Raw genomic sequence first — 288,358 nt, 5'->3', positions numbered from 1 at the left:
AGAACTTGACGAGGTTGTCGAACCTCTCATCCCTCTGGATGGTGGCGCAGGGCAAGGGGAAACCTCTGTCGTTGCGACGCCGGTTGAGGAGGAAGTTAATGATGATGATCATGAAACTCCAGTTCAAGTTTCTGTTGAACCACGCAGGTTGACGAGATCACGCGCTGCTCCAGAGTGGTACGGTAATCCCGTCTTATCAATCATGTTGTTAGACAACAATGAACCTGCAAATTATGAAGAAGCAATGGTGGGCCCAGATTCCAACAAATGGCTAGAGGCCATGAAATCCGAGATAGGATCCATGTATGAGAACAAAGTGTGGACTTTGGAGATACTACCTGAGGGCCGCAAGGCTATTCAGAACAAATGGATCTTTAAGAAGAAGACGGACGCTGACGGTAATGTGACCGTTTATAAAGCTCGACTTGTGGCAAAGGGTTTTTCACAAGTTCCAGGAGTTGACTACGATGAGACTTTCTCACCCGTAGCGATGCTTAAGTCCGTCAGAATCATGTTAGCAATAGCTGCATTTTTCGATTATGAAATCTGGCAGATGGATGTCAAAACGGCGTTCCTTAACGGTTTCCTTAAGGAAGAGTTGTATATGATACAACCCGAAGGTTTTGTCGATCCTAAAAATGCTGACAAGGTGTGCAAGCTCCAGCGATCCATTTATGGACTGGTGCAAGCATCTCGGAGTTGGAACAGACGCTTTGATGAGGTGATCAAAGCATTTGGGTTTATACAAGTGGTTGGAGAATCTTGTATTTACAAGAAAGTGAGTGGGAGCTCTGTGGCGTTTCTAATATTATATGTGGATGACATATTACTGATTGGAAACAACGTAGAGCTTTTGGAGAGCATAAAAGGTTACTTGAATAAAAGTTTCTCTATGAAGGACCTAGGAGAAGCTGCTTACATTCTAGGCATTAAGATCTATAGGGATAGATCAAAACGCCTGATAGGACTTTCACAAAGCACATACCTTGATAAAGTTTTGAAGAGGTTCAAAATGGAACAGTCCAAGAAAGGGTTCTTGCCAGTTTTACAAGGTACGAGATTGAGTAAGACTCAGTGCCCAGCAACTGATGAAGATAGAGAGCATATGCGCTCCGTCCCCTATGCTTCAGCCATAGGTTCTATCATGTATGCTATGCTGTGCATAAGTATGGCAGGTAGGTTCCAGAGTAATCTAGGAGTGGATCACTGGATAGCGGTCAAGAATATCCTGAAGTACCTGAAAAGGACTAAGGAGATGTTTCTCGTGTATGGAGGTGACGAAGAGCTCGCCGTAAAAGGTTACGTCGATGCAAGCTTTGACACAGATCCGGACGACTCTAAGTCGCAAACCGGATACGTATTTATTCTTAATGGGGGTGCAGTAAGCTGGTGCAGTTCCAGGCAAAGCGTCGTAGCAGATTCTACATGTGAAGCGGAGTACATGGCTGCCTCGGAGGCAGCTAAGGAGGGTGTCTGGATGAAGCAGTTCATGACGGATCTTGGAGTGGTGCCAAGTGCACTGGATCCAATAACCTTGTTCTGTGACAACACGGGTGCCATTGCCTTAGCAAAGGAACCACGGTTTCACAAGAAGACCAGACACATCAAACGACGCTTCAACCTCATCCGCGACTACGTCGAGGAAGAGGACGTAAATATATGCAAAGTGCACACGGATCTGAATGTAGCAGACCCGCTGACTAAACCTCTTCCACGACCAAAACATGATCGACACCAGAACTGTATGGGTGTTAGATTTATTACAATGTAATTCACATGGTGATGTGAGGGCTAGATTATTGACTCTAGTGCAAGTGGGAGACTGTTGGAATTATGCCCTAGAGGCAATAATAAATGTATAGTTATTATTATAATTCCTGTATCAAGATAATAGTTTATTATCCATGCTATAATTGTATTGAATGAAGACTCATTTACATGTGTGGATACATAGACAAAACACCGTCCCTAGCATGCCTCTAGTTGGCTAGCTAGTTGATCAATGATAGTCAGTGTCTTCTGATTATGAACAAGGTGTTGTTGCTTGATGACTGGATCACGTCATTGGGAGAATCACGTGATGGACTAGACCCAAACTAATAAGACGTAGCATGTTGATCGTGTCATTTTGTTGCTACTGTTTTCTGCGTGTCAAGTATTTATTCCTATGACCATGAGATCATATAACTCACTAACACCGGAGGAATGCTTTGTGTGTATCAAACGTCGCAACGTAACTGGGTGACTATAAAGATGCTCTACAGGTATCTCCGAAGGTGTTAGTTGAGTTAGTATGGATCAAGACTGGGATTTGTCACTCCGTATGACGGAGAGGTATCTCGGGGCCCACTCGGTAATACAACATCACACACAAGCCTTGCAAGCAATGTAACTTAGTGTAAGTTGCGGGATCTTGTATTACGGAACGAGTAAAGAGACTTGCCGGTAAATGAGATTGAAATAGGTATGCGGATACTGACGATCGAATCTCGGGCAAGTAACATACCGAAGGACAAAGGGAATGACATACGGGATTATACGAATCCTTGGCACTGAGGTTCAAACGATAAGATCTTCGTAGAATATGTAGGATCCAATATGGGCATCCAGGTCCCGCTATTGGATATTGACCGAGGAGTCTCTCGGGTCATGTCTACATAGTTCTCGAACACGCAGGGTCTGCACACTTAAGGTTCGACGTTGTTTTATGCGTATTTGAGTTATATGGTTGGTTACCGAATGTTGTTCGGAGTCCCGGATGAGATCACGGCCGTCACGAGGGTTTCCGGAATGGTCCGGAAACGAAGATTGATATATAGGATGACCTCATTTGATTACCGGAAGGTTTTCGGAGTTACCGGGAATGTACCGGGAATGACGAATGGGTTCCGGGAGTTCACCGGGGGGGGCAACCCACCCCGGGGAAGCCCATAGGCCATAAGGGTGGCGCACCAGCCCTTAGTGGGCTGTTGGGACAGCCCAAAAGGGCTCTATGCGCCAAGGATAAGAAATCAAAGGAAAAAAAAAGGGAGGGGGTGGGAAGGGAGGGTGACTCCCTCCCACCAAACCTAGTCCAACTCGGTTTGGGGGGGGGGGGAGAGTCCTCCCCCTTGGCTCGGCCGACCCCTTGAGGGTCCTTGGACCCCAAGGCAAGGCCCCCCTCCCTCCCACCTATATATACGGAGGTTTTAGGGCTGATTTGAGACGACTTTTGCACGGCAGCCCGACCACATACCTCCACGGTTTTTCCTCTAGATCACATTTCTGCGGAGCTCGGGCGGAGCCCTGCTGAGACAAGGTCATCACCAACCTCCGGAGCGCCGTCACGCTGCCGGAGAACTCTTCTACCTCTCCGTCTCTCTTGCTGGATCAAGAAGGCCGAGATCATCGTCGAGCTGTACGTGTGCTGAACGCGGAGGTGCCGTCCGTTCGGTACTAGATCGTGGGACTGATCGCGGGATTGTTCGCGGGGCGGATCGAGGGACGTGAGGACGTTCCACTACATCAACCGCGTTCTCTAACGCTTCTGCTGTACGATCTACAAGGGTACGTAGATCACTCATCCCCTCTCGTAGATGGACATCACCATGATAGGTCTTCGTGCGCGTAGGAAAATTTTTGTTTCCCATGCGACGTTCCCCAACACAAAGATACCAAAAAAATAGAGAAAAAAAGAGAGGCCTAAGAGCCCAAATGAAAAAAATAGAGAAGGGACAATGCTACTATCCTTTTCCACACTTGTGCTTCATAATAACACCATGTTCTTCATGATTGAGAGCTTCTTGCTTTGTCACTACCATATGCTAGTGGGAATCTTCATTATATAACTTGGCTTGTATATTCCAATGATGGGCTTCCTCAAAATTGCCCTAGGTCTTCGTGAGCAAGCAAGTTGGATGCACACCCACTAGTTCTCCTTTTGAGCTTTCACATACTTATAGCTCTAGTGCATCTCTTGTATGGCAATCCCTACTCATTCACATTGATATCTATTAATGGGCATCTCCATAACCCTTTGATACTCCGAGTCAATGTGACCATCTCCTCCTTTTTTGTCTCACAACCACCACCACACTCTATTCCACCTATGGTGCTATATCCATGGCTCACGCTCATGTATTGTGTGATAGTTATAAAAAGTGTGAGAAAGTAAGAGTGCGAAAACAATTACTTGGCCAATATCGGGGTTGTGCATGATTTACATTAGTTGTGTGAGGATGATGGAGCATAGCCAGACTATATGATTTTGTAGGGATAACTTTCCTTGGCCTTGTTATTTTGAAAGTTCATGATTACCTTGCTAGTTTGCTTGAAGTATTATTGTTTTCATGTCAATAGCAAACTATTGTTTCGAACCTTACGGATCTGAACATTCATGTCACGTGAAAGAAGTTGCAAAGGACAACTATGGTAGGTAGCATTCCACATCAAAAATTCATTCTTTATCACTTCCCTACTCGAGGACGAGCAGGAGTTAAGCTTGGGGATGCTTGATACGTCTCCAACGTATCTATAATTTTTGATGGTTTCATGCTATTATCTTGTCAAACTTTGGATGTTTTGCATGCCTTTTATATATTTTTTGGGACTAACTTATTAACTCAGTGCCAAGTGTCATTTCTTTTTTTTTCCATGTTTTTGACCCCTTTCAGAGGAGGATTTTGAACGGAGTTCAAACGGAATGAAACTGCCAAAAAGATTTTTTCCAGAACAGAAAAAGATCGTAGAGCCGGAGAATCAGGGCAGGAGGCCACCAGGGACCCCACAAGCCCACACGGCGCGGCCGGGGGGCCCCGCAGCCACCAGGCTTGTGGGCTCCCTGAGGCCCCTTTGCCCTAGGTTTTGCGCCTATATATCCTCAAAAATTCCACAAAAAATCAAGAGATCATCGAAAGTACTTTTCCGCCGCCGCAAGCTTCTGTCTCCGCAAGATCCCATCTGGGGCACGTTCTGGTGCCCTGCCGAAGGGGGGATTCGGATACGGAGGGCTTCTTCATCAACACCATGACCTCTCCGATGATGCGTGAGTAGTTTACCATAGACCTACGGGTCCATAGCTAGTAACTAGATGGCTTCTTCTCTCTCTTGGATCTTCAATACAAAGTTCTCCATGATCTTCATGGAGATCTATCCGATGTAATCTTCTTTTGCGGTGTGTTTGTTGAGATACGATGAATTGTGGATTTATGATCAGATTATCTATGAATCTTATTTGAGTTTCTTTTGATCTCTCTTATGCATGATTTCATATCCTTGTAATTCTCTTCGAGTTGTGGGTTTTGTTTGGCCAACTAGATCTATGATTTTGCAATGGGAGAAGTTCTTGGTTTTGGGTTCATACCGTGCGGTGACCTCACCCAGTGACAGAAGGGGTAGCGAGGCACGCATCGTGTTGTTGCCATCAAGGGTAAAAAGATGGGGTTTTCATCATTGGTTTGAGATTATCCCTCTACATCATGTCATCTTGCTTAAGGCATTACTCTGTTTGTCATGAACTCAATACACTAGATGCATGCTGGATAGCGGTCGATGTGTGGAGTAATAGTAGTAGATGCAGAAAGTATCGGTCTACTTGTCTCGGACATGATGCCTATATGTATGATCATTGCCTTAGATATCATCATGACTTTGCATGGTTCTATCAATTGCTCGACAGTAATTTGTTTACCCACCGTGATATTTGCTATTTTGAGAGAAGCCTCTAGTGAACACTATGGCCCCCGGGTCTACTCCACACCATATTTTCAGCCTTACACTTTTTACTTCTTTGCACTTTTCGCCTTCAGATCTCACTTTGCAAACAATCTTGAAGGGATTGGCAACCCCTTTGTAGCGTTGGGTGCAAGCTCGTTTGTGTTTGCGCAGGTACTCTGGACTTTACGAGACTCTCCTACTGGATCGATACCTTGGTTCTAAAACTGAGGGAAATACTTACTGCTCCTTTGCTGCATCACCCTTTCCTATTCAAGGGAAAAACCAACGCAAGCAAGTCTCCCTCAACGTGTCAATTTTTGGCGTTGTTGTTTGAGAAGTAGCAGGCATCACTATGCACCAGGCGGAGCCGAGTGGATGTAGCAGGAAGACTGGTCGCCATGCTTCTAAACCAAGACACCAACACCTCCACCACCAAGAGAAAATCCCAGTAACCGCCTTCAAGAAGTAGCACGCAATCTAGGTGTCGTTGATGCCCGGATCATGGGAATATCGGCTTTCATCCGATCTCTGGAGGGAGGCGGGAGGGAGAGGGACCACCCCCGGAGCCCGTGTGATAGCAGCGGATGGGAGTGTTGAAAGGGAATAGAGGGTTTGGTGGAATAATTGTTGTATTGCTTGAACCTCATAGGCATATATATAGGAGTACATGATCATCTTGGAGTACAAGTCAAGGCAGGGACAAATCCTAGTCTATCTATGTTTCGTAAACAATCGCGTTACTTAACACCCCCCCCCCACAGTCACAACGGTAGCGACGCGGGCGGTGAGACTGGAGAAGAATCCGAAGGTAAGCACACGATCATCCTCCCATAGTCGTAACGGTCGATGTATCGCGAAAGTTGTGGCTGGAGTGGAAACCGAGAGGTTGCTCAAGCAAGGTGGTAGCCTTTTGTGCGTTTGTCGAGGTTGCCAAGAACGTAGGGTGGTGTAGCCGTGGTCGAGGTAGCTGTGCGAAGAATGCCGTGGTCGATGTCGAGTCGGGGTAGTCGATGTCGAGGAAGTCGTCGTGGAACCGCGGGAGCAAGGAGGCGCCGAGTTAGTCATGGGCGCAGTGGTGTCGAAGTAGTGGTGCGTCGGGAAGAAGACGTAGTTGAGACGCGTCGTGCCGAGTTTGCCAAGCCCGAGGACACATCATGGACGAAGGCAAGCATCGGTGTTGTCAGCACCGCGCATGCATAGACGGACGAGGTCGACGTTGACGATGGGTCGCTCCAGGTTTGCCACACCTGGGAACACATCGGGGGCGAAGGCACACGATGGTGTTGCCAGCACCGGACATGAGTAGACGGGGACCTGCACACAACTTGTACGCCATGTCGAGGAAGCTAGCAGAGAAGGACTCGACGACGGTTGCGGCGCAAATCAGCGGGGGCTGATGTAGCCCGCGGTGGTCGGAATAGACGAAGTGGATGGGGAAGACGACGGCAACGCTGACGTTGAGCTGATGCTGGACGAAGATGAAGGAGGTGGGTGGGCGGCACGACTCGGGTGAGCTAGTTGTAGCAGCTCCAAAGGAGAGCGGCGGCAACTGCCTGATGGCGACGGCGACGGCTGGTTAGGAGCGCCACGGCGATGCTCGAAGTAGGCGAGGAAGAGCCTGATAGCATGACAAGGACCGACGCGGATGATGGCGTTCCCGCGTCGAAGTACGGCGCGGCGCATACCACATGAAGTCGATGCGCGGGGAGTACAGAGTGGACCGCGCGCCACGACGCTACGACCCCGAAGGGCGACGAAGCGGCAGTGCGCGGGTAGGGCGACCGTGGGAAAACCTCAGGGTGGCGGCATAGACCGTGTGCCGCAACGCTATGGCCCGAAGGGGCGACGCAGCAACAGTGCGCGGGTCGGTGTAGCCATGAGGAGGACCTCGGGCAGCGGCGGGGACCGCGTGCCGCCGCGCTACAACCCGAAAGGGCGGAGTAGCGGTGGGTCGCGGGTTCGTGCAGCCGCTTGGAGAACCAGGGGCAGCGGCGCTGCGGTCCGTCGGGGCGACACAACGGTAGTCCGGTGCTCAATCGGTGGAGGGGCACGCTTTACTCGGGACAGTCTTCACGGGACCTGCGAAGGCGTGCACAACCGATGGGCCACATTGGTCGCACGACGTAGCTGAGGTGCACTGCGGATGGGGGGGTGATTAATCCAATCGCGCACGAGGTCCGGGACGTCGCTCGATGGAGGAGGTGTGGCGGCGTCCGAGATGAAGCCGTCGATGACGATCGCAGCCGAAACCGGCAGTAAGCGAGAGGCAGCCGGCGAGGCGGACGCAACCGACAGCTAGCAGTCGGCCTGAGGCAGCCGGCGAGGCCGACACGGCCAGCCCGACGAAGCCAACGAGGCTGACGATCGGAGCTGACAGTCGACCAGAGGCAGCCGACAGCAAGCAGCCGACGAGGCCGACGCGACCGGAGCCAGGAGCCAACCCGATGCAGCCGGTGCGCGAACGTACGAAGCGACACGGAGGCGGATGGTGATGGATCAGTCCCGGTCGGAGAAGGGCGGCGACGGCTAGTGCAGGACGACGACGGGAAGATGCGCGGTCGACGGCCAAAAGGGGCCGCCGCGTCACGTGAGGCCGCCGGGTCGGTGTAGAGGCTGGATCGCATCGATGTCGAAGTAGAGGCGCGGTGGTCGACAACGGCGACGGACGATGCAAACCGATCTTAGATCGGAAAACCAAAAAGGAAGAACGCCAATCAAGAGACCGGCAAAAGAGAGAAACCCGGATCAAGAGATCGTAAAAAAGACTCTTTAGGGCAGCCGGTCAACAAGACCGGCGGACGAACCCTAGGTACGGGCGGGGTGGCCCCTGACGACGGTCATGGAGGCCGACCGCCCCGGCGGTGGCGCGCGGGGCGGACGCAGTGGGCGACAACTAGGTCTAGAAACTTGCGGCAGATATCATGTTGAAAGGGAATAGAGAGATTAGTGGAATAATTATTGTATTGTTTATATATATATATATATATATATATATATATATATATATATATATATATATATATATATATATAAGAGTACATGATCATCTTGAAATACATGTCAATGCAAGAACAAATTCTAATATACCTATGGTTCGTAAACAATCACGTTACTTAATAAGGAGGAAGAGAGGGGGAGGGTGTGGCAGCAGAGCTAGGTTAATGAAGCTGGTCTCAAGTTCCACGATCTAGATGTCAAGGTAACGTAGATAGTCCATTTAATTAAGGGTTGGTGGTTTTACTTATCTTTTAGTATTTGATTTTGAGCCAATCCAAGTGACGTCGAACTAGGTAGGTTGTATGCAAATTGAAATTGCCCAAGACTACTAGGCATTTCAATAGTATAAAAAAAAAAGTGAGTCGGACATTTGAAACGAAAACTGGCTGTGGGCACTGAACCTGCTGCTGTTTTAATTTCCGTTTTGAGGGATAAGCGTGAAGCGTTAGTACGTGTAGATGCATTTTGCACGGCCACCTACTGCAGGTTTGACCGACCACACCACGGAGCCCCTATAAAAATCCCACGATCCATCCTCTCCTCTTGCCACTTGACTTTTTGTGATCAACGTTGGAGAAAATGAGGAGAGATTACATTGTTTTTGAAGCGACCGCAAACCGTGCAAGTGGCCTACAAATCGCTCTCAAGACGCTCAAGCATCGGTGGCGTACGTACCACCAGACCCCTTTTCCCAAAGAAATATAGCACTGAACCTCCCGGAAAGTACTTTAGTGTACGAGCATATCTAATGTTCCTTGTTGGTTTAGTCAGAGAATGACGCCAGCGTATTTTGGAAGAGAACATTTTCGGGTGGGGAATCATATAGAAGTAGGATATAGCATTAGCGTGGAAATTCCTCCTGGTTAGCCAGCTCTCGGCGTTCTAACCATGAGCTACCATCGGTTTGGTTGATGTTTTTTTTTTAAATGAACGGTTTGGTTGATGGTTGATGGTTGATTGTAGCCAGCCGCCTCACGTTGTCATCCATTTGCTTTAGGATTAGTGAACTCGGTTATGCGATTGGTCTTTTAATTGTTGCATTGAGCCCACACATAGTAAGCTTTCGTTGTTTTTGGCAGCTACAACTATCTGATTTCTGGTGTGTGTGTTTTTTGACTTTCAGTTTGAATCTACTTTACCTTTTGAACTAAAATTCGAATTTATGTTTCTCTTGCATATTCATGTTCCTAGCGGCGCGGATATTCAAACAAGACAACTTTTGAATAAATTTTGATAACTTTTAAAATTTATCAAGTTTCAAAAATTAAAACTTGATAGTCGTGGTATTAAATTTTTAGCAAGTTTCACCAAGATCCATTTTTTTAGAGTTTTGGATCTAGGACTTAGTGCCTCAGTGCTTAGTGTTTGTGCCTTAGCATTGAGGGTTTGTGTTTAACTCCATCCGTTCTTCGTAATAAATCAATGTCACTTAATTTGAAACAGAGTGTTTGGAACTTGTTGTTTTATCATTCATGTTTATCAAGTTTTAATAGGATTTAGAGCTTGGGATTTATGTTTTTGAGTTGTAGTATCTGAAACTTGTTGAATTTATCGTTCATTTTTATCAAGTTTTAGTACTCCCTCCGTCCTAAAATTCTTGTCTTAGATTTGCCTAGGTGTGAATGTATCTAGTCATGTTTTAGTATTTAGATACATCCATTTCTAAACAAACCTAAGACAAGAATTTTAGGACGAAGGGAGTAGTTGAAAGCTTTGTGACTTTTATAAAGTTTGTCAGAATGAACTCAAGAATGATCTCCTTTAAAATCGTCGCAGGGAACAAGAATATGGGAATGAAACATAAATTGAAATTTTGGTTCAAAAGATAAAATAGATTTAAATTTGCAAGTCAAAAGAAAAGGCATTGGATATGGGATTGGTGGAGCATGCAATCTCCCACAAAATCTGGAATTTCCAAATCACGAGGTAATCGGACGGTTAGAAATCTACACGCTCCCACACCTGCATGCCACACATCCTCCTCCCGTTACCTTTTAGTTGTGAAAAAAATAAATCTCATTGCGGCAGAAACAGTCAAACATTGTATGTGAGAAGAAAGGCACGCTTAGAAATCGTAGTAGCCCACTTAATATGAATCCGAGCAGCTCTCTTCTATTATTTGAAAAGTATTAACAGGAATCTATTTATCCTAATTAGGCTTTGATGGACTTATCTTATAAGTATTTTATAACACATACAAAATCATTATTTTGAGGTGTTTTGTACTTTATAATAGATTCGAGCCTTTCCATAAAAAAAGACACCTATATGGGAAAGAACATTTATATCTTGTGGAAATAAGTCTAAGAAATATCACGAACATGTACTATGAGATGGATACATACATCACTAAATTTTGGTTACAAAAATTGCACCCTCCGTTTTAGGATGGGGAGTGTATTGTGCTTCTATCCATAATTTAACTCTAAAAGATCACTTTTCTGTCACTGTGAATAAGTATCAGCGTTGTTCTGAATTACAGCACATTTTTTATATTTATTTTATTTAATATGAATTACATACGGCTTAAAATGAATGAACAAACACACTAAATATGTTTATGTAAATTTGATTCAGATTTTTAAATCTTATAATTCAAAACGAAGGGAGCAGCTATTATTGAATTATCGCAAAAAGTAACTGTTACTATAGCAATATATATTGAATTAACGATGCAAAATAAAAGCTAAACTGTCATAACACAATTACTCCCTCCGTAAAGAAATGTAAGAGTACTTAGATCATTAAGGTAGTGATATAAATGCTTTTATATTTCCTTTACAGAGGGAGTAACATTTTAGCAGGTAGACTAGCATTTTGTGAATTTTTATTCGGTCCGTTGTTTTAGCTAAAGACGCTCAACTCGGTACACTACTTCGCTTTGCAAATATTTATTTTTAGATTACATGAAGCGTTCGAGTAACATCTCTAGCTTTTTTAGACTTGGGATGGAGTCACGGAGATGCACCAAAAGAGCCCAAAATATGGACCATTGACGCACGGTGCATTCCACGCTCGCTCTCGCGCATCAACATCAGCCAGAGCATAAATCCTCCCCCGCCTTGGGTGAGTTCGCACTCATCTGCTGCGCTAGTTGGCTGAACAGGGCCACCTATCGCTTCGTGATTCACGAGACGACGAGATGCCCGCGCGGGTTGGACAAGAACGCCATAGATTCTGCCGGGCCACGCGAAGATCTGCATCGTGTCGTGCCCGCACGCCAACTAGCTCCCAAATTGTTGGGGCGTTCGCGGATGGAGCAAAGCGGCAGCCCCGGGCACACGTCGCCCTAGTAGGCTAGTTCAGCATCTACACGGGGACATAGCAAATCTAACCAAACGTCCTTGAACACTTTCGATTAGTAACTACTAGATGTGTTTGTTTTGAGCCTTTATAATTAGGTCTGTGTAACTGTATTTTTAATTTTTTTTTCTCATATGTACTGTCAGTTGCATGTAATTGATAAAAAAGAAAATAATGAATAAGAAAAAAAGGATTCGGAGTGGTGTCACGTCTTATGTGCCGGACTGATCGGACGTGGCCGGACGCGTCCGCGAGACCTCGTATCATTCTTCTAGTCCCGGTTACGTTACGAACCGGGACTAAAGGAACTCGAGTGGCCGCTGTGGGGTGCCTAGGCAGGAGGACCTTTACTCCCGATGGGTAACACTGGCCGGAACTAAAAGGCAGCCACGCGTCACCACTTGCCACGCGCTTTAGTTTTTATTTTTATTTTTTTTGAATTGAGGGGTTTTGGAGGGTTTAGGGGTTTCATATTGTGTTTCCCCTTTTTCTTTTTGTGTTTACCATTCAATTCTTTTACATTTAGGATTTTTGTTTTTATTTTATGTTTTCCATTCAACTCGACGTTAGCTATTACATATAGCAATGAACGAACCATTACACAAATTGCCATGAATATAGAGAGAAATGATCTCTCTTTCTCCGTCTGAACAAGTTTTCGTATATCTATTTGACGCTACTACGTATAGTACATGTTCATGCATATATACAATGTAACAACTCTTATGATCCCTAATAGGTAATTACCAACCTTCACTACCATTTCTCAATGATATTCTCCAGTTTCAGCTATGATCTCTTTAAGGAAGAATGCCATCAATTTCTCTTGAATTGCTCATATGCGAGCCTTTGGTAGGAGTTCGTCCCGCTTCCGTTCGATCTAACTTAAAGAAGGGGGTCAATATATATATGAATAAAACTTAACACAATTGATGGTAATAAATAAATTTATGAATATTGTTTACGTACTTCATTTTTTCGAAAAGTCTCCCCTTCTCACAGGTCGTCTAACTAATGAACTCGCAAACATAGTTTTCACATAAGTTATTTCCGGATCCCTGCCTCGAGCACTTTACGAGAATAGAGTTTAATCAAAATAATAATCAAGCATGATAATGGTATTGAAACTAGAATCAAAGAGATGCGCGGATCGAGCTAGTACTAGTTACATTGAGTTGTTTAAATCGAAGCTCCGGTTGCCATTCACCTGTAACCTTCTTGGTGAACTCTTTCCAAACCCTGTGTGACAAAGAAAATGAATAAATGAGTTATTAATTACTTGATATCAGGAAATGAATGAAAGTTGCCGATATTTTGCGATAATGATTGAAATTACCTCTAGAGCATTGCTCCGAGGTCTGCTCGCATCTCCATGTCTTTGCGTAACGGGTCCATGACAAGTACTTTTCCTGCGTTAAACTGAATGACTAGCATAATAAGGTGGAACCTGCGCACACATAGCTCATCAATTACACTTCCCATCGAATCATTAGCAAAACAGAATGTTGTGTACAAGAGAGTATAACACTAACTTGAAGTTGTAAGGAAATAATATTTCCCTTTTGGTTTGATGTATAGTGAACGCCCTTAGCAAGATCTTCTATGTATCCTTGGTGTTCCGTTGGGGCAGGGCGTCGACGAGGGGGGCATCGGAGCATGGCATCGGTGAGGGCATCGTCGTGGCATGGCGGGCGGCACGGTGTGCTCGGCATCAAGACTGGCAGGGCGTCAGCGAGAGGGCGTAGGGGCAGGCAGTTGACAAGGGGGGCATCGAGGCACGGTGTCGGTGAGGGCCTCATCGGGGCACAACGGGCGGCGCGGTGTGCTCGACCAGGGCGTCGGGGCAGGGCATCGGCCAGGGCGCCGGCGTGGGTGTTGGGGCAAGGCGTCGTGACAGCCTCGCGGCGGCACGTTCAGCGTCGGGGCAGAGCGAGAGATCAAAAACGGAGAAGTGTTGGGGCAGGAAGAATGCCGCTGTTATATACCTCGGGGCTTTACTCCCGGCTTTAGTCCCGGTCCGAGCACCGGTCTTGCGCATGACCTTTTCATGGCGCCACAGACGACCTCGACAGCGGGTGGCGTCATGCCGGTGCTCGTCGTGGGGCCACATGCCCCCTTCTCTAAGCTCCCAAATGCGGCTATGGCGAAGAAGGGCAAGGTGTCCGGGAAGAAGAACAAGGCGGCAGATGGCTTCTTTAGACGACCGAAGAAGAGACTTGTAGGGCGTGCGAAGGATGCGGCGGCGACCGAAGCGTCGGCGAGCTCGCTTGCTGCGTCGGTGGCCAATGCGCACAATATGTTCGATGAAATGCCCCAAGGTAAAATATCACCCATTTTTTTCGATGTTGTTTTCTGAATGGATACATATGGATAGCTTATTTGTTTTGTTGTACGTACTTTGTAGTTTCAGTGATGAGACATACACGTCAACTATGGGTGTTGGCTTCAACAATTCTCATTGGTCTCAAACCAATGAGGTGCATTTCGATGATCATGAGTTCGAGGTGGTCGAGGATTGTTAGGGTATCGTCGGTGCACCGAAAGGAAGAGCGGGCAACTACACCATGGAAGAAGGCGTCTTGTTATGCAATACATGGTTGCAAGTGTCTACGTATGCCACCGTTGGAGGGGACCAAAGTAGAGATGCATATTGGATCCAGATGAAGGAGCACTTTGATTTGCACAACAAAAGAGGAATTGACCGCACGGAAAGATCTCTTCGCTCCTCGTGGTCGACAATCAACAACGATTGTCAAAGGTGAGCGGACGCACTTAAGGTGGTTGACACGTTAAACCTAAGTGGCATTAATGATAGATATAGGGTAAGTGCCATTTCTTTCATTGTTCTTCCATATTCATGCTTCTTCTTTGTTTATGCTTCTTGTTTGGTGTTTCAAGTGCTAACTTGTTCTTTTGTTTGTAGCTCACTATTGCACAAAACTTATTTCAAGAAGAGGAGAAGAAGACCAAGAAAGGGAGACCATTTACCTTGCCCCATTGCTGTGAGGAGTTGAAGGATGATGAGAAATGGAAGCCCCGTGAAGGTGTCAATGAGGAGATCAACAAACACAAGCAAACTATTGATTTGAATGATGATGAGGGAGATGCATCAAGTGATGACGACAAGAGAAGCCCTACACCAAACTCGGTTTCCTACTCCAAGACAAAAAGACTAAATGGAGGCAAAAAAGACGCAAAAGAAAAGAAGAAGAGGAAATGAGATGAAGAGCTAACAATTTCTATGGAAGCTATTTTGAATGCAAGGAAGGAAGCTAACGAGGTGAGTAAGATGGCAAGGAACCAAGATGCGGAGGCCGAGGAGAGGAGGTTGGTGCTAGCAGTCCCCGGCAAAGGCGCCAGAAGAATGCTGCTGACATGCAACTATTCCTGACTTGATGCCTCCACGGCAACGGAGACACAAAAGAGCTGCTCCCAATTGCTCAACAATTAGAAATTGTCTTGCGATAGCCCACCAGCGTGTGGGATCGAGGCAGTTTTCGAGGGTCGAGTATTCAACCCAAATTTGTTGGTTCGCGCGACGGGAGGTGAAAGTATATTCTCAAGTATTAGCAGCTGAATGCGTCAAATTCAACCACACCTGAAAGATTAGTATCTGCAAGCAAAGTATCAGTAGCAAAGTAGTATGATAGCAACGGTGCGAGAAACGATCTGTTGACGGCAGACTATTCCTAGCGGTTGTATCAATGGCCCGAGAAGTTGCCCGTGGACGGGAAATATTCTTTCCCGACAACGGCGCTAGAAAAAGTATTGTAGCAGGTAGCAGCAGTGTAACGAGTAGCAGCAGTGGCAAGGAACAACAGTAGTGACAGCAGTAGCGAGTAACAGGAGTAGCAATAGTAGCAGCAGTAGCAAGTAACGGTAGTGACAGCAGCAGAGCAAAGCAAGTAACAGCAACAGAGCAAAACAAGTAAGAGTAGCAGTGGGACAAACTCGTAGGCAATGGGTCGGTGATTCGTTGGATGACATTCATCATGCAACAGTTATAACATGGAGAGATATGTGGCTAGCTCCCGTTCATCAATGTGATGTAGGCATGCATTCCGTGTGTAGTCATACGTGCTTAGGGAAAAGAACTTGCATGACATCTATTGTCCATCCCTCCCGTGGCAACGGGGTCCAAAAGGATACTATGGGATATTAAGGTTCTCCTTTTAATAAAGAACCGGAACAACGCATTAGCACTTGGTGAACACATGAACTCCTCAAACTATGGTCATCACCGGGAGTGGTTCCGGTTATTGTCACTCCGGGGTTGTTGGATCATAACACATAGTAGGTAACTACAACTTGCAAGATCGGATCTAAAACACACATATATTGGTGACAACATAATAATTTCAGATCTGAAATCATGGCACTCGGGCCCTAGTGACAAGCATTAAGCATGGCAAAGTAGTAGCAACATCAATCTCAGAACATGGTGGATACTAGGGATCAATCCCCGTCAAAACTAACTCGATTACATGATAGATCTCATCCTACTCATCACCGCCCAGCGAGCCTACGAATAGATTACTCACGAACGATGAAGAGCTTCATGGAATTGGAGAGGGAAGAAGGTTGATGATGACGATGGCGACGATTACCCCTCTCCGGAGCCCAAAACAGACTCCAAATCTGCCCTCCAGATGAAGAACAGGATGTGGCGGCGCCTCCGTATCACAAACGCGATGAAATCTTCTCTCTTGATTTTTTTCGGGACGAAAGGGAATTTATAGAGCTGAGTTTGGGGGCGGCAGAGCCACGTGGGCCCCACAAGCTTGGTAGCCGCCACTAGGGGGAGGCCGCGGCTACAGGGCTTGTTGCCCACTGGCCCGTCCCCTCCCGTGGATTTTTGCGTAGGTATTTTTCATATTTTCCAGCAATATTCTCCGTAAATTTTCAGGACGTTCCGAGAACTTTCATTTCTACACAAAAACAAAACCATGGCAATTCTGCTGAAAACAATGTCAGTCCGGGTTAGTTCCATTCAAATCATGCAAATTGGAGTCCAAAACAAGGGCAAGAGAGTTTGGAAAAGTAGATACGTTGGAGACGTATCAACTCCCCTAAGCTTAAAACCTTGCTTGTCCTCAAGCAACTCAGTTGACAAACTGAAAGAGAAAGAAAAACTTTGACAAACTCTGTTTGATCTTGTTGTTGCAACTATGTCTAACTCATAACCAGAATTTCAGCAAGATCACAAGTTAACCACATAAGCGAGTGACACATAGGTCTCACGGTAAACTAATATCAATGGCATAATCAGCTAGCGAGCTAATAATAATGAGTTTGAGATACCAACAATTCAATCAAAACAAGCATGAAGCAATATGAATAGGTGGTATCTCGCTAGCTCTTTCTGAGACCGCAAAACATAAATGCAGAGCACTTTCAAAGATCAAGGGCTGACTAAACGTTGTAATTCATAGCAACGAAGATCCAGTCATAGTCATACTCAATATCAATCAAAAGCAAAGCATAAAAATGACAGAGGTGCTCTCTAATTGGTGCTTATACAAGAGGAGGATGACTCAACAGGGAAATAAATAGACAGGCCCTTCGCAGAGGGAAGCATTGATTTGCAGAGGTGCGAGAGCTCAAGCTTTGAAAACAGAGATAATAATTTTGGGTGGCATGCTTTCATTGTCAACGCAATGACCAAGAGTTCTCAATATATTCCATGCTATTCATGCTATAGGCGGTTCCCAAACAGAAAAGTAAAGTTTTAACTCCCCCACCACCAATCAATCACACTCCACGGCTAGCCGAATCCTCAGGTACCGTCCATACTAACATCAATCCGGGGGGGTCTTGTTTTACAGTTATGTTTTCGATTTAAGCGTGGAACTGGGCATTCCAATCATCGGCCCCTTTCTCGCGAATGACTCTGAATAAGCACATGTCGAGGATAATACACCTAACATGGAAGATACCAATAGCCCCCTGTCACACCATCAACGGTTCGGACATGCAAAACAGATTATTTCTTGAAGGTTTAGAGAATGGCAAATGCAAATTTACTTGGAACGGCAGGTAGATACCGCACGTAGGTAGGTATGGTGGACTCTCATGGAAAAACTTTGGGTTTATGGAAGTGGATGCACAAGCAGTATTCCGCTTAGTACAAGTGAAGGCTAGCAAAAGACTGGGAAGCGACCAACTAGAGAGCGACAACAGTCATCAAGATGCAATGAGTTTGACTAACATTGAGTGCAAGCATGAGCAGGATATAAATCACCATGAACACGAACATCATAGAGGCTATGTTGATTTTGTTTCAACTACATGCATGAACATGCGCCAAGTCAAGCCACTTGAATCATTCAAAGGAGAATACCATCCTATCATACTACATCATAGTCATCTCAAAATCTATGTTGGCATTCAAGACAAACCATTATAAGCTCCTAGCTAATTAAGCATGGCATCAGAAACTATGATCTCCAAGTTGTCATTGCAAACATGGTTCTCTCACAACAAAGCTGAATCTGGGACGACAAGCTAGTCATATTTACAAAAACAAAATAGATAGAGTTCATACCAGCTTTTCCAGTCTCAGTCACTTCATCATATATCATCATTATTGCCTTTCACTTGCACGATCGAACGATGTGAACAATAATAAGAGTGCTCGTGCATTGGACTAAAGCTGGAATCTGCAGGAAAACACAAAGGAGAAGACAAAGTAATATGGCTCTTTGAAAGCTAAACAGGTATGCATGCAAGAACCACTAAACATTGTAACCAATATCTTCTACCTTGACCCAAAGAAAAAGAAAACTATTCACACGGGAAAGCTCCCAACAAGCAAAAGAAGAAAGGAAAATCTTTTTGGGTTTTCTCAAAAGGACACAAAACAAGAAAACAAGAAAACGAAAAATAAACTAGCATGGATAATACGGTGGCAAAGTGTAAACACCGGCTAACAAAGTGAAAGCTTGAGCATGAATGTAAAGTCGGTGAGAACATGTACTCCCCCAAGCTTAGGCTTTTGGCCAAGCTTGGTCTACTCCCATGGATGGTCTGGGCGAAACCCAAAATCATGATGGGTATTATACGGGAGTGCTGCAGCCACTGCCTGAATAGCTGCCTCATGGAGACGAGCAGCCTTTGCCTCCCTCTCATACTCCTCTGCCTCTCCTCTGGTTATGTAATATCTTCGTTTTACCTGAAAGTCAAAGAAAGCAGGAGCAGGAAGGGTAATATGGAAAACATGCTGCCGGTTAAATATCAAATGGTATAGGAGGGATTCATCATCCCTCTCAAGGAACTGGTAGCGTGTTAGAGCGACACGATCAAGGTAGGCTGTACGGAGAGGGGGGGTCTCCTGAACGGATGGGTACTCCAAGAAAATTTGCTAAGCGCGTAGGATAAATTCCACCAAAGAAATCCCCATCAATGGCATTATTATTCAGCCTCCTTGCTATTATGGCTCCCATGTTGAAGCTCCTGTCACCTGTTACTGCGATCTTAAGGATACTAAGGTCAGATGCGCATAGGTGACAATGTGCAACCTTGTCGTTAATGCATCTACCTATGAAGAGGGCAAAGTAGTGCAAGGCAGGGAAATGAATGCTTCCTATGGTAGCTTGCGAGATGTCTCTAGTTTCTCCAATAGTTATACTAGAGACAAAATCTCTACCCGAAGACTTAGCAGGATCATTAAGACTACCCCCATCGAGTATCTTGAAAATCCTATTGAAATCCTTCAAATCCATGGTGTAGGATTTATCATACAGATCAAACAGTATGGATGAGTCACGGCCAACTGAAAATTTAAATCTACGCACGAAAGAGGCAGTGAGCATAGCATACTATTTACATTTATCTGAGAGGAATTCTTCTAACCCGGCATTGCGGACAAGTGTATCAAACTCATCCTTGAAGTCTGCTTCGATCATAAACTCATCGGAAGGCCATTCACATGGTTGTACCGGTGCGTCCCTTAGTTGATAAGGATCGGGCTCCCGAATAGAAAGACGGGGACTCTTCTTACTTGAGGAACCACCATGAAACTTCCTCCTGAACATAATTTCCTTTTGCTGAAATTTTTGAAGTTCAAGAGAAAAGCGAATAAAGACCAACCACACCTTGTAGAAATTACTCCTACTAGTGCCTAGAGATCATATCACGCGCTAAAACTACTTGGGACCAGCTAAAATCAACATTTCAAGCTCAAGAACAAGGTCACCAAGGTAGCAAGAATACGCGAAGGATAAAGCACTAGAGTAGAAACTAATTGGACCAATGGAGGAGTCACTTACAAAGGAGTAATTTCCCCAAAACGGTTCGGAGAATGGTGCTTTGAGCAAGGAGATCGAAAATCATAGCCAAATGAGCAAGAACACGGGTTTGAGCTGTGAAACGAGTTTTTCTGGAGGTAGAAGAAGAGGATGGGAGCTGGAATGAGTGGAGGGGGTCCCTGTGGGCCCCACAAGCTTGGTAGCCGCCACTAGGGGGGAAGGCCGCGGCTACAGGGCTTGTGGCCCACTGGTGTGGCCCCCAGGCCAGCTCTCAGTCCCAGTAATTTTCAAATATTCCAGAAAAAATCATATTTGATTTTCAGGACCATCGGAGAACTTTTATTTTCGGGGTATTTTTCTCTGGGACGCTAAAACAGAAAACGGGAAAAACTAAACTAAATCTATCATTTTCCTTCTAAGCAACAGAAAGTGAAAGCTTAAAACAGAGGTATGTGACTCTTTGATTCATCCATTTCATGGTCATCGAAAGAAATCCGTCAATGGGGTTGATCAAATCCTCATGACAAAACCTTCTCGAATCGCAAAAGAGAACGGAGAGTTTTCGAATAGCCACTAAGTCACCTCAATGGGGATATGTATCTCCCCAACAAGCAAATCATACTTCATCTTGACACGAGGAATGGGGCATTCAAAGCTCCCAATAAGAAACGATGAAGTTTTTACGATAGCATTGATGCAATGTACTTGATATCGTTTCTTCGAAAAGTGCACGATATGCTCATTACCGTTGACATGGAAAGTGACATTGCCTTTGTTGCAATCTATAAAAGCCCCTGCAGTGTTTAAAAAGGGTCTTCCGAGGATGACAGCCATGGCATCGTCCTCAGGAATATCCAAGATAACAAAGTCTGTTAAGATAGTGGTGTTAGCAACCACAACAAGCACATCCTCGTAAATGTCGATAGGGAAAGCAGTTGATTTGTCGGCCATTTGTAGAGAGATTTCAGTGGGTGTCAACTTATCCAGTTCAAGTCTATGATAAAGAGAGAGAGGCATAACACTAACACCGGCTCCAAGGTCACATAAGGCAGTTCTTATGTAGTTTCCTTTAATGGAGCAAGGTATAGTGGGCACACCGGGATCACCTAGTTTCTTCGAAGTTCCACCCTTGAAGGTACAATTGGCAAGCATGGCGAAGATCTCAAGATCAGGTATCCTCCTCTTATTAGTCACGATATATTTCATGTACTTGGCATACGGAGACATTTTGAGCATATCAATTAACCGCATCTGCAGAAAGACGAGTCTTATCATTTCAATAAAGCGCTCAAAATCCTCATCATCCTTTTTCTTGGATGGCTTAGGAGGAAAGGGCATAGGTCTCTGAACCCATGGCTCCCTTTCTTTACCATGCTTCCTAGCAGTGAAGTCATTCTTATCGTATCTCTTAAGTTGTGGATTATCAGGACTAACCGTAGGTTCAATCTCCACATCCTTATCATTGCTAGGTTGAGCATCATTATGAACATTGCTGTCCATATTGTCACCAGGTTCATGTTCATCACCAGATTGTGTTTCTGCATCAGACGTGGAAATATCATTTGGTTCTTCAGGTGTGACAGTATTTGGTGAACTGACATGTAGGTTTCTATCATCCTTCTTCTTCTTCTTAGGATGACTGGGTGTATCAGCATTAATTCCTTGAGAATCTTGATCAATTCTCTTAGGATGGCCTTCAGGATACAAAGGTTCCTGAGTCATTTTGCCTCCTCTAGTAATGACTTTGACAGAGTTGTCATTTAATTCATTGAGCAAGTCATTCTGAGATTTAAGTACTTGTTCTACCTGAGTAGTAATCATAGAGGCATGTTTACTCAGAAGCTTTAGATCATTGACATTTCTGTCTACACAAGCACTTAAATGACTAAGCATACGAGTACTTCATTCCAAATGTCTGCTAACATAATCCTTGAAACGCTGTTGTTTGGCAACAAAGTTGTCAAATTCATCACAACATAGGCTAGCAGGTTTATCAAAAGGAATATCACTCTCATCAAACCTACGTAGAGAATTTACTTCTACTACCTGTATTGGGTTATCGAGACCATGGATCTCTTCGATAGGTGGTAGATTTTTGACATCTTCAGATCTAATGCCTTTCTCTTGCATAGATTTCTTGGCTTCTTGCATATCTTCGGGACTGAGGAATAGAATACCTCTTTTCTTAGGAGTTGGCTTAGGAGGTGATTCGGGAATAGTCCAAGCGTTATCGTTGATCAAGATGTTACTCAGTAGAATCTTAGCTTGTTCTATAGTTCATTCCCTGAAAACACAACCGGCACAACTATTTAGGTGGTCTCTAGAAGCATCGGTAAGTCCGTTATAGAAGATATCAAGTATCTCGTTCTTCTTAAGTGGGTGATCAAGCAAAGCATTCTGTAGCTGGATGAGCCTCCCCCAAGCTTGTGGGAGACTCTCTTCTTTGAGTTGAGCAAAGTTGTATATTTCCTGCAAGGCAGCTTGCTTCTTATGGGCAGGGAAATATTTCTCACAGAAGTAATAGACCATATCCTGGGGACTACTCACACATCCAGGAGCAAGAGAAGTGAACCAGGCTTTAGCATCATCCTTTAGAGAGAAAGGAAACAACTTAAGGATATAGTAGTAGCGGATCTTCTCCTCAATAGTGAAAAGGGTGGCTATATCGTGTAGTTTGGTAAGATGGGCTACGACCGTCTCAGACTCATAACCGTGAAAAGGAGCAGATTCGACTAGAGAGATTATCTCAGGGTCGATAGAGAATTCATAATCCTTTTCGGTGATAAAGATAGGTGAAGTGGCAAACTTTGGGTCGTATTTCATCCTAGCTTTCAGATATTTTTCCTTCCACTTGATAAGTAATTTCTCAGCGTCATAGGCATCCTTACACGCAAGAAAATCCTCAGCTATCTCTCCCTCCATAACATAACCCTCAGGTATATCAGGCAATTCATATCTAGGAGAGCTAGATCTAGCAGGAGCAAAAGAAGGTTCTATCTCAATAGTATCGGCAGTAACTCTAGCAATATGAGCATCAAGGAATACCCCTAGTGGCATATCAGGCAAAATAGCATCTCTAGCATCATCAGGCAAAGCAGTATCAAGCATATCATCTCTAGCAGTATCAGGCATAGCATCTCTAGCATCATCAGGCAAAGCAGTATCAAGCATATCATCTCTAGCAGTATCATGCATAGCATCTCTAGCAGTAACAGGCATAGCAGCATCATAAGCATCATCAAGCATAGGCGACATATCAAGATTTCTAGCAGAAGGTGGTGTCGCAAACTTACTCATAACTGAAGGTGAATCAAGTGCAGAGCTAGATGGCAGTTCCTTACCTCCCCTCGTAGTTGAGGGCAAGACTTTGGTTTTTGGATCTTTCAGATTCTTCATAGTGATCAACAGATATAAATCCGAAGTGACTCACAGAATATAGCAATCCTTCCCCGGCAACGGCGCCAGAAAAATGCCGCTAGCAGTCCCCGACAAAGGCGCCAGAAGAATGCTGCTGACGTGCAACTATTCCTGACTTGATGCCTCCACGGCAACGGAGCCAGAAAAGAGCTGCTCCCAATTGCTCAACAATTAGAAATTGTCTCGCAATAGCCCACCAACGCGTGGGATCGAGGCAGTTTTCGAGGGTAGAGTATTCAACCCAAATTTGTTGGTTCGCGCGACGGGAGGTGAAAGTATATTCTCAAGTATTAGCAGCTGAATGCGTCAAATTCAACCACACCTGAAAGATTAGTATCTGCAAGCAAAGTATCAATAGCAAAGTAGTATGATAGCAACGGTGCGAGAAACGATCTGTTGACGGCAGACTATTCCTAGCGGTTGTATCAATGGCGCGAGAAGTTGCCCGTGGACGGGAAATATTCTTTCCCGACAACGGCGCTAGAAAAAGTATTGTACAGGTAGCAGCAGTGTAACGAGTAGCGGAAGTGGCAAGGAACAGCAGTAGTGACAGCAGTAGCAAGTAGCAGCAGTAGCGAGTAACAACAGTAGCAACAGTAGCAGCAGTAGCAAGTAACAGTAGTGACAACAACAGAGCAAAGCAAGTAACAGCAGCAGAGCAAAACAAGTAACAGTAGCAGTGGGACAAACTCGTAGGCAATGGGTCGGTGATTCGTTGGATGACATTCATCATGCAACAGTTATAACACGGAGAGATATGTGGCTAGCTCCCGTTCGTCAATGTGATGTAGGCATGCATTCCGTGTGTAGTCATACGTGCTTAGGGAAAAGAACTTGCATGACATCTATTGTCCATCCCTCCCGTGGCAGCGGGGTCCAAAAGGATACTACGGGATATTAAGGTTCTCCTTTTAATAAAGAACCGGAACAACGCATTAGCACTTGGTGAACACATTAACTCCTCAAACTATGGTCATCATCGGGAGTGGTTCCGGTTATTGTCACTCCGGGGTTGCCGGATCATAGCACATATTAGGTAACTACAACTTGCAAGATTGGATCTAAAACACACATATATTGGTGACAACATAATAATTCCAGATCTGAAATCATGACACTCGGGCCCTAGTGACAAGCATTAAGCATGGCAAAGTAGTAGCAACATCAATCTCAGAACATAGTGGATACTAGGGATCAATCCCCGTCAAAACTAACTCGATTACATGATAGATCTCATCCTACTCATCACCGCCCAGCGAGCCTATGAATAGATTACTTGAACGATGAAGAGCTTCATGGAATTGGAGAGGGAAGAAGGTTGATGATGACGATGGCGACGATTCCCCTCACCGGAGTCTAAAACGGACTCCAGATCTGCCCTCCAGATTAAGAACAGGATGTGGCGGCGCCTCCGTATCGCGGACAAAAGGGAATTTATAGAGCTGAGTTTTGGGGCGGCAGAGCCACGTGGGCCCCACAAGCTTGGTAGCCGCCACCAGGGGGGAGGCCGCGGCTACAGGGCTTGTGGCCCACTGGCACGTCCCCTCCGGTGGATCTTTGCGTAGGTATTTTTCATATTTTCCAGAAATATTTTCCGTAAATTTTCAGGACGTTCTGAGAACTTTCATTTCTGCACAAAAACAGCACCATGGCAATTCTGCTGAAAAAAGCGTCAGTCCGGGTTAGTTCCATTCAAATCATGCAAATTAGAGTCCAAAACAAGGGCAAAAGAGTTTGGAAAAGTAGATACGATGGAGACGTATCAGTTGGCGGCCGAGGATAGGAGGGTGACGGTCGAGGAGAGAAAGGTGGCATTGGAGGAGAAGAAATTGGCCATGAAAGAGCGAACTAGATTGTTGGAATGGGAGAAATACTTGATCTTCATGGACATATTTACCCTCGATGAAAAGGAAAATTAGTACGTCAAACTTGCCCATGAAGAAGTCTTGGTCCAAAAAAGAGGCATGGGAGGTATGGGTGGCATGGGTGGCTTCGGAGCTACCATGGATGGCATGGGTGGCTTCGGAGCTACCATGGACGGCATGGGAGGCATGAGTTTTGGGTCTCTCATGGAAGGCATGAGTTTTGCGTCTCTCATGGGAGGCATGGGAGCACCTCCCGGTGACATGGGTGGACACATGTCTTCCGGTGTGTCTCATGTACGTTTAGATGATACCGTTGAAGAACTTGCCAACACATTCTGAGATCCCCGATGATGTGGCGTGACGATGAAGAAGAGGAGGAAGAAGCGTCTTCAGATGAGGAAGAAGAATCAGAGGAAGAGCAGGACAAAGATGAGGGGGATGCGGCATGATTGTTGATGTGACATTTGTTTGTGTGAAGTTTTATGTCATGAACTTGGTTGGGTGATTTTGAACTTGGTTGGATGATGAGATGCGATGTGGCATGTCTTCGAACTTTTATGTCACGATGAACTTAGTTGATGTTGGGTGATTTTAAACTATGCTATGTCTTGTTTTGATGTTTGAAATATTACTACATTGTCAAAAATGAATATATTAGAAGCGCCGGCTGCTTGCGCGCGATGTAGTTTAGCCCGTCTACTCGAGCGGCTCGCGCGCACTATTTTTTGCTGCTGCCGCTCGAGTCAGTGTTCTCTGGCACGCTATAAGTCGTTATTTCGACACTGCAAAATATTTTTAGAGTGTGTGGCGGTTGCGCGGCTGTTGGAGATGCTTTTACACGTTCTAGCCCCTCGTAGCGAAGGTACCGACTCTACATCTTGTATTTCGAAGAGTTTGTTTTTTCTATATCTGGATGTCTCATAAAAGAAGATGCTAATCATTGTTGGAATTCGTTCACCAAGATCGATCACATCATAGTACAATGAAGACGCACATAAAAACTTTTGTCAAAGACATATGTGGTACCTCTCTTTCTATTTATTTATTTTTTATTTTTTCTCTTTTTCCACGGTACAAAGCCCACGTCTATGCTCATGTATATATAACCCAAGCTAACCGACTGAAACATCACCCTATACGCATTTGTTTTGACTCCAAAAGCTACACAGACTCAACAGCTCAAGCACGTGGCCATGTATTCCTAAAAACATCTATAGGCAGACATCTCGAATGATCCTTCACGTGTTTGATCAGTGATCGAACAGAAAAAAAGACCTAACCGGACTCCTCATATCATTTCTATACATTCACGCTGTCCGTAAACCTCATATTCATCTCAAATACGTTCACGCTGTCTCATGGACGCGCCCGGGCGCGTCCGGTCAGTCCACCACATTGGACGCGATCCCATCGTTTTTTTTCTTTTTTATTCATTTTTTTTTTCCTCTTCATCAAACACGTGCAAGTGAACGAATATATGAAAAAGAAAATAAAGAGTGTGACCGCACGAACGAATAAATAGGAGACACGTCTCATCACTGATCGGACACGTTCGTCGACGTTTAGAGGATCATATCCTCAATGCGAGGTTGTAAATGATCTAAAGGGACCCAGCCAACGTGAAGTACTTCGACTAGTACTCTACTTGAACACGGACACAATTAGAACCAATACGTAGGTCTATCACACATATGAGAACTAGCATAAGGAAACTCTACTAGCCGACCAAGATCATCTAACCTCTATCACAACCCCTGCCTAGCTGAAGGAGGGTGACTTATAAGAAGTGTACCATCCAGGTTGTAGGCGGCCCAAGCCTCACGGTGTCTAGGAAGGGCGCCTAGCGAAAAGTGCAAATGGAGCCCGGGCTTTAGGAAGGACTTAAAAAAAATTATTTCCACATCACAAAAAATGTCAAATTGAATTATACATATGCAAATACATATATAATATGTTGAGAAAAAAGTTCATAACAATTTACTTTTCATACATGACGTATACATAAGAACAAAAACACAAATGAAAATGGGCCCTTTTTGTTGTTCTTGGGCCGGAATTTTGTTATTTTTGTGCAGCTTGTAAAAAGAATTTTTTTAAACAAAATTTTACAGACCCATTGCAAATATGTACAAGTTTTCATATTTTTTTTTTGAAACATAGATTTTTTTTTGAATCTTTTGAAATAAAGTCCTCCAATGCCCCCATCCATCAAAACTCCACACTCGGGCGAGGCACTATGTGGGCCCTCGCTGGCGTTAGCCGAGTGTCAGGCTTGACTTACTGTGGGAGCTTACCACCGTTGGATAGGCTATCTACGTCTGTGAAAGACTAGATCACTTTACAAATGTCTCATGTAGTTGTTTATATCAGCCGGGCTGTGGCTCGAAGAGACCACTGTTTTCAATCCTATCCTATTGCTAAGACTACCGAATATTCTCTTATCCGCTTAATAGATAGAATGCCTCCGGTGCTTAGCCGATACTCATGATTTCCTCTCTCGATTCTCGAATTAATCCACTCAGTTCCTATGAAAACACTTGTGGGATCTGACGAATTGGTATTTCGAGCAAGGGTTTCCTCAGATACAATTTTTCCCCGTAAGAGAGGAGCGATTCCCACCCAATTTCCCTCCCGATACTCTAAATCGAGAAGATCTGAGCATGATCTGATATGGGCGGCCCTGGCGGCGGTTATCTGAACCTGGGCGGCGTTGGAGACGGTTATTTGTTCGGCTGCAAACTAGTAGCGCGGATTGGTTGCTGGAGAATATTTCTCTCGTAGTAAATTCCAGATCTAGCACTGGTTCGTGCAGTTTTGGGAGGCGTGGATCGAGAAGGCGACATGATCTAGGAGGAGAACCTGGTTACTGGTAAATTTCCGGAAGTGAAATTGCCTTTCTCTTTCTCAGATCAAGGCGATGGGGCGTATGAAGACGATTGATGATGCTGATCTTCAGGAGGTGTTGTCCCTACGTGATGAATTTGGGGTGCTGCAGAAGGATAGTTCACTGATGAGGGCAGAGGTATCTAAGTTACAAGGAGATGTACAATCCATTGGATCCAAGCAAGGTGAGATTTCTCAGCAAGTGGGAGGCATTGAGAAAGCAGTATTTGATCTGAGCAAACAGTTATCAGCAATCAGTTCTGCCTTAAACAGTATGAAGCAGTCTGGCCAGATGTATCAAGGAGAGGATCATCACCCAAGTTCGAGTCAAGTGGTTAAATCTCCAACTCTACAGCAAGAACATATAGATGTTCACCAGAATAGAACAGATCTGCTTAAGAAGCAACTGGAGTTAGAGAACGAAAAGACAAGAATTACAGAAGAATTGCAATTGCATAATCTGCCTCCCATTTGAGTGAACATGCAAACAGCTCCTCCAGGTTATGATGTTCACTAGAAACAGGACCAAACAAGTAGAGTGGCTACTCCAATGACTCCTAGAGAGGCATGAAACACTCCCATCTTCAATAAGTACTATAATCCAACCAGGGATAGACAAGTATGGCAAGGATACCACAAAACTTATGAACATGAAATGCAAGTACAATTTATGAAGTCTATAACCAAGGGTCCAAAGCTGGAATTCCCTAAATTCGCACGCGAAGATCATGTGGGAAGGATTAGGCAGTGCAACAAATACTTCGAAATGTCAACTGCACCTGAAGAATATAAAGTCTCTTTAGCTCAAATGTATATCATTGAGGAAGCTGATACATGGTTAAGAAGATCTGGACTCCTAAAGAAACAATTGTCCTGGAAACAACTTGGAGAAGAAGTGGTGAAAAGATTCTCAAGTCAGGCATCCTATGATCTAAATGAAAAATACAATACTCTGAAACATGGCAATAGTTCAGTTTATGAATACACAAAGTTGTTTGAAGATTTAATGGCAGGGGTACAAGAAGAAAATCCAAAGCTGAGTGAACTTTGGTTTGTCAGGTGCAATGTAAATGGACTAAGAGATGGAATCAAATATAAGATCAGACCTCACAAACCTCAAACACTCACAGATGCATATTGTTTGGCCAAAGAGGTGGAACCTTGCCATCCTCCTATACTTCTGCAAACAAAAACTAGTGCATTCTACAACACTTCTCTCAGAAAAAACATATCAATTTACACAATAAAACTTCAGCTTCTCCTACTCCACAAGTTGTCAAACAACGTGAGACAACTTTTGTCAGCAACCAAAAATTCAAAAAACTTGGAGAGTGTTGGAGATGTGGTGATAAGTGGGTACATGGTCATAAACTTAAGCTAATTCTCAATGTCCATCTAATGCAACAAGAAAATACAGATCAGGAAGAGATGGCTGAGGGGATCATACAACAAGAGCAGGGTGAAAACAATGAAGAGGAGGAACATGTCATGTTTGTTTCTGCTCATGCTATTGGGCATGAGTTACCTACTACCACACCTGAAAGGACGTGGATGTCGCCTAGAGGGGGGGGGTGAATAGGCGCTTTAAAATAATTAAGGTTTAGGCTTGAACAAATGCGGAATAAAACTAACGTTTAATATGTCAAGCACAAAACCTACAAACAACTAGGCTCACCTATGTGCACCAACAACTTATGCTAAGCAAGATAAACAACTAAGTGATAGCAAGATATATTACAATAAACAATATGTCTATCACAAAGTAAAGTGCATAAGTAAAGGGTTCGGGTAAGAGATAACCGAGGCACGGGGAGATGATGATGTATCCCAAAGTTCACACCCTTGCGGATGCTAATCTCCGTTAGAGCGGTGTGGAGGCACAATGCTCCCCAAGATGCCACTAAGGCCACCGTAATCTCCTCACGCCCTCGCACAATGCAAGATGTCGTGATTCCACTAAGGGACCCTTGAGGGCGGTCACCGAACCCGTACAAATGGAAAACCTTGGGGCGGTCACCGAACCCGTACACGTGGCAACCCTTGGGGACGGTTACCGGTACCCGTACAAATTGCTCGGGGCAATCTCCACAACCTAATTGGAGACCCCAACGCTTGCCCGGAGCTTCACACCACAATGATTGAGCTCTGATACACCACCAAGCTTCTAGGACGCCAAAGCATCCGCGAAGAACAATATCTAGGGTACTAAGTACCAAAGGTAATAAGCTTCTCAAACTTCACTTCCACATATCACCGTGGAGAACTCAAACCGATGCAACTAATGCAATGGCAAGAACACACGAAGTGGTCAAGTCCCTCACACTCAAATCCCTCCACAACAACGAAAGCTATGGAGAAATATGAGAGGAAGAACAAGGAGCTCACAAAGAACTCCAAGATCAAGATCCAAGGGGTTCCCCTCACATAGAGAAGAAAGTGATTGGTGGAGATGTGGATCTAGATCTCCTCTCTCTTTTCCCTCAAGAACAAGCAAGAATCATTGGAGGGATTGAGAGTAAGCAAGCTCTAAGAATGTCAACAATGGAGGTAGAACAAGAGCTCAACGGATGGATAAGGCCAAGGGGGAAGAAGACCCCCTTTATATAGTGGGGGAAGGAATCAGACCGTTACCCCCACTCTCTGCCCGAGCTCCAGCGGTACTACCGCTGGCTGCAGCGGTACTACCGCTGGCACTCCAGCGGTACTACCGCCAGCTAGCGGTACTACCGCTGGCACTCCAGTGGTACTACCGCTGGCCCCAGTGGTACTACCGCTGGGCCCCTGGTAGTGCAAAGGCACTACCACCGCCAAGAAAGTCTTCGCAAAAAGGTCTGTCCACGAACAACCGCTAGACAGGCGGTACTAAGCTCCAGGAGTGGTACTACCGCTGACCAGGGGCGGTACTACCGCCAGCCAGCGGTACTACCGCTAGGGCCAACGGTACTACCGCCAACTCTAGCGGTACTACTGCTAGGTCCAGCGGTACTACCGCTCGCCACTGAAACAGCCATAACTTTCGCATACGAGCTCCAAATCGAGCAAACCCAAGCTTGTTGGATTCAGGACGACAAGAGCTATCCAAACAGGGATGTGAAATCTTAAGACCATGCAGATATGAAAATGCCAATGATATAGAGATGTGAGTCCTCTATGAATGAAGAACCGGCGAAAACTCCAACATCGAAAACATCATAGTAGATGCATATGTACTCCGTTTTCGATGAACTCGAGCTTGTCACGAAGATGACCATAAGCTCTAGAACTCACAAAGAGAAATACCAAACAAGAACCAAGAAGTATGACGCAAGGTTGCAAATGGTTTGAGCTCTCAACGAACGATACGATCAAGCTACTCACTTGAGAGCCCCCCTTGACAGTACAGTGGTCTATCCTAAACAGAAAACCTATCAAGGGCAAACCTATACCTTGCACCTCGTCGTCTTGAGCTAGATGATGATGATCTTGGCTTCCTCAAGATGGACCACCTTTCTTGATTGCATTGGCTTGATGAAGACTAGTTGATTGCTCCCCCATACTCACTATGGGTGAGCCACTCTTCAGCATATCTTCACAAGTCCATTGCCACCACAATAGACGGCAAGCTTAAAGCATGATAACTTCGTGCTGATCCACTTGAACTTGCACACCGCAATCTTGATGATGATCACCACTTGACGTCATCCTTCATGGGTTTTATGAGATCTTCCTTTTGACGCAAGCCCATGGAAACACACCTAACCCACACATAGAACTCTCACGAAGACCATGGGTTAGTACACAAACACATAATGGACAATGCTTACCATACCATGGGATCACTTGATCCCTCTCGGTACATCTTGTACGCTTTGTGTGTTGATCATATTGATTTACTCTTTGTCTGAGATCTTGATCAACCTTGTGTCTCTATGACCATTCTTTGGATAATACCTTGAATACGATCTTGGTCATCATATAAACTCCTTGAACCCAAGAGATGGACTTCAAGAAGTGCCTATGGACAAATCCTATAAATATAACTTAAGGCAACCATTAGTCCATAGGAATTGTCATCAATTACCAAAACCACATATGGAGATATATGCTCTAACATTCTCCCCCATTTTGGTAATTGATGACAACTACTTCAAGAGAGTTTATATAAGGAAATAAGCATAACCAACCGCACACATACAAAGCAATAATGCATGCGTGCAAGATGTAAATGCTTACGCAATAAAAGCAAACCCCTCTAAACATATCCAAAGTAAACTCTCTAAACTTCTCCCCCATTGGCATCGATTGCCAAAATGGACGAAAAGTTTAGAAAGCCAATATATTTGGTGGTCCTCCAAAAAGTGTGTACTTCTCAGCAAATGAGTGCCAAGAAATACACAAATACAATGATAAGTAGTTGGAGGAAAACAAACTATATTGAGGACCCAAAGATTGCAAATAAAAGAATCGTATGCCACAAGGACATACCACAATAGAGGCAAGCAATCAAAAGATACCGGATGGAACAAACAATCATATGGTCCTTCGAACCACATGAATAAAAGATATTATGATAAAAGCAACAGAGTGTTTTATCAAAACTAGAGAAGCTCCCCATGATTTGTGCACTAATAGGAGATTTTTGTATATGATACAAGTGCACAAAATAGGATCGTTGCTCCCCCAAAATTAATAAAAACACACAACGGGTGCAAGAAGAAAGATGAGACAATAAGCAAATCTCTTGCACAAAACAAGTGGTTGAGCAACATGTAAAAGAAGCAACTTAAGATTAGGCTCAACCAAAATAATGTGTGTGAGTCATGGCAAGGCACTTGAGAAGACTAAGATAAGGATGAACATTACTCATCAACATAGTCTTGATGAAATGAGACACAAAGTGCAAGACATATCATTCCCACACACACATAGTAGAAAATGGGTTCACAAGCTTACTAATAAACAAAATAAGAACCAACGCTTGTGACAACCCATGGTGAAGATAGGAAATAAGAACCTTGTCAAGAGAGGAGGGATACCAATCGAAATGGCAAAACCCTCATCAAGACAGGCATGAGGAAAAATAATCTTCACGGCCAAAGAGTGCATCAAGATGTAGTAAAATAAGATACACACTCAAGACAAATCCTTTCACGAAGCCACCAAGAACTGAAAAAGGAAATGCAATGGTGGACGTAAAAGAAAAGAGGATATCAATTAGAGATGTAACTTCTCTCAAGTGTAAAAGATTCTAAGTAGAAGACAATCATGATGATATATATCCACAAAGAAGAATGTACACACGAAATGGTTACAAGAAGGAACAAACTAGATATCCAAAAGGAAGTCATAAATATATCAATAAGATCTTTTGCTTGGAAGCATAGCACATGGCCTAATATTTTCTTATTGTACAATATGAACTTCCAACATACGAACATCAAAGACATCCCAACTAGTAATAAGACATCATCGTTAGGATGCTTTGAGAAAGGAAACAAGTACTACAAGAACGAATCAAGAGATTCATGCCATGATGCAACCTGCAAAGAAAAGACAAGGGCCTTTGCAAGAAGATAATGCATGAAGTAGATACTTGTTACCGAGACAACATTGGATTGATGTAATAGATAGTTGTTCTTTGATCATCCTAACTTGGCTTCAATAATCACATGGTCTCAACACCTTCCTTATAGGTGAGCCGAGCATCCAATGCATCTCCAATTGTTCCTGGAACAACAAAACAAACAAAATGGTGCCCAAACTCATTGGGACCAAAGAGTTAGAAAAACCGACAATACATAGGACAAACTCCACATACATATGTGCATATAGATATGAATTTGAATTTCATGCACACGTTAGCCATTTTATGACAAGGTGGAGTTTCCCCTATATATTGGGTCAAAGAAAGAAAGCATGCCAAAGGAAATACATATAGTAAATATGCATGCTCATGGCTTTCAAGAATCCAATCAACATATGGTTGATAAGATACCAAAAGACAAGGTATCAAGTGATAATAAGATAGCAAATGAAAAACTATCACTTGAGGGATATCAATTAAAATATACAACAAGGAATGAGATATCCATTGACACATGCCAAATAAAAAGGAAACAAGATACCAATTGAAGGAAAACAGACACGAGGTATCTAGTTTCCAAAAGAGAGCTAGGTTCCAACAAACCAAACCCTCGACAAATTTTCATGATGGCACAAAGCATCATAAAGAGCAAGACTTGCCTCCCATCAACATACACTTGATGGGGATCAAAAGATTTTATGATGGGCGTATAAAGAGAGTGTTCTAAAGAAAATAGGATAGCTCCCCCAAGGGTTGTGCATTATATAGAATTTGCATTTAAATACAAAATGCACAAGATGGGATCATCACTTTCTCTATATTTATAAAAACACTAGACAAGTTAAAATAGATCCACAAGAGGCAAGGAAGACAAACGAAACACAAAATCCAATGTAAAGACGATTAGCAATTCCTACCACATGATGGGAATACCAATTGTCAAGGACAAGAAGTATTTTGGAAATGATACTCATTGGTAGATCGCAAATATATCCAAGATCATCTTTACCCATAAAACGCAAGCAAATGACACTTGTAGAGCAAACATGCCACCTAGGAACAAGATAATTTACAATATCAACACTAAGTGGCAATACCTCAAATGTACACATTCTCTAGGCTTGTAATATGCACATAGCATATTACTCCCCCATAATGTGATAACCCAACAATATTAACAAGTGGCAAACGAAAAACCAACAAGAGACAATTAATGGACCAGTTAGAATTTGAATTTCTCATGAGTAAGACATACCACATAGAAGCTAGATAATCTTGAAATATCAATACTAAGTGGTATTCCGCATGTATACACATTTATAGGATCGTGAGGTGTGCAAAGCACATCACTCCCCCATAATGAAATAATCCATTAATCTCTCATAAGAGCCAATCAAAGATACAACCAAGATGCAATAAGGCTCAATACAAGACTCACATGTACATGATATGCAAACCAACATACACATATTCGCTTACTTCAAGATAAGCAAGTTGTAAGCACAACATATACAAACACATGCAAGGTACAAAACCACAACATGCAAAAGGGGCAAGCAACTAACAATGTAAATAGTTTAAGTACAAGTTACCGTAAGGAGGCACATTGGATATAAGATAGAAACTCGATAATCCAAATGACTTGGCTTGAGATAATATGAATGATGAAGACCCCTTAATTCTTCGTTATGTATCCAAGTCTCTAATGTCCTCCATATTCACCTATTGATCAAGTTCGAGCTTGTTGGTCCCCAACCACGTTGGGTCCTAAGAGGTTAGTCACAATAGGCTTGGCAACCCAAGTGGTACTTTTCTTGACACCACTTTGAGTACCAACAAACTTGGCAAACACATTGCCAACCTTATCCTTACCAAGAGAATAGATATCATCAATAATGATTGGGTTGGATAAATTACCTCTCGTGCAAGAAGAAGCGAAGTGACCCTTCTCACGACATAAGTAGCAACATCTACCCTTTAATTTCTTCCCTATTGATTTCTCAACATGAGGAGTGTTGGCTTGGGTCTTCTTGGGAAGGGGCCTTTCTTCAACTTGTAGTTGAGTATGTGAGTGCACTTGTGGCCTCTTCCCTTGTTGCTTGTGACTTTGGGGCTTCTTCTTTAGTGGGCAAGATCTAACATGGCGCCCTTCAATTTTGCACTTGAAGCACATAATCTTGGCCAAATTCTTGACTTGTTCTTGGCCCTTCTTCTTGAAGCTTTTGGACTTCTTCTTCTTGTTGGAGTTGAATCCAAGTCCATTTTTATCATTCGGGGATTTTTGTCCACACAAGACATTGTTGAGTGTGGACATCCCTTCATGACTCTTTTCCAAGTCTTTCTTCAAGGAAGTGACTTGGGCCTTGAGCTCTTTGATTTCCTCTACATGGTTAGTATCAACACAAGTACTAGAGGAAGTATAAGCTTCATTGTTAGAGCAACAAGGCATGGAGAGTAATTCATCACAAGATGTAGCAACATTATGAGCAGATAAATTACAAGGACTAGCACATGTCAATATAGCTTTTTGACTAGAAGTAGTACTAATGTCCACATGAGGCTCACTCGATGTTACCTTGGTAGTAATAGCCTCATGAGCTAATTTTAGCACATTATGGGATGCTAGAAGATCATCATGAGAGCTTGTGACCATTACATGACTTTCTTCCAATTTCCCATAATTGCTAGATAGTAACTCTAGTTGAGCCCTTAGCTCAACATTCTCCTTTAAAATGGATGCTTCACAAGAAGTAGAGTTAGTAGCACAAGCATCATCATTAGCAATAAGAGGAGAAGGCACCTTGGCAAGCTCTTTAGCATATGAAGCTTCAAGTTGAGCATGAGACTCGGTGAGTTCGATGAGCGAGCTCTTAATAGCCCTTGAGCCATTTTCGAGGTGCTCATAGTCCTCAAGGAGTTTAGCATGTGCAACTTCAAGCTTATCATTTTTAGTTATAAAATCATTAGCCACCTCGAGAGCTCTATCATAGGATCCCTTTAATCTAGATAATTCTAGAGCAAAGGTTTCCTCAAGAGATTCCATGGTGGTTTGTTCATTATCAAGAGCTTGAGATAGCTCTGCGATCTCATTAGCGTAATCACGCTCATGACCTTCTATTGTCTCAATGGTGGCCTCATGTTCCTCAAGATGAGCTTCCAACTCCTCAATGTATTTCTTGCCCTCAGTGGCAATAGACATGATTTCCACGAAGTTGGAACAAGCAAGTTTATTCTTATAAAGAGATTTAAAAATCATTTCACCCTTAATTTTTAAGGATGCAATATTATCACTCTCTTTCTCATTATCCTCATCCCCATTATCATCAACATCATCATCATGAGATATATTGGAATTCAAAGTAGGAGATACCTTTGAAGCCTTAACCATAAGGCAAAAGTGAGTCATAATAGATGATGATGTAGGATCCCTTGAAGCATCATTCAAGGCCACATCTTGTTCCATGGAGTGATGAATTTCCTCTACATTGTTAGCACAACAACTCGAGGAAATATATACATTTTTATGATGGAAACAAGATATAGGAGGCATATCATCATGAGATTTAGACACGCAGTTTTTATATGATATGCACGGACTAGCAACACAAGCATGTGAAACATTTAGAGTGCTCGAAGTGTTAACGCCCAAAGATGAAGCATTGCAATAATATAGTGATGAAGGATCATCAACAATAAACCCACTTTCATTATTGCAATGGTCACCACCACTCACCATATCATTACCTTGTGGCAATCCACATGTAGGTGAAGTAGATGAAGTTGAGAAGACCACACGACCAGAGGTGGAGGGAGAACAATCATCCCTGCAAATCTTGGACACACCATATTTATCTTGAAGCTTTGTCCACAACTCATGAGCATCCCGGAATGGCATGAGTTGAAATATAACTACATTGCTCAAAGCATCAAAAAGCACATTGGAAGCTTGAGCATTGAGATAAGAGTTTTTCTCATCCTCTAAAGATATATTTTGGGAATCCTTTGGAGGAGAAAAACCCATATCTACAATTCGCTCTAAATTTGGGTCCAAGACCCGAAAGTGATTAAGCATGCGAATTACCCAAACATCAAAATTTGTGCCATCGAAACTAAGTGTGTCAGTGAATCCTAAACCCCTAGTCGACATCCTTACTCTCTAGGTGGTTAAACCTAATAAAGAGAGACCTAGCTCTGATACCAATTGAAAGGACGTGGATGTCGCCTAGAGGGGGGGTGAATAGGCGCTTTAAAATAATTAAGGTTTAGGCTTGAACAAATGCGGAATAAAACTAACGTTTAATATGTCAAGCACAAAACCTACAAACAACTAGGCTCACCTATGTGCACCAACAACTTATGCTAAGCAAGATAAACAACTAAGTGATAGCAAGATATATTACAATAAACAATATGTCTATCACAAAGTAAAGTGCATAAGTAAAGGGTTCGGGTAAGAGATAACCGAGGCACGGGGAGACGATGATGTATCCCGAAGTTCACACCCTTGCGGATGCTAATCTCCGTTAGAGTGGTGTGGAGGCACAATGCTCCCCAAGATGCCACTAAGGCCACCGTAATCTCCTCACGCCCTCGCACAATGCAAGATGCCGTGATTCCACTAAGGGACCCTTGAGGGCGGTCACCGAACCCGTACACGTGGCAACCCTTGGGGGCGGTTACCGGTACCCGTACAAATTGCTCGGGGCAATCTCCACAACCTAATTGGAGACCCCAACGCTTGCCCGGAGCTTCACACCAAAATGATTGAGCTCCGAGACACCACCAACCTTCTAGGACGCCAAAGCATCCGCGAAGAACAATATCTAGGGTACTAAGTACCAAAGGTAATAAGCTTCTCAAACTTCACTTCCACGTATCACCGTGGAGAACTCAAACCGATGCAACTAATGCAATGGCAAGAACACACGAAGTGGTCAAGTCCCTCACACTCAAATCCCTCCACAACAACGAAAGCTATGGAGAAATATGAGAGGAAGAACAAGGAGCTCACAAAGAACTCCAAGATCAAGATCCAAGGGGTTCCCCTCACATAGAGGAGAAAGTGATTGGTGGAGATGTGGATCTAGATCTCCTCTCTCTTTTCCCTCAAGAACAAGCAAGAATCATTGGAGGGATTGAGAGTAAGCAAGCTCTAAGAATGTCAACAATGGAGGTAGAACAAGAGCTCAACGGATGGATAAGGCCAAGGGGGAAGAAGACCCCCTTTATATAGTGGGGGAAGGAATCAGACCGTTACCCCCACTCTCTGCCCGAGCTCCAGCGGTACTACCGCTGGCTGCAGCGGTACTACCGCTGGCACTCCAGCGGTACTACCGCTGGGCCCCTGGTAGTGCAAAGGCACTACCACCGCCAAGAAAGTCTTCGCAAAAAGGTCCGTCCACAAACAACCGCTAGACAGGCGGTACTAAGCTCCTGGAGCGGTACTACCGCTGACCAGGGGCGGTACTACCGCCAGCCAGCGGTACTACCGCCAACTCTAGCGGTACTATCGCTAGGTCCAGCGGTACTACCGCTCGCCACTGAAACAGCCATAACTTTCGCATACGAGCTCCGAATCGAGAAAACCCAAGCTTGTTGGATTCGGGACGACAAGAGCTATCCAAACAGAGATGTGAAATCTTAAGACCATGCAGATATGAAAATGCCAATGATATAGAGATGTGAGTCCTCTATGAATGAAGAACCGGCAAAAACTCCAACATCGAAAACATCATAGTAGATGCATATGTACTCCGTTTTCGATGAACTCGAGCTTGTCACGAAGATGACCATAAGCTCTAAAACTCACAAAGAGAAACACCAAACAAGAACCAAGAAGTATGACGCAAGGATGCAAATGGTTTGAGATCTCAACGAACGATACGATCAAGCTACTCACTTGAGAGCCCCCCTTGACAGTACAGTAATCGATCCTAAACAGAAAACCTATCAAGGGCAAACCTATACCTTGCACCTCGTCGTCTTGAGCTAGATGATGATGATCTTGGCTTCCTCAAGATGGACCACCTTTCTTGATTGCATTGGCTTGATGAAGACTAGTTGATTGCTCCCCCATACTCACTATGGGTGAGCCACTCTTCAGCATATCTTCACAAGTCCATTGCCACCACAATGGACGGCAAGCTTCACGCATGATATCTTCGTGGTGATCCACTTGAACTTGCACATCGCAATCTTGATGACAATCACAACTTGACGTCATACTTCATGGGATGTATGAGATCTTCTCTTTGACGCAAGCCCATGGAAACACACCTAACCCCCACATAGAACTCTCACGAAGACCATGGGTCAGTACACAAACACGTAATGGACAATGCTTACCATACCATGGGATCACTTGATCCCTCTCGGTACATCTTGTACGCTTTGTGTGTTGATCATCTTGATTTACTCTTTGTATGAGATCTTGATCAACCTTGTGTCTCTATGACCATTCTTTGGATAATACCTTGAATACCACCTTGGTCATCATATAAACTCCTTGAACCCAACAGATGGACTTCAAGAAGTGCCTATGGACAAATCCTATAAATATAACTTAAGGCAACCATTAGTCCATAGAATTGTCATCAATTACCAAAACCACATATGGAGATATATGCTCTAACAACACCAACAATCATTGTGCACATCAATGGAAAAAAGAGTAGTAGCGTTACTAGATTCTGGCTGTACAACCTCTTTCCTTAATCAAGATTTTGTTGTAAAATGTAACTGTGACTTAATTCCAGTTAAACCAAGAGCTATTGCCGTTGCTGGGGGTGGCAAACTCATGTCTACTGCTGTAGCTCCAAAATGTACATTCCAATTAGCTAAGCTCAAATTCTGCCATGACTTCACGGTACTTCCTCTCCCTAGTCATGATATGATCTTAGGGTATGATTGGTTTGCCATTGCCAGTCTTGTGGCTTTCAACATCCCAACAAACACCTTTAGTTTCACCTTCGAGTGAAAACATACTGTATCCACTGCTATCTATAACAATGCTGAGACAATCAAAGAAGTACCAGCAAAGACATCTAGCAAAATATTGGAAAAAGGAGCTGAAGGATTTCTGTTGCAAATGCACAATATAGTTACGGAAGCACCAAAAGGGTTCCAAACTCCTCCTAAGCTACAAAATTACTTATGGACTATGCTAATCTGTTTGAACAACCTGCATCACTTCCTCCTCATAGGGAATTTGACCATACAATTCCTTTGAAACCTGGGACTGATCCACCCCATTCAAGACCTTACAGAGTTCCTCAACATCAAAAGCAAGAAATGGAAGAGAAAATCAATAAATTGCTAGCTGCCCATTTTATTAGACAGAGTCAGAGTCCATATGCATCACTTGTTCTATTAGTGAAAAAGAAAGATGGTTCAATGAGGCTATGTACTGATTTCAGAAAATTAAATGCTACAACAATCACGAACAAATTCCCTATACCTGTCATAGAGGATGTGTTGGATGAACTGCATGGAGCTAAATATTTCTCCAAATTGGATTTGAGAGCTGGTTATCATCAGATAAGGATGCACCCTGAAGATGTCCCTAAAACAGCCTTCAGAACATTCTTAGGTCACTTTGAGTATTTGGTCATGCCACTTGGCCTTTCCAATGCACCAGGTACCTTTCAGACAATTATGAATGATATATTTGGCCCCTATCTGAGGAAATTTGTCCTGGTTTTCTTTGATGATATACTCATCTATAATAAAACACTCAAAGAACACTTAGCACATATTCAGACAGTTTTACAGATTCTCAGAGATAATCAATTGTGTGCAAAACTATCCAAATGTGTATTTGCTATACAACAAGTGGAATATCTAGGGCATGTTATATCTGCAGAAGGAGTGGCAACAGACCCAAAGAAAATCCAAGCTATAAGGGATTGGCCTTTTCCTGATAATGTCACCAAGCTAAGAAGTTTTCTGGGCTTAGTTTGGTATTACAGGAGGTTTATTAAAAAACTATGGCCTCATCTGTAGACCTCTACATGATTTATTGAAGGAAGGACAATTTTGGTGGTCAGATATTCACACTCACGCATTCAATCAGGTCCAAAAAGCACTCATTACTCCTCGTGTATTAGCCCCGCCTGATTTTTCTCAACCCTTCATTTTGGAAACTTATGCATCAAGCAAAGGTATTGGAGCAGTGTTAATGCAACAAGGCAAACCAATAGATTTCCATAGCTTAGCCTTGTGCCCAAGAAATGCTGCTATGTCCACATATGGAAAAGAAGCATTGGCGATATTGGAAGCTCTCAAAAGATGGAGACATTATTTGTTGGGAAGAGAATTAGTGATAAAGACCGACCAACACTCATTCAAATTCATTACGGATCAGAAGATCGCTGAAGGAGTTCAACATAAGTTAATGATGAAATTATTGGAATTTAATTTCAAAATCCAATATAAGAAAGGAGTGATAAACAAAGTGGTTGATGCTCTATCGAGAGCAATTCCATCTTGCATGGCAATATCTACTTTAACACCTTTATGGGCACAAGAGTTGGTGGAAAGTTATCAACAAGACCCTGTTCCAAAACGATTGCTAGAAAAACCGTTGCTTCAACCCTCACATATTATTGAATATCATAAACTGATAGCAGGAATTATCAGATATAGAGGAAGAATATTAGTGGGCAATGTTCAAGCATTGATACCAAGGTTACTTGAAGCTCTAGATAGTTCTCTAGTGGGAGATCATTCAGGCATGAGAGCTACATATCAAAGAGTTAAGGGCATTTTTTGGTCTGGTATAAAAATGAAGTGGAAACCTTTATTGCAGCTTGTCCCATTTTCCAAAGAGCTAAACATGAAAATTGTTTGCAACCTGGGTTACTGGATCCTCTCCCTGTTGCTGACATGGCCTCACAACATATTTCAATGGACTTTATTGAAGGACTGTCCAAGTCACACAGAAAGGAAGTGATATTAGTAGTGGTTGACAGATTTACCAAGTATGCACACTTTATTCCATTGTCTCACCCCTACACAATGTTGACTGTTGCTCAAGCCACAGGGATCTGACACCCACGCCCCGAGGGGTACCTTCTAACTTGTAACTTCACAAACCATTTTCTTTATCCAACACTTTCTGCACACAAGATAACATCATGAAAATTTTGCTAAAGCAACATGAGTCTGAACTAGTTCTTTATTCATTTAGAAAAGTTTTGAGTTCAAAGTTAAGCAGGAGTGTTCAAACAATAAATAAGTTTGAGACGTGTCAAAATACAATAACAATTTGACTAATGTAGCTAGAATTCCTTGTTTGGCGTCAATGTCGCATGCTACCTTTTATTTCCAATTTGCATAAGGTAGAAATGCATAACAAATCACCACATATTCAATTTCACCTCAAATCTCACATCCAAATTAGTAGTAAATACTCCGTCCATTCCATAATATAGCGCGTCTGCATTTTTTGAGATGTAATTTTAACTATATATTTAACCAACGAGACCGATTGCAGTGGGAGCAAAAATTATAACACTGAATTTGTCGCAATCGGTCTCGTTGGTTAAATGTATGGTCTAACTTAGATCTCGAAAAAGGCAGATGCAGTACATTATGGAATGGAGGGAGTAGGAAAAGTAGTTCATGGCTTGTTGAAGAACCTTACCCTCTCAGCCAGATGGGTGTGTACGTTGTACAAGCATATCATGTGATTATGGAAGTCCTCTAGTTGGGTGAGATTTAACAACTCGCCGCCTTGCCGAGACCACAGAGACCTCACGTGTCATGACATTTTAGGCAGTACCAATGAAAAACTTCGAATTGGAGTGAAGAAAATGCACGCACGACGATTCATGTCGAGGATTACCAGCAAAAGGTGGACTGCAAACAGGCAAAGTCATGTCGACATCTAGCAACGTTTGCGACAATCGGTGCACTTAGGAAGAGGCGAAAGACAGCAGGCGTTTTCCGATGACTACATCTTGTGGTGATAGCTGGCGGCGAAAGGCGATGAGCTAAGAGATTTGGGCAGAGTGGTGTGAGGAGATGAGCTTAGCAAGGTGCAATGTAAGTGAGCAAGAAAGAGAGTGGGATTTTTCTGGAAACAAAGACAACAAGCGGAAGAGGGCGGGGATGAAGAATTTCGTGCGTATGCGGAACTAGCGGAGTTGACATGGTAGTAATAAATGTCTCATAACTTGAAGGAACGACACGTAGATGAAAGCAAGAAAAACAAAAGGACAAATTTATTAAGTACTAAACAACGAAACAGACGAATACCTTGTTGTTTGTTAAGTTAGAGGATACCCCGCGCATTGTCCACCTCAACATGTTAGAATCGGTTGATAACATACGGCTTGTTATATTTGATTATATAGAGTTGTAAAATATTTTCTGAATATAAGTAGAATGATTGAATGAAAAACATTTTTTCATGCATGGTTGAATGTTGTGCTCGATCTTTCTTTAGGTATGGTTGCATGTTGAGGTGGGTTTTATTCCATTCATAAGTGTATAATGAAATAGCATGCTTATATGTTAAGATGAATAATTTTGTAATGATCATTCTCTTGTGTATATATAATTTCAGGGAGTGAAACTTGATACGTAGAAACACAAGTATAGGAGAAAAGAACTTAAGATTTAAAGTGTTATTACCTCAAAAAAAAAAGCAAATGTCACACTTCCTACATTTTCAAATATAGTCTTTTAGAGATTTTACTATGAACTACATATATATGTATATATACATACTTTATAATATAGACTCACTTGAAACGTGTATTATGTTCAAGATAGCATAATGTGTCTTATCACAATAGGGTTATCGAATAAAGAATGGTTGCATTTGCAATATGATGAAGACTGCCATGAATTTGCAATGTCATGCAACAAGAAAAGGAAGATGGAAAAGAATAATATCAAATGGATGAGAAAAAACCCCTATGAGGGCAATTAACGCGCGAATCCAAACTGACAACATTTTTGTCCGTCTTTTGTTCATTTGGATCGTTCGTCGGCCTGTCCGTGTCCGTTTTTTTTAAATGGGTGAGTACATGCACCCGACCGGAAACAAGTGGGCAGCAGCACTGTGACAGTAAAATAATAGAAGAGAGGTGGGTGGAATGGACCAACGAATTAAATAAGAAAGCAGCTGTGGATGGATGGCTATGTGACAAGTGGGTCAAGCCGGACACATGCCGACGACGTGGGTATAGAAAACGCCCGCTTTGTGTCCGTCGGCGACCCAAATGTAACCTAAATTTGCACCAAAAATGAATCCGCGCGGACACAAAGCAGACGCAAAATAAAAATGAATCTCCATGTCGGACCATTATTTTTGTCCGCACCGATCTACACAAACACGGGAGGATGAAATAGGTCTTTTCGTTGAAGTTGCTCTGATGCGAAAGTGAAAACTAGGAATTGAGCAAGACGGGAAGATGGAGAGGACGTACCTAAAACAGAGGCGTAGAAGAACGGTTGCGTCGTGTTGACAAGATTTCTACTCCCTCCGTTCCTAAATATAATTCTTTTAAGCAATTTCAATAGATGTCTACATACGAAGCAAAATGATTGAATGTACACTCTAAAGTATGTCTATATACATCCGTATGTAGTCTATTAATAAAATCTCTACAAAGACTTATGCTCCCTCCGTTCCTAAATATAAGTCTTTCTAGGGATTCTACTAAAAGACTACATACGGATGTATATAGACATATTTTAGAGTGTAGATTCATTCATTTTGCTTCATATGTAGTCACCTGATGAAATATCTAAAAAGACTTATATTTAGAAACGGAGGGAGTATTTAGGAACGGAGGGAGTAGTAGATTTCATTGTTTTTCAGTAAATTTCAGCCCAAATAAATTTCCGAATCTCATGACACGCATCAACGGCTGTAGACGGCTCCGCAGTTCCCGAGCTTTCCGCGACTTCGATGGAGAAAAGCAAGTTTTGGCAGCGCGTGACATGCCATGCCAGGGACGTCGGCGCCGGCCACGCGCGTCAAGAATCTCTTGCCGTGTCAAAGGAGCAGTTCAGAAAAGAAACTTTTAGGCACGGATTCAAATTCTGATGAGCCTGACACAATACAGCGAGAAGCACCGTGGGGCGGCTTGACCGCCTCCGTTAACCGCCGCCCTTGGGAATCGCCACTGTGAAGGCTCGATTGGATTGTAAGCAGACTGGTTCCTTGGTTAAGAGCAGCAAGTCGTGCATGCATGGACGCCGTGTGTGTCCTGCCTTAAAGTATCCTTTTGCTTATCGCCTTCGCCCTGGAGCGCGCCACGCCCGCCGCCGGCACCGGCCTTAGCTCATTGAGCAGTAATCGGGGCCGTATACGTGGCGGAGGTCAGCGTGGTCTATGACGGCGGCGTACGGCTCGGGAATCCGCAGACGATCGTTTTTGTTGGGGCTCATCTCCTCATCCGCAAATTTGTCGTCGTGTTCGTCCTCTTTTCTAAAGCCCTTTATAATATCAACCGTAAAATGCATTTACAGTTTGCTGTAGTTTAGATTCGCAAGACGAATTCATGTACTGCAATATAAAACTGTAAAAGAAAATTAAAAAATATTCACGGAAAAAATTTATAAAGACATTCATCATGCATAATTGATCACAGTATACATCATAGATAGTTCTTTACCAAACTACATTATAGTACTACGTAGGAGAGGGGTGGGGTTTGCAGGCCGTGCAGCATACCGAAGCCTAGGCTACCAAAAACAACGGTTGCGGCGGCGACGACACGACGGAGGAGCCAAAGAAGCCCAGTCCTCGTCGGAGTCGAGGTCGATTCAGACCTTTGCCTGCTCAGCCTTCATGACGCGCAGGTCCGTCTCCTTGGACACGTGCGCATGTGATGTCGTGAAGCCCTGCTCGAGGAAGATCTCCTCGATCTCGAGCTCGCGGCGGATGCGCGCGTCTGCTTCCTCCGCCTCCCTCACCGAGTGCTCCATGATGGTGCGCACGAGGTGGTCCTCCTGTCCCGGGGGGAGGTAGTCTTTGGGGACGATGACGACGCGACGCGGCGGATCCGCGTCGGCCTCGACCTTGCCGACGAGTGGCCCGAGCTCCTCCCGTCCTCTCTTGACCGGAATGGTCCGGGAGCTCGAGGCTCCCGTGGACAAGCTCCCAACGACAGAGGAGACGGAGGAGCCACGACATCGGACCGCGAGCTCGCACTCGTACTCGTCGAGCTCGCGACGTTCGATAGCCAGCGGCGGCCAACTGCCATAGTTGAGCCACCTCCACGCCGCCCGCTTGCATGCGGCATCGGAGATTCGACGGCGGTGGCACTCCGCATCATCCCCACGATTTCCGTGGCTGTCCATGGGTCTAAATATATCACAAAAAGTAAATCAAAGCCATATACAGATATTATAAACATAGGTGAATATGACATGAATACTTCATAAATTATCGATACACGTATCAACCGCCAAGAAGTCCATAGAGAATTTTGGATTGGAGAGTGGGTCCGGTTGGTCATTATTTATTTTCAGAGATTAATCATGTGTGCTAATGTTCGTGATGTTGTAGATATATTTCAAATCTTCTTATAGATGTCAGAAATTTAAAATCCTTGGTTAGTTTGGTGGCATATGTTTCATTTATGTTACGTTTCCATCGTGTGTTAATATAGGTCATGAATGCGGGTTTGCAACTCTGCACAAAACCTCATATCAGAGTTATGGTGATGGACATGATAACATGCAGCCATGCCAGGTGAACATGCACTCATGCATGTAAAATGGGCCACATTAACATGCTACCATGCATGGAAAAGATACCCACGACATATTGCTTATTTTCTACAAACATTTTACATTTATACGTCAATGAAAAATGCATGTTTTAACTTAATACAAATGTATATCACACAATTCCTGCAACAACGTGCGGTGCATTGTCTAGTAATATAGAACAAAGCAATTTATTTAAACCAATCAACCTTATAATCCCGCATGATTTCAACAGATTAAGTACGGAAATTTCATAGCTTCAGATTGTTTGGCTTTCGGAGATCAACAACATGACAAAACAATTTCTTGAGAGAGGTGATGCTCCGCCATTGGGTTAAGCGGCGCATCAGAGGAGGACAAGAGGGGACAATATCGGTGGGAGAGGGCATGTGTGCGCACTCTATACTTGGTGGGGAGAAGGGATATGATGGTGCCAAGTGAAGGGACATATGCTCCCTTGGTGGTTTTGATAATTCATGACAACATATATTACCTCTTGTACTAATGGTTCTACGTAGTGTTTCAGATTCAGTTCAAGGATTGTTGGTTGGAAATGTGAGGAGAAGCCCCAAGGAAGGAGAGAATAAGATTGGCAATGCATCGAGCTTAAAGACTTTATATTTTGCATCTTGTGAGAAATCACATTTGAGTCCATAGAAAAACCAATACTATTAAAAGGGGATGACGTATCTATGATGATCTGGTTGCTCAAGTGCTTAAAGTTAGCCACCAAAATCCCTCAAGTATTTTCCTAAAAAGTATTTTGTCAAAACCCAAACAGCCAAATTCGGTGCCACTAACTATTCCTATTGGGCCCTACTGAGTTTTATCCTAGACAAAATCCAGAGCCAACCCTAACCTCTCGGTGACACCAAGTTCTACTTTGGTACCACCGAAAATGAGTGACCAACTCCCTGGTATCCGTCTACTAAAAGTCGAAATCTCTGAGTTTTACGAATCGGTGCCACCAAGTCTGTGTAACTGCCAAGGCCAACCAAAATCGGACGCATTGAGTTTTATATATCGGTCTCACCAAAATACTGAAAGTTGCCACATTCTGCACTAGTTGGTGCGACCAAGTTTTTCTACTTCAGTTCCACCGAGTTGGGCAATAATGTTGTAATGGTTGGATTTTTGGAGATGTCTATATATACCCATCCACCTCCCTCTCATTTGAAGAGAGAGCCCTCGAAACAAGCCAACACTTGCCCCATCCATTTTCTGAGAGAGAACCACCTACTCATGTGTTGAGATCAAGATATTCCACTCCAACCATATGACTCTTAGCCTCGCCAAGTTGCTTTCCACCCAATCAATATCTTCTACCAAGCCAAATCTGTGAGAGAGTGATTGAGTGTTGAGGATACTATCTTTTGAAGCACAAGAGCAAGGAATTCATCATCCATACCATATCTATTACCTTTTGGAGAGTGGTGTCTCCTAGATTGGTTAGCTGTCGCTTGGGAGCCTTCGACTTCATGTGGAGTTGAACCAAGAAGTTTGTAAGGGCAAGGAGATCGCCTACTTTGTGAAGATCTACCCCGAGTGAGTATAGTCCTTCATGGATGTAAGCCATGGTGGAATAGATAAGGTTGCTTCATCATGGACCCCTTGTGGGTGGAGACATCCATGGACTTGGATAGTCATTACCCTCTATGGGTTGAAGTCTCCATCAACGTGGATGTATGATAGCACCCCCATTGGAACCACGCCAAAAATCTCCGTGTCATCTTTGCGTTTGATTTTCCTATCTCTACTCCTTACTTTCATGTGCATGTGTTACTTTCCGCTGCCATACTCGTTGACGTGCATGTGTAAGGTGTATTATACTTTCTAGAATTGCTAAAACTTTCCAACCATTAAAATTGGGAAAAGTTAGGTTTTTCATTTCCAAGTAGTCTATTCACCCCCTCCTCTAGATGCCCCTTCTCGATCTTACAATTGGTATGAGATCTTTGGTTTAATCACCATTGGAGGAAGATGGATATGTCTAGTTTGAGAAGTCTTAGTTGTAGAGTTCCTATTCTCAATAGAGAGTGGAGTACTATAGTCAATGGAAAGACAAAATGCTTGATATATTTGATGAATTCCGTTTGAGAAAGTATGTTGAAAATCCTTATGTGACTCCCATTGATCCCTTACACCATTCACACGAGGAAGAAATTGATATGCTTCGTAATCTTAGAACTCGTAATCTCATCATTAGAGAATTGCAAGAATTGTGTTTGATCAAATGAAAAACTTTGATATTTAGAGAATAGATATCCAAACTACTCTTTTAAAAACCTTGATGTCATACTCTATAAAAATATCACCTTTCACAAAATGAGGCCTAGCGATCCCAACTTTGACAAATACTTGTTTGAGCTTCATGATCTCGTGCATGCTAAAGGAGATGTCATAACCATAAATAACATCATTGTGAACATTGTCATGTGCACAATTCTAATGAATCTCTTGACTTTTATGACAAGGATATTCCACTTCACAGTGATGATGTGGAACATGGATACTACGATGAAGCTAGGAGGTTTGACATTGAATGTGAGAAGACTATGAAGAGTCTAAGCCACATGGAAAACTTCAAAGATTACATGTTTGGAGGAAAAGAGTGGATTCTCAATAGTTGATGCACCCATCACATGACCGGAGATAGAGAGATGTTTCACGAGATCACACCAAACCATGGACCATGGAGATATATGACTTTTGGAGATAACTCCAATGGTAAGGTACTTGGTCTTGGTAAGGTGTCCATATCTCATGTTAGTTCTATTCAAAATGCCATGCTTCTTAAATACCTTGGCTATAATCTTCTTTCCATATCTAGATTAGCCGACTTTGGTTTCAATGTGCAATTTATTAAAGTATATTGCCAAGTGTTTCATCAAGAAATCATAACATGGTATTTACCGGTTTTCGTAGAGGTGATCTATACATTGTTGATTTCACTAAAAGATCCAAACCTTGTACATGTCTTATTGCAAAATCTTCTAAAGGTTGGCTATGTCATAGAAGGCTAGGACATGTAGGTATGCATAGTCTAGACAAGATTACCAAAGGTGGTCATATACTTGGTGTTAAATATGATATCTTTGACAAAGATAGACTTTGTAGTGCTTGTCAAGCAGGAAAACAAGTGGGTGGAAGTCATCTTGTAAAGAACATCATGACTACTAGGAGACCACCGGAGGTGCTTCACATGGATCTCTTTGGTACCAATGCTTACAAGAGCCTCGGTGAAAATTCTCTTCGTCTAGCTATAGTTGATGATTTTTCCAGATTTACGTGGGTATTCTTTATTGATGACAAGTCATAGGTACAAAACATCTTCAAGAACTTCGCTCACAAAGCTGAAAATCAGTTTGAAGTGAAGATCAAGAAAGTTTGGAGCGACAACGGATCAGAGTTCAAGAACACTAATGTGGATACTTTTCGTGACGAAGAAGGTATCTCACTGAGTTCTCGGCTATGTACGCACCTCAACAAAATGGATTTGTTGAGAGGAAGAACCAAACTCTCATAGAGATGTCTAGAACGACGCTCGACAAATACAAGACACCAAGACACTTTTGGGCGGAAGCCGTGGAAACAACTTGTCATGCTAGAAACCGACTCTACCTACACAAGCTTCTCGGTAAAATAGCATACGAGCTACTCACCGGTAACAAACCCCAAGTTTTCGGCTCAGAGTGCTACATTCTTGATAAGAATCATCGTTTAAATTTGCTCCTAAATATCATGAAGATTTCTGTTGGTGAATAGTCACAACATATGCCATAGGTAGGCTAAAGTCAGTGAGAACCGAAGGGACAAAGGAGGGCACTGGGAACAAGGTTGGTACAAGCATGGAACGCACGATGTACCCAGGTTCAGGGCTCTCCGTAGAGATAAGACCTCTAGTCCTGCCGGAGTGTATGATGTATATGGATGGATTACAAGGTTGCTCCTGGAGCTGTGTTGAGGAGGAGGAAGAGGGGAGCAGCCGGCTCGTCTCTGCCTCTCTCTATGTGGTTGGTGGGTGTGAAGTGTTGTTCGACCGACCCCCTGCATGGAGGGTGACCGGGGGGTTTTATAGACGAACCCACCGGCCTACAATATGGATAAAGGGTACAAGAGTGGGACCCGGCTCACATCACCAGGGAGCCCACGAGGGTCTTGTCTTGTCACTTAAGGGATCCACCGGCTGCATGGTCTCGTCTGGCAGTGGGACCCGCCGGCTGGCCAATGAAGCTCTCGCGTAAGGTTGATGCCGGGCACGCGCTGTACGTCGAGCGTTGTCCAGCGAGATTCGTCATGGGCAGGTTGTTGGAATTATGCCCTAGAGGCAATAATAAATATAGTTATTATTATAATTCCTGTATCAAGATAATCGTTTATTATCCATGCTATAATTGTATTGAATGAAGACTCATTTACATGTGTGGATACATAGACAAAAACATTGTCCCTAGCAAGCCTCTAGTTGGCTAGCCAGTTGATCAAAGATAGTCAGTGTCTTCTGATTATGAACAAGGTGTTGTTGCTTGATAACTGGATCACGTCATTAGGAGAATCACGTGATGGACTAGACCCAAAATAATAGACGTAGCATGTTGATCGTGTCATTTTGTTGCTACTGTTTTCTGCGTGTCAAGTATTTATTCCTATGACCATGAGATCATATAACTCACTGACACCGGAGGAATGCCTTGTGTGTATCAAACGTCGCAACGTAACTGGGTGACTATAAAGATGCTCTACAGGTATCTCCGAAGGTGTTAGTTGAGTTAGTATGGATCAAGACTGGGATTTGTCACTCCGTGTGACGGAGAGGTATCTCGGGGCCCACTCGGTAATACAACATCACACACAAGCCTTGCAAGCAATGTAACTTAGTGTAAGTTGCGGGATCTTGTATTATGGAACGAGTAAAGAGACTTGCCGGTAAACGAGACTTAAATAGGTATACGGATACTGACGATCGAATCTCGGGCAAGTAACATACCGAAGGACAAAGGGAATGACATACGGGATTATATGAATCGTTGGCACTGAGGTTCAAACGATAAGATCTTCGTAGAATATGTAGGATCCAATATGGGCATCCAGGTCCCGCTATTGGATATTGACCGAGGAGTCTCTCGGGTCATGTCTACATAGTTCTCGAACCCGCAGGGTCTGCACACTTAAGGTTCGACGTTGTTTTATGCGTATTTGAGTTATATGGTTGGTTACCGAATGTTGTTCGGAGTCCCGGATGAGATCATGGACGTCACGAGGGTTTCCGGAATAGTCCGGAAACGAAGATTGATATATAGGATGACCTCATTTGATTACCGGAAGGTTTTCGGAGTTACCGGGAATGTACCGGGAATGACGAATGGGTTCCGGGAGTTCACCGGGGGGGGGGGGCAACCCACCCCGGGGAAGCCCATAGGCCATAAGGGTGGCGCACCAGCCCTTAGTGGGCTGGTGGGACAGCCCAAAAGGGCCCTATGCACCATACAAAGAAAAATCAAAGAGAAAGAAAAAAAAGGGAGGTGGGAAGGAAGGGCAGGACTCCCACCCACCAAACCAAGTCCAACTCGGTTTGGGGGGGGGAGCCTTCCCCCCTTGGACTCGGCCGACCCCCTTGGGGCTCCTTGAGCCCCAAGGCAAGGTCCCATCCCTCCCACCTATATATACATAGGTATTGGGGCTGATTTGAGATGACTTTTCCACGGCAGCCCGACCACATACCTCCACAGTTTTTCCTCTAGATCGCGTTTCTGCGGAGCTCGGGCGGAGCCCTGCTGGGACAAGGTCATCACCAACCTCCGGAGCGCCATCATGCTGCCGGAGAACTCTTCTACCTCTCCGTCTCTCTTGCTGGATCAAGAAGGCGGAGATCCTCGTCGAGCTGTACGTGTGCTGAACGTGGAGGTGCCGTCCGTTCGGTACTAGATCGTGGGACTGATCGCGGGATTGTTCGCGGGGCGGATCGAGGGACGTGAGGACGTTCCACTACATCAACCGCGTTCACTAACGCTTCTGCTGTACGATCTACAAGGGTACGTAGATCACTCATCCCCTCCTGTAGATGGACATCACCAGGATAGGTCTTCGTGCGCGTAGGAATTTTTTTGTTTCCCATGCGACGTTCCCCAACAGTGGCATCATGAGCTAGGTTCATGCGTAGATGTCTTCTCGAGTAGAACACAAAAGTTTTTGTGGGCGGTGATGTGCGTTTTGCTGCCCTCCTTAGTCTTTTCTTGATTCCGCGGTATTGTTGGATTGAAGCGGCTTGGACCGACATTACTCGTACGCTTACGAGAGACTGGTTTCATCGTTACGAGTAACCCCGTTGCTCAAAGATGACTGGCAAGTGTCGGTTTCTCCAACTTTAGTTGAATCGGATTTGACCGAGGAGGTCCTTGGATGAGGTTAAATAGCAACTCATATATCTCCGTTGTGATGTTTGCGTAAGTAAGATGCGATCCTCCTAGATACCCATGGTCACCACGTAAAACATGCAACAACAAAATTAGAGGACGTCTAACTTGTTTTTGCAGGGTATGCTTGTGATGTGATATGGCCAATGATGTGATGTGATATATTGGATGTATGAGATGATCATGTTGTAATAGAAATATCGACTTGCACGTCGATGGTACGACAACCGGCAGGAGCCATAGGGTTGTCTTTATACTAACGTGTGTGCTTGCAGATGCGTTTACTATTTTGCTAGGATGTAGCTTTAGTAGTAATAGCATGAGTAGCACGACAACCCCGATGGCAACACGTTGATGGAGATCATGGTGTGGCGCCGGTGACAAGAAGATCGTGCCGGTGCTTTGGCGATGGAGATCAAGAAGCACGTGATGATGGCCATATCATGTCACTTATGAATTGCATGTGATGTTAATCCTTTTATGCACCTTATTTTGCTTAGAACGACGGTAGCATTATGAGGTGATCTCTCACTAAAATTTCAAGACGAAATTGTGTTCTCCCTGACTGTGCACCGTTGCTACAGTTCGTCGTTTCGAGACACCACGTGATGATCGGGTGTGATAGACTCAACGTTCACATACAACGGGTGCAAAACAGTTGCGCACGCGGAACACTCGGGTTAAGCTTGACGAGCCTAGCATGTGCAGACATGGCCTCGGAACACATGAGACCGAAAGGTCGATCATGAATCATATAGATGATATGATTAGCATAGGGATGCTTACCATTAAAACTATACTCAACTCACGTGATGATCGGACTTGAGCTAGTGTAAGTGGATCATGAACCACTCAAATGACTAGAGAGATGTACTTTTTGAGTGGGAGTTTAGCGAATAATTTGATTAGGTTAAACTCTAATTATCTTGAACATAGTCTAAGTCCACTTTGAATATATTTGTGTTGTAGATCATGGCTCACGCGATAGTCATCCTGAATTTTAATACATTCCTAGAGAAAGCTAAGTTGAAAGATGATGGAAGCAACTTTGTAGACTGGGCTCGTAATCTTAAGCTAATCTTACAAGCTGGGAAGAAGGATTATGTCCTTAATGCTGCGTTAGGAGATGAACCACCCGCTACGGCTGATCAGGATGTTAAGAACGCTTGGTTAGCACGTAAGGAGGACTACTCAATAGTTCAATGTGCAGTCTTGTATGGCTTAGAACCGGGACTTCAACGTCGCTTTGAGCGTCATGGAGCATTTGAGATGTTCCAGGAGTTGAAGTTTATCTTTCAGAAGAACGCCCGGATCGAGAGGTATGAGACCTCCGATAAATTCTATGCTTGCAAGATGGAGGAAAACTCATCTGTCAGTGAACATGTGCTCAAAATGTCTGGGTACTCAAACCGTCTAGCTGAGCTGGGGATTGAACTCCCGCAAGAAGCTATCACTGACAGAATCGTTCAATCACTGCCGCCAAGCTATAAAGGCTTTGTGTTGAACTACAACATGCAAGGGATGAACAAGTCTCCCGGCGAGTTGTTTGCGATGCTGAAAGTCGCAGAGTCTGAACTCCGTAAAGAGCATCAAGTGTTGATGGTGAATAAGACCACTAGTTTCAAGAGAAACGGCAAAGGCAAGAAGGGCAATTCGAAGAAGAGCGGCAAGCATGTTGCCAATCCGACGAAGAAACCCAAAGCTGGACCTAAGCCTGAAACGGAGTGTTACTATTGCAAGGGTATGGGTCACTGGAAGTGCAATTGCCCCAAGTATCTGGCAGATAAGAAGGCGACCAAAGAAAAATCAGGTATATTTGATATACATGTTATTGATGTGTACTTAACCGGCTCTCGTAGTAGTGCCTGGGTATTCGATACCGGTTCTGTTGCTCATATTTGCAACTCGAAACAGGAATTGCGGAATAGACGAAGGCTGGCGAAAGATGAAGTGACGATGCACGTAGGAAATGGTTCCAAGGTTGATGCAATCGCCGTCGGCACAATGTCACTTCAGTTACCGTCAGGATTAGTGATGAACTTAAATCATTGTTATTTAGTGCCCGCGTTGAGCATGAACATTATATCTGGATCTTGTTTATTGCGAGACGGTTACTCTTTTAAGTCAGAGAATAATGGTTGTTCTATTTCTATGAGTAACATCTTTTATGGTCATGCACCGAATGTGAGAGGATTGTTCATATTGAATCTTGATAGCGATACACATATACATAACATTGAGACCAAAAGAGTTAGAGTTAACAATGATAGCGCCATATTTTTGTGGCACTGCCGCTTAGGTCATATTGGTGTAAAGCACATGAAGAAACTCCATGCTGATGGACTTTTGGAGTCACTTGACTTTGATTCACTTGACATGTGCGAACCATGCCTCATGGGCAAGATGACTAAGACTCCGTTCTCCGGAACAATGGAGCGTGCAAGTGACTTGTTGGAAATCATACATACCGATGTGTGTGGTCCGATGAGCGTGGAGGCACGCGGCGGATATCGTTATTTTCTCACCTTCACTGACGATTTAAGTAGATATGGTTATGTCTACTTGATGAAGCACAAGTCTGAAACATTTGAAAAGTTCAAGCAGTTTTAGAGTGAAGTGGAAAATCATCGTAACAAGAAGATCAAGTTCCTGCGGTCTGATCGTGGGGGTGAATATCTGAGTTTCGAGTTTGGTACTCACTTAAGACAATGTGGAATTGTTTCACAGTTAACACCGCCTGGAACACCACAGCGTAATGGTGTGTCCGAACGTCGTAATCATACTCTATTAGAGATGGTGCGATCTATGATGTCTCTTACTGATTTGCCGTTATCGTTTTGGGGTTATGCATTAGAAACAGCTGCATTCACTTTAAATAGGGCACCATCAAAATCCGTTGAGACGACACCATACGAACTGTGGTATGGCAAAAGGCCAAAGTTGTCGTTTCTTAAGGTTTGGGGATGTGATGCTTATGTCAAAAAGCTTCAGCCTGAAAAGCTGGAACCCAAAGCGGAAAAGTGCGTCTTCATAGGTTACCCAAAAGAGACAGTTGGGTACACCTTCTGTCTCAAATCTGAGGGCAAAGTGTTTGTTGCTAAAAACAGAGCTTTTCTCGAGAAGGAGTTTCTCTCGAGAGAATTGAGTGGGAGGAAGATAGAACTTGACGAGGTTGTCAAACCTCTCATCCCTCTGGATGGTGGCGCAGGGCAAGGGGAAACCTCTGTCATTGCGACGCCGGTTGAGGAGGAAGTTAATGATGATGATCATGAAACTCCAGTTCAAGTTTCTGTCGAACCACGCAGGTCGACGAGACCACGTGCTGCTCCAGAGTGGTACGGTAATCCCGTCTTATCAATCATGTTGTTAGACAACAATGAGCCTGCAAATTATGAAGAAGCAATGGTGGGCCCAGATTCCAACAAATGGCTAGAGGCCATGAAATCCGAGATTGGATCCATGTATGAGAACAAAGTGTGGACTTTGGAGGTACTACCTGAGGGCCGCAAGGCCATTCAGAACAAATGGATCTTTAAGAGGAAGACGGACGCTGACGGCAATGTGACCGTTTATAAAGCTCGACTTGTGGCAAAGGGTTTTTCACAAGTTCAAGGAGTTGACTACGATGAGACTTTCTCACCCGTGGCAATGCTTAAGTCCGTCAGAATCATGTTAGCAATAGCTGCATTTCTCGATTATGAAATATGGCAAATGGATGTCAAAACGGCGTTCCTTAACGGTTTCCTTAAGGAAGAGTTGTATATGATACAACCCGAAGGTTTTGTCGATCCTAAGAATGCTAACAAGGTGTGCAAGCTCCAGCGATCCATTTATGGACTGGTGCAAGCATCTCGAAGTTGGAACAAACGCTTTGATGAGGTGATCAAAGCATTTGGGTTTATACAAGTGGTTGGAGAATCTTGTATTTACAAGAAAGTGAGTGGGAGCTCTGTGGCGTTTCTAATATTATATGTGGATGACATATTACTGATTGGAAACAACGTGGAGTTTTTGGAGAGCATAAATGGTTACTTGAATAAAAGTTTCTCTATGAAGGACCTAGGAGAAGCTGCTTACATTCTAGGCATTAAGATCTATAGGGATAGATCAAAACGCCTGATAGGACTTTCACAAAGCACATACCTTGATAAAGTTTTGAAGAGGTTCAAAATGGAACAGTCCAAGAAAGGGTTCTTGCCAGTTCTACAAGGTACGAGATTGAGTAAGACTCAGTGCCCAGCAACTGATGAAGATAGAGAGCATATGCGCTCCGTCCCCTATGCTTCAGCCATAGGTTCTATCATGTATGCGATGCTGTGCACTAGACCGGATGTTAGCCTGGCCATAAGTATGGCAGGTAGGTTCCACAGTAATCCAGGAGTGGATCACTGGACAGCGGTCAAGAATATCCTGAAGTACCTGAAAAGGACTAAGGAGATGTTTCTCGTGTATGGAGGTGACGAAGAGCTCGCCGTAAAAGGTTACGTCGATGCAAGCTTTGACACAGATCCGGCGACTCTAAGTCGCAAACCGGATACGTATTTATTCTTAATGGGGGTGCGGTAAGCTGGTGCAGTTCCAAGCAAAGCGTCGTAGCAGATTCTACATGTGAAGCGGAGTACATGGCTGCCTCGGAGGCGGCTAAGGAGGGTGTCTGGATGAAGGAGTTCATGACGGATCTTGGAGTGGTGCCAAGCGCACTGAACCCAATAACCTTGTTCTGTGATAATACGGGTGCCATTGCCTTAGCAAAGGAACCACGGTTTCACAAGAAGACCAGACACATCAAACGACGCTTCAACCTCATCCGCGACTACGTCGAGGGAGAGGACGTAAATATATGCAAAGTGCACATGGATCTGAATGTAGCAGACCCGCTGACTAAACCTCTTCCACGGCCAAAGCATGATCAACACCAGAACTGTATGGGTGTTAGATTTATTACAATGTAATTCACATGATGATGTGAGGGCTAGATTATTGACTCTAGTGCAAGTGGGAGACTGTTGGAATTATGCCCTAGAGGCAATAATAAATATAGTTATTATTATAATTCCTGTATCAAGATAATCGTTTATTATCCATGTTATAATTGTATTGAATGAAGACTCATTTACATGTGTGGATACATAGACAAAACACTGTCCCTAGCAAGCCTCTAGTTGGCTAGCCAGTTGATCAAAGATAGTCAGTGTCTTCTGATTATGAACAAGGTGTTGTTGCTTGATAACTGGATCACGTCATTAGGAGAATCACATGATGGATTAGACCCAAAATAATAGACGTAGCATGTTGATCGTGTCATTTTGTTGCTACTGTTTTCTGCGTGTCAAGTATTTATTCCTATGACCATGAGATCATATAACTCACTGACACCGGAGGAATGCTTTGTGTGTATCAAACGTCGCAACGTAACTGGGTGACTATAAAGATGCTCTACAGGTATCTCCGAAGGTGTTAGTTGAGTTAGTATGGATCAAGACTGGGATTTGTCACTCCGTGTGACGGAGAGGTATATCGGGGCCCACTCGGTAATACAACATCACACACAAGCCTTGCAAGCAATGTAACTTAGTGTAAGTTGCGGGATCTTGTATTACGAAACGAGTAAAGAGACTTGCCGGTAAACGAGATTGAAATAGGTATACGGATACTGACGACCGAATCTCGGGCAAGTAACATACCGAAGGACAAAGGGAATGACGTACGGGATTATATGAATCGTTGGCACTGAGGTTCAAACGATAAGATCTTCGTAGAATATGTAGGATCCAATATGGGCATCCATGTCCCGCTATTGGATATTGACCGAGGAGTCTCTCGGGTCATGTCTACATAGTTCTCGAACCCGCAGGGTCTGCACACTTAAGGTTCGACGTTGTTTTATGCGTATTTGAGTTATATGGTTGGTCACCGAATGTTGTTCAGAGTCCCGGATGAGATCACGGATGTCACGAGGGTTTCCGGAATAGTCCGGAAACGAAGATTGATATATAGGATGACCTCATTTGATTACCGGAAGGTTTTCGGAGTTACCGGGAATGTACCGGGAATGACGAATGGGTTCCGGGAGTTCACCGGGGGGGGGGGGGGCAACCCACCCCGGGGAAGCCCATAGGCCATAAGGGTGGCGCACCAGCCCTTAGTGGGCTGGTGGGACAGCCCAAAAGGGCCCTATGCGCCATACAAAGAAAAATCAAAGAGAAAGAAAAAAAAGGGAGGTGGGAAGGAAGGGAAGGACTCCCACCCACCAAACCAAGTCCAACTCGGTTTGGGGGGGGGGGGAGCCTTCCCCCCTTAGACTCGGCCGACCCCCTTGGGGCTCCTTGAGCCCCAAGGCAAGGTCCCCTCCCTCCCACCTATATATACGGAGGTATTGGGGCTGATTTGAGATGACTTTTCCACGGCAGCCCGACCACATACCTCCACGGTTTTTCCTCTAGATCGCGTTTCTGCGGAGCTCGGGCGGAGCCCTGCTGGGACAAGGTCATCACCAACCTGCGGAGCGCCGTCACGCTGCCGGAGAACTCTTCTACCTCTCCGTCTCTCTTGCTGGATCAAGAAGGCCGAGATCATCGTCGAGCTGTACGTGTGCTGAACGCGGAGGTGCCGTCCGTTCGGTACTAGATAGTGGGACTGATCGCGGGATTGTTCGCGGGGCGGATCGAGGGACGTGAGGACGTTCCACTACATCAACCGCGTTCACTAACGCTTCTGCTGTACGATCTACAAGGGTACCTAGATCACTCATCCCCTCTCATAGATGGACATCACCATGATAGGTCTTCGTGCGCGTAGGAAATTTTTTGTTTCCCATGCGACGTTCCCCAACACAGGTAGTACGACCGCCTCCACTGTTCCCCGGCTTAATATTTTGTCTTGGTATTCCTGCTGCCATCCGCGACAGGGGACGCCAGCTTCGAAGCCGGTTGGCTTCGAAGCGACGCCTCGGCTTCGTCGTAGATCACCCAAAACGCGCCACGTGCCAGGCCCCGCCTGACGTAATGATGGTGATTACTGGTGACGGAACCGGGCCTGGGCTCTGGGTCTCTCCACGACGCCCCCTCGGCCTCCGCGCGAGAGATCCTCTACGGATTTACTCCGCGACGGTTGGGCTTAGGGAAGCGCTACCGTCCGTAATACACGGGGTTAGTGGGGTTCCGCGAGCACCGGATCCCCTCCCCACGATGCTTCATGGGGTTTAAATAGGATGCGGGGGTTCCGAGGAGGCCATTCGCCCCCCTTCTCGCCCCGCATCGATGCCCTCTTCCTCCCTGAGCCTAGAGAGAAAGAGCCCGTCCTCTTCGTCTTCGTCGCCTTCGTCGCCGCCGAGCCACCAACCCCCTTCGAGCTCCAGCCTCCCGCAGCCATGGCCGGCGGCTATTCCTCGAAGAAGTATTCGTTGCAAGGAGCCTGGCTGGGCAGCGAGATCTGCCAGGGGCATACCGATGCGCTCCGCCATCATCGGCTGCTGCCCCCATCTTCCCAGGTGCTGGTGCGAATCCCTGGCGCCGAGACCGCGCCTACACCTGCCGCGGGGGAGGTCGTCATCTTTAATGAGCATTTCTACCGGGGCTTCGGGCTCCCGGCGAGCTCCTTCTTCTTCGAGTGGCCCCAATTCTTCGGCCTATAGCCGCATCACCTGGCGCCGAATGCCATATTGCAGGTGTCGGCCTTCGTGGTCTTGTGCGAGGGTTTCCTGGGGATCGACCCCCGCCTCGATCTCTGGTGGAGCTTATTCTTCTTCAAGCAGCAATCCATAACCATGGAGAAGGCCGGGGTGGAGAAGCTCGCCGGACCGCGCCCGATGACACCATGCGGAGCCGCACCGGTGCATCATTGCTCGAAGTCCGGTTTCCCCCAGCTGCCGTTGCAAGAGTCCATCAAGCAGTGGCAGAGGGGTTTCTTCTACGTGAAGAGCGCCGACCCTGCCGAGGACGCCCTCAACATGCCCCCGTTCAACATCAATCCTCCGACGAAGTTGAAGTGGGGGGCGAAGTCCCCCAAGCCGATTCCAGAGGTGGCGCAAATCGGCGCCTACCTCGACGTCTTGGAGAAAGGCGGCTTCCTTGGCCGCGACCTGCTCACCACCATGGTGACCCGCACGATCCTGCCACTGTAGAGGCGGCCACACCTAGTGTGCCAGATGAGCGGCCGGCATGACCCCTGCAGGACATCCACCAAGAGATTCACCCCCAGCGCGGTGGCGCGAGGGGTGAACCTGATCTCCACCGCCCGCATGGACGACAACGGGAGCTGGACATGGGGGATGATCCCCTACAACTGGTCCCGGCCGCCTCCGGTGGTAAGTGTTCTTTTTGGTTCTTTGCTACTTGTCTCGCAACAGGCCGTCTCGCTGAGCCGGCTGTCGAATCTTTTTCGTAGATGTTCGAGAAGCTGCACGCGGCCTTCTGCCCGCCTGCTCCCGATGTGGCAGCGTTCGATGCCTCGGAGATCGAGGACGAGGGCATGGTCGAATCCCACTCGGACTCCTCCGCAGGCTCGGAGAACACGCTAGAGTCGGAAGGGACGGAGCCGTCGGGTGAGTATCTGCGGCCCTCCGTTGTAGATTGGACGGATGACAACGAGATTTCATCATTCCCCTTTGATGCAGCCTTCGAGGAAGACTCCGACGGAGTGGAGGAGGTCACCAGCCCGCCGCTGACGCGCGGCCGGCATCAAAGGATGAGGGCTACCGTCGCTGATGAGGCGGCCGGGAAGAAGGGCAAGGGTGCCACAGCATCCAGGCCGGCTCCTAAGCGCCCGGCGCCGGGTCCTCTAGCCGGGGCACGGGCAGGCGGTGCCAAGAAGCGCCACGGTGCTGGCAGTAGGCAGGTGCCTATGGTCGCGGGGTAAGGGTTCCTCCCCCTTTTGCTCATTGTCTTGTAGGAAGCTTTGTTCCTTAAGAATGTCGCTCGACAGGGAAGCGGAGGATGTGGAGGAAGACACCGCCTCCGCAGCCGAGCGGGCTGGCTGGATAGCAGCCGATGCTGCCGAACGGGAGCTTGATGAGCAATCCAAGCGCCAGTGGGACGCGGCCGCGGGGAAGACGACCGAGGACCAGTCTCGCCCTAGCCAGGCCGAGAAGCCGGTGGAGAAGCGTACGAAGGCTAGACATGAACCCTCCGCGCATGCTTGCGTGGAGGAGCCAGCTAGCGAGGCGGCTTCGAGGCACGCCCCGAGGGCTGAGTGGGGCCAGCCCTCCGAGCCCGACGCTTCTGCACTGGTGGACCTAGAGACGATCCCTGACTCCCCCAGGGCCGAGGCGGCGCCTGACACATAGGAACTGATCCTGGATGCACCAGACGCGGCCCTGATGCGCCAGGGGTGACCATGGATGCCCGGATGCGGCCCATCCACCTCCCGTTGAGGAGGCAGCGCCGGCCGCCGCACCGGCACCTGGAGCCGGCGCCATCGTCGTCCCCCACCATGGTCCAGCTACGCCGGGAGCTGGTGGCCGGGTCGGGAGCCGGCCCATGAAGTCGTGGCGGCGGCCAATTCGGCGCGCGCGCGACTGCCCGCCGGCATTGCACGCACCGGGGTCCCGGAGCTGGTGTCGCTGTTTTCCAGCAGTCGGTCCAAGGTGGAGCAGTCGGCCCGCGTGGTGGCCAGCGACTTGGAGCGCCTAGAGGATCGCACCGGGGTGAGTGCCTCATCTTGGTCTTGAATTTTTTCTCTTTCTTCTTCTTGCGTCAGTGGGGGCGCGACAGCGCACCCACTGGGTGTAGCCCCCGAGAATCGGGCCGGCCGAGCATCGGCCGGGCCGAATCTCTTTGAGCCTCTCTTCTTGTTTTTCTTCTTTAGTGTGGGCGCGCTAGCGCACCCACTGGGTGTAGCCCTAAGAATCGGGCTGGTTATGACTTAACCAGGCCGAATCTTACTTCTGCTTCTTCTTTGCTTTTGCAGGATATTTATGATGCCTAGTTGCAGGCTTACAAGGAGCTGCGGGCTCAGCACCAGGCGGCCGATGGCCAGGTTGCCGGGCTCCAAGCCCGGCTGGGTGAAGTCGCCGTGGAGCGGGATGCCGTGCGTGACGCACTCGACCAGCTCCAGGAGCAACTGGCTCTTCTCCAGACGGAGAAGAAGGACCTCGAGGCGGCTAGCCGGGTCGAGCTGGAGCAGCTGCGCAGCATGCTGCAGGAGAAGGACGCCCCCCATTCTGCCGACGTGGAACGCCTCGCGTCGGTTCATCTCGAGGAGATGAAGCTCAAGGACGCCGCCTTGAGGGAGAAGGAGGAGGCCCTTGTCCAGAAGCAGATGCAGCTGGCCAAGGCCCTGGAGTCTGCGGCGACCCTCCAGGAGGAAGTTGCCCGCCTTACTCAAGCGAGCAAGGTGCGGGAGCTCGAAGTCCTGGAGAGCGTTCATGAGGCCGATGGCGCCTTCCATCGTGAGTCTTATTTTTTATTTTGTCTTGAACTTTCTTGGCCGTCTCCTCTTCTTACTCATTTTTGCACCCCTTTTGCCGTCTCAGGCCTCTTCCCTAAGACACAGGGGGCAGCCGACACAGCCGTCGAGGTGAGCCGTGAGGAGCGCCGCGCGACTGGGCAGGAGGTAGATGCTACCTCCGGCTGGAGCGTGGAGGAGATCGGAGTGGGCCTGAGGGCCCGCCTGTGCGCCCTGGGAGAGTGTGTGGCTTGGCTCCAGGTCGCAGGCTCGTCGATGGTGGCGGCTCTGTGGCCGGAAGGCGTGGAGCCGGCGTCGATGAGCCGGCTCGCCCACTGCCTTGCGGTTGGCGAAGATCGTCTTGACACCTGGCGCACCTCGGCTGCGCGCGCTGGAGCCTACATGGCCCTGCGCTTGGCCAAGTCCTGATATGGAAACCTGGACTTGGGAAAGCTCGTCGCTCAGCACGACGGCTCGGAGGCGGAGCTGCAGGCTGTGGAGGAGGCGCTGTGTGTGAGGGCCAGCGACATCGCCGAGTACGCTGCTTGGGCCGAGCTCAACTTGGAGCGGGGTGAATGCGGCAATGTGATCCCTAAAGATCTACATGGCCTTCAGCCCTATGACGCCAATGGAAGCTCCGACGAGACGGCCCATGATGACCCACAAGTATAGGGGATCAATCATAGTCCTTTCGATAAGTAAGAGTGTCGAACCCAACGAGGAGCAGAAGGCTTTGGTAAACGGTTTTCAGCAAGGTAAAAACTGCAAGCACTGAAAGTAGCGGTAACAAGTGATGGTGTAGTGAGGTGAAACGTAGCAAGAGAAAAGTAACAAGTAACAAGTAGTAGCAATGGTGCAGCAAGTGGCCCAATCCCTTTTGTAGCAAGGGACAAGCCTGGACAAAGTCTTATAGGAGGAAAAACGCTCCCGAGGACACACAGGAATTTCTGTCATGCTAGTTTCATCATGTTCATATGATTCACGTTCGTTACTTTGATAGTTTGATATGTGGGTGGACTGGCGCTTGGGTACTGCCCTTACTTGGAAAAGCATCCCACTTATGATTAACCTCTTTCGCAAGCATCCGCAACTACAAAAGAAGAATTAAGACAATGTCTAACCATAGCATTAAACTAGTGGATCCAAATCAGCCCCTTACGAAGCAACGCATAGACTGGGGTTTAAGTTTCTGTCACTCCAGCAACCCATCATCTACTTACTACTCCCCAATGCCTTCCTCTAGGCCCAAATATGGTGAAGTGTTATGTAGTCGACATTCACATAACACCACTAGAGGAAAAACAACATACAACATATCAAAATACCGAACGATATCAAATTCACATGACTATTATCAGCATGACTTATCCCATGTCCTCAGGTACAAAAGTAACTACTCCCAAAGCATAATCATAATCATGATCAGAGGTGTAATGAATAGCATCAAGGATCTGAACATAAACTCTTCCACCAAGTAATCCAACTAGCATCAGCTACAAAGAGTCATCAACACTACTAGCAACCTTACAAGTACCAATCGGAGTCGTGAGATGGAGATTGGTTACAAGATATGAACTAGGGATTGGAGAGGAGATGGTGCTGATGAAGATGTTGATGAAGATGCCTCCCCTCCGACGAGAGGAGTGTTGGTGATGACGATGGCGACGATTTCCACCTCCGGGAGGGAAGTTTCCTCGGCAGGATCGTCCTGCCGGAGCTCTAGATTGGATCTGCTCAAGTTCCGCCTCGTGGCGGCGGCGAAACCACGAAAAAGCTCCCGATTGATTTTATTCTGGAACGAAACCCTTCATATAGCAAAAGAGGGAGGCTAGTGGGCCGTCAGGGAGCCCACAAGCTTGCCCTCCACCACCAGGGGGGTGGCGGTTGCAGGGCTTGTGGCGCCCTGGTGGCCCCCCTCCGGTACTTCTTTCGCCCAGTATTTTTGAAATAATCCCAAAAAATTCCACGTAACTTTTCAAGGCATTTGGAGATGTGCAGAATAGTGGACTAAGATTTGCTCCTTTTCTAGTCCAGAATTCCAGCTGCCAGAATTCTCCCTCTTCAAATAAACCTTGCAAAATAAGAGAGAAAAGGCATAAATATGGTACCACAAAGTAATATAACAGCCCATAAAGCAATAAATATCAACATGAAAGCATGATGTAAAATGGACGTATCAACTCCCCCAAGCTTAGACCTCGCTTGTCCTCAAGCGAAAACCAAGTTCCATAAACATGTCCACATGTTGAGGGACGAAGGTGTCGATAAAACATAATACGGACATGAGGGCATCATGATCACACATAGGACATCAATATATCATAAAGATTCTTAGGGGAAAGTAACAATTCCTTCACAAAGCAAAGCATGAAGCAAAAACCTTACCGAGAAGTAACCAACAATAGTCCAAAGTCATTGAAGCAATTGCAATTTATCACAACATCAGAAAGAGTCAAATAAGAGCTTGTAAGGCAAATCCACATACTCAATCATCTTTTTTTTCCCACAATTGTTACAACTCACGAGGTACTCATGGTGTCAAAGTTTCAGCTGGACACAGAGGAAGATAGGTGCTTATAGTTTTGCCTCCCAACGATTTACCTCAAGGGTAAAGTCAACAATAATAAAGCATAAGTACTCAAATCCAAGTTGATATATGAATATAGATCTTTCCCAAGCATGTGACGGTAGCCAAGACAAAGGCAAAAATAGGGAATTGGTGAAGATCACCATGACTCTTACAAGGGAAAAAAAGTAAAGGTACAAGATAGGCCCTTCGCAGAGGGAAGCAGAGGTTGTCATGCGCTTTTGAGGTTTGAATGCGTGTCCTCTTAGTGCGGAGGAACGTCACTTTATATTGCCTCCTGTGATAACAAACTTTATTATGCAGTCTGTCGCTTTTATGTCTTCCTCATCATAGGTTCGTACAAAGCTTATTTTCCACACTAATAGATCATACATATTAGAGAGCAATTTTTATTGCTTGCACCGATGACAACTTACTTGAAGGATCTTATTCAATCCATAGGTAAGTATGGTGGACTCTCATGGCAAAACTGGGTTGAAGGTTTATGGATGCACAAGTAGTATCTCTACTTGGTGCGGGAGTTTAGGCTAATATGAGGTGGAAGCAATCGTCACATGCTAAGGGATCTCTAGTCATATGACATTGTTTGGAACCAAGCAAACACAATTCATTATGTTGTCTTCCTTGTCCAACATCTACTCCTAAGCATGTAATAGTTTGGTGAGTGCTCACAATTGTAAAAAGTGTCTAAGATCATATATTTATATGTGAACCTCTCTTTCCTTATTACTTCTTATTAATTGCAACAATGACTGAGGTCTATGTTGATTTATTCTCAACAAGTTTCAATCATCATACGTGTCATAAGTGAAGTTATCACTTTCCATAAGATCGTCTCATGATCTTTCATGCTATCGTTCTTTTCATACTTTTGATCTTGGCACAAAGCAAAGCCCTTGACTAAGATACTCTTTATTGTATTGCTCGCAAACTCGAATACATCGGGGGAGAGACAAAAGCAAAAGACTCAAACTAAACACTAAAGACTTATTCCTCTAAGAGAAGAAATAAAAACTGAAAAGGAAAGAACTAAAATAGAGGTAAAAGCAGAAGATATAAAGGTGATACGATACCAAGGCAACTCCCCCAAGCTTGGCAGAAGCCAAGGGGATTGCCCATACCAATGCTTAGTTGCCTTCCTTTGGTGGTGATGGTGGTGGAGTTGTTGGAGTAGTCTGATCCTCCGTCTTCCAAGGCATAGGTGCTCCATCATGGCAGGATGAACGAGTCGCCGGAATCCTCAAATCTGCAGCCAACCTTATTGATTTAAATCTGTACTCATACTCACAGTTTTGGTTCTGCAGGTCATAGATCTGGCCCTGAAGTTGATCAACCCTGTCATAGAGTCTGGAGAGGTGTTTCCCAATGTCAATGGCATCCATCTTGTGATTGCTAGTGAACTCCGTGATCATCATGTGGTTGGCGTTGAGTCCACGCTCCACCATCCCTTGGCACTTGAAGACTTGTTGCTCCATTGCTTCGAGCCTCGTCTCCACGCTTCCGGTCTTCTTAGGCCTCTCAACATCACAGATGTGCAACATCCCCTCGCTCATCTTGATAGTCTCGAAACGAAAACAGAGGAAAACTACGCGATACAGAGATCAAAACCTTCGGGTGAATATATATTGATTTTTTCTCGATCAGAAGGAGTGCTCCGCAAGAAAACAGAGTCATGGAGGCACACGAGGTGCCCACAAGCCCTCCCTCCGCTACCAGGGGGGTAGGTGGCGGCGTCCAATCTTGTGGCCGCCTCGTGCGCTCTCCGGACTGCTTTTTATTTTTCTAATTTTCCAAAAATTCCAAAACAGAGGAAATTTCCTATTGGAAAAGCATCGGAGTCCAATTTCTTACCGAAACAGATACCTCTTCGTTTTCAGGGTCTCAAACAGGGTGATAAACATCCCTTATGTACTCCTGTGGAGTTATGACATTGATGATATTGGTCTCAACATTTACGGGAGTACCAGAAATGTAATGCTTGATTCTTTGCCCATTTACCACTCTAGGAAAATTTCCTTCCATGTTATTGATTTTGATGGCACCGGAACGATATACTTCCTCGATAACGTAAGGACCTTCCCATTTAGAGAGAAGCTTGTCTACGAAGAATCTCAAACGAGAATTGTATAGCAGGACATAATCACCTACATGGAACTCTCATTTCTGTATTCGTTTGTCGTGCCATCTCTTAACCTTTTCCTTGAACAACTTGGCATTCTCGTATGCCTGGGCTCTCCATTCATCTAACGAGCTGATATCAAACAACCGCTTCTCACTGGCAAGTTTGAAATCAAAGTTGAGCTCTTTGATTGCCCAATAAGCTTTGTGTTCCAGCTCAAGAGGTAAATGACAAGCCTTACCGTAAACCATTTTATACGGTGACATGCCCATGGGATTCTTATAAGCAGTCCTATAAGCCCATAGTGCATCGTCAAGTTTGCTAGACCAATTCTTTCGAGATCTATTGACGGTCTTTTGTAGGATCAATTTGATCTCCCTATTACTCAACTCCACGTGACCACTAGAGTGAGGATGATAAGGAGATGCAACTCTATGGTTGACATCATACTTAGCGAGCATCTTGCGGAAAACACCATGAATGAAGTGTGAACCACCATCAGTCATCAAATATCTAGGGACTCCAAATCTTGGGAAAATGACTTCTTTAAGCATCTTAATAGAGGTGTGGTGATCAGCATTTTTAGTGGGGATAGCTTCTACCCACTTAGTGACGTAATCCACAGCAACTAAGATGTGAGTGTACCTGTCGTGGGTATAAGCCTGACAGTAGATGTGTAGGGTAGGAAAGGATGGGCAAAGTCTTAGCTACGGCGAGGTTGCATGAGTTCAGGCCCCTCTGCGGTGGAGGTAATAGCCCTACGTCTCAGTGCTCAGGGAGCTTGTTGTCGAGTGGAATATAGAATACAGTGAATTGCTAACCCCTGCACCTGTGGGGGAGAGTGGCTTATATAGAGTGCGCTGCCCTCCACAACGGTCCGGTGTACAGGGGTGGAGTAGTGGCGATTAAATGCCCACGTTACAGGTAACGTACGTATTAAATGCTAATAAAGGCACATGTAAACGTATGACCGTTTCCCTCCAGGGGGTTACGATGCACAGAGTGGAATCCAGTCGGTTAGTTTGATAAACTCCGAATGCTAATCTCCGACTGGACGGTCGAGGATTTTTTACCGACTGGATGAAGGGAACTCCTTAGTTCAGTCGGAACTGACTAAGGGCCTTGTCCCTTATGAGGGGTAGTCCTTGGGTTGGACCTTCAGGGCAGGCCTATGGCCCTACCCTAGGACTATAACCCCATCATTAGTCCCCGAGTGGATTGGGGTTGGAACGACGAAGCGATGCTTGAAGTTTGGATCCGACTGGAACGGATGTGACTTTGGCGTTGCTTGCCTCGATCCATTTTATATTTTGTGACCAACGATCCGAGTGGAAGTATTGGTGGAACAAACTGTCGGAAACCGAGTGCTTCCAGGGTATCTCCTGACGTGAGCAGTCAACTGACAGCGGCGGATTTTCCAGGATCCTCAAATTTCGGTTACCGCGCGCTCAGCGGGGATGACGACATCACACTCGAGTAACGCCTGACGCCTCGATTCCCGCGCCTTCATCTTCTCCACTGATATCGCCGTGGTTGGTCGGGGGATAAGGTTTTGGGGCCACTTGCCAGTGGCCCAGTCGGAACCTTACTTAAATCCCAACGGCGAGGGTTTTTCGTTAGGCTCGCTAGACACCTCGCCTTTGCTCCGCTTCCTTCGCCGTCCTCTGCGCACCCCAAGCTTCTTCCTTCTCCTTCTCCCTCGCACATCTGCAGCTTCCGCCATGACTAAGGGGCAGACTAGCAAGCTAGAGGCACGGAAGAAGAGGGGGAAGGCGGCGGCTCCTGCGCGGAGGCAGCGAGCGCTACCGGCGGGGTGGATCCAGGGGGACTTCCTCCCCTCCACGGTGACAGAGGAGAGCTTGCTGGAGCTGGTGGAGCACAGGATGATCGCGCACAAGTCATGGAGGTTGCCGGAGGAGGGTGAGACCGAGCCGGCGCCCCGGGAGGGGGAGCACGTCCTGCTGCTCAGCCACGTGCATCGAGGTTTCTCCCTGCCCCCGCACCCTTTCTTCAAAGGCATAATGAACCACTTTGGGGCGCAGCTCCACCACTTTCCCCCGAATGCCATCGCCCATCTCTCTGCTTTCGTAGTTTTGTGCGAGTGCTTCATCGGTTGTCCCCCCCATTGGGAGCTTTTCAAACATATCTTCTCTGCTAGGTCCCAAATCATCAAACGACTTAATCAGTCGGATGATAAGACTCACCTTCTTCAGCTCTGTGGGGGTTTAGGCTTCCAAAAGAAGAGCAAAAGTAATTATCCCGCTCTTCAGCTGAGTGAATCGGTTAGGAACTGGCAGTCGACATGGTTCTACTGCCAGGATGTCGCTTGCCCGAATGCCACGACAGGGCTACCTCCTTTTAGCTTAGATCGACCAGCTCCGCCTAAGCAGCTCGCGCTCACGAAGGCGGAGAAGATCCGTATCCAGCCCCTGGTCGACGCACTCGTAGATGTCGTCAGAAAGGGAGTCACCGGCATAGATTTGCTAGAGGTTTTCCTCGGCCGGCGCATCCAACCACTGCAGGCCCGAGACCACGCCATGTGGCATTACACGGGACCCGAAGAATCCACTCGGACCAACGTCGAGTGCGTGACTGGGGAGACAGTGGCGTCGTGGGTGCTCTAGATCACAGGCGCATGCGAGAACCCCAGAGGGTCCCGGCGAGTGAAGGCTTTCCGCGCGGACAACCCTCCTCCGAACGAGGTGAGTACAACTTGTCGAGCGCACATAACTGTCTTAGATTTATCGCTGTCTTGAATCGCCGTCTGACGTCTGATGTCACCGACTGTATTTTATGCAGGAGTGGACCAACTGGTTCTCCCCTGTCTCGAACGGGAACCCGGCCGAGGAGGAGGAAGAGGGCAGCCAGGAGGGCAGTGTGGAGAGTGTCGAGTACGTCTCCGACAGTGGGCAGACGGAGGAGGAGTCTGGTGAAGAAGAGGAGGAAGACGAAGAGCAGGACTCGCCACCCCCGCCGCCATAGCACCGAACCAAGCACCGACATGAACCTGCAGCTCCCTCGGCCCTTCCAGCATCCTCGAGTGCTCTGCCAACTGCTCCCGTGGTCCCGAGTGCTCGGAGTGCCAAGAGGACCAGGGACGCTGCTGCTGAACCTGCGGGTCAGCCTTCCAAGGTGGCCAAACCGAGCGGATCTAAACCTCGGAAGGCTTTGCCGCGGATGAGGGTCATTGTTCCCGTCACCTCAACGTAAGTGCATTGTTCTTCTAACTTCTTCTGATATTCGATTAAACTCCTGTTTGATGGTCGAATGAATTTCACTCGACAGGGTTGCCACCTCTGCCACCTCTCCGACGCGCCAGGGGGATGATCCCATGAACACGGACAATGTTGTCTCGTCCCAGCCAGGTGCGTCATAGCGATTCCGAGAGTTTACATTATTGCATCGCGAATTCTGTCTTCGGTCTTGCCCTTTTTCTGTGATCTCACGCCGTTCGGTCGGGTTTCTCTCAGGGGCGATTTATGCGGATGAGGGTGACCAGGGAAGGTCTGAGCAAGCTGCGGTGCCTGTCCTTGAGGCTGCTCCGCCAGTTACTGCTCTCGCCGCGGACGTGCCGCCGACTGAGGTGATGCCATCGACTGAAACGGCGCTGGTTGCTGCTGAACCGACTGGAGCCGGTCTTGGGATGCCCAAGGAGCCTCCAACGATGCCAAGCCTGTCGAATGTTGAGTACAATGTCCAGCGCCTCCCGGAGGATCAGGTGGGAGCGGCCAAGGGGGCCATGGTGCGGGTGGAGCTGATGGCAGGAGAAGCCAAGAAAGCGTACGACTCCATCGCATCCCTGTACCAGCGAAGCTTGGACCTGCGGGACGATATCCGAGTAAGTGGGCTTGTAAGTATTTACTTTTCTCTTGTAACCCACTGGGTGTGCTCGGATATCGTATGATGTTTGCAATGGGTTCACTCTTAGTGAACCCAGTGGGTGTAGTCCCCGAGACTTCTGTCGAGTGCTTGCACCGGCACTTGTCTTTATACACATTGTCTTTGAGTTGATCAGATCCATAATTAATCTGGTCGAATGCTAACAGTTGGTGCACTCGGAGTGCACCTACTGTAAGAGTCCCCAAGAGTAATTTTACTCAGGTTGGGTAATATTAGCCTCGTAGGCGTAGGTGTTGTCATGTAGCTCAATAGGGCGGACCTGGTTGAGTTTCAAGCCAGTGGGGTCACTCTCAGTGAACCCACTGGGTGTAGTCCCCGACACCGCTGTCGACTGCTTGCGTCGGCAGGGGTCTGAAGAACTTAGACTTTTTATTGTTGGATTTGTCTGATCGTCTCTTGGCGCTGGCTGGCAGAAAACTTGCGATATGGGGGCAACATACGAGACTCTTAGGGCATGAAGGATGTTCTGGTGGAACGAGAGAAGTCGTTGGAGCAGGCCCGTGAAGCAAACAAGGCACTGACTGCGGAAGTTGAGAAGATGAAGGCGCAAAGGTCTGATCTGATGGGGCAAATGAATGTGCTGAACAAGCGGTGTATAGCGCAGGAAAAATACGCCAGTGACTGGGCCCGACAAATGATAACGCGTCTGGGTGGTAAGTCCTGTTTTTCCGAGTGCTTGTGGCATGTGCGTTACACTCGGTGCTTATTGTTTGCTTGTCCCGTGTTTGCAGATTTTTGCATGGACGGGGAGGCTGAAGCAGCTGACGTGGAGCGGTCGATTCGCGAGAACATTCCACTCGGCGAGGACGCCAATCGAGATCTGCTCCGAGCGCACATTCGCCTGGGCAAAGTTGGGCCTTTCATCGGTCGACTGAGAGAAGTCGTCGGCCGGATCGACAAGGAGCTTTGGCCTGAAGACGAGTCTCGGCATGAGATGGAAGGCTTGATGACTCGGCTGGAGGAGGTCCCAAACCGAGTGCAGTCATGAAAGAAGTCTGCGGCTCGCTGTGGTGCAGACGTTGCGCTGTCCCTGGTCCGGGTCTATTGCAAGGAGGTGCGCGAAGAGAAGCTGAAAGCGTTGAAAGTCGCCAACACGAAGAAACTTCGATTCGAAGACTTCATGGAAACCTTCCTTGAGAGTGCCACCCGCATCACCGACGGGATCGACCTGGACACATTCGTGGAGCCCTCCAGTCCTGGTGCCAACCCGGACGGCGCTTAAGAAAACTTTTACCTCGGTATGCCGAGTGTTGGTTGTAAGAAACCTTGGCCACTTCTGTTGGCCGTCACATTCTTGGTTCGGTGCGGGTAAGCTTGATGTGCACCTAGTCAACTATCCTTAGGTGAACTTCGAATTTAAATCAAATCTTTTGCTCTTCTATTGCCAAAGAGTTGTTGACACCATTTTGGCTCGAGTTTTTGTTTGGCTTTTCTTGTTGAAGCCAATGGCAAACATGCGAAGCATGTAATTGTCAGTTTCCTTGACATCTGTGTGAGCCTCTCTGAGGGTCTGCCAAGTCACCGAGTGGATCTGTAGGATACACTCGAGGGTAATAGAGTACTTAGGCGATTCATGATCGCGGCTAAGTCTTCGAGTGCGACGGATATGCCGCACTCGGAGTGAGTTGTTACTCATGTAATTGTCAGTGGTCTTGAGATCCACATGAGCCTCAATGAGGGTCTGCTGAGTCATCGAGTGGATCTGTAGGATACACTCGGAGGTAATAGCGTACTTAGGCGATTCATGATTGCGGCTAAGTCTTCGAGTGCGACGATCATGCCGCACTCGAAGCGAGTTGTTACTCATGTAATTGCCAGTTGACTTGACATCCACATGAGCCTCAATGAGGGTCTGCTACTCATGTAATTGTCAGTGGTCTTGACATCCACATGAGCCTCAATGAGGGTCTGCTGAGTCCCCCAGTGTATCTGTAGGATACAGTCGCGGAAGCTTTCCCATTTCAGCGATTCTTGATCGCAGTTAAGTCTTCGAGTGTGACGAGTAGTGCACGCTCGGAGAAAGTTATTACTTAGGCGATTCTTGATCGCAGCTAAGTCCCCGAGTGCGACGTTCAGTGCACGCTCGGAGAAAGTTAGTACTTAGGCGATTCTTGATCGCAACTAAGTCTCCGAGTGCGACGTTTAGTGCACACTCGGAGAAAGTTATTACTTAGGCGATTCTTGATTGCAGCTAAGTCCCCGAGTGCGAGGTTTAGTGCACAGTCGGAGAAAGTGAGTACTTAGGCGATTCTTGATCGCAGCTAAGTCCCCGAGTGCGACGTTTAGTGCACACTCAGAGAAAGTGAGTACTTAGGCGATTCTTGATCGCAGCTAAGTCCCCGAGTGCGACGTTTAGTCCACACTCGGAGAAAGTGAGTACTTAGGCGATTCTTGATCGCAGCTAAGTCCCCGAGTGCGACGTTTAGTGCACACTCGGAGAAAGTTATTACTTAGGCGATTCTTGATCGCAGCTAAGTCCCCGAGTGCGACGTTCAGTGCACGCTCGGAGAAAGTTAGTACTTAGGCTATTCTTGATCGCAGCTAAGTCTCTGAGTGTGACGTTTAGTGCACACTCGGAGAAAGTTATTACTTAGGCGATTCTTGATCGCAGCTAAGTCCCCGAGTGCGACGTTTAGTGCACACTCGGAGAAAGTGAGTACTTAGGCGATTCTTGATCGCAGCTAAGTCCCCGAGTGCGACGTTTAGTGCACACTCGGATAAAGTGAGTACTTAGGAGAATCTTGATCGCAGCTAAGTCTCCGAGTGCGACGTTTAGTGCACACTCGGAGAAAGTTATTACTTAGGTGATTCTTGATCGCAGCTAAGTCCCCGAGTGCGACGTTTAGTGCACACTCGGAGAAAGTGAGTACTTAGGCGATTCTTGATCGCAGCTAAGTCCCCGAGTGCGACGTTTAGTGCACACTCGGAGAAAATGAGTACTTAGGCGATTCTTGGTCGCAGCTAAGTCCCCGAGTGCGATGTTTAGTGCACACTCAGAGAAAGTTATTACTTAGGCGACTCTGGTTCGCAGCTAAGTTTTTTTTTGAGACCGGAGTCTGCGACCACGGAAGAATTTTGGATCTGCAAAAGCTCAATCTGCTTTATATTATTTCACCAATACTTGTTCTTTACATTGCTTCAGTCGACGGTCACGTGTAGAAGCGCTTCAGGAGATCTCCGTTCCATGCTCGCGGCTCGTCTGTCTCCCTGTCGATGTTGTAGAGTCTGTATGCTCCGTTGTTTAGCACCTTGGAGATGATGAAGGGTCCTTCCCAGGCAGGAGCCAACTTGTGAGGTCTTTGCTGATCCACTCGAAGCACGAGGTCGCCTGCTTGGAACGTGCGACTCCTGACGTGTCGTGCGTGAAAACGCCGCATATCTTGCTGATAAATAGTTGAGCGAGTCAGTGCCATCTTGCGCTCCTCCTCTAGAAGGTCCACTCTGTCTTGCCTTGCTTGTTCTGCTTTAGCTTCGGAGAAGAGTTCGACTCGTGGAGCATTGTGAAGCAAGTCACTCGGAAGGACTGCTTCTGCTCCGTAAACGAGGAAGAACGGTGATCGCCCTGTAGATCTGTTTGGGGTTGTGCGGAGACCCAAAGCACTGAAGGCAGCTCGGTGACCCATGCGCCAGTAGCATGTCCCACCTCTCGCAGAAGTCGGGGCTTCAAACCTTGCAGAATAAGTCCATTCGCCCGCTCTGCTTGTCCATTGGATTGAGGATGTGCCACGGATGCAAAATCCACTCGGATACCTTGGCTTGCACAGAAACCTTTGAATCTGTCTGAGTCAAAGTTTGTCCCGTTGTCCGTGATTATGTTGTGAGGTACACCGAATCTAGAGATGATGTCCCTGATAAACTTGATGGCTGTTAGGGCGTCGAGCTTCTTGATGGGCTTGGCTTCAATCCATTTTGTGAACTTGTCGACTGACACCAACAGATGTGTGTATCCTCCTTGGCCTGTCCTGAATGGACCGACTGTATCTAATCCCCATACCGCAAACGGCCACACAAGAGGGATTGTCTTCAACGCAGATGTTGGCTTGTGGGACTTGTTGGAGTAGAACTGACAGCCCTCACATCGGTCGACCATATCTTTAGCCATTTCGTTTGCCTGCAGCCAGAAGAAACCAGCTCTGAATGCATTGGCGACGATTGCTCTCGAAGAGGCGTGATGACCGCAGGTTCCCGAGTGAATTTCTTCCAGGATTAGTTGTCCCTCCTCTGGGGAGATGCATCATTGAAGAACGCCTGAAACGCTTTCCTTGTACAACTGGCCATCAATGACAGTGAACGACTTCGACCTGCGGACTATCTGCCTGGCCTGGACTTCGTCTTCTGGTAATTCCTGCCTCAGGATATGTGCAATGATCGGCACGGTCCAATCGGGGATGACAACAAGAATCTCCATGATCAGATCAACCACGGCAGGTACGTCGACTTCAGTCGGATCTGTCGAACTCTTTGGTTGTACTGGTTCCTCTGTGAAAGGATCTTCTTTGACTGAGGGAAGGTGGAGGTGCTCGAGGCAGACGTCACTCGGGACTGGTCTCCGAGTGGATCCGAGTTTTGCCAACTCATCAGGTGCTTGGTTCTTCAGTCACGGAACATGGTGGAGTTCTAGACCTTCAAACTTCTTCTCGAGCTTCCTTACGGCACTGCAGTATGTGGTCATGGTGGGGTTCCCGATGTCCCACTCTTTCATCACTTGATTAACCACCAAATCCGAATCGCCATAGACCATCAGGCGACGGACGCCGAGTGCGATGGCCATACACAGTCCATAAAGGAGAGCTTCATACTCTGCCTCATTTTTGGAGGAATCAAAGTGTATCTGCAGCACATATTTGAGTTTGTCGCCCTTTGGCGATACGATCACAACGCCGGCGCCGGAGCCATTCAACATCTTGGACCCATCGAAGAACATTGTCCAATGAGCCGAGTAGATGTGGGTCGGTTGCTGCTGTTCTACCCATTCTGCTATGAAGTCAGCCAGGGCTTGAGACTTTATAGCTTTCTTGGCCTCGAACTTGATATCGCAGTACAACATCTCCATTGCCCACTTCGCCACTCGGCCTGATGCATCCCGATTGTGGAGGATTTCCGCCAACGGAGCATCAGAAACGATAGACACCGAGTGGTCTTGGAAATAATGGGCTACCTTCTTCGCAGTCATGTAAATCCCGTAGATAAGTTTCTGATAATGGGGATACCTCTGCTTGGAAGGAGTCAGGACTTCAGAGACGTAATACACTGGCCGCTGAACTTTGTACGCTTTGCCTTCTTCTTCTCGTTCGACTGTAAGAACAGTGCTGATGACTTGATTTGTAGCCGCGATATACAGAAGAAGGGGCTCTTTACTGAGCGGAGCAGTAAGAACCGGCTGGGTGGAAAGTAGGACTTTGAGGTCGTCGAATGCGACTTGGGCTTCGTCTGTCCACTCGAAAGTATCTGATTTCTTCATGAGTCGGTACAGAGGAAGTGCTTTCTCGCCGAGTCGACTGATGAACCTCCTCAAAGCCGCTAGGCAACCTGTGAGCCGTTGAACATCGTGTATTCTGACCGGCCTCTCCATTCGGACGATGGTCCCGATCTTTTCGGGGTTGACATTGATCCCTCGTTCGGAAACGAAGAAACCGAGTAACTTTCCGCTGGGAACGCCAAATGAACATTTGGCGGGGTTGAGCTTGATATCGTACCTTCGAAGGTTGGCGAATGTTTCTGCCAAGTCAGTCAGCAGGTCGGAACCTTTGCGTGACTTGACTATGATATCATCCATATACGCCTCCACATTCCGACCGATCTGGTCGAGGAGGCATTTTTGGATCATGCGCATAAAGGTAGCTCTTGCATTCTTCAAACCGAATGGCATAGTGATGTAGCAGAAGCACCCGAATGGGGTGATGAAGGCTGTTTTTAATTCATCGGGGCCATACAGACGGATCTGATGATAGGCCGAGTAGGCATCAAGAAATGACAAACGCTCGCAACCCGCAGTCGAATCAACAATTTGATCGATGCGGGGGAGCGGAAAATGGTCTTTCGGGCAGACCTTATTGACGTGCTTGAAGTCGATGCACATTCGGAGCGACTTGTCCTTCTTGGGAACCATGACAACATTGGCGAGCCACTCGGAGTGGTGAACCTCGCGAATGAAGTTGGCTGCCAAAAGCTTGGCTACCTCTTCTCCGATTGCCTTCCTCTTATGCGCGGCGGACCGACGCAGGCGTTCTCGGACAGGCTGAGCGGTGGGATCCACATGCAGTCGGTGCGCAGCCAACTCCCTAGGTACACCTGGCATGTCAGAGGGTTTCCATGCAAAGATGTCCCAGTTATCACGGAGGAATTGGGTGAGCTCGGCTTCCTATTTAGGATCGAGGGTGGTGGAGATGTTCGTCGGGGCAGTAGTGTCGTCCGTCGGGTGGATGCTGACCTTCTTTGTTTCTCCCGCTGACTGGAATGCAGACTCCGAAGCTGGCTTCTTCGAATGCATCAAGTCAGCGGGGTCGACTGTTTTCTTGTACTCGTCAAGCTCGAGGACGGCCATCTGCTGGTCGGCGATTCTTGATCCCTGCTGCAGACACTCTTCGGCCCGCTGTCGATTGCCCGTGATGGTGATCACACCTTTCGGGCCTGGCATCTTCAGCTTGAGGTATACGTAACACGGACGGGCCATGAAATGCGCATACGCTGGGCGGCCCAGAATTGCGTGGTAAGCGCTCTGGAAGTCCACCACTTCGAACGTCAGCTTTTCCTTGCGGAAGTTCTTGTCGGAGCCGAAAACGACGTCAAACGCGATCTGGCCGAGTGACTTGGCCTTCCGTCCAGGGACGACTCCATGGAACTGCATGCTGCTCTCGCTGAGTTTGTACATCGGAATGCCCATCCCCTTGAGAGTGTCGGCGTACATGATGTTCAAGCCACTGCCACCGTCCATGAGGACTTTGCGCAGTCGGACTTCCTCCACCACCGGGTCGACGACCAGAGCCTGTCTCCCTGGGGTGGGTACGTGTGCTGGATGATCCGACTGGTCAAAGGTGATCGCAGTCTGAGACCATTTGAGGAACTTGGGGTTGGTAGGGGTGGCCATGTTCACCTCCCTGTTCACCAGCTTGAGTCGACTCTTGCTCTCAACGTCAGCAAAAATCATCAGTGTTGCATGGACTTGGGGGAACGGATCCTCCTTCTCCTCCTCATCCCGTTCATTGTCCTTTTCACTCGGTTGCCCTTCGCTGAACCCCTGGATCAGGAGCCGACACTGTCGAGTGGTATGCTTCGCATATATGGGGTTGCCCTCTTCATCCATCTTCGTATGAACCGGGCATGGCTGGTCCAGGATGGAATTATTGAACTGCTTCTTCTTGGGGGTGAACTGAGCCTTTCCTTTGCCCTTGAACTTGGCATTGATTACGGCTGTAGCTTCTGCCTGCGGAGTGGACGGAGCTTTTTGCTTCTGCTTCCGAGTGTTACTCCCATCTCCATCGGCGACTGTTTTGTGCTTGCTGCTTCGGATGCGGTCCTCTTCTTCGCCATTTGCATAGCGTGCTGCTATCTCCATCATCTTGCTCATGGAGATGTCACCTGTTCGGCCGAACTTCAGGTACAGATCCCTGTACCGCACGCTTGCCTTGAAGGCGCAGACTGCTTGATGCTCTGTGACGTTCTCCACCGTGTGGTAGAGAGTTGTCCAACGCTGAATGAAATCACGCAGGGGCTCATTCTGCTTCTGGACGCAGTGCTGGAGCTCCACGAGGCCAGCAGGGTGCTTGCGCGTCCCTTCGAAGGTCCTGATGAACACTCGGGCCAGATCTGCCCAGCTGTAGATGCTTGAGGGGGCCAGCTGGTTCAGCCACGCTCGCGTTGAGCCGTCGAGCATCTGAGGGAGGTGCTTCATGGCGACATGGTCGTCTCCTCCTCCGATCTGGACTGCCACTCGGTAATCATCCAGCCACGTTTCTGGCTTGGACTCTCCTGTAAACTTGCTAATTCCCGTCGCTAATCGGAAGTTGGGAGGGATGTTAGCCGAACGGATGGCTCGACTAAAACACTCGGGACCAGAAACGATGGTCCTGCTTCCACTCAGACGGTCAATATTGTAACCATCGCGGTGGGCTCGGCCCCTGTCGACCCTCCGCTGGGCGATATGGCCTCTCGCGTCGGGCCTTGGGTCGTAAGTTTCACCGACTGAACGCCGATCATCATGATGTCGGGGCCCGTAGGGCCCACCCCGCGAAGGGGTGCATGAACGGCGATGATCTTCGGGATTTATGGAACGGCTGCCTCCCATGTGTAGCTGACGAGAACCAGGGCTGTGAACTGACCGATGTGTATTAGCATGAACAGAACTATTGTGGATCCTGTTGTGCGGCTGGGAGACAGCCGAATTTTGCTGCTGCGCCGTGTGCAACAGGGTGCGGATTTGCTCGATCCCCCTGCCAGCTTCTGAATCAGTCGGCTGAAGGGAATCGGCTATCTTGGCAGCCGCAGCCAAGTTGAGGAGGGGTGTGCGGAACAACTCCACGTTGCTCCGCCGAGTGTGCCGACTGGCAGAACGGCGAGGCGGATGACGCGCGCCGGACGTTTCGCCGATCTCGTGCTCGTTCCGGCCAGATTGACGGGGATCTTCATGGGAGTTGGCCATGTGTACTTCTGCTGCAGGCCCGCGACCCGCGTACTCGGAAGGTAACTCAGTCGGAACCGAGTCCGAGCGTTGGGACGGCGGGGCAACCACAACCGACTCTAGAACCGCAACTTGTGAAGACGCGTTCTATCGCGCCTGGGCGTGTTGCACCCAACGCTGGAGCCGCGGACGGCGGGACCGCTTGTTGCGGCGCGTGACGGCGGCGTAGGTCGACACCGGAGCCAACAGCTGGAGAAGAAGAATGCCGCGGGCGCCGGCACGGAAGTGCGTAGCCCCGCGGCGGGGAAGCGCCTTGACGTCGAGAGGGGCGTCCCAAAGCGATGCCGAATCGTCGATGATGAAGGAGAGAGCACCGAAGAAGATCTCGTGACCCATGCTCGAATCTCAACCGGACGACATGACGAAATGATGTAGTCGCAAACTCGCCGGAAGTCGCTTAGACGCCTGCCCCACGGTGGGCGCCAACTGTCGTGGGTATAAGCCTGACAGTAGATGTGTAGGGTACGAAAGGATGGGCAGAGTCTTAGCTACGGCGAGGTTGTATGAGTTCAGGCCCCTCTGCGGTGGAGGTAATAGCCCTACGTCTCAGTGCTCTGGGAGCTTGTTGTCGAGTGGAATATAGAATACAGTGAATTGCTAACCCCTGCACCAGTGGGGGAGAGTGGCTTATATAGAGTGCGCTGCCCTCCACAATGGTCCGGTGTATAGGGGTGGAGTAGTGGCGATTAAATGCCCACGTTACAGGTAAAGTACGTCTTAAATGCTAAAAAAGGCACAAGGAAACGTATGACCGTTTCCCTCCAGGGGGGTTACGATGCACAGAGTGGAATCTAGTCGGTTAGTTTGATAAACTCCGAATGCTAATCTCCGACTGGACGATCGAGGATCTGTTACCGACCGGATGAAGGGAACTCCTTAGTTCAGTCGGAACTGACTAAGGGCCTTGTTCCTTAAGAGGGGTACTCCTTGGGTTGGACCATCGGGGCAGGCCTATGACCCTACCCTAGGACTATAACCCCATCAGTACCCATTGGAACTCGGAAAGGGTCCCATATAATCAAAGCCCCAGACATCAAATGGTTCAATGACAAGTGAATAGTTCATACGCATTTCCTGACGCTTACTGATATTCCCTATTCTTTGGCATTCTTCGCAAGACAAGACAAACTTACGGGCATCCTTGAAGAGAGTGGGCCAATAGAAACTTCATTGCAATACCTTATGGGCAGTTCTATCTCCAGCGTGGTGTCCTCCGTAGGCTTCGGAATGACACTTCTGCAGGATCTGTCCCTGTTCATGTTCAGGCACACAACGTCTAATAACACCATCTATTCCTTCCTTATAAAGGTGAGGATCATCCCAAAAGTAGTGTCTCAAATCAAAGAAGAATTTCTTATTTTGCTGATAGGTGAAACTGGGTGGTATTTACTTGGCTACGATATAATTTGCATAATGGCATACCACGGTGCACTCTGTGAAGTGCGGATGACATTTAATTGCTCATCAGGAAAGCTGTCATCAATAGGTAGTGGGTCATCAAGGACATTTCTAGCCTAGACAAGTTATCTGCTACCGGGTTATCAGCACCCTCTCGGTCAACGACGTGCAAATCAAATTCCTGTAGGAGGAGGACCCATCTGATCAGCCTAGGCTTAGCGTCCTTCTTCTCCATAAGGTACTTAATAGCAGCATGATCAGAGTGAATAGTGACTTTGGAGTCAACTATATAAGATCTGAACTTTTCACATGCAAACACGACTGCTAAAAATTCCTTCTCTGTAGTGGCATAGTTTCTTTGGGCACTGTCTAGAGTTTTACTAGCGTAGTGAATAACATTCAACTTCTTGTCAACTCGTTGTCCTAGAACAACACCAACAACATAATCACTAGCATCGCACATGATTTCAAAAGGCAAGTTCCAGTCAGGTGGTTGAACAATAGGTGCGGTTATCAAAGCCTTCTTAAGTATTTCGAAAGCTTCCTCACAATCCTCATCAAAAACAAAAGGAACATCCTTCTGCAAGAGGTTGGTAAGAGGCCTAGAAATCTTAGAGAAGTCTTTAATGAACCTTCTATAGAAACCAGCATGACCTAGGAAACTTCGTATACCTCTGATATCTGTGGGGCAAGGCATTTTCTCAATTGCATCAACCTTAGCCTTATCAACTTCAATGCCTCTTTCAGAGATTTTGTGTCCTAAGACGATACCTTCATTAACCATAAAGTGGCACTTCTCCCAATTCAAGACGAGGTTGGTATCTTCGCATCTCTGTAAGACTCGATCAAGGTTGCTGAGGCAATCATCAAAGGAGGACCCGTAAACAGAGAAGTCATCCATGAAAACCTCGACAATCTTTTCACAGAAGTCAGAGAATATAGCCATCATACATCTTTGAAAGGTGGCAGGTGCATTGCATAAGCCAAAAGGCATACGTCTATAAGCAAAGGTACCGAAGGGGCAGGTGAAAGTGGTTTTCTCCTGATCAGATTGTGCAACAGGTATTTGCGAGAAAGCTGAATAACCGTCTAGAAAGCAGAAGTGAGTGTGTTTTGATAGCCTTTCTAGCATTTGGTCGATAAACGGCAAAGGATAATGATCTTTCCTGGTTTCCTTATTCAGTTTCCGGAAGTCTATCACCATCCTATAGCCGTTAATAATCCTTTGTGGGATTAGTTGATCCTTATCATTAGGAACGACAGTGATACCTCCCTTCTTAGGTACGCAATGTACTGGACTTACCCAAACACTATGAGCAACAGGATAAACGATTCCTACTTCCAGAAGCTTTAATATTTCTTTTCTAACGACCTCTTTCAGCTTAGGATTTAATCTCCTTTGATGATCAACAACTGGTTTAAAGTCAGGATCGGTTTTAATCTTGTGCTGACATAGAGTGGGACTAATACCCTTAAGATCATCAAGAGTATATCCAATAATAGCACGGTGCTTCCTCAAAGTTCTTAGTAACTTCTTCTCTTTGTGCTCTGAGAGGAGAGCACTAATAATAATAGGATATATCTCCTTCTCAACAAGATAGGCATACTTAAGAGTATCAGGCAACTGTTTAAGCTCGAACACAGGATCACCCTTTGGTGGGGGAGGATCCCCAAGCAGTTCAACAGGCAGATTATTCTTGAGAATAGGATATTGTTCTAAGACAATTTTATCTATCTCATCTCTTTCCTCCATATGCATATCATTTTCATGCTCAAGCAGATATTGCTCTAAAGGATCTGTAGGAGGTACGGCAATAGAGGCAAGAGCAATGATTTCATCCCTACCAGACGACTCTTTTTCATGGGGTTGTCTTCCAAACTTAGGGAAGTTAAATTCATGAGACACACCCTCGAAACTAACTGTGACAGTCTGCTTAATGCAATCAATGTGAGCATTGACAGTGTTGAGAAAGGGTCTACCAAATATGATGGGACAAAAGTTATCTTCTGCAGTACCAAGGACGAGGAAATTAGTAGGATACTTCGTCTTACCACACATGACTTCTATGTTTCTCACAATTCCGAGAGGACAGATAGTGTCTCTATTAGCTAGCATAATAGTGACATCAATGGGTTCTAACTCAGCAGGTGCAATCTCATCTTTGATTTCATCATATAGAGAACGGGCATTGCACTAACACTAGCTCCCATATCACATAAACCATGGTAACAATGATCTCCTATCTTGACAGAAACAACGGGCAGTCCAACTACAAGTCCGTATTTGTCTTTCGCGTGAGGTTTAGCAATTCTACGTCTTCGGCTAAGAGATCTTTGATAATAGCAACACTAGGTTCAATTCTAATCTCCTCAGGGGGTGAAAGTGGTCTAATGTAACCCCTACGTATCACAGTTGGAGCTTTAGAATAATCCTTTATCCTAGCAGGGTATGGTGGTTTCTCAGTGTAAGCACAAGGAACAACAAGATCACTAAAAGCAATGAATTTCTCCTCAACTAGATTGGTTTTGGCTATGTTGCTTTCTACAGGAGGATGATATTTAAACCACTTCTCTTTGGGAAGATCAACATGAGCAGCAAAAGATTCACATAGAGAAGCTACTATCTCAGAGTCAAGTCCATACTTAGCGCTAAAATCTCTAAAAGTGTTTGTCTCAACAAAAGATTTAACGCAATCAAACTGGAAATTCATACCTGACTCCTTACCTTCCTCCATCTCCCAATCTTCAGATTTGCATTTGATTCTTTCCAATAAATTCCACTTCTGGTCAATATCCTTCTTCATAAAAGAACCGCTACAAGAAGTGTCAAGCATGGTACGATCTTCATGAGAAAGCCGAGCACAAAAGTTTTGAGTGATGATTTCTCTCGAGAGCTCATGATTGGGGCATGAATATAGCATTGATTTAAGCCTCCCCCAAGCTTGAGCTATGCTTTCCCTGTCACGAGGCCAAAAGTTATAAATAAAGTTCCGATCACGATGTACTAAATGCATATGATAGAACTTTTGATGAAATTTCAATTTCAACCGATGGTAGTCCTATGATCCAGTATCATCACATAGCCTATACCATGTCAACGCCTTATCCTTCAAAGATAAAGGAAAGACTTTCTTCTTTACCTCATCCTCGGGCAAACCTGCAAGCTTAAATAAACCACAAACTTCATCTACATAGATCAGACGCAAGTCTGGATGTGAAGATCCATCTCGTGTGAAGGGATTAGCCAACAGTTTCTCAAGCATACCCGAAGGAATTTCATAAAAGATATTTTCAGTAGGTACCTCAGGTTGAGGAACAACTCCTCGTGCTTCCGTTCGTGGTAAAGATACCCCGAACAAACTCCTCAAAGGAACAGTTTCCATAGTGACAAGTGACAATAAATTTCAGCACATTATATAGATGTTTCCTTACCAATTTCCACTTACCAAAGGCGCTTCACTCCCCGGCAATGGCGCCAGAAAAGAGTCTTGATGACCCACAAGTATAGGGGATCAATCGTAGTCCTTTCGATAAGTAAGAGTGTCGAACCCAACGAGGAGCAGAAGGCTCTGATAAACGGTTTTCAGCAAGGTAATAAGTGCAAGCACTCAAAGTAGAGGTAACAAGTGATGGTGTAGTGAGGTGAAACGTAGCAAGCGAAAAGTAACAAGTAACAAGTAGTAGCAATGGTGCAGCAAGTGTCCCAATCCCTTTTGTAGCAAGGGACAAGCCTGAACAAAGTCTTATAGGAGGAAAAATGCTCCCGAGGACACACGGGAATTTCTGTCATGCTAGTTTCATCATGTTCATATGATTCACGTTCGTTACAGGGTGGACTGGCGCTGGGGTACTGCCCTTACTTGGACAAGCATACCACTTATGATTAACCTCTCTCGCAAGTATCCACAACTACGAAAGAAGAATTAAGACAACGTCTAACCATAGCATTAAACTAGTGGATCCAAATCAGCCCCTTAGGAAGCAACACATAGACTGGGGTTTAAGCTTCTATCACTCCAGCAACCCATCATCTACTTACTACTCCCCAATGCGTTCCTCTAGGCCCAAATATGGTGAAGTGTTATGTAGTCGACGTTCACATAACACCACTAGAGGACAAACAACATACAACATATCAAAATACCGAGCGGATATCAAATTTACATGACTATTATCAGCATGACTTATCCCATGTCCTCAGGAACAAAAGTAAATACTCACACAGCATAATCATAATCATGATCAGAGGTGTAATGTATAGCATCAAGGATCTGAACATAAACTCTTCCACCAAGTAATCCAACTAGCATCAACTACAAAGAGTAATCAACACTACTAGCAACCTTACAAGTACCAATCGGAGTCGTGAGACGGAGATTGGTTACAAGAGATGAACTAGGGATTGGAGAGGAGATGGTGTTGATGAAGAGGTTGATGAAGATGCCTCCCCTCCGACGAGAGGAGTGTTGGTGATGACGATGGCGACGATTTCCCCCTCCGGGAGGGAAGTTTCCCTGACAGGATCGTCCAGCCGGAGCTCTAGATTGGATCTGCTGAAGTTCCGCCTCGTGGCGGCGGCGAAACCACGAAAAATCTCCCGATTGATTTTTTCTTGAATGAAACCCTTCATATAGCAAAAGAGGGGGGCTAGTGGGCCGTTAGGGAGCCCACAAGCTTGCTCTCCGCCACCAGGGGGGTGGAAGTGGCAGGGCTTGTGGCGCCCTGGTGGCCCCCCTCCGGTACTTCTTTCGCCCAGTATTTTTTATATAATCCCAAAAAATTCCACGTAACTTTTCAGGGCATTTGGAGATGTGCAGAATAGTGGACTAAGATTTTCTCCTTTTCTAGTCCAGAATTCCAGCTGCCTGAATTCTCCCTCTTCAAGTAAACCTTGCAAAATAAGAGAGAAAAGGCATAAATATGGTACCACAAAGTAATATAATAGCCCATAAAGCAATAAATATCAACATGAAAGCATGATGCAAAATGGACGTATCAGCCCACGAAGTGGATATTGCTGCCGCCTCCAGCGGTGCGACGTACGCCGACTCCGGTGCGGACGGAGCGGGGAGCCCTCGCGGAGGAGATAGTGCAACCGCCTCGGGAGCGACCGGCGATGGTGAAGGCACCACTTCAAGAGCACCAGCCGGGGTGACCGATGAGGACGCAGCCCCGTAGCCGGTGTCCTGTTTTGTTGTCTGCAATTTTCTTATCACTCCAACTGTTCCACCCACTGGGGGGTGTAATGAACCTCGGCCGTGGGACAATGCATTTTGAATGTATGTATTCAGCATTTTATTCGTATTGCCATGCGTATTGTTTTATATCTTTATCCTTTGATTCCTGGTTGACTTCTTTTTTCTCCAATCTGTGTATCCCCAAGTTTCCACCTCGCCAGCCCGACAGTCGGGATCCGGTCTTTGACTGGGTCGAGGTTTCTGGCCTTAGAACACAAGACTTAGATTTTTCGAAGCCATCAAGACTTACAGATTAAGACATAAACGAGCAGAGGCCGGCTTGAATGAGATCGTAAAATAGATCGAGCCAACCCGAGCCGGCAACCTTTTTGTAGTCGAACTTTGCATGCATCCGGCCTTACCCGGCGTCGCCTCGCTAGCCGGACGGCCGGAGCCGGTCTGCAAGCTATTACGAGGTGACCAGGGATCGGTCCGGCGTACACTATGTGTTCTTCTACAACATAAGGGAGGTGTCCGTGCGGCTAGCAAGCCCCCGAGCTTATTAGAGCCAGCAAGGGGCGTCACAGAGTGAGCACTCTAGATATGAATTTAAAAAGAAGCATGATGCATAATCTTTTCACTGCATTCATTGGGGATCCTTGAAGAGGGAGAAACATACATATGTGCATGCTCTTTCCGTGTTTGATACTTGCCTTCTAGTAGTAGAACGGGCAAAGCAACGCCGCGTTCCATGGACGTTCCGTCTCCTGGCCGGAGTCGTCCGTCTTGCGCTTCCTTGGCTTTTGAGCATCAATCAAGTAGTATGCGTTGTTGTGCAACGCCCTACTGATGATGAAGGGTCCCTCCCATGGGGATGAGAGCTTGTGTTGGCCGGCGGTGCGCTGGATTCTTCGGAGGACCAAATCTCCCTCTCAGAAAGAGAGGGGCTTGATCTTCTTGCTGTGGTAGTATCTCAGCTTCTGTTGATAGATGGCCGTCCGGCTCAAGGCCAAGTCCCTTACTTCTTCGAGGAGATCCACACCATCTTCTCTTGCCTCCTTCGCCTCTGTTTCCATGTACAGGGTGACCTGAGGCGAGTCGAACTCGATATCCGCAGGAATAATAGCCTCGGACCCGTATACAAGGAAGAACGGAGTGAAGCCGGTCGACCGGTTGGGCGTGGTGCGGAGGCTCCATAGTACAGCCGACAGTTCTTTGATCCAGCAGCCGACCGACCTGACAAGTGGTGCCACCAGTCTTGGCTTGATGTCGGCCAGGATCAGGCCGTTGGCCCTCTCCGCTTGGCCATTCGACTAAGGATGTGCCACTGATGCCAAATCGAGCCGGATGCCTACCTTGGAGCAGTAGAGCGCCAGAGCACCCTTGGCGAAGTTGGCACCGTTGTCGGTGATGATGCTATGGGGGACGCCATATCGAACAAAGATGTCCGTGATGAACTTGACAGCCGTGGGGCCATCAAGCTTCTTGATAGGTCTGGCCTCAATCCACTTGGTGAATTTGTCAACGGCTACCAAGAGGTGGGTCATGCCCCCACGAGCCGTCTTGAAGGCCCCCACCATGTCCAGCCCCCAGACGACGAATGGCCATGACAGGGGGATGGTTTTGAGTGCCGAAGGCGGCATGTGGCTCTTTGAGCTGAAGAACTGGCAGCCTTCACATTTATCGACTAGGTCCACGGTCTCCTCGAGGGCCGTGGGCCAGTAGAATCTGTGGCGGAACGCCTTGGCCACCAGGGTTCTAGAGGCGATATGATGCCCGCACTCCCCTTCGTGAATGTCTCTCAGGATCTCCTGTCCCTTTTCTGATTCGACGCAGCGCTGGAACACGCCAGTCATGCTGCGCCGCACCAGCTCGCGATTAATGACGGCGCAGGCTGCAGATCGGCGCTGGATCTGCCTCGCCTCCGCCTCGTCTTGAGGAAGCTCGCCGTGAAGGAGGAAGGCCAGGATAGGTTGAGCCCATGACGGAGCCAACACAAGGGTTGGCTCCGCCTCGACCTGACTGTTAGTGGCTTCTGCAGCCCCCGCGCTTGATGAAGCATCGGTCGTGGGCTCGAGACGAGGTGTCTCTGGTGCTGCTGCAGCAGCTGGCTCACTGTCTACCTCCATGACGTCCACCCACTGGGTGTCGAGACGACATGATTCGAGGCACGGCGGAGCCGGAGTTGTCGTTGTAGCCGGTGCCGCTATTGGAGTCGGCATGGCCAGCGTAGCCGACACAAGAGCTATAGCAGGCGTAGCTGGTGGAGCCGACGACGCTTGCACCGTCAATTCAGCCGGTGCCGCTATTGGAGTTGGCATGGCCAGCGTAGCCGGCACAAGAGCTGTAGCCGGCATAGCTGGTGGAGCCGACAACGCTTGCACCATAGAATCAGCCGACACAAAGATCGATGCCGACTCCGGAGACGGCGTGATAGACGGTTTGTGGAGTTGCTCGAGGGAGACGCCGGCTGGGATAGCCTATCTCATGGAGCCAATTTTGGCCAGTGTATCAGCCGCCTCGTTGTCTGCTCTGGAACATGGTGGAACTCGCAGCCCTCGAAGGGGCCGCTGAGCTGCTGGATGACGAAGAGGTAGCTTGCCATGTTGGCGTCCCTGGCGTCCCATTCGCCAGAAATTTTCTGCACCACCAAGTCTGAGTCGCCGAAGCATATGAGCCGCCGGATGCCAATCTCCTTGGCGAGCCGGAGGCTGTGAGCCAGTGACTCGTACTCGGCAACGTTGTTGGAGGCGGCGAAGTGGATCTCGAGAGCATACTTGAGCTGGTCTCCTTTCAAAGACGTCAAGACAATGCCGTCTCCCAGACCGGTACGCATCTTTGAGCTGTCGAAGTGCATCCGCCAATGCGTAGAGTCTTGAGGCGGTGGCTCGAACTGGATTTCGGCCCAGTCGACTAAGAAGTCGGCCACCACCTGAGATTTGATGGCGGTGCGAGGCTCGTAGGAGATGTCGTGATCCGCCATGGCGATGGATGACGACAGCTGTGCTTCCCTTGCAACGGCGCCAGAAATTGTCGTGTTGATGGCACCAGGAATCCTTCAGCTGCGGCTACGCCTTAAGGGACTTCCTAGGCAAGTATGCAAAGGATTTCCCCCGTGGCCTTGGAGCCTTGTGTTGGTGTTCCCTCGAAGTGGAAAGGGTGATGTAGCACAGCGGTGGTAAGTATTTCCCCCAGTTTAAGAACCAAGGTATCAATCCAGTGGAGGAGTATCACAAGATCCTGCACAAACACAAAATCTTGCTCGCAATGCTATGAAGGGGTTGTCAATCCCTTATAGATTGTTTGCCAAGTGAGAACTGAAAGCAACAAAGTAACAAAGCAAAGTAAAAGCGGAGATGTAAACGATGGATGTGAATAGACCCCGGGGCCGTAGTGTTTACTAGTGGCTTCTCTCATGAAAGTAGGTAAACTGTGGGTGAACAAATTACTATCGAGCAATTGATAGAACTGCACAAAGTCGTGACGATATCTATGCAATGATTATTTCTATAGGCATCACGTCCAAAACAAGTAGACCGATACTGTCTGCATCTACTACTATTACTCCACACGTCGACCGCTATCTGGCATGCATCTAGTGTATTAAGTCCATAAGAACAGAGTAACGCCTTAAGCAAGATGACATGATGTAGAGGGATAATCTCAAACCAATGATAAAAACCCCATCTTTTTACCCTTGATGGCAACTACTTGATGTGTGCCTTGCTGCCCCTACTGTCACTGGGAAAGGTCACCACATGGCAGAACCCAAAACCAAGCACTTCTCCCATTGCAAGAATCATAGATCTAGTTGACCAAACAAAATCCAAGACTCAGAGAGACTTACAATAATATCAAATCATGCATGTAAGAAATCAGCAAAGACTCAAATATATATCATAGATAATCTGATCACAAATCCACAATTCATGGGATCTTGACAAACACACCGCCAAAGAAGATTACATCGGATAGATCTCCATGAAGATCATGGAGAACTTTGTATTGAACATCCAAGAGAGAGAAGAAGCCATCTAGCTACTAACTACGGACCCATAGGTCTGAAGTGAACTACTCACGAGTCATTGGAGGGGCGATGATGATGATGAAGAAGCCCTCCAACTCCAAAGTCCCCTCCGGCAGGGTGCCGGGAAGGGTCTCCAGATGAGATCTCGCGGAAACGGAAGCTTGCGACAGCGGAAAAGTATTTTCGAGGCTCCCCTGATTTTTTGCGGAATATTTGGGAATTTATAGGCCAAAGACCTAGGTCAGGGGGCGGCCAGGGAGGCCACAAGCCTGACCACCGCTGCCTCCCCCTGGTGGCGGAGTGGGGGCTTGTGGGCTCCCTGGAGCCCACCTGGCTTGGCCCAAAAGCCCCCTGGTATTCTTCCGTTCCGGAAAAAATCATTTCGGGGTTTTTCTTCCGTTTGGACTCCGTTCCAAAATCAGATCCGAAAAGAGTCAAAAACACGGAAAAAACAGGAACTGGCACTTGGCACTGAATTAATAAGTTAGTCCCCAAAAAGATATAAAAGGTACATAAAACAACCAAAGAAGACAAGATAACAACGTGAAACCATCAAAAATTATAGATACGTTTGAGACGTATCAAGCATCCCCAAGCTTAACTCCTGCTCGTCCTCGAGTAGGGAAGTGATAAGAATGAATTTTTGATGCTTTCATGCTACCTAGCATAGGTGTCCTTTGTAATTCCTCTTGTGTGACGTGAATGTTCAGATCCATTAGATTCAAAACAATAGTTTGCTATTGACATGGAAACAATAATAATTCAAGCAAACTAGCAAAGTAATCATGAACTTTCAAAATAACAAGGCCAAAAGAAAGTTACCCCTACAAAAGCATATAGTCTGGCTATGCTCTATCATCATTGCACAACGAATTTAAATCATGCACAACCCCGGTATTGGCCAAGTAATTGTTTCACACCTTTACTTTCTCAAACCTTTTCAACTCTCACGCAATACATGAGCGTGAGCCATGGTTATAGCACCATAGATGGTGTGGAATGTAGTGGAGGTTGCAAGACAAAAAGGAGAAGATAGTCACATTAACTAGGCATATCAATGAGCTGTGGAGATGCTCATCAATAGATATCAATGTGAATGAGTAGGGATTGCCATACAATTGATGCACTAGAGCTATGAGTATGTGAAAGCTCTTAAAGAAAACTAGTGGGTGTGCATCCAACTTGCTTGCTCACGAAGACCTAAGGCAATTTTGAGGAAGCCTATCATTGGAATATACAAGCCAAGTTATATAATGAAAATTTCCCACTAGCTATATGGTGGTAACAAAACGAGAGACTCTCAATTATGAAGATCATGGTGCTTAATATGCACACGTGTAGAAAAAGTGGTAGCATTGTCCCTTCTCTCTTTTTCTCTCATTTTTTTGGTGGGCTCTTTTGCCTCTTTCTTTTTTTGGGTGGGCTTATTTGGCCTCTTTTATTTCCACACATGGGACAATGCTCCATAAATGATGATCATCACACTTTCAACTCAAAACTTAGAGTAACGATGACTCTATATGGAATGCCTTCGGTAGTGTACCATGGCAATTATCTTGCATGGCATAGACATCAATGGAAACATCATGCTAGCTATCTTACGATCATGCAATGGCAATGTAGACGTGGTGGCACATGTGATGGTGGTAGTTGCATGGCAATATATCTCGGAATGACTTTGAAAAAGCTATAGTAGGTAGGTATGGTGGCTGTTTTGAGGGAGGCTAATGGTGGGTTTTGTGCACCGGCAAAAGTTGCACGGCAGTAAGAAGATAGTGATGGTGGAAGGTGAAAGTGCATGTAAACCATGGACTCAACATTAGTCATGAAGAGCTCATATACTTGTTGCAATAGTTTTATTAGTAATCGAAACAAAGCATTCAACGCATACTCCTAGGGGAAGGGTTGGTAGGTATAAACCATCGCGCGATCCCGACCGCCACGCAAAGGATGACAATCAATATACTAATCATGCTCAGATTTCATCACATAGCGGTTTACCATACGTGCATGCTACAGGAATCACTAACTTCAACACAATTATTTCTAGATCCACAACACCTTACTAGCATGACTTCAATATTACCATAACCACAACTCAAAACTAATTGAGATGAATCAAACTTCTCTAACTATTCAATCCACATGAAGGTGGAAGTTTTCGTATCCCTTTGGATAACTACCCCTTTTGAGACTACTTTCAAAGCATAGATCAACTCCCAAGGCACGCACCGCTGCGCTCTAAAATATATAAGTGAAGCACATAGAGCAAAAGTATCTAGCTCAAAAGATATAAGTGAAGCACATGCGAGCTGAATTGTCTACCAAAAGATATAAGTGAAGCTCGACAAAATCATGGTGTGTGCATGTCTCTCTCTTTAGGTGTGCAGAAAGGATGATTGTGACACAACAAAAATAAAAGACTCCTACGATACAAGACGCTCCAAGCAAAAAACACATAACATGTGGTGAATAAAAATATAGCCCCAAGTAATGTTACCGATGGATTGAAGACGAGAGAGGGGATGCCTTCCGGATCATCCCCAAGCTTAGGCTTTTATGGCATCCTTGAATCTCTTGGGGTGCCTTGGGCATCCCCAAGCTTGAGCGCTTGCCACTCTTTATCTCTTTGTCCATAAGAACTTCACCCAAAACTTGAAAACTTCACAACACGAAACTTAAACAGAAACTCGTGATAACATTAGTACAAGAAAGAAAACCACCACTTCCTTATTTACTGTAGCAAACTTAAATCCTACTTTTGCTGATGTTGGGTTACTGTAATTTCAATCTTCCATAGCTAATACCCCCCGATACTATCCATAGTTTCATCAAAATAAGCAACCAACACAACAAAAATAGAATCTGTTAACAGCAGACCAGTCTGTAGCAATATGTACATTTAGTATACATGTGGTACTTCAAAAATTCTGAAACATTATGACAGTCTGAAGAATTTGCGTAGAAATCAGTAGCAAAAAGAATCAACTCAAAAGCTCTTACAGAAAGAAAATGAAAATTCTTTTCATGAGCAGAAAGTTTCTGTCTTTTCCAGCATGACCAAACGATCATCCCCAAGACTAATCATAACGGTTTTGCTGGGCACAAACGCAAAAAGAAACACAAAAAACACAATCATAACAAAATTATGAAACTGTGGAAAACACAAAACATAAATAAAAATGATAGATTCGTTGGGTTGCCTCCCAACATGCGCTTTTGTTTAACGCCCTTAGCTAGACGAAAGTGATGGAATCACGTATAGTCATCTTTGGTGCTCAAACCATAGGTAGCCCTCATCATAGATTCATAAGGCAATCTTATTTTCTTTCTAGGAAAGTGCCCCATGCCCTTCTTTAAAGGAAATTAAAATCTAATATTCCCTTCCTTCATATCGATGATAGCACCAATAGTCCTTAGGAAAGGTCTACCAAGAATAATGGGACAAGAAGGATTGCAATCTATGTCAAGTACAATGAAATCCACGGGTACATAGTTCTTATTTGCAACAATAAGAACATCATTGATCCTCCCCATGGGTTTCTTGACAGTAGAATCAGCAAGATGCAAATTAAGAGAACACTCTTCAATCTCATGAAAACCAAGAATATCACATAAAGACTTTGGAATCGCGGAAACACTAGCACCCAAATCACACAAAGCATTGCACTCATAGTTTTTGATCTTGATTTTGATAGTAGGTTCCCACTCATCATGAAGTTTTCTAGGTATAGAGACTTCTAGTTCAAGCTTCTCTTCAAGAGATTTCATCATAGCATCTATGATATGTGCGGTAAAGGCTTTGCTTTGGCTATAAGCATGTGGAGAGTTTGCAATGGATTGCATCAAAGAAATGCATTCAAACAAGGAGCAATTATCATAATTGAATTCCTTGAAATCCAAAGTGGGAGTTTCATTACTACCCAAAATTTTGACTTCTTCTACTCCACTCTCCACACCTTTATCATCAAGATAGGTGGACTCCGAATCATTGGGGTGTTTTTCAACCAAAGTGGATTCATATCCAGCCCCTCCATAAGTAGGTTTGACACGTGAAAACAAAGATTCAAGAGGAGACACACCAAGCACTTTAAGATCTTCGTGATTTGCATCACTTGAACGCACCCTTTTAAACCATTCATGCCTAGCGCGAATTTGGGCGGTTCTTTCTTTGCTCTCATTCATGGAGATACGTATAGCTTTCAAAGTTTCATCCAAGTTGACCTTGGGAGGAGCGCATCTAACTTTCAAAGCATCAATATCACATGACATCCTATCAACGCTCTTAGCCAAATCATCAATTTTGAGTAGTTTTTCCTCTATGGACGCATTGAAAATCTTTTGAGAGTTGATGAACTCTTTGATATTACTCTCTAGACCAGAGGGTAATTTGTTGTGATTTCCATAAGTGTTGTTGTAGGAATTGCCATAATTGTTAGAGGAGTTACTAGAAAAAGGCCTAGGAACATAGTTTCCTCTAAAAGCATTGTTGTTGCCAAAATTGTTCCTACAAACAAAATTCACGTCCAAACTAGCGTTTCTACTCTCAATCAAAGAAGATAGTGGCATGTCATTAGGATCTACGGTAGCGTTTCTACTAGCAACCAAATTCATCAACTCGCCCATCTTAGCACTAAGCGAGTTAATCTCTTCTATAGCGTGCACCTTTTTGCTGGCAGGCGACCTTTCAGTGTGCCACTAAGAGTAGTTGGTCATGATATTGTCTAGGAGTTTTGTAGCGTCTCCTAACGTGATTTCCATGAACGTTCCACCTGAGGCAGAGTCCAAGATATTGCGAGAAGCGAAATTCAAGCCAGCATAAAAGCTTTGTATAATCATCCACAAACTCAAGCCATGAGCGGGACAATTTCTAATCATAAGCTTCATCCTCTCCCAAGATTGTGCAACGTGTTCATGATCAAGTTGCTTGAAATTCATGATATCGTTACGTAAGGAGATGATCTTAGCCGGCGTAAAATACTTGGATATGTAAGCATCTTTGCACTTACCCCAAGAATTGATACTATTTTTAGGCAAAGAAGAAAACCAAGTTTTTGCGCGATCTCGCAACGAGAAAGGAAAAAGTTTCAACTTAATCACGTCATTATCCACATCTCTTTTCTTTTGCATATCGCAAAGCTTAATGAAGGTATTGAGATGGGATGCGGCATCTTCACTAGGAAGGCCAGAGAATTGCTCTTTCATAACAAGATTCAGCAAAGCTGCGTTGATTTCATACGATCCGCACTAGTGGCGGGAGCAATCGGAGTACTAATAAAATCATTATTATTAGTGCTCGTGAAGTCGCAAAGTTCGGTGTTTTCAGCCATGATGACTTCAACAAACAAAAAAGCACACAAGCAAGCAAAAAAACCGGCGAAGGAAAATGGCAAAGGAGAAAGGCAAATGAAAACGACAAACGTGAAGTGGGGGAGAGGAAAACGAGAGGCAATTGGCAACAAAAGTAAATGCAAGAGAAGAGTTTGTGAGACCTACTTGGATAGATCTTGATTTCTCCTCCCCGGCAACGGCGCGAGAAATACTTCTGATGTCAGTTGTCCGTCCCTTGCAACGGCGCCAGAAATTGTCGTGTTGACGGCACCAGGAATCCTTCAGCTGCGGCTACGCCTTAAGGGACTTCCTAGGCAAGTATGCAAAGGATTTCCCCCGTGGCCTTGGAGACTTGCGTTGGTGCTCCCTCGAAGCGGAAAGGGTGATGTAGCACAGCGGTGGTAAGTATTTCCCTCAGTTTGAGAACCAAGGCATCAATCCAGTGGAGGAGTATCACAAGATCCTGCACAAACATAAAAGCTTGCTCCCAACGCTATGAAGGGGTTGTCAATCCCTTATAGATTGTTTGCCAAGTGAGAACTGAAAGCAACAAAGTAACAAAGCAAAGTAAAAGCGGAGATGTAAACGATGGATGTGAATAGAACCCGGGGCCGTAGTGTTTACTAGTGGCTTCTCTCATGAAAGCAAGTAGACGGTGGGTGAACAAATTACTGTCGAGCAATTGATAGAACTGCGCAAAGTCGTGACGATATGTATGCAATGATTATTTCTATAGGCATCTCTTCCAAAACAAGTAGACCGATACTGTCTGCATCTACTACTATTACTCCACACGTCGACCGCTATCCAGCATGCATCTAGTGTATTAAGTCCATAAGAACAGAGTAACGCCTTAAGCAAGATGACATGATGTAGAGGGATAATCTCAAACCAACGATAAAAACCCCATCTTTTTTACCCTTGATGGCAACTACTTGATGTGTGCCTTGCTGCCCCTACTGTCACTGGGAAAGGTCACCACATGGCATAACCCAAAACCAAGCACTTCTCCCATTGCAACAATCATAGATCTAGTTGGCCAAACAAAACCCAAGACTCGGAGAGACTTACATGGATATCAAATCATGCATATAAGAAATCAGCAAATACTCAAATATATATCATAGATAATCTGATCACAAATCCACAATTCATCGGATCTCGACAAACACACCGCCAAAGAAGATTACATCGGATAGATCTCCATGAAGATCATGGAGAACTTTGTATTGAAGATCCAAGAGAGAGAAGAAGCCATCTAGCTACTAACTACGAACCCGTAGGTCTGAAGTGAACTACTCACGAGTCAATGGAGGGGCGATGATGATGATGAAGAAGCCCTCCAACTGCAAAGTCCCCTCCGGCAGGGTGCCGGGAACGGTCTCCAGATGAGATCTCGCGAAAACGGAAGCTTGCGGCGGCGGAAAAGTATTTTCGAGGCTCCCCTGATATTTTGCGGAATATTTGGGAATTTATAGGCCAAAGACCTAGGTAAGGGGGCGGCCTGGGAGGCCACAAGCCTGCCCACCGCCGCCTCCCCTGGTGGCGGTGTGGGGGCTTGTGTGCTCCCTGGAGCCCACCTGGCTTGGCCCAAAATCCCCCTGGTCTTCTTCCGTTCGGGAAAAAATCATTTTGGGGTTTTTCTTCCGTTTGGACTCCGTTCCAAAACCAGATCTGAAAAGAGTCAAAAACACGGAAAAAACAGGAACTGGCACTTGGCACTGAATTAATAAGTTTGTCCCAAAAAAGATATAAAAGGTACATAAAACAACCAAAGAAGACAAGATAACAATGTGAAACCATCAAAAATTATAGATACGTTTGAGACGTATCAATGGACCACTTGGCGATCCTGCCTGTTGCATCACGGTTGCCCATGATTTCTGAAAGTTGAGCAGTGCTCACCAACGTGATAGCATGCTCTTGGAAGTATTGCTTCAACTTGTTTGCAGCAAGTTAAACACCATAACACATTTTTTGGTAGTGGGGATAGTTCTGCTTGGAGGCGGACAAGACCTCACTAAGGTAGTAGACAGGGCGCTGCACTAACAGTACCTTGCCCTCCTCCTTGCGTTGAACTACCAGCACTACACTAGCCACACGAGTGGTCGCGGCAATGTATATGAGTATGGGTTCCCTTTCAGCCGGCGCTGCCAAGATTGGCAGGCTCGAGATGACCCGCTTGAGGTCGCGGAAGGCTTCGTCCGCCTGGTCGTTCCACTCGAATTTCGTCTTCTTCTTCATGAGCTGGTAGAGTGGAAGGGCCTTCTTGCCGAGCCGGCTAACGAATCGGCTAAGGGACGCCAGGCAGCCGGCGAACTTCTGGACGTCTAGGATTCGAGCCGACCGCACCATCCGCTCGATGGTGCCGATCTTCTCGGGTTTCGCATCAATGCCACGAGCGGACACGAAGAACCCCAAGAGTTTGCCGCCTGGAACCCCAAAGATGCACTTCTCCGGGTTGAGCCGGATCTCGCGCAGGTTGGTGAACGTCTCCCGCAGATCGTCGAGGAGGCTGAAGTGCTGCTTCGTCTTGACGATGATGTCATCCACATAGACGTGGATGTTTCTGCCGATGTGTGGCAGTAGGCACTACTGCATGCAGCGTTGGAACGTCGCACCAGCGGTCTTCAGACCGAACGTCATGGTGGTGTAGCAGTAGGCCCCAAAGGGTGTGATGAAGGAGGTCTTCAGGCGATCAGCAGGATCCAGCTTGATTTTATGGTAGCCTGAATAAGCATCCAGAATCGACAGCAACTCGCAGCCTGCAGTGGAGTCGATCACTTGATCTATCCTAGGCAACGCGAAAGGTTCTTTCAGACAGGCCTTATTCAGGCTAGTGTAGTCGATACACATTCGCAGGTGTTATTCTTTTTCAGCACTAGAACTGGATTGGCTAACCAGTCCGGGTGGAAAACCTCCATGATGAAGCCGGCTGCAAGGAGCCGGGTGATCTCTTCTCCAATTGTGCGCTGCTTCCCCTCGGCGAAGCGGTGCAAAGGTTGTTTCACCAGCTTTGCATCCGGTCGCACGTGAAGTTTGTGCTCGGCGTACTTCCTCGGAACACCCGGCATGTCCTTGGGGGACCATGCGAAGATGTCCCGATTCTCATGGAGGAAGTCGACGAGCTCGCCTTCCTATTTGGGGCTGAGGCCAGCCCCGATGGTGACACATTGCTTGGGGTTGTCAGGGTCGAGTGGGACCTGCTTGGTCTCTTTGGCCGGCTTGAAGGAGCCCTCGCCGACCGACTGGGACGGAGGAGAAGGAATCGCCGGCTGCTCGGTAGCCTGGGCCACGAGCCGGTCGATCTGCCGCTTCTCCTCAGCGATCACCAGGGCGTCGGCGAGGCGACTTCTATCTTGGGCGCACTCGAGCGACTTCTTGTAGTCGCCAGCAATGGTGATGATGCCCTTTGGACCCGACATCTTCATCTTTAGGTAGGCGTAGTGCGGAATAGCCATGAACTTGGCCAGAGCCGGTCTGCCCAGCAACGCGTGATACGGGCTGCTGAGGTCCACTACCTCGAACCATATGGACTCTCGGCAGAATGAGCCTCGTCGCCGAAGAGGACGTCCAGCTGGATTTTGCCGATAGGCGAGCAGGACTGCCCAGGCACGATGCCATGGAAGACAGTGCTGGTCGGCAGGACGTCTGTCTCCTTTAGCCCGAGCTTGAGGAGAGTGTCGAGGTAGAGGATGTTGATGCTGCTGCCGCCATCGTCCAGCACCCGGGAGAACCGGCAGGTGAGCCTCTTGGAGGCAAAGGTGGGGTCGAGGACGAGTGCGTATGAGCCCGGGTTGGGCATCACCGCAGGGTGGTCTACCCGGCTCCATGTGATTGGTTTGTCAGACCAATGCATGTACTGGGGAACCGGGGGAACCATAGCATTCACCTCGCGCCGTCTCTGGCGCATGCTATGCTTGTCATCGCCTTCATTGGTGAAGACGACGAATGCTCCGACTTGATGGGGGTAGTCATCGTGGAGGCGGTCATCATCGCGAGGCGGCGGCGGTGGAGCCAGAGCGAGACTAGGAACCAGTGCATGAGGTGCAACCTGCGCACACGGGGGAGCCGGCAGGTCATCCCCTTGCGACAGTCGGCGTGCGTAGCTGCACTATTGAAGGGTGTGGTTAGACGGCTGCGCCCCCGAGTGTATCTTGCAGGGGGCGTCAAGCAGTTGCTCTAAGGACTGCTTGGGCAGCCAGTTGGCGTTGTTCCTGTTGGGACGCTTCCGCTGAGGGCCGGCTTGAGGAGCCGACGTCTCGCCCTCCACGCTAGCTACCAACTTGTTGTTGGAGCGCGAATCCATCTGATCCAGCTTGCGCTTGTTGTTGTTCTGGCTGCCTCGACCATCTCCAGCCGGCTTGGGAGTAGCCGGCGTGGGGACAGCCTTGTCCGAGGCGGTCACCTTGACGCGCATCGCCGAGTCGGCCGTGGCATACTTGTCCGCCTTGGCCATGAGCGGCTCGGAGCATATGAGCTTGTGCTTGAGGAGGGTGCCGTCTCGGCAACTGTCGATGAAGTACTGGATGGCCTGTACCTCATGCACCCCCTCACAGGAGTTGCGAAGCTCGATTCACCGGGTGACGTAGTCGCGAAGGGGTTCGTCGGGCCTCTGGACGCACATGGCCAGCTCGCGAGGCCGGCCAGGGCGCTTGTAGGTGCCATTGAAGTTGCGGATGAATGCCTCCTCGAAGTCCACCCAGGAGTTGACGCTGCCGGCCGAAAGGCTGTTAAGCCAAGTCCGAGCCGAGCCGGCCAACATGAGTGGCACGTAGCGGACCACTACACGCTTGTTGCCCCTGGCAATGCGACGGCTGTGGTGTAGTCGATTAGCCAGTCCTCTAGCTTGGCAGTACCATTGTACTTGGGCGTGTCCCGAGGCAAGGTGAAGCCTCGGGGGAATGGCTCCCCTTGGATCCAGGGGCCGAAGCAGGCCGGACCGATGGGACCGACCTCCTCCAGGAGGGCGGACTGGGCCAGGGTGATGAGGCGCCTGCGGGCGTCCTGGTCACCCTGGGGGTGCGAGCGCCGATCCGAGCAGTGAGAGGAGAGGCACCTCGCGAACTGGAGACATGAGTCCTTCCCGGGCGAGGAACCTCACACGCCGAATCGCTCTCGTCGCCTCCGCGACGCCGGCTCGAAGTGTGCTCGCTCTGGCGCTGGGAGCGCCGGTCTTGACTTCCCTCGCCCCTCCGGCCGGAGGTGCGATGCGAGGAAGATCCCTCCGCGTGGTGTTGACCGCTAGGGTTGCGGCGTGCTCCGGGGTTGGGTCCCGGAGATTCTGACTCGGCCTGACCGAGGTCAAGCCGAGTCTGCTGTTCGTTGGCGGCGTCAAGGAGATCCTTAACCCGCTTCTCCTGGAAGGCGCGCTCCTCGCCCTCCAAGTTCGTCATTTCTTCCATGGCCGCCTGCGCCACTCGCAAGTTGGCCGCAGGGGTCTCGTAGGTGGGCTGGTTGCCGCCTAGGATCTCAGCAATGAACCGGCCGCGGCTGCGGACCGATCCAAGCCTGCTAGGGGCCTCGGAAATCGGAGTGAGGCCGTATGCGGAGTTGTACTCACGTTGTGTGGCCTCCATCCAACGCTTTGCCGAGGCAACGACAATGCTCTCCTCCAAGATATGCTTGCGAGCCTCCTCAAGTAAGGCTCGGGCGTCGTTAGGGTTTGCGGAAGCAGTGATGGGTGTCTTCAGGCCGGCAATAGCGTCCTAAAGAGTATCAGCGGTGGCAGCAGCAGGCTCACCAGCGTCTGCTGGCGCCTTGCCAGGAGCCGCGCTGGTGCCCGCGTCGGTAACCATCACCTCCACGACGTTGGAGACGGCGGCGACATGGTATGGGGTGAAGAACCCCACCGACAGCGGAGGGCTGTCGAAGACGAGTGCATTGCTGGGGTACACATCATGGCAGGCATATCAGCGATAGAGAGCATGCTGAAGCTGGCGCATAGCGCCTCCACGTCGAAGTCCTCGCCGAAGTAGCGAGGACCGTCGTTGAGATGAAGGTCGCTAAAGAGAACGCTGAGGTTCTCCATAGCAGCGACGACGACGCTGGGAAGCGCCTTGTCATCGGAATCTTCGTCCGAATCCGCATGGCGGACGGGGACGTCGATCATCATCGGTGTTGCCTCATTGAAAGCGAGCTCCACGGGCATGCAGATCGATCCGGACGCGATGCATCGGATGGTGTTGGTGCGGGGCCCCGCCCAGCGCGTAAAGCGAGCCGATGCCGCGATCGGCCCCAAGGTGGGCACCAAATGTCGGTGAATACTCACAACATATGCCATAGGTAGGCTAAAGTCGGCGAGAACCGAAGGGACAAAGGAGGGCGCTGGGAACGAGGTTGGTACAAGCATGGAACGCACGATGTATCCAGGTTCAGCGCTCTCCGTAGAGATAAGACCCCTAGTCCTGCCAGAGTGTATGATGTATATGGATGGATTACAAGGTTGCTCCTGGAGCTGTGTTGAGGAGGAGGAAGAGGGGAGCAACCGGCTCGTCTCTGCCTCTCTCTATGTGGTTGGTGGGTGTGAAGTGTTGTTCGACCGACCGCGTGCATGGAGGGTGACCGGGGGGTTTTATAGACGAACCCACCGGCCTACAATATGGATAAAGGTACAAGAGTGGGACCCAGCTCGCAGCCTCGCCGACTGGCTAGGGGGCGCACAAGGGTCTTGTCTTGTCGCTTGAGGGGGCCGTCGGCTGCATGGTCTCGTCTGGCAGTGGGACCCGCCGGCTGGCCAATGACGCTCTCGCGTAAGGTTGACGCCGAGCACGCGCTGTACGTCGAGCGTCGTCTCGCGAGATTCGTCATGGGCAGGTAGTACGACCGCCTCCACTGTTCCCCACGCCGAGTGCAGTAATGGAGTGGGAGTTTGACGGTCAGACACTATGCTAGGTGATGGATCAGAGACGGGATAGGTTAGCGGCGTGGCCGCCGACGCTCGTACCTGCCGGGCACTCCGATCCAGTACCTTTTCTGATGTGTAGCTACCTTTAATCGTAAGGTCTTGTGATGACCTACGATCTGATGTGACTTGAGAGCCCCAGCCGGCTAGCCTGCTTGGCTAAACGGCTTGGGCATGGCCGCCTCGTCCCTAGACGGCTAGCTTGGCCAAGACAGCTAGGAAGATGTTGCCGACTCGCTTCTAGCCGGTAGGGGTTGCCTAGCTGGCCAGAGAGTTGGCCGCCTCGTGCTCCAGCCGGCCATAAGACTTGGGCCTTGGGGAATTGTACTCGGTCATTCCCTTTGGACAGGAAATGAAGGAGCAGGCTCGATGAGCCTACCCCGGGGTTATCCCCCCGACAATTTCCTACTCTGTTATGGATCAAACTCTCACACTTATTGTGTCTACGACAACTTTACTCAAAGAGTTGAAGAGATGGTAGGTGTGAAGTTTGATGAGTCTAATGGTTCGCAAGTCAAACAATTTCCAAATGATGTAGGAGATAAGGAACCTTTGGAAGCCATTCAATACTTGTCCATCGCAAGATACGTCCCAAGGAGGTAAAGGAAAGTACTTGATCAACACAAGTGGAAGCTCCTACCTCACATCAAGGCAAACCACAAAACAACATGGAGGCATTCGCAAGAGATACACGACAAGATTAAGAAGATGATGAAGTACATCAAGATGATCCACCTCAACCTCCTTCACCACCACCTCAAGGAAACGATACCTTCTACAACAATGGAAAATAAGAAGATGACGAGGAAGCTCCACCGTACAACAAGCAAAAGAAACCACGAGTTCGAGCAAGAGTAAACAAGAGTCACATCCCGTAGAACAAATTCCCATCAACATACAATCTGGGAGAATCACTTGCTCTAAAACTCATTTAGCTAAATTTTGTGAGCATTACTCATTTATATATATTATTGAGCCTATGAAGGTAGAGGAAGCACTTGAAGACTCGGATTGGGTGAATGCCATGCACGAAGAGCTCCACAACTTCGAGATGAATGGAGTGTGGACACTAGTGGATAAGCCCAAGGATGAGCACAACATCATTGGAACAAAATCGGTGCTTCGTAACAAGCAATGTGAAGATGTTCAACTGGTATGCAACTACGATGAGACTTATGCCCCTGTTGCTAGACTTGAGGCCATTCGTATACTTCTTGCTTATGCCAATCACCATAATATCACTCTTTACCAAATGGATATCAAAAGTGCTTTTCTAAATGGTGAAATTCAGGAGGAAGTTTATGTTAAACAACCTCCCGGCTTATTGAACCCTAAGAAACCTAATCATGTTTATAAACTTCCTAAAGCTCTATACAGTCTTAAAGATCCCCCTCGAGCTTGGTACAAATGCCTAACGAAGTTTCTCATTGAAAAGGGTTTTGAGATTGGTAAAATTGATGCAACCTTGTTCACTAAAAGAGTTAATTGTGAATTATTTGTGTGCCAAATTTATGTGAATGATATTATATTTGGATCTACTAACCCAAAATTTAGTGAGAAATTTGGAAGGTTGATGTACGAGAAATATGAGATGTCCATCATGTGTGAGCTGAATTTTTTTCTTGGTTTACAAATCAAGCAAGCGAGAGAAGGTACGTTCTACTCTCTAACCAACTACACCAAGGACTTGTTTAAGAAGTTCAACATGCAAGAGTGTAAAGGTATGAGAACCCCTATGCCTACTAGTGGACATGTTGACGTTACTAAGGAGGATAAACCGGTTGATCAAAAGGTTTATCAAGCAATGATAGGTTTATTAAGTCATGCTAAGTGTGTGCATGTGTGCCTAATATCAAGCGGCACCCAAAGAGTGTCATAAGGTCGTGAAAAGAATTGTCAGATACTTGATACACACACCAAACTTTGGCATTTGGTATCCCAAGGGATCTTATTTAAATCTTGTGGACTATCCTACTCGGGCTATGCCGGAGATAAGGTTGATAGAAAATCAACCTTAGGTACTTGTCAATTTCTTTGGAGATCTCTTGTATCTTGGTCATCCAAGAAACAATACTCATTATCTCTATCCATCGCCGAAGCGGAATACATTGTCGTTGTACCATGTTGTGCACAATTTCTATGGATGACTAAAACTCTTAAAGACTATGGAATACACGTGTGACATGTTCCATTGCTTTGTGATAATGAGAGTGCTATTAAGATTTCTCATAATCTCGTGCAACATTCATGAACAAAACATATTGAAGTTCATCATCATTTCATTTGTGGTCATGTTGCCAAAGGGGATATTAATCTCAAACAAGTTTGTAACAACAAACAATTGACAAATATCTTTACTAAGCCGCTTGATGAGAAAGTGTTGTGTCGGTTGAGGAGTGAGTTGAAGATCATTGATGCTTCAAAATTGAGCTAGACTCACATGGATGCATGCAAGGGCATGAGCTTATTGTTACTATTCCAAGATACCATCGACATGATGATTCTTCATATCTTGGAAATCTATGGTCCCTTGTATTGCATCTAATCTCTGGTAGGTACTTGGAAGAACTACACTTGACAAGATTACCATCAACTTATAGCACAAGCAATCTTGTTATGGCCAAGTATCAATATGACCACTATAAGATGGTGGAATAAAACAACACGAACCATATCCCTGACAAACATTTGTCGGACAATTTCTCTCTTGTCATTTGGATATATCATGTTATTCCTTGCATGACTAACCAATGTAGGTGAAGAGTAAATAAAACAAGAAGTATTGCTCGCAACTCAAGACGATCTTCATCAACTATGAGCATCCACTACTAAAACACCTGCACGAAGTCTTCAATGGAAAAATCCAAGGTTAGTTTGTCCTTCTTAGGGGGAATGTCACATCAAGTGGAGCTTTACTCTAGAACTTGAGTCAAAGCATCTCACAAGATGTGAGCACATTATAAGCTGTATGTAAAACTGGTAACCCCACTTGTGCTTAAATGATGAGTATGACCTATGATCAAGCATTCTTGCTTGGCTCCTTAAGTCAATATACTCTAATATAGGTGACCTAGTCACCTCCCAACATCTAGAAAAGGATCTTGAATGGAAATCCTCTCTTTTGATGTCTACTTTAATGCTTCCATTCATATTCTTACATAGATGAACATTCTATGCAAAGCTTGTGGAAATTTTCTGATAAATTTGGTAAAATATTTCCGAAATATTTCTTCGACAAAATGGCCAAGAATGACTTTGCCAAGTTCCTTTTTGCAACTCAGACCCTCCAAAGCGGGGAAATCGGTTTCATAGATATAGCAGATAAACCGCTCAAGCCTCTTCGGTACTACCAACATGGAACACCCGGCTATACAGATTTCACCATGAACCCTAAAATCATTATCGGTTCCAACGCTCAATTTTGCCTCGAAGTCTCCAATTTTAGTTACTACTTGAGTTCGTTACTATACTTCTGATATTTTTTTGACAGAACTCGCTATGACCTTACTCTCAAGGATCCCTTAGCCTCTTATCCTTCTTGGAGATTGATGCCAAAGAGGAGAAAGATCACAGCTTAAATTCAAAGCATCAGGGGGAGAATAATTAAAGCACAAAGCTAATTATTAAAGGGCAAAGTTCAACTCAGTTCATTATTCCAAAAAGAACAGAGAGGTAAAAGATTAAGTTATTTGGGCACTTGATATATCCTTTTTACTAGACTTGTCTCATCGTACCTACTCCCAATATCTACATGCTAAGATTCAGGGGGAGAGGAGAAACTAATACCTACATCTAGAGAATAAAGTTCCTAACTCACTTTTCGATACATGTTATTTTTGAGAAAATAATATTTTCTACATGTCTTCCAAAACTTGGTGAAATTCAAGTTCTTTGCATCTGTATGAAAGACATATTCTTCTGTTATATAACCTCGTTTTCTCAATTGTGCTTCCCTAGTAGAAATGCTCCAGAACTTCAAGGTAAGTATATGCATCATACCCTTGGTCAGGACAACCTCTTGCTTCTTGCACACATTGTTTTGCAAGAGTGGGTCCTAGACATGAAGATTCTTCGTTATCTTCTATCTGATGCATATAGCCAAGGAACATATGACTTGTCATGTCCTCTCTACTATGTGTGTGCACTCGTGCATTCCAAAGCAACTATTCCTTAAAGGGGATTGCACATATTTAGTGGGAGCTTGTACTAGTCATATGTCTCTCAAAGCTATTATATATCATTGCCTATTTTAATTTGAAGCTTTGATTGTATTTTGTCATCAATTACCAAAAAGGGGGAGACCAAAAGCACATATGCTCGCTTGGTGGTTTTGATAATTCATAACGTACATTATCTCTTGTACTAATGGTTCTACCTAGTGTTTCAGATTTAATCCAAGAGATTGTTGGCTGGGAATATGAGGAGAATGTTGGAAATATGCCCTAGAGGCAATAATAAATTGGTTATTATTATATTTCCTTGTTCATTATAATTGTTTATCATCCATGCTAGAATTGTACTGATTGGAAACTCAAATACATGTGTGGATACATAGACAACACACTGTACCTAGTGAGCCTCTAATGGACTAGCTCATTGATCAAAGATGGTAAAGGTTTCCTAACCATAGACATGAGATGTCGTTTAATAACGGGATCGCATCATTAGGAGAACGATGTGATGGGCAAGACCCAAACTATGAACATAACATATGATCGTGTTAGATTATTGCTATTGTTTTGTGCATGTCAAAGTATCTGTTCCTATGACCATGAGATCATGCAACTCCCGGACACCGGAGGAATACCTTGTGTGTATCAAACTTCACAATGTAACTGGGTGACTATAAAGGTGCTCTACACGTATATCGGAAGGTGTATGTTGGGTTGGCATGGATCAAGACTGGGATTTGTCACTCCATGTGACGGAGAAGTATCTCGGGGCCCATTTGGAAATGCAACATCACAACGAGCCTTGCAAGCAATGTGACAAAGGGTTAGTCACGAGATTTTGTATTACGGAACGAGTAAAGAGACTTGCCGGTAATGAGATTGAACTAGGCATGGAGATACCGACGATCGAATCTTGGGCAGGTAACATATCTATGGACAAAGGGAATAGTATACGAGATTAACTGAGTCCTTGACATAGAGGTTCCACCGATAAAGATCTTCGTAGAATATGTAGGAGTTAATATGTGCATTCAGTTCCCGCTATTGGTTATTGACCGAAGAGTGTCTTGGCCATGTCTGCATAGTCCTCGAACCCGCAGGGTGTTCACACTTACGGTTCGGTGACGTTTCGATATATTTGAGTTATGTATGTTGGTGACCGAAGGTTGTTCTGAGTGCCGGATGAGATCCCGAACGTCACGAGGAGTTCCGGAATGGCCCGGAGATAAAGATTGATATGTAGGAAGAGGGTATTTGGGCTCCGAAATGGTTTCACGCATTTCCGGTAGTGTACCGGGATTGACGAATGGGTTCCGGGGGTCCATTGGGAGAAGTACACCCACCCCAGGGGCCACATGGGCCTAAGAGGTGGTGCACCAGCCCTTACTAGGCTGGGCAGTTGATAAGTCTCCAACATGACTATACATTTTTATTGTTCCATGCTGTTATATTAACATTCTTGGATGTTTTACAATCATTTTATTGTCATTTTATATCATTTTTTGGTACTAACCTATTGACATAGTGCCAAGTGCTAGTTGTTGTTTTCTACATGTTTTTTACATCGCAGGAAATCAATACCCAACGGAGTCCAAACGCAGCAAAACTTTTTGTGGATTTTTTGGGCCTGAAGACATCCAGTGGGCGAGGAACGCATGTGAGGGGATCTCCGATGGGAGCTTGATACGTCTCCAACGTATCTATAATTTTTGATGGTTCCATGCTATTATCTTGTCAACTTTGGATGTTTTATATGCATGAATATGCTATTTTATATCTTTTTTGGGAATAACCTATTAACTCAGTGCCTAGTGCCAGTTTTTGTTTTTTCCGAGTTTTTGACCTTTTTCAGAATGGAGTCCAAATGGAATAAAACTTTCGCGATGATTTTTTTGGACCAAAAGAGACCCCCGAAGCTTTGGAAGAAGGCGAGAAGAGCCACTAGGGAATCACAAGCCTGGGAGGCGCGCCCCCCTAGGCCGCACCTACCAGGCTTGTGACCTCCTCGTGGGCCCAACCGACGTAATTCCAGCGCCATAAACTCCTATAAATACATAAACCTCAAAAAGAAACCTAGATCGGGAGTTCCGTCGCCGCAAGCCTGTGTAGCCACCAAAAACCAATATGGAGCCCGTTCCGGTACCCTGCCGGAGGGGGAATCCATCTCCGGTGGCCATCTTCATCATCCCGGTGATCTCCACCACGAGGTGGGAGTAGTCCACTGCTACTGCGACAACAGTCCTTCCCTGGCAACGGCGCGAGGAATCCTGCTGCTACGGCTACGCCTATAGGGACTTCCTTGGCAAATATGCAAAGGATTTCCCCGCGGCCTTGGAGCCTTGCGTTGGGGTTCCCTTGAAGAGGAAAGGGTGATGTAGCACAGCGGTGGTAAGTATTTCCCTCAGTTTGAGAACCAAGGTATCAATCCAGTTGGAGGAGCGCTCAAGTCACAACTACCTGCACAAACACAAAGAGCTTGCACCCAACGCTATGAAGGGGTTGTCAATCCCTTATAGATTGTTTGCAAAGTGAGAATTGAAAGCAACAAAGTAAACAAAGCAAAGTAAAAGTGAAAGTGGAGACGATAGTTGTGAATAGACCCGGGGGCCGTAGTGTTCACTAGTGGCTTCTCTCATGAAAGCAAGTAGACGGTGGTGAAAGAATTACTATCGAGCAATTGATAGAACCGCGCAAAGTCATGACGTTATCTAAGGCAATGATTATATCTATAGACATCGCGTCCAAAACAAGTAGACCGATAATTTCCGCATCTACTACTATTACTCCACACGTCGACCACTATCCAGCATGCATCTAGTGTATTAAGTTCAAAAGAACAGAGTAACGCCTTAAGCAAGATGACATGATGTAGATGGACAATCTCATATCTATGATAAAAGCCCATCTTTTTTACCCTGGATGGCAACAACACGATGCATGCCTTGCTGCACCTTCTGTCACTGGGAAAGGTCACCACACGGTATGAACCCAAAACCAATCACTTCTCCCATTGCAAGAATCATAGATCTAGTTGGCCAAACAAAACCCAAGACTCGGAGAGACTTACAAGGATATCAAATCATGCATATAAGAAATCAACAAAGACTCAAATATAATTCATAGATAATCTGATCACAAATCCAAAATTCATCGGATCTCGAGAAACACGCCACCAAAGAGGATTACATCGGATAGATCTCCATGAAGATCATGGAGAACTTTGTATTCAAGATTGAAGAGAGAGAAGAAGCCATCTAGCTACTAACTACGGACCCGTATGTCTGAAGTGGACTACTCACGAGTCATTGGAGAGGCAATGATGTTGATGTAGAAGCCCTCCAACTCCAAAGTCCCCTCCGACAGGGCACCGGGAAGGGTCTCCAGATGAGATCTCGCGGAAACGGAAGCTTGCGGCGGCGGAAAAGTGTATTCGTGGATGCCCTGATTTTTTTGCGATTTTAGGGAATTTATAGGCCAAAGAGCTAGGGCAGGGGAGCGCCAGGGAGGCCACAAGCCTGGTTTCCGCAGGCCCCCTGGCCGCGGCAACAGGGCTTGTGGGCTCCGTGTAGGCCCACTGCCTTGGCCCTCTAGCCTCCCGATCTACTTCTGTTATGGAAAAAAATATTTCGGGGATTTTATTCCGTTTGGACTCCGTTCCAAAATCAGATCTGAAAATAGTCAAAAACATAGAAAAAACAGGAACTGGCACTTGGCACTGAATTAATAAGTTAGTCCCAAAAAAGATATAAAAGGTATATAAAACATCCAATGTTGACAAGATAACAGCGTGAAACCATAAAAAATGATAGATACGTTTGAGACGTATCATCCACCCTCGGGGCTGAGGGTATGTACATGTAGCTATGTGTTTGATCTATGTCTCTCTCTCTCTCATGTTCTTGATATGTCTTGATCTCGATGTACCGCGGGATTTGCTACTATAGTTGGATCTTATGATGTTCTTCCCCCTCTCCCTTCTTGTAATGAATTGAGTTTTTCCTTTGAAGTTATCTTATCGGGTTGAGTCTTTAAGAACACTTGATGTATGTCTTGCACGTGTCTATCTGTGGTGACAATGGGATATTCATGTGAGTACTTGATGTATGTTTTGGTGATCAACTTGCAGGTTTCGTGACCTCGGGAACCTATGCATATGGGTTGTCACATGTTTTTACTCTTCGCTAGAAACTTCGGGGCACGCTTTGAAGTTCTATGTGTTGGTTGAATAGATGATTCTGAGATTGTGTGATGCATATCGCATAATCATGCGCACGGATAGTTGAGGTGACAATGGAGTATCTAGGTGACATTAGGGTCTTGGTTGATGTGTTACTTAAGGTGTTATTCTAGTACGAACTCTAGGATAGATTGAACGGAAAGAATAGCTTCGTGTTATTTTACTACGGACTCTTGAATAGATCGATCAGAAAGAATAACTTTGTGATGGTTTCGTACCCGACAATAATCTCTTCATTTGTTCTACGCTATTAGTGACTTGGGAGTGACTCTTTGTTGCATGTTGAGGGCTAGTTATATGATCCAATTATGTTATCATTGTTGAGAGAACTTCACTAGTGAAAGTATGAACCCTAGGCCTTGTTTCCATGCATTGCAATACCGTTCATGCTTGCTTTGACTATTAATTACCTTGCTGTTTTTGTAATTTCAGATTACAAAAACCTATACCTACCATCCATATTGCACTTGTATCACCATCTCTTCGCTGAACTAGTGCACCTATACAACTTACCATTGTATTGGGTGTGTTGGGGACACAAGAGACTCTTTGTTATTTGGTTGCAGGGTTGCTTGAGAGAGATCATCTTCATCCTACGCCTCCTGCGGATTGATAAACCTTAGGTCACCCACTTGAGGGAAAATTGCTACTGTCCTACAAACCTCTGTACTTGGAGGCCCAACAACGTCTACAAGGAGAAGGTTGCGTAGTAGACGCCAAGCTTTTTTCTGGCGCCGTTGCCGGGGAGGTTAGCGCTTGAAGGTATATCTTTAGATCTTGCAATCGAATCTTTTAGTTTCTTGTTTTATCACTTGTTTCGTCTATAAAAGAAAACTACAAAAAAATGGAATTGAGGTTGCCTCATATGCTTCATCTTTTTCATGTCTTTCGTGAAAATGATGGGAAGGAAAATTGTGCTCAAGTGCTAGAAGAAGAATTACATAGAATGCTTGGCATAAAATATGTGAATGATGAGCATGATTGCAATATTGTTAGTATGAATTCTTTGAATACCAATGATGCTAATGATATGCAAAGCCACAAGCTTGGGGATGCTATGTTTGATCAAGATGATCTTTTTAGTTCCCCCACTTTGAATGATCAAAATTATTATGATGAAAGCATGCCCCCTATCTATGATGATTATTGTGATGATACTTATGCTATAAAGAAGAGGGATGATAAAACTTGTCATACTCCTGAGTACCCTCTTACTGAACATTACTCTTTTAATGTGGAAACAATTCGTAGTGTTCAAGTCTTTTATGATACTCCCACTATTATTGATGAGAATAAATTTCCTTATGTGGAGAGTAGTAAAATTTCTATGCTGGTAGATCATGAAAATAATGCTTTAGGTGTTGGTTATATTGTTGATTTAGTTCATCATGCTACTAAAAATTATTATGAGATAGGATCATATGCTTCTACATATTGCAATAATATCAAGCTTCCTCTCCATGTGCTGAAATTTTTGAAGCTATGCTCGTTTTGCCTTCCTATGCTAGATTATTCTTGCTCCAATAAGTTGTTTGTACACAAAATACCTATGCATAGGAAGTGGGTTAGACTTAAATGTGCTAGTCATGTGCTCCATGATGCTCCCGTTATGTTTCAATTCTTATCTTCTATGTGAGCATCATTGAAATCATCATGCCTAACTTGAAAAACATTAAAGAAAAGTGCTTGTTGGGAGACAACCCAATATGTATCCTTACTGTTTTTGTGTGTTCACATGATTAAGATACTGTATTAATCATGTTTTATTGCCTTAGTTTCAATAAAGTGCCAAGTAAAGCCTTTATGATTAGTTTGGGTGATAGTTGTTTGATCATGCTGAAAAAGACAGAAACTTTGCTCTCAAAAAATTATTTTTCATTCCTATCCAGAGAGAGATATTGAGCCGATTCTTTTTTCTGCTGATTGATATGCAAATTGCACTAATTTTCATAATGTTTCAGAATTTTTGGAAGTGCAGAAGTATGGTTAGCATTCAGATCATTACAGACAGTTTTGCTTTTGACATATTCTGTTTTCAATTAATAGTTTGCTTGTTTTGGTGTTTCCATAGATTTTATTGAGTAATATATCTTGTGGAAATGATAAGATACAATAGGAATTGTGTGAAAATATTTATGAGTCTTGTTTTGACAGTACCCAAGTGATTGATTTGCTCGTTATCATACTAACACATCTCACGAAGTTCCGTTAAGTTTTGTGTTGTGAAGTTTTCAAGTTTTGGGTAGAGTTTCGATGGACTATGGAACAAGGAGTGGCAAGAGCCTAAGCTTGGGGATGCCCAAGGCACCTCAAAGCCATATTCAAGGACACCAAAAAGCCTAAGCTTGGGATGCCCGGGGAAGGCATCCCCTCTTTCGTCTTCAATCCATCGGTAACTTTACTCGGGGCTATATTTTGTTCACCACATGATATGTGTTTTGCTTGGAGCGTCGTGTATTATAGGAGTCTTTGCTTTTTGTTGTGTCACAATCCTCCTTGATGCACACCTTTTTGAGAGGGACATGCACTCATCGTGAATTTTCTAGAATACTTAATGAGCTTCACTTATATCTTTTGAGCTAGATAATTTTGCTCTAGTGCTTCACTTAAATCTTTTTAGAGCACGGCGGTGTTATATTTTGTAGAAATAAAAACTCTCGATCTTCACTTATATATTTTTTGAGAGTGCTCTCTCTAAGTAACTTGGTAATTGGCGTGTGCTATGAAATTAGTCCTAAATATGATAGGAATCCAAAGAGGATATAATAAAAACTTCCATATTCAAGTGCATTGATTAGTAAGAGAAGTTTGATTCCTCACAATTAGTTTTGAGATATGGATATGGTAATATTAGAGTCATGTTAGCAGGGTGTTGTGAATCTAGAAATACTTGTGTTGAGGTTAGTTATTCCTGTAGCATGCACGTATGGTGAACCGCTATGTTAGGAAGTCGGAGCATAATTGATTTATTGATTGTCACCCTTTGTGTGGCGGTCGGGATCGCGCGATGGTTAACACCTACCAACCCTTCCCTTAGGAGTATGCGTTTAGGACTTTATTTCAATTACTAATAAAAAATCGCAATAAGTATGTGATTTCTTCATGACTAATGTGAGTTCATGGTAAAGATGCACTTTTACCTTCCACCATTGCTAGCCTCTCTAGTACCGTGCAAATTTCGCCGGTGCACAAACCCACCATATACCTTCCTCAAAACAGCTACCATACCTACCTATTTTGGCATCTTCATAGCCATTCCAAGATATATTGCCATGCAACTCCCACCGTTCCGTCTCATGACATGTGCCGTCACTTTCATATTGCCATTGCATGATCGTAAGATAGCTAGCGAGATGTTTCAACGTCATACGCTAAGCTAAATCGTTGCACATCCCGGTACACTGCCGGAGGCATTTCATATGAAGTCATCGTGTTCTAAGTATTGAGTTGTAAGTAAATAAAAAGTGTGATGATCATCATTCTTAGAGCATTGTCCCATGTGAGGAAATAAAAGAAAAAGAGGCCGAATATGCCCACCAAAAAAATATGAAAAGAGGCCAAAGAGCCCAAACAAAAAAAAAGAAGAGAAAAAGAGAGAAGGGACAATGCTACTATATTTTTCCACACTTGTGCTTCAAAATAGCACCATGTTCTTCATGATGGAGAGTCTCTTGTTTTGACACTTCCATATACTAGTGGGAATTTTCATTATATAACTTGGCTTGTATATTCCAATGATGGGCTTCCTCAAAATTGCCCTAGGTCTTCGTGAGCAAGCAAGTTGGGTGCACACCCACTAGTTCTCCTTTTAAGCTTTCACACACTTATAGTTCTAGTGCATCCGTTTCATGGCAATCCCTACTTATTCACATTGATATCTATTGATGGGCATCTCCATAGCCCATTGATACGCCGAGTCAATGTGACCATCTCCTCCTTTTTGCCTCACAACCTCCACCACACTCTATTCCACCTATAGTGCTATATACATGGCTCACGCTCATGTATTGCGTCAAAGTTGAAAAAGTTTGAGAAAGTAAGAGTGCAAAAACAATTACTTGGCCAATACCGGGGTTGTGCATGATTTAAATTCGTTGTGTGGGGATGATGGAGCATAGCCAGACTATATGATTTTGTAGGGATAACTTTCTTTGGCCTTGTTATTTCGAAAGTTCATGATCACTTTGCTAGTATGCTTGAAGTATTATTGTTTTCATGTCAATAGTAAAGTATTGTTTTGAATCTTATAGATCTGAACATTCATGCCACAAGAAAAAATTTACAATGGACAAATATGTTAGGTAGCATTCCACATCAAAAATTTGGTCTTTATCACTTCCCTACTCGAGAACGAGCATGAGTTAAGCTTGGGGATGGTTGATACGTCTCCAACGTATCTATAATTTTTGATGGTTCCATGCTATTATCTTGTCAACTTTGGATGTTTTATATGCATGAATATGCTATTTTGTATCTTTTTTGGGACTAACCTATTAACTCAGTGCCTAGTGCCAGTTTCTGTTTTTCCGAGTGTTTGACCTTTTTCAGAACGGAGTCCGAATGGAATAATACTTTCGCGATGATATTTTTTGGACCAAAAGAGACCCCTGAAGCTTTGGAAGAAGGCCAGAAGAGCCACGAGGGAGTCACGAGCCCGGGAGGCGCGCCCCCTAGGCTGCACCTACCAGGCTTGTGACCTCCTCGTGGGCCCAACCGACATAATTCCACCGTCATAAATTCCTATAAATACAGAAACCCCCCAAAAGAAACCTAGATTAGGAGTTCCGCCATAGCAAGCCTCTGCAGCCACCAAAAACCAATCTGGAGCCCATTCCGGCACCCTGCCGGAGGGGGAATCCATCTCCGGTGGCCATCTTCATCATCCCGACGATCTCCATGACGAGGAGGGAGTAGTCCACTGATACGTCTCCAACGTATCTATAATTTTTGATGGTTTCATGCTATTATCTTGTCAAACTTTGGATGTTTGCATGCATTTTATATATTTTTTGGGACTAACTTATTAACTCAGTGCCAAGTGCCAGTTCCTGTCTTTTCCATGTTTTTGACCCCTTTCAGAGGAGGATTTTGAACGGAGTCCAAATGGAATGAAACTGCCAAAAAGATTTTTTCCGGAACAGAAAAAGATCGGGAAGCCGGAGAATCAGGGCACGGGGCCACCAGGGACCCCACAAGCCCTCATGGCGCGGCCAGGGGGGCCTGCGGTCCCCTGGCTTCTGGGCTCCGTGAGTCTCCTTTGCCCTAGGTTTTTCACTTATATATTCCCTAAAATTCCATAAAAAATCAGGGGATCATCGAAAGTACTTTTCCGCCGCCGCAAGCTTGTGTCTCCGCAAGATCCCATCTGGGGCACGTTCTGGTGCCCTACCGGAGGGGGGATTCGGACATGGAGGGCTTCTTCATCAACACCATGACCTCTCCGATGATGCGTGAGTAGTTCACCATAGACCTACGGGTCCATAGCTAGTAGCTAGATGGCTTCTTCTCTCTTTTGGATCTTCAATACAAAGTTCTCCATGATCTTCATGGAGATCTATCCGATGTAATCTTCTTTTGCGGTGTGTTTGTCGAGATCCGATGAATTGTGGATTTATGATCAGATTATCTATGAATCTTATTTGAATTTCTTCTGATCTCTCTTACGCATGATTTGATATCCTAGTAATTCTCTTCGAGTAGTGGGTTTTGTTTGGCCAACTAGATCTATGATTCTTACAATGGGAGAAGTGCTTGGTTTTGGGTTCATACCGTGCGGTGACCTCACCCACTGACAGAAGGGGTAGCGAGGCACGCATCATTTTGTTGCCATCAAGGGTAAAAAGATGGGGTTTTCATCATTGGTTTGAGATTATCCCTCTACATGATGTCATCTTGCTTAAGGCGTTACTCTGTTCGTCATGAACTCAATACACTAGATGCATGCTGGATAACGGTCGATGTGTGGAGTAATAGTAGTAGATGCAGAAAGTATCGGTCTACTTGTCTCGGACGTGATGCCTATATGTATGATCACTGCCTTAGATATCGTCATGACTTTGCGTGGTTCTATCAATTGCTCAACAGTAATTTGTTCACTCACCGTGAAATTTGCTATTTTGAGAGAAGCCTCTAGTGAACACGATGGCCCCCGGGTCTACTCCACACCATATTTTCAGCCTTACAATTTTTACTTCGTTGCACTTTACGCCTTTAGATCTTACTTTGCAAACAATCTTGAAGGGATTGACAACCCCTTTATAGCGTTGGGTGCAAGCTCTTTGTGTTTGTGCAGGTACTCTGGACTTAACGAGATTGTCCTACTGGATTGATACCTTGGTTCTCAAACTGAGGGAAATACTTACTACTCCTGTGTTGCATCACCCTTTCCTCTTCAAGGGAAAAACCGACGCAAACAAGAGAAGTAGCAAGAAGAATTCCTGGCGTTGGCGGGGAAGGACTTTTGTTTCCGTAGCATCTACCCTCGGGGCTGAGGGTATGTACCAGTAGCTATGTGTTTGATCTCTCTCTCTCTCTCTCTCGTGTTCTTGAGATGTCTTGATCTCGATGTACCGCGGGCTTTGCTACTATAGTTGGATTTTATGATGTTCTTCCCCCTCTCCCTTCTTGTAATGAATTGAGTTTTTCCTTTGGAGTTATCTTATCGGGTTGAGTCTTTAAAAACACTTGATGTATGTCTTGCACGTGTCTATCTGTGGTGACAATGGGATATTCATGTGAGTACTTGATGTATGTTTTGGTGATCAACTTGCGGGTTTCGTGACCTAGGGAACCTATGCATATGGGTTGGCACATGTTTTGACACTCTGATAGAAACTTCGGGGAACTCCTTGAAGTTCTATGTGTTGGTTGAATAGATGATTCTGAGATTGTGTGATGCATATCGTATAATCATGCCCACGGATACTTGAGGTGACAATGGAGTATCTAGGTGACATTAGGGTCTTGGTTGATGTGTGTCTTAAGGTTTTATTCTAGTACGAACTCTAGGATAGATTGAATGGAAAGAATAGCTTCGTGTTATTTTACTACGGACTCTTGAATAGATCAATCGGAAAGAATAACTTTGTGGTGGTTTCATACCCGACAACAATCTCTTCATTTGTTCTCCGCTATTAGTGACTTGGGAGTGACTCTTTGTTGCATGTTGAGGGCTAGTTATATGATCCAATTATGTTATCATTGTTGAGAGAACTTCACTAGTGAAAGTATGAACCCCAGGCCTTGTTTCCATGCATTGCAATACCGTTCGTGCTCGCTTTTACTATTAGTTACCTTGCTGTTTTTGTAATTTCAGATTACAAAAACCTATACCTACCATCCATATTGCACCTGTATCACCATCTCTTCGCCGAACTAGTGCACCTATACAACTTACCATTGTAACGGGTGTGTTGGGGACACAAGAGACTCTTTGTTATTTGGTTGCAGGGTTGCTTGAGAAAGACCATCTTCATCCTACGCCTCCCGCAGATTGATAAACCTTAGGTCACCCACTTGAGGGGAAATTGCTACTGTCCTACAAACCTCTGCACTTGGAGGGCCAACAACGACTACAAGGAGAAGGTTGCGTAGTAGACATTAGAGCACAACCCACCAGGGCGCGCCTGGGGGCCCAGGCGCACCCCAGTGGGTTGTACCCTCCTCGTTGGCCTCCCGCGCCGCCTCTTTGCTCTATAAACACCCGCAGTATTCCAGAAACCCTAGGAAGAGGGACAAAAATTAATTCCAGCCGCCGCAGAGTCCAGAAACACCAGACCCAATCTAGACACCATCACAGAGGGGTTCATCATGTGCATTGGTGCCTCTCCGATGATGCGTGAGTAGTTCTTTGTAGACCTACGGGTCCGTAGTTAGTAGCTAGATGGCTTCCTCTCTCTCTCTTGATTATCAATACAATGGTCTTTTGGAGATCTATATGATGTAAGTCTTTTTGCGGTGTGTTTGTGGGGATCCGATGAACTTTGAGTTTATGATGAGATCTATGTTTGTATCCATGAAAGTTATTTGAGTCTTCTTTGATCTCTTATATGCGTGATTGATTATAGCCTCCTATTCCTTCTCCGATATTTGGGTTTTGTTTGGCCAACTTGATCTATTTATCTTGCAATGGGAAGAGGTGCTTTGTGATGGATTCGATCTTATGGTGCTTGATCCTAGCGACATAAAGGGAAACGACACGTATGTATCGTTGCTATTAAGGATAACAAGATGGGGTCTATTTATACATAAATAGATCTTGTCTACATCATGTCATCGTTCTTACTGCATTACTCCGTTTTCCATGAACTTAATACACTAGATGCATGCTGGATAGCGGTCGATGTGTGGAGTAATAGTAGTAGATGCAGGTAGGAGTATGTCTACTATCTTGGACGTGCTTCCTATATAATGATCATTGACTGGATATCGTCATGATTATTTGAAGTTCTATCAATTGCCCAACAGTAATTGTTTTCCCACCATTTTCTATTTTTCTCGAGAGAAGTCATTAGTGAAACCTACGGCCCCCGGGTCTCTTTTCATCATATTTGCCTTTGCAATCTATTTTTATTTTCTTTTATTTTCAGATATATTAAACCAAAAAAACAAAAATAACTTGCTCCAATTTATTTGTTCCGTGATCTATTTATCCTATCTACCACTTTTACCTCACGTTATTTGCCTATCTTAAGGCATCGTACCCGAAAGGGATTGACAACCCCTTTAACACGTCGGGTTGCGAGTATTTGTTATTTGTGTGCAGGTGCTGTTTACGTGGTGTGAGGAGGCTCTACTGCTGGTTCGGTAACCTTGATCTCATCACTGAGGGAAATACCTACCGTCGCTATACCTGAATCATCCCTTCCTCTTTGGCGAAATACCGACGTAGTTCTAGCAGACATCAAAAAGAATTTCCGACGCCGTTACTGGGGAGGATCTTCAACACGAACTAGGTTCCTAATCACAAATCTCATGTCCTCGTAATTTACTTTTGCCTCTCGTTTTCCTCTCCCCCACTTCACAAAAAAATGTTGTTTTATTCGCCCTCTTTTTTGTTTGCCTTTCTTTTCTTGTTTGCTATCTTTGCTTATGTTGCCATATGCCTTCTATTTGCTTGCATATTTGCTTGCTAAAAATCTATTTATATGGACCCTCATCCACTTTCTAATCTTTTCAATAGATCCAGTTATGATGAACCAATTGTTAGCGAGTCGAGTGTACTTGATTATCTCTATGAAGTTTTGCTTGAGATTTGTGAATCTGAAAATTGTGATGAAGTGATTCACGATGTTTCCTTGAATGAAAAGCATGATTGCAATGATATTTTTATAAATTCTATTAATATCAATTGTGCTAATGATATGCAAAACCACAAGCTTGGGGATGCTATATTTGATGAGTTTGCCATGACCGCTACTTATTGCAATGATCATGATTGGGGTGATAATCCTTCTTACGATCTTGATAATTTATTTAATACTCTTGATGATTATTATATTTAAAGTGGGCTTGGAAGAGTGTCAAATTTAGGCATTATTGATCCCACTATTTTGGAGACTGTTCATTCTTATGAATTTTTTGATAGAAGTGGGTTTGGAGAAATCATGACTTTAGTTAATGACAATCCCACTATTTTGGAAGAGTGTCAACTTTGAATGCATGTAAACCATGAAGAATTTTTTTTATATGATAGTTATATTGTTGAATTATTCATGATTCTAGTGAAATTTATTATGAGGGAGGAACATATTCTTGTAGGGATTCCAATAATATCAAGTTTCCTCTCTATGTGTTTATAGTTTTGAAGTTATGCTTGTTTTGCCTTCCTATGCTAGTTGATTCTTGTTCTCATAAATTGTTTGCTCCCAAAATCCCTATGCATAGGAAGTGGGTTAGACTTAAATGTGTTCTTCATGCTATTCATGAAGCTCCTTTGCATATCTCAATTACTACTTTTTATGTGAGAATCATTGAAATCATCATGCCTAGCTAGGGGCGTTAAACAATAGCGCTTGTTGGGAGGCAACCCAATTATATTTTTATGCTTTTGTTTTTGCTTCTGTTTTTGAGTGCTGCACACATTATTACCTCTTTAATAATTGTGTTTTCTTGTTTCAATTAGTGTTTGAGCCAAGTAAGACCTTTGGGATGATTTGGGTGAAAGTTGATTTGATCTTGCTAAAGAACATAAACTTTTGCGCTAATGAAATTATTTTTAATTTTTAACATAAGAGTTATTTTGAGTTAATTATATTTGCATAAGATTAATAAACAAATTATTCACGTCATCCTAATTATTCAGAATTTATAGAGTTACATAAGTATTCGAAGTAGTCAGATTGCTACAAACTGTTCTGTTTTTTGACAGATTATGTTTTATTTGCATTGTGTGCTTGTTTTGATGATTCTATGGTTTTCTTTGATGATTTTTAGCCATAGAAAAGTTGGAATACAGTATATATAATGCAAAAATAAAATATGAATAGGTTTGCAACAATATTTATAGTAGTGGTTCGCTTTCTTATACTAACGGATCTCACGAAGGTTTTGTTGAGTTTTGTGTGTTTCAAGTTTTCAAGTTTTGGGTGATCTTACGATGGATGAAGGAATAAGTATTAGCAAAAGGCTAAGCTTGGGGATGCCCGAGGCACGCCAAGATAATATGTAATAAGTAGCAAGCAACTAAGCTTGGGGATGCCCCCGAGTGGCATCCCCTCTTTCTTCTAACAACCTTCGGTATTTTACTTGAAACTATATTTTTATTCGTCACATATTATGAGTTTTTCTTGGAGCGTCTTGTATGATATGAGTCTTTGCTTGTTTTGCTTTGTATTTTAAGTCTTGAATATTTGGTGGACACACCTTTTTGAGAGAGCCAAAAATTATGCTATGCTTTCTCTTATGCTTCACTTAAATTTTTAGAGCCATGGATTTGCTCTAGTACTTCACTTATATATTTTTGAGCACGGTGTGCTTTGTTATTTTTGAAGAAATGCTCTCATGCTTCACTTAGATTTATTTGGGAGTTAGTAATTTTTTGTAAGAAATTCTCTCTTGCTTCACTTAGATTATTTTGAGAGAAATAATAAGTATGCTCATGTTCTTGACTTAAATTTGTTTGAGCGTATCAAAAGCAACATATGAAAATAGTCCCAAAGTGATAGATATCTAAGGAGGATATAATAAAAAAAATCATGAAGATCATTGGACAAAGTAAACTTGATTCTTAGTAATGGTTTTCAGATATGACGATATGATATGTGAGTCATGTTGATGAGTAATTGTGCTTTAGTAAGAATACTGATGTTAAGGTTTGTGATTCCCTATGCAAGCGCGAAAGTCAATTGTTATGCAATGAAATTTATATCCTACTTGTGGTGCATTATTCGGTGTTACTTATGCTTAATGCTTGGGTACAAGATTTTTTGTTTCTTGGTTGGGCGCTTCTCAATCGTTTTGCTAGCCTTCATTTTACACTAAGTATGATCACTACTTGTGCATCCAAAACCCTTTAAACTAGTTTTGACATATGAGTCCACTATACCTACCTATATGTGGTATTTCCATGCTGTTCTAAGCAAATTTGCATGTGCCATCTCTAATTTTCAAAATAAATTTCTCTTTTGTGTGTTCTACCGCTCACGAGGCGGTGAGTGGTGGCCAATATTTTCCATGCTAGATGTGTTATTCTCACGATGAGTGTTTATTCACTTGTCATTGCACGAGAGTATAACAAGGGTATTAGGGATGCCCAGTCCCAAAATGAAAAAAAGAATTTACTTTTTGTTGTCAAATAATAAATTCCTTGGAAAGTGTTGGTATGGAGGGCACCCGTGGATATGGACAAGCCATGGAAAGTGAAAGTAATGGTGGGAAAAGGAATAAACTTTATTTTCAGTTTGGGAACCGCCTATGATGTATCTAGCATGGAAAGTGTTGGGAGCTCTAAGTCGTTTTCGTTGGCGTGAAAAGTATGCCTCCCAAAATGTTTTTATCTCTCAATTTTCGCTTTGAGCTCTGGCACCTCTACAGTCCCTACTTCCCTCTGCGAAGGGCCTTTCTTTTACTTATGCAATTTTTATTTTGAAGTTGAGTCTCCATCTTCTCTCATAAAGCACCAACTAAGGGGCACTATGATCGTATTTGAGCATTGGGTGTAGCTAATATTCGAGTGTGTTGCATGAATGGATCAATGATTGCGCATAATGGGCTAGGGATAACTTGCTTTAGTGTTGATATTTTGAAAGACATGGTTGCTTGTTGGTATGCTTGATTATTAAAGTCTTCATGTCAAAACTAGAGGGGAGAGAAGGCAGCCAACACCTTATGCGAAGACGCAACCCCCTCTCCCTCCCTCTAGTTCATTCTTCCTCTAGATTGGTTCGGCAGTGCACGGCGAACCCCTGCCGTATCAGCTCCAGCACCATCGACGCCACGCTGTTAGGTTGTCGGAGAACTCAGCTACCTCTCCACCCCTCCTCCTCGATCAAGAAGGCGGAGATCGTCATCGAGTTGTACGTGTGATGAACGCAGAGGTGCCGTCCATTTGGCACTAGAGCGGGATGGATTGAGATGAGATCGTAGGACGGATTGCGATTTGGATCGCGAAGATGTTCGACTACATCAACCGCGTTATATACGCTTCCTCTTAGCGATCTACAAGGGTATGTGGATCCAATCTCTCCTCTCGTTGATGGCCATCACTATGGATAGATCTTATGTGTGCGTAGGAAAGTTTTTGTTTCCCTTGCAATGTTCCCCAACAAAGAAGCCCCAAGGAAGGAGAAGAATAGGATTGGCAATGCATCGAGCTTCAAGACTCTATATTTTGCATCTTGTGAGAACTCACATTTGGGTCCATAGGAAAGCCAATACTATTAAAAGGGGATGAGGTATATATGATGTTTGGTTGGTCAAATGCTTAAAGTTAGCCACTAAAATCCACAAAGTTTTCTCCCACAAAAATATTATATAAAAACACAAACAACGAAATTCGGTGCCACTAACTATTCCCATTCGGCCATACCGAACCCTAGACAGAATCCAGAGCCAAAGCTAACCTCTTGATGACACCAAGTTATATCTCAGTCCTGCCAAAATTAAGTGACCAACTCCCTAGTATCCATATGCTAAAACTTGGAGTCTCTGATTTTTACAAATCGATGCCACCGAGTCTGTGTAACTCCCTAGGCCAGCCAAAATCGGACTCATCGAGTTTTATATATCTGTCTCACCGAAACACTGAAAGTTGCCACAATTTTGCACTATTCGGTGCAACCGAGGTTTTACTTCAGTTTGGCCAAGTTGGGTAATAATATTGTAATGGTTTTATTTTTGTAGATGCGTATATATACCCATCCATGTCCCTCTAATTCAAAGAAAGAGCACTCAGAACATGCAAAATTTGCCCCATCCATTTTTTGAGACATAACCACCTACTCATGTGGTGAGATCAAGATATTCCACTCCAACCATATGAATCTTGATTCATAGCCTCCCCAAGTTGCTTTCCACCCAATCAATCTCTTCTACCAAGCCAAATCTATGAGAGAGTGGTTGAGTGTTGAGGAGACTATCTTTTGAAGCACAAGAGCAAGGAGTTCATCATCCATACAACATCTATTACCTTTTGGAGAGTGGTGTCTCCTAGATTGGTTAGGTGTCGCTTGGGAGCCTCAGACATTGTGTGGAGTTGAACCAGGAATTTTGTACGGGCAAGGAGATCGCCTACTTCTTGAAGATCTACCCGAGTGAGGCTAGACCTCCGTGGATGTAAACCATGACAGAATAGACAAGGTTGCTTCTTCGTGGATCGCTTATGTGTGGATCCCTCCATGGACTCACGCAGCCGTTACCCTCCATGGGTTAAAGTCGCCATCGACGTGGACGGATGACAACACCACCTATCGGAACCACGCCAAAAATCTCTTTGTCATCTTTGTGTTTGATCTTCCTATCTCTAATGCCTACTTTCATGTGCATGTATTTACTTTCCGTTGTCGTACTCATTGACATGCATGTGTAAGGTGTACTGGACTTTCTAGAATTGCTAAAACTTCCCAACAATTCAAATTAGGAAAATGTTAGGTTTTTAATTTGCCAACTAATATATAACCCCCCCCCCTCAAGACGTCCCTTCTCGGTCTTACACCAAGCACCTCGTCGAGGAGGCGGCTGATGAAGTCCATGGAGGCTTCCCTGCACCTCGCCGTCCCTTGGATGTACCTATTAGTTGTTGACTCCAAGGCATCTACATCTCTTGGGATGTACCTCCTCGTCCTCCATGACTGGTGACTCACACCAAGAAGATTTTGGTCTAGCAGGGTCACGAGGATTAGGCAATAGGGGAAGTTTGGTGCCACGATGCAATGAATGGTGGAAGTCATTGAGAGGACACAGGAGGAGGGTGTGGGACAACGGGAAGCAAGTCACACAACTTGCTCGTGGCACCCACATCAAGATGTAGGCTAGAAAACTCGTCTCCAGAATTGAAGTGTCTAGGCCACAAAGGGCATTTACAACTGATCCCCTATTCGTTCATAAGTGAATATAATTTCATTTTTCTCCTATATGTCGTATCTAGCCGGCCCCTTAAACTGGTTAGTAGAGTAAAAATTACTCCAACCCCCTATCCCACACGTATATTTACTCCATCTCGAGGCGGTCTAGTAAAAGTTCTCTTCCTCATCTTCTCCCTCTTGCACCTCCGTTGGGGCGCGATCCCCGCCCTTCCCCGCCACCGCTCTCCTCCCAATGGTCGGACGCGGTGGCCAAAGGTTCCCGTCGCCATGCCCACAGGTCGTTGTCCGCCGACGCAACCTCGAGCCAGTGTCGGTCGTTCGATACGCCCGTCCCCACCCGATTCACCGATTTCCCGGAGCTCTATCTGCCACGATCGACAACAAGGACCTACCTCGGTGTCTGGTAGTGCTCGCGGGGGATGTGGGTGGCTGCTGACGAGTTGATGGGTATACTCAGGAAAGACACACAACTCAGTGCAACAAGCCAACTCTCTAAACAATATAAGCATGATAACTCAAGAGAGTTCCAAAAGCAACCTAAATAAAAGCTCTTAAAAAGATAAAGCATGAAAACTAAGAGCTAAGCATGACTACTGCTATGAAAAGATAAAGAACACACAAAAAATATAAGCATGAAAACCTATGTTGTGTTCTAGGGTGGAGTGGAGCGTGTTTCTCTCCCAAAAAAAGAAGGCAAGGTTCCAACTTGTTATGAAAAGCAAGCAAAACTAAAAAAACTAAAAAGTAAAGAGTGAGACGCTCCAAGCATAGCACATAACATATGAAGTGATAAAAATATAGCATGGAGAAGAGCGAACTGATGATTGCTAATAGAGAAGGGGATGCATAGGGGCATCCCCAAGCTTAGATGCTTGATTCTCCTTGAATATTTCTTGGGGGTGCATGGGGGCATCCCCAAGCTTGAGCGCTTGACACTCCTGGATCTTCTTTCATCATCTTCCATCGCATACTTGATAACTCCCTTCATATGAAACTCATCATAAGCTGATTAGAGTGGTTAGTGCCCATAGTAAAATAATTTATTCTCTACTGGAAATAATGATTTTCAGGAAGAGCTACTGTTTCTCAAGATTGACAAAAGGTTTTTGCAAAGAAAAAGCAAGTTTAAGATTTGCAAAACAATGAAAACGCAAAACAGGGCAGAATCTGGGAAAAACATAACACCACGTAGTAAATAATTTTTTCGGGGCATTTCTGCAAGTCAAATCAAAAAACTCTGAACAGATTCCATAAATACAATTATATAGAGCATACTGTCAAAAATATTCAGATAAAAAAGATGACCTGGTGATTTTTGGCGAAGTTTTCCGTCAAGCAGACAGAATCTGTACCTGGACAGCATGTCACAACTTTTAAACTTTCTTGCAATCGGAGGCTAAAACTTGGCACAAAACTTGAAAATAAAGATACAATGATGTTTCTACAGTAGAAACAAGCATCAGGACCACTAAAAATGAAAGTAAAAAACAAATTCGGTTGCCTCCCAACAAGCACTTTCTTTTATGCCTTTGAGCTAGGCATGATGCAAAAAGAAGGATCCAAAATCACCAAAGTCATTGGAATCATCAAAACCTTTAAACGGATCCTCAACAAGTTCATCCTTATCTTTCCTAATGAACCAGTACGTACCTTTCACTTTACCACGTAAGCGTATGTATCCTTTACCTATATCAATGAACCCTTTCATGGCTTGGAGGAAGTCCCTTCCAAGCACTATGTTTCCTTGGTTTGGCTTCATGATGAAGAAATCAAACGTTGCATTCCTTTTAGAGAATGTAACCTGGACAGCTTTTACCTTTCCCTGGATCTGAGAAATATCCCCATTAGCATGTTCATGATAAGATGAAAAATTTTCCATGTTTAAAAGGCTTAGAGAATCATAAACAAATTTTGGCATTGTAAAAACCATGGATCCAATATCACAATAAGCAGGAAAGTCTTGGTTAGAGATGCTACTTCTAACAAAAGGCTCCGAGTCATCATCTATTTTCAAAATCTTTTTCTTATCAACCATGGGTTCCTCTCTTTCTCTTAAGTCTAGAGCATTTATTCTCCTTTCAATGGTAGCAAGTCTATCTATAATAGTGTGAAATCCACGATCATAAACAAGGTAATTATTTAGACCATGTATAATATCAAGAGCTCTAGCCTCATCACACTCTAAAAAATCTCCTTCAACTATAATATCAACAAAGTGTTTACACCATATAAAAAGACCATGATAAAAAATTCTAAGAACAATTTTGATAGGCATCCAAGGCATAGTTCTTTTATGTGCTTCAGAAATTCTATCCCAAGCCTTCTTCAATTTTTCTCCATTCCTTTGATGGAAATCTAGGACCTCAGACTCCCTCAAAGCATCAAACCCTAACATGCTGGACTAAGAAGAAAGGAAAACTAAAAGCAAATCAACTAATGTTTTTGTGGTTTTTGGTATAAGACTCTAAATTAAAAACTAGAAAGCAAACTAACAAGGCTAGAAAGCAAACGTGAAAGATAGTGTGCAACTCCCCTGTCTTGAAGACTGGAGTCCCCGGCAATGGTGCCAGAAATTTGCTTGAGGATAAGTTGATGGGTATACTTCTCGCCCCTCGTTGGTTACCCCAATTGGAAGGTGCAGATGTAGTCAACACCAGATTTCCCTTACACGGGGACTGTAAGGTTTATCGAACCAGGAGGACTCCGAGGATCAAAAAATAGGTGTCCGCTGCTCTGGCGTTAGCAGAAGACATGGACCTGCACACACAACAAATAACTTTGCTCCCAACGAGTTCACAGAGGTTGTCAATCTCTCCGACCTTGTAGTTTGCAAAGGATCAAAGCACAAGCGGGAATAGCGATAGTGATTGCAACAGAAAAGTAAATAAAAGCAGTAACTGGTGGAGGTGTAAACAATGGTGGTAATATGGACCAGAGTCACATGATGTTCACTAGTGATGTCTCTCTCCCAAAAGACGATAAACAACTACGCTGGGTAAACTAATTACAATTGGGCAATTGACATAATTATAAACGCAACGAATGCTAATCATGCTATTAAAAAGTTAGAGGATCAAAAGTAATGGGTAGTACGCCAAGACAAGTAGACCGTTTATCCATCATCATCTACTCCCTAATCATCCACCTTGAGATATCTATCCAGAACATCTCGCTGGTATTAAGTTGCGAGCCCCACCCAAAGTGTAAACTCAAAGCAATGGACAACTGCATTAACGAACTTTTCATAAGGTAAACATGGCACATCCCTCACACCTTAAGCAAGTTAGCTTGTGCTCATGTCTTCTTTGCATTGCATCTATGAAATTCTCAACAAGAACAAAGCAAATGATGAAGGAAAATGCTAAAACCCTAGCCACTTCTTAAAAGTGAGGGAAAATTTCAAACTAGCTAAAATCAATGAACCCAAAATGGCCTCAAGAAAAGTTCAAACTTTCTGATAAATCATGAAAGTAAATGAGCAATGAAGAAAACCATTTTCTTGACACTTTAAGCATTTTAAATAAATGCAAAAAGCTACTGGTTTCAAGTTTTAAATTTGAAATCAGAAATTTTAAACTTTCAAAAATGTTGAAAACTTTAGGAATGGTTGGAAATATTCCAACAAATATTCTAGGGTGCTCAACATAGTTTTTTCAATTTATTTGGGAGTTGAAATAAATAGAAAATTAGTGAATAGCAAAACAGAAACAAAAAGAAAAAGAAAATGAAAAATCCTTACCTGTCGCCTAACCTGGCCCGGCCCAGCAATTCCTGTCGTCTTCCTCCCCTGCGAGTGGGCAGCAGGAGGTGGCCGCCGCATACTCCGGCGCGGCCACGCACCTGTGCGCCTGCCTGGCCGCCGTCTCGCGCTGGCAAGCCCGGGGATAAGCTCCCCGAGCCCGTGGCTATCCATTCCCAGCGCCAGTTTCCCCGCCTCCTCTCGGATCTCTCCTCCCTCCTTCTGCCGCCATTGGAGCCCGAGCAGAGCTCGAGCTCGCCGTCGATCTAGCCGACCCTTCTCCTTCCTGAGCCACGCAGTAGGTCCGCCGCACCTCCCTGAAGCTTCCTAGCCCCGAGCCCGATGCTGAGATGCAGTGAAACGATGAGCAGCTGTCGTCTTCTTCCTCGGGTCACCGAAGATCGCCGCCGACGTTCTCCCTCTCCAGGCCATCCTCGAGCAAACTAGCGCCACCACTGCACTCCCCGTGAGCATGCGGTCATTTCCCCTAAGCTCTCCCCGTCAATCCCCTCCTCTAGGCTTAGTTCCATCGGAGCCCGACGAGGACCGCCGCTGCAGCTCGTCGCTGGTAGCCCTCCGGTGATGGGTTGGTCCGTCTGAGGCCACCAATAGCCTGAGGACATCATGTAGATGCGCTAGGTGCCCAGCCCCGCGCGTTTTGACCCCGTATTCGATGGCTTCGACGATGGCCGAACTTGGTCGCCGCCAAGCTCGTCGCCGGCGTTGATTCCGGCCACCCCAGCCCCTGGGTCTTGTCCCATCGTGCGCGCCATCGAGTGGCCGTTCCTCTGGTGCTCTCCGCGCCTAGTTTGGCCCTCTATGCGCCGTTTCCGAGCCCCCCCGACGTTCTGGTGGTCGCCAGAGGCTCCCCGCCGGCGAGGACGACCTCGCCGCCGGTGGATCTCAGCTGGCCTGAGCCACTGACGGGTGGGGCCAGCCTCTGGATAGTTTAGAGATAATAAAAATAAATCAGATTAATAAATAAGACACTGACATGTGGGTCCAGTGAGTTTAATTAACTAAATAAGGTTAATCCTAATCTAAAATTGACCAGAGAGACTGACCAGTGGGTCCCACTGGTCAGGTTTGACTTTCAACAGCGAGATGGACCTGCTGATGTCATGCTGATGCAGTAAAAGTATTTTCCAGTATAAAAATAATTCCAGAAATGTTTAAAACTTCAAAAATTCATAGAAATTAATCTGTAACTCCAATGAAAATAATTTATATATGAAAAAGTATCAGAAAAATTCGAGGAATCTGAATATGCTATTTTCAAACATGTTTGAAAAAGTTACAGAACCCGAACATGTAGATTAATGAATAAGTCAATTCTTATAAATACTTTATAAATGGAATATGGAAAGTATTTAAATTTCTTTTTGTTTGACATGATGAAACATTGTTCTAATAACAAACCAGCAACTTAACATGACATCCCATGCATGTTAACATCAAGTTGATCTGAGCATCAGGTCGAATCAATTAAATCGGTATCTGAGAATACCTCATTTGAGGTTATATTTGAATTTAATTCAAATCAACTTCAAACCTAATACATGTTGATTATATTAGTATATCACCTTGCATTCTCATGCCATGCTCATGCATCATCTTGTTTGCATATGATTGTTATTGATTGTTGCCATTCATTTCGGTAGGCTCCGCACCCCCGGATTCCACCGAATATCCGTCTGACGGATATTGTCCCCCCTCTGAGCAACAAGGCAAGCAACCATTTTGATCATCCCGATAAATCCAATGTTCTTGCTCCTGCACTTGTTTATTGCATTAGGATCAAATGCTTCAACTGATTTTGCCACGTTAGTTGAACCCACTTCCTTTGCATGACCTATCCTTGTCACAGTAAATAGCCGAACCTTGCAACCTAGCATACCTGGTAGTTGCTTGAGCCATGATGTGTCTTATCCTGCTATGCATGCTATGCTTAGAGTTGTGTATGGTCTGTCATCTGGGAGATGAACAGAATTGTGAGAATGCGTTCGGTAAGCAAAGGTTGTGTGTTGAATCTGATTTGGTAAAGGTACCGGTGAAAGGCTGTGTAGGAGTACATGGCGGGTTGTTTCATTGGAACCGTCCTTAGGAACTGAGTTCCGTGTATGTAATCCAAGACTAGATACTACCACATGCTGGGCCCTACGTTGGATCTGTAGTATAGTCAGGCCATGTGCCCCTTTAGTTGCACCTGTCTGTACTCAGACAGTTTTAAACTCTTCCGCTGGATTGTAACTGAATGACTGCTATTATGGGTCGTGAGACCCTTAATGTGTAATATTATGTGTGTGGCTCTTCCGAGCCTCTTAAATAAAACTTGTATGTTTATGGTTATGTTGTGATGCCATCGATGTATCTATACATATCGGTATGCCATGCGTACGTGTGTCGTACTTGATATGTATGGGGTTCGATTACCTAGTCGTGAACTTTAGTAGCACTCCTCACAAGGAAATGCCCCTTTGTGATCCAACGAGCCATGGTAGTTCGCTACTGCTCCGGACACATTGGCTGACCGGCATGTGTCCTTCTTAGCTGATGTGTCTGTCCCCTTTGGGGAAATGTCACGCGATGTAATGGAGTCCTTGTAGCTCGCTACGACTCGTCTACACTCGCTGGTGACCGACACCTGCTTTGTTGGGTCATGTATGCCTGTCCTTGTGCGGTACTGCCACTTTGGTTTATGACTAGACATGTCGATCCGGGTTCTTTGACATTGGAATGCTAGCGACACTATTGCATACGTGAGTCAAAAGACGCAAACGGTCCCGGCTAAGGTAAGGCTGCAGCCGTGGAGTTAACCGTGCGTGAGACCGCAAAGGGATGCGATGTGTTACAGGCTGGTTTCCTATGGCTTAGGATCGGGGTCCCGAAAAAACAATCCTTGCAACCGTGGTCACAAGCACCGTTGTTTTCTCCGTGGTGGCAACAACACATCCCCTAGTCTCATGTTTCTGTCACTCAAGCTAGACATCAGGGGGCATGAACCCACAATCATGCATAACACTCCTTCTTGGAGTTACAATCTACTACTCAGCCAAAGCAATAAAAAGCAACGGAGAACATGCATGAATTACTCAAGAATATAATATAAAAGGAGAAGCAAATATATAACTCATCGCAATCTGAACATAATCACATAATCCATCGGATCCCAGCAAACTTAGCATAGCAAAAGTAGGTAAATTACATAGATGCCTTGATCATGTAGGGCAGCTCACAAGGGCTAAGCATGGAAGCACAAGATTGGAGAGAAGCCATCACATAGCTACTGGTCATGGACTCATGGTCCCAGGAGGACTACTCACGACATGTCCGGGAAGCGTACATGGTGGTGGAGAAGCTCTCGGAGGTCAATCCTCCCTCCGGCAGGGTGCCGAGAAAAGGACATTTGACGCTCCCGATCTCAGAAGCGCTGTGGCGGCGGCACGGTGGAGAAATTCGCGATTCTGTATATATTGGTAGGAGTTTCCGTCCGAGGCGTAAATAAAGGCCAAAGGAGGGTGCCATGGGGTGCACCCTCCATCGAGGCGGCCTGGTTGCACGGCTAGGAGGGAGGCCGCGCAGGGTGGCTGTCTGGGCAGGGCCTGCCTCCCCTCTGGCCCACTTTGATGCTTCGTGAAGCTTCCGTCACGCTGATTTTTATATTATTTTCTCAGGATTTTTGGGGATCTAAAAATTGGGGTAAAGTCCGTGCAATTAAAAGACATCAGCAGACAAAAACTGACACTGGGTGCTCTGAGTTATTAGGTTAGTCCAAATATGTGTAAAAAGGTATAAAAGTGTAGCAAAACATATAACAATGTCACCCGAAAGAGCATGGAACAAACAGAAATTATAGATATGTTTGGGACGTATCAGTGGCACAAATCATCGATTGGGAGACCCACGAACGAAAGTGGATCGACTCTTTCCACATGATGGAGCTCATGGAAGTGAAGTACGACTGGTGGCGAGTCGGGTACCACTATGTCACCGCCCCAACTGAATTTCCCTTTTGGGGCAGCGCCGGTCCACCCCCTCCCGCCGTAGATGGGGTGGTGAGTGTGATGATGGCATGGGAGGACTGAGAGATGAGGGATCACCTGGAGGCGAAGGTGGCCGATGAGGTGTACATGGAGTTCGTTGGGAGCACTCGGAGCTCGTGGAGGCGAAGTGGTCGATATTCACCGTCCATGTTGGGTAGTTCATCCTCATCTCTGACGATAAGGTGGAACACGGTGAGAAGGGTGGCACAAAGGGTGGTGTGAAGGAGGAGTTTGGCATCGAGGAGTGGCGGAGCATCTACCGCGACTGCGACGACAACAACATCATGTTAGATCCGACTCTCACTAGGCGTGGCATGTCGAGGAAAGATTGGCTTAGTGTCTACTACGGTTGTTGAGTAGTTTTTAGTGTTGTTTTAAATTTAGTGTAGTTTAAGTTTAATGTTCAGTTTTAAATTTAGGTTTATTATTTGGTTATCAAGACTATCAATGTTGAACTTATGTTTAAATGCATGCAAATTTTGGTTCAAAATATGTTGAATTTATGCAAATTTACGTTTACTCCGCTAACTTTAGAGGATCAACGAGAAACAACCAAAACTTAGTGGGATTAAATACTTTACTAAAGTTTACTCGACGGGATACTCTGATATATTTGGGGGTTAGTTAGAAATAAACCTGGCCAAAGGTCGGGACATGACGGGTTTCGGGCCGAGCTTGTTTATCTTATGGGTAAGTCTTGTTCGTTGTGTTGCTAAGAAGGGAGGTATAACTGTTGTTCCTAATGATAAAAATGAACTTATCACACAAAGAATTGTAACTGGTTATGGGATGGGAATTGATTTCGGTAAATTCAACAAAGCTACTAGAAAAGATCATTACCCCTTGCCTTTTATCGATCAAATGTTAGAAAGATTTCCTAAGAATGCACATTTTTGTTTCCTTGATGGATATTGTGATTTGTCTCAAATACCTATGTCAAATAAGATCAAGAGAAAACTACTTTTACCTGTCCTTTTGGAATTTATGCTTATAGATGTATGCCGTTTGGTTTATGCAATGCACCTCCTACATTTCAAAGATGTATGACTGCTATATTATGTCACTTCTGCAAACAGATTGTTGAGATATTCTTTGGTGACATTTTTGTTTACGAGGCTTCTTTTGATGGTTCATTAACCTTGATTGAGTTTTAAAGAGATGTGGAGAAACTAATCTTGTCATGAATTGGGAGGAGTGCCACTTTATGGTAAATAAAGGCATGGTACTTGGGCATAAAATTTCCAAACGGGGCATTGTGGTAAATAAAGCTGAAGTTGATGCAACTGAGAAAATGCCATGTCCTAGAGATATTAAAGGTATAAGAAGTTTCCTTGGTTATGCTGCTTTCTATAGAAGATTCATTAAAGATCTCTCAAAGATTTCTAGGCCACTAACTAATCTCCTTCAAAAGTATGCTCCATTTGTTTTTTATGATGATTGTATACAAGCCTTTGAAATACTTAAGAAAGCTTTAATTTCTACACCTATTGTTCAACCACCTGATTGGAACTTACCAATTGAAATAATGTGAGATGCTAGTGATTATGTTGTTGGTGTTGTTCTAGGACAAAGAATTGATAAGAAACCAAATGTTATTCATTATTCTAGTAAGACTCTAGACAACTCTCAAAGAAATTATGCTACTACTGAGAAATAATTTTTAGGAGTTGTTTTTGCATGTGATAAGTTTAGACCTTATATTGTTGATTTTAAAGTTACTATTCACACCGATCATGTTGTTATTAAATACCCCATGGAAAATAAATATGCTAAACCTAGACTAATTAGGTGGGTTCTTTTACTTCAAGAATTTGACTTGCACATTGTTGATAGAAAGGGAGCTGAGAATCATGTAGCCGATAATTTTTCTAGGATGGAAAATATTCTTGATGACCCACTGCCTATTGATGATAGTTTTCCTCAGGAGCAATTAGCAATTATAAATGCTTCATGTAATACTCCATGGCATGCACACTATGCTAATTACATTATTGCTAAATATATACCACCTAGTTTCACATACCAACAAAAGAAAATGTTCTTCTTTGATTTAAGACATTACTTTTGGGATGACACATATTTATATAAATAAGGTGTAGATGGTGTTATTAGACATTGTGTACCCGAGCATGAACAGGAACAAATCCTATAGAAGTGTCACTCTGAGGCATACAGATGGCACCACGTTGGATACAGAACTATACACAAGGTATTACAGTCTGGTTTTTATTGGCCTACTCTCTTCAAGGATGCACATAAGTTTGGCCTTTCTTGTGATAATTGTAGAAGAATTGGTACATTGGTAGGCGCTAGGAAATTCCTATGAATTATTCACTTATTGTTAAACCATTTGATGATTGGGGCTATGATTATATGGGGCCTTTCCCTTCGTATAATGGGTACACTCATATTCGAGTTGTTGTTGATTACGTTACTAAGTGGGTAGAAGCTATTCCAACTAGTAGTGTTGATCACAACTCTTCTATTAAAATGCTTAAAGAAGTTATTTTACCGAGGTTTGGTGTCTCTAGATATTTAATGACTAATGGTGCTTCACATTTTATTCTTGGTACTTTCCATAAACTTCTAGCCAAATATGATGTTAATCATAGAATTGCTTCACCTTATCATCCTCAATCTAGTGGTCAAGTTGAATTGAGCAACATAGAAATAATATTGACCTTGCAAAAGACTGTCAATAGATCTAGAAAGAATTGGTCTAAGAAACTTGATGATGCATTATGGGCTTATAGAACTGCTTATAAAAATCCTATGGGTATATGTCCATATAAAATGGTCTATGGAAAAGCATGTAACTTATCTCTTGATTTAGAACTTAATTATGATTCAAGCTTGCTCGTGAAAAGTGGTTATTTAATATTATCTCTTTAGATGAATGGAGGACACAATCTTATGAAAATGCCAAGTTATTTAAAAAGGTTAAAAGATGGCATGATAAAAGAATCCAAAAATGGGAATTGGAAGTAGGCAATCAAGTTCTTTTGTACAATTCTCGTTTCAGATTCTTTGCACAAAAGCTTCTCTCAAAATGGGAAGGACCATATATCGTCGAAGAAGTTTATCGCTCTAGAGCTATCAGGATCAACAATGCCGAAGGCAATAATCCGAGAGTGGTTAACGGACAAATAATTAAACATTATATCTCAGGTACGCCCATTAATGTTGAAACTAATATTATTCTAGTCATGACACCGGAAAAAATATATAGAAGAGACCTTCCAGAACATTCCAAAACCCTATAAAGGAGTAGGTATGTGATACTGTAAGTAAAGAGACTCCAAAAATTCCATAAAAAATATTTATGTCCGTTTTAGAATATAAGAAAAATTATAAAAATAAAAACCAACCGACTGGACCCACGAGGAGGTCACAAGTCAACAAGGCTCACCCTACCACCCTAGGCACGCCGGGTTGCCTTGTGGGCCCCTCATGTGCCTTCCCAACTCTGTTTTGTTCTAGAATGCGTTTTTCACAACATAAAATTTCATTATATATACTCCACATGTTTTCACCACCGCACCGCAAGTTTCTCCTTTGTTCTTGTTTTGAGCTGTTATTCTAACTCATCTAGATTGCCATGTCGCCATGAGGCTTCTCCAAGGACAAATTATACAAGAATTTCACCAACACTTACCTTTCGGAGGTGATGAAACACCCTCAAGACATTGAGATGTGTGAGGGCGTACATCACACCCGGGACGTTCAAGGACCAAAGAATGAAGGAACCGAGAAGCCACGCTTGCAGCGGTGGAACACAAGATCTTCAAGTTCCAAGGGATGTTGGAGCGTGGACTCACCACTAATCACTCCATGATTATAGATTTTATTTATGAACATAAGATGGACAACAAGGAGATTGCGTATGCGATCTTTAAGGTCCACACCAAAATTCAATACCTTCAAGCTCAAATCCAGTGTCTACAAAAGCAAAACTATGAGTATGAATCTCGTTTCAAGAGGATGAGCGTAGCCGCTGATTTTAGAATTCTAGAGACCTGTTCTTCCTTCTTCGACGAGGAGCCTATGCCATGGAATATGTAGGATAAGCCTACTACTTTATCGTCCATCACACAAGAAGCAAACTTGAGTACACGGGTATGGGAACCACCCTTGGCTTGTTCCAAGTGTGGGGGATTTGCCCCGGTATCGTATCACCATCACTATTACCACTTCTACCTATTTTGGTTCAATCTTTAGTTATCCTATGATTGAGAAGAATAAACTTCTAGTGTGATTTAGTTTTGAGTGTTTGCTTCGTGATCTATCTATTGATGTAATCGAGCTTGATAGTCATATAATAAAGAGTATTTCGAGTTTATTTGTTTTACCTTCTTGCATCAATATTAGCAATAAAAAGAATAAATTAAAGATCATATGCTAATCCCATGAGGAGTGGTGAGTTCTCATAAAAGGAGTATAATTGATAATACTTGTTAGAAGTTGACAAGCATATTATTAGTCATTGATGCAATTCATGAAAAAGTAATAACATAAAACAAGTTCCATGTATAAATATACTATCTTGGACATCTTTTATGATTGTGAACCCCCATTAAATACTCTATGCATGATCAATTAGTTGATGTTGGACAAGGAAGACAATGTAATGGGTTATGTTTGCTTATATTCACATAAAAGTTATATTGTTATGGATCCTCCAACATGGGGTTCTCGGTCATAACCTGTGCTAGCCAAAACTTCACACCAAGTATAGATACTACTTGTGCATCCATAAACCCTTAATCCCAATTTCATGCCATAAGATTCCACCATGTCTATCTATGGATTGAAAAAGATCCATCAAGTAAGTTTTCATTGATGCAAAAGAAATAAAAATTGCTCCTAAATATGTATGATCTTTTGTTGTAAGGGAAAATAAGCTTTGTACAAACTTGTGATGTCACAGAAATAAAAGCGGCATACTACATAATAAAGGTTTCTATCATAAGGGGCAATATAAAGTGACATTCCTTTCCATTAAGAGCTTGCACGTCCAAATGAAAAGCCCATGACAACCTCTACTTCCCTCTATGAAGGGCATGTCTTTTACTTTCATGTATTAAATTTTATGCAAGAGTCATTAATGTTCATCCCTAATCCATCCTTATTTACAATCTAATTGGCAAGCATCATGTGGTGGGGAAGATCCAAGCATATATATCTAGCTGGATGTAGGTGATCATGAGTTATTATTGTTGACATTATCCTTGAGATAAGTATTAGGTGGTGAAATTTATAAACCGTGCCTTCCTATGTGTCTGATTGATTCTTTTTGTTTCACAAATATGATATGAGTGTCAGCAATCATAGAAGACTAAATGATAGTTGAGTATGTGAACTTGCTAAACAAAGCTCTAATATACACTCTTTTTGAAAATATGATGAATTTAATTTCTTCAATGACTAAGAACATAGCTTGTTAGCTTTCAATAAGGTTTTTGGTTTTACTTTAGCGTGTGTATAGATTACCACTTGTTCATGAGAAGTTTTATGGTAATATATTGTTGCTATGATAATGATCATGATGCTATCGTGTGTATTTTTGTTTTTATTAACACCTATGTATCTAAACATCTTGTCATTATTATCGAGTTTGCCTTTCGCTTGAGGACAAGTGAGGTCTAAGCTTGGGGAGTTGATAGGTCCAATTTGCATCATGATTTCCTACTATTATTTATATTGTTTTCGACCATTATTCCACATCATGGTGCAATTATAATTCATTTTCTCTCTTCGTTTGCAAGATTTACAAGGAGAGGGGGATTACCGGCAGCTAGAATTGTGGACTTGAAAAAGCTACAACACAGATACCAATTCTATAGAACTCAAAATGACCTGAAACTTCATGGAGATTTTTTACGGAACATATAAAAAATACTAGAGCAAAGAAATACCGCACGGGTCCCACCACCTGCCCATAAGGCAACATGGCGCGCCCCCTAGGCACGCCCTGATGCCTTGTGGGTCCCACATGTGGCCTCCCGTGCCCATATTCTGCTATATGAAGTGTTTTCACCTATAAAAAATCACAACAAGACTTTCGGGATGAAGCGCCGCATTCTCGAGGCGGAACCTGGGCAAGAGTACTTTTGCTCTTCGGCGGAGCGATTCCGCCGAGGAAACTTCCCTCTGAGAGGGGGGAATCGAAGCCATCGTCATCACAAATGCTTCCTCCCTTATGGGAGGACCGATTTTCATCAACATCTTCACCAACACAATCTCATTTCATTCCCTAGTTCATCTCTTGTATTCAATCTTTGTCTCAAAACCTTAGATTGGTATCTGCGGGTTGCTAGTAGTGTTGATTACATCTTGTAGTTGATGCTACCTGGTTTATTTGTTGGGCGATTGTATGTCCAGATCCTTAATGGCATTCAATACCCCTAGGATTATCCACAATTATAGGGGATTATTTGTAGCCTTTTTTGATAAGTAAGAGTGTCAAACCCAACGAGGAGCTAAAGGATGAATAAATATTCTCTCAAGTTCTATCTACCACCGATACAATTCGACATGCAACAATGTTCACTTTACCTAGTACAACAATAAAACTACTTTGTAGGTGTAAGAGGATAATTTTGCAAGAATAATACTAGGGGTAATTAGCTAGAATAAATCTACGAATAATTTGCAAGATAATAATATTTCGTTATTTAGTAGAAATATTTTTGTAACACAAGACAAAGATTTGTCCCTAGGAAATTGAGTATAACATGATAGATACTTATCATGTGCAATGAGGGAGAGGCATACGCTAACATACTTTCTATACTTGGATCATATGCACTTATGATTGGAACTATACCAAGCATCTGCAACTACTAAAAATCATTTAGGTAAAACTCAAGCATAGCATTAGGTAACAAGTCATATTTACTCCCATACGCAACAACCCCTTAGTGAGGTGTAAGTCTTCATAACTCTCGCCACCCACTATAAACGAATCATGAACATATTGCAACACCCTATAGAGGTAATCCCACACACTTGTACGACATGGATGGAACCACGGGACAACAATATATTCACATACAACTCATATCAATCGCACTATACCACAATCAACCAGTAGGACAAAAAAGGATCTACGCAAACATCATAGGATAGCCACACATAATTGGGTAATAATATATAGCATTAAGCACCATGTTTAAGTAGATATTACAGCGAGTAGAAGAGGTGTTATACCACTGCGTAGAGGAGGAGAGAGTTGGTGTTGACGGTGGCAAAGGTTTTGGTGTAGATCGTCATCACGATGGTCCCGCCAGTGCCGCTCCCGCACCACCTTGAGAAAGGGGGATTGAGGACCCCCTACTTATTCTTCTTGCTTGGCCTCCCCCCTAGATGGGAGTAGAGTATCCCTTCTGGTCCATGGCCCCCATGGACCACGGAGGGCGGGAGACTCTTCAAGATTGGATCTCTCTCTCCCTCCCTCCCCCCCCCTCTCTCTCTCTCTCTCTCTCTTCTGTTTTGCATTTTATTTTCTGGCACTACACCGGTTCTGAAATATTCGGAGGTATATAACTCCGCTTAGGCTGAAATTTTGAAGGTATCTTTGACGGGAAACTATCTTTCTTGTGGCGAAAGAAGGGCTCCAACCGACTTATGAGGGAGTCACAAGGCAACACGGCGCGCTCATACCCCGTGGGCGCGCCGGGTTGCCTTGTGACCACCTCGGGCACCGTCTTGCATTGATTATTCTTCCCAAAGATCACATATATTCAGAAATAATTCTCCTCAAAATTTATTGTGTTTGGACTTCGTTGGATTTTCTGCGAAACATGCAAAAAAATAGGAACTCACATTGGGCACTAGATTAATATGTTAGTCAAAGAAAATCATATAAATTGTTACCAACAGTATGAATAAAAAGTTAAAAAATAATGGCATGAAACATAAAAAAAATTAAAGATACAATGGAGACATATCACCCTCTGATCTTGAACATGAACATGCTTTATGAGTAGTTACTTTTGTTCTCGAGGACATGGGAGAAGTCTTGTTATAAGTAATCATGTGAAGTTGTTATTCGTTCGATAATTTGATCATACGTATGTTGTCGGTTCCTTTAGTTGTGTCATGTGAACGTTGACTACATGTCACTTCACCATACTTGGGCCTAAGGGAAGGCATTTTGGAGTAATAAGTAAATGATGGGTTGCTAGAGTGACAAAAGCTTAAACCTTGGTTTATGTGTTATTCAGTAAGGGGTTGATAACCCACAAGTGTAGGGGATCGCAACAGTTTTCGAGGGTAGAGTATTCAACCCAAATTTATTGATTTGACACAAGGGGAAGCGAAAGAATATTCCCAAGTATTAGCAGCTAAGTTTGTCAATTTCAACCACACCTGAAAGATTAGTGTCTGCAAGCAAAGTATCAGTAGCAAGGTAGTATGATAGCAACGGTGTCAGAAAAAGATCAGTTGACGGTAGACTATTCCTAACTTGTTGTATCAATGGCGCCAGTAAATAGCACATTGACGGGGGACTATTCTTCCCGAGCAACTGCTCCAGAAAAGTCTTGCAACAGGTAACAACAAAGTAGCAAGTAACAGCAGTAGTGACAACAACAGCAAATAACAGCAGTAGTGACTGCAGTAGCAAGGAACAACAGTAGTGACAACAGTAGCAGAGTAACAGCAGTAGCAACAGAGTAACGTAGCAAGGACCAGTAGTAAAAGATTCATAGGCAGTGGATCGGTGATGGATAATTATGCCAGATGTGATTCATCATGTAACAGCTATAACACGGAGAGATATGTAACTAGCTCTCGTTCGTCAATCTAATGTAGGCATGTATTTCGTATGTAGTCATACGTGCATAGGGAAAAGAACTTGCATGACATCTATTGTCCATCCCTCCCGTGGCAGAGGGGTCCTAATGGAAACTACGGGATATTAAGGTTCTCCTTTTAATAAAGAACCGGACCAACGCATTAACACTTGGTGAATACATGAACTCCTCATACTATGGTCATCTCCGGGAGTGGTTCCGGCTATTGTTACTCCGGGGTTGCCGGGTCATAACACATAGTAGGTGACTACAACTTGCAAGATAGGATCTAAAACACACATATATTGGCGACAACATAATAGGTTCAGATCTAAAATCATGGCACTTGGGCCCTGGTGACAAGCATTAAGCATGGCAAAGTAGTAGCAAAATCAATCTCAGAACATAGTGGATACTTGGGATCAATCCCCGTCAAAACTAACTCGATTACATCCAACTCATCACCGTCCAGCAAGCCTACGATGAGATTACTCACGAATGATGAAGAGCATCATGGAATTGGCGATGGAGGAAGGTTGATGATGACGATGGCGACGATTTCCCCTCTCCGGAGCCCAGAACGGACTCCATATCTGCCCTCGAGATGAAGAACAGGAGGTGGCGGCGCCTCCGTATCGTAAAACACGATGAATCCTTCTCCCTGATTTTTTTCTGGGCGAGACGGAATAAATAGAGCTGAGTTTGGAGGCGGTGGCGCCACGTGGGCCCCACAAGCCCTCACGGTGCAGCTTGGGGGGTGGCCGCGGCCTGTGGGCTTTTGGCCCACTGGTTCACCCCCTCCGGTGGATCTTTGTGCAAGTATTTTTTATTAATTCCAGAAAAATTCTCCGTAAATTTTTAGGACATTCCGAGAACTTTTATTTCTGCACAAAAACAACACCAAGGCAATTCTGCTGAAAACAACATTAGTCCGGGTTTTCCATTCAAATCATGCAAATTAGAGTCCAAAACAAGGGCAAAAGAGTTCGGAAAGGTAGATACAACGGAGACGTATCAACTCCCCCAAGCTTAAAGCCTTGCTTGTCCTCAAGCATTTCAGTTGACAAACTGAAAGAGACAAAAGAGAAACTTTGACGAACTCTGTTTGATCTTGTTGTTGCAACTATGTCTAACTCATAACCAGAATTCCAGCAAGATCACAAGCAAACCACATAAGCAAATGACATCTAGGTCTCACGGTAAACTCATATCAATGGCATAATCAGCTAGCGAGCAAATAATAATAAGTCTCAAACGTCAACACTTCAATCAAAACAACATGAAGCAGTGAGAACAAATGGTATCTCGCTAGCTCTTTCTGAGACCGCAAAACATAAATGCAGAACACCTTCAAAGACCAAGGGCTGGCTAAACATTGTAATTCATGGCAAAGAAGATCCAGTCACAGTCATACTCAACACAGTTAAAAGCAAAGCATAAAAATGACAGAGGTGCTCTCTAATTGGTGCTTTGTACGAGGAGGATGACTCAACAGGAACATAAATAGGCAGGCCTTTCACAGAGGGAAGCATTGATTTGCAAAGGTTACAGAGCTCAAGCTTTGAAAACAGAGATAATAATTTTGGGTGGCATGCTTTCATTGTCAACGCAATGACTATGAGTTCTCAACATCTTCCACGCTACACATGCTATAGGCGGTTCCCAAACAGAAAAGTAAAGTTTTGACTCCCCAGCACCAATCAATCACACTCCATGGCTAGACGAATCCTCAGGTATCGTCCATACCAACATCAATCCTAGGGGAGTTTTGTTTGCAATTATCTTTTTGATTTGATTACCTCGGAATTCCAATTACCGGCCCCTTTCTCATGAATGATAGTGAATAAACACATATCGAGAATAACACACCTAGCATGGCAGATACTAATAGCCGTCTGTCACCACATGAGAGGTTTGGACATGCAAAATAGATTATCTCTGGAAGGTTTAGAGAGTGGCACATGCAAATTTACTTGGAACGGCAGGTAGGTACCGCACATAGGTAGATATGGTGGACTCATGTGGAACAACTTTCAGTTTATGGAAGTGGATGCACAAGCAGTATTCCCGCTTAGTACAAGTGAAGGCTAGCAAAAGATTGGGAAGCGACCAACTAGAGAGCGACAATAGTCATCAAAATGCATTGAGATTAACTAACATTGAGTGCAAGCATGAGTAGGACATAAATCACCATGAACATGAACATCATAGAGGCTATGTTGATTTTGTTTCAACTACATGCGTGAACACACGCCAAGTCAAGCCACTTGAATCATTCAAAGGAGGATACCATCCTATCATACTACATCATAGTCATCTCAACATTCATGTGGGCAACCAAGACAAACCATTATAAGCTCCTAGCTAAGTAAGCATGGCATAAGCAACTATGATTTCTAAGTTGTCATTGCAAACATGTTTCTCTCACAACAAAGCTGAATCAGGCATGATGAGCTAGTCATATTTACAAAAACAAAATGGATCGAGTTCATACCAGCTTTTCTAGGCTCAGTCACTTCATCATATATCGTCATTATTGCCTTTTGATACGTCCATTTTGCATCATGCTTTCATGTTGATATTTATTGCTTTTTGGGCTGTTATATTACTTGTGGTACCATATTTATGCCTTTTCTCTCTTATGTTGCAAGGTTTATTTGAAGAGGGAGAATTCAGGCAGCTCGAATTCTGGACTGGAAAAGGAGCAAATCCTATTCGACTATTCTGCACATTTCCAAATGCCCTGAAAAGTTACGTGGATTTTTTCTGGATAATATAAAAAATACTGGGCGAAAGAACTACCGGAGGGGGGCCACCAGGGCTCCACAAGCTTGCCCACCGACACCACCCCCCTGGTGGCGCAGGGCAAGTTTGTGGGCCCACTAGCCACCCTCTTTTGCTATATGAAGGGTTTTGGTCTAGAAAAATCAATCGGGAGCTTTTTCATGGTTTCGCCGCCGCCACGAGGCGGAACTTGAGCAAATCCAATCTAGAGCTCCGGCAGGACGATCTTGTCGGGGAAACTTCCCTCCCGGAGTGGGGAATCGTCGCCATCGTCATCACCAACACTCCTCTCGTCGGAGGGGAGGCATCTTCATCAACATCTTCATCAGCACCATCTCCTCTCCAATCCCTAGTTCATCTCGTGTAACCAATCTTCGTCGTGCAACTCCGATTGGTACTTGTAAGGTTGCTAGTAGTGTTGATTACTCTTTGTAGTTGATGCTAGTTGGATTACTTGGTGGAAGAGTTTATGTTCAGATCCTTGATGCTATTCATTACACCTCTGGTCATGATTAGGCTTTGTGAGTAGTTACTTTTGTTCCTGAGGACATGGGATAAGTCATGCTGATAATAGTCATGTGAATTTGATATTCGTTCGGTATTTTGATATGTTGTATGTTGTCTTTTCTTCTAGTGGTGTTATGTGAACGTCGACTACATAACACTTCACCATATTTGGGCCTAGAGGAAGGCATTGGGAAGTAGTAAGTAGATGATGGGTTGCTGGAGTGACAGAAGCTTAAACCCCAGTCTATGCGTTGCTTCGTGAGGGGCTGATTTGGATCGACTAGTTAAATTCTATGGTTAGACTTTGTCTTAATTCTTCTGGTTAGTTGCGGATGCTTGCGAGAGAGCTTAATCATAAGTGGGATGCTTGTCCAAGTAAGGGCAGTACCCAAGCGCCGGTCCACCCACATATCAAACTATCAAAGTAACGAACGTGAATCATATGAACATGATGAAACTAGCATGACAGAAATTCCCGTGTGTCCTCGGGAGCGTTTTCCCTCCTATAAGACTTTGTTCAGGCTTGTCCCTTGCTACAAAAGGGATTGGGCCACTTGCTGCACCATTCCTACTACTTGTTACTTGTTACTCTTTGCTTTCTACGTTTCACCTCGCTACACAATCACTAGTTACCGCTACTTTCAGTGCTTGCAGTTATTACCTTGCTGAAATCCGTTTATCAGAGCCTTCTGCTCCTCGTTGGGTTCGACACTCTTACTTATCAAAAGGACTATGATTGCTCCCCTATACTTGTTGGTCATCAAGAATCTTTTCTGGCGCCGTTTCCGGGGAGTGAAGCGCCTTTGGTAAGTGGAAATTGGTAAGGAAACATTTATATACTGTGCTGAAATTTATTGTCACTTGTCACTATGGAAACTGTTCCTTTGAGGAATTTGTTCGGGGTATCTTCACCATGAACGGAAGCACGAGGAGTTGCTCCTCAACCTGAGGTACCTACTGAAAATATCTTTTATGAATTTCCTTTGGGTATGCTTGAGAAACTGCTGGCTAATCCTTTCACACGAGATGGATCTTCACATCCAGACTTGCATCTGATCTATGTAGATGAAGTTTGTGGTTAATTTAAGCTTGCAGGTTTGCCCGAGGATGAGGTAAAGAAGAAAGTCTTTCCTTTATCTTTGAAGGATAAGGCGTTGACATGGTATAGGCTATGTGATGATACTGGATCATGGGGCTACAATCGGTTGAAATTGGAATTTCATCAAAAGTTCTATCCTATGCATTTAGTACATCGTGATCGGAACTTTATTTATAAATTTTGGCCTCGTGACAGGGAAAGCATAGCTCAAGATTGGAGGAGGCTTAAATCAATGCTATATTCATGCCCCAATCATGAGCTCTCGAGAGAAATCATCACTCAAAACTTTTATGCTCGGCTTTCTCATGAAGATCGTACCATGTTTGACACTTCTTGTGTCGGTTCTTTTATGAAGAAGGATATTGATCACAAGTGGAATTTATTGGAGAGAATCAAACGCAACTCTGAAGATTGGGAGCTGGAGGAAGGTAAGGAGTCAGGTATGAATTTCCAGTTTGATTGTGTTAAATCTTTTGTTGAGACAAACACTTCTAGAGATTTTAGCGCTAAGTATGGACTTGACTCTGAGATAGTAGCTTCTCTATGTGAATCTTTTGCTGCTCATGTTGATCTTCCCAAAGAGAAGTGGTTTAAATATCATCCTCCTGTAGAAAGCAACATAGCCAAAACCAATCTAGTTGAGGAGAAAGTCATTGCTTTTAGTGATCTTGTTGTTCCTTGTGCTTACACTGAGAAACCACCATACCCTACTAGGACAAAGGATTATTCTAAAGCTCCAACTGTGATACGTAGGGGTTACATTAGACCACTTGCACCGCTGAGGAGATTAGAGTTGAACCTACTGTTGCTATTAACAAAGATCTCTTAGCCGAAGACATAGACAGGCATGTTATCAAATTCTGTGAGGACTCCGCTAGAATTGCTAAACCTCACGCGAAAGATAAACACGGACCTGTAGTTGGCCTGCCCGTTGTTTCTGTTAAGATAGGAGATCACTGTTACCATGTTTTATGTGATATGGGAGCTAGTGTTAGTGCAATACCCCGTTCTCTATATGATGAAATCAAAGATGAGATTGCACCTGCTGAGTTAGAACCCATTGATGTCACTATTACGCTAGCTAATAGAGACACTATGTGCCCTGTGGGAATTGTGAGAGACGCAGAAGTCCTGTGTGGTAAGACGAAGTATCCTACTGATTTCCTCGTCCTTGGTACTGCACAAGATAGCTTGTCCCATCATATTTGGTAGACCCTTTCTCAACACCGTCAATTCTCACATTGATTGCATTAAGCACACTGTCATAGTAAGTTTCGAGGGTGTGTCTCATGAATTTAACTTCTCCAAGTTTGGAAGACAGCCCCATGAAAGAGAATCGTGTGGTCGAGATGAAATTATTGCTCTTGCCTCTATCGCCGTACCTCCTACGGATCCTTTAGAGCAATATCTGCTTGAGCATGAAAATGATATGCACATGGAGAAGAGAGATGAGATAGATAAAATTGTCTTAGAACAATATCCTTGATGGGGTTATAGTCCTACGGTAGGGTCATAGGCCTGCCCTATACGTCCTACCCAAGGACTACCCTTCATAAGGGACAAGGCCCTTAGTCAGTTCCGACTGAATTAAGGACTTCCCATCATCCAGTCGGTGACGATTCCTCCATCATCCAGTCATAGATGAGCATTCGAAGCGTATCGAACTTACCGACTGGATTCCACTATGTACATCGTAACCCCCTGGAGGGCAACGGTCATACGTTTTCATGTACCTTTATTAGCATTTAAGGCATACGTTACCTGTAACGTAGACATTTAATCGCCACTACTCCACCCCTGTGGACCGAACCGTTGTGAAGGGCAGCGCACTCTATATAAGTCGCCCTTCCCCACTAGTGCAGGGGTTAGCAATTCACTGTAATCCATATTCCACTCGACATCAAGCTCCCAAGAGCACTGAGACGTATGGCTTTTACCTCCACCGTAGAGGGGCCTGAACTCATACAACCTCGCCGTAGCTAAGGCTCTGCCCATCCTTTCGTACCCTACACATCTACTGTCAGACTTATACCCACGACAGTTGGCGCCCACCTTGGGGCAGGCGTCTAAGCGACTTTCGACGAGTTTGCGACTACATCTTTTCATCATGTCGTCCGGTGGAGATTTGTGCATGGGTCATGACATTCTCTTCGGCGCTCTCTCCTTCATTGTCGACGATTCGGCATGGCTTCGGGATGCTCCTCTCGACGTCGAGGCGCTCCCCAGTCGCGGGGCTATGCACTTCCGTGTCAGCGCCCGCGGCATCCTTCTTCTCCAGCAGTTGGCTCCGGTGTCGACCTTCGCCCCCTTCATGCGCCGCAACAAGCGGTCTCGCCGTCCGTGGCTCCAGCGTTGGGTGCAACACGCCCAGGCGCTCCAGAGCGCGTCTTCACAAGTGGCGGTCCTTGGGTCGGTTGTAGTTGCGCCGCTGTCCCAGTGCTCGGGCTCAGTTCCGACTGAGTTTCCTTCCGAGTACTTGGGTCGCGGGCCTGCAGCCGAAGTGCACATGGCCAACTCCCATGAAAGTCCCCGCCAAACCGGTCGGAACGAGCACGAGGTCGGCGAAACATCTGGCGCTCGCCGTCAGCCCCGCCGTTCTGCTAGTCGGCGCACTCGTCAGAGCAACGTGGAGGTGTTCCGCACACCCGTCCTCAACCTGGCTGCCGCTGCCAAGATAGCCGATTCCCTCCAGCCGAGTGATTCAGAGGCTGGCAGAGGGATCGAGCAGATCCGTGCCCTACTGCACACGGCGCAGCAGCAAAATTCAGCGGTCTCCCAGTCGCACAACAGGATCCACAATAGTTCTGTTCGCGCGAACACGCATCGGTCAGTTCACAGCCCCGGTTCTCATCAGCGACACAGGGGAGGCAGCCGTTCCATGAATCCCGAAGATCGTCGCCGTTCACGCACCCCTCTACGGGCCCCGACATCATGATGATCGGCGTTCGGTCGGTGACACTTATGATCCAAGGCCCGACGCAAGAGGATATATCGCCCAGAGGAGGGTCGACAGCGGCCGGGCCCACCGCGATGGTCATGATATAGACCGTCCGAGTGGAAGCGGGACCATTGTCTCTGGCCCCGAGTGTTTCAGTCGAGCCATCCGTTCGGTGACATCCCTCCCAACTTCCGATTGGCGACGGGAATCAGCAAGTTTACACGAGAATCCAAGCCAGAAACGTGGCTGGACGACTACCGAGTGGCAGTCCAGATCGGCGGTGGAGACGACCAAGTCGCCATCAAACATCTCCCCCTAATGCTCGACGGCTCGGCACGAGCGTGGCTGAACCAGTTGGCTCCTTCAAGCATCTAAAGTTGGGCAGATCTGGCCCGAGTCTTCATCAGGACCTTCGAGGGGACGTGCAAACGCCCTGCTGGTCTCGTGGAGCTCCAGCACTGTGTCCAGAGGAAGAATGAGCCCCTGCGCGATTTCATCCAGTTTTGGACAACCCTCTACCACACGGTGGAGAACGTCACAGAGCACCAAGCAGTCTGCGCCTTCAAGGCAGGCGTGCGGTACAGAGATCTGTACCTGAAGTTCGGTCGAACAGGCGACATCTCCATGAGCAAGATGATGGAAATAGCGGCACTCTATGCAAATAGCGAAGAAGAGGACCGCATTCATAGCGGCAAGCACAAAGCAGTCGCCGATGGAGATGGGAACAACACTCGGAAGCAGAAGCAGAAAGCTCCGTCCACTCCACAGGCAGAGGCCGCAACCGTTACCAATGCCAAGTTCAAGGGCAAGGGGAAGGCTCAGTTCACCCCAAGAAGCAGCAGTTCGGAAACCACATCCTGGACCAGCCATGTCCAATCCACACGAAGATGGATGAAGAGGGCAACGCCATAATTCCGAAGCATACCACTCGGCAATGTCGCCTCCTGATCCAGGGGTTCGGCGAAGGGCAGCCGAGTGAAAAGGACAGTGAACAGGATGAGGAGGACAAGGAGGATCCGTTCCCCCAAGTCCATGCCACACTGATGATTTTTCCTGACGTAGAAATCAAGAGTCGACTGAAGTTGGTGAACAGGGAGGTGAACATGTCCACCCCGACCAATCCCACGTTCCTCAAATGGTCTCAGACTGCGATCACCTTTGACCAGTCGGATCATCCAGCACACGTACCCACCCCAGGGAGGCAGGCCCTGGTCGTCGACCCGGCGGTGGAAGGAGTCCAACTGCGCAAAGTCCTCATGGACGACGGCAGCAGCTTGAACATCATGTATGCTGATACTCTCAAGGGGATGGGCATTCCGATGTCCAAACTTAGCGAGAGCAGCATGCAGTTCCATGGAGTCGTCCCTGGACGAAAGGCCAAGTCACTCGGCCAGATCGCGTTGGACGTCGTCTTCGGCTCCGACAAGAACTTCCGCAAGGAAAAACTAACGTTCGAGGTGGTGGACTTCCAGAGTGCGTACCACGCGATTCTGGGCCGCCCGGCGTATGCGCGTTTCATGGCCCGTCCATGTTACGTGTACCTGAAGCTGAAGATGCCAGGCCCAAAAGGTGTGATCACTATAACAGGCAATCGGCACCGGGCCGAGGAGTGTCTGCAGCAGGGATCGAGGATCGCCGATCAGCAGATGGGTGTCCTCGAGCTTGACGAGTACAAGAAGACAGTCGACCCCGCTGACTTGATGCGTTCAAAGAAGCCAGCTTCGGAATCCGCATTCGAGTCGGCGGGAGAAACGAAGAAGGTCAGCATCCACCCGACAGACGACGCCGCTGCCCCGACGAACATATCCACCACCCTCGATCCTAAATAGGAAGCCGAGCTCATCCAATTCCTCCGTGAGAACTGGGACATTTTCGCATGGAAGCCCGCTGACATGCCAGGTGTACCCAGGGAGTTGGCTGAGCACCGACTGCATGTGGATCCTGCTGCTCGGCCTGTCCGAGAACGCCTACGTCGATCCGCCACGCACAAGAGGAAGTCAATCGGAGAAGAGGTGGCTCAGCTTTTGGCAGCCAACTTCATTCGCGAGGTACACCACTCCGAGTGGCTCGCCAATGTTGTCATGGTGCCCAAGAAGGACAAGTCTCTCTGAATGTGCATCGACTTCAAGCATCTCAATAAGGTCTGCCCGAAATACCATTTCCCGCTCCCCCGCATCGATCAAATTGCCGATTCGACTGCGGGTTGCGAGCGTTTGTCATTCCTTGATGCCTACTTGGGCTATCATCAGATCCGTCTGCATGGCCCCGATGAATTAAAAACAGCCTTCATCACCCCATTCGGGTGCTTCTGCTACATCACTATGCCATTTGGTTTGAAGAACGCAGGAGCAAGCATTATGCGCATGATCCAAAAATGCCTCCTTGACCAGATCGGTCGAAATGTGGAGGCGTATATGGATGATATCGTAGTCAAGTCACGCAAAGGTTCCGACCTGCTGACTGACTTGGCAGAAACATTCGCCAACCTTCGTAGGTACGATATCAAGCTCAACCCAGCCAAGTGTTCATTCGGTGTTCCGAGCGGAAAGTTACTCGATTTCTTCGTTTCCGAACGAGGGATCGATGTCAACCCCGAAAAGATCGGGACCATCGTCCGAATGGAGCAGCCGGTCAGAATACACGATGTTCAAAGGCTCACAGGTTGCCTAGCGGCTTTGAGCAGGTTTATAAGTCGACTCGGCGAGAAGGCACTTCCTCTGTACCGACTCATGAAGAAATCAGATACTTTCGAGTGGACAGACAAAGCCCAAATCGCATTCGATGACCTCAAAGTCCTACTTTCCACACAGCCGGTTCTTACTGCTCCGCTCAGTAAAGAACCCCTTCTTCTGTACATCGCGGCTACAAATCAAGTCGTCCGCACTGTTCTCACAGTCGAACGCGAAGAAGAAGGCAAAGCATACAAGGTTCAGCGGCCAGTGTATTATGTCTCCGAAGTCCTGACTCCTTCCAAGCAGAGGTATCCCCACTATCAAAAACTTATCTACGGGATTTACATGACTGCGAAGAAGGTGGCTCATTATTTCCAAGACCACTCGGTGTCTGTCGTTTCTGATGCTCCGTTGTCGGAAATCCTCCACAATCGGGACGCATCGGGCCGAGTGGCGAAGTGGGCGATGGAGATGTTATACTGCGGCATCAAGTTCGACACCAAGAAAGCTATAAAGTCTCAAGCTCTGGCTGAATTCATAGCAGAATGGGTAGAACAACAGCAACCGACCCACATCTACTCGGCTCATTGGACAATGTTCTTCGATGGGGTCCAAGATGTTGAATGGCTCCGGCGCTGGCGTTGTGATCATATCGCCAAAGGGTGACAAACTCAAGTATGTGTTGCAGATACACTTCGATTCCTCCAACAATGAGGCAGAGTATGAGGCTCTCCTTTATGGATTCCGCATGGCCATCGCACTCGGCGTCCGTCGCCTGATGGTCTACGACGATTCAGATTTGGTAGTTAATCAAGTGATGAAGGAGTGGGACGTAAGGAACCCCACCATGACCACATATTGCAATGCAGTGAGGAAGCTCGAGAAAAAGTTTGAAGGTCTGGAACTCCACCATGTTCCGCGACAGAAAAACCAAGCAGCTGATGAATTGGCGAAACTTGGATCCACTCGGAGACCAGTCCCGAGTGACGTCTGCCTCGAGCACCTTTACCTTCCCTCAGTTAAAGAAGATCCTTTCACAGAGGAACCAGTACAACCAAAGAGCTCGACAGATTCGACTGAAGTCGAAGTCCCTGCTGTGGTTGATTTGATCATGGAGATTCTTGCTATCATCCCCGATTGGACTGTGCCATTCATTGCATACATCCTGAGGCAAGAATTACCAGAAGACGAAGTCCAAGCCAGACAGATCGTCCGCAGGTCAAAGTCGTTCACTGTCATTGATGGCCAGTTGTACGAGGAAAGCGTTTCAGGCGTCCTTCAACAATGCATCTCCCCTGAGGAGGGACAGTTAATCCTGGAGGAAATTCCTTCGAGAACCTGCGGCCATCACGCCTCCTCAAGGGCAATCGTCGCCAAAGCATTCAGAGCTGGCTTCTTCTGGTTGCACGCGGATGAAATGGCAAAGGATATGGTCGACCGATGCGAAGGCTGTCAGTTCTACTCTAACAAGTCCCACAAGCCAACATCTACGTTGAAGACAACCCCTCTTGTTTGGCCGTTTGCAGTGTGGGGATTAGATACAGTCGGTCCATTTAGGACAGGCCAAGGGGGATTCACACATCTGTTGGTGGCAGTCGACAAGTTCACAAAGTGTATTGAAGCCAAGCCCATCAAGAATCTCGACGCCCTTACACCCATCAAGTTTGTCAGGGACATCATCTCCAGATTCGGGGTACCGCACAGCATAATCACTGACATTGACTCGAACAGATTCAAAGGTTTCTGTACACGCTAAGGTATCCGAGTGGATTTTGCATCTGTGGCACATCCCCAATCAAACGGGCAAGCAGAGCGGGCGAATGGACTTATTCTGCAAGGTTTGAAGCCTCGACTCGTGCGAGAAGTGGGACATGCTGTCGGCGCATGGGTCACCGAGCTGCCTTCGGTGCTGTGGGGTCTCCGCACAACCCCAAATAGATCTACAGGGCAATCCCCGTCCTTCCTCGTTTACGGAGCAGAGGCGGTCCTTCCGAGTGACTTGCTTCACAACGCTCCGTGAGTTGAACTCTTCTCCTAAGCTGAAGCAGAGCAAGCAAGGCAAGACAGAGTGGATCTTCTAGAGGAGGAGCGCGAGATGGCACTGACTCGCTCAACCATTTATCAACAAGATCTGCGGCGCTTTCACGCGCGACACGTCAGGAGTCGTACATTCCAAGCAGGCGACCTGGTGCTCCGAGTGGTTCAGTAGAGACCTCACAAGTTGGCTCCCGCCTGGGAAGGACCCTTCATCATCTCCAAGGTGCTCAACAACGGAGCATATCGACTCTACAACCTCGACAGGGAAATGGACGAGCCGAGAGCATGGAACGGAAATCTCCTGAAGCGCTTCTACACGTGACCGTCGACTGAAGTAATGTAAAGAACAAGTATCGTTGAAGTAATACAAAGCACATTGAGTTTTTGCACAAGAAAAATTCTTCCGCGTTCGCAGACTCCGGTCTCAAGAAAAAAACTTTCTCCGAGTGTGCACTAACCGTCGCACTCGGGACTTAGCTGCGATCCAGAATCGCCAAAGTACAAACTTTCTTCGAGTGTGCACTAAACGTCGCACTCGGGGACTTAGCTGCGATCCAGAATCACCTAAGTACAAACTTTCTCCGAGTGTGCACTAAACGTCGCACTCGGGGACCTGGCTGCGATCCAGAATCGCCTAAGTACAAACTTTCTCCGAGTGTGCACTAAACGTCGCACTCGGGGACTTAGCTATGATCCAGAATCACCTAAGTACAAACTTTCTCCGAGTGTGCACTAACCGTCGCACTCGGGGACTTAGCTGCGATCAACAATCGCCTAAGTACCAACTTTCTCCGACTGCGCACTACACGTCGCACTCGAGGACTTAGCTGCGATCAAGAATCGCCTAAGTACAAACTTTCTCCGGGTGTGCACTAACCGTAGCACTCGGGGACTTAGCTGCGATCAAGAATCGCCTAAGTACCAACTTCCTCCGAGTGTGCACTACACGTCGCACTCGGAGACTTAGCTGCGATCCAGAATCGCCTAAACAACAACTTTCTCCGAGTGCGCTCTAAGCGTCACACTCGGGCACTTGTTTACGATCAAGAATCGCCTAAGTAAAAAAGCTTCCTTCGAGTGTATCTTAGAGACCCACTCGGAGGTTAGCAACTACGCTCATTGGGGCTCATGTAGATGTCAAGACAACTGACAATTACATGAGTAGCAGACCCTCATCGAGGCTCATGTAGAAGTCAAGACAACTGACAATTACATGAGTAGTAACTCGCTCCTAGTACGACTTTACAGTCGCGCTCGAAGACTTAGTTGCGATCACAAATCGCCTAAGTAAACAATTGCCTTCGAGTGTATCCTAGAGATCCACTCGGAGACTTAGCAGACCCTCATTGAGGCTCATGCAGATGTCAAGACAACTGACAACTACATGCTCCGCATGTGTGCCACTGGCTTCACCAAGAAACGCCAAACGAAAACCATGAGCCAAAATCGTGTCAACAATTATTTGGCAAAGGAAGAGCAAAATATTATATTCAAATCCAAAGTTGGTTTAAAGATAGTCAGTTCGGTATAGATCAAGCTTATCCACACCGAACCACGAACGTGATGGCCAACAGCAGTGGCCAAAGTTTGATACAACTAGCACTCGGCATACCGAGGTAAAGTTTTTTCAAGCGTCGTCAGGACTGGCACTGGGACTGGCAGGCTCCACGAAAGTGTCGAGGTTGATCCCGTCTGCGATGCGAGTGGCGCTCTCAAGGAAGGTCTCCATGTAATCTTCGAATCGAAGCTTCTTGGAGTTGGCAACTTGCAACGCCTTCAGCTTCTCTTCGCGAGCCTCCTTGCAGTGCACTCGGACCAGCGACACCGCCACGTCTGCACCAGAGCGAGTAGCAGACTTCTTCCATGCCTGCACTCGGTTCGGGACGTCCTCCAGCCTAGTCATCAACCCTTCCATCTCCCACCGGTACTCGTCTTCAGGCCACAGCTCCTTGTCGATTCAGCCGACGACCTCTCTCAGGCGACCGATGAAAGGTCCCACTTTTCCAAGGCGAATGTGCGCTCGGAGCATGTCTTGATTGGCCTCGTCACCGAGTAGAACGTTCGGAATAACCGACCGCTCAATGTCAGCTGCTTCGGCCTCAGCGTGCATACAAAAATCTGCAAAGACAAGACGAGCAGACAGTAAGCGCATAATGAAATACAAAGTCAAGAAGCACTCGGAAAAACAGAACTTACCACCGAGAAGCGCAATCATCTTCCTTGCCCAGTCACTGACGTACTTCTCCTGTGATATGCACCGCCTGTTCATCACCTTCATCTGTCCCATCAGCTCGGTTCTTTGTTTCCCCATTTTCTCCATTTCGGCCACCAATGCCTTGTTTGCCTCACGGGACTCCTCCAAGGACTTCTCTCGTTCAGCCAGAGCGCCCTTCACACCAGCCAAGTCATGAACAGCTGCCTCCAGTTCCGCAGCAAGCTGAATCTTTTCAGCCTTCAAAGCGTTGTACGTTGATCCCATCTCGCAAGTCTTCTGCAAATCAGCGTGAAGAGAAGATCAGACAAATTCAACAAGGAAAACAATAAAAGCTCGAAGTTCTTCAGAACCCTGCCGACGCAAGCAGTCGACAACGGCCTCGGGGACTACACCCAGTGGGTTCACTTAGAGTGACCCCACTGCCACGAAGCTCAAACAGGTTCGCCCTATTGAGCTAAATAACAAAAACAAGCCTATGAGGCTACTACTACCCGACCCGAGTAAAATTACTCTCGGGGACTACTTCCAGTAGGTGCACTCGGAGTGCCCCCACCGGTAACATTCGAACAGATTAGTTTTGATCTGATCAAGTTAAAGAAAATGTATATAAAGACAACTGCCGGTGCAAGCACTCGACAGAAGTCCCGGGGACTACACCCACTAGGTTCACTACGAGTGAACCCACTGCAAAATAATCATACTGCATCCGAGTATATTGCTTAAACACCCACCGGGTTACAAGAGGAAAGTAAATACTTACTAGCCCACTTACTCGGATATCGTCCCGGAGTTCCAAGCTTCGCTTGTACACAGACGCGATGGAGTCGTACGCACTCTTGGCATCACCCGCCATCAACTCCGCCTGCACCATGGCCCCCTTGGCAGCTCCCACCTGATCTTCCACGAGGCGTTGGGCATCATACTCGACGGTCGACGGACCTGGCACCACAAGAGACTCCTTGGGCATCCCATGTCCTGCTCCAGTCGGTTCAGCAGAGATGAGCGCCGTTTCAGTCGACGGCATCGTCTCGGTTGGCGGCGCGTCCATGGCGGGAGTAGTAGCAAATGGAACAGCCTCAAGGACAGGCACCGCAGCTTGCTTGGACCTCTTCTGGTCGTCCTCCTCCACATGAATCACCTCTGAAGGAAGCCCGACCGAACGACGTGAGACCACAGGAAAAAGGGCAAGATCAAAGACAGAATTCGTGAAACAATAATTTAAGCTCTCGGAGTCGTCACAACGTACCTTGCTGGGATGTGGCAATGTTGTCCGTATCCATGGGATCGTCTTCCTGGCATGGTGGAGAAGTGGCGGAGGTAGCAGCTCTTTCGTGTAAAATCCACTCGACCAACAAACATCGGTTCAATCAAAACTGAAAGAAGATAGGAGAACAAGACACTTACGTTGAGGCAACGGGAACGACGATCCTCATCCGAGGCAAAGCCTTCCGAGGCTTGGATCCACTCGGTTTAGCCACCTTGGGAGGTTGGCCCGCGGGCTCAGCAGCAGCGTCCCTGGTCCTCTTTGTGCTCCGAGCACTCGGAGCCATGGGAGTAGCTGGCACGGCGCTCGGAGCCACGAGAGTAGCTGCCAAAGCGCCCGGAACCACAGGAGGAGCTGGCGGGGCACTCAGAGCCGCTGGGGGAGCCGACGGAGTCACAGGTTCGTGGCGGCGCTTAGTTCGAGGCTCTGGTGGTGGCGGTGGCGAGCTCTGCTCCTCATCTTCCCCCTCCTCCTCTTCGGACTCCTCCTCCGTCTCCCCACTATCGGAGACGTACTCGGCGCTCTCCACGCTGCCCTCCTGGCTGCCTTCCTCTTCCTCAGCTGGATTCCCGTTCGAGACGGGAGAAAACCAGTTGGTCCAGGCCTGCACGAGATACAGTCGACAACATCAGACGTCAGACAGTGATACAAGAAAAAGCGATAAATCTAAGACAATTGTGAGCACTCGACAAGTTATACACACCTCATTTGGAGGAGGGTTGTCCGCGCGGAAGGGCTTCACTCGCCGCGCTCCTCTGGGGTTATCGCAGGCGCGTGTGATGCTGCGGACCCACGCCGTCACAACCTCCCCGGCCACGCACTCGGGGTGAGTCCGAGTGGAGTCCTCAGGCCCCGTGTAGTGCCACATGGCGTGGTGTCGAGCTTGCAAAGGCTGGATACGCCGACCCAGAAAAATCTCCAGCAAATCTATGTCGGTGACTCCCTTGCGGACGACATCTACCAGCGCGTCGACCAGAGGCTGAATCTGAATCTACAAGCTGCCTAGGCGGAGCCGGTCGGTCTAGGCTAAAAGGTGGCAGTCCAGTTGCGGCATTCGGACAAGCGACGTCCTGGCAGTAGAACCAAGTCGACTGCCAGTTCCTAACAGATTCAGACAACTGAAGAGCGGGATAGCTACTTTTTCTTTTCTTCTGGAAGCCTAAGCCTCCGCAGAGCTGGAGGAGATGAGTTTTGTCATCTGACTGGCTAAGTCTTTTGATGGTTTGGGATCTAGCGGAGAAGATGTGCTTAAAGAGCCCCCAATGAGGAGGACAACCGATAAAACACTCGCAAAGAACGACGAAGGCAGAGAGATGAGCTATTGCGTTGGGAGGAAAATGGTGGAGCTGCACCCCGAAGTGGTTCATTATACCTCTGAAGAAGGGATGAGGAGGCAGAGAGAAGCCTCCATACACGTGACTGAGCAGCAAGATGCGCTCCCCCTCCTGGGGCGCCGGCTCCGTCTCGCCCTCCGCCGGCAGCCTCCACGTCTTGTTCTCGATCAGGCCTTGCTCCACCAGCTCTAGCATGTCGCTCTTCGTCACCGTGGAGGGGAGGCAATCCCCCTAGATCCAACCCGCCGGCAGTGCCCGCTGTCGCCGTTGAGCGGGAGCCGTCGTCTTCTTCTTCTTCCGCACCTCGAGCTTGCTCGTCTGCCCCTTCGTCATGGTGGAGGCTGCAGATCCGCGGAGGAGGAGAAGAAGAAAGGAGCTTGGGGTGCGCAGGAAGCCACGGGAGAAGCGGGGCGAGTGCGAGTTATCAGGCGAGTGCAACGAGAAACCCTCGCTGCAGAGGTTTAAATAAGGTTCCGACTGGGTCACTAGCAGGTGGCCTCGAAATCTTATCCCCCGACCGGTTGCTGCGACATTAGTGGAGGAGATGAAGGCGCAGAAATCGAGGCGGCAGATACTACTCGATGACGATGTCGTCATCCCCGCTAAGCGCGCGGCAACCGAAATTTGAGGATCCCAGAAAATCCGCCGCTGTCAGTTGACCAGTCACGTCAAAAGATTACACGGAAGCACTCGGTCTCTGACGGTTCGTTTCACATATATATCCACTCGGATCACTGGTCAAGAGGATAAAATGGATCGAGGCAAACAATGCCAAAGTCGCATCCACACCAGTCGGATCCGTACTCCAAGCATCGCTTCGTCGTTCCAACCCCGATCCATTCGGGGACTAATGATGGGGTTATAGTCGTAGGGTAGGGTCATAGGCCTGCCCTATAGGTCCTACCCAAGGACTACCCTTCATAAGGGACAAGGCCCTTAGTCAGTTCCGACTGAATTAAGGACTTCCCATCATCCAGTCGGTGACGATTCCTCCATCATACAGTCGGACATGAGCATTCGGAGCATATCAAACTTACCGACTGGATTCCACTTTGTACATCGTAACCCCCCTGGAGGGCAACGATCATACGTTTTCATGTACCTTTATTAGTATTTAAGGCATACGTTACCTGTAACGTAGACATTTAATCACCACTACTCCACCCCTGTGCACCGAACCGTTGTGAAGGGCAGCACACTCTATATAAGTCGCCCTTCCCCACTGGTGCAGGGATTAGCAATTCACTGTAATCCATATTCCACTCGACATCAAGCTCCCAAGAGCACTGAGACGTAGGGCTTTTACCTCCACCATAGAGGGGCCTGAACTCATACAACCACGCCATAGCTCAGGCTCTGCCCATCCTTTCGTACCCTACACATCTACTGTCAGACTTATACCCACGACAATCCTATTCTCAAGAATAATCTGCCTGTTGAACTGCTTGGGGATCCTCCGCCACCAAAGGGTGATCTGGTGTTCGAGCTTAAACAGTTGCCTGATACTCTTAACTATGCCTATCTTGATGAGAAGGAGATATATCCTGTCATTATTAGTGCTCTCCTCTCAGAGCGCGAAGAGAAGAAGTTACTAAAAACTCTGAGGAAGCACCGCGCTGCTATTGGATATACTCTTGATGATCTTAAGGGTATTAGTCCTACTCTATGTCAGCACAAGATTAAAACCGATCCTGACTTTAAACCAGTTGTTGATCATCAAAGGAGATTAAATCCTAAGCTGAAAGAGGTCGTTAGAAAATAAATATTAAAGCTTCTAGAAGCAGGAATCATTTATGCTGTTGCTCATAGTGATTGGGTAAGTCCAGTACATTGCGTACCTAAGAAGGGAGGTATCACCGTCGTTCCTAATGATAAGGATGAACTAATCCCACAAAGGATTATTACCAGGTATAGAATGGTGATAGACTTCCGAAAACTGAACAAGGCAACCAGGAAAGATCATTATCCTTTGCCGTTCATCGACCAAATGCTAGAAAGGCTATCAAAAAACACACACTTCTGCTTTCTAGACGGTTATTCAGGTTTCTCGCAAATACCTATTGCACAATCTGATCAAGAGAAAACCACTTTCACCTGCCCTTTCAGTACCTTTGCCTATAGACGTATGCATTTTGGCTTATGTAATGCACCTGCCACCTTCCAAAGATGTATGATGGCTATATTCTCTGACTTTTGTGAAAAGATTGTCGAGGTTTTCATGGATGACTTCTCCATTTACGGGTCTTCCTTTGATGATTGCCTCAGCAACCTTGATCGAGTCTTACAGAGATGCGAACAAACCAACCTCGTCTTGAATTGGGAGAAGTGCCACTTTATGGTTAATGAAGGTATCGTCTTAGGACATAAAATCTCTGAAAGAGGCGTTGAAGTTGATAAGGCTAAGGTTGATGCAATTGATAAAATGCCTTGCCCCACAGATATCAGAGGTATACGAAGTTTCCTAGGTCATGCTGGTTTCTATAGAAGGTTCATTAAAGACTTCTCTAAGATTTATAGGCCTCTTACCAACCTCTTGCAGAAGGATGTTCCTTTTGTTTTTGATGAGGATTGTCAGGAAGCTTTCGAAATACTTAAGAAGGCTTTGATAACCGCACCTATTGTTCAACCACCTGACTGGAACTTGCCCTTTGAAATCATGTGTGACGCTAGTTATTACGTTGTTGGTGTTGTTCTAGGACAAAGAGTTGACAAGAAATTGAATGTCATTCACTACGCTAGTAAAACTCTAGACAGTGCCCAAAGAAACTATGCCACTACGGAGAAGGAATTTTTAGCAGTCGTGTTTGCATATGAAAAGTTCAGATCTTACATAGTTGACTCCAAAGTCACTATTCCCTCTGATCATGCTGCTATTAAGTACCTCATGGAGAAGAAGGACGCTAAGCCTAGGCTGATCAGATGGGTTCTCCTGCTACAGGAATTTGATTTGCACGTCGTTGACCGAAAGGATGCTGATAACCCTGTAGCAGATAACTTGTCTAGGCTAGAGAATGTCCTTGATGACCCACTACCTATTGATGACAGCTTTCCTGATGAGCAATTAAATGTCATCGCACTTCACATAGTGCACCGTGGTATGCCGATTATGCAAACTATATCGTAGCCAAATACATACCACCCAGTTTCACCTATCAACAAAAGAAGAAATTCTTCTTTGATTTGAGACACCACTTTTGGGATGATCCTCACCTTTATAAGGAAGGAGTAGATGGTGTTATTAGATGTTGTGTGCCTGAACATGAACAAGGACATATCCTGCAGAAGTGTCATTCCGAAGCCTACGGAGGACACCATACTGGAGATAGAACTGCCCATAAGGTATTGCAATCTGGTTTCTATTGGCCCACTCTCTTCAAGGATGCCCGTAAGTTTGTCTTGTCTTGTGACGAATGCCAAATGATAGGGAACATCAGTAAGCGTCAAGAGGTGCCTATGAACTATTCACTTGGCATTGAACCATTTGATGTCTGGGGCTTTGATTATATGGGACCCTTCCCGAGTTCCAATGGGTACACTCACATCTTAGTTGTTGTGGATTACGTTACTAAGTGAGTAGAAGCTATCCCCACTAAAAATGCTGATCACCGCACCTCTATTAAGATACTTAAAGAATTCATATTCCCAAGATTTGGAGTGCCTAGATACTTGATGACTGATGGTGGTTCACACTTCATTCATGGTGTTTTCCATAAGATGCTACCTAAGTATGATGTCAACCATAGAGTTGCATCTCCTTATCATCCTCAGTCTAGTGGTCAAGTGGAGTTGAGTAATAGCGAGATCAAGTTGATCCTACAAAATACTGTCAATAGATCTCGAAAGAACTGGTCTAGCAAACTTGACAATGCACTATGGGCTTATAGGACTGCTTATAAGAATCCCATGCGCATGTCACCGTATAAAATGGTTGCCGGTAAGGCCTGTCATTTACCTCTTGAGCTGGAACACAAAGCTTATTGGGCAATCAAAGAGCTCAACTTTGATTTCAAACTTGCCGGTGAGAAGCGGTTGTTTGATATCATCTCGTTAGATGAATGGAGAACCCAGACATACGAGAATGCCAGGTTGTTCAAGGAAAAGGTTAAGAGATGGCACGACAAACGAATACAGAAACGAGAGTTCAATGTAGGTGATTATGTCTTGCTATACAATTCTCGTTTGAGATTCTTTGCAGGCAAGCTTCTCTCTAAATGGGAAGGTCCCTATGTTATCGAGGAAGTATATCGCTCCGGTGCCATCAAAATCAATAACACGGAAGGAAATTTTCCTAGAGTGGTAAATGGGCAAAGAATCAAGCATTACATCTCTGGTACTCCCATAAATGTTGAGACCAATATCATCAATGTCATAACTCCAGAGGAGTACATAAGGGATGTTTATTAGCCTGTTTCAGACCTTGAAAACGAAGATGTATCTGTTTCGGTAAGAAATTGGACTCCGATACTTTTCCAATAGGAAATTTCTTCCATTTTGGAATTTTTGGAAAAATAGAAAAATAAAAAGCAGTCCGGAGAGCGAACGAGGCAGCCACAAGCCCTGCCACCGCCCCTACCCCCTGGTGGTGGAGGGCAAGCTTGTGGGCACCTCGTGTGTCTCCCGGACTCCGTTTTCTTGCGGAGGACTCCTTCTGGCCCAGAAAAATCAATATATAGTTTCCCGAAGGTTTTGATCTCCGTATCGCGTAGTTTTACTCTGTTTTCGTTTCGAGCTTGCTGTTTGCCGCAGATTTAGAGCAAAGATGTCTCAGGAATCTGTTGGGGAGAATGATCTTCACCAAGTTCATGAGGAAGTAGATGCTGATCTGAAAAGAGTAGAAGTCACGGAAGCCAGGGACCAAGCTAAGGAGAAAACCCAAGCTAGGGAGGAAGTTCAACCTATGTTCAACATTGAAGACGTTGAAGGAGTAGATTTTCTCCAACCCTTCCTTCACGTGTTGTCTCCATCCTTGATTGAACTCTTGAGGTTTTGTGAAACAACTCGTGCTCGCAATATTTCTCTTTCTCGTGAAGTTGTTTTGCTGGAAAACCATGTCACAGATCTCAAAGGTATATATCAAAGATTGATAGCTCTCTTGGAATCAAAGGCGACAACAACACCACCATCACCACCAAAGGAAGACAACTAAGCATTGGTATGGGCAATCCCCTTGGCTTCTGCCAAGCTTGGGGGAGTTGCCCTGATATCGTATCACCTGTATATCTTTTGCTTTTACCTTTGTTTTAGTTCTTTCCTTTCAGTTTTTATTTCTTCTCTTAGAGGAATAAGTCTTTAGTTTTTTGTTTGAGTCTTTTGCTCTTGTCTCTCCCCCGATGTACTCGAGCTTACGAGCTATATAATAAAGAGTGTCTTAGTCAAGGGCTTTGCTTTGTGCAATGATCAAAAGTATGAAAAGAACGATAGTATGAAAGATCATGAGACGATCTTATGGAAAGTGATAACTTCACATATGACACGTATGATGATTGAAAATTGTTGAGAATGAATCAACATAGACCTCAGTCATTATTGCAATTAATAATAAGTAATAAGGAAAGAGATGTTCACATATAAATATATCATCTTAGACACTTTTTGCAATTGTGAGCACTCACCAAACTATTACATGCTTAGGAGTGGATGTTGGACAAGGAAGACAACATAATGAATTGTGTTTGCTTGGTTCCAAACAATGTTATATGATTAGAGATCCCTTAGCATGTGACGATTTATTCCATCTCATATTAGCCAAAACTCCCGCACCAAGTAGAGATACTACTTGTGCATCCATAAACCTCCAACCAGTTTTGCCATGAGAGTCCACCATACCTACCTATGGATTGAATAAGATCCTTCAAGTAATTTGTCATCTGTGCAAGCAAGAAAAAAATTGCTCTCTAATATGTATGATCTATTAGTGTGTGGAAAATAAGCTTTGTACGAACCTGTGATGAGGACGACATAAAAGCGACAGACTGCATAATAAAGTTCTTTATCACAGGAGGCAATATAAAGTGGCGTTCCTCCGCACTAAGAGGACACACATTCAAACCTCAAAAGCGCATGACAACCTCTGCTTCCCTCTGAGAAGGGCCTATCTTGTACCTTTAATTTTTACCCTTGTAAGAGTCATGGTGATCTTCACCAATTCCCTTTTTGCTTTTGTCTTGGCTACCGTCACATGTTTGGGAAAGATCTATATTCATATATCAATTTGGAGTTGAGTAATCATGCTTTATTATTGTTGACTTTACCCTTGAGGTAAATCGTTGGGAGGCAAAACTATAAGCCCCTATCTTCCTCTGTGTCCAGCTGAAACTTTGACACCATGAGTACCACGTGAGTTGTAACAATTGTGGAAAACAAAAGAGATGATTGAGTATGTGGGTTTGCCTTACAAGCTCTTATTTGACTCTTTCTCATGTTGTGATAAATTGCAATTGCTTCAATGACTATGGACTATTGTTGGTTACTTCTCGGTAAGGTTTTTGCTTCATGCTTCGCTTTGTGAAGGAATTGTTACTTTCCCATAAGAATTTTATGATGTATTGTTGTTATATGTGTGATCATGATGCCCTCATGTCCGTATTATGTTTTATCGACACCTTCGTCCCTCAACATGTGGACATGTTTACGGAACTTGGTTTTCGCTTGAGGACAAGCGAGGTCTAAGCTTGGGGGACTTGATACGTCCATTTTGCATCATGCTTTCATGTTGATATTTATTGCTTTTTGGGCTGTTATATTACTTGTGGTACCATATTTATGCCTTTTCTCTCTTATTTTGCAAGGTTTATTTGAAGAGGGAGAATTCAGGCAGCTGGAATTCTGGACTGGAAAAGGAGAAAATCCTAGTCCACTATTCTGCACATCTCCAAATGCCCTGAAAAGTTATGTGGATTTTTTCTGGATTATATAAAAAATATTGGGTGAAAGAACTACCGGAGGGGGGCCACCAGGGCTCCACAAGCTTGTCCACCGCCACCACCCCCCTAGTGGCGCAGGGCAAGCTTGTGGGCCCACTAGCCCCCCTCTTTTGCTATATGAAGGGTTTTGGCCTGGAAAAAATAAATCGGGAGCTTTTTCGTGGTTTCGCCACCGCCACGAGGCGGAACTTGAGGAGATCCAATCTAGAGCTCTGGCAGGACGATCCTGCCGGGGAAACTTCCCTCCTGGAGGGGGGAATCATCGCCATCGTCATCACCAACACTCCTCTCATCAGAGGGGAGGCATCTTCATCAACATCTTCATCAGCACCATCTCATCTCCAATCCCTAGTTCATCTCTTGTAACCAATCTTCGTCTCGCAACTTTGATTGGTACTTGTAAGGTTGCTAGTAGTGTTGATTACTCTTTGTAGTTGATGCTAACTGGATTACTTGGTGGAAGAGTTTATGTTCAGATCATTGATGCTATTAATTACACCTCTGATCATGATTATGATTATGCTTTGTGAGTAGTTACTTTTGTTCCTGAGGACATGGGATAAGTCATGCTGATAATAGTCATGTGAATTTGATATTCGTTCGGTATTTTGATATGTTGTATGTTGTCTTTTCCTCTAGTGGTGTTATGTGAACGTCGACTACATAACACTTCACCATATTTGGGCCTAGAGGAAGGCATTGGGAAGTAGTAAGTAGATGATGGGTTGCTGGAGTGACAGAAGCTTAAACCCCAGTCTATGCATTGCTTCGTGAGGGGCTGATTTGGATCCACTAGTTTAATGCTATGGTTAGACTTTGTCTTAATTCTTATTTTGTAGTTGCGGATGCTTGCGAGAGAGGTTAATCATAAGTGGGATGCTTGTATAAGTAAGGGCAGTACCCAAGTGCCGGTCCACCCACATATCAAACTATCAAAGTAATGAACGCGAATCATATGAACATGATGAAATTACCATGACAGAAATTACCGTGTGCCCTCGCGAGCGTTTTTCCTCCTATAAGACTTCGTTCAGGCTTGTCCCTTGCTACAAAAGGGATTGGGCCACTTGCTTGACCGTTGCTACTACTTGTTACTTGTTACTCTTTGCTTGCTACGTTTCACCTGCTACACAATCACTTGTTACCGCTACTTTCAGTGCTTGCAGTTATTACCTTGCTGAAATCCGTTTATCAGAGCCTTCTGCTCCTCGTTGGGTTCGACACTCTTACTTATCGAAAGGACTACGATTGATCCCCTATACTTGTGGGTCATCACCTTTCACTTGCACAACCGAACGATGTGAATAATAATAAGAGTGCTCGTGCATTGGACTACGCTGGAATCTGCAGGCAAACACAAAGGAGAAGGCAAAGTAATATGGCTCTTTGAAAGCTAAACAGGTATGCATGCAAGAGCCACTAAACATTGTAACGAATATCTTCTACCTTGACCCAAAGAAAAATAAAAATATTTACACAGGAAAGTTCCCAACAAGCAAACGAAGAAAAAGAAAATCTTTTGGGTTTTTCTCAAACTAGACAGACACACGAAAAGAAAACGAGAAAAAGAAAATAAACTAGCATGGATGATACAGTGGCAAAGTGTGAACACCGGCTAACAAAGTTAAAGCATAAGCAAGAATGTTAAGTCGGTGAGAACACGTACTCCCCCAAGCTTAGGCTTTTGGCCTAACTTAGTCTACTCCCAAGGATGGTCCTGGCGAAACCCAAAATCATAATGGAGGTTATACGGGAGCGCTGCAGCCACTGCCCGAATAGCTGCCTCACGGAGACGAGCAGCCTTTGCCTCCCTCTCATACTCCTCTGCCTCTCCTCTGGTTATGTAATATCTCCGTTTTACCTGAAAGTCAAAGAAGTCAGGAGCAGGAAGGGTAATATGGAAAACACGTTGCCGGTTAAATATCAAACAGTATAGGAGGGATTCGTCATCCCTCTCAAGGAACTGGTAGCGTGTCAAACCGGCGCGGTCAAGGAAAGTTGTATGGAGCGGGGGATCTCCTTCGCGGATGGGTTCTTCAAGAAAATTTACTATGCGACTGGCATAGATCCCACCAAAGAAATCCCCTTCATTAGCATTCTTATTCAGCCTCCTTGCTATTATAGCTCCCATGTTGAAACTTTTATCACCCATTACTGTGCTCTTAAGGATACTAAGGTCGGATGCGCAGAGGTGACAATGCTCAATCTTGACATTAATGCATCTGCCTATGAAGAGGGCAAAATAATTCATGGCAGGAAAATGAATACTCCCCACGGTAGCTTGCGTAATGTCTCTAGTTTCTCCAACTGTAATACCAGAGCAAAAATCTCTAACCAAAGATTTAGGAGGATCATTGAGGCTACCCCAAATAGGTATTTTGCAAATTCTATTGAAATCCTCTAAATCCATGGTATACAATTTATCATAGAGATCAAACAGTACCGATGTCTCACGGCCAGCTGAAAATTTGAATCTATGAACAAAAGAGGCAGTGAGAGCAACATATTGTTCATATTTATTGGAGATGAATTCTTCGAGTCCGATGTTGTGAACAAGTGCATCAAACTCATCTTTGAAACCTGCCTCAATCATAAATTCATCAAAAGGCCATTCACATGGTTGTACCTGCGCGTCCCTTGGTTGGTAAGGATCAGGCTCCCGAATCGCAAGACGGGGACCTCTCTTGCTTGAGGAACCACCATGAAAGTTTCTCCTGAACATCTTCCTTTTCTGAAATTTTCAGTGACCCAAAGGAAAAGTGAACAAGGCTCAACTAAACTAGTAGCAACTACTCCCACAAGTGCCTACAAGCCATATTACGCATCAAAACTACTTGGGACCAACTAAAATTAGCATGCAAAGTTCAAGAACATGGTCACCAAGGCAGCAAAAATACGCGGAGTATAAGGCACTAGAGCAAAAACTAATTGGACCAATGGAGGAGTCACTTACCAAGGAGTAATTTCCCCAAAACAGTTCGTAGAATGGTGATTTGAGCAAAGAGATCGAAAATTCCAGCAAGAGGAGCAAGAACACGGGTTTGAGCTGCGAAACGATTTTTTCTCGAGGTAGGAGAACCAGATGAGAGCAAGAATGAGTGGAGGGGGTTCCTGTGGGCCCCACAAACCTGGGTGGCGCGGCTAGGGGGGTGCCCACGCCCCAAGGGCTTGTGGCCCACTGGTACAGCCGCCAAACAAGCTCTTTGTCTTAGAATTTTTCAAAAATTCCAGAAAAAATCATACTTGTTTTTCAGGACGTTCAGAGAACTTTTATTTTTGGGGTACTTTTCTACCGGACGCTAAAACAGAAAACATGGAAATCTAAACTAAATCTATTATCTTTCTTCTAAGAAACCGAAGGTGAAAGCTTAAAGCAGAGGTTCGTGGCTCCTCGATTCATCCATCTCATGGTCATCGAAAGAAATCCGTCAATGAGGTTGATCAAGTCTCCTCGAGAAACCTTTTCGAATCACAAAAGAAGACGGAGAATTTTCGAACAATCACTAGGTTACCTCAATGGGGATGTGTATCTACCCAACAAGCAAATCATACTTCATCTTGACACGAGGAATAGGGCATTCAAAGCTCCCAATAAGAATCGATGAAGTTTTTTCGATAGCATTGATACAATGTACTCGATATTGTTTCTTCGGAATGTGCACGGTATGCTCATTACCATTGACATGGAAAGTGATATTGCCTTTGTTGCAATCTATAACAGCCCCTGCAGTGTTTAAAAAGGGTCTTCCGAGGATGACAACCATGGCATCATCCTCGGCAATATCCAAGATAACAAAGTCTATTAAGATAGTGACGTTAGCAACCACAACACGCACATCCTCGCAAATGCCGATAGGGAAAGGAGTTGATTTGTCGGCCATTTGCAGAGAGATTTTAGTGGGTGTCAACTTATCCACTTCAAGTATACGATAAATAGAGAGAGGCATAACACTAACACCGGCTCCAAGGTCGCATAACGCAGTTCTAACATAGTTGCCTTTAATGGAGCAAGGTATAGTGGGCACACCGGGATCACCTAGTTTCTTAGGAGTTCCACCCTTGAAGGTATGGTAAGCAAGCATGGTGGAAATCTCAACCTCAGGTATCCTCCTCTTATTAGTCACAATATCTTTCATGTACTTAGCATATGGAGACATTTTGAGCATATCTATCAAACGCATTTGCAGAAAGACAGGTGTGATCATTTCAACGAATCGCTCAAAATCCTCATCATCCTTTTTCTTGGATGGTTTGGGAGGAAAGGGCATAGATTTCTGAACCCATGGCTCCCTTTCTTTACCATGCTTCCTAGCAGTGAAGTCATCCTTATCGTATCTTCTATTCTTAGGCTGTGGGTTATCAAGATCAACAGATTCAATCTCCACATCCTTGTCATTGCTAGGTTGAGCATCAACATGAACATCACTAGTGATATCATAATTAGGCTCATGTTCATCACCAGATTGTGTTTCAGCATTAGAGACAAAGGCATCGTTTGGATTCTCAGGTGTAGCAGCAACAGGGTTGCTAGCGTGTAGGTTCCTATCATCTTTCTTCTTTCTAGGATGACTAGGTGCATCAGTGCTAACTCCTTGAGAATCTTGTTCAACTCTCTTCGGATGACCCTCGGGATACAAAGGTTCCTGGGTCATTCTACCGCCTCTAGTAACGAATCTAACGGAATTGTCATTCAACTCATTGAGCAAGTCATTCTGAGCTTTAAGTACTTGTTCTACCTGAGTAGTAACCATAGAGGCATGTTTACTCAGAAGCTTAAGATCATTGACATTTCTGTCCACACAAGCACTTAAATGACTAAGCATACGAGCATTTTGTTCCAATTGTCTGCTAACATAATCATTGAAACTTTGTTGCTTGGCAACGAAGTTAACAAATTCATCCATGCATAAGCTAGCAGGTTTATCAAAAGGAATATCACTCTCATCAAACCTACGCAGAGAATTTACTTCTACTACCTGTATCGGGTTATCGAGACCATGGATCTCTTCGATAGGTGGTAGATTTTTGACATCTTCAGATTTAATACCTTTCTCTCGCATAGATTTCTTGGCTTCTTGCATATCTTCAGGACTGAGGAATAGAATACCTCTTTTCTTCGGAGTTGGCTTAGGAGGTGGTTCGGGAATAGTCCAAGCATTCTCATTGCACAATATGTTATTCAATAGGATCTCAACTTGTTCTACAGTGCGTTCCCTAAAAACACAACCGGCACAACTATCTAGGTGGTCTTTGGAAGCATCGGTAAGTCCATTATAGAAGATATCAAGTATTTCATTCTTCTCAAGAGGGTGATCAGGCCCCAAGCTTGTGGGAGACTCTCTTCTTCAGCTTGAGCAAAGTTGTATATTTCCCGTAAGGTAGCTTGCTTATTATGGGCAGGGAAATATTTTTTTGAGAAGTAGTAGACCATATCCTGGGGGCTACGCACACAACCAGGAACAAGAGAAGTGAACCAAGTCTTAGCATCATCCTTTAGCGAGAAAGGAAACAGCTTGCGGATATAGTAGTGGCGAATCTTTTCCTCACTAGTGAATAGTGTGGCTATATCGTGCAGTTTGGTAAGATGGGCTACAACCGTTTCAGACTCATAACCGTGAAAAGGATCAGATTCGACTAGAGTGATCAACTTAGGGTCGACAGATAATTCATAATCCTTATCGGTCACAAAGATAGGCGAAGTAGCAAACTTCGGGTCGTATTTCATCCTAGCGTTCAGAGATTTTTCTTTCCACTTGCACAGTAATTTCTCAACATCATGGCTATCCTTACAGGCAAGAAAGTCCTCAGCTATCTCTCCTTCCATAACATAGCGCTCAGGCATAACACGCAATTCAGGCATAGTAGCTGGTTCTACTTCAATAGTATCAGCAGTTTCAGAAGTATCATCACGTCTAGCAGCAACTCTAGCAATTTGTGCATCAAGGAATGCACCTAGTGGCAAAGCAGTATCAAGCATAGCATCATCAGGCATAGTATCAAGCATAGCATCATCAGGCATAGTATCAAGCATAGCATCATCAAGCATAGTATCAAGCATAGCATCATCAGGCATAGTATCAAGCATAGCATCATCAGGCATAGTATCAAGCATAGCATCATCAGGCATAGTATCAAGCATAGCATCATCAGGCATAGTATTAAGCATAGCATCATCATAAGCATCATGGGCAGCAGAAGTAGCATCATCAAGCACGGGCGACATATCAAGATTTCTAGCAGGAGGTGATGTCGCAAACTTACTCATAACTGAAGGTGAATCAAGGGCAGAGCAAGATGGCAGTTCCTTACTTGTCCTCGTAGTGGAAGGCAAGATTTCAGTTCTTGGATCTTTCGGATTCCTCATAGTGATCAGCAGACGCAAATCCCAAGTGACTGAGAGAATATAGTTGTGCCTTCCCGGCAACGGCGCCAGAAAATAGTCTTGATAACCCACAAGTGTAGGGGATCGCAACAGTTTTTGAGGGTAGAGTATTCAACCCAAATTTATTCATTCGACACAAGGGGAAGCGAAAGAATATTCTCAAGTATTAGCAGCTGAGTTTGTCAATTTCAACCACACCTGAAAGATTAATGTATGCAAGGAAAGTATTAGTAGCAAAGTAGTATGATAGTAACGGTGTGAGAAAAAGATCTATTGACGGCGGACTATTCTAACTTGTTATATCAATGGCGCCAGTAAATAGCACATTGACGGGGGACTATTCTTCCCCAGCAACTGCTCTAGAAAAGTCTTGCAACAGGTAACAACAAAGTAGCAAGTAACAGCAGTAGTGACAACAGTAGCAAGGAACAGCAGTAGTGACAACAGCAGCAAAGTAACAGCAGTAGCAACAGAGTAATTTTGCAAGGACCAGTAATAAAAGACTCATAGGCAGTGAATCGGTGATGGATGATTATGCCAGATGTGATTCATCATGTAACAGCTATAACACGGAGAGATATGTAACTAGCCCCCATTCGTCAATCTAATGTAGGCATGTATTCCGTATGTAGTCATACGTGCTTAGGGAAAAGAACTTGCATGACATCTATTGTCCATCCCTCCCGTGGCAGTGGGGTCCTAATGGAAACTATGGGATATTAAGGTTCTCCTTTTAATAAAGAACCGGACCAACGCATTAACACTTGGTGAATACATGAACTCCTCATACTATGGTCATCTCCGGGAGTGGTTCCGGCTATTGTCACTCCGGGGTTGCCGGATCATAACACATAGTAGGTGACTACAACTTGCAAGATAGGATCTAAAACACACATATATTGGCGACACCATAATAGGTTCAGATCTGAAATCATGGCACTCGGGCCCTAGTGACAAGCATTAAGCATGGCAAAGTAGTAGCAACATCAATCTCAGAACATAGTGGATACTAGGGATCAATCCTCGTCAAAACTAACTCGATTACATGATAGATCTCATCCAACTCATCACCGTCCAGCAAGCCTACGATGAGATTACTCACGAACGATGAGGAGCATCAAGGAATTGGCAATGGAGGAAGGTTGATGATGACGGTGGCGACGATTTCCCCTCTACGGAGCCCAGAACGGACTCCAGATCTGCCCTCCAGATGAAGAACAGGAGGTGGCGGCACCTCCGTATCGTAAAATGTGATGAATCCTTCTCCCTGATTTTTTCTCCGGGCGAGACGGAATAAATAGAGCTGAGTTTGGAGGCGGTGGCGCCACGTGGGCCCCACAAGCCCTCACAGCGCGGCCTGGGGAGTGGCCGCGGCTTGTGGGCTTGTGGGCCACTGGTTCACCCCCTCCGGTGGATCTTTGCGTAGGTATTTTTCGTTAATTCCAGAAAAATTCTCCGTAGGTTTTCAGGACATTCCGAGAACTTTTATTTCTGCACAAGAACAACACCAAGGCAATTCTGCTGAAAACAACGTTAGTCCAGGTTAGTTCCATTCAAATCATGCAAACTAGATTCCAAAACAAGGGATGAAGAGTTCGGAAAAGTAGATACGACGGAGACGTATCAGGGGTTGATTTGGATCCATATGTTTCATGCTATGGTTAGATTTATCTTAATTTTTATTTCGTAGTTGCAGATGCTCGAGAGAGGGGGTAATCATGACTAGGTTGCTTGCTCAAGTAAGAACATCACCCAAGCACCGATCCACACACATATAAAATTGTCAATGTAACAAACGCAAATCAACTAAACATGATGAACATGACTAGACGACAATTCCCATGTGTCCTCGAGAGCACTTTGATTTATATAAGAGAATTTCCCAACACGTCTTTGCTATAAAAAGGATTGGGTCACCTTGCCGCACCTTTGCTAATATTGTTACTTGTTACCTGTTACAAATTATCTTGCTACAAACTATCTAGCATTGCTACTTACAGCACTTTCGAAGAATACCTAGCTGAAAACCGCTTGTCATTTCCTTATGCTACTCGTTGGTTTCAACACTCTTACTTATGGAAAGGACTACAATTGATCCCCTATACTTGTTGGTCATCAATTTGTGCCCTTATCAACGGGAGGACTACTTTTTAGGTGATTTTATGAGTTCTGTTATGGTTGTGTCATGCTAAAGAAGATGAGGCGACAACGTGTTATTAAAGATGAAATAACTTTATCCCCGCCTAGCCCCTGTCCCAGAATTGCTTCAAGCGTCTTTGGAGGGCGTGTGGAGGTGTGTCTCTGTCAGATCTTGTGGGATCCTGTCGGCTTTTGTCTTTTATGGATCTGTCTGGATCCAATCTTTGTTCGTCTACGTTTGTTTCTATAGATTGGGTCCTTCAGATCTATGCTTCTCTTCATCGGTAATGGTTGTTGCTCTGGTGTGCTGGTCCTATGAGGATTTCGCACGATGATTTTCCGACTGTCTACTACAACAATGTTTGTGTGGCTATGACAAGGGGGTTTCACGGTGGCACGCGTTCGGCTCGCTCCAGTTCTTGTACTCATCGCTAGGTGGTCTACGGACCTGGATGCAATTTTTTACTACTAGTGTTTTTTCTACTACCTTGAGAGCTGATGAATAGATCGAAAGTTTTCTCGAAAAAATAGGGTTTGTTGCACACTCCATCCAAAGGTAACCTCGAAAAATATATTAGGCTATATTTGTATGGACGATGCATTTAAGGCCCGGGGTTTATGGAGACCACATATTCTAAGAAATTGAAAGTAAAACGTCAAATTTCAAAAAAAATCTACATAAATGTTTTGTTATCATGTAAATATAGACGTATTTTACGTAAATGTTCCTTAGGAAATACTTTACATCTCAGTCGCACAAAAAAGACAAATACATGGATATGCAAATAACAAACGATATGCACGGTTTGCTATATTTTTTTTCATGATTTTGTGTTTTTTGTATAGCTTGTGTGTTACACTATCTCGCCGTGGAACTTGTCCACATTTAGAATGCATCTATATGTGCATTCTCTCGAAAAATTTGACATTGTTAAACACGGTTTGTGAAGTTTTATAAAAATTCGGTTGTGTGGAGTGCGAACTCCAAAATATCTTTCCAAGAGATTGTTTCTAATTGTAATGTTTCCGCCTTCACATGATAAAGACTTGGATAAAAACTTTTCTTTTATATATGTTAGAAGGTGAACTTGTCTTTCAAAAGGAACACTCAAAGTATGGAAACGGGAAATGAGAAAAACACCTATTTGCTTTCAAGGAAATAATGATATGAGATGTCAAGCTTTGAGTTGTTTCATGCACAATACATTTCGGATCCCACTTAGAGCCGCTGCATGCACTACTCATAGTGTGACATGAAGTAAAATGAATTTCCAGAACATGGGGTAAGAGAGCACTCTATTTTGAATTGCTCCAAAAAGATGCTTAAAACATTTGATTTTTCTACTTTTTACATGAATACGCATACATGTGGTCTAAGTACGTGTTAAATTTCGTTCAGTAATACATTATATTACGCGTTGCACAAAAAATACAAAATTTCTGCCCAAAAATACACAAAGAAACAAGCCACTAATATTCATGTATTTTGTACTTTTTTATCTTTTACATGCAAGCATGTATATTTCTGAAACTTTGGCCCCATATACTGCATTGATATACGTTCTTGTACACAAAAAATTGAAAAAATTCAAACCGTAAAAATGTGGTCTTTTGAACTTCAAAATAAAGTGTTTCATTTGTTGGAAATATGTCCTAGAGCAAATAACAAATTGGTTATTATCATATTTCCATATTCATGATAAACGTTTATTATCCATGCTAGAATTGTATTGACTAGAAACTTAAATACATGTGTGGATATATATAAACAACATCGTGTCCCTAGTGAGCCTCTACTAGACTAGCTCGTTGATCAAAGGTTGCTAATGTTTCGTAACCATAGACATGAGTTGTCATATAATAACGGGATCACATCATTAGTAGAATGATGTGATGCATAAGACCCAACCATGAGCTTAGCAAATGATCATATCACTTAGTTTATTGCTACAACTTTCCACTTGTCAAGTACCTATTCCTAAGACCATGAGATCATGCAACTCTGTGACACCGTAGGAATACCATGAGATCATAACATAAGTTCGTGATTAGATGTTGTTAGGACTCCCGGATGAGATCCTGGATGGCACGAAGAGCTCTGGAATGGTCTGGAGGTAAATATTTATATATGGGAAGTCATATTTTGGCTGCCGGAAAAGTTTCGAGTTTTGCCGGTATTGTATCGGGAAGCTTCTGAAAGTTTTCAGAAGGTTCTGGAAGAGTTGATTGGGACCTCGTCTCGGTGGTCCTTGGCGAAGCCCTTCCGGTGCCACACCACCATCATCACCACCATGCCGTCGTGTTGGTTGTGATCACATCTACTTTTGCCCCCTCCCTTGCAAAATCAAGGAGGAGGACACTTCATCAAGCCACACATGTGCTAAACTCGGAGGTGCCGTCCATTTGGTGCTAGATCGGTTTGGATAGTGACTGGATCCGAAAAGTATGACTACTTCAACCGCTTTATATACGCTTCTCCTTTCGGTATACAAGGTTATGCACACAGATCCCCCCCCCCCCCCGCCGTTGCTATGCATATCCATAGATAGATCTTGGGTGTTTGTGGGATTTTTTTTGTTTTCCATGCTTCGTTCCCCAATAGTGGCATCATGAGCTAGGTCTATGCGTAGATGATATACACGATTAGAACATAAATAAGTTGTGGGCGTTGATGTTCAGATTTCTTACCTCTATTTGTTATATTTGGTTCAACAATATTGTGGGGTGAAGCGTCTCGGACCAACATTTCTTGTCCTAGCACAAGAGGTCGGTTCCACTAACTGACATGCAACTTGTTTTGCATAAAGTCGCTAGCGGGTGTATGTATCTTCCACTTTTGTTGAATCTGATTTGATAAAGGTGATCCTTGTAGAAGGTTAAAAGGAAACTTGAATATCACCCTTGTGGCTTTACATAGGTAAGAATGGTTTTTACTAGTTGTCCAGAGTAGCCGCATAAAATTTGCAACAACAAACTAGAGGACGTCTAACTTGTTTTTGCAAGGCATGTTGTGATGTGATATGGCCAAGACGTGATTTTATATATGGTTGATGTATGAGATGATCATATTTTGTAATAGTTTTCATGGCTTTCATGTCGATGAGAACAACAATCGGCACGAGCTATAGGGTTGTCTTTTATTTATTGTATGACCTGTGTGTCAATCATTAAATTCCCAGTAATTGCTTTACATTATCGCTATGTGATAAGTCTCCAACGTATCTATAATTTTTGATGGTTTCATGCTATTATCTTGTCAAACTTTGGATGTTTTGCATGCCTTATATATATTTTTTGGGACTAACTTATTAACTCAGTGCCAAGTGCCAGTTCCTGTTTTTTCCATGTTTTTGACCCCTTTCAGAGGAGGATTTTGAACGGAGTCCAAACGGAATGAACTGCCAAAAAGATTTTTTTCGAAACAGAAAAAGATTGGGAAGCTGGAGAATCAGGGCAGGGGGCCTGCAGGGACCCCACAAGACCTCATGGCGCGTCCAGGGGGGCCGCGCCTCCCTGGCTTGTGGGCTACCTGGGCCACCTCTGCCCTAGGTTTTGCGCCTATATATTCCCTAAATCCGAGAAAAAATCAAGAGATCATCGAAAGTACTTTTCCGCCGCCGCAAGCTTCTGTCTCCGCAAGATCCCATCTGGGGCACGTTCTAGTGCCCTGCCGTAGGGGGGATTCAGACACGGAGGTCTTCTTCATCAACACCATGACCTCTTCGATGATGCGTGAGTAGTTCACCATAGACCTACGGGTCCATAGCCAGTAGCTAGATGGCTTCTTCTCTCTCTTGGATCTTCAATACAAAGTTCTCCATGATCTTCATGGAGATCTATCCAATGTAATCTTCTTTTGCGGTGTGTTTGTCGAGATCCGATGAATTGTGGATTTATGATCAGATTATCTATGAATGTTATTTGAGTTTCTTCTAATCTCTCTTATGCATGATTTCATATCCTTGTAATTCTCTTCGAGTTGTGGGTTTTGTTTGGCCAACTAGATATATGATTCTTGCAACGGGAGAAGTGCTTGGTTTTGGGTCCATACCGTGCGATGACCTCACCCAGTGACAGAAGGGGTAGCGAGGCACCCTTGATGGCAACAACACGATGCGTGCCTCGCTACCCCTTCTGTCACTGGGTGAGGTCACCGCACGGTATGAACCAAAAACTAAGCACTTCTCCCATTGCAAGAATCATAGATCTAGTTGGCCAAACAAAACCCACAACTCGAAGATAATTACAAGGATATGAAATCATGCATAAGGGAGATCGGAAGAAACTCAAATAAGATTCATAGATAATCTGATCATAAATCCACAATTCATCGGATCTCGATAAACACACCGCAAAAGAAGATTACATCAGATAGATCTCCATGAAGATCGTGGAGAACTTTGTATTGAAGATCCAAGAGAGAGAGAAGAAGCTATCTAGCTACTGGCTATGGACCCGAAGGTCTATGGTGAACTACTCACGCATCATCGGAGAGGTCATGGTGTTGATGAAGAAGCCCTCCGTGTCCGAATCCCCCCTATGGCAGGGCACCAGAACGTGTCGCGGATGGGATCTTGCGGAGACAGAAGATTGCGGCGGCGGAAAAGTATTTTCGTGGATCTCTCCCTCAGTTTTGAATTTTTCACGAATTTATAGGCGGAAGAGGTAGGGCAAACGAGCCACAGGGGGGCCACAAGCATGCTAGGCGCGGCCCCCCTGGCCGTGCCTAGGGGGCTTGTGGTGTCCCCTGGTGGCTTCTGCCTTGGTTCTCACGTCCTGTGCGTATCTTCTGTTCCAGAAAAAAACTTTTCGGAAGTTTTATTCCGTTTGGACACCATTTAAAATCCTCCTCTGAAAAGGGTCAAAAACACGGAAAAAACAGGAACTGGCACTTGGCACTGAGTTAATAAGTTAGTCCCAAAAAGATATAAAAACGCATACAAAACATCCAAAGTTTGACAAGATAATAGCATGGAACCATCGAAAATTATAGATACGTTGGAGACGTATCAGTGCGACACGGTGTGCTATTATAAAGATAAGCTGAAAATAATAACCTGGATTTCTAAGTTTGACCCGGCAAATGATGATAATGTAGTTTATTCCTGTAAAACAAAATGATATAATCATTTGAAGGGATGTATATACAATTTGTAATAGAAATAAAGAAGTTGCATAATATTAAACCGGCTAAGAGACACTAGTTCGAGGCACAAGTTTTGCTTCAATTAAGCTCGTGTGATCACCTATGGTTTTTCCTCGCTTTTTGTAAGCCGGCTCTTATGTGACTTAGGCCGTTGTTTTAACCTTGACAAGTTCAGGGTCAACATGGATTGACTTATGGAGAGTACATCGGGTCACCTTTTTGGAGTAGCATCTAGCAAACAGGAGGTATAACCAAATTTTTATAATGGCATATGTCGGGTCAATAGGGATGTTAATAGCTAAAGTCGATGAGTTGGAAGCCCCCAAGTGACCTATGATCAAGGAATAAAGGCTCATACTAAATTTTTGAGACGAAACAACATAGACCCCGAGTTTCGGGAATGTCGACTTTATTATATTGGTCATAAAGATATATGCATAGTTATGTACAATGAGCTGGAGCTAGTGTCTCTAAGTACAACAGGGCCAAAGATGAGGAATATTCCAAGGCATGTTGGTTTCCTCCTCAGAGGTCCGTGACTTTTTGTGTTCACGTATGTCAACAAGATAATATGACCCATTGTTGAGGTTCTTGCTGATGACAAAGGGCCCTTCCCATGGTGATGAAAGATTGTGCATGCCTATTTGATATTGAATCAATCAGAGCACTAAGTCACCTTCCTGGAAAGTCCGACTGCAAACTCTATGTCTATGATAGCGATGTAGGTCTTGCGTATAGATAGCTAATCATGCTGCTACAAGATCGCGTTCTTCCTCCAATGCATCCAGAGATTCCTCGCGAGCTTGTTCATTATCTACTTCGACATAAGCGGGAACCTTGGGGGAGTCATGACGCATACCACTTGGCAAAACAACTTCTGCTCCAGAAACCAGAAAAATGGTGTATAGCTTGTGGATCTATTGGGAGTAGTCTGTATGCTCCAAAGGAGTGCCGGGAGTTCCTCGACCCAGTATCCAGGGGTTCGTTCTAGAGGAACCATAAGTCTATGTTTGATTCCACATAATATCTCCTAATTAGGTCACCCGGCTTGTCCATTAGACCGTGGATGTGCAACTGAGGCTAAATCAAGCCGGATATGCTCACGTTGGCAGAACTATTCCATTGCTCCGTTGATAAGTTGGTGCATTATTTGTGATGATGTTATGTGGGTAACCAAAATTAAAAATAAGTTTTTTCAAGAACTTCACTACTGTCTTAGGATCACAAATACTGATTAGCTCTGCTTCAACCCACTCGGTGAACTTATCAACCGCCACTAGAAGGTGGGTCTTCTTATCCTTGGATGGCTTAAATGGGCCAACCATGTATAGCCCCTGGACTGCAAACAACCAAGTGATTGGAATCATCCATAATTCTTCAGCCGACACATGATCTCGTCGTGCAAATTTCTGACAACCATCGCACTTGCTCATAATGTCTTCGGCATCTGCATGAGCGGTAAGCCAATAAAAACCATGCAGAAAAGCCTTGGCCACCAGGGATCTTAAGACGGCATGATGACCACAGTCACTTGTGTGGACTTCATTGAGTATATCACGGCCTTCCTCAGGGGAAACACAATGTTGAAACACACTCGTAATACTCAGTCAATGTAACTCTCCATTGACGACTGTCATGGACTTGGAACGTCTAATAATATGTAGGGCGATGATTTCCTCATCTAGGAGCTCACCACAAGTGAGATAAGCTAGATAAGGAACTATCCAAGCAGGAATAGCGTGAAGAGCCGCTACTAGATGTGCCTCCGGGTCAAGAATAGCAATATTTTCCTCTGATGGAAATTTGAGGGAAGGACTATGAACGACATCGAGGAACACATTGGGAGGAACCGACTTATGTTGAGAGCCATAGCGCGATAGAGCGTTGATATGTCCCAAACATATCTACAATTTCTGCTTGTTCCATGATCTTTTGGGTGACATTGTTATACATTTTGCTACACTTTTATATCATTTTACATGTATTTGGACTAACCTACTAACTCAGTGCACCGAGTGCCAGTTTCTGTCTGCTGATGTCTATTTTGCACGGGCATTTACCCAATTTTTCGAAGCCCGAAACATTCCAGAAAAAAATATAAAAAATCAGCGAAACGGAAGCTTACGGATCACCGAATGAGGGGAGAGGGGGCCAGGGGCCTCCCAGGCGGCCTGTTGGCGGGGCCAGGCTCTAGGCCGTGTCACGAGGTCGCCTGGGTGGGTCCCACCTCCTCCGGTGCCCTCCTTTGGCCTATATTTAGAGTCCCGAGAGGAAACCCTCGCAGACTTTATGGAATCGCGAATTTCTCCATCGTTTTGCTGCCGCAGTGCTTCCAAGATCAGGAGCGTCAGGAGACCTCTTTCCGGCACCCTCCCGGAGGGAAGATTGATCTCCGAGAGCTTCTCCACCACCATGGACACTTCCCGGACATGCCGTGAGTAGTCCTCCTTGGACCATGAGTCCATGACCAGTAGCTATGTGATGTCTTCTCTCCAATCTTGTGCTTCAATGGTTAGTCCTTGTGAGCTGCCCTACATGATCGAGGCATCTATGTAATTCTCTTGCTTTTGCTATGCTCGGTTTGTTGGGATCCGGTGGATTATGAGATTATGTTCTGATTTTTATGAGTTATATATTTGATTATACTTGTATATTATGTTCCTTAGTGATTCATGCATGTTCTCCATTGCTATTTATTGTTTTGGCAAAGTAGTAGATTGTAACTCCAAGAGGGAGTGTTATGCATGATTGTGGGTTCAGGCCCCTCGATGTCTAGCTTGAGTGATAGAAACATGAGACTAGGGGATGTGCTTGTTGCCACCAGGGAGAAAACAACGGTGCTTGTGACCACGGTTGCAAGGATTGTTTATCTTACGCATAGTTCGTTAATGTAGTTCTCCTTTGCTTTGAGTTTACACTTTGGGTGGGGCTCGCAACTTAATACCGTAGAGATGTTCTGGATAGATATCTCAAGGTGGATGATTAGTAAGTAGATGGTGATGAATAAACGGTCTACTTGTCTTGGCGTAATGCCCATTACTATTGAATATCTAACTATCAAGTAGCATAATTAGCATTGCGGTGCAATCATAATTCTGTCAATTGCCCAACTGTGATTTGTTTACCCTAGCATAGTTGTTTATCGCCTTTTGGGAGAGAGAGACATCACTAGTGATCATCACGTGACTCCGGTCCATATCACCATCATTGTTTACACCTCCATCATTTGCCGCTTTCATTTAATTTCCCATTGCAATCACTATTACCTTTCCGCTTGTGTTTTGATCCTTTGCAAACTACAAGGTCGGAGAGATTGGCAACCTCTCTGTAATCGTTGGGAGCAAAGTTATTTGTTGTGTGTGCAGGTCCATGTCTTCTGCTAGCGCCAGGGTGGAAGACACCTACTTGTTGAGCCTAGGAGTCCTCCTGGTTCCATAAACCTTACAGTCTCCATGTAAGGGAAATTTGATGTTGACTACATCTCCACCTTCCACTTGGGGTAACCAACAAGGGGCGAGAAGTATATACATCAACTCGTCATCAAGCGAATTTCTCGCGCCGTTGTCGGGGACTCGAGTCTTCAAGATAGGGGAGTTGCATGCTATCCTTTACCTTTGCCTTTTAGTCTTGTTAGTTTTCTTTTTAGTTTTTGTTTTAGAGTCTTATACCAAAAACCACAAAAAAAAAATTAGTTACTTTTATTTTAGTTGTCAAGCATGTTAAGGTTTGATTCTTGGAAGGAATCTAAGGTCCTAGATTTCCATCAAAGGAATGGAGAAAATATAAAGGAAGCATGGGATAGAATTTCTGAAGCACAGAAAAGAATTATTCCTTGGATACCTATCAAAATTGTGCGTAGAAATTTTTATCATGGTCTCTTTATATGGTGCAAACACTCTTTTGATATTATAGCTAAAGGAGATTTCTTAGTGTGTGATGAGGCAAGAGCTCTTGACATTATACATGGTCTATCTAATAATCTTGTTTATAATCATGGTTATGATACTATCATAGATAGACTTGGTACTATTGAAAGGAAAATAGATGCTCTAGACTTAAGAGAAAGAGAGAAACCCATGATTGATAAGGAACAGATTTTGAAAATAGACGATAACTCGGAATCTTTTGTTAGAATTAGCATATCTAACCAAGACTTCCTTGCTTATTGTGATATTGGATCCATGGTTTCTACTATGCCAAAAGTTGTTTATGATTCTGTCTGGTTAGACATGGAATTTTTTTCATCTTATCATGAACATGCTAATGGTGATATTTCTGAAATCCAGGGAAAGGTAAAAGATGTCCAGGTTACATTCTCTAAAAGGAATGCAACGATTGATTTCTTCATCATGGAGCCCAACGAAGGGAATATAGTGCTTGGAAGGGACTTCCTCCAAGCCATCAGAGGCTTCATTGATATAGGTAAAGGAACATACGCTTACGTTGGAAAGTGAAATGTATGTACCCGTTCTCAAGGAAAAATAAGGATGAACTTGTTGAGGATACATTTGAAGGTTTCTTTAATTCCGATGATTTCGGAGAATCTTAATCCTCCTCCTAGCTCAAAGGGATACAAGAAAGCGCTTGTTGGGAGGCAACCCAATTTCTTTTTTACTTTCTATTTTAGTGGTCTTGATGTGTGTCACTACCGTAGCAACATCATTGTATCTTTATTTTTAAGTTTTGTGCCAAGTTATAGCCTCCGATTGCAAGAAAGTTCAAAAATTGTGACATGTTGTCCAGAAACAGATTATGCGTGCTTGACGGAAAAAATCGCCAAAAATCACCAGATCATCTTTTTGATCTGAACTTTTTAGAAATCATGATATATATAATTTTATTTATGGCATATGTTCTGAGTTTGTTGATTTGAGTTGCAGAAGTGCCCCGAATAAATTATTTACTACCTGCTCTTATGTTTTTCATAGATTCTGCCATGTTTTGCGTTTTCATTGTTTTGCAAATCCTAAGCTTACTTTTTAGTTGCAAAAACCTTTTGGCATTCCTAAGAATCAGTAGATTTTCATGAAAATCTTTATTTACAGCAGGTAATGAATTATTTTATTAAGGGAACTAACCACTCTAATCAGCTTATGATGAGTTTCGTATGAAGGGAGTTCTCAAGTATGCGATGGGAAATGATGAAAGAAGATACAGGAGTGTCAAGCGCTCAAGCTTGGGGATGCCCCCATGCACCCCAAAAAATATTCAAGGGGGCTCAAGCGTCTAACCTTGGGGATGCCCCCGTGCATCCCCTCTATGAACAATCATCAGTTCGTCCATCTCCATGTTATATTTTTATCACTTCATATGTTATGTGCTATGCTTGGAGCGTCTCACTCTTTACTTGTTAGTTAGTTTTAGTTTTGCTTGCTGTTCATAACAAGTCGGAACCTATCCTACCTTGTTTGGGAGAGAGACACGCTCCATTCCACTCTAGAACACAACATAGGTTTTCATGCTTATCTTTTTGTGTGTTCTTCATCTTTTCGTAGCTACTGTCAGGCTTAGCTCTTAGTTTTCATGCTTATCTTTTTAAGAGCTATTGTTTAGGTAGATTTTGGAACTCTCTTGAGTTATCATGCTTATCTAGTTTAGAGAGTTGGCTCGCTGCACTGAGTTGTGTGTCTTGCATGAGTAGGTAACTGAGGCTGCTATTTAAGTATAGTAGTAACTTGCAATAGTTTTGAGGTATTGATTTGAGTAATGTTTGGACTATTGGTGCCAAGAGCTTGAGCCGATTAGTGCCAAGAGCTCGAGCCTATTAGTGATAGGTGTCGTATTTTGGGAAATCCGTGTGTTTTTAAAAAACTAAAAATTAGTTGAGAACCCTAGCTACTTGCTACTTGCTACTTCTCAAACAAGAGCGCCAAAAATTGACACGTTGACGGAGACTTGCTTGCGTTGGCTTTTCCCTTGAAGCGGAAAGGGTGATGCAGCACAGGAGCAGTAAGTATTTCCCTCAGTTCAGAACCAAGGTATCAATCCAGTAGGAGAATCTCATCAAGTCCAGAGTACCTGCACAAACACAAAGAGCTTGCACCCAACGCTATAAAGGGGTTGTCAATCCCTTCAAGATTGATTGCAAAGTGAGATCTGAAGGCGGAAAGTGCAACAAAGAAAAAGTGTAAGGCTGAAAATATGGTGTGGAGAAGACCCGGGGGCCATAGTGTTCACTAGAGGCTTCTCTCAAAATAGCAAATATCACGGCGGGTAAACAAATTACTGTCGAGCAATTGATAGAACCGCGCAAAGTCATGACGGTATCTAAGGCAATGATCATACATATAGGCATCACGTCCGAGGCAAGTAGACCGATACTTTCTGCATCTACTACTATTACTCCACACATCAACCGCTATCCAGCATGCATCTAGTGTATTGAGTTCATGACGAACAGAGTAACGCCTTAAGCAAGATGACATGATGTAGAGGGATAAACTCAAACCAATGATGAAAACCCCATCTTTTTACCCTTGATGGCAACAACACGATGCGTGCCTTGCTACCCCTTCTGTCACTGGGTGAGGTCACCGCACGGTATGAACCCAAAACCAAGAACTTCTCCCATTGCAAGAATCATATATCTAGTTGGCCAAACAAAACCCACAACTGGAAGAGAATTACAAGGATATGAAATCATGCATAAGAGAGATCAGAAGAAACTCAAATAAGATTCATAGATAATCTGATTATAAATCCACAATTCATAGGATCTCGACAAACAAACCGGAAAACAAGATTACATCGGATAGATCTCCATGAAGATCATGGAGAACTTTGTATTGAAGATCCAAGAGAGAGAAGAAGCCATCTAGGTACTAGCTATGGACCCGTAGGTCTATGGTGAACTGCTCACGCATCATCGGAGAGGTCATGGTGTTGATGAAGAAGCCCTCCGTATCCGAATCCCCCCTCCGGCAGGGCACCAGAACGTGCCCCAGATGGGATCTTGTGGAGACAGAAGCTTGCGGCGGCGGAAAAGTACTTTCGATGATCTCCTGGTTTTGTCTGGGATTTTAGGGAATTTATAGGCGAAAGACCTAGGGCAGAGGTGGCCCAGGGATCCCACAAGCCTGGGAGGCACGGGCCTCCCTGGCCGCGGCTAGGGGGCTTGTGGGATCCCTGCTCGCCCCGTGCCCTGATTCTTAGGCTTCCCGATCTTCTTTTGTTTCGGAAAAAATCTTTTTGGCACTTTCGTTCCGTTTGGACTCCGTTTAAAATCCTCCTCTGAAAGGGGTCAAAACATGGAAAAAACAGGAACTGGCACTTGGCACTTAGTTAATAAGTTAGTCCCAAAAAATATATAAAAGGCATACAAAACATCCAAAGTTTGACAAGATAATAGCATGAAGCCATCAAAAAATATAGATACGTTGGACACGTATCACTACTAAATTGATCGCTAACCTCTGGAGGGGTTGGAATATATAGAGTACCCTCATGTTACCATGAGTCGAGGATGCGCAAGGATAACCAAACCCCCCAAACACTCCTCCTCGGGGTACTTGTCTCTTTGTGAATTTCCTAACTAGATAGAGAGTTACCGATGATAAGTGTATGAGTTCTTCGGACTAATGTGGGTATTCGATTGTTGGCACTTCCACCATCCATATTTTGCTAGCCTCTTAGGTACCGTGCATTGCCTTTTCTCACATTGAGAGTTGGTGCAAACTCCGTCGGTGCATCCAAACCCATGACATGATACGCTCTGTCATACATAAGCCTCACTATATCTTTCCTCAAAACAGCCATCATACCTACCTATTAAGGCATTTCCATAGCCTTTCCGAGATACATTGACATGCAACATCCACCATCTCTTGACTTGATCTTCATGTCATACATGCTTTTGTTTGATCGTAGAGCCGCATGATAGTTGGGCCTTGCCCTTATTACTGCTACATGACGCACTAGTATCATTGCATATCCTGCTACACTGACACAGGCATACATTTGCATACATCATTTTAGTTTTCACTTGTATTTATGTTGAGTACTTCTTATAAAGTGTGATGATTTTTCTATTTATTCATGTAAAACATAGATTGTTGCCCTTAAGTGAGGAAAAGATCCCAAAGTGGACAAAACAAAAGATCCCAAAGAGGACAAATGAGAGATAAAAGAAAGAGCCAAAGAGGCCACAACAATAAAAAAAGAGAAAAAAAGAAACAGAAATAAAAAGAGAGAAGGGGGCAACACTGCTATTCCTTTTGAAAGATCCACACTCTTACTCCATTACTATATTGGTACTACATAGATATTATCATTCATGCATAACTTGGTGGGGACCCTTACATTGTAGAACTTTGTTTGCATATTCTAATGATGAGCCTCCTCCAATGAGCTCTAGGTCTTCATGAGCAAACAAGCTAGATGCACCCCCACTAGTTCCATTGCAGAGCTTACCTTAGCTCGTATGTGCATCCATTACATGGCAATCCCTACTCCTCACATCATATCTATCATTTGGCTTTCTCTAGCCTATGGTTGTCCTCATTGATGTGAGCCTTTCACACCTTTTTGTCTTCCTTCCCCATCATTATTCTATTTGCCATCCTAAGTGCCACCTCCTCCGGTGCCCTCCATTGGCCTATATTTAGAGTCCCGAGAGCAAACCCTCACAGACTTTCTGGAATCGCGAATTTCTCTATCGTTCCACTGCCGCAGCGCTTCCAAGATCGGCAGTGTCAGAGACCTCTTCCCGGCACGCTGCCAGAGGGGGATTGATCTTCGGGAGCTTCTCCATGCCATGGACGCTTCCCGAACGTGCCGTGAGTAGTCCAACTTGGACAATGAGTCCATGACCAGTAGCTATGTGATGTCTTCTTTCCAATCTTGTGCTTCAACGGTTAGTCCTTGTGAGCTGCCCTGCATGATCAAGGCATCTATGTAATTCTCTAGCTATTGCTATGCTCGGTTTGTTGGGATCCGATGGATTATGAGATTATGTTCAGATTATTATGAGTTATATATTTTATTATCCTTTTATATTATGTTCCTTAGTGTTTCATGCATGTTCTCTATTGCTATTTATTGTAACTCCAAGAGGGAGTGTTATGCATGATTGTGGGTTCAGGCCACTCGATGTCTAGCATAATTAGCATTGCGGTGCCATCATAATTCTGTCAATTGCCGAACTGTGATTTGTTTACCCTAGCATAGTTGTTTATCGTCTTTTGAGAGAGATACATCACTAGTTAACATCATGTGACTCCGGTCCATATCACTGCTACTGCAACAAAAGACCTTCCAACGGCGCCAGAAACAAGCGTGCTGACGGGAGACTATTCTTGTCTTGATACTCCTCAGCAATGGCACCAGGAATCCTTCTGCTACGGCTACGCCTTTAGGGACTTCCTTGGAAAATATGCAAAGGATTCCCCCGTGGCCTTGGAGCCTTGTGTTGGTGTTCCCTCGAAGCGGAAAGGGTGATGTAGCACAGCGGCGGTAAGTATTTCCCTCAGTTTTGAGAACCAAGGTATCGATCCAGTGAAGGAATATCACAAGTACCTGCACAAACACAAAGAGCTTGCACCCAGCGCAATGAAGGGGTTGTCAATCCCTTATCGATTGTTTGCCAAGTGAGATCTGAAAGCAACAAAGAAACAAAGCAAAGTAAAAGCGAAAGTGGAAACGATAGGTGTGAATAGACCCAGGGGCCGTAGTGTTCACTAGTGGCTTCTCTCATGGAAGCAAGTAGACGGTGGGTGAACGAATTACTGTCGAGCAATTGATAGAACCGCGCAAAGTCATGACGTTATCTATGGCAATGATTATATCTATAGGCATCACGTCCAAAACAAGTAGACCGATACTTTCTGCATCTACTACTATTACTCCACACGTCGACCGCTATCCAGCATGCATCTAGTGTATTAAGTTCATGAGAACAGAGTAACGCCTTAAGCAATATGACATGATGTAGATGGACAATCTTATATCTACGATAAAATCCCATCTTGTTACCCTTGATGGCAACAACACAATGCGTGCCTTGCTGCCCCTTCTGACACTAGGAAAGGTCACCACACGGTATGAACCCGAAACCAAGAACTTTTCCCATTGCAAGAATCATAGATCTAGTTGGCCAAACAAAACCTAAGACTCGGAGAGACTTACAAGGATATAAAATCATACATATAAGAAATCAGCAAAGACTCAAATATATATTATAGATAATCTGATCACAAATCCACAATTCATCGGATCTCGACAAACACACCGCCAAAGAGGATTACATCGGATAGCTCTCCATGAGGATCATGGAGAACTTTGTATTGAAGATCCAAGAGAGAGAAGAAGCCATCTAGCTACTAACTACGGACCCGTAGGTGTGAAGTGAACTACTCACGAGTCATTGGAGAGGCGATGATGTTGATGAAGAAGCCCTCCAACTCCAAAGTCCCCTCCGGCAGGGCACCGGGAAGGGTCTCCAGATGAGATCTCGCGGAAACGGAAGCTTGCGGCGGTGGAAAAGTGTTTTCGTGGACGCCCTGATTTTTTCTGGATTTTAGGGAATTTATAGGCCAAAGACCAAGGGCAGGGGAGCGCCAGGGGGGCCACAAGCTTGGTTACCGCGGCCTCCCCCCTGGTCGCGGCAACAAGGCTTGTGGGCCCCTTGTGGGCCCACTTGCTTGTCCCTCAAGCCTCCCGATCTTCTTCCGTTCTGGAATAATTCATTTCGGGGATTTTATTCCATTTGGACACCGTTCCAAAATCAGATCTGAAAAGAGTCAAAAACACAGAAAAACAGCAACTGGCACTTGGCAATTAATAAGTTAGTCCCAAAAAAGATATAAAAGGTAAACAAAACATCCAAAGTTCACAAGATAACAGTGTGAAACCATCAAAACTTATAGATACGTTTGAGACGTATCAATCACCATCATTGTTTACACCTCCATCATTTGCCGCTTTCATTTACTTTCCCGTTGCAATCACTATTACCTTCCCGCTTGTGTTTTGATCCTTTGCAAACTACAAGTCCTGAGATATTGACAACTGATACGTCTCAAATGTATCTATAATTTTTTATGGTTTCATGCTGTTATCTTGTCATCTTTGGATGTTTTATGTACCTTTTATATCTTTTTTGGGACTAACTTATTAATTCAGTGCAAAGTGCCGGTTCCTGTTTTTCTATGTTTTTGGCTCTTTTCAGATCTGATTTTGGAACGGAGTCCAAACGGAATAAAATCCCCGAAATGATTTTTTTCGAACGAAAGAAGATCACGGGGCTTGTGGGCCAAGCCAGGAGGGCTACAGGGAGCCCACAAGCCCCCACTCCGCCACCAGGGGGCGGCGGTGGGCAGGCTTGTGGCCTCCCTCGCGCCCCCTGACCTAGATCTTGCACCTATATAATCCCTAAAAATCAAAAAAAAAATCAAGGGATCCACGAAAATACTTTTCCACCACCGCAAGCTTCCGTTTCCGCGAGATCTCATCTGGAGACCCTTCCCGGTGCCCTGCCGGGGGGGGGACTTTGGAGTTGGAGGGCTTCTTCATCATCATCATCGCCCCTCCAATGACTCGTGAGTAGTTCACTTCATACCTACAGGTCCGTATTTAGTAGCTAGATGGATTCTTCTCTCTCTTGGATCTTCAATACAAAGTTCTCCATGATGTTCATGGAGATCTATCCGATGTAATCTTCTTTGGCGGTGTGTTTGTCGAGATCCGATGAATTGTGGATTTGTGATCAGGTTATCTATGATATATATTTGAGTCTTGGTGATTTCTTATATGCATGATTTGATATCCTTGTAAGTCTCTCCGAGTCTTGGGTTTTGTTTGGCCAACTAGATCTATGATTCTTGCAATGGGAGAAGTGCTTGGTTTTGGGTTCTTACCGTATGGTGACCTTTCCCAGTGACAGTAGGGGCAGCAAGGCACACATCATGTGGTTGCCATCAAGGGTAACAAGGTGGGCTCTGTTGTAGATATGAGATTGTCCATCTACATCATGTCATCTTGCTTAAGGCGTTACTCTGTTCATTTGGACTTAATACACTAGATGCATGCTGGATAGCGGTCGACGTGTGGAGTAATAGTAGTAGATGCAGAAAGTATTAGTCTACTTGTTTTGGACGTGATGCCTATAGATATAATCATTGCCATAGATGACATCACGACTTTGCGCGGTTCTATCAATTGCTCGACAGTAATTTGTTCACCCACCGTCTACTTGCTTTCATGAGAGAAGCCACTAGTAAACACTACGGCCCCCGGGTCTATTCATATCTATCATTTCCACTTTCCCTTTTACTTTGCTTTGTTAATTTGTTGCTTTCAGTTCTCACTTGGCGAACAACCTATAAGGGATTGACAACCCCTTCATAGCGTTGGGAGCAAGCTTTTTGTGTTTGTGCAGGCTCTTGTGATACTCCTTCACTGGATCGATACCTTGGTTCTCAAACTGAGGGAAATACTTACCACCGCTGCGCTACATCACCCTTTCTGCTTCGAGGGAACACCAACGCAAGGCTCCAAGGCCACGGGGGAAATCCTTTGCATATTTTCCTAGGAAGTCCCTTAAGGCGTAGCCATAGCAGAAGGATTCCTCGTGCCGTCGACACACCTATTTCTGGCGCCGTTGGAAGATCTTTTGTTGCAGTAGCAGAAGTATTTCTGGCGCCGTTGCCGGGGAAGGAGAGATCTATCCAAGTAGGTCTCACAAACTCATCTCTCGCATTTACTTTGTTTCCAGTTGCCTCTCGTTTTCCTCTCCCCCACTTCACATTTGCCGTTTTCATTTGCCTTTCTCCTTTGCCGATTTCTTTTGCCCGTTGCACTCTCTCTTCCTGCTCGTTTGTGTGTGAGATAGTCTATCAATGGCTAGACCCACCACTCCAAATGACACCCCTGAGAATGAAGTTCTCAATTTCAGGCAGAAAGAGGAAGAAAATTTAAAGGACGCTTGGTACAGGATTTGCAATGCTCAAAGTAGATCTACTCGTAAGCAATCCACTATCGTCCTCCTTCGCAGTTTCTATGTTGGGATTTCTCCTTGGAATAGTTATATCCTTGACACCATTGTAGGCAGGAATTTTCTGGGTAGCCATTTTGTTGACTCCTATAGAGCTATCATGAATTTGGTAGGCTCACCCCCGCTCATGGTTAATGGAACTACCTTGACCTTGGAACATGTGATGCAAAGGCTTGACGCTATTGAAAGCTAAATTGCCATAGTTGAACTTATTGAGGGTTTGGATAGAAAGATACACAATCAGATTACTCAGTATGGATCCAAAGTGGGAAATTTTTTGAAAAATTTAAGGGAGAAGGAATTTATAGTTAATGATTCTTCTAGAATTGGCAAATGAGAAGATGTCCTAACTAACTTGGGTTCCGCTTTTGCCGTTGTGCAAAATACTCCAAATCTCACTCTCAAAAAGACCGTCAAGTCTATTTTTGTTCCTAAAGCTAGTAGTGAGTCATCCAATAAAGATGAAGATCTTAAGATGGTAAATGATCACACTACTTATGGTTTGAGCACCAAAGATGACTATACGTGATTCCATCACCTTTTGCCTTGCTAAGGGCGTTAAACAAAAGCGCTTGTTGGGAGGCAACCCAATGAATCTATCCTTTTTCTTTCTGTTTTGTGTTTTCCACACTTTCATAATTCTGTTATGATTGTGTTTTTTGTGTTTCTTTTTGCGTTTGTGCCAAGCAAAACCGTTATGATTAGTCTTGGGGATGATCGTTTGGTCATGCTGGAAAAGACAAAAACTTTCTGCTCACGAAAAGAATTTTCAAGTTTTTTCTATAAGATCTTTTGAGTTGATTCTTTTTTCTTCTGATTTCTACGCAAATTCTTCATACTGTCGTAAGTTTTCAGAATTTTTGATGTACAGAACTATATGAAATATACAGATTTCTACACAGTGGTCTGTTGCTAACAGATTCTGTTTTTGTTGTGTTGGTTGCTTATTTTGATGAAACTATGGATAATATCAGGGGGTATTAGCCATGGAAGATTTAAAATATAGTAACCCAACATCAGCACAAGTAGAATTTAAGTTTTCTACAGTACCTAAGGAAGTGGTGGTTTGCTTTCTCATACTAATGTTATCACGAGTTTCTGTTTAAGTTTCGTGTTGTGAAGTTTTCAAGTTTTGGGTGAAGTTCTTATGGACAAAGAGATAAAGAGTGGCAATAGCTCAAGCTTGGGGATGCCCAAGGCACCCCAAGAGATTCAAGGATGTCGTAAAAGCCTATGCTTGGGGATGCCCCGGGAAGGCATCCCCTCTCTCGTCTTCAATCCATCGGTAACGTTACTTGGGGCTATATTTTTATTCACCACATGTTATGTGTTTTTGCTTGGAGCGTCTTGTATCGTAGGAGACTTTTATTTTTTTGTGTCACAATCATCCTTGCTGCACACCTAGAGAGAGAGACATGCACTCACCATGATTTTGTCGAGCTTCACTTATATCTTTTGGTAGACAATTCAGCTCACATGTGCTTCACTTATATCTTTTGAGCTAGATACTTTTGCTCTATGTGCTTAACTTATATCTTTTAGAGCACAACGGTGCATGGCTTGGTAGTTTATCTATGCTTTGAAAGTAGTCTCAAAAGGGGTAGTTATCCAAAGGGATACGAAAACTTCCACCTTCATGTGCATTGAATAGTTAGAGAAGTTTGATTCATCTCAATTAGTTTTGAGTTGTGGTTTTGGTAATATTGAAGTTATCCTAGTAAGGTGTTGTGGATCTAGAAATACTTGTGTTGAAGTTAGTGATTCCCGTAGCATGCACGTATGGTGAACCGCTATGTGATGAAATCTGAGCATGATTAGTCTATTGATTGTCATCCTTTGCGTGGCGGTCGGGATCGCGCGATGGTTTATACCTACCAACCCTTCCCCTAGGAGTATGCGTTGAATGCTTTGTTTAGATTACTAATAAAACTTTTGCAACAAGTATATGAGTTCTCCATGACTAATGTTGAGTCCATGGTTTAGATGCACTTTCACCTTCCACCATCACTATCTTCTTAGTGTCGTGCAACTTTCGCCGGTGCACAAAACCCACCATTAGCCTCCCTCAAAACAGCCACCATACCTACCTAATATGGCTTTTTCAAAGTCATTCCAAGATATATTGCCATGCAACTACCACCATGACATGTGACATCACGTCTACATTGCTATTGCATGATCCTAAGATAGCTAGCATGATGTTTCCATTAATGTCTATGCCATGCTAGATCATTGCCACGGTACACTACCGAAGGCATGCCATATAGAGTCATCGTTGCTCTATGTTTTGAGTTCAATGTGTGATGATCATCATTGATGTAGCATTGTCCCATGTGAGGAAATAAAAGAGGCCAAAGAAGCCCACCAAAATAAATTAATAAATAAATAAAAGGCCAAAGAGCCCACCAAAAAAATGAGAGAAAAAGAGAGAAGGGACAATGCTACCACTTTTTCCACACTTGTGCATATTAAGCACCATGATCTTCATGATTGAGAGTCTCTCATTTTGTCACCACCATATAGCTAGTGGGAAATTTTCATTATATAACTTGGCTTGTACATTCCAATGATAGGCTTCCTCAAAATTGCCTTAGGTCTTCGTGAGCAAGCAAGTTGGATGCACACCCACTAGTTTTCTTTAAGAGCTTTCACATACTCTTAGCTCTAGTGCATCATTTGTATGGCAATTCCTACTCATTCACATTGATATCTATTGATGAGCATCTCCACAGCTCATTGATATGCCTAGTTAATGTGACCATCTTCTCCTTTTTTGTCTTGCAACCTCGACCACACTCACACCATCTATAGTGTTATAACCATGGCTCACGCTCATGTATTGCGTGAGACTTCAAAAGGTTTGAGAAATTAAAGGTGCAAAACAATTACTTGGCCAATACCGGGGTTGTGCATGATTTAAATTCGTTGTGCAATGATGATAGAGCATAGCCAGACTATATGCTTTTGTAGGGATAACTTTCTTTTGGCCTTGTTATTTTGGAAGTTCATGATTACCTTGCTAGTTTGCTTGAATTATTATTGTTTCCACGTCAATAGCAAACTATTGTTTTGAATCTAATGGATCTGAACATTCACGTCACATAAGAGGAGTTACAAAGGACATATATGCTAGGTAGCATGAAAGCATCAAAAATTCATTCTTTATCACTTCCCTACTCGAGGACGAGCAGGAGTTAAGCTTGGGGATGATTGATACGTCTCAAACATATCTATAATTTTTGATGGTTTCATGTTGTTATCTTGTCATCTTTGGATGTTTTATGTAACTTTTATATCTTTTTTGGGAATAACTTATTAATTCAGCGCCAAGTGTCAGTTCCTGTTTTTTCTGTGTTTTTATCTCTTTTCGGATCTGATTTTGGAACGGAGTCCAAACGGACTAAAATCCCCAAAATGTTTTTTTTCGAACGAAAGAAGATCAGGGGGCTTGAGGGCCAAGCCAGGAGGGCTACAGGGAGACCACAAGACCACAATCCGCCACCAGGGGGCGGCGGTGGGAAGGCTTGTGGCCTCCCTGGCGCCCCCTGACCTAGATCTTGCGCCTATATATTCCCTAAAAATCAGAAAAAAAAATCAAGGGATCCACGAAAATACTTTTCCGCCGCCGCAAGCTTCCGTTTCCGCGAGATCTCATCTGGAGACCCTTCCCGGTGCCCTACCGGGGGGACTTTGGAGTTGGAGGGCTTCTTCATCATCATCATCACCCCTCCAATGACTCGTGAGTAGTTCACTTCAGACCTACGGGTCCATAGTTAGTAGCTAGATGGCTTCTTCTCTCTCTTGTATCTTCAATACAAAGTTCTCCATGATCTTCATGGAGATCTATCCGATGTAATCTTGTTTGGCGGTGTGTTTCTCGAGATCCGATGAATTGTGGATTTGTCATCAAATTATCTATGATATATATTTGAGTCTTGCTGATTTCTTATATGCATGATTTGATATCCTTGTAAGTCTCTCCGAGTCTTGGGTTTTGTTTGGCCAACTAGATCTATGATTCTTGCAATGGGAGAAGTGCTTGGTTTTGGGTTCTTACCGTGTGGTGACCTTTCCCAGTGACAGTAGGGGCAGCAAGGCACACATCGTGTGGTTGCCAACAAGGGTAACAAGGTGGGCTCTGTCGTAGATATGAGATTGTCCATCTACATCATGTCATCTTGCTTAAGGCGTTACTCTGTTCTTTTGGACTTAATACACTAGATGCATGCTGGATAGCGGTCGACGTGTGGAGTAATAGTAGTAGATGCAGAAAGTATCGGTCTACTTGTTTTGGACGTGATGCCTATAGATATAATCATTGTCATAGATGACGTCATGTCTTTGCACGGTTCTATCAATTGCTCGACAGTAATTTGTTCACCCACAGTCTACTTGCTTTCATGAGAGAAGCCACTAGTAAACACTACGACCCCCGGGTCTATTCACATCTATCGTTTCCACTTTTGCTTTTACTTTGCTTTGTTACTTTGCTACTTTCAGTTCTCACTTGGCGAACAATCTATAAGGGATTGACAACCCCTTCATAGCGTTGGGAGCAAGCTTTTTGTGTTTGTGCAGGCTCTTGTGATACTCCTTCACCGGATCGATACCTTGTTTCTCAAACTGAGGGAAATACTTACCACCGCTGCGCTACATCACCCTTTCTGCTTCGAGGGAACACCAACGCAAGGCTCCAAGGCCACGGGGGAAATCATTTGCATATTTGCCTAGGAAGTCCCTCAAGGCGTAGCCGTAGCAGAAGGATTCCTGGTGCCGTCGACACACCTATTTCTGGCGCCGTTGGAAGATATTTTGTTGCAGTACAGAAGTATTTCTGGCGCCGTTGCCGGGGAAGGAGAGATCTATCCCAGTAGGTCTCACAAACTCATCTCTCGCATTTACTTTTTTGCCAGTTGCCTCTCGTTTTCCTCTCCCCCACTTCACATTTGCCGTTTTCATTTGCCTTTCTCCTTTGCCGATTTCTTTTGCCCGTTACACTCTCTCTTCCTGCTCGTTTGTGTGTTAGATAGTCTATCAATGGCTAGACCCACCACTCCAAACGACACCCTTGAGAATGAAGTTCTCAATTTCAGGCAGAATGAGGAAGAAAATTTAAAGGACGCTTGGTACAGGATATGCAATGCTCAAAGTAGATCTACTCGTAAGCAATCCACTACCGTCCTGCTTCGCAGTTTCTATGTTGGGATTTCTCCTTGGAATAGGTATATCCTTGACACCATTGTAGGCGGGAATTTTCTAGGGAGCCATGTTGTTGACTCCTATAGAGCTATCATGAATTTGGTAGGCTCACCCCCACTCATGGTTAATGGAACTACCTTGACCTTGGAACACGTGATGCAAAGGCTTGACACTATTGAAAGCAAAATTGCCACAGTTGAACTTATTGAGGGTTGGGATAGAAAGATCCACAATCAAATTACTCAATACGGATCCAAAGTGGGAAAATTTTTGAAAAAATTAAGGGAGAAGGAACTTATAGTTAATGATTCTTCTTGAATTGGCAAATTAGAAGATGTCATATCTCAAGTTAAATGATGGATCCATCATATCTGACCATGATCAAATTGCTGCATGTTTTTGGGCATCCTTTAAGGATAGAATGGGAACTTCTCTTGAAATTAACATGGCCTTTGATTTACAATCTCTGCTTCAGAAGGTGGAGGGTCTTGATATTCTCACAGAACCGTTTTTCTAAGTCTGAAATGGACAAGACTGTTCAGGAAATGCCCATTGACAAAGCTCCTGGACCTGATGGTTTTAATGGCCTTTTCTTTAAGAAATCCTGGCCCATTATCTCCCCTGAGTTTTATCAACTTGCTGCTGCCTTTCATGCTGGTCATGCTCAACTTGAGAACATGAACTCATCTTATATTACTTTGATTCCCAAGAAGAGATCACCTGAGCAAGTGGGAGACTACAGACCAATATCACTTACTGGGATGGGCCTCAAGTTTCTGTCCAAAATGATTGCTAACAGGTTACAGTTCTAGATTGTGAAGTGTATTCACAAGAATCAGTATGGTTTTATCAAGTCTAGAACCATTCAAGATTGTGTTGGATGGAATCTGGAGTACCTGGACCAATGCCATCAATCCAAGAAACCAATAGTTATTCTCAAGCTGGATTTTGAAAAGGCATTTGACTCAGTGGAGCATGAGTTCATTTTTCAGATTCTCAAACACAAAGGCTTCAATGACAGATGGATACTTTGGGTAAAGCAACTCCTAACTTCTGGCTCATCTTCTGTCCTGATCAATGGTGTGCCTGGAAAGAAATTTATGTGCAAGAAAGGAGTCAGGCACGGAGATCCCATGTCCCCACTGCTTTTTGCTATTGCTGCTGATTTTTTACAAACCTTGGTTAACCAACTGCTGATGGAGGGTCTGATTCAGCTGCCCATACCTTGTCATGATAAGGATTTCCCTATAGTGCAATATGCTGATCATACCCTTATCATCCTACCTGCTGATGAAACTCAGTTGTTACAGTTCAAGAAAATGCTCTTACTTTTCTCCCAATCCACTGGACTACATGTGAACTATCACAAATCTTCCCTTCTACCTGTCAACACTTCTCCACAGCAACTCCAAGACCCGGCAGACTCCATTGGCTGCAAAGTGGGATCTTTGCCCTTCACATACCTTGGCCTTCCAGTTGGGACAACTAAACCAAGAATCATTGATCTCATGCCACTGGTTGACAACATGGAAAGAAGGCTCAGTGCTAGTTCATCTTTCCTGGCTCAGGGGGAAGGTTACAGTATTTAAACTCAGCACTGTCATATGTTCCTATTTTCTTCCTATGCAGTCTGGATATCCCACCAGGCATACTGAAGCAGCTTGAAAGAATTCAGAGGCAATGTCTATGGAGGAAAAATGGGCAAGATCATGCACCCTCTCTTGCTGCCTGGCAAGTGGTGTGCAGACCTAAAAATAAAGGGGGGTTAGGAATTATGAATCTAGCAATCCAGAATGAAGCACTGCTGCTCAAGCATGTTGATAAATTTCTAAATCATGCTGATATCCCATGGGTTAACTTAATCTGGAACACTTCCTATCATGACACAGTACCTCAGGGAACTGCCCTTTGTGGTTCTTTTTGGTGGAAGGATTTCTGTAAAAGGCTTGACAAATTCAGATCAGTTACATATGTTCAGCCTAACAAGGGTGACTCCTTCCTGTTTTGGTCTGACTCCTGGTTGGTTGGAAACTCCACTAGGCCTCTGGCTGCTAGATTCCAAAGGCTTTTTTCCTTTGTGGCTGATCCTTTCTGCACAGCTCAGGAGGTCTTTAAAGCCTTTTACGATGACAGCATGCTCTCTATGTTCCACTTGCCACTCTCTGATCAAGCTTACCAGGAGCTGCTTTCAGTCCAATCCTTGCTTCAAGCCCTGGATATTGACCCCCAGGCCTCTGACAGATGGGTATGGGGAAAGGATACTAAGGCCTACATAGCCAAGAGATACTATATTCATATTCACAGCAATATTACACCAAACCCCTTGCTCAACTGGATCTGGAAGAGCTGTTGTACCATGAATATCAAGATGTTTGCCTGGATGCTCATCATGGACAGGCTTAACACCCAGGACATGCTTGAACGGCATCACTAGAATGTTTCAGACTCCAATCTCTGTGTTCTATGCCATGCTAGCGTCAAAGAAGACAGAGATCACTTATTCTTCAACTGTCTTTTCAGTACCAGGGTCTGGAACTACCTGCAGATCACATGGCAGGGTCCATCCATGTGGAGTGCTACTGTAGCTGCTAAGCGAGACTTCCATTACCCCTTTTTTGTTGAGGTGGTCTTCACTGCATGTTGGAACATCTGAACTGTCAGAAATGCCAAGGTCTTTAACCAGGAGCAGCCAAAGTTCAGAAAATGGAGATCTGGTTTCATCCATGACATTTCCATGTTAGCTCATAGGATTAAGGCTAGTTTCAGGGATGATCTCCTTAAATGGGTTTCCTTTTTGCCTCCTTGAGGTTTGTAACCTTAGCTTCCCATCCCCTTTGTACATTCTAAATTCTTCTTGTACATACTACTCTTATATATGGGAATAAGATAAAAAAAGGCTGTGGGGGGTTTTCCCTACAGTAGCTGGTCAAAAAAAACTTGGGTTCCGCTTTTGCCGCTGTGTAAAATACTCCAAATCTCACTCTCAAAAAGACCGTCAAGTCTGTTTTTGTTCCTAAAGCTAGTGGTGAGTCATCCAATAAAGATGAAGATCTTAAGATGATTAATGATCACACTACTTATGGTTTCAGCACCAAAGATGACTATACGTGATTCCATCACCTTTTGCCTAGCTAAGGGCGTTAAACAAAAGCGCTTGTTGGGAGGCAACCCAACGAATCTATCCTTTTTATTTCTGTTTTGTGTTTTCCACACTTTCATAATTCTGTTATGATTGTGTTTTTTGTGTTTCTTTTTGCGTTTGTGCCAAGCAAAACCGTTATGATTAGTCTTGGGGATGATCGTTTGGTCATGCTCGAAAAGACAGAAACTTTCTGCTCACGGAAAGAATTTTCATTTTTTTCTATAAGAGCTTTTGAGTTGATTCTTTTTGCTCCTGATTTCTATGCAAATTCTACATACTGTCGTAATTGTTCAGAATTTTTTGAGTACCAAAAGTATACAAAATATACAGATTGCTACAGACTTGTCTGCTGTGAACAGATTCTGTTTTTGTTGTGTTGGTTGCTTATTTTGATGAAACTATGGATAGTATCGGGGGGTATTAGCCATGGAAGATTGAACATACAGTAACCCAACATCATCACAAGTAGAATATAAGTTTGCTACATCATGTCATCTTGCTTAAGGCGTTACTCTGTTCTTTTGGACTTCATACACTAGATGCATGCTGGATAGCGGTCGACGTGTGGAGTAATAGTAGTAGATGCAGAAAGTATCGGTCTACTTGTTTTGGACGTGATGCCTATAGATATAATCATTGCCATAGATGACATCACGACTTTGCGCGGTTCTATCAATTTCTCGACAGTAATTTGTTCACCCACCGTCTACTTGCTTTCATGAGAGAATCCACTAGTAAACACTACGGCCCCCGGGTCTATTCACATCTATCGTTTCCACTTTCTCTTTTTCTTTCCTTTGTTACTTTGTTGCTTTCAGTTCTCACTTGGCGAACAATCTATAAGGGATTGACAACCCCTTCATAGCGTTGGGAGCAAGCTTTTTGTGTTTGTGCAGGCTCTTGTGATACTCCTTCATTGGATCGATACCTTGGTTCTCAAACTGAGGGAAATACTTACCACCGCTGCGTTAGATCACCCTTTCCGCTTCGAGGGAACACCAACGCAAGGCTCCAAGGCCATGGGGGAAATCCTTTGCATATTTGCCTAGGAAGTCCCTTAAGGCGTAGCCGTAGCAGAAGGATTCCTGGTGCCGTCGACACACCTATTTCTGGCGCCGTTGGAAGGTCTTTTGTTGGAGTAGCAACAACATCTATGTACTCGTTGGGAGCAAAGTTATTTATTGTGTGTGCACGTCCACGTCTTGTTCTTGTGCCAGGATGGAAGACACCTACTTGTTGAGGCTAGGAGTCCTCCTGGTTCGATAAACCTTACAGTCTCCGTGTAAGGGAAATTTGTTGGTGACTAATCTCCACATTCCACTTGGGGTAACCAACGAGGGGTGAGAAGTATATCCATCAACTCGTCATCAAACGTCTGTGGCGCCGTTGATTCGATGATCCATATGATCAACCTGGTAACCCTGAAAATGACCTACAATGACGATGACTGCACGGCAATAACCTGCCATAAGTGGGTCCTTTGAATCCGAAGTCCGAGATACTTGTTGAGCAACCAAATCCGAATCTCCCAAACATCTGGCCTGACTTAAATTCATTTCTGTAGCAATGCGGAGCCCATGAAGAAGGGCTTCATATTCAGCTACATTGTTAGTACAAGGGAAACTGAGTTGTAAAGCATAGCAACAAATTTCACCTCATGGAGAAGATATGATAACTCCAGACCCCGAGCCTTCCAATTTTCTACAACCATCGAAGTGTCTCATCCAGTATGTGCTATCTGACTTCTCTTTAGGGACTTGAAATCCAGTCTAATCTTTAATGAAGTCCACCAAGAGACTTGATAGCTATCTGAGGCACATACTTCACATGGTGTGGTCCGAGCTCGATTGCCCACTTGGCAACCCGGCCAATAGCCTCCCGATTTTGGATGATGTCTCCTACAGGAGCTGAGCTGACCATGGTTATTGGGTGTTCTTGAAAATAGTGCTTCAATTTGTGACTAGCCATGAAACACCAAATACAAGTTTCTGCCCACTCGGTCAAAACCTCGCTGACATAATAAACTGGCCTCTTGACTAGGTATTCCTTCCCGTCCTCCTTTCATTCCACGACAACTGTCACACTCACCACTTTATTATTAGTGGCGATGTACAGGAGCATAGGCCCTTTATCAATCAGAGCGGCAAGGACAGGCGGCTCAACCAATTGCTTCTTAAAAGCTTTGAAAACTTTTTCTACAGCATCTGTCCACACAAAATTCTGTACCTTTTCTGATAATTGGTACAGTGGAATTGCTTTCTCACCGAGGTGCCTTATGAACTGGCTTAAGGCTGCGATGCGACCCGCCACATGTTGCACGTCATTGATATTAGTCGGCTTAGCAAGCGAAGTTAGAGCCTTGATCTTGTTCGGATTAGCCTCACTATCATGTTCCGATACTAGAAAACCCAATAACTTGCGTGCAGGGACACCAAAAAATGCATTTGGCCGGGTTAAGCTTCATCTTATAAACCCGAAGATTGTCAAAAGTCTCCTTGAGATTGCTACTTCTCAAACAACAGCGCCAGAAATTGACACGTTGATGGAGATTGGGCTTGCGTTGGTTTTTCCCTTGAAGAGGAAAGGGTGATGCAGCACAGGAGCAGTAAGTGTTTCCCTCAGTTTGAGAACCAAGGTATCGATCCAGAAGGAGGGTCTCATCAAGTCCAGAGTACCTGCCAAACACAAACAAGCTTGCACCCAACGCTTCAAAGGGGTTGTCAATCCCTTCAAGATTGTTTGCAAAGTGAGATCTGAAGGCGGAAAGTGCAACGAAGTAAAAAAGTGTAAGGCTGAAAATATGGTGTGGAGTAGACCCTAGGGGCCATAGTGTTCACTAGAGGCTTCTCTCAAAATAGCAAGTATTATGGTGGGTGAAAAAATCACTGTCGAGCAATTGATAGAACCGAGCAAAGTCATGACGATATCTAAGGCAATGATCTAGCATATGGGCATAACGTCCGAGACAAGTAGACCGATACTTTCTGCATCTACTACTATTACTCCACACATCGACCGCTGTCCAGCATGCATCTAGTGTATTGAGTTCATGACGAACAGAGTAACGCTTTAAGCAAGATGACATGATGTAGAGGGATAATCTCAAACCAATGATGAAAACCCCATCTTTTTACCCTTGATGGCAACAACACGATACGTGCCTCGCCACCCCTTCTGTCACTGGGTGAGGTCACCGCACGGTATGAACCCAAAACCAGGCACTTCTCCCATTGCAAGAATCATAGATCTAGTTGGCCAGACAAAACCCACAACTCGAAGAGAATTACAAGGATATGAAATCATGCACAAGAGAGATCAGAAGAAACTCAAATAAGATTCATAGATAATCTGATCATAAATCCACAATTCATCGGATCTTGACAAACACACCGCAAAAGAAGATTACATCGGATAGATCTCCATGAAGATCATGGAGAAATTTGTATTAAAGATCCGAGAGAGAGAAGAAGCCATCTAGTTACTAGCTATGGACCCGTAGGTCTATGGTGAACTACTCACGCATCATCGAAGAGGTCATGGTGTTGATGGAGAAGCCTTCCGTGTCCGAATCCCCCTCCGGCAAGGCACCAGGACGTGCCCCAGATGGGATCTTGCGGAGACAAAAGCTTGCGGCAGCGGAAAAGTGATTACGATGCTCCCCTGATTTTTTGGGAATATTTGGGAATTTATAGGCGCAAGATCTAGGTCAGGGGACCTCCACGGGGCCCACAAGCCTGCATGCCCCCCCTAGCCATGGGGTGGGCGCTTGTGGGGCCCCTGGGGCTTTTCTGGCTTGGCCCCCGAGCTCTCCGATCTTCTTCCGTTCCAGAAAAAAAAATTCGGGGACTTTTTTCCGTTTGGACTCCGTTTCAAAATCTCCTCTGAAAGGGGTCAAAAACATGGAAAAAACAGGAACTGGCACTTGGCACTGGATTAATAAGTTAGTCCCAGAAAATAAATAAAAGGCATGCAAAACATCCAAAGTTTGACAAGATAATAGCATGCAACCATCAAAAATTATAGATATGTTGGAGACGTATCAAGCATCCCCAAGCTTAACTCCTGCTCGTCCTCGAGTAGGGAAGTGATAAAGAATGAATTTTTGATGCGGAATGCTACCTAGCATAGTTGTCCTTTGCAACTTCTTTCACGTGGCATGAATGTTCAGATCCGTACGATTCAAAACAATAGTTTGCTATTGACATGAAAACAGTAATACTTCAAGCAAACTAGCAAAGTACTCATGAACTTTCAAAATAACAAGGCCAAAGAAAGTTATCCCTACAAAATCATATAGTCTCGCTATGCTCCGTCATCCTCACACAACTAATGTAAATCATGCACAACCCCGGAATTGGCCAAGTAATTGTTTTCGCACTCTTACTTTCTCAAACTTTTTATAACTATCACGCAATACATGAGCGCGAGCCATGGATATAGCACTATAGGTGGAATAGAGTGTGGTGGTGGTTTGTGAGACAAAAAAGGAGGAGATGGTCACATTAACTCAGGTATCAATAGGCTATGGATATGCCCATTAATAGATATCAATGTGAATGAGTAGGGATTGCCATACAAGAGATGCACTAGAGCTATAAGTATGTGAAAGCTCAAAAGGAAAACTAGTGGGTGTGTGCTAACGGAAATCCCCGACAACAACACTAGAAGAATGTTGTTGACGTGTCCCTGGCTTGATGCCTTCGCGACAACAGAGCCAGAACTGCTCCCAGTTGCTCAACAATTAGCAATTGTCTTGCAATGGCCCACGAGCGCGTGGGTTCGTGGCAGTTTTCGAGGGTAGAGTATTCAACCCAAATATTTTGGTTCGCTAGGCAGGAAGTGAGAGGATACTCTCGAGTATTAGCAGCTGAATGTGTCAGATTCAACCACACCTGAAAGATTAGTATCTGCAAGCAAAGTATCAGTAGCAAAGTAGGATTATAACAACGGTGTCAGAAACGATTTGTTGACGGTAGACTATTCCTAACTGTCGTATCAATGGCGCCAAAAGTTGCCCGTAGATGGAAATAGTCTTTTCCCGTCAACGTCGAGCGAACAAGTATTGTAGCAGGTAGCAGCAGTGTAACGAGTAATAGCAGTGGCAAGGAATAGCAGTAGTGACAGCAGTAACAAGTAGAAACACAAGCAAGCAACAGTAGTAACAGCAGCAGAGCAAAACAAGTAACAGCAGCAGTGGGACAAACTCGTAGGCAATGGGTCGGTGATTCGTTTGGATGACATTCATCATGCAACAGTTATAACATGGAGAGATATGTGGATAGCTCCCGTTCGTCAATGTGATGTAGGCATGCATTCCGTGTGTACTCATACGTGCTTAGGGAGAAGAACTTGCATGACATCTATTGTCCATCCCTCCCGTGGCAGCGGGGTCCAAAAGGATACTACAGGATATTAAGGTTCTCCTTTTAATAAAGAACCGGAACAACGCATTAGCACTCGGTGAACACATGAACTCCTCAAACTATGGTCATCACGGGGAGTGGTTCCGGTTATTGTCACTCCGGGGTTGCCGGGTCATAACACATAGTAGGTAGCTACGACTTGCAAGATCGGATCTAAAACACACATATATTGGTGACAACATAATAATTTCAGATCTGAAATCATGGCACTCGAGCCCTAGTGACAAGCATTAAGCATGGCAAAGTAGTAGCAACATCAATCTCAGAACATAGTGGATACTAGGGATCAATCCCCGTCAAAACTAACTCGATTACATGATAGATCTCATCCTACTCATCACCGCCCAGCGAGCCTATGAATAGATTACTCACGAACGATGAAGAGCTTCATGGAATTGGAGAGGGAAGAAGGTTGATGATGACGATGGCGACGATTTCCCCTCTCCGGAGCCCAAAACGGACTCCAGATCTGTCCTCCAGATGAGGAACAGGATGTGGCGGCGCCTCCGTATCGCAAACGCGACAAAATCTTCTCTTCTGATTTTTTTCGGGACGAAAGTGAATTTATAGAGCTGAGTTTGGGGGCGGCAGAGCCACGTGAGCCCCACAAGCTTGGTTGCCGTGGCCAGGGGGGAGGCCGCGGCAACAGGGCTTGTGGCCCACTGGCCCATCCCCTCCGGTGGATCTTTGCGCCAATTTTCCAGAAAAATTCTCCGTAAATTTTCCAGAAAAATTCTCCGTAAATTTTCAGGACGTTCCGAGAACTTTCATTTGTGCAGAAAAACAACACCATGGCAATTCTGCTGAAAACAGCGTGAGTCCGGGTTAGTTCCATTCAAATCATGCAAATTAGAGTCCAAAACAAGGGCAAAAGAGTTTGGAAAAGTAGATACGATGGAGACGTATCAACTCCCCCAAGCTTAAAACCTTGCTTGTCCTTAAACAATTCAGTTGACAAACTGAAAGAGAAAGAAAAACTTTGACAAACTTTGTTTGATCTTGTTGTTGCAACTATGTCTAACTCGTAACCAGAATTTCAGCAAGATCACAAGTTAACCACATAAGCAAGTGACACAAAGGTCTCACGGTAAACTAATATCAATGGCATAATCAGCTAGCGAGCAAATAATAATGAGTTTCAAATACCAACAATTCAATCAAAACAGGCATGAAGCAATATGAATAGGTGGTATCTCGCTAGTTCTTTCTGAGACCGCAAAACATAAATGCAGAGCACTTTCAAAGATCAAGGGATGACTAAACATTGTAATTCATAGCAACGAAGATCCAGTCATAGTCATACTCAATATCAATCAAAAGCAAAGCATAAAAATGACAGAGGTGCTCTCTAACTGGTGCTTATATAAGAAGAGGATGACTCAACAGGAAAATAAATAGACAGGCCCTTCGAAGAGGGAAGCATTGATTTGTAGAGGTGGCACAGCTCAAGCTTTGAAAACAGAGATAATAATTTTGGGTGGCATGCTTTCATTGTCAACGCAATGACCAAGAGTTCTCAATATCTTCCACGCTATTCATGCTATAGGCGGTTCCCAAACAGAAAAGTAAAGTTTTAACTCCCCCACCACCAATCAATCACACTCCACGGCTAGCCGAATCCTCGGGTACCGTCCATACTAACATCAATCTGGGGGGAGTCTTGTTTTATAGTTATGTTTTCAATTTAAGCGTGGAACTGGGCCTTCCAATTACCGGGCCCTTTCTCGTGAATGACAGTGAATAAACACATGTCGAGGATAACACGCCTAACATGGAATATACCAATAGCCCCCTGTCACCACATGAGCGGTTCGGGCATGCAAAACAGATTATTTCTTGAAGGTTTAGAGAATGGCACATGCAAATTTACTTGGAACGGCAGGTAAATACCACACATAGGTAGTTATGGTGGACTCTCATGGAAAAACTTTTGGGTTTATGGAAGTGGATGCACAAGCAGTATTCCGCTTAGTACAAGTGAAGGCTAGCAAAATACTGGGATGCGACCAACTAGAGAGCGACAACGGTCATCAAGATGCAATGAGTTTGACCAACATGGAATGCAAGCATGAACAGGATATAAATCACCATGAACACGAACATCATAGAGGCTATGTTGATTTTGTTTCAACTACATGCATGAAACATGCGCCAAGTCAAGCCACTTGAACCATTCAAAGGAGAATACCATCCTATCATACTACATCATAGTCATCTCAAAATCTATGTTGGCATTCAAGACAAACCATTATAAGCTCCTAGCTAAATAAGCATGGAATTAGAAACTATGATCTCTAAGTTGTCATTGCAAACATGGTTCTCTCACAACAAAGCTGAATCTGTGATGACAAGCTAGTTATATTTACAAAAACAAAATAGATAGAGTTCATACCAGCTTTTCCAGTCTCAGTCACTTCATCATATATCATCATTATTGCCTTTCACTTGCACGATCGAACGATGTGAACAATAATAAGCGTGCTCATGCAATGGACTAAGCTGAATCTGCAGGCAAACACAAAGGAGAATACAAAGTAATATGGCTCTTTGAAAGCTAAACAGGTATGCATGCAAGAGCCACTAAACATTGTAACCAATATCTTCTACCTTGACCCAAAGAAAAATAAAACTATTTACACGGGAAAACTCCCAACAAGCAAAAAGAAGAAAGGAAAATCTTTTTGGGTTTTCTCAAGAGGACACAAAACAAGAAAACAAGAAAACGAAAATAAACTAGCATGGATAATACAGTGGCAACGTGTGAACACCGACGAACAAAGTGAAAGCATAAGCATGAATGTAAAGTTGGTGAGAACACGTACTCCCCCAAGCTTAGGCTTTTGGCCTAGCTTGATCTACTCCCAAGGACGATCCTGGCAAAATCCAAAATCATAATCGGGGTTATACGGGAGTGCTGCAGCCACTGCCTGAATAGCTGCCTCACAAAGACGAGCAGCCGTCGCCTCCCTCTCATACTCCTCTGCCTCTCCTATGGTTATGTAGTATCTCCGTTTTACCTGAAAGTCAAAGAAAGCAGGAGCAGGAAGGGTAATATGGAAGACACGCTGCCGGTTAAATATCAATCGGTATAGGAGGGAGTCATCATCCCTCTCAAGAAACTGGTAGCATGACAAAGCGACGCGGTCAAGGAAAGCTGAATGGAGCGGGGGATCTCCTGCGCGGATGGGTACTCCAAGAAAATTTGCTATGCGAGTGGCATAGATGCCGCCAAAGAAATCTCCCTCAATAGCATTCTTATTCAGCCTCCTTGCGATAATAGCTCCCATGTTGAAGATTTTGTCACCCGTAACCGTGCTCTTAAGGATACTAAGGTCGGATGCGCATAGGTGACAATGTTCAACCTTACCGTTAATGCATCTACCTATGAAGAGGGCAAAGTAGTGCAAGGTAGGGAAATGAATGCTTCCTATGGTAGCTTGTGTGATGTCTCTTGTTTCTCCAAAAGATATACTAGAGAAAAAATCTCTAACCGAAGATTTAGCAGGATCTTTAAGATTACCCCCATCGGGTATTTTGCAAATCCTATTGAAATCCTCCACATCCATGGCATAGGATTTATCATACAAATCAAACAGTATGGATGAGTCACGGCCAACTGAAAATTTAAATCTACGCACGAAAGAGGGAGTGAGCATAGCATATTGTTCACATTTATCTGAAAGGAATTCTTCTAACCCGGCAATGCGGACAAGTGTATCAAACTCATCCTTGAAGCCTGCTTCGATCATGAACTCGTCAGAAGGCCATTCACATGCTTCGATCATGCTTCCTATGGTGGCTCCCGAATAGAAAGACGGGGACCCTTCTTACTTGAGGAACCACCATGAAACTTCCTCCTGAACATAAAATTTTTTTGCTGAAATTTTGAAGTTCAAGAGAAAAGTGAATAAAGACCAACCACACCTTGTAGCAACTACTCCTACTAGTGCCTAGAGGTCGTATCACGCGCTAAAACTACTTGGGACCGGCTAAAATCAACATTTCAAGCTCAAGAACAGGGTCACCAAGGTAGCAAGAATACACGAAGGATAAAGCACTAGAGCAAAAAACAATTGGACCAATGGAGGAGTCACTTACCAAGGAGTAATTTCCTCAAAACGGTTCGGAGAATGATGCTTTGAGCAAGGAGATCGAAAATCACAGCCAAATGAGCAAGAACACGGGTTTGAGCTGCGAAACAATTTTTTCTGGAGTAAGAAGAAGAGGATGGGAGCTGGAATGAGTGGAGGGGGCCCCTGTGGGCCCCACAAGCTTGCTTGCCGCGGCCAGGGGATGGCCGCGGTGACAGGACTTGTGGCCCACTGGGGTGGCCCCCGGGCCAGCTCTCAGTCCAGTATTTTTCAAATATTCCAAAAAAAAATCATACTAAATTTTCAGGACCATCGGAGAACTTTTATTTTCGGGGTATTTTTCTCCGGGACGCTAAAACGGAAAATAGGAAAAACTAAACTAAACCTATCTTTTTTTCTAAGCAAAAGAAAGTGAAAGCTTAAAACAGAGGTATGTGACTCTTTGGTTCATCCATTTCATGGTCATCGAAAGAAATCCGTCAATGGGGTTGATCAAATCCTTATGACAAAACTTTCTTGAATCGCAAAAGAGAACGGAGAATTTTCTAATAGCCACTAAGTAACCTCAATATGGATATGTATCTCCCCAACAAGCAAATCATACTTCATCTTGACACGAGGAATAGGGCATTCAAAGCTCCCAGTAAGAATCGATGAAGTTTTTTCGATAGCATTGATGCAATGTACTTGATATCGTTTCTTTGGAAAGTGCACGGAATGCTCATTACCATTGACATGGAAAGTGACATTGCCTTTGTTGCAATCTATAACAGCCCCTGCAGTGTTTAAAAAGGGTCTTCCGAGGATGACAGCCATGGCATCGTCCTCGGGAATATCCAAGATAACAAAGTCTGTTAAGATAGTGGTGTTAGCAACCACAACAGGCACATCCTCACAAATGCCGACAGGGAAAGCAGTTGATTTGTCGGCCATTTGCAGAGAAATTTCAGTGGGTGTCAACTTATCCAGTTCAATTCTACGATAAAGAGAGAGAGGCATAACACTAACTCCGGCTCCAAGGTCACATAAGGCAGTTCTTACGTAGTTTCCTTTAATGGAGCAAGGTATAGTGGGCACTCCGGGATCACCAAGTTTCTTAGGAGTTCAACCTTTGAAAGTGTAATTGGTAAGCATGGTGGAGATCTCAAGATCTGGTATCTTCCGTTTATTGGTCATGATATCTTTCATGTACTTGGCATATGGAGACATTTTGAGCATATCAACTAACTGCATCTGCAAAAAGACGGGTCTTATCATTTCAATAAAGCGCTCAAAATTCTCATCATCCTTTTTCTTGGATGGCTTAGGAGGAAAGGGCATAGGTCTCTGAACACATGGCTCTCTTTCTTTAGCATTCTTCCTAGCAGTGAAGTCATTTTTATCATATCTCTTAGGTTGTCAGTTATCAGGAATAACCGTAGGTTCAATCTCCACATCCTCATCATTGCTAGGTTGAGCATCATTATGAACATCGCTTTCCATATTGTCACCAGGTTCATGTTCATCACCAGATTGTGTTTCTGCATCAGACGCAGAAATATCATTTGGTTCTTCAGGTGTAACAGTATTTGGTGAACCAACATGCAGGTTTCTATCATACTTCTTCTTCTCCTTAGGATGACTGGGTGTATCAGCATTAATTCCTTGAGAACCTTGATCAATTCTCTTAGGATGGCCTTCAGGATACAAAGGTTCCTGAGTCATTTTGCCTCCTCTAGTAACGACTCTGACAGAGTTGTCATTTAATTCATTCAGCAGGTCATTCTGAGCTTTAAGTACTTGTTCTACCTGAGTAGTAATCATTGAGGCATGTTTACTCAGAAGCTTCAGATCATTGACATTTCTGTCTACACAAACACTTAAATGACTAAGCATACGAGTACTTTGTTCCAAATGTCTGCTAACATAATCATTGAAACTCTGTTGTTTGGCAACAAAGTTGTCAAATTCATCAAAGCATAGGCTAGCAGGTTTGTCAAAAGGAATATCACTCTCATCAAACCTACGCAGAGAATTTACTTCCACTACCTATATCGGTTTATCGAGACCATGGATCTCTTCGATAGGTGGTACATTTTTGACATCCTCAGATCTAATGCCTTTCTCTTGCATAGATTTCTTGGCTTCTTGCATATCTTCGGGACTGAGGAATAGAATACCTCTTTTCTTCGAAGTTGGCTTAGGAGGTGGTTCGGGAATAGTCCAATCATCATCGTTGATCAAGATGTTATTCAGTAGAGTCTCAGCTTGTTCTACAGTTCGTTCCCTAAAAACACAACCGGCACAACTATCTAGGTGGTCTTTAGAAGCATCGGTAAGTCCGTTATTGTAACATCCCGAATTTTGGAATATTAAAAATAATAATTATTAGATTGTTTGTTTGTTTGCTTGAGTGATTCAAGCTTGAGTGAAATTTGAAACTTTTCAAAACTTTTGAATGAGAGGGAATAAAATGACTTTCCCCTTCTCCGGTAAATTCAAATTCAAAAGCAATGAGAAAAGATGACATGACTTCTTCAACTATAAATAATTTGAATGGAGTTTGCATTTGAATTCTTTCAATTTTTTTGCTTTTGCATTTCTCTATTTTCTTCCCCGAGAAATACCCCGAAAATAAATCCTTGCAAGCAAGAAAGAGGGGAGGAAAATGACCCTCCCAAAATCAGGGGCATTTTTTAAATATTTTTGAGCCAAGAAAACCAGATTTTTATTGAGAAAATAATTACAAAAGAAAATAAAACCTTTACAGCTTTTTTTGAAAAAAAACATTTTTTAAAAGTTTTTATTTTGGTCTTGGAAAAATGATAAACAAGTAGGAAATATATTTTCGGAAAATTTTGGTATATAATACCCCTATATTTGGTAATTATTTGTTTCCTTTTTATATTTAATTACTTTCTATTTTGGAAAAATATCAAAATCGGAAACAAATCTTTTAGAAAAGGAAAAAAACGCCCAGGCGCTTTATAGCCCCGGCCCACTCCCCGCTCAGCCCGGGATCTCCTTGCCCTTCCGCACCGGTCGGCCGACCGCCCGCAACCGCGCCCCCCTTGCTGCCATCTAGGCCCCGCCCGTCCAACCCCGCCACCCCGTCGGTCACCCCCAACCCCGCGCCTCCCTCCTTTCCTTCCCCACGCCCGACAGCCCCGGACTCGCCGGAGTTTCCTCCCCTTCGCCGATCTCCTTCCCCTTTTAGCCCCCTCTCCCCCCCTATAAAGCCCGCACCTCGGCCCCCTCTCCTCGCCCCATTCCCCCTCCTCGCCGCCCCTGCCCAAGCCCCGCCGCCCCTGCCGAGCCCTCGCCGAAGCCGAAGCTCCCCGAGCCCCTGCTGCTCGCCCCCGGCCTCGCCTCGACTCGCCGCCGCCGCCATTGGACGCCGGAGCTCCGCCGCCACCTCCCTGACGTCTCGGACACTCCGGAGCACGCCAGAAGCCGCCGCCCTGACTCCACCCTCGCCTTGGCTCGCTGGAGAAGAGGAGCACACCGGCAGCCCTTTGTGAGTCCACCCCCATCTCCCCTTAGCCGTCCGATTTGTATTCGACGCGTTAGATTAGATCCCGAGTACCCCTTCGGCTTTAGACAAAAAACCAACACGGCTTTTTATTCACTTAAGATTAGCCAGGGACTTTTACTTATATTCCAGCCGTTTGCTAGAATTCCTCGCAGCAAACATCTTAGGACCAATCAGAGAGCGCCATTTGTACACAGTGTCCGATTAGATTCAATTTTTCTTTTCTGTTTCCATTTCAAGAACAGAGAGAGTTTTAATTTTGTTTTGACCATAACTTTTGATCCATAACTCCAATGGAGTTGAAACTTATTCCAGTAGATCACAATTTTCCTGTAGTTTTCAAAAACATATTATTTGCCTATGTTTGAAATTTCAAAATTTGAATTAGATCAGGTTTAGTTTAAATCTTGTTTTGCTTCTTCCTGGAGTTTAAAATAGCTTTTAATTTGATTCTTTTTGCTGATGCTTCCTAGTGATAATATCTTTCTGTAGTATAAGTTTCATTTTTTCAATAATTTTACTTGGGGTTTTATCAAAAACAGATTCTGTTTTGTTAGGTGAAGTGAATTCCTTCACTTTATGCCATAGTAACTTTATGCTAGTGATGTTATTTTGCTTGTTGATGATTGTAGTGCTTATGATGTGTATTTGTTTGTATCGATAGATACCCGGAGTGCAAAGCGTGCTACTTAGAAGTGCTTGATAACGACAACTATCAGCTAGGCACGTCATTTGATCATGTAATACCTATGTTTTATGCATTGTAGCTCTACCCTTCAAACACCCTATTGCATGCTGAGTAGGTACTTGGAAATATTGGTTACTTGTTGTAGTATCATGTGGTAGGCACCCAACAAGCCCGTTACTTGGCCCAGGACGACGAATTTTATATTGCTATGCTTGTGTAGACGGTGTTCTGTATGAGAGTTTATCACGAGTGATGCGAGAGTAATTTAATAACCAAGACCGGTTAAGACAAGACTTTTCAAGACCTCGTGATGCAATGCAACTCTGGGTGAAGGACGGTTTTGATGGGCTCCCTGGAGAAACCAGTGGACGACCCGGGATGCATGGAGACGTGCGATGACATCTTGCGGAAAGCTTCACCGAGCCTCGAAGAGATGGACGGAGGCTTCAAGACCCAAGGCTTACCTGCACAGCCACAAGTCATTATGGGATCTGGCTTGGTTGGACAACGTGGCGACTCTGGACAGTCGGTGCTAGCGGATGTAGAAGAACGGTAGGATTGGATGGGCACCGACAGGGGATCAGAGGGACCCGTAGAAAGACCATGTTTTGATCATCCAGTCTTCAAACACCCTGAAGTGCGACGACATACTCGGAGGCGATCAAATCTTGTGGGGAACGTGTGCAAAACACTGCAGAGTACCCAGACCTAATCGACTAGCCGTGTCCACGGTCATGGACAACTTGAGCCGAAGGCATTGGTATTTTCCTGAACTCTCAACACAATTTAATAATGATGTGGGAATTATTGACAACTCGGGTACGAGAAATTGGTTGGCGGAACCATCTCGTTAACAACAAACAACGTAGTAATATTTTGCTTTTAACCCTCTCTTGATGTAGGAGAAAACTTGCTTTTCGCTAAAAACTTATAGCCCCACCTGCCATATATGCATGTAGAATAGATGATTATTATTTCACCCCCTCTCTTTGATGACTTGCCGGCATATTCAATATGCTGACCTACACGGCTGCAACGTCTTATGTTGCAGATACTTTCTTCGACGAGTAAGTGTACGATTCAGGGTTACGGTCCACACTCAACCTGGCGTTGGTGTTATTTGGGACTCCACTCCCTTGACTGCTTCCGATGAGATTTTAAGGTATATATTAGTTTTACGCTATTTACATGTGATTGCACTTTGATATATACATTGATGTACTGTGTGTGCCAGCAAACTGATCCAGGGATGGCACAGATGCATAGAGGCTTGACTCGTTTGGAGTCGGGTCGCTACAGAAATGGTATCAGAGCACATGTTGACTATAGGACGTGACCCTAGAAACTGGAAATTTCTTAGGAAAGGATCTCTCTAAAATTTTATTTCCAAGAAAATTCTTTACCTCTCATCTCTTCTGATTTCATCAAATGTTCTCTCTCACCTCAAATAGTTATACAATCCCCTTACCCCTTTGACCTCATGAAGAATCAACGGAGTTCTACTTCAAAGTAAAGAGGATTTCACCATGCATTTGAAGAATTGAAGCTACACCAACAGAAGACTCTCAAGACCCGAAGAACTCGAAGACCCTAAAGTGTTCGAATAAATATATGACCATTAGAAGTCCAAACCCCTTTTATATACCCAAGTTAGATACGATGATTTGTGAGCCGTCATTGGTGTGTGTTTTCCGACGGCCACAAATAAAACCTATTCTCAAAAATATTGTTTGTATTGTGTGTATCTCCCTTCCTCTCTTCCCCGTCTCATCACCAAAACCTCAACCCTACCAGATGGAGTATGAAGCTGGACTTGTAGTCTCTGGACCAATGACCCAACTCGAGGCTGAAATATGGATTCAGAACATGGAGGACCACTTCGGGAGCAACTTGATCTCAAGGAAGTATGAAGTGGAACACGCTCTCCAGTACTTTACCCCAAGTGTTGCTATCTGGTGGGAAATGCACCATGCCATACAAGGAGTTAGTGGAGCAGAAACTTGGGACGAATTCAAGAAGACTCTGTTAAGATCTCGTCTCATTCGGAAGTGCTATGATAATCCGAAGGAGAAGACTTGTGCATGCAATATATGTGGAGAAATAGGACACACCCAGGAAGAACACAAGGATGGATGCACTCATTGTGAAGAAAATCACCCAGCTGAGGAGTTCCCAAGTAGTCAGGTGACTTGTTTCCTTTGTGAAGGAACCACCCACTACCCAGCTCAGTGTCACATTTACCCCAAGGTGCAACAAGTTGTCAAGTAGCAGAAAGATGCAGTGAAGGAAACCCTCAAGAAGAAGATTCTAGAAGAACCTATGATGATTGAAAATATAGAAGACTCTGATGAACAAGGTCTGACCAGATTTTTCTCCAATGCATGCTACTCATGTGGAGAAGAAGGACATTATTCACAGGATTGCACGAAGGGAAGCCAAGAGTATCTGGGAAACTTCCCGACGGAAAAAGTGGAGTTTGATCCACTTGAAATAGAAGAACTGGCCAAAATAAAGGAGTCCGGAAAGAAGAAAAAGTACCCTCGGAAGAGCCAAATCTCTGCAGATATAGACCTGAGTCATGTCAGATGTTACAAGTGCATGGAATTTGGCCACCACAAATACATGTGCTCAGGAAGGAAGCCGGAAACCCAAGGAGCAAAAGCAAACACTAAGACGCCTCGAGACTTGTCAGAACTCATTTGCTTTCGTTGCAAGGAAGGAGGACATTTTGCTAATGATTGTCCACAAAGGAAGAAAGCTAAAAATGGAGTAGTTAAGTTTTGACCGCGGCAATTAGTGTAATCTGAAGCACCCTTGTTTTTCATGAGATCGTGGAGTTGATTTTTTGTAACAAAATTCCCTGAGATTGTAGTAACATCATGGATAAATGGAATTTATTGTCTCACGATTGCCTATGTTGAAACTGTATGCGTTGTTTCTCTACGAACAAAGATCTCTGAACATTTATGAGGATATGAGAAAATATGGTCTATGCAGGCATAGGTATAATCCATTTTAAGTGCGGTAGTATCGGTAAACCCACAGGATCCACTGAGTACGAATGTACCATGATTACCAAGGAGACACATACATCCCTCTGAGTACCTATTTACTAACACCTGCAGATGACAACTCTCTACGAGTCATTAATCAAGGGCCTAGAAACGATCATGACCCTGACCAGTGATCATGATTACCCGAAAATCCTGAAGGACATGATGAAGCACATTCGTCTTGAAGGTGATGCAGTCTACAAAGGTGACCCATTCATGGAAAGTGGAGTAGAACTTTGGTATGTGGAAGTACACCTCCACCATGTGAAAGGAGTTTGTCCAAAGACTATGGGGCAATACTTTTTCATTTCACGTGTGCCACGAGCAATTTTCTTTGACGCCGTTCGTGAAGCTGCCATGGAAGCCATACGTCATATTGGAGAAATACTTGAAGCAAGACTCCGTCATACCCAGGAATACCTGAGTGAGGTACGTGCGGAGATGATGGAGATGAAGCTCATGGCCACAATGATGAAGCAAAAGATGGATGATTTCAAGGAGCACCTCGAAAAGTTCGAGTGGAACTAAAGTACCTCCAAGAGAGACAGATGAATATAGTTGGCGGAAATGCTTGACCATACCGAACAATGTGGATGGCAGCATTTGTAATAAATTACTTTTGAGTTGGAATTTTGAATAAAGTAAGGATGTAATAAAGGATTGATTATGAAATGAATATGATTTATGGATGAACCAATACCTTTTCATGGTAAACACACCAATGGAAAGTATCACACAGAGTGGAGTGTGTACCAAAAATAAGTCTTAGGATTATTATTATATGATGGTTACCCCAAGAGTATGATGGAATGAAACACTATAGGATTTAAAGGCAGAGTAACCCCAAGTATGCCAGAAACCCACAGACCCCCGGACTAATAAGGATCAAGTACTATCTTTTTGGAGAAGGAAACTTGTATCAGCAAACGTTTTCTTAGGAGCATACGAAAACCCGAGAGTGGTGAAGAAATGATAGATGTTTTGTTCAGCTTGCAGAACCAATGGTTTATCCGAACTTCGTTCGTGGACAAGAGAAACTCTGCAACGCTTGTGAGGATGCCCAAGTGTTAGAATACGAGATTCACTAAACCTTATACAAGGTAATGATTTCAGTGCGACATGGTTTGGCCACCATGACGACTTACTCTTATCATTATCTTGCTATTCGGAAAGGTAAATCTGAGAGACTTACCCATAGAGAGAGACGACGTTCTTTGAAGCTTTTGTTTAAGCCTTAGAATGGTATGATGAAAGCCCCATGTACATGGCATTTGTTGTCACGCGTAGGAAATTTTACGGTGAGGATGAAGACAAGACCCCTCTCTCTGCAGGATAGCCACAAATGGTAGACCACCATGAGAATCATCAATAGGTCATTTAGAATTGATCACGAGACTGTCAGTTAAGAAGACCCAGTAAAGGAAGAAGCTTATATCAATAGAAGGACCCTCGTTTTAATGGAAACGTTATGAATATAACGGAAGAGCATCACCAGAGGAGTTAGTACGAAGACTGTGAGGAGTCAGATGCCAAAACCCAAGGGGATTTAAAAAAATATTTGAGGGACCACTAACTCTCATTTTAAGTGTGGTAGCGTCCCGTTTTGCCGGAGGTTGGATTAGTTAGAAGACCCCCGAACTATAACCCTTTCTCTCTAGCCCCTCCGAATCTCGAGTACGAGATTCATTTTAAGTGTGGTAGGTTTGTAACATCCCAAATTTTGGAATGTTAAAAAAATAATTATTAGATTGTTTGTTTGTTCGCTTGAGTGATTGAAGCTTGAGTGAAATTTGAAACTTTTCAAAACTTTTGAATGAGAGGGAATAAAATGACTTTCCCCTTCTCCGGTAAATTCAAATTCGAAACCAATGAGAGAAGATGACATGACTTCTTCAACTATAAAGAATTTGAATGGAGTTTGCATTTGAATTCTTTCAAAAAATTTGCTTTTGCATTTCTCTATTTTCTTCCCCGAGAAATACCCCGAAAATAAATCCTTGCAAGCAACAAAGAGCGGAGGAAAATGACCCTCCCAAAATTAGGGGCATTTTTGAAATATTTTTGAGCCAAGAAAACCAGATTTTTATTGAACAAACAATTACAAAATAAAATAAAACCTTTAGGGTTTTTTCTAAAAAAACATTTTTTAAAAGTTTTTATTTTGGTCATGGAAAAATGATAAACAAATAGGAAATATTTTTCTGAAAACTTTGGTATATAATACCCCTATATTTGGTAATTATTTGTTTCCTTTTTATATTTAATTACTTTTTGTTTTGGAAAAATATCAAAATCGGAAACAAATCTTTTAAAAAAGGGAAAAAAACGCCCGGGCGCTTTATAGCCCCGGCCCACTCCCCGCTCAGCCCGGGATCTCCCTGCCCTTCCGCACCGGTCGACCGACCGCCCGCACCCGCGCCCCCCTCGCTGCCACCTGGGCCCCGCCCGTCCGACCCTGCCACCCCGTCGATCACCCCCAACCCCGCGCCTCCCTCCTTTCCTTCCCTGCGCCCGACAGCCCCGGACTCGCCGGAGTTTCCTCCCCTTCGCCGATCTCCTTCCCCTTTTAGCCCCCTCTCTCCCCCTATAAATCCCGCACCCCGGCCCCCTCTCCTCGCCCCGTTCCCCCTCCTCGCCGCCCCTGCACAAGCCCCGCCGCCCCTGCCGAGCCCTCACCGGAGCCAAAGCTTCTCGAGCCCCTGTTGCTCGCCCCCGGCCTCGCCTCGACTCGCCGCCGCCGCCATTGGACGTCGGAGCTCCGCCGCCACCTCCCCGATGTCTCGGACACGCCGGAGCACGCCGAAAGCCGCCGCCCCAACTCCACCCTCGCCTGGGCTCGCCGGAGAAGAGGAGCACACCGGCAGCCCTCTGTGAGTCCACCCCCATCTCCCCTTAGCCGTTCGATTTGTATTCGACGTGTTAGATTAGATCCCGAGTACCCCTTCGGCTTTAGACAAAAATCAGACACGGCTTTTTATTCACTTAAGATTAGCCAGGGACTTTTACTTATATTCCGGCCGTTTGTTAGAATTCCTCGCAGCAAACATCTTACGACCAATCAGAGAGCGCCACGTGTACACAGTGTCCGATTAGAATCAATTTTTCTTTTCTGTTTAAATTTCAAAAACAGAGAGAGTTTTAATTTTGTTTTGATCATAACTTTCGATACATAACTCTAGTGGAGTTGAAACTTGTTCCAGTAGATCACAATTTTCCTGTAGTTTTCAAAAACATATTATTTGCCTATGTTTGAAATTTCAAAATTTGAATTAGATCAGATTTAGTTTAAATCTTGTTTTGCTTATTCCAGGGGTTTAAAAATAGCTTTTAATTTGATTATTTTTGCTGATGCTTCCTAGTGATAATATCTTTCTGTAGTATAAGTTTCAATTCTTTTTAAATAATTTTACGTGGGGTTTTATCAAAAACAGATTATGTTTTGTTAGGTGAAGTGAATTCCTTCACTTTATGCCATAGTAACTTTATGCTAGTGATGTTATTTTGCTTGTTGATGATTGTAGTGCTTATGATGTGTATTTGTTTGTATCGATAGATACCCGGAGTGCGAAGTGTGCTACTTAGAAGTGCTTGATAACGACAACTATCAGCAAGGCAAGTCATTTGATCATGTATTACCTATGTTTTATGCATTGTAGTTATACCCTTCAAACACCCTATTGCATGTTGAGTAGGTACTTGGAAATATTGGTTACTTGTTGTCGTATCATGTGGTAGGCACACAACAACCCCGTTACTTGGCCCGGGACGACAAATTTTATATTGCTATGCTTGTGTAGACGGGGTTCTGGATGAGAGTTTATCACGAGTGATGCGAGAGTAATTTAATAACCAAGACCGGTTAAGACAAGACTTTTCAAGACCTCGTGATGCAATGAAACTCTAGGTGAAGGACGGTTTTGATGGGCTCCCTGGAGAAACTAGTGGACGACCCGGGATGCATGGAGACGTTCCATGACATCTTGCGGAAAGCTTCACCCAGGCTCGAAGAGATGGACGGAGGCTTCAAGACCCAAGGCTTACCTGCACAGCCACAAGTCATTATGGGCTCTGGCTTGGTTGGACAACGTGGCGACTCTGGACAGGCGGTGCTAGCAGATGTAGAAGAACGGTAAGATTGGATGGGCACCGACAGGGGATCAGAGGGACCCGTTGAAAGACCATGTTTTGATCATCTGGTCTTCAAACACCCTAAAGTGCGAGGACATACTCGGAGGCGATCAAATCTTGTGGGGAACGTGTGCAAAACTCTGCAGAGTACCCAAACCTAATCGATTAGCCGTGTCCACGGTCATGGACAACTTGAGCCGAAGGCATTGGTATTTTCCTGAACTCTCAACACAATTTAATAATGATGTGGGAATTATTGACAACTCGGGTACGAGAAATTGGTTGGCAGAACCATCTCGTTAACAACAAACAACATTGTAATATTTTGCTTTTAACCCTCTCTTGATGTAGGAGAAAACTTGCTTTTCGCTAAAAACTTATAGCCCCACCTGCCAAATATGCATGTAGAATAGATGATTATCATTTCACCCCCTCTCTTTGATGACTTGCCGGCATATTCAATATGCTAACCTACACGGTTGCAATGTCTTATGTTGCAGATACTTTCTTCGAGGAGTAAGTGTACGATTCAGGGTTACGGTCCGCACTCAACCTGTCGTTGGTGTTATTTGGGACTCCACTCCCTTGACTGCTTCCGCTGAGATTTTAAGGTATATATGAGTTTCACGCTTTTTACATGTGATTGCACTTTGATATATACATTGATGTACTGTGTGTGCCAGCATACTGATCCAGGGACGGCACAGATGCACAGAGGCTTGACTCGTTTTCTGTCGGGTCGCTACAGTTATAGAAGATATCAAGTATCTCGTTCTTCTTAAGAGGGTGATCAGGCAAATCATTCTGTAGCTGGACGAGCCTCCCCCAAGCTTGTGGGAGACTCTCTTCTTTGAGTTGAGCAAAGTTGTATATTTCCTGCAAGGCAGGTTGCTTCTTATCGGCAGGGAAATATTTCTCACAGAAGTAATAGACCATATCCTGGGGCTACTCACACATCTAGGAGCAAGAGAAGCGAACCAGGCTTTAGCGTCATCCTTTAGAGAGAAAGGAAACATCGGATCTTCTCCTCACTAGTGAAAAGGGTAGCTATATCGTGTAGTTTGGTAAGATGGGCTACGACTGTCTCAGACTCATAACCATGGAAAGGATCAGATTCGACTAGAGAAATTATCTCAGGATCGAGAGAGAATTCATAATCCTTATCGGTGATAAAGATAGGTGAAGTGGAAAACCTCGGGTCGTATTTCATCCTAGCTTTCAAAGATTTTTCCTTCCACTTGAGAAGTAATTTCTCAGCGTCATAGGCATCCTTACACGCAAGAAAATCCTCAGCTATATCTCCCTCCATAACGTAACCCTCAGGTATATCAGGCAATTCATATCTAGGAGAGCTAGATCTAGCAGGAGCAAAAGCAGGTTCTATCTCAATAGTATCGGCAGTTTCAGAAGCATCATGAGCATTGGCAGTAACTCTAGCAATATGAGCATCAAGGAATACCCCTAGTGGCATATCAGGCAAAGTAGTATCTCTAGCAGTATCAAGCATAGCATCATCAGGCAAAGTAGTATCAGGCATAGCATCTCTAGCAGTATCAGGCATAGCATCTCTAGCAGTATCAGGCATAGCATCTCTAGCAGTATTAGGCATAGCAGCATCATAAGCATCATCAAGCACAGGCGACATATCAAGATTTCTAGCAGGAGGTGATGTCGCAAACTTACTCATAACTGAAGATGAATCAAGTGCAGAGCTAGATGGCAGTTCCTTACCCCCCCACCCCCCCCCCCACCTCGTAGTTCAGGGCAAGACTTTAGTTTTTGGATCTTTCATATTCTTCATAGTGATCAGCAAATATAAATCCCAAGTGACTCAGAGAATATAGCAATACCTCCCCAGCAACACCGCCAGAAAAATGCTGCTAACGGCAGTCCCCGGCAACGACACTAGAAGAATGTTGTTGACGTGTCCCTGGCTTGATGCCTTCGTGACAGCAGAGCCAGAACTGCTCCCAGTTGCTCAACAATTAGCAATTCTCTTGCAATGGCCCACCAGCGTGTGGGTTCGCGGCAGTTTTCGAGGGTAGAGTATTCAACCCAAATTTGTTGGTTCGCGGGGCAGGAAGTGAGAGGATACTATCGAGTATTAGCAGCTGAATGTGTCAGATTCAACCACACCTGAAAGATTAGTATCTGCAAGCAAAGTATCAGTAGCAAAGTAAGATGATAACAACAGTGTCAGAAACGATCTGTTGACGGCACACTATTCCTAATTGGCGTATCAAAGGCGCCAGAAGTTGCCCGTAGACGGAAATAGTCTTTTCCCGTCAACGTCGAGCGAACAAGTATTGTAGCAGGTAGCAACAGTGTAACGAGTAACAGCAGTGGTAAGGAACAACAGTAGTGACAGCAGTAACAAGTAGCAACAGTAGCAAGCAACAGTAGAAACAGCAGCAGAGCAAAACAAGTAACAGCAGCAGTGGGACAAACTCGTAGGCAATGGGTCGGTGATTCGTTTGGATGACATTCATCATGCAACAATTATAACACAAAGAGATATGTGGCTAGCTCCCGTTCGTCAATGTGATGTACGCATGCATTCCGTGTGTAGTCATACGTGCTTAGGGAAAAAGAACTTGCATGACATCTATTGTCCATCCCTCCCGTGGCAGCGGGGTCCAAAAGGATACTACAGGATATTAAGGTTCTCCTTTTAATAAAGAACCGAAACAACGCATTAGCACCTGGTGAACACATGAACTCCTCAAACTATGGTCATCACCGGGAGTGGTTCCGGTTATTGTCACTCCGGGGTTGCCGGGTCATAACACATAGTAGGTAGCTACAACTTGCAAGATCGGATCTAAAACACACATATATTGGTGACAACATAATAATTTCAGATCTGAAATCATGGCACTCGGGCCCTAGTGACAAGCATTAAGCATGGCAAAGTAGTAGCAACATCAATCTCAGAACATGGTGGATACTAGGGATCAATCCCCGTCAAAACTAACTCGATTACATGATAGATCTCATCCTACTCATCACCGCCCAGCGAGCCTACGAATAGATTACTCACGAACGATGAAGAGCTTCATGGAATTGGAGAGGGAAGAAGGTTGATGATGACGATGGCGACGATTACCCCTCTCCGGAGCCCAAAACAGACTCCAAATCTGCCCTCCAGATGAAGAACAGGATGTGGCGGCGCCTCCGTATCACAAACGCGATGAAATCTTCTCTCTTGATTTTTTTCGGGACGAAAGGGAATTTATAGAGCTGAGTTTGGGGGAGGCAGAGCCACGTGGGCCCCACAAGCTTGGTTGCCGCGGTCAGGGGGGAGGCGGCGGCAACAGGGCTTGTGGCCCACTGGACCATCCCCTCCGGTGGATCTTTGTGCAGGTATTTTTCATATTTTCTAGAAAAATTCTCCGTAAATTTTCAGGACGTTCCGAGAACTTTCATTTCTGAACAAAAACAACACCATGGCAATTCTGCTCAAAACAGCGTCAGTCCGGGTTAGTTCCATTCAAATCATGCAAATTAGAGTCCAAAACAAGGGCAAAAGAGTTTGGAAAAGTAGATACGATGGAGACGTATCAGTGTGCATCCAACTTGCTTGCTCACGAAGACCTAGGGCAATTTTTTGGAAGCCCATCATTGGAATATACAAACCAAGTTATATAAAATATTCCCACTAGCATATGGTAGTGACAAAGCAAGAAGCTCTCAATCATGAAGAACATGGTGCTAATATGAAGCACAAGTGTGAAAAAAGATAGTATCATTGTCCCTTCTCTCTTTTTCTCTCATTTTGTTTTACTTGGGCTCTTAGGCCTCTTTTTTTTCTTTTCTCACTTTTTTTTGCTTTTAGGCTCTTTGGCCTCTGTTTTTTCCCTCACATGGGACAATGCCCTAATAATGATGATCATCGCACTTTTTTGTTACTCAAAGCTCAGAGATCACAATGATGATGACTCCGTAGGAAATGCCTCCAGCAGTATACCAGGATGTGCAACGATCTAGTATGATCATGCAATGGCAATATGAGAGTGATAACACAAGTCATGAGACGGAACGGTGGTAGTTGCATGGCAATATATCTCGGAATGGCTATGAAAATGCCATAGTAGGTAGGTATGGTGGCTGTTTTGAGGAAGGAATTTGGTGGGTTTGTGCACCGGCGAGAAGTGCGCGGCACTAGAGAGGCTAGCAATGGTGGAAGGTGAAAGTGCGTATAATCCATGGACTCAACATTAGTCATAAAGAACTCACATACTTGTTGCGAAAGTTTTTATTAGTAATCGAAACAAAGTGCTAAACGCATACTCCGAGGGGAAGGGTTGGTAGGTGTAAACCATCGCGCGATCCCGACCTCAACACAAAGGATGACAATCAATAGGTCAATTATGCTCCGACTTCCTAACATAGCGGTTCACCATACGTGCATGCTACGGGAATCACTAACTTCAACACAAGTATTTCTAGATTCACAACACCCTACTAACATAGCTTTCAATATTCCCGAATCCATGTCTCAAAACTAATTGAGAGGAATCGAAACTTTTCTTTCTACTCAATGCACATGAAGATGGAAGTTTTTTCATCCTCTTTGGGTACCTAGCACATGGGATTACTTTCATAGCATAAGCCAACTACCAAATCACGCACCGCCGTGCTCTAAAGATATAAGTGAAGCACAAGAGCAAAAGGTATCTAGCTCAAAAGGTATAAGTGAAGGACTAGAGCAAAATTATCTATCTCAAAAATATATAAGTGAAGCACTATGAGCAAAAGTATCTAGCTCAAAAGATATAAGTGAAGCACTATGAGCATTCTAGCAAAATCACGATGAGTGCATGTCTCTCTCTCTCAAAAAGGTGTGCAGCAAGGATGATTGTGACACAACAAAAAGAAAAGACTCCTAAGATACAGGGCGCTCCAAGCAAAACACATATCATGTGGTGAATAAAAATATAGGCCCAACTAATGTTACCGGTGGATTGAAGACGAAAGAGGGGATGCCTTCCCGGGGCATCCCCAAGCTTAGGCTTTTTGGTGTCCTTGAATTTGGCTTGGGGTGCCTTGGGAATCCCCAAGATTGAGCTATTTCCACTCCTTGTCTCTTTGTCCATGAGAACGTCACCCAAAACTTGAAAACTTCACAACACAAAACTTAAACAGAAACTTGTGATAACATTAGTACAAGAAAACAAACTACCACTTCTTTGGTACTGTAGCAAACTTGAATTCCATCTATATTGATGATGGGCTACTATATTCTCACTTTTCCATGGCTAGTACCCCCCGATACTAACCATAGTTTCATCAAAACAAGCAACCAACTCAACAAAAACAGAATCGGTCAAAAACAAACCAGTCTGTAGCAATCTGTATACTTCGTATACTTCTAGTCCTCAAAAAATCTAAAAAATTACGAAGGTCTGCGGAAAAACATATCAATCAGAAGCAAAAAAGAATCAACTCAAAAGCTCTTTCTGAATAAAAATTAAAAATCATCTCGTGAGCAGAAAGTTTCTGTCTTTTTCCAGCATGATCGAACAACCATTACCAAGACTGATCATAAAGGCTTTGCTTGGCTCAAACACAAAAAGAAACACAAAAAACACAATCACAAAAGAATTATGAAAGTGTGGACGCAACAAAACAGAAAGAAAAAGATAAATTCATTGGGTTGCCTCCCAACAAGCGCTATTGTTTGACGCCCTTAGCTAGGCATAGAAGCGATAGAATCGCGTATCGTCGTCTTTGGTGCTCAAACCATAAGTGGCATGATCACTTATCATCTTGAGGTTTTCATCTTTTTTGCTAGATGATTCACCACTACTTGTAGGAACAAAGACGGACTTGGTGATTTTATTGTGGGCAAAATTTGGAGTATTCTGCACAGCAGCAAAAGCGGAACCCAAGTTGGTTATAACATCCTCTACTTTGCCAATCCTAGCCCCATCATGACCTAGCTTTTCGCTAATTGTGGGTTCCTTCTCCTTTAAATTTTTCAAAACCATTCCCACCTTGGATCTGTACTGAGTGATTTGATTGTGGATCTTTTTATCCAAATTCTCAATGAGTTCAATCGTAGCGACTTTATTTTCAATAGCGTCCAGTCTACGCATCACATGTTCCAGAGTTAAGGTAGTTCCATTAATCATGAGTGGGGGTGAGCCTACCAAATTTATCACAGCTCCTAAGAATCAACGGTATGGCTACCCAAAAAATTTCACCTACGATAGTGTCAAGAATATACTTATTCCAAGGAGAGATACCCACATAAAAACTGCGAAGCAAGACAGTAGTGGATTGCTTATGAGTAGATCTACTCTAAGCATTGCAAATCCTATACCAAGCGTCCTTTAAGTTTTCTCCCTCAATTTGTTTGAAATTGAGAACTTCACTCTCGGGAGTATCGTTCGAAGTGGTGGATCTAGCCATGAGGATAGACTATCCCACACAAACGAGCAGAAAGCAAGCGAGAGAAAAGGGCGAACGAAAAGGGCGAACGAAAAGGCGAACGAAAAAGGCAAATTGGTGAAGTGGGGGAGAGGAAAACGAGAGGCAACTGGCAAACAAAGTAAATGCAAGAGATGAGTTTGCGACACTTACTTGAATGAGTTCTTGACTTGATCTTCCTCCCCGGCAACGGCTCCAGAAATCCTTCTACTACTTCTCAAAGAACAGCGCCAGAAATTGACACGTTGACGGAGATTGGGCTTGCGTTGGTTTTTCCCTTGAAGAGGAAAGGGTGATGCAGCACAGGAGCAGTAAGTATTTCCCTCAGTTTGAGAACCAAGGTATCGATCCAGAAGGAGGGTCTCGTCAAGTCCAGAGTACCTGCGCAAACACAAACAAGCTTGCACCCAACGCTTCAAAGGGGTTGTCAATCCCTTCAAGATTGTTTGCAAAGTGAGATCTGAAGGTGGAAAGTGCAACGAAGTAAAAAGTGTAAGGCTGAAAATATGGTGTGGAGTAGACCCTGGGGGCCATAGTGTTCACTAGAGGCTTCTCTCAAAATAGCAAGTATTATGGTGGGTGAACAAATTACTGTCGAGCAATTGATAGAACCGCCCAAAGTCATGACGATATCTAAGGCAATGATCTAGCATATAGGCATCACGTCCGAGACAAGTAGACCGATACTTTCTGCATCTACTACTATTACTCCACACATCGACTGCTATCCAGCATGCATCTAGTGTATTGAGTTCATGACGAACAAAGTAACGGTTTAAGCAAGATGACATGATGTAGAGGGATAATCTCAAACCAATGATGAAAACCCCATCTTTTTACCCTTGATGGCAACAACACGATACGTGCCTCGCTACCCCTTCTGTCACTGGGTCAGGTCACCGCACGGTATGAACCCAAAACCAAGCACTTCTCCCATTGCAAGAATCATAGATCTAGTTGGCCAGACAAAACCCACAACTCGAAGAGAATTACAAGGATATGAAATCATGCATAAGAGAGATCAGAAGAAACTCAAATAAGATTCATAGATAATCTGATCATAAATCCACAATTCATCGGATCTCGACAAACACACCGCAAAAGAAGATTACATCGGATAGATCTCCATGAAGATCATGGAGAACTTTGTATTGAAGATCCAAGAGAGAGAAGAAGCCATCTAGTTACTAGCTATGGACCCTTAGGTCTATGGTGAACTACTCACGCATCATCAGAGAGGTCATGGTGTTGATGGAGAAGCCTTCCGTGTCCGAGTCCCCCTCCGGCAAGGCACCAGGACGTGCCCCAGATGGGATCTTACGGAGACAGAAGCTTGCGGCGGCGGAAAAGTGATTACGATGCTCCCCTGATTTTTTTGGGAATATTTGGGAACTTATAGGCGCAAGTGTTGGGGAACATCACATGGGAAACAAAAAATTTCCTACGGGCACGAAGACCTATCGTGGTGATGTCCATCTACGAGAGGGGATTTCCGATCTACATACCCTTGTAGATCGCACAGCAGAAGCGTTAATACATGTCGTTGATGTAGTGGAACATCCTCACGTCCCTCGATCCGCCCCGCGAACCGTCCCACGAACCGTCCCGCGATCCGTCACACGATCCGCTCCGATCTAGTGCCGAACGGACGGCACCTCCGCGTTCAGCACACGTACAGCTCGACGATGATCTCGGCCTTCTTGATCCAGCAAGAGAGACGGAGAGGTAGATGAGTTCTCCGGCAGCGTGACGGCGCTCCGGAGGTTGGTGGTGATCTAATCTCAGCAGGGCTCCGCCCGAGCTCCGCAGAAACGCGATCTAGAGGAAAAACTGTGGAGGTATGTGGTCGGGCAGTCGTGGCAAAGTTGTCCCAAATCAGCCCTAATACCTCCGTATATATAGGAGGGAGAGGAGGGGCCTTTCCTTGAGGCTCAAGGAGCCCCAAGGGGGTCGGCCAAAGGGGGGAGGAGGAATCCTACTCCGATCCTAGTCCAACTAGGATTGGAAGGTGGAGTCCTTCCCTTCCTTCCCACTTCTCCCCTTTTTTTTCTCTTTGATTTTCTTTTATCCTGTGCAGGGGCCTTCTTGGGCTTGCCCACCAGCCCACTAAGGGCTGGTGCGGCACCCCTAAGGCCTATGGGCTTCCCCGGGGTGGGCTGCCCCCCCCCCCCCCCGGGTGAACATCCGGAACCCATTCGTCACTCCCGGTACATTCCCGGTAATGCCAAAAACTTTCCGGTAATCAAATGAGGTCATCCTATATATCAATCTTCGTCTCCGGACCATTCCGCAAACCCTCATGACGTCCGTGATCTCATCCGGGACTCCAAACAACATTCGGTAACCAACCATATAACTCAAATACGAATAAAACAACGCCGAACCTTAAGTGTGCAGACCCTGCGGGCTCGAGAACTATGTAGACATGACCCGAGGAACTCCTCGGTCAATATCCAATAGCGGGACCTGGATGCCCATATTGGATCCTACATATTCTACGAAGATCTTAACGTTTGAACCTCAGTGCCAAGGATTCATATAATCCCGTATGTCATTCCCTTTGCCCTTCGGTATGTTACTTGCCCGAGATTCGATCGTTAGTATCTGCATACCTATTTCAATCTCGTTTATCAGCAAGTCTCTTTACTCGTTTCGTAATACAAGATCCTGTGACTTACAATAAGTCACATTGCTTGCAAGTCTTGTGTGTGATGTTGCATTACCGAGTGGGCCCCGAGATACCTCTCCGTCACACGGAGTGACAAATCCCAGTCTTGATCCATACTAACTCAACGGACACCTTCGGAGATACCTGTAGAGCATCTTTATAGTCACCCGGTTACGTTGTGACGTTTGATACACACAAAGCATTCCTCCGGTGTCAGCGAGTTATATGATCTCATGGTCATAGGAACAAATACTTGACACTCAGAAAACAGTAGCAACAAAATGACACGATCAACATGCTACGTCTATTAGTTCGGGTCTACTCCATCACATCATTCACCCAATGATGTGATCCAGTTATCAAGCAACAACACCTTGTACATAGTCAGAAGACCCTGACTATCCTTGATCAACTGGCTAGCCAACTAGAGGCTTGCTAGGGACAGTGTTTTGTCTATGTATCCACACTTGTATCAAAGTCTTCATTCAATACAATTATAGCATGGATAATAAACGATTATCTTGATACAGGAATTATAATAATAACTTATTTATCATTGCCTCTAGGGCATAATTCCAACAGTCTCCCATTTGCACTAGAGTCAATAATCTAGTCCTCACATCGCCATGCGAATTACATTGTAATAAATCTAACACCCATACAGTTTTGGTGTTGATCATGCTTTGCCCGTGGAAGAGGTTTAGTCAGCGGGTTTGCCACATTCAGATCCGTGTGCACTTTGCATATATTCACGTCCTCCTCCTCGACGTAGCCGAGGATGAGGTTGAAGCGTCGTTTGATGTGTCTGGTCTTCTTGTGAAACAGTGGTTCCTTTGCTAAGGCAATGGCACCCGTGTTGTCACAAAATAGGGTTATTGGATTCAGCGTGCTCGGCACCACTCCAAGATCCGTCATGAACTGCTTCATCCAGACACCCTCCTTAGCTGCCTCCGAGGCAGCCATGTACTCTGCTTCACATGTAGAATCAGCTATGACGCTTTGCTTGGAACTGCACCAGCTTACCGCACCCCCATTAAGAATAAATACGTATCCGGTCTGCGACTTAGAGTCGTCCGGATCTGTGTCAAAGCTTGCATCGACGTAACCCTTTACGGTGAGCTCTTTGTCAGCGCCATATACGAGAAACATCTCCTTAGTCCTTTTCAGGTACTTCAGGATATTCTTGACCGCCGTCCAGTGATCCACTCCTGGATTACTCTGGAACCTGCCTGCCATACTTATAGCCAGGCTAACGTCCGGTCTAGTGCACAGCATTGCATACATGATAGAACCTATGGCTGAAGCATAGGGGACGTTGCTCATATGCTCTCTATCTTTATCAGTTGTTGGGCACTGAGTCTTACTCAATCTCGTACCTTGTAAAACTGGCAAGAATCCCTTCTTGGACTGTTCCATATTGAACCTCTTCAAAACTTTATCAAGGTACGTGCTTTGTGAAAGTCCTATCAGGCGTTTTGACCTATCCCTATAGATCTTAATGCCTAGAATGTAAGCATCTTCTCCTAGGTCCTTCATAGAGAAACTTTTATTCAAGTAATCCTTTATGCTCTCCAAAAACTCCATGCCATTTCCAATCATTAATATGTCATCCACATATAGTATTAGGAACGCCACAGAGCTCCCACTCACTTTCTTGTAAATACAAGATTCTCCAACCACTTGTATAAACCCAAATGCTTCGATCACCTCATCAAAGCGTTTATTCCAACTCCGAGATGCTTGTACCAGTCCATGAATGCATTGCTGGAGCTTGCACACTTTGTTGGCATTTTTAGGATTGACAAAACCTTTGGGTTGCATCATATACAACTCTTCCTTAAGGAAACCGTTAAGGAACGCCGTTTTGACATCCATCTGCTAGATTTCATAATCGAAAAATACAGCTATTGCTAACATGATTTGGACGGACTTAAGCATCGCTACGGGTGAGAATGTCTCATCATAGTCAATCCCTTGAACTTGTGAAAAACCCTTTGCCACAAGTCGAGCTTTATAAACGGTCACATTACCGTCAGTGTTTGCCTTCTTCTTAAAGATCCATTTGTTCTGAATAGCCTTGCGGCCTTCAGGTAGTACTTCCAAAGTCCACACTTTGTTTTCATACTTAGATCCTATCTCGGACTTCATGGCCTCCAGCCATTTGTTGGAATTTAGGCCCACCATTGCTTCTTCATAATTCGCAGGCTCATTGTTGTCCAACAACATAATTGATAAGACGGGATTACCGTACCACTCTGGAGTAGTACGCGGTCTCGTCGACCTGTAGGTTCGATAGGAACTTGATCCGGAGTTTCATGATCATCATCATTAACTTCCTCCTCAACCGGCGTCGCAACGACAGGGGTTTCCCCTTGCCCTGCACCACCATCCAGAGGGATGAGAGGTTCGACAACCTCATCAAGTTCTATCTTCCTCCCACTCAATTCTCTCGAGAGAAACTCCTTCTCGAGAAAAGCTCTGTTATTAGCAACAAACACTTTGCCCTCGGATTTGAGATAGAAGGTATACCCAACTATCTCTTTTGGGTAACCTATGAAGACGCACTTTTCCGCTTTGGGCTCCAGCTTTTCCGGCTGAAGCTTTTTGACATAAGCATCACATCCCCAAACTTTAAGAAACGGCAACTTGGTCTTTTGCCATACCACAGTTCGTATGGTGTCGTCTCAACGGATTTTGATGGTGCCCTATTTAAAGTGAATGCAGTTGTTTCTAATGCATAACCCCAAAATGATAACGGCAAATCGGTAAGAGACATCATAGATCATACCACCTCTAATAAAGTACGATTACGACGATCGGACACACCATTACGCTGTGGTGTTCTAGGCGGTGTCGATTGTGAAACAATTCCACATTGTCTTAAGTGAGCACCAAACTCGAAACTCGGATATTCACCCCCACGATCAGACCGTAGGAACTTGATCTTCTTGTTACGATGATTTTCAACTTCACTCTGAAATTGCTTGAACTTTTCAAATGTTTCAGACTTGTGCTTCATCAAGTAGACATAACCATATCTACTCAAATCTTCAGTGAAGGTGAGAAAATAACGATATCCGCCGCGTGCCTCCACACTCATCGGACCACACACATCGGTATGTATGGTTTCCAACAAGTCACTTGCACGCTCCATTGTTCCGGAGAACGGAGTTTTAGTCATCTTGCCCATGAGGCATGGTTCGCACGTGTCAAGTGAATCAAAGTCAAGTGACTCCAAAAGTCCATCGGTATGGAGTTTCTTCATGCGCTTTACACCAATATGACCTAAGCAGCAGTGCCATAAAAACATGGCGCTATCATTGTTAACTCTAACTCTTTTGGTCTCAATGTTATGTATATGTGTATTATCACTATCAAGATTCAATATGAACAATCCTCTCACATTGGGTGCATGACCATAAAAGATATTACTCATAGAAATAGAACAACCATTATTCTCTGACTTAAACGAGTAACCATCTCGCAATAAACAAGATCCAGATATAATGTTCATGCTTAATGCACGCACTAAATAACAATTATTTAAGTTCATAACTAATCCTGATGGTAACTGAAGTGAAATTGTGCCGACGGCGATTGCATCAACCTTGGAACTATTTCCCACGCGCATCGTCACTTCATCCTTCGCCAGCCTTCGCTTATTCCGCAGTTCCTGTTTTGAGTTGCAAATATGAGCAACAGAACCGGTATCGAATACCCAAGCACTACTACGAGAGCTGGTTAAGTACACATCAATAACATGTATATCCAATATACCTGATTTTTCTTTGGTCGCCTTCTTATTAGCCAGATACTTGGGGCAGTTGCGCTTCCAGTGACCCATACCCTTGCAATAATAGCACTCTGTTTCAGGCTTAGGTCCAGCTTTGGGTTTCTTCGTCGGATTGGCAACAGGCTTGCCTCTCTTCTTCGAATTACCCTTCTTTCCTTTGCCGTTTCTCTTGAAACTAGTGGTCTTATTCACCATCAACACTTGATGCTCTTTACGGAGTTCTGACTCTGCGACTTTCAGCATCGCGGATAACTCGCCGGGTGACTTGTTCATCCCTTGCATGTTGTAGTTCAACACAAAGCCCTTATAGCTTGGCGGCAGTGATTGAAGAATTCTGTCAGTGATAGCCTCTTGCGGGAGTTCAATCCCCAACTCAGCTAGACGGTTTGAGTACCCAGACATTTTGAGCACATGTTGACTAGAGACGAATTCTCGTCCATCTTGCAAGCATAGAATTTATCGGAGGTCTCATACCTCTCGATCTAGGCGTTCTTCTGAAAGATAAACTTCAACTCCTGGAACATCTCATATACTCCATGACGCTCAAAGTGACGTTGAAGTCCCGGTTCTAAGCCATACAAGACTGCACATTGAACTACTGAGTAGTCCTCCTTACGTGTTAACCAAGCGTTCTTAACATCTTGGTCAGCCGTAGCGGGTGGTTCATCTCCTAGCGCAGCATTAAGAACATAATCCTTCTTCCCACCTTGCAGGAGCAACTTAAGATTACGAGCCCAGTCTACAAAGTTGCTTCCATCATCTTTCAACTTAGCTTTCTCTAGGAACGTATTAAAATTCAGGGTGACTGTCGCGTGATCCATTGATCTACAACACAAATATATTCAAAGTGGACTTAGACTATGTTCAAGATAATTAGAGTTTAACTTAATCAAATTACTTGCTAAACTCCCACTCAAAAAGTACATCTCTCTAGTCATTTGAGTGGTTCATGATCCAATTCCACTAGCTCAAGTCCGATCATCACGTGAGTTGAGGACAATTTCAGTGGTAAGCATCCCTATGCTAATCATATCAACTATATGATTCTTGATCAACCTTTCGGTCTCATGTGTTCAGAGGCCATGTCTGCACATGCTAGGCTCGTCAAGCTTAACTCGAGTGTTCCGTGTGTGCAACTGTTTTGCACCCGTTGTATGTGAACGTTGAATCTATCACACCCGATCATCACGTGGTGTCTCGAAACGACGAACTGTAGCAACGGTGCACAGTCGGGGAGAACACAATTTCGTCTTGAAATTTTAGTGAGAGATCACCTCATAATGCTACCATCGTTCTAAGCAAAATAAGGTGCATAAAAGGATTAACATCACATGCAATTCATAAGTGACATGATATGGCCATCATCACGTGCTTCTTGATCTCCGTCACCAAAGCACCGGCACGATCTTCTGTCATCGGCGCCACACCATGATCTCCATCAATATGTCGCCATCGGGGTTGTCGTGCTACTCATGCTATTACTACTAAAGCTACATCCTAGCAATGTAGTAAACGCATCTGCAAGCACAAACATTAGTTTAAAGACAACCCTATGGCTCCTGTCGGTTGCCGTACCATCGACGTGCAAGTCGATATTAACTACTACAACATGATCATCTCATACATCCAATATATCACATCACATCGTTGGCCATATCACATCACAAGCATACCGTGCAAAAACAAGTTAGACGTCCTCTAATTGTTGTTGCATGTTTTACGTGGTGACCATGGGTATCTAGTAGGATCGCATCTTACTTATGCAAACACCACAACGGACATATATGAATTGCTATTTAACCTCATCCAAGGACCTCCTCGGTCATATCCGGTTCAACTAAAGTTGGAGAAACCGACACTCGCCAGTCATCTTTGAGCAACGGGGTTGCTCGTAGCGATGAAACCAGTCTCTCGTAAGTACGAGTAATGTCGGTCCGAGCCGCTTCGATCCAACAATACCGCGGAATCTAGAAAAGACTAAGGAGAGCAGAAAATCGCACATCACCGCCCACAAAAACTTTTGTGTTCTACTCGAGATGACATCTACCCATAAACCTAGCTCATGATGCCACTGTTGGGGAACGTCGCATGGGAAACAAAAAATTTCCAACGCGCACGAAGACCTATCATGGTGATGTCCATCTACGAGACGGGATTTCCGATCTACGTACCCTTGTAGATCGCACAGCAGAAGCGTTAATAAATGCGGTTGATGTAGTGGAACGTCCTCACGTCCCTCGATCCGCCCTGCGAACCGTCCCACGAACAGTCCCGCAATCCGTCCCACGATCCGCTCCGATCTACTGACGAACGGACGGCACCTCCGTGTTCAGCACACGTACAGCTCGACGATGATCTCGGCCTTCTTGATCCAGCAAGAGAGACGGGTAGATGAGTTCTCCGGCAGCGTGACGGCGCTCCGGAGGTTGGTGGTGATCTAATCTCAGCAGGGCTCCGCCCGAGCTCCGCAGAAACGCGATCTAGAGGAAAAACCCATGGAGGTATGTGGTCGGGCTGCCCTGGCAAAGTTGTCCCAAATCAGCCCTAATACCTCCGTATATATAGGAGGGAGGGGAGGGGCCTTGCCTTGAGGCTCAAGGAGCCCCAAGGGGGTCGTCCGAAAGGGGGGAGGAGGAATCCTCCTCCAATCCTAGTCCAACTAGGATTGGAAGGTGGAGTCCTTCCCTTCCTTCCCACTTCCCCTTTTTTTCTCTTTGATTTTCTTTTATCCTGCGCAAGGGCCTTCTTGGGCTTGCCCACCAGCCCACTAAGGGCTGGTGCGGCACCCCTAAGGCCTATGGGCTTCCCCGGGGTAGGCTGCCCCCCCCCCCCCCCCGGTGAACATCTGAAACCCATTCGTCACTCCCGGTACATTCCCGGTAATGCCGAAAACTTTCCGGTAATCCAATGAGGTCATCCTATATATCAATCTTCGTCTCCGGACCATTCCGGAAACCCTTGTGACGTATGTGATCTCATCCGGGACTCCCAACAACATTCGGTAACCAACCATATAACTCAAATACGCATAAAACAACGTCGAACCTTAAGTGTGCAGACCCTTTGGGCTCGAGAACTATGTAAACATGACCCGAAGGACTTCTCGGTCAATATCCAATAGCAGGACCTGGATGACCATATTGGATCCTACATATTCTACGAAGATCTTATCGTTTGAACCTCAGTGCCAAGGGTTCATATAATCCCGTATGTCAGTCCCTTTGTCCTTCGGTATGTTACTTGCCCGAGATTCGATCGTCAGTATCCGCATACCTATTTCAATCTCGTTTATCGGCAAGTCTCTTTACTCGTTTCGTAATACAAGATCACGTGACTTACAATAAGTCACATTGCTTGCAAGGCTTGTGTGTGATATTGCGTTATCGAGTGGGCCCCGAGATACCTCTCCGTCACACGGAGTGACAAATCCCAGTCTTGATCCATACTAACTCAACAGACACCTTCAGAGATACCTGTAGAGCATCTTTATAGTCACCCAGTTACGTTGTGACGTTTGATACACACAAAGCATTCCTCCGGTGTCAGCGAGTTATATGATCTCATGGTCATAGGAACAAATACTTGACATGCAGAAAATAGTAGCAACAAAATGACACGATCAACATGCTACGTTTATTAGTTTGGGTCTAGTCCATCACATGATTCACCCAATGATGTGATCCAGTTATCAAGCAACAACACCTTGTACATAGTCAGAAGACCCTGACTATCCTTGATCAACTGGCTAGGCAACTAGAGGCTTGATAGGGATAGTGTTTTGTCTATGTATCCACACATGTATCAAAGTCTTCATTCAATACAATTATAGCATGGATAATAAACGATTATCTTGATACAGGAATTATAATAATGACTTATTTATCATTGCCTCTAGGGCATAATTCCAACAGCAAGATCTAAGTCAGGGGACCTCTAGGGGGGCCACAAGCCTGCATGGCGCGGCCCCCCTGGCCGTGGGGTGGGGGCTTGTGGGGCCCCTGGGGCTCTTCTGGCTTGGCCCCCAAGCTCTCAGATCTTCTTCCATTCCAGAAAAAATCTTTTCGGGGATTTTCTTCCGTTTGGACTCCGTTTCAAAATCTCCTCTGAAAGGGTCAAAAACATGGAAAAAAGGAACTGGCACTTGGCACTGGATTAATAAGTTAGTCCCAGAAAATAAATAAAGGCATGCAAAACATCCAAAGTTTGACAAGATAATAGCATGAAACCATCAAAAATTATAGATACGTTGGAGACGTATGAGAGGTCATCCAACAGAGTCTCCTTCTTCTAGGATTTGACCACAATATCATCAATGTAAGCATGAACATTGCACACGATCTTTTTGTGGAAACAATTCTGTATGCAGCGGTGATAAGTAGCCCCTACTCTCTTAAGTCCAAATGGCATAGAGACATAGCAGAAATCCCGAATATGTTTGATAAAGGCCGTCTTTTCTTAATCCTCAACGGCCATATTGATATGATTTTAGCCGGAGTAAGCATCTAAGAAGCACAATCTCTCACAACCAACGGTGGAGTCCATGATCTGGTCAATTCGAGGAAGAGCAAATGGGTCATTCACACAAGCTTTGTTAAGATGTGTGTAATCAACACACATACGCCAAGTGCCATTTTTCTTCAGAACAAGCACTATGTTTGCTAACCATTCAGGATTAAAAACTTCAACAAGGGACCCGACAACTAAGACCCATACCACTTCTTCACCAATAGCCTTTTGTCTTTCCTCGTTAAAACGACGGAGGTATTATTGGACATGTTTCATCTTTGGATCCACATTGAGGTGGTGCACAACGATTTCTCTCGATACACTAGGCATGTCAGAAGGCTTCCATACAAAAATGTCTCGATTCTCATGAATGAACTCAATGATCATGCTTTCCTATTTGGGATCCATGCTCGTCCAAGTAGAAAACTGTTGGGACGAATCTCCTAGAATAAAATCAATCTGCTTTGTATCTTCGTGTAGTTTGAATTTGAGCAGGGGACAAACTTCGTAGTGGGCTTTTTCAGGGAGGTCATGTCCGCTGGGTCAACATTGGTTGTGTAGAATTTCATCTCTTCCGTTGCGCAAGCCAACTCGACATAAGCTGCATCTCCCTCCTCACATTCTTGAGCAATTTTTCAGCTGCCATCAATTGTGATGGTCCCTTTTGGCATAGGCATCTTGAGCTTGAGATAGACGTAAAAAGGTTGCGCCATGAAACAGTCATAAGCTAGTCGTCTGAAGAAGGTGTGGCAAGGGCTCTTAATTTTGACCACCTCAAAGGACATAGACTCACGTCTATAATTGAACTCCATACGGATGCTTGTGATGTGAGTTGGGTTTTCCTTGAAGAGGAACGGGTGATGCAACGCAATATAGGTACGTATTTCCCTCAGTGGAGAACCAAGGTTTATCGAACCAATAGGAGTAACAACCAACCCCCGTCTTCAGCGACTTCAGACAAAAGAATCAAACACTTGCACCCAACATGGGCAAGAGGGTTTTGAATCCCCTTGTCTCGTTATTTGCAAGCAAGTAAGTAGTGTGGTTGGAAGTTGCAAAGTGAAAAATAAATAAAAATTAAATAAGGTCTGAGAGGAATTGTAGCGTTTGTAAACTTATAAGTAAATAGACTCAGGGCCCATAGTTTTCCCTAGTGGCATATCTCATGAAAGTAAACATACAGTGGGTAAACAAATTACTGGTGGGCAATTGATAGAAAAGCGCATAGTTATCTCTACTATTAAAGCAGGATCGAACGTCGTGATGGTTCGACCAGAGCAATGGTTTGACCTCTCGTTTGCTCGACCCCCCACCCACGTTCTCCTATCACTGATTTTTTTTCCAACCCTCCCAAACCAAACAGTTCAGTAAAGAAAACCAGATCCATAGGCCTCGTCTATGCCAGAACCACCCTCCCTAGGCTGGAACCGCTCCCAACGCCTCCCGGTGTCGCCCCACCCCCACGAGCTCACCTCCGTTCCCACCCCCGCCCCTGCGCGCTAGCCGCCGTTCCCGACGCCGCCCGGTCCCGCCCTCACCCCGCCCCCGCGCGCTAGCTGGCGCCGCTCGGTCGCCCGCCCTCGCCCCCGCCCCCGCGCGCTAGCTGCCGCTCCCGGTGCCGCTCGGGCCCACCCTTGCCCCCGCCCCGACCGCATCGACCGGTACGCCGGCATCGGCAGAGGCGATGCTCTCCCGGCCGGAACCATCGTCGAGAGGCCAATCCGCCTCGCGTCCCCGGTGGTCGGAGACGACGGCAGCGGCAACACGTCGGTGAGCAACCTCGGGAACCATGCCGGGTACTACCGCCTCCCCACCACCCACGACGCCAGGTGAGCGAGCTCACTCGTCCAGTCTCCGAACGGCCTCTTCCTTCGTACTGCCTTGCCCGTGAGGATCCTGTTCCTGTATCTTTGACATCTGCCACTGTTGCATGTAAGCTCTTCTACTTCTTCTTCGAATCCAGGCGGCACAAGAAGGAGGACCCCGTGGTGATCTGGCTGACGGGAGGGCCCGGCAGCAGCAGCGAGCTAGCCCTCTTCTACGAGAATGGCCCCTTCCACATCGCGGACAACATGTCGCTCCCCTGGAATGAGTTTGGCTGGGATCAGGTAGATATATACAGGCAGTTTGTGTGCTAATCAACCAATCCGTGTGGTATTTTTCTTACATATCAATTGTTTGGATATTGTATTCTGCTCCTCGATCGTTGGTTTAGAACCCTCTATGATTAATCTTCTCTCTGTTTGGAACTGGATATTGGCTGTTGCACGAGTCGAATCTTATCTATGTTGATCAGCCAACTGGGACTCGGTTCAGCTACAGCTTCGATTCGCACGATACCCGCCATAATGAAGAGGGCGTCAGCAATGACCTATATGACTTCCTGCAGGTAATTATAGTTGCTCCTGTTGTGATTAATGAAGATAAGCCCTTTCTTGTTCACTACTCCCTCTGTTCTTAAATATAATTCTTTTTAGAGATTCTACTACGAAACAAAATGAATGAATCTACACTCTAAAGTATATCTATATATATCCATATGTAGCCCGTAATGAAATCTCTAAAAAGACTTGTATTTAGGAACGGAGGAAGTATTATGGACTTGAAATATTATGGTATGCATTCCCAGTCGGTAAGCATATGTAGTAGGAAGTACACATGCATCATATGTATTGTTAATGTGCTTCCTATTGTGGCGACAAGGTTAGTTATGCAAGAGTTGAGGTGAAACAGAGTGATTACCCTTATTTTTGAGTTGCAATAAAGATACAAAAATGGCCTTCCGTGTTTTTTCTCATAAGTTCATTGTGTCTTTCTGCATGTGATTTTGATAGGCCTTCTTCAAGGAGCACCCGGAGTATGTTGAAAATGATTTCTACATAACTGGGGAGTCATATGTTGGGCACTGCATTCCTGCCTTTGCAACTAGGGTGTACAAGGGGAACAAGAACAATGAGGGCATTCACATCAATTTGAAGGTTTAGTCATCTCTTTCTGGGCTTATCCATACTGTTATGTGTTATAAAGGGTTTTGTCGCTTGAATCCACCCTTGCTGTTCAATTTTCAGGGTTCTGCGATGGGTAACGGACTTACAGATCTAGCGATACAGTATAAGGCATACACCGATTATGCATTGGATATGGATTTAATCACACAGTCAGAATTTAACAAGGTCAATAAAGTTGTTCCTGCTTGTGAATTTGTTGTCAAGCTTTGTGGTAATTATTCCTAGACTCCTGGTTTGCTTGTGTGTAAGTCTCTAGCATTAGTCAATTTGGCCTCTTGGAGGCACTGTTCATTAACATCATTCCTTGCTTTGGTGTGCCAATTTCTTCTCAAAACAAGAAAAGTCATAAGCCCAACTCTGATATACCTCATAACATGTATGTATCGAACTTAATTTTATCTTTTGTTTGAGGTACCTCTGGCACTGTATCTTGCCTTGCTGCCTATTTTGTTTGCAACACAATATTCAGTTCCATTAGGTTGATAATCGGGAACAAAAATGTAGTGTAAAATACAAAAATTTATTTGGTTCTTCCTTGTTTTTTGAAGTTTTCTGATTGATCACCTCATCTTTGCAGTATTATGACATCAGGAAGCCATGTGTGGGGAGCCTATGCTATGATTTTTCTAATTTGGAGAAGTTTCTCAATCTGAAATCTGTCAGACAGAGCCTAGGCGTTGGAGACATAGAGTTCGTCTCTTGTAGCCCGACTGTCTATCAGGCTATCAGGTTATGGATTTCTGCTATTTTAGGTGCAACGATCAGTTGTACTGCAATCCAGGAATGCAACAGGACGGGACAATGGACGACGATGGTGTTATGAGTGCTGGTCGGGTTTTGGGGCAAGGTGCCGGTGACTCTATGGGTTGTTTAAGATCAGGATCTTTAAACCCCCCAGGTTGTCGTGGGGGGCAAATGTTGTAAACAACGCGAGGTTAGTTATGCTTCTCTTTTGCCATTTCTATACATCTAGGAACATCAATTTACTTTGTGTGAATTTCTGTTTTATGGAACTGTATCCTTTGAAAGACACGATATCCTTTTTAAAAAGATATGATAAGATAGGGAAGGTTGAGTTTGTGTTCTTTCTCCAGTAGCATAAGAACTGATATAAAAATATTGACAATTGTATAGGATAGAGCCATAGACGAGATGGTGTTCCAAGATAGCTTCTCTTATTTCTCTAAATTATACTGCCGACTTTACTATCAGTGAACAGGGTCTTATTTACGGGAATCTTTTAGGTCAAAATGTGAATTTGATTACCAAATGTTGGTTTTCTACCTACTAGAACCAACATTGTTTAGGCATGCCCTTAATCATATATTTCACACAAATCTGTGGCTCGATTGAGAGCTCGCTGCACTAAAGGATGAAATTTCTGACATTACCAATCCATAAACTGTAATTAGTTTCCTTATCTCGATTATTGAAGGGGGATCTGCTGTCGTCGTGCTGGTTCAACCATCCTCGCATCCCTCGATTGCGCGCAGAAAAAAATTCCTCCTTCGGTCATCCCGTCCTGCACGCACGAGAAACCCAACCCGAAAAACGTGCCCACTCTCCCACCCATTGTCGCTAGAAACAAAGGAGAACAAACTGCCGCAATACAAACATGAACCGCTCCACCTCTCCCCAACCCCTCGCTCGCAATCTCGTCTTCCTCCTCCCAAAAATCATCGCCGGCAGTGCACGCCATCCCACACCAATACCCATCTCTACGCTACCTTGTGATCTCCTCTCCATCTGTATCGCGGCCGATGGGGGATCCATGGATTGTGTACAGATCCAAAGCACCACCTGGCGTGTACAACCTGGGCAGGCTCTTCCTCCACCTCTTGGTGATGAACAAGCAAGGCTGGGAGGGATGGTGGGCTGCTGGAACAGGAGAGGGCAGGAGGCAGGATAGCCGGCGGCGCTATTTCGTTCAGGTATGCTTCGTTGTGGTGATGTTGGAGCACGTGCACATGGGCGACACCCCATGGACGACCACTGCCTTGTGATTCAGCGCATCAATAGGCAGCTGGCCCATGGAGGCTTGGTGGCAGCAGCGACGAACTTCTCTCGCAACTCAGCAGCGGAACCGGACAAAGTGTGGTTCACGTACGCCCTATCTTGCAGCGGTTGTTGTTGACTTTGTCGCACATGTCATGAATTTGGCTGGTGCAAACTAATTCACGATAATCTTGTGTTTCTGTAGTTATTTTCAACTTTGGTGGTGGAAACAATTCAAGGATTAATTGGAGGAATGTCGCAGAGTTGTTTAGAATCTTGAAAGGATCAAGAGTGGATGGTAGAAGGTAATGCATCATGAATATAGGTCAACTTTTGCATGACATCTCTGTGATAATTAAGTAATGGAATAATGAATATGAATTTGCAGGAGAAATCACACTATGCATTGATGGTTTTCTGTGAAGTTAACCCACCATATCTTGAACCTTTGTTATCCAGATTAGTTATGTCTTTGCAGAGTAGTCCTCTGAATTCTGTTGAGACTGAGGTAGCCTGACAAGTGGAAGAAATGATTGGAAATGCCATGGCATGGCAGCCATAGAGCAAGAATTCAAGTTTTGTGCTATTCAATTGTGTCCAATTATACACATTCACAAGTTGCTTATCAGTCTATCAGTTATGTACTATTTTGGATAATTTTGGAATCCGATCATAGGCTTGTGTCCAGGTGTCAGCATTTTTGTACTATTTTTTATCAATTTGTATGATGCCATTATTCCGGTTTTAGTAATCTTGTTAGACATAGTAGGATATTTATATTGTTTTTGTCATGCACATTTACCTTGATTTTCTTAGGCAAGGAAGAAGGTGGCTGGAGCATCATACTATTGTAGGCTCAGTTCTTTTAATATATTCCAAAGGTAGGAGGACTCATGCAGACCGTGGAAAATTCGACCTACTCGTGACCACAAAATATATTTATTGTGGTTCAGGTTTAGTCCAACCCTTGTCTGATGGTAGAGGGCCTAGAGGCTGAGCCGACGGTCGATGGTTAAGCAAATGTGTTGCAGAGCCATGTCACAAAGGAGGGGATAGATGGAGATGAAGAACTTTGTAGCTGCCTTGCCATTCTATCATTTTTCACGGCACCTATTTTTGGTGTTCAATAAAGTAATTTCCTATGTCAATCGAGAAAACGCAAATGATAAAATTAGTTTGCAAGTTTCTATAATTGAACCCAACTTGTTGTATTTCAATTTTTCCCACAAGCTGTGAGCTGCAATGTTGATCATGTTAGTTGGCAACCGCTTAGGATGGAAGTAACATAATTTATATTCCATCATAAATTCTGGTCTGGTGCTGCATTTTAGGTTCAGGTTGAGGCGAAAATATTGCCATTCTTTCATAGCGCAGCGAAGAGCACAACCGTGACTCCTTTCGTGGTGGCTCGCGAATTTGTTCAAGTTTATTTATCTTTTGGGTCATGTTCAGTTTTTTAACACGGTAGGATTATGGGTTTGAGGCTATCGTGAGTGTGAGCATTCATAGTGGAGTTGCACAATTATTTATCTTCGGAAGTGGAAATATTAGTTATGTGGTCATGTACATTACTAATGATACCCATGTTTTAGAATGAATCATGAAGATAAATATGTTAGCCCAAAATTTGACCATGGATCGCCTTGATTTTGTTTAACTTTTAAGTATGTAAGATGATATTTATCGTAACACACTCATGAACGTGTGTGGCGTACACATTGCGAATTACATGATGTTTTGTTTAATATCTCTATATGTCAGCAAACTAAATGATGTTTTCATCAATATCTCAATGTCAAAGTTTGTTCTTTATGTCTCAGTTTGTTATCCCGTGGCAACGCACGGGCATCCAACTAGTGTGATATTCATGCGCAATGATCATGTGTATATAGGCATCACGTCCATAAACAAATAGGCCGACTCCTGCCTGCACCTATTACTATTACTCCACCCATAGACCATTGTCCAGCATGCATCTAGAGTATTAAGTAAAACAAAGCAATGCTTGGAGAATGATGACATGATGTAGATAAAGAGAATTCAATTAGTATGAACTAAGCCAATTGGTTTATCCTTAATGGCAACAACAAAGACGTATCTTGTCCCCTTTTTGTTACTGGGATATAGAAATCCATTAGATTGAACCCACTACAACACACCCTTCCCACTGAAGAAAGATCAATCTACTTGGCCAAATCAAATTAATAGATCAGAGAGATTTACGAAGCTATGATGATCATGCACATAAGAATCATACTTAGAATTCAGAGAAGACTCAAATATTTATCATGAATAATATGAACATAAACCCACAATTCATCAGATCCCAACAAACGCATCGGACAAAAGAATTACATTGGACAGATCAAAGCGAAAATGTGATGAAAATTGTATTGAATATTAAGAGATGCATGTTTTTGGCTCATGTCTCCCTCGTTAGGTACTGTAAACCTGAAAGGCTAAAAACATGCAGAAAACAGCAACTAGCACTAGGCACTAGGTCAATATATTAGTGCTAAAAAATAAAATTAATTGGTAAATAAACTCCTAAAAGGTATCCTAGAATGAGAATATAATAGCATGGAACAATCAAATTTTTTAAAAGCACGCAACAGAAATAAATGACTCTCTAGAAACTTTCGGGTTGTCTCCCTAGCAACCTTTCTGTAAAGCCATTAAGCTAGGCATAAAGTGCTCAAGTAATGGATCACCCGGATCCCAAGGTATATCAAAGCCAATTTTAATTAACAATGATTTGTAATTTAGTAGTGAGCACAAAGCAACATATATCATGCAATGACAAAGTCTAACTCTCTTCATATGCATCGGCATGTCATAAAAGAACAGTTCATGCACATCAAGTAAAGGCCAATACATAGCATAAGCAGTTTCTTGCAATTTTATCGTTGGAAACATAAAGAGGTGGAGATGTAGTTCCTCTCTCATAATATATGCAAGTAGGAGCAGCAAGCACATGCATATTATATCCATCAAAATCATCATGTGTAATGGTAGAACGCAACCCATCAATATAATGCTTAATAAGAGCAAACTTCTCCAAAATAGTGTAGTTGGGAGAATTCAAAAACATAATAGGACTATCATGTGTGGGTGCAATAGCAACAACTTTATTCCTAACATAAGGAACTATAGCAAGTTCATCTTCACAAGCATAATTCATATTGGCATCTTGGCCACAAGCATAGCAAGCATAAATTTCATCAAAAAGGGATATTTCAAAAGAATCAACGGGCTCATATCAATCATCATAGCATTCATCCTTCAGTATGTACGAAGGCAAATTAAACAATGTATGAGTTGAAGAGTTACTCTCATTAGAAGGTGGGCACGGGTAGCTAATCCACTCTTCATCCTTTTGTCATTCACTCTCCTCGTCATCTTTTCCATCCAATGAGCTCACTGTTTCAGAAATTTCTTCTTCCATACATTCCTGCAAAATATCAATCTCTACCAAGGTAGCCATAGTTCTTTCAATAAATTCATTAGTATCAACATTATATTCATAATTATCATAGCAATATTTAAGTATGGCAAATTTTCATATTTGTAAGGAACATCATCATACTCTTCAAGCAAATAAGCAATTCCATAAGCACCTTTAAAAGCAACAAATACTTCTATTCGTTTCACATCATAGTAATCATATATACAGTTCACATAAGTAGACAAGGTTTATTATCATTAAATTCACATTGAAAGGGAAGGTGTAAACCCTTAATCTTGGAGCAACAAGTATAATCACATCTCAAACATGCATCCCAAGCAAACCAATGCAAAATTCTAATTTGATCCCATAAGTTTTTCCCTTTTTTAGATAAGCAATAATCCCTAAAGTACTCACGTTGATCCAACATGTCTCTCATTATAAAGTTTAATGAGGATTTCTCAGGATTATTAAATGAGTAATTAACGCATTTCACATAACTAGCTCCTTTCACTTCACGACCGCAGCTATACTCACCACTTCTAAGCAAGAAGTAAATACAAGTAACGGTAAGAAATAACTACAAGTGGAACCGATGAAGACGAAGATGTGTTTCCGAAGTTCCTTCCCTTTGTGGGGAAGTACGTCTCCGTTGGAGCGGTGTGGAGATACAATGCTCCCCAAGATGCCACTAAGGCCACCGTATTCTCCTCACGCCCTCGCACGATGTGAGGTGTCGTGATTCCACTAAGTCGTGCCCTTGAAGGCGGCGACCGAACCTTTACAAACAAGGTTGGGGCAATCTCCACAACTTAATTGGAAGCTCCCAACGAGACCACGAAGCTTCACCACAATGGAATATTACTTCAAGGTGACCTATTCTGTATAGGGTGCTCAAACACCCAAGAGTAACAAGATCTGCAAGGGCTTAGTGGGGGGAATCAAATATCTCTTGGTGGAAGTGTGGATTGAGGCCTTCTCCTCCAAACACTAGAAAATCAACAAGAATCGTTGGCTAGGGAAGGAGTCGGGCAAGAGGGAGGTTGGGGGCAACAATGGAGCTTTCGGTGGAAAAAAGGTGAGTCTCCATGGGAAGAAGACCCACTTATATAGTGGAGGAACAATCTGACCGTTTTTTGCCCAAAAATTGTGCAAGAGCGGCAGTACCGCTCGGGGCAGAGGTACTTCCGCTTGCACGGAAGTAAAGATCGGGCAACCAACGAACATGCGACATAGGGGGATCCGTAGTTTCGTTGGAGCAGTACTACTGCTCCAACTAGTGGTACTACCGCTACTTCGTGACAAGGAAGAAACACAACAGAAGTACCGCTCAGGGCGATACTTCTGCTTCACACTTCCGCTCAAAAATAATTGCTAAGCAGAATCAAAAAACTGGAAACATAAGCGGAAGTGAGGCCGGGAGTAGGGAGCGGCAGTACCGCGTAAGCGGTAGTATCGCTCAACTCCAGCAGTACTTCCACCCAAGTGGTAGTACCGCTCCACTCCGAGCGGTACTTCCGCTTACCAAAGATCAAGAGGACAACTCCAATGCGCCGAGGAGGAAAGGTGGTGACGAATGTGTACGTGAGAGATTCTCCCAACCTTTCCAAATGCGGACCCCCTCTTGATAGTACGGATTATCGTACGACTCAAGTCCACCCACTCCAAATCATATGAAGTACTCCGTCTTCTCGTTTAACATATGAGCGGAAGAATAACCGTCTCGTGCCATCTGATAACCTCTGAAAGCTTAAAGCACACGATTAGTACGCAAAAATGTTGTCATCAACCAGCAAAACTACTTTGGGAAGGTTATGCTCTTACAATCTCCCCCTTTTTGGTGGGTTGATGACAACACTGGATTTGCCACAAGAATGTAAGAGAAAGGCTAGGCAAACCCAATACCTACAAAATATAGACGGGCTCCCCCTATATGTGTGCTCTATTTTAATATGCTTTTGGGATGCACAGAGCACACACTAGGATCAACACTCCCCCTATATTTTATAGACAAGGCTATATACTTGGGTGAACATAAGAAGAGCAAAACGAGTAGGCAAGCATATGAGACACGGGATCTCACAACATAAAGATAGTAGACATAAAAGGATAGACGGGGTAGCATATGTCTTACACCATACATAAGTTCACATGAGTCTTGGACAAACATAAACCAAAGCAAGCAATAAACGAGTTCACGAGATAGAGAAAACACATGCAAATAAACACACTCGTGACTCGGCAAGGCAAATCCCTAACTCTCTCCCCCTTTGGCATCGAGACACAAAAAGGGACAAAGAGGACGAAAACAACGCAAATAGGGTGGTGAGCTGAGTCCTCCTCTTCATCACCCTCTAACTCATGTGATGAAACATAAACCTCCTCCTCAGTAGATGCCTCTTCCTGAGACTCTGTCCACTGCAGTGGGCCTTCATCCAGTCCTCCTCATCAGTGATCTTGTCCTCTGATCCGCTCTGGACATCAAGGCCAAGCTTCCTCATAATCAGTTTGTTACAACTGCGAGCCTTCTTTGTGTCGACATGTGCCTTGTAATAACCCTTCTCCTGGAAGCAAAAAAGAGCCTTCATCTTCTTCCTGAGCTTGGAGGCCCAAGATGGTTCAGTCTCTGGTCTGGGGACAAACTCATAATCGGGCTCATGCTCGTCATCCGAGTCAGTAGGAGCAATCTCCATAACAGCAAGTGGAATGCCCCAATTTTCCTTCACACAAAGCTTGAGTACACCATGAGGGACCATGTGATCAGTCACCGAAAGCTTAGAAGGAAAGGTAGCATCCCAGGTGTCCTTAATTAGCTTGAACAGATACGGAGCATAGATGAGCACTTTCTTCTTGTCAAACACACCAGACCACAACTCCATCCACATGATGCGGGAAACAACCAAGGTGGACTTGCGGTCTCGCTCCTTCATGCAGAAAAGTAGTAGGTTAACTAGATAGGAATGCACCTGGTCCTTGTTTCCAACACAAGGAAACATAGTGTTGCGAAAAATCCTGTGTATGATGTCCAGAAAAGTGATGAGTTCATTACGGTCACCCCTGGCAGTCTTCACAATCCTTGAGTAAAGAATGAGCTTGGACTTGTGAATAGTAGCAACACCCTCACTGTGAGGCCTCAGACCAATAGGCTCATCTAGACCCCTGTCAGCATAGCCCAGAGAGTTCATAATAGTCTTCCAATTAGAGTGTAGCACACGCACACTAGTCATCGGGGTCATGTGCCTTTCTTCATCATTTCGATGGAAATGTACAGTGGCATAGAGTTGAGCCAGGATCTCGCTGTCAAAGACCTTATTGAAGCTGATGATAGGACCAAAACCCCACTTCTCGCAGAGAGCATGAGCTTCACCAAAATAAGCAGTATGGGGATTGGAGGTCATGTGCCCCATATCAATGCTCTTGACGTCCACAAAGAGATTGGTCCTTGTCTAGATGATCTTGGAGTAAATGAGAGATTGAGTCTTGTTCCAGAATGCACGCCCCGCAAGAGCTTCACCCTGAGGCCGACAATAGGGATCCTGCTTCCGAAGCACTGCAAACTCTTCTTGGGTCAAATCTGGGGGCTCTTTGGGGCCCTTCTTCTTGCTGGTCGTCCTCCTCACGGGCTGCTTTTGTGGTTGAGCACTAGAACCAGTTGCTGCCTCCTCAGATGCGTGTGGACGCTTGGAGCCACGCTTAGGGTTCATGCAACGAGTCATAGGACGAGAGATATCATCACCTGCAGCTCTCAAGAAAATTGGCAAGAAAAACGTGTGTAAAAAGACTGCACAAGTCAAATAGGCAACCAAAAAATAGGCAGATGCATAGAAGTAATTGAGTGCAGGTGCCAGGGTGGTAGTACCACTATGCAGGAGTAGTACTTCTGCCGCAGCGGTAGTACGGGTCTGTTGGGGATCGTAGTGATAATTCAAAAAAAATCCTACGTCACACCAAGATCTAAATAGGAGAAACCAGCAACAAGAGAGGTAGAGCATCTTTATATTGTTGAAGATCGCAAAGCGGAAGCGTTACTATGAACGCGGTTGATGGAGTCATACTCGCGGCGATCCGATCCAAACACCGAACGTTCGATGTCTCCGCATTCAACACACCTACAGCCCGGGGACGTCTCCTCCTTTTTGATCCAGCAAGGAGGGAGGAGAAGTTGAGGGAGAACTCCGGTAGCATGACGGAGTGGTGGCGATGGAGTTTGTGGCTCTCCGGCAGGGCTTCGCCAAGCACCACGGAGGAGGAGAGGTGGAGAGGTAGGGCTGCGCCGAGGGAGAGAGATTCGGATGTGTGCAGCCCTCCCAATACCTCCACTATTTATAGGAGGGAGGGAGAGGGGGTGCGGCCACCCCTAAGGAAACCCTAGGTGGTGCGGCAACCCTAGGAGGAGGAGGGGGCGGCGCCCTAGGGGGTGGGGGGACAGATTTCACGAAAGTCAGAGTCCCGCTCCAACAAGGTTTCCTCTTCTATTTTTGATAGTTCCTACACATCAAAGTGTAAACAAGAACATTGTGCAATTTTGCAACTATTAGTAGGTTAGTCCAAATAAATCATAAACTTAATATAAAAACAATCATCAAAAGCATAAAAGTAGCATGAAACCATAAAAAATTATAGATACGTTTTGGACGTATCAGGTGTTTATCATCTTTGCTACTACTTGTTGCTCTTCATGCTTGTCACTTTGGGCCCGAGTGTCATGATTTCAGATCTGAACCCCTTATGTTTTCATGAATATATTTGTGTTCTTGATCCTATCTATGAGTTGTATGCACCTATTATAGTCCGGAACCGGCGATCCAAATGGTGACACCTTGGAACACCAAAGGGGATGGACTATAATTTGAGAATTCCATGTATCCATTGATTTTTAATGCTTTGTTTCGGTGCTCTTTGACAGGAGCACCGTAATCTCCATAAGTTCCTTTTGGCCCCGTTGGTAGCGGGATGGTAGGACAAAAGATGTTGTGCAAGTTTTTATTGCAAACACGCACGACTACCTTGGGATACATGCCTAATGTTTGAAATTTGCCTAGATGATCATTACTTTTATGTGTGCCTTGCCCCAAGTTAAATACATGATATCTCTCATCCATGTAGCGCCCAACCATCCATCTCCCTAGCCTATAGTGTTTTAATCCTGCTGGTTACAAGTTGCTTTGCTTTTGCTGTTTTACTTTCGTTGCTTTGCCACCATTATTTCTGTTACCACCATCACTTCCATATCACCGTTGCTACTAATATTTCGTTGCCAAGAAAGTATCTTTCAGGTGCGGTTGAATTGACAACTCAACTGTTAAAGCTTATAAATATTCTTTGGCTCCCCTTGTGTCGAATCAATAAACTGGGTTATCTTACCCGCGAAGACTGTTGTGATCCCCTACACTTGTGGGTTATGAAGACTATTTTATGGCGCCGTTGCCGGGGAGCATAGCTTTATTTACAAGTCTACTTGGATTTATTTTGCTTACTGCAATTTATCCGCTATGGATAAGAAAGGAGACCCCAAGGTTCTGATTTTACCATCCACTACAAGAAAAGGTATTGTTTGTATCACTAGTGCTACGCTTGATTCACCTTCCGTTATGAGTAAGTTTGCTTCGCCACCACCACATGCTGCTTTTACCAAGTCCGTCACTATGTCTGATACTTTTGATGATGCTTCTACTACTCTCGTTGAGATTGGTTTAAATGGTTATTTTATTGAGTCTCAGATTGCTAAGGCTGTGAAACAGTCTGGAATTGAAATTCCTGTTACACGCTACCCCATTGGTAGACCCTTTGGTTACCCAGACTTGAGTGGTCTCAAGGAAAGAATTCTTGATGAAGATTATATTGAGCTTGATGATGATTTAAGCAAGGAGCTTACAGAGTATGCTAACCCGCTGCTGTTAAGAAGCTGCTTGAAAAGCATTATATGAAGAACAAATTTACTCCTAATCCTGAATTTGCTTCATCTCCTATTTGCATTGAAGATGCTGATTTTGATTTCTTTGTCGATCTATCACTTATATCCACAGTTGAAGCTGACCCCTTTTATGGCATAGAAAATGATGAAGCTATTGCACACCTTACCAAACTCACTGAGTTGGGTGGCTTATTCGCTACATAGGACAAGAAGAGAAATTATTATGTTACTAAGCTACTTGCTTTCTCTTCGAAGGGAGATGCTAAAACATGGTATGATGCACTACCATTTGGTTCCATTACGAGTCCTTAAGATTTAGCTCAATATTTTGTTGCTAAATATTTTTCTGCTCATAAGCAACATGTTGCTTGATACGTCTCAAACGTATCTATAATTTTTGATGGTTTCATGCTGTTATCTTGTCATCTTTGGATGTTTTATGTACCTTTTATATCTTTTTTGGGACTAACTTATTAATTCAGTGCCAAGTGCCAGTTCCTATAGTTTTCTTTGTTTTTGGCTCTTTTCAGATCTGATTTTGGAACGGAGTCCAAACGGAATAAAATCCTCGAAATGATTTTTTCCCGAACGAAAGAAGATCACGGGGCTTGTAGGCCAAGCCAGGAGGGCTACACGGAGCCCACAAGCCCCCACTCCGCCACCAGGGGGGCGGCGGTGGGCAGGCTTGTGGCCTCCCTGGCGCCCCCCTGAGCTAGATTTTGCGCCTATATATTCCCTAAAAATCAGGAAAAAAATCAAGGGATCCACGAAAATACTTTTCCGTCGCCGCAAGCTTCCGTTTCCGCGAGATCTCATTTGGAGACCCTTCCCGGTGCCCTGCCGGGGGGGACTTTGGAGTTGGAGGGCTTCTTCATCATCATCATCGCACCTCCAATGACTCGTGAGTAGTTCACTTTAGACCTACGGGTCCGTAGTTAGTAGCTATATGGCTTCTTCTCTATCTTGGATCTTCAATACAAAGTTCTCCATGATCTTTATGGGGATCTATCCGATGTAATCTTCTTTGGCGGTGTGTTTGTCGAGATCCGATGAATTGTGGATTTGTGATCAGATTATCTATGATATATATTTGAGTCTTGCTGATTTCTTATATGCATGATTTGATATCCTTGTGAGTCTCTCTGAGTCCTGGGTTTTGTTTGGCTAACTAGATCTATGATTCTTGCAATGGGAGAAGTGCTTGGTTTTGGGTTCTTACCGTGTGGTGACCTTTCCCAGTGACAGTAGGGGCAGCAAGGCACACATCGTGTGGTTGCCATCAAGGGTAACAAGATGGGCTCTGTCGTAGATATGAGATTGTCCATCTACATCATGTCATCTTGCTTAAGGCGTTACTCTGTTCTTTTGGACTTAATACACTAGATGCATGCTGGATAGTGGTCGACGTGTGGAGTAATAGTATTAGATGCAGAAAGTATCGGTCTACTTGTTTTGGACGTGATGCCTATAGATATAATCATTGCCATAGATGACGTCACGACTTTGCGCGGTTCTATCAATTGCTCGACAGTAATTTGTTCACCCACCATCTACTTGCTTTCATGAGAGAAGCCACTAGTAAACACTACGGCCCCTGGGTCTATTCACATCTATCGTTTCCACTTTTGCTTTTACTTTGCTTTGTTACTTTGTTGCTTTCAGTTCTCACTTGGCGAACAATCTATAAGGGATTGAGAACCCCTTCATAGCGTTGGGAGCAAGCTTTTTGTGTTTGTGCAGGCTGTTGTGATACTCCTTCACTGGATCGATACCTTGGTTCTCAAACTGAGGGAAAGACTTACCACCATTGCACTACATCACCCTTTCCGCTTCGAGGGAACACCAACGCAAGGCTCCAAGGCCACGGGGGAAATCTTTTGCATATTTGCCTAGGAAGTCCCTTAAGGCGTAGCCGTAGCAGAAGGATTCCTGGTGCCGTCGACACACCTATTTCTGGCGCCGTTGGAAGGTCTTTTGTTGCAGTAGCACTCCTTTACATAGAATATATTACTTTAAACAGTTGCAGGATGAGCACCTCCCTAAAGCTTGGGGGAGGTATTGCACTTTACTCAAGGCTAGGCCGGGACATGGAATCCCTAAGAATGAATTGCTTGATATATTTTATGTTGGTCTAACCGATGAATCTAGAACCTATCTGGATAGTTGTGTTGGTTGTGTTTTCAGGAAAAGAACATCGGACGATGCTGAAGAACTAATGGTAAAGATAGCCAAAAATCATGATGATTGGTCCGTTCCTGAACCACCTCCGCCACCAAAGAAGAGGGGTATGCTTTTCTTGAGCCCCAAAAATATTCAAGAAGCCAAGAAGTCTATTAAAGAGAGGGGTATTAAAGCTGAAGATGTGAAGAATCTACCTCCTATTGAGAAGTTATGCGAGCCTACCACTCACCCACCTATGGTAGAGGTACACTCTCTTTTAGAATTCAATGCAAGTGACATGCCTCATGGTAAGCCTCCTGATCAATTTTTAGATGAGCTTGATAATTTCATTGTCAAGCAAAGTCACTTTAATAAGAGGATTCGAAGCTAGTTGCATGATAATTCCCTTGCTATCAAAAGTTTGCTTGATGTTTTAAGTAGAACTGTTAATGATGTTAAAGGTCTTGTTAAGCATTTCCATATGGTTCAAACTCAGCTTGAACAAATTTCTAATGTGCAAAAAGATTTGATTGCTAAGAATTCCAAACAAGTTCATACACACGCATATGGTATAAAGACCCGAGGTGGTACACACACCCAGGCCCCCCTCTATCCGGAGGGGCATCCAAAGAGGATCGAGCAAGATTCTCAATTGCAGGAAGAAGACGTTGTCAGCTCCCCGAAGAAGAAGAAGAAACACAAGGAAGCTGATAACTCCAATGATCCCATGATTGATGAAGAACCTAATGTTGATCCTAATAGTATATCTACTTCCGATGTTGAGACTAAAGATGGTTCTGAACCTGATAAAGATAATGAGAAGAATGATCCTCCTGAAGTACAAGAAGAAGAAGCACCCGACAAGCGCAAGAGATAAACTAGAGAAGACTTTGTTGCAAGAAGACATGGGAAGGAAAGAGAACCATGGGTACAGAAATCAATGCCCTTCCCGGTTAAGTCTTTCAAAACCAAAGAAGAAGAGCATTACAATAATTTTTGTGAATGGGTGAAACCTCTCTTTCTTCAAATTCCTTTGAGTGATGCTATTAAGTTGCCGCCATACTCGAGGTATATGAAATATATTGTTACTAATAAAAGAAAAGTTCCTAATGAGGCAATATCTACTATGATTGCTAATTACTCTTTTAGTGGTAAGATTCATGAGAAACTTGGTGATCCAGGTATACCCACCATTCCTTGTTCCATAAAAAATAATTATGTCAGAACTGCTTTATGTGATCTTGGTGCAGGAGTGAGTGTTATGCCTTTCTCTCTTTACAAAAGGCTTTGTCTAGATAAACTAATCCATACAGATCTCTCTCTTCAAATGGCGGGCAAGTCAATAGCCGTTCCTATTGGTATTTGTGAGGATGTTCCTGTTGAAGTTGCTAATTGCTTGATCTGTACTGATTTTGTTGTGCTTGACATACCCGAGGATGGGAGCATGTCTTTTATTCTTGGTAGACCTTTTCTTAACACCGCAGGTGCTATTATTGATTGCAATAAAGGAAAGGTGACTTTCAATGTTAATGAAAAGGAGCACATGGTATATTTTCCGAAGAAGATTGATAAAAGGCATGGCCTTAATTCTGTTGAGAATATTTATACTGTGAAGGTTGCAAAGTGGGGTTGTCCTCTACATGTGCACCACAAATACAAAGCCATTATGGTGGGGACAATATCCATTAAAATAAAGGTACCATGATTGCTTTATAAGAAGTGAAACTTTTTGCTCGATATATCACCTGTTTGGTAGTAAGACTTGATCAACCTTGCTAACAAACATGTTTTATATGAGTAAAAAGAGAAGCTTGTCATGTTTTCATTTCCTTTATATTTCACCCTCCTTGTTGTACCAAAGTTTTATGTTTTAGAAGTTACATATGTTTAACCATTGTGTCAAGCTTTCCGGAAGTTTTGCAGCTTTCGGTACTTCAATTTTTATTTCAAAAGTGAAGTTGTCAGAAAAATTATAATAAAAATTTCCATCAAAAAAGAGACACAGGGGAACCTGGGGCTGACCAGGGGGACACCCCTGGTCCAGGCGGCCAGGTGGCGCGGCCTTGCCGCTGGCCGCACCGACACGGTGCCTGGGCCCACCTGGTCCCTTTCCACGTATTTATTCTTCCCTTCCCTCTCTCACTCTAAAAATCCCGATTTTTCTCCTGAAGCTCGAGTTCTTGCTGTTCTTAGTAACAAATTTCGATCTCTCTCTACAACCCATCATTTGCATTGAGATTTTGAGCATTTGCTCCTTGGTATGTGACTCCTCGACCCCTCCAATTAGGATTTTGATTGGTAGTCTTATTTGTGAGTATTTAGGAGTTCTTGGTGCTGTCCATATGAGCTTGCATGCATGTTTAGAAATTTATTTGTGAAGTTTCGATGCAAGTTTATGCATCGGGGAAGTGAGTAGAATAGTTTTCTCCAACTCATTTTGCTTAAACCTTCATTTTTGTGATGTACCAAAAATTTCAGAAATGAGTTTGTTTGGAAAAGCAAAAGGATGGCTTGGGAAGAAGAGACCCGAACCTACCGATAGACTAACTAGAGATGCAGCTTCACCCTCTACTGTGAGGACAAGTTACAATGATGATATCGTGCCACCGGAATTGCTCCACGAGATGGACACGACACGTGCCATGGCATACCCGTGTTCAGAATTCCTTGCGGCAGCAGGTATTAAGGATGAGTTTGGTAACCTCTGTGCAGCTGCAGGTTTGACACGTCTCGTAACACGACGTCTGCCACAATACCCAAAACTCACCTATTATTTTGTCAACTGGTTTAGATATAATGATAACACTTCCATGATTGAATTCACATTATATGAGGATGTCTTTACCATGTCTTTGGCAGAATTTTGTGGCGTTATAGGTGTGCGGAATGTCGGGAAGACGACCAGAATAAAAGTTTAGCCCTACAAGCTGAAATCCCTATTCGCCTCCCTTTACAGCAAGGATCCGCAAGACATTCACTCGGGAAGATTTCCAGCATCTTGTTTCCCCACATCAGGTATTTCACATACTATATTGCTCAAGGGGTGTTAGCTCGTGACAACACGAACAACATTTCGGCTCTGGATATTGCTATCTTGGCACCCTCCCTCTCAGGAGATAACACGTATAATATTGGTGCTTTGTTTGCTCGTACCCTCGTTGCTAACAGCGGAAAGGGGCCTTACTTTGGTGGCATTTATGCCACGCTTATACTCAAGCATCTCGAACACACTTTACATGCGGATGATGTGCCTTTTCCATTCATAAGATTTGATCTTACTACAATGAAGAGGCATGAGTTTGTTACTAGAACTTCTGAGTTTGGTAACCTTGTTTATATTATGAGGTTTGGCGGGTTTACTACTCGCGAGATCCGTCTACCTGCATGATGACGAGATGATGTATATACTTCTCGCACCACGTTGGTTACCCCAAGTGGAAGGTTGAGATGTAGTCAGCAGCAAGTTTTCCCTCACATGGGAACTGTAAGGTTTATAAAACCAGGAGGACTCCTAGGCTCAACAAGTAGGTGTCTTCCACCCTGTCGCTAGCAGAAGACATGGACCTGCACACACAACAAACAACTTTACTCCCAACGAGTACAGAGAGGTTGTCAATCTCTCCGGCCTTGTAGTTTGCAAAGGATCAAAACACAAGCGGGAAAGTAATAGTGACTGCAACGGAAAAGTAAATGAAGCGGTAAATGATGGAGGTGTAAACAATGGTGCTGATATGGACCAGAGTCACACGATGTTCACTGGTGATGTCTCTCTCCCAAAAGACGATAAACAACTATGCTTGGGTAAACAAATCATAGTTGGGCAATTGACAGAATTATGAACGCACCGCAATGCTAATTATGCTACTAAGGTTCAATAGTAATGTCCAGTACGCCAAGACAAGTAGACCGTTTATCCATCAGCATCTACTTACTAATCATCCACCTTGAGATATCTATCCGGAACATCTCTCCAATATTAAGTTGCGAGCGCCACCCATAGTGTAAACTCAAGGCAACAAACAACTGCATTAACAAACTATGCGTAAGGTAAACAATCCTTGCAACCATGGTCACAAGCACCGTTGTTTTCTCCCTGGTGGCAACAACACATCCCATACTCTCATGTTTCTGTCACTCAAGCTAGACATCGAGGGGCATGGACCCACAATCATGCATAACGCTCTCTCTTGGAGTTACAATCTACTACTCGGCCAAAGCAATAAATGCAACGGAGAACATGCATGAATCACTAAGGAACATGATATAAAAGGATAATCAAATATATAACTCATAACAATCTGAACCTAATCTCATAATCCATCGGATCCCAACAAACCGAGCATAGCAATAGCAAGAGAATTGCATAGATGCCTTGATCATGTAGGGCAGCTCACAAGGACTAACCATTGAAGCACAAGATTGGAGAGAAGACATCACATAGCTACTGGTCATGGACCCATGGTCCAAGGAGGACTACTCACGACACGTCCGAGAAGCGCCCATGGTGGTGGAGAAGCTCCCGAAGGACAAACCTCCCTCTGGCAGGGTGCCGGGAAGAGGTCTCGTGACGCTCCCGATCTCGGAAGCGTTGCGGCGGTGGAACGATGGAGAAATTCGCGATTCTGGAAGTTGTGGAAATGTTTCCTCTCACAGAACTAAATATAGGCCAAAGGAGGGCACCGGAGGAGGTGGGACCCACCCAGGCGGCCTCCTGGCGCGGCCTAGGGCCTGGCCGCGCCAGCAAGTCGCCTGGGAGGCCCCTGGCCCCCCTCTATCCCATCTTCAGTGATCCGGAAGCTTCTGTTTCACTGATTTTTTATATATTTTACTGGAATTTTTCGGGCTTCGGAAAATTGGGTAAAAGCCCGTGCATAATTCACATCTGCACACAGAAACTGGCACTGGGTGCACTGAGTTAGTAGGTTAGTCCAAATATGTGTAAAATGATATAAAAGTGTAGCAAAACATATAACATTGTCACCCAAAAGATCATGGAACAAGCATAAACTATAGATACGTTTGGGACGTATCAACATCCCCAAGCTTAATTTCTGCTCGTCCTCGAGTAGATAAATGATAACACAATAATTTCTGTCGTGACATGTTAACACACATATAAGAACTTCAACGTAAAGCAAGTAATATATGCAATTCAAGTCAAGACAATAACAAGCAAGAGTCTATATCTAGTATTGAGTTTAGCAAAGTAAGAACATAAAGGTGCAAGAGCTCTCGCTGTCCGTGACTCGAAAGTCTCCAAATTGTGTTTGCGTGCAAGAAGTGGGAGATGGGTTGAGATCATAAAATATATATTTTTAATTGAGAACTCAATCTACTAAAATTCACACTTGGTCTCCTTTGGAATCTTATTTTGACTCATCCCCAGACCACTAGTCAGGCACAAGTCAAAATGATCCTCTCCCTTTCGACTTTGAGCACTCATGCAATGGATGATCGTAAGCAAGATATGTTGGCACTTAGGATGGAAAATAGAATAATGATGGGGAAGGAAGACAAAAAGGTGTGAAAGGCTCACATCAATGAGGACAACCATAGGCAAGAGAAAGCCAAATGATGGATATGATGTGAGGAGTAGAGATTGTCATGTAACGGACATATGATCTAAGTTAATCTCTCCAATGGAACTAGTGGGGGTGCATCCAACTTGTTTGCTCATAAGGACCTAGAGCTCATTTGAGGAGGCTCGTCATTGGAACATGCAAACCAAGTTTTATAGTGTAAGGGTCCCCACGTAGTTATGCATGAATGATAATCTCTATGTAGTAAAAATATTGCAATGGAGTACGAGTGTGGATCTTTCAAAAGGAATAGTAGTGTTGCCCCCTGATGGGGTTATAGTCCCAGGGTAGGGTCATAGGCCTGCCCTATAGGTCCTACCCAAGGACTACCCTTCATAGAGGGCAAGGCCCTTAGACAGTTCCGACTGAACTAAGGACCCCCCATCATCCAGTCGGTGACGAGCACTCGGAGCATATTTATCGTACCGACTGAATTCCACTATGTACATCGTAACCTCCCAGGAGGGCAACGGTCATACGTTTTCATACACCATTATTAGCATTTAAGGCATACGTTACCTGTAACGTAGGCATTTATTCGCCACTATTCCACCCCTGTCCACCGGGCTGTTGTGGAGGGCAGCGCACTCTATATAAGCCGCCCTTCCCCACTAGTGCAGGGGTTGGCATTTACTGTAATCCTATATTCCACTCGACACTAAGCTCCCAAGAGCACTGAGACGTAGGGCTTTTACCTCCACCGTAGAGGGGCCTGAACTCATACAACCTCGCCGTAGCTAAGGCTCTGCCCATCCATTCGTACCCTACACATCTACTGTCAGACTTATACCCACGACAGTTGGCGCCCACCATGGGGCAGGCGTCTAAGCGACTTCCGGCAAGTTTGTAACATCACATTTTCATCATGTCGTCCGGCGGAGATTTATGCATGGGTCGTGAGATCCTCTTCGGTGCACTCTCCTTCATCGTCGACGATTTGGCATGGCCTCGGGATGCGTCTCCCGACGTCGAGGCGCTCCCCAGCCGTGGGGCTACGAACTTCCGTGCCGGTGCCCACGGCGTCCTTCTTCTCCAGCAATCGGCCCCGGTGTCGATCTTCGCCCCCGTCACGCGCCGCAACAAGTGGTCCCGCCGTCCGCAGCTTCAATGTTGGGTGCGACACGCCTAGGCGCGACAAAGCGCGTCTTCTCAAGTGGCGGTCCTCGAGTCGGTTGTGGTCGCGCCGCCATCCCAGTGCTTGGACTCAGTTCCGAATGAGTTACCTTCCGAGTACATGGGTCACGGACCTGCAGCCGAAGTTCTCATGGCCAATTCCCATGAAAGTCCCCACCGGACTGGTCGGAACGAGCACGAGGTCGGCGAGTCATCCGGCGCTCGCCGTCAACCCCACCGTTCTGCCAGTCGACGCACTCGTCACAGCAACGTGGAGGTGTTCCGCACACCCATCCTCAACCTGGGTGCCGCTGCCAAGATAGCCGATTCCCTCCAACCGACTGATTCGGAGGCTGGTAGAGGGATCGAGCAGATCCGTGCCCTGTTGCACACGGCGCAGCAGCAGAATTCGGCGGTCTCCCGGTTGCACAACAGGATCCACAACAGTTCTGTTCATGCGAACACGCATCGGTCGGGTTTCAGCCCCGATTCTCATCAGCGACGCAGAGGAGGCAGCCGTCCCATGAATCCTGAAGATCGTCGCCGTTCACGTACCCCTCCGGGGGGTGGGCCTTACGGGCCCCGACATCATGATGATCGGCGTTCAGTCGGTGACACGTATGATCCAAGGCCCGACGCAAGAGGGTACCTCGCCCAGAGGAAGGTCGACATGAGTCGAGCCCACCGTGATGGTCACGATAGAGACCATCCGAGTGGAAGCAGGACCATCGTCTCTCACCCCGAGTGCTTCAGTCGGGCCATCCGTTCAGCTGACATCCCTCCCAACTTCCGATTGGCGACGGGGATCAGCAAGTTCACAGGAGAATCCAAGCGAGAAACGTGGCTGGACGACTACCGAGTGGCGGTCTAGATCGGTGGCGGAGATGGCCAGGTCGCCATGAAACATCTCTCCCTGATGCTCGACGGCTCGGCACGAGCGTGGCTGAACCAGTTGGCTCCATCAAGCATCTACAGCTGGGCAGATCTGTCCCGAGTGTTCATCAGGACCTTCGAGGGCACGTGCAAACTCCCTGCTGGTCTCGTGGAGCTCCAGCACTGTGTCCAGAAGCAGAATGAGCCCGTGCGCGATTTCATTCAGCGTTGGACGACCCTCTACCACACGGTGGAGAACGTCACAGAGCATCAAGCAGTCTGCGCCTTCAAGGCAGGCGTGTGGTACAGAGATCTGTACCTGAAGTTCGGCCGGACAGGCGACATCTCCATGAGCAAGATGATGGAGATAGCCGCACGCTATGCAAATGGCGAAGAAGAGGACCGCATACGTAGCGGCAAGCACAAGGCAGCCGCCGACGGAGATGGGAACAACAATCGGAAGCAAAAGCAAAAGGCTCCGTCCACTCCGCGGGCAGAGGAAGCTACCGTTACAAATGCCAAGTTCAAGGGCAAGGGGAAAGCTCAGTACACCCCCAAGAAGAAGCAGTTCGGGAACTCCATCCTGGATCAGCCATGTCCAATCCACACGAAGATGGATGAAGAAGGCAACGCCATATTCCCGAAGCACACCACTCAGCAATGTCGCCTCCTGATCCAAGGGTTCGGCGAAGGGCAGCCGAGTGAAAAGGACAACGAGTAGGACTATGAGGACAAGGAGGATCCGTTCCCCCAAGTCCACGCAACATTGATGATTTTTGCTGACGTGGAAAGCAAGAGTCGACTGAAGCTGGTGAACAGGGAGGTGAACATGGCCACCCCAACCAACCCCACATTCCTCAAATGGTCTCAGACTGCGATCACCTTTGATCAGTCGGATCATCCAGCACACGTGCCCACCCCGGGGAGGCAGGCTCTGGTAGTCGACCCGGTGGTGGAAGGAGTCCGACTGCACAAAGTCCTCATGGACGGCGGCAGCGGCTTGAACATCATGTACGCTGACACTCTCAAGGGGATGGGCATTCCAATGTCCAAACTTAGCGAGAGCAGCATGCAGTTCCACGGAGTCGTCCCAGGACGAAAGGCCAAGTCACTCGGCCAAATCGCGTTGGACTTCGTTTTCAGCTCCGACAAGAACTTCCGCAAGGAAAAGCTGACATTCGAGGTGGTGGACTTCCAGAGTGCATACCATGCAATTGTGGGCCGTCGGGCGTATGCACGTTTCATGGCCCGTCCATGTTAGGTGTATTTGAAGCTGAAGATGCCGGGTCCCAAAGGCGTGATCACGATCACAGGCAATCGGCAGCGGGCCGAGGAGTGTCTGCAGCAGGGGTCGAGGATTGCCGATCAGCAGATGGCTATCCTCGAGCTGGATGAGTACAAGAAGATAGCCGACCCCGCTGACTTGATGCGTTCGAAGAAGCCAGCTTCGGAGTCCGCATTCCAGTCGGCGGGCGACACGAAGAAAGTCAGCATCCACCCGACGGATGACACCGCCGCCCCGACGAACATCTCCACCACCCTTGATCCAAAATAGGAAGCCGAGCTCATCCAATTCCTCCGTGAGAACTGGGACATTTTCGCATGGAAGCCCGCTGACATGCCAGGTGTACCCAGGGAGTTGGCTGAGCACCGACTGCATGTGGATCCTACCGCTCGGCCCGTCCGAGAACGCCTGCGTCGGTCCGCCGCGCACAAAAGGAAGGCAATCGGAGAGGAGGTGGCTAAACTTTTGGCAGCCAACTTCATTCGCGAGGTACACCACTCCGAGTGGCTTGCCAATGTTGTCATGGTGCCCAAGAAGGACAAGTCTCTCCACATGTGCATCGACTTCAAGCATCTCAATAAGGTCTGCCCGAAAGATCATTTCCCGCTCCCCCACATTGATCAAATTGTTGATTCGACTGCGGGCTGCGAGCGTTTATCATTCCTTGATGCCTATTCGGGCTATCATCAGATCCGTCTGTATGGTCCGAATGAATTAAAAACAGCCTTCATCACCCCATTCGGGTGTTTCTGCTACATCACTATGCCATTCGGTTTGAAGAATGCAGGAGCAACTTTCATGCGCATGATCCAAAAATGCCTCCTTGACCAGATCGGTCGAAATGTGGAGGCATATATGGACGATATCATAGTCAAGTCACGCAAAGGTTCTGACCTACTGACTGACTTGGCAGAAACATTCGCCAACCTTCGTAGATACGATATCAAGCTCAACCCTGCCAAGTGTTCATTCGGTGTTCCCAGCGGAAAATTACTCGGTTTCTTCGTTTCCGAACGAGGAATCGATGTCAACCCCGAAAAGATCGGGACCATCGTCCAAATGGAGCAGCCGGTCAGAATACATGATGTTCAAAGGCTCACAGGTTGCCTAGCGGCTTAGAGCAGGTTTATCGCTCGACTCGGCGAGAAGGCGTTACCTCTGTACCGACTCATGAAGAAATCAGATACTTTCGAGTGGACAGACGAAGCCCAAATTGCATTCGACGACCTCAAAGCCCTGCTTTCCACCCAGCCGGTTCTTACTGCCCCGCTCAGTAAAGAACCCCTTCTTCTGTACATCGCGGCCACAAATCAAGTCGTCAGCACTGTTCTCACAGTCGAACGCGAAGAAGAAGGCAAAGCGTACAAGGTTCAGCGGCTAGTATATTTTGTCTCCGAAGTCCTGACTCCTTCCAAGCAGAGGTATCCCCATTATCAAAAGCTTATTTATGGGATTTACATGACTGCGAAGAAGGTGGCTCATTATTTCCAAGACCACTCGGTGTCTGTCGTTTCTGATGCTCCGTTGTCGGAAATCCTCCATAATCGAGACGCATCAGGCCGAGTGGCAAAGTGGGCTATGGAGATGTTATACTGCGACATCAAGTTCGAAGCCAAGAAGGCTATAAAGTCTCAAGCTCTAGCCGACTTCATAGCAGAACGGGTAGAACAACAGCAACCGACTCACATCTACTCGGCTCATTGGACTATGTTCTTTGATGGGTCCAAGATGTTGAATGGCTCCGGCGCTAGCGTCGTGATCATATCGCCAAAAGGTGATAAGCTTAAGTATGTGTTGCAGATACATTTCGATTCTTCCAACAATGAGGCAGAGTATGAAGCTCTCCTTTATGGATTGCGCATGGCCATCACACTCGGCGTCCGTCGCCTGATGGTCTATGGCGATTCAGATTTGGTGGTTAATCAAGTGATGAAGGAGTGGGATGTTAGGAACCCCACCATGACTACATACTGCAACGCAGTAAGGAAGCTCGAGAAGAAGTTTGAAGGTCTGGAACTCCACCATGTTCCGCGACTGAAGAACCAAGCAGCTGATGAGTTGGCAAAACTTGGATCCATTTGGAGACCAGTCCCGACTGATGTCTGCCTCGAGCACCTACATCTCCCTTCGGTAAAAGTAGATCCTTTTATAGAGGAACCGATACAACCGAAGAGCTCAACAGACCCGACTGAAGTCGAGGTCCCCGCTGTGGTTGATTTGATCATGGAGATTCTTGCTATCATCCCCGATTGGATTGTGCCGTTCATTGCGTACATCCTGAGGCAAGAATTACCAGAAGACGAAGTCCAAGCGAGGCAGATCGTCCGCAGGTCGAAGTCCTTCACCGTCATTGATGGCCAGTTGTACAAGGAAAGTGTTTCAGGCGTCCTTCAGCGATGCATCTCCCCTGAGGAGGGACAGTTAATCCTGGAAGAAATTCATTCGGGAACATGCGGCCATCATGCCTCCTCAAGAGCAATCGTCGCCAAAGCATTCAGAGCTAGCTTCTTCTGGTTGCAGGCGAATGAAATGGCAAAGGATATGGTCGACCGATGCGAAGGCTGTCAGTTCTATTCGAACAAATCCCACAAGCCAACGTCTGTGATGAAGACAATCCCTCTTGTTTGGCCATTCGCAGTGTGGGGATTAGATACCGTCGGTCCACTCAGAACAGGCCAAGGGGGATTCACTCATCTGTTGGTAGCAGTCGACAAGTTCACCAAGTGGATTGAAGCCAAGCCCATCAAGAAGCTCGACGCCCTTACGGCCATCAAATTTGTCAGAGACATCATCTCCAGATTCGGAGTCCCGTACAGCATAATCACTGACAATGGCACAAACTTTGACTCGGACAAATTCAAAGGTTTTTGCACAGGCCAAGGTATCCGAGTTGATTTTGCATCTGTGGTGCACCCTCAAACCAACGGGCAAGCAGAGCGGGCGAACGGACTTATTCTTCAAGGGTTGAAGCCTCGACTCCTACGAGAAGTTGGACATGCCGCCGGCGCATGGGTCACCGAGCTGCCTTTGGTGCTGTGGGGCCTCCGCACAACTCCAAATAGATCTAAAGGGCGGTCGCCGTTCTTCCTCGTTTATGGAGCAGAGGCAGTCCTTCCGAGTGACTTGCTTCACAACTCTCCACGAGTCGAACTCTTCTCCGAAGCCGAAGCAGAGCAAGCCAGGCAAGACGGAGTGGATCTACTAGAAGAAGAGCGCGAGATGGCACTGACTCGCTCAACAATTTATCAACAAGATCTGCGGCGATTTCACGCGCGGCACGTCAGGAGTCGCACATTCCAAGGAGGCGACCTGGTGCTCCGAGTGGACCAGCAAAGGCCTCACAAGTTGGCTCCCGCCTGGGAAGGACCCTTCATCATCTCTAAGGTGTTGAACAACGGAGCATATCGACTCTACAACCTCGACAGAGAAACGGACGAGCCGCGAGCATGGAACGGAGATCTCCTGAAGCGCTTCTACACGTGACCGCCGACGGAGGCAATGTAAAGAACAAGTATCATTGAAGTAATACAAAGCAGACTGATTTTTTGCAGGTCCAAAATTCTTCCGCGTTTGCAGACTCCGGTCTAAAAAACTCTCTCCGAGTGTGCGCTAACAGCCGCACTCGGGGACTTAACTGCGACCCAGAGTCGCCTAAGTAAAAAACTCTCTCCGAGTGTGCGCTAACAGCCGCACTCGGGGACTTAGCTGCGACCAGAGTCACCTAAGTAAAAACTCTCTCCAAGTGTGCACTAACAGCCGCACTCGGGGACTTAGCTGCGACCCAGAGTCACCTAAGTAAAAAACTCTCTCCGAGTGTGCACTAAAAGTCGCACTCGGGGACTTAGCTGCGACCCAGAATCGCCTAAGTACAAACTCGCTCCGAGTGCGCACCAAAAGCCGCACTCGGGTACTTAGCTGTGACCCAGAATCGCCTAAGTAAAAAATCTCTCTGAGTGTGCGCTAACAGCCGCACTCCGGGACTTAGCTGCGACCCAGAGTCGCCTAAGTAAAAAACTCTCTCCGAGTGTGCACTAACAGCCGCACTCGGGGACTTAGCTGCGACCCAGAGTCGCCTAAGTAAAAAACTCTCTCCGAGTGTGCACTAAAAGTCGCACTCGGAAGCTTAGCTGCGACCCAGAATCGCCTAAGTACAAACTCGCTCTGAGTGCGCACCAAAAGCCACACTCGGGGACTTAGCTGCGACCCAGAGTCGCCTAAGTAAAAAACTCGCTCCGAGTGCGCACCAAAAGCCACACTCGGGGACTTAGCTGCGATCCAGAATCGCTTAAGTAAAAAGCTTCCTTCGAGTGTATCCTTGAGATCCACTCGGAGGCTTAGCAGACCCTCATTGAGGCTCATGTGGATGTGAAGACAACTGACAACTACATGAGTATCAACTCACTCCGAGTGCGCACGAGATGCCGCACTTGGGGACTTAGCTGCGATCCAGAATCGCCTAAGTAAAAAAGCTTCCTTCGAGTGTATCCTTGAGATCCACTCGGAGGCTTAGCAGACCCTCATTGAGGCTCATGTGGATGTGAAGAAAACTGACAACTACATGAGTATCAACTCACTCCGAGTGCGCACGAGATGCCGCACTCGGGGACTTAGCTGTGATCCAGAATCGCCTAAGTAAAAAGCTTCCTTCGAGTGTATCCTTGAGATCCACTCGGAGGCTTAGCAGACCCTCATTGAGGCTCATGTGGATGTGAAGACAACTGACAACTACATGAGTATCAACTCACTCCGAGTGCGCACGAGATGCCGCACTCGGGGACTTAGCTGCGATCCAGAATCGCCTAAGTAAAAAAGCTTCCTTCGAGTGTATCCTCCAGATCCACTCGGAGGCTTAGCAGACCCTCATTAAGGCTCATGTGGATGTGAAGACAACTGACAATTACATGCTCCGCATGTTTGCCATTGGCTTCACCAAGAAACGCCAAACAAAAACCACGAGCCAAAATCGTGTCAAAAAAATTGGCGAAAGAAGAGCAAAATATTCGATTCGAATTCAAAGTTGGATCGGCTCGGTGTGGATCAAGCTTATCCACACCGAACCACAAATGTGACGGCCAACAGCAGTGGCCAAAGTTTGATACAGATAACACTCGGCATTCCAAGGAAAAAGTACGTTCACCATAAAGTTTTTCAAGCGTCACCAGGACTGGCAGGCTCCACAAAGGTGTCAAGGTCGATCCCGTCTGCGATGCGAGTGGCTGTGTCGATGAAGGTCTCCATGAAATCTTCGAATCGAAGCTTCTTGGTGTTGGCGACCTGCAACGCCTTCAGCTTTTCTTCGTGAGCTTCTTTGCAGTGCACTCGGACCAGAGATAGCGCTACGTTCGCACCACAACGAGCAGCAGACTTCTTCCATGCCTGCACTCGGTTCGGGACGTCCTCCAGCCGAGTCATCAACCCTTCTATTTCTTGCCGGGAATCGTCTTCGGGCCAATGCTCCTTGTCTATCCGGCCGATGACTTCTCTCAAGCGGTCAATGAAAGGTCCCACTCTGCCAAGGCGAATATGCGCTCGGAGCATGTCCCGGTTGGCTTCGTCGCCGAATGGAACGTTCGGAACAACAGACCGCTCAATGTCAGCTGCTTCAGCCTTAGCGTCCAGACAAAAATCTGCAAAGAAAATACGAGCAGAAAGTAAGTGCAAAATGAACTACAAAGTCAAGAAGCACTCGGCAAAAAGCTTACCACCGAGCAGTGCAATCATCTTCCTTGCCAAGTCGCTGACGTACTTCTCCTGCGAAATGCACCGACTGTCCATCAACTTCATCTGACCCATCAGTTCAGTTCTTTGCTTGCCCATTTTCTCGATTTCGGTCACCAATGCCTTGTTGGTCTCCCGGGACTCCTCCAAAGACTTCTCTCGGTCGGCAAGAGCCCCCTTCACACCAGCCAAGTCATTCACAGCCGCCTCCAGTTCCGCAGCAAGCTGAACCTTTTCAGCCCTTAGAGCATTGTACGCGGATCCCATTTCGCAAGTCTTCTGCCAAATCAGCGCAAAGGGAAGATCAGACAAATTCAACAAGGAAAACAAACAATCAAAGTTCTTCAGACCCCTGCCGATGCAAGCACTCGACAACGGTGTCGGGGACTACACCCAGTGGGTTCACTAAGAGTGACCCCACTGGCATGAAGCTCGAACAGGTCGGCCCTATTGAGCTCCATGACAAACAGACAAATATACGAGAATGCTATTGCCCGACCTGAGTAACACTACTCTCGGGGACTACATCCAGTGGATGCACTCCAAGTGCCCCGACTGGTAATATTCGGGTAGACCAGCTCTGATCTGCTCAGATAACGGGAAATACATATAAAGACAACTGTCGGTGCAAGCACTCGACAGAAGTCTCGGGGACTACACCCACTGGGTTCACTCTGAGTGAACCCACTTCAAAATAATCCTACTGTATCCGAGTATATCACTTAAACCCCCAGTGGGTTACAAGAGGAAAGTAAACACTTACTAGCGCACTTACTCGGATATCGTCCCGGAGCTCCAAGCTTCTCTTGTACAAAGACGCGATGGAGTCGTACGCTCCCTTGGCATCACCCACCATCAACTCCACCTGCACCATGGCCTCCTTGGCGGCTCCCACATGGTCTTCCGGGAGGTGTCGGGCCTCGTACTGGACGGTCGATGGACCTGGCACGACAGAAGACTCCTTGGGCATCCCAAGTCCCGCTCCAGTCGGTTCCGCCGCGAGGGGCACCGCCTCAGTCGACGACATCGTCTCGTTCGGCGGCGCGTCCATGGTGGGAGCAGCAGCAGATGGAACAACCTCAAGGACAGGCGCCAAAGTTGGCCCTAATCCCCTTTGGTCGTCCTCCTCCAGATGAATCACCTCCGAAGGAAGCCCGACTGAACAACATGAGGTTATAGAAAAAGGGCAAGATTAAAGGCAACACTCGCGAAACAATAATGCAAACTCTCGGAGTCGTCACAACGTACCTTGCTGGGATGTGGCGGCGTTATCCGTATCCATGGGATCATCGTCCTGGTGCGGCAGAGAGGTGGCGGAGGTGGCAGCTCTGTCGAGTAAAATCCACTCGACCGATAAGCATGAGTTCAATCAAATACTAAAAGAAGACGGGAGAACAAGACACTTACGTTGAGGCAACTGGAACAGCGATCCTCATCCGAGGCAAAGCTTTCCGAGGCTTGGACCCACTCGGTTTGGCCACCTTGGACGGTTGGTCCGTGGGCTCGACAGCAGCGTCCCTGATCCTCTTCACGCTCCGAACACTCAGAGCCACGGGAAGAGCTGGTGGGGCACTCGGAGCCACGGGAGGAGCTGGCGGAGCACTCGGGGCCGCTGGAGGAGCCGGCGGAGTCGCGGGTTCGTGACGGCGCTTAGTTCGAGGCTCTGATGGTGGAGGTGGCGAGCTCTGCTCCCCAACCTCTCCCTCCTCCTCTTCAGACTCCTCCTCCGTCTCCCCACTCTCGGAGACGTACTCGGCGCTATCCACGCTGCCCTCCTGGCTGCCCTCCTCTTCCTCAGCGGGATTCCCGTTCGAGACGGGAGAGTGCCAGTTGGTCCACTCCTGCACAAAATACAATCGACAACGTCAGACACCAGGCGGCGACACAAGAAAAGTGATAAATCTAAGAAGATTGAAAGCACTCGACAAGAGGTGCTCACCTCATTCGGAGGAGGGTTATCGGCGCGAAAGGGCTTCATCCGACGGGCTCCTATGGGGTTGTCGCATGCGCCTGTGATGCCGCAGACCCATGCTGTCACAACCTCCCCGGTCACGCATTCTGGATGGGTCCGAGTGGAACCTCAGGCCCCGCATAGTGCCACATGGCGTGGTGTCAGGCTTGCAGCGGCTGGATGCGCCGACCCAGAAAAGTCTCCAGCAAATCTGTGTCGGTGACTCCCTTGCGGACGACAGCTATCAGCGCGTCGACCAGAGGTTGGATCTGGATATTTTCCAACTTTGAGAGCGCAAGCTGCCTGGGAGGGGCCGGACGGTCTAGGCTAAAGGGCGGCAACCCAGTCACGGCATTCGGACAAGCTATGTCCTGGCAATAGAACCAGGTCGACTGCCAGTTCCTAACTGACTCGGACGAATGGAGAGGGGGGTAGCTACTCTTCGTTTTCTTCTGGAAGCCTAAGCCCCCGCAGAGCTGGAGGAGATGAGTTTTATCGTCCGACTTGCTAAGTTTTTTGATAGTCTGAGACCTAGCGGAGAAGATGTACTTAAAGAGCCCCCAATGGGGGGGACATCCAATAAAGCACTCGCACAGAATGACGAATGCGGCAAGATGGGCTATCGCGTAAGGAGGAAAATGATGGAGCTGCGCCCCAAAGTGATTCATAATACCTCTAGAGAAGGGGTGGGGAGGCAAGGAGAAGCCCCTGTACACGTGGCTGGGCAGCAAGACGCACTCTCCCTCCTGCGGCGTCGACTCCGTCTCGCCCTCCGCCGGCAGCCCCCACGACTTGTTGGCAATCATGCCTTGCTCCACCAGCTCCAGCATGTCGCCCGCCGTCACTGTGGACGGGAGGAAATCCCCCTGGATCCAACCCGCCGGTAGTGCCCGCTGTCGCTGCTGAGCAGGGGCCTTCTTCTTCTTCTTCTTCTTCTGCGACTCGAGCTTGCTCGTCTGCCCCTTCGTCATGGTGAAGGCAGCAGATCCGCAGAGGAGGAGAGGAAGGAGGAGGCTTGGAACGCGCAGGGAGCTACGGGAGAAGCGAGGGGAGTGCGAGTAACAAGGGCAGCGCAACAAGAAACCCCCGCCGGAGAGGCTTAAATAAGGTTCCGACTGGGTCACTAACAGGTGGCCCCGAAATCTTATCCCCCGACAGGCTGCTGCGATGTTAGTGGAGAAGATAACGGCGCAGTAATCGAGGCGGAAGAAACTACTCGATGGCGATGTCGACATCCCCGCTGAGCACGCGGCAACCGAAATTTGAGGATCCCAGAAAATCCGCCGCTGTCAGTTTGACCGGTCACATCGAAAGATTCCGCGGAAGTACTCGGTCCCTGACGATTCATTTCACTGGTATATTCACTCGGATCACTGGTCGAAATGATAAAATGGATCGAGGCAAACAACGCCAAAGTCACATCCATACCAGTCGGATCCGTACTCCAGGCATCACTTCGTCATTCCAACCCCGATCCATTCGGGGACTAATGATGGGGTTATAGTCCCAGGGTAGGGTCATAGGCCTGCCCTATAGGTCCTACCCAAGGACTACCCTTCATAGAGGGCAAGGCCCTTAGACAGTTCCGACTGAACTAAGGACCCCCCATCATCCAGTCGGTGACGAGCACTCGGAGCATATTTATCGTACCGACTGAATTCCACTCTGTACATGGTAACCTCCCAGGAGGGCAACGGTCATACGTTTTCATACACCATTATTAGCATTTAAGGCATACATTACCTGTAACGTAGGCATTTATTCACCACTATTCCATCCCTGTCCACCGGGCCGTTGTCGAGGGCAGCGCACTCTATATAAGCCGCCCTTCCCCACTGGTGCAGGGGTTGGCATTTACTGTAATCCTATATTCCACTCGACACTAAGCTCCCAAGAGCACTGAGACGTAGGGCTTTTACCTCCACCGTAGAGGGGCCTGAACTCATACAACCTCGCCGTAGCTAAGGCTCTGCCCATCCTTTCGTACCCTACACATCTACTGTCAGTCTTATACCCACGACACCCCCTTCTCTCTTTTTATTTCTTTATTTTTGTGGCATCTTTGGCTCTTTCTTTTGATCTCTCATTTGTCCTATTTGGGATCTTTTGTTTGTTCTCTTTGGGATCTTTTCCTCTCTTAAGGGCAACACTCTATGTTTTACAAGAATAAAAAGAAAAATCATCACACTTTATAAGAAGTACTCAACATAAATACAAGTGAAAACTATCATGATGTATGCAAATGTATGCCTCTCCCAGTTTAGCAAGATATGCAATGATACTAGCGTGTCATGTAGCAATAATAAGGGCAAGGCCCAACTAACATGCGGCTCTATGATCAAGCAAAATCATGTATGACATGAAGATCAAGTCATGATATCGTGGATGTTGCATGGCAATGTATCTCGGAAAGTCTATGGAAATGCCTTAATAGGTAGGTATGGTGGTTGTTTTGAGGAAAGATATAAGGAGGCTTATGTATGACAGAGCGTATCATGTCATGGGTTTGGATGCACCGGCGGAATTTGCACCAACTCTCAATGTGATAAAGGGCAATGCACGGTACTGAAGAGGCTAGCAAAATATGGATGGTGGAAGTGCCAACAATCGAATACTCACATTAGTCCGAAGAACTCATACACTTATTATTGGTAACTCTCTATCTAGTTAGGAAGTTCACAAAGAGACAAGTACCCCCAGGAGGAGTGTTTGGGGATTTGGTTATCCTTGCGCATCCTCGACTCATGGTAAAGTGAGGGTACTCTATATATTCCAACCCCTCCAGAGGTTAGCGATTAATTTAGTAGATAGAGTTCTCAACTAATTTTTAGTTTTTGAAAAACACACGGATTTCCCAAAATACGACACCTATCACTAATAGGGTCAAGCTCTTGGCACCAATAGTCCAAACATTACTCAAATCAATACCTCAAAACTATTGCAAGTTACTATTATACTTAAATAGAATTCTCAATTACCTACTCATGCAAGACACACAACTCAGTGCAACGATTCAACTCTCTCAACAAGATAAGCATGAAAACTCAAGAGAGTTCCAAAATCAACCTAAACAAAAGCTCTTAAAAAGATAAGCATGAAAACTAAGAGCTAAGCATGACAGTAGCTACGAAAAGATAAAGAACACACATAAAAGATAAGCATGAAAACCTATGTTGTGTTCTAGAGTGGAATGGAGATGTCTCTCTATCAAACAAGGTAGGATAGGTTCTGACTTGTTATGAACAACAAGCAAAACTAAAACAAACTAAAAATAAAGAGCGGGACGCTCCAAGCATATCACATAGCATATGAAGTGATAAAAATATAGCATGGAGATGGACGAACTGATGATTGTTGATAGAGAAGGGGATGCACGGGGGCATCCCCAAGCTTAGATGCTTGAGTCTCCTTGAATATTTCTTGGGGTGCATGGGGGCATCCCCAATATTGAGCACTTGACACTCATGTATCTTCTTTCATCTTCTCCCATCGCATACTTGAAAACTCCCTTCATACGAAACTCATCATAAGATGATTAGAGTGGTTAGCACCCTTAATAAAATAACTCATTACCTACTGGAAACAAATATTTTCATGAAAAGCTACTTATTATCATGATTGCCAAAAGGTTTTTGCAAATAAAAACTAAACTTAGGATTTGCAAAACAATGAAAACGCAAAACATGGCAGAATTTGTGAAAAACAGAACAACGAATAGTAAATAATTTATTCGGGGCACTTCTGCAACTCAAATCGAAACACTCAGAGCATATGCCAGAAAGGAAATTATATAGAGCATGCTGCCAGAAAAATTTAGATCAAAAAGATGATCTAGTGATTTTTGGAGAATTTTTCCATCAAACAGACAAAATCTGTTTCTGGACAGCATGTCACAATTTTGGAACTTTCTTGCAATCGGAGGCCATAACTTGGCACAAAGCTTAAAAATAAAGATACAATGATGTTGATACAGTCGTAACAAGCATCAAGACCACTAAAACAGAAAGTAAAAACAAATTGGGTTGCCTCCCAACAAGCGCTTTCTTTTATGCCTTTGAGCTTGGCATAATGCAAGAAGATCAAGTTGTATCAATTGAACCATCATCAAGATCATCAAAGAGCTCTTCAATAATACAACTAGTCTTAATAGGACTCTCAAAGATAGGATTAGTGGCAACACTTTTAGGAGCAAAAGCAAAGGTAGTAAGACCAATTGGAATTTCATTTCTAATTCTATTTAAGAGATGTATATATTCCAAGGTCTTCACAGTTTCAACACCCTTAGAAATAGGTATACTCGTTTTGGGTTGAGGAACCTTGGGTACATTAACGAACCTAGGTCCCTTCCTTGCGAGGGTTTCTACCTTTTTAGTCTTGATGGAGGATAGAGTAATTCCTAAAGTTTCAAAAATATCCTCGATCTTATCAATCCTAGAAGGATCCGCATCAAGGGATTTAAGGGTCTCCAAAGTTTTGTAAATTTTGCTCATGGAGCTATCAAGTCTATTTAAGTTCCCTTGAATCCTATGATCTACTTCATTAATTTTACTCATGCTTGGCATCTCTAGATCTATCTTCTCAAGTTTACTCATAACATGAGATAAAGTGATATCATCCTTTATGTCATCAATAGGTGGGACTCCGACAAGATTTTCCATAACGTTAAGAGCCTCCCCAACGGGAGCTTCCAAGAAATTCCCTCCTATTGATGTGTCTAGAACAAACATATGCCAATAACTAATACCAACATAAAAATTTCTAAGCAGAATAGTGGTGGATTGCTTCTTGGTGGCTCTATCTTGAGAATTTTTTATTCTATACCAAGCATCTTTCAGACTTTCTCCTACCCTTTGTTTGAAGGTGAGAATCTCTCCTTCAGGTGCAACACTAGAGGCAAAGAATTTAGATACTCACAAAACAAAGCAAAGTAACTATTTTTTTTGGTTTTTGGTTTAAGACTCTAAAGCAAAAACTAAAAAGCAAACTAACAAGACTAAAAAAGCAAAGGTAAAGGATAGCGTGCAACTCCCCTATCTTGAAGACTAGAGTCCCCGGCAACGGCGCCAAAAAACTTTGCTTGATGACGAGATGATGTATATACTTCTCGCACCCCGTTGGTTACCCCAAGTGGAAGGTTGTGATGTAGTTAGCAGCAAGTTTTCACTCACACGGGAACTGTAAGGTTTATCGAACCAAGAGGACTCCTAGGCTCAACAAGTAGGATTCTTCCACCCTAGCGCTAGAAGAAGACGTGGACCTGCACACACAACAAATAACTTTGCTCCCAACGAGTACAGAGAGGTTGTCAATCTCTCCGGCCTTGTAGTTTGCAAAGGATCAAAATACAAGCGGGAAAGTAATAGTTATTGCAACGGAAAAGTAAATGAAGCGGTAAATCATGGAGGTGTAAACAATGGTGGTGAAATGGACCGGAGTTACATCATGTTCACTAGTGATGTCTCTCTCCCAAAAGATGATAAACAACTATGCTTGGGTAAACAAATCACAGTTGGGCAATTGACAGAATTATGAACGCACCGCAATGCTAATTATGCTACTTGATAGTTAGAGGTTCCATAGTAATGGGAAGTACGCCAAGACAAGTAGACCGTTTATTCAGCAGCATCTACTTACTAATCATCCACCTTGAGATATCTATCCAGAATATCTCTCCGGTATTAAGTTGCGAGCCCCACCCAAAGTGTAAACTCAAAGAACCGGACAACTGCATTAACGAACTATGCGTAAGGTAAACAATCCTTGCAACCGTGGTCACAAGCATCGTTGTTTTCTCCCTGGTGGCAACAGCACATACCCTAGTCTCATGTTTCTGTCACACAAGCTAGACATCGAGGGGCATGAACCCACAATCATGCATAACGCTCCCTCTTGGAGTTACAATCTACTACTCGACCAAAGAAATAAATAGCAACGGAGAACATGCATGAATTACTAAGGAACATAACATAGAAGGATAATCAAATATATAACTCATAACAATCTGAACATAATCTCATAATCCATCGGATCCCAACAAACCGAGCATAGCAATAACAAGAGAATAACATAGATGCCTTGATCATGTAGGACGGCTCACAAGGACTAACCATTGAAGCACAAGATTGGAGAGAATACATCACATAGCTACTGTTCATGGACCCATGGTCCAAGGAGGACTACTCACGGCACGTCCGGGAAGCGTCCATGGCGGTGGAGAAGCTCCCGAAGGTCAATCCTCCATTCAGAAGGGTGCCGGGAAGAGGCCTCCTGATGCTCCCGATCTCGGAAGCGCTGTGGTGGCGGAATGATGGAGAAATTCGTGATTCTGGAAGTTGTGGAAGGGTTTCCTCTCGAAGGACTAAATATAGGCCAAAGGAGGGCACCGGAGGAGGTGGGACTCCACCAGGCGGCCTCTTGGCGCGGCCTAGGGCCTGGCCGTGCTAGCAGGTCGCCTGGGAGGCCCCTGGCCCCCTCTAGCCCATCTTCGGTGATCTCGAAGCTTCTGTTTTGCTTATTTTTTATATATTTTTTCTGGAATTTTTCGGGCTTCGGGAAATTGGGTAAAAGCCCTTGCAAAATAGACATCAGCAGACAAAAACTGGCATTGGGTGCACTGAGTTAGTAGGTTAGTCAAAATATGTGTAAAATGATATAAAAGTGTAGCAAAACATATAACATTGTCACCCAAAAGATCATGGAACAAGCATAAACTATAGATACGTTTGGGACGTATCAACATCCCCAAGCTTAATTTGTGTTCGTCCTCGAGTAGATAAATGATAACACAAGATTTTCTGTCGTGACATGCTAACACACATATAATAACTTCAAACTAAAGCAAGTAAGATATGCAATTCAAGTTAAGACAATAACAAGCAAAAGTTTATATCTAGTATTGAGTTTAGCAAAGTAAGAACATAAAGGTGCAAGAGCTCTCGCTGTCCGTGATTCGAATGTCTCCAAATTGTATTTGCGTGCAAGAAGTGGGAGATGGGTTGAGATCATAAAATATATATTTTTAATTGAGAACTCAATCTACTAAAATTCACACTTGGTCTCCTTTGGAATCTTATTTTGACTCATCCCCATACCACTACTCAGGCACAAGTCAAAATGATCCTCTCCCTTTCGACTTTGAGCACTCATGCAATGGATGAGCGTAAGCAAGATATGTTGGCACTTAGGATGGAAAATAGAATAATGATGGGGAAGGAAGACAAAAAGGTGTGAAAGGCTCACATCAATGAGGACAACCATAGGCAAGAGAAAGCCAAATGATAGATTTGATGTGAGGAGTAGGGATTGCCATGTAACGGATGCACATATGAGCTAAGGTAAGCCTTCTTGTTGGGGCGGGGAGCCTTCTTCTTGAGAGGATATGAGGACATCAGTCTACGCGCCCGAGGCCCCGTACGATTCTTGGAGCTACCAGTACCACCCCGGAGCCGGAGGGAGCTCCTGGGGCTCGCAGAAGCCAAGCCCAACTTAGGCCAAAAGCCTAAGCTTGGGGGAGTACGTACCCTTCTCCCCTTTCATTGTATCATCCGTGGTTTCCTTTTTAATCTTTTCAGAGTTTTTGCATGTTCTTCTTTGTTCTTTATTTGCAAAAACAACAAAAAAGATTTCTCTTTTCTTTTTCTTTCGTTTAACCTTTGGAAAACCCAAAAGGATTTCCTTTCTCTCTTTTGTTTGCTTTGTTTGCAGAGTTCAACTCACGTCCATGATTGCAATTGCACTTGATTATATCTTTCTATGTTCGATCGTGCAAGTGACGATGCAATAATGACGAAGATAGACGGAAGGGATGCAACAAGGAAAGCCGGTATGAACTCTATTTGTTTCTACTTTTGTACATATGCGTGTACTTATGATCTAGAGACCAGCTTGTAGCGACATAGTGCTATGTTTACAATGCTTTCCCAGTAGTTCATGCTTTCTTTGTGACTAGTCTCAAATAGTTGGAATGCATAATGTGTTATTGAAATGATTTGCATGCATTGCATTGTTCATGGTTTGGCATATTGAAGTGGTATTTCCCTTCGAAGAGTTTTTTTTGGATTGACTTGGCACATGCTTACACATTTTTATGACTAGAAGTCTATCAAGCCTTGATGGTCTTTTTATTTCAGAATAGTTATATCACTTTCATGACCGATTCAATGTTGCTTTGTCGCTCTGCATGATTATGGCCGTTATTGCTCTCTAGTTGGTCGCTTCCCCGTCTTTTGCTAGCCTTCGCCTGTACTAAGCGGATTGACTGCTTGTGCATCCAAAATCCTTGGAACCAGTTGCGCCATATGAGTCCACCATACCTTCCTATATATGGTATTTACCGGCCATCCTAACGAAGACTTTCTTGTACCATCTCAAAACTATTCAAATGCACTTCTCTTTTTATACCCATACAAGCTCATGGAGCGTTAGGGGCAATAAATATCTTCCATGCTAAAAATATTTTACTCCTTGACAAAGTTTATTCTAGTCAAATTTATGAGGCACACGCTGGTTTGGAGAATGCCCAGTTCTAAATGGTTTATAAGAAAAATAAACTTACACTCCCCCTAGGCTTGAGATTGTATGGAGGTCACCCGCGATGCGGCTAGCCATGGCTTGTGTAAGAATTAGTGGAGGGGGAGTGTAAGCATAAAAATCATGGGAACCGCCATTAATATGGTTGGTATGGAAGATATTGAGAACCTTTACCGTCTACCATTGACTGGAAAGTTACACTCCCAAAAGCATTTTATCTCCGTTTTCAAAACTGTGAGCTCTGGTACTTGTTTAGTCTTTGCTTCCAGCCACGGGTTTTCAACCTTGCCATCAAAAGCCACGGTTCGAGAGTCTTCACCTTCTTTCTTCAAAGTACCAACTATTGAGAGCATAATTGTCATTCTGAGTGTAATGTGCATTGTCCCAAAGTATCACATTGTCTTCTGCATGATTGTGATATTACTCATTCTGAAATATTTATTTCTAGTCTCCTTTAAGACTCCGAAGGAGCGTTTGCATTTATGCTTTGCTTCACTCATGGGGGCTAGCGAGATACCACTCTAGTATGTCCAAGTCATGTGCATTGTGATCTTGTCATGGTTTTCAGTTGCATATTATTCATTCTTAGTTGTTTGAAACTCTTCACATGATCGAAGGATTGCTTCGTGCATTGTCTTTGTAGCATCACTCCAGTACTTGTTGGACTTGTTCGTAATACATGCTTATATACATCTAATGAAGCAAAAGAGTTTGTCAAAGTTTTCTTTGTCGCATCTAGTTCGTTGAACTGAATTGCCTGAGGACAAGCAATATTCTAAGCTTGGGGGAGTTGATACGTCTCAAATGTATCAACTTTTCCAAACACTTTTGTTATTGTTTTGGCCTCATTCTTGCATGATTTGAACGAAACTAACCCGGACTGACGTTGTTTTCAGCAGAGCTGCCTGTATGGTTTTCTTGTGTGCAGGAAAATGGATTTTTAGGTATCCCGGAAAATTACAATAAAAAATAGAGAAAATCCACGCACGAGGAGGAACCCTTGACCAGAAGATGGGCCAGAGGGGGCTCACCAGGCCTCCAAGCACCCTCGTGGCGCGGCCTACCCCCTGGTCGCGCCAGGAGGCTGCTTGGGTGGAGCCCACCCCCACTGGTTCCCTACCTTGGCTCCTATTTTTACCCGAGACGAAGAAACCCTAGAACAGAAGTCGTTTTTCCAATTCTCGTCACGGAGCCGCCGCCACCCTATCTTCTTCTTTGGGAGAGCTAATCTGGAGGCTGCCTTGGCCTCCGACAAGGGGAAATCATCGCCACCGTCATCACCGTCGCCACTCCATCACCCTTCCATGACTTACCCTTTCATGTGTGAGTAACTCCCTTCTATAGGCGAAGGGGATGGTAGGAATTGGATGAGTTAGATCATGTAATAGTTCGTCAGATTGTTGGGGGCATGTTGCCTATCATCTACTATGGTGTTTATCATCTTTGCTACTACTTGTTGCTCTTCATGCTTGTCACTTTAGGCCCGAGTGCCATGATTTCAGATCTGAACCCCTTATTTTTTTCATGAATATATTTGTGTTCTTGATCCTATCTATGAGTTATATGCACCTATTATAGTCTGGAACCGGCAATCCCAATGGTGACAGCTTGGAACACCAAAGGGGTTGGACTATAATTTGGGGATTCCATGTATCCATTGATTGTTAATGCTTTGTTCCGGTGTTGTTTGACAGTAGCACCTTAATCTCCATAAGTTCCTTTTGGCCCCGTTGGTAGCGGGATGGTAGGACAAAAGATGTTGTGCAAGTTCTTATTGCAAGCACGCACGACTACCTTGGGATACATGCCTAATGTTTGATATTTGCCTAGATGATCATTACTTTTATGTGTGCCTTGCCCCAAGTTAAATACATGATATCTCTCATCCATGCAGCGCCCAGCCATCCATCTCCCTAGCCTACAGTGTTTTAATCCTGCTGGTTACAAGTTGCTTTGCTTTTGTTGTTTTACTTTTGTTGCTTTGCCACCATTATTTCTGTTGCCACCATCACTTCCATATCACCGTTGCTACTAATATTTCGTTGCCAAGTAAGTATCTCTCAGGTGCGATTGAATTGACAACTCAACTATTAAAGCTTATAAATATTCTTTGGCTCCCCTTGTGTCGAATCAATAAATTGGGTTATCTTACCCGCGAAGACTGTTGCGATCCCCTACACTTGTGGGTTATCATGACCTGAAGGAGGACTTTGCCCACGTTGGCTCCCGAGTGAAATCTAGAGGGGGAATGGGTTCGGGGTGTCAATATGGGTCCATTTGGGAGGAGAATGGGGGTAGGATGGGCTTGGGTGGCTTAAAATTTAACGGTGGGGGCGGTGGCCGAACCTGACCGGAGGTGAGGAAGGCAATGCCTTTAGGTCGATTAGGAACTCTGGGAGGCTCGCGGGGGATGGAAGGGGAGTTTTGATCAGCTGGGCGAGCTCGGGGTCCCCTTTTATAGGCGGGGAGGTCGGTTTTGCGGCTTGCACACGATGAGCATGGCGGTTCACCGCTACTGTGGTCGGAGGGCGCATGGCGAGGCTGAAGGCGATCGGAGGGGCGAGCAAATGAGGTTGTTCTGTTCCAAGGGGTAGCTGGTGAGCGGAGGGAGCTTTGCACGGGCGGCAGCTAGCCGCCAAGGTGGCTATAGCGGCGGTATTGCAAGGCATAGGGAGACGGTCGGGGCGGCTCTAGCAAACGAGAAGAGGTGTTGGCGCGACTCTACAAGCAGGGAAGGACGGGGGCGCGGTAGGTGGGCGTGGCGATGCGCTTGTCGGCTCGTGCAATATGTGCGCTCTAGCCTCGCCCAGCACGCACGCCAGGTATTCGATGGAATACTAGGCTTAGTTAGAGGGCTCTCGTGCAATTCAAAATTCTGAGGGTTAGGCTAATGGGCAAGGGAAAACTAGTGGACATGTTGGTTTAGCGAGGCAAGCAAGTCCCTAATCTAAGTTTAAGATCTTGCAAAATTCTAGTATGCACACAAGGTGTTTGACAAAATGTTAGGACAATTAGAAAACTTTTCTTGCAACCAAGTTTTCCAGAGTGAGGTCTGTTTAGGTGTTGCTCATGATGGTAGGGTTGGTTTGGGGAGAATAGCAACTTCTTAGTGCAAGATTGGCAAAACTTCATTTCTGGACAAAAACTATGCAGGGTCATCTCATGGACTTGAAATACTCTAACGAGGCTAAACTCATAGAATTATGGTTTTGGTAGGATGGACTACAAGTAGGAAAATTTCCACGATCATTAGGGAAAAAGAAAATAGGGTTGCAGTTCAAACCACTAAACTAGACCAGGAAATTAATGGGGATTATTTGCTCAGCATTTTCAAAGGACCGAGATGGGTTTTTGCATAAAAGTGATATATATGCATCACATGACATCTCGAAATTTTTATGGAATTTTAAATGAATATTTAAAATGGTTGTAGAGCAACACATGCCCTTTAAGGAATGAAATGTCATTTGAAAGAAATAAAGTTTGGCAAGTTTTTTTATAAAAATATTTCCCACTGAATTCACAGAATGAAATGAAATGATTTTAAGGAGACACTCAAGTCCCACAATACTTTTCAAAAGTTTCTTCTCGAAGGGAAAATTATTTTAGAATTTAGAGAGAAAGGATGGTTCTCAAACCAACATAGGATCGAGAAAATAGAAATTAATATCCATGGCAAAAATTTAATTAATAAAAGCATGGTAATTTTTGGGGGTGTTACACCTACTGTCTTCTTCCAAAGCTTCGAGGTCTTATTTTTTGGTCCAAAAAAATTGTCAAAATGTTCCGTTGCGTTTAGACTCCATTTGGTACTGTTTCCCTGAAAAACCAAAACCACGCAGAAAACAACAACTGGCACTTAGCACTGGGTTAATAGGTTAGTGCTTAAAATGATATAAACATCATATAAATGCTTATAAAACATCCAAGATTGATAATATAATAGCATGGAACAACAAAAAATTATAGATATGTTGGAGACGTATCATTGAGTAAGACTCAAAGCTCGACCACGACAGAAGAAAGAGAAAGGACGAAGGTCGTCCCTATGCCTCAACCATAGGCTCTGTAATGTATGTCATGTTGTGTACTGATACGTCTCCAATGTATCTATAATTTTTTATGGTTCCATGCTATTATCTTGTCAACTTTGGATGTTTTATATGCATGAATATGCTATTTTATATCTTTTTTGGGACAAACCTATTAACTCAGTATCAAGTGCCAGTTTCTGTTTTTTCGTGTTTTTGGCCCATTTTCAGACGGAGTCCAAATAGAATGAAACTTTACGATGATTTTTTTTGGACCAAAAGAGACCCCCGAAGCTTTGGAAGAAGGCCATAAGAGCCACGAGGGATTCACAAGCCCTGACGCCGCCACCACCCCCCTAGGTGGCGCAGGGCAGGCTTGTGACCTCCTCGTGGGCCCAACCGACGTAATTCCAGCGCCATAAATTCCTATAAATTCAGAAACCCCCAAAAAGAAATCTAGATCAGGAGTTCCGCCGCCGCAAGCCTCTATAGCCACCAAAAACCAATCTGGAGCCCGTTCCGGCACCCTGCCGGAGTGGGCATCCATCTCCGGTGGCCATCTTCATCATCCCGACGATCTCCATGACAAGGAGGGAGTAGTTCTCCCTCGGGGCTGAGGGTGTGTACCAGTAGCTATGTGTTTGATCTCTCTCTCTCGTGTTCTTGAGATGTCTTGATCTCGATGTACCATGGGCTTTGCTACTATAGTTGGATCTTATGATGTTCTTCCCTCTCTCCTTCTTGTAATGAATTGAGTTTACCCTTTGGAGTTATCTTATCGGATTGAGTCTTTGAGAACACTTGATGTATGTCTTGCACGTGTCTATCTGATGTGATCAACTTGCGGGTTTGTGACAATTGGGAACCTATGCATATGGGTTGGCACACGTGGATTCATGTGAGTACTCGATGTATGTTTTGGTGATCAACTTGTGGGTTCGTGACATTAGGAACCTATGCATAGGGGTTGGCACACGTTTTGACTCTCCGGTAGAAACTTTGGGGCACTCTTTGAAGTTTTATGTGTTGGTTGAATAGATGATTCTGAGATTGTGTGATGCATATCGTATAATCATGCCCACGGATACTTGAGGTGACAATGGAGTATCTAGCTGACATTAGGGTCTTGGTTGATATGTATCTTAAGGTGTTATTCTAGTACGAACTCTATGATGGATCGAACGGAAAGAATAGCTTCGTGTTATTTTACTACGGACTCTTGAATAGATCGATCAGAAAGAATAACTTTGTGGTGGTTTCGTGCCCGACAATAATCTCGTCGTTTGTTCCCCGCTATTAGTGACTTTGGAGTGACTCTTTGTTGCATGTTGAGGGCTAGTTATATGATCCAATTATGTTATCATTGTTGAGAGAACTTCACTAGTGAAAGTATGAACCCTAGGCCTTGTTTCCACGCATTGCAATACCGTTCATGCTCACTTTTACCATTTGTTACCTTGCTGTTTTTGTAATTTCAGATTACAAAAACCTATATCTACCATCCATATTGCACTTGTTTCACCATCTCTTCGCCGAACTAGTGCACCTATACAACTTACCATTGTATTGGGTGTG

At 44.9% G+C, this 288,358-nt stretch overlaps 1 pseudogene; it reads left to right on the top strand.

Annotated features, from left to right (window-relative positions):
* Positions 1-63,442: 63,442 nt before the first annotated feature.
* Positions 63,443-245,013, top strand: LOC123428614 (annotated as a pseudogene).
* Positions 245,014-288,358: the final 43,345 nt, after the last annotated feature.

Source organism: Hordeum vulgare, chromosome 2H (genome assembly GCF_904849725.1).
Source record: "Hordeum vulgare subsp. vulgare chromosome 2H, MorexV3_pseudomolecules_assembly, whole genome shotgun sequence".
Lineage (NCBI taxonomy): Eukaryota > Viridiplantae > Streptophyta > Magnoliopsida > Poales > Poaceae > Hordeum > Hordeum vulgare.
Note: the sequence above shows the minus strand (reverse complement) of the source record. Positions and strands in the feature narration are given on the sequence as shown.